General features: G+C 43.2%; 4 protein-coding genes across 9 annotated transcripts; 2 read left to right on the top strand and 2 right to left on the bottom strand.

Annotated features, from left to right (window-relative positions):
- Positions 1–56,127: 56,127 nt before the first annotated feature.
- Positions 56,128–69,039, bottom strand: SIK1 (salt inducible kinase 1). The gene is made up of 13 exons (XM_042867598.1): positions 68,838–69,039; positions 68,072–68,188; positions 65,512–65,575; positions 65,156–65,317; positions 64,756–64,880; positions 64,518–64,641; positions 63,293–63,516; positions 62,932–63,081; positions 62,207–62,329; positions 61,733–61,955; positions 60,775–61,050; positions 60,028–60,259; positions 56,128–59,232 (listed from the first exon to the last, which is right to left on the bottom strand). The coding sequence occupies exons 1-13, from the start codon at positions 68,988–68,990 to the stop codon at positions 58,812–58,814; spliced, it is 2,394 nt and encodes a 797-aa protein (XP_042723532.1). The 5' UTR covers positions 68,991–69,039; the 3' UTR covers positions 56,128–58,811.
- Positions 69,040–146,979: 77,940 nt separating this feature from the next.
- Positions 146,980–183,114, bottom strand: LOC122178272 (heat shock transcription factor 2 binding protein). Of its 3 annotated transcripts, none has more exons than XM_042868345.1 (8): positions 183,064–183,114; positions 180,564–180,714; positions 174,160–174,263; positions 170,133–170,282; positions 166,028–166,166; positions 163,778–163,895; positions 156,238–156,341; positions 146,980–147,687 (listed from the first exon to the last, which is right to left on the bottom strand). In XM_042868345.1, the coding sequence occupies exons 1-8, from the start codon at positions 183,097–183,099 to the stop codon at positions 147,479–147,481; spliced, it is 1,011 nt and encodes a 336-aa protein (XP_042724279.1). In that variant the 5' UTR covers positions 183,100–183,114; the 3' UTR covers positions 146,980–147,478. The 3 variants fall into 3 exon arrangements, with proteins under 3 accessions (XP_042724279.1, XP_042724280.1, XP_042724281.1); XM_042868346.1 differs by lacking the exon at positions 183,064–183,114 and adding an exon at positions 181,756–181,774; XM_042868347.1 differs by lacking the exon at positions 146,980–147,687 and adding an exon at positions 147,700–148,634.
- Positions 183,115–183,439: 325 nt separating this feature from the next.
- Positions 183,440–204,500, top strand: RRP1B (ribosomal RNA processing 1B). The gene is made up of 16 exons (XM_042867945.1): positions 183,440–183,591; positions 185,531–185,613; positions 186,617–186,674; positions 187,393–187,478; positions 188,571–188,632; positions 189,940–190,069; positions 191,465–191,529; positions 192,043–192,206; positions 192,767–192,861; positions 193,566–193,663; positions 194,095–194,114; positions 194,507–194,632; positions 195,401–196,140; positions 199,292–199,435; positions 200,100–200,166; positions 201,205–204,500. Exons 1-16 carry the CDS (start codon positions 183,459–183,461, stop codon positions 201,393–201,395), a joined length of 2,262 nt encoding a protein of 753 aa, XP_042723879.1. The 5' UTR covers positions 183,440–183,458; the 3' UTR covers positions 201,396–204,500.
- A 12,358-nt stretch (positions 204,501–216,858) lies between these two features.
- PDXK (pyridoxal kinase) lies at positions 216,859–266,062 on the top strand. Of its 4 annotated transcripts, none has more exons than XM_042867475.1 (12): positions 216,859–217,009; positions 234,230–234,284; positions 241,378–241,482; positions 245,105–245,188; positions 246,628–246,674; positions 248,768–248,853; positions 249,636–249,681; positions 253,200–253,311; positions 254,632–254,768; positions 255,292–255,358; positions 260,778–260,895; positions 265,732–266,062. In XM_042867475.1, exons 1-12 carry the CDS (start codon positions 216,917–216,919, stop codon positions 265,877–265,879), a joined length of 1,098 nt encoding a protein of 365 aa, XP_042723409.1. In that variant the 5' UTR covers positions 216,859–216,916; the 3' UTR covers positions 265,880–266,062. The 4 variants fall into 4 exon arrangements, with proteins under 4 accessions (XP_042723409.1, XP_042723410.1, XP_042723411.1 ...); XM_042867476.1 differs by lacking the exon at positions 265,732–266,062 and adding an exon at positions 264,724–265,479; XM_042867477.1 differs by lacking the exon at positions 265,732–266,062 and adding an exon at positions 261,005–265,479.
- The last annotated feature ends 22,296 nt before the right edge of the window (positions 266,063–288,358 follow it).

Genomic DNA, 288,358 nt, shown 5'->3' with positions numbered 1-288,358 from the left:
CTATTAAGAACCCCTGCTGTATAAAGTGTTGAAACTGTGCTGAGGGCTTCCTGAGCTGCTTCTATTAATACAACTGTGCTCGAGAGAAAAATAAACGGGTTTCGGGTTGGAAGGTCTCAGAGGGCTGGATGGTCTCAGAGCAAGGAAAGGTTTCCAGCTTGCATTTACAGTAAAGACTATTTATGCTATCAATCTCATTGATTATTCAGTCAGCCATGTAGCAAGTGGCTGCACACCCTCCTCTCCCCAATGTGAGGGTTCACAGAATCATAGAATTGTAGGAGTTGGAAGGGACCTCTGGGGATCATCAAGGTTAAGGAGCAGTCTCATTGCTTCCTGGTGTGGACTGAGGTTCTTGGCTTGCACTTTCCTCCCTCCCACTTCTGTTGCTGCCTTTAGCATTTCTTCTTGGTAACCTACTTCTTTTTCCCCCACTCATAATTCCTTCCATTCTTCCTTCTCCTTTATAATCTCACTATGCCTCTTTCCTCTCCAGTAGTTTTCACCTTAATGTTGACATTGTTGCACAATGAATATCCAAACAAAGCCACTATTCATTCAAAAAGTAAAATAAAATAAAATTTGGGTCATTTGTTGGCTCGCAGCAAGCAGCTCAAAGTACCAGACAGTCTCTGGGAAACAAGAAACCAGAAGGAATACAGGGCATCTGCTTTTCGATGTTTGGGATTTTGCAACAGTTGCCATGAATTGAATGCCAATTTTCCTGGACTAGCTTGCAACCCAAGCATTGTAATGAAAACAATGGCTGTCACTGGTGCCAGTGTGTTCCTGGTGCATAACCCGAATGTCAAAGCAGCAGAGTTATGGGATAAAAGGCAAAATGATACAGCTGACTGAAATTTCCTAAAGAGCAATACACTAAAAGTATCAAGAAAAGGAGACTTTCTTCCCTAATTCAGAGAAACTCATCAAAACTATCATAGTTTACAGGGTCTTACGGAGAGACAACTGTGAATATTTCCTCCCTCCCTCCCTCCCTCCCTTCCTCCCTTCCTCCCTTCTTTGAAAAACCTCCCTTCCTTGAAAAACCTCCCTGCAGGTTCCCTACAGTAGGCCGCAGTGGATGACACTGAGATTTTTCTAGCCTCATATCTTTTCTTTAAGTACACAGTAATCGTTGTCAGATCCAGGAGAAGAGACTAAAAGGGGCCACTGGTCTGGTCTGAGTTGGTTCTTGCAGTTCTGGGTCAGGAGGCAAAATCTGTCCTGAGGAAAGCTTTCTTAGCAATGAAACGAAGACTGGTGAAGCATGAGGAGAATGCAACTACAGGACACAACATATCTGAGGGTGCTATCATTTTTAATTGTGAGGACATTCGTCTTTATTTTACTGACAAGCTCCATTCTACAACCAAGAGCAACTTCACTTCTTCAACTCAGAGCTGCCTGGCCACCTCAGCATCCCAAGAATATGAGGTGAACATGCTGAGCAGACCCTGTATTTAACAAGGTCTCTTCTGGTCCTTTAACCACAAAAAGTAGTGTATACAAAATGCAGATGCCAGACAAAAGGACAACAGTCTCTTTTGAGCTTGTGGCCTGTTAGCCCACAAAGACTGGGCGCATGCCCTTGTCCCCTCCCACAGAAAAGGCATCATTACCACACTGGGACATGACCAAGTGTTGGGTCAAGAGTAATCACACACCAACTTGCCAGTTTCCTCTTTTTCCCCCCAACATGATAACTTGTTTTAAGCAAATTGCCTTTCTTGTCCTTTTTTCTCCTTGTCCCTCCCAGATGCCCCTCATCTTGTTGAACAAGCAAGCAATATAACTCTTTCACCTCTGTGTACAACATAGGCAGGTTGAGCAGCAATAAGGGGTCAAAAAGAGATGCACTGGTGATTCTGCAACGATTCCTGAAAACTAACACAGCCATGTGTGTCACTTGATGGCGGAGCCTGTGGGAATGCATAAAAGCAATGATCTACAGGAGATGGGCTTGAGGCAGGAGAAGGATGAAGCACAAAACTTGATCACTCTCTACAACTACCTGAAAGGAGACTGTAGCTAGGTGGGGTCTGGTCTATTCTTCCAGGTAATGGGGATAGGATGAGAGGGAATGGCCCCAAGTTGCACCAGGCGAAGTTCAGGTTGGATATGAGGAAATAATTCTTCTCAGAAAGAGAGGTGATGCAGTGGCACAGGCTGCCCAGGGAGGTGGTGGAATTACCATCCCTGGAAGTGCTCAAGAACTGTGTGAATGTGGCACTGAGGGCCATGATTGGTGGGCATGGTGGGGATGGGCTGGTGGTTTGACTGGGTGATCTTAGAGGTCTTTTCCAACCTTAATGATTCTATGATTCTATTCTGTGTCTGGAATGAGGGCTGGGAGATGTGAAATTCATGGGGAGAGAGTGTTCCTTGGGAAGGGTTATCATGAAGATGTTACAAGTAATTCCTTCTGCTGCAAATTCTTTCCACAGTTGTTGTAAAGCAGAGCCCAGTTGCTTCAGCAAGGAAGTCAAGGCTGTGTCATTGCCAATAGGGCCACTCATTGAGTCATGCTTCTTTTACCTGACAGTTTAGCTTTTTCTACAACCAATATTCATAGCAAGCGTTTTTCCAGGCTGTGGTATACTGCAAGCCAACAGAAGTTGCACCAAAGGAATCCTTTAGGATCTGTTGTTCATTTGAGTTCTTCCACAGATTTCTATAATCTAAAATTGCAGCTTTCAAGTAACCTTTAGTATTTGAGACAGACTCCTCCAATTAACTCTGCTCCTTTAGCTGAACATACCAGGGAGGCCCAAGGCTTCAAAATGAGCTGCATAAAGAAACATACCCAGACTAATTGCAACCTAAGCCTATTGTTCACAGTGGCCTGCCCTATAGCTGGTAACTCACATAGTTAAAACTCTTCTATTTTTTTCAAGAAAGCAGATGAATATGGGAAGGGAAGGGAAGGGAAGGGAAGGGAAGGGAAGGGAAGGGAAGGGAAGGGAAGGAATCATGTAATGACTCCCTCCATTTTCTCCTAGCTCCAGCAGCCCAGCACTGCCATTTACATCACCTCCCTTCTTAGGCAGCCTGAACCCCCCAGCCTCACACAGGAGACACAAGGTTGCATCACCCCACCATCTGACCCAGAGGGGTGGATGCCACCTTTCTGTCACCAGTTCAAAACTCCATCATCCTCTAGGTGAGGAGGATGCTCAGTTAGCTGCTGTGTGAGCTGCTGCCTGAGATGGCAGTCCCCTGCTCTGGCTGCAGTCTACCTGGCATGCCCCAGGTCAAGGAGAAACCGTTGTCACCCAGCAGGGGGATAAACACTGCGCAGCCGAACAGCTTATCGCTTTCTGCAGCCGTGCTGCTCCCTGCCTGTGCAGCCAGCTGTGCTGGAAATGGGGACACCTGCCTTATGATCCCCTGTGATGATACTGTGCCAAGGGGTCTGCAAAGAGAAAGGGTTTACGTGGCACACAATGGGGGGTGATATTGGAGGATGACACGGCAAGGGAACTTGGGGATAGCAGATTCTGATGCAAAACTAAACTAGGTTTGTCTATTTGCCATTTATGTGTGTGCACAATTGCCCAGGTAAAATATAAAATGGAGAGTTGAAAGAGAACAGGTGAGAGGGATTGCAGGAATGAAATGCTTAACTAAAACCTGCACATTTTATTGCTTTGTCTTTGCTATTGTGTCCTCACTTTCAGTTCAGCTGGGAACTGCTTATCATAGCAATCCCCTGTACTGGCATTTCAGCCTAGAATAGATGTACAGCTTTTTCATTAGGTTTTTGTCAGCTGCTTGAAATGGCAAGAGCAAAAAAATTGTATACACACAATTTCTCTTTTTTTTTTTTTTTTTTTTTTTCTTTTCAGATTTTGGTTATTTGGGGTCAGTTGGATTACAATTACAGTACTAGCCTCTTTTCCTTTGTGCTCTACAGGGAAAAAAAGCTGTAGGCACTTATTTCAGCCTCCTTCCTGGATAAGACATCGTCGCTGTGTGCAAGCCATACTTATATTTTACTATTTCCTTTCCCTCCTTGCCCCTCTTTCACATCCTGCCTACTTAGATTATTGTGTGATGAGTTTATAGTGCTGTGCCCCATAAATTTTGTCTTTTGTCATAGCACTTGTGCCTCCTTCCTTGCTTCTTGCAACCTTCTTTCCCTCCATGCCTTCACATTCCTTCTCAGTGTCTGGGCACACTTCTTGCCCAAGATTTGGTTAGGAAAATCCTAGTCAAACTTGAACTGGGGCAAGCCCAGATGGGTGGGAAAGCCCACGTGAGTTGTTTTGGGGACCCTTAGGGAGCGGTGTATTGGAGCATGTTTAGCAAATGCAGAAACAGAGAGACATCAGAGACCCAGCTGGCATGTAGATGGGGTGCATGTGGACCGCAGGACTCTTAAGATGCTGGCCAGGGATGTGCTTTTAAGCAGAAAGTAAGAGGTACATTCCTGGCACTGAGGACACTTCCAAATTCCAGGCTCTAGCTCCATGAAGAAGCTCAGCTCTGCCAAACACAGAGAGAGCACTGTAAGCCAGGAGAGGCTGGAGAAAATGGATGCTTTTCCTCTTCATCTCAAACTTGAAAACTCTGGAGATATTTTTTTACTCAAACCCTGAAGGTTTACTTTTTGTGTCCAGCATGGACAATTTCAGTAAAAACCATTTACTTCAGGTAAAGTCATGATGCAACTGAGATGAAATCTGTGATAGAAACCCAGGGAACACCAGAGGCTGCAACCTGATTGTTATGGGGAGGGAGATGATGTGCTCGCAGAGGAGGTGGCAAGCTCACAGGCACAGCAGCGCTGAAGGTCATAGTGCTGTGAAGCCTGATGGATAGGTGCTCTGCTCCTCAGCTTTCCCATGTATCCACCTGCATGAGTTTTGTGCACAGATCTGACTTAGGCTGCAGCAACAACAAACTGTTAAGCTCTATATTCAGTAGTACAAGGCATGCTTTTATTGATGCAAATAGACACAAATAGCTGGTGAAGTGTCTGGAGCACAAGTTGTATGGGGAGCGGCTAAGGGAACTGGGATTGTCCAGTCTGGAGAAGAGGAGGCTCAGGTGAGACCTCATCATTCTCTACAACCATCTGAAAGGAGGTTGAGGCAAGGTGGGATTTGGCAAGGTGGGATTTGGCAAGGTGGGGATGTGACTCTGAGGTCAGTGGGGATGGTGGGGATGAGCTGATGGTTGAACTAGGGGATCTTAGAGGTCTCTTCCAGCCTTAATGATTTGAAGATTCTATGATTTCTCCTCTGACATGGGTCCAAAGCTCAAGCTCAAGTACTTGCCATCTTATGTATACCAGTAGTGAACAGTGTCATTCATACCAGCAGACAAAAGATACCAATAACACAATGCCCTTTGTGCATGAAACTACCCAAATCTGCATTTGCAAGTGAAAAGTATATATCTGCATGGAACAGATTTAAGGAAGATTTATTTCTGGTCAGCTTGTATCCTTGAGAAAGAAATCTGGATTGTGAAGGCAGCCATTTTAAAACCACAGCACAAATTTTAACCAGTCTGAACATTTTTGAAATGTCAGAAGAGAGAGACAGTTGAAACCTAAAGCCACGTAGGTAAAACGCTTGGTAGGAAGCCACAGCTGTTGGCTCAGCAGTCCTGTAGGAACTGAAGGAAGGGTTGCCTTCCCCTTGATAATTCCTGTTTCATGCAAGGTGCCTGAATGCAGACACTGAAGCCAGCAGGATGAGTTTCTTGCTGGTGCCAAGCAGTATCTTTCTGTCTTTCAAGCCCAAATCTTGCTAGCAACAAAAAAAGAATAATAACCCATCTCACCAAGGGGCTCAGCCATTCACAGGAGTTTCTAACATTTTCTCTATGCTCTGAAAAGGTAGTCTCAGAAGACTAGCAGATGAAGGACTCATTTCTGATGAAGAGATGTGCTGAGCCATGCTGATTGGTTCAGAGAGAACTGATTCATAAAATAAGGAGAAGACAAAGAAGGGGATGGCTTTGCAGCTAAAGCAAGGAGTGCTGAGACAGAGCTGGCTGGCAGATTGACCAGTGTGACTGTAGATGGGGAAGCTCCTCTTGATGGATGCCCATGGACTTAAATCTGCCCCTTACATTGGATGTGCACGTAGTCTGGTATGACAAAGCCTTGATCTCACCTGGAGCCTGATAGCAGTATCATACTGCAAGCACACAGCCACCCTCAGACCCTCTGAACATCCTTTGCCCTCCTCAGTCCTTCATGTGCTGGCATTCTGACAATGGACAGTGGGTTTGCACCTATGATAAACATGTATACATGTGTGTTTCTATAAATATGCGCATATGAATGTCATTTTATCAAATCACCTGAAAATGCATGGCTGGGCACAGGGTGGCATTCCCCAGGTGCAACGGCATCACTGGGTGAGCAGGACAGCCCCTACCTATCGCCCTGCTCCCCTAGATGGGCCAGGTCACTGAGGGGTTTTTCGGTGTAAAACCGAAGTGGAGTGCCATCTGCTGGGCACGTGCAGGGCTCTTCTGGCAACGAGGAGGAATAAAGCAAAGGAAAAACCCACAGAAACTGGCTATGTCTATGCTGGGACTTGACATTTTGCTGAGACCCGTTCTCAACAAACTGGCAGGGAGCAGCCCACAGCCAGGCTGGTTCATCTTGTAACTTGGCATGTTGCTGCAAAGTGGTCAGTGAAGGTGGCAACTGGCTCCTGCCAACAATCAAGCTGCTCGGGAGAATTGTGGAGGAGAATCCCAGTGCATCTGGACTAAAAACACACCAGGACTCATCCTGATAGCATGGATGTACCAGCGGGAACCAGTGCCTAGGGATAACTGTTTGGTATTAGTTGATTTGCTAGCATAGACATTGTCTTCATGCGATGTGCTTGTGAAGGACCACACCAGTGACAGGGAGGAGGAACAGGTTTCATATCTTGCAACCCTGACTATCACACAATGCAGCTTTGAATGAGATCTGGAGGTAACCGCTTCTGTCTGTCAGCTACACAGGGAGATTGCCCCCTAAATGTATAGCATTTGGCTGCCTCAAGGAAGCTGTGTGAATCCCTTGTGCTTAACACCTCTAAAGGGAAAGTCTCCTCCTTTTGAGCCATTTCTCCCTGCTGCATCTTCTCTGATTCAGCACAGATGGTGGCAGTTGTTGAAACCTGAATCACAGTGGCATTTTGTTAACCTTCCTCTGATTACAGTGTGAATGAGGAATACAAAGGGAGGAGGGCAAGAAAAAGGGAAGAGTGGGACACAAGCTGCAAATTAAAGGCAAATCACAAGCTTGGTCTCTGCTATTGTGTGAGCGGGGCGGTTCAATTTTCTGCCATGCCAGGAAACTGCAAGACATACCACAGTGCCAAAGATCAAGGCCTGTTAGTACACCAGCCATTAAGATCCCTATTTTTTCTCCTATTAAAGATCCAACTGCCTCATGCATTTCTGTACAGCTCCAGCATGTTTCCTTCCCAACACAGAGAATCCAGGGAAACAATGGAAAAATATACAGTGACTGAGTTGGACAAGGTCTCTCAGAAAATTGTTATAAGAGGACTGAATCTAAATACATAAATAAATTAATGTTAGATTTCTTTGCCTGCATGCAGTAATCACTAATTCTACTTTCCTCAATGAAATACAATCAAAAGGAAGCTTTCTCCCCATCCATCATTTGCTTCCCAAAAGTAGCAAAGGGGCCTTGACGTCAAGTAATAGTTAAACCCAACAAGCGAGAGGTAACACGTCCTTCAAAACAAGCACATTCTTTCCTGACTTCATGGTTTTATTCACGTCCTTCCAGCCTACTCCAAACACTAACTTATCACTGTCCTTTTTTTTTTTTTTTTTTTTTTTTTTTTTTTTTTTTTTTTTTTTTTTGCCAAATCAATAATAGCTTGCACAGAGATTGTGGAATGCTGCACTTGAAAGCCTCTCACACACTCTGTTGAAGTAAGGGACTGATAATAATTAATAGCTGCCAAGGACATTCAGCCTCGCTGAGTGACTGTTAGCATGGTTTTTACCTGGACACAGTTTAGACTGAGCCTTTCCAATTTTCCCAGACAGCATCTGAAGACCAGATGATTTCTCTGCACTTTTGTGCACAACCCCCTGCAGAAGGTGATGAGAACATCCCATGAAGCCCTTGGACCAAAAATCCTTGCCAATGGATGCGCTCTGCACCTTTTCTGGAAGCTCTTCCAGAAGGAACAGCTTTCCCACTCATATGGACCTCTGTGGTTTGGGTAGGTGAAGTAGCTTTGGACAGGCTTCCAGGTCACAGGGGACAATCAAAACACTGAAACACTGCATGCCGGAGGCTGAAGGATATGTTCCAGATGGTTCTTTCCTCTTTCTCTCATGATTCAACCACTCTGATAGAGTTAGAAACCTTAGGAATTGTGCCTAGATCATAAGCTGCCTTTATTTCGTAGATATTCTGGACTTAGTCCTAAAAGCATTGCTTTTGGGAGCAAGTAGTCTAATAACATCACTCAACACAGTAGCTAAAGGAAGTAAGACAGCTCGAGTGAAGCGCAGAGCTCCTGGCTCTGCAGCTGACTTTTGTCAGCTCCTCTCAGACCAGAGGAAGAAAGTTTTGGAAATCTCTCATTTTCTTCCTTTATGCTTGGGCCAGCTGGAGACAGAAGAGCTGTGGGGCGGGCAGGCACCAAGCACACTGAAGGCAGCAGTGATATAGAAGAAAAGCAATCTGACAGGCAGCCAGGAAAAGAAAATACCCTAGCTCTGAATGCTTTGTAGGGCAAATCTGGCAAACTCTGCCATTCTCTTTCTGGTTTTCTCTCTCCAGTAAAATTCAGATGCTCTAATGAAGGTGCCAGTGCTTATGCTTAGACAGGAGGAGTGAAGACCTTCAGACTGGCTGAGCATCCCATTTTTCCCACAACTGTGTGAACATCTCCAGGCTGTAGGATTATATGGCAAGACACAGGATCAGACCAACATCTAGCTAAATGTGGTTAGTGGGAAAGCTGTAATGGGAAATACGTGCACAGCATGTGGCAGGTTGGAACATATATATCCCGTGAATGAGTAACTGGGAGATAATATTTGCTTATGTCAGGGCCCAGTCTGATTCTTACTCCAAGCAGTCAGGGTGGCCAAAAGAGCAGTCTAAACAGAGACAATTTAGTCCATTCGCAGACATCAGAGAATCTACCTGCTTTGACAAAACCCAGCTATGTTTCTAATTAAGCAGAGATAGCTCAGAGTCTGTTGCAGCCACTGTGGTTACAATCCCAAATTCCCACAACAAATTGCATACATTTCTGACTGTTGGCAGAATTACCTATTTATCTACCATCTCTGGTCAAATGCTGGTGTGCATCCTCACACAGAAGTGCTATCATAGCCATTACCTGAAATTTGTCTGAGTAGAACTTGTGGGATTTGGTGTTTGACACCAGGTGTTCTGCCTGAAGGGTGGAAGCTTCCTTTTGAGCATGAACAAAGGAAAGTCGCTTGGGGCTTGGACTTCCCTCTTGTTCTCCATCAGCACAGGGAGAAACTAAGACCTGAGTGGAAATTTCTTGAGTTAAATTCTTCCCCCTCCTGCTTTCTATTGGAAGTGTACTCTTTGCTGTTGTTGTTTTTTTCTTTTTTGTCCTTTCTTTTCTCCTTTACATCCTTCCTCCAGCTTTCTGCACAGCTCATAGAGAGGCCTCCCCACACTGCCCAGTTCCCTCTAGAGACTTTTCCCTTGTTGTTCACTGTGCCAGCAGCCAAAGAATCACAAAAACACAGAATGGCTGAGATGAGAAGAGTTTTTTGGTGATCACTTGCTCAAGCAGGGACACCCAGAGCAGGTTGCCCAGGACCATGTCCAGGCAGCTCTTGAAAATGTTCAAGGAGGAGATTCCACAATTTCTCTGGACTACCCTTTTCATTATTTGGTCACATTCACAGTGAAGAAGTGTTTCCTGATGTTCAGACAAACTACTGTGTGTCAGTTTGTGCCCATTGCCTCATCTTGTCACTGGGCACCACCAAAATGATCCTGTCTCCATCCTCTTTGCACTCTCCCTTCGGGTATTTTTATGTATTAACAAGATCTCCCTGAGCCTTCACTTCTCAAGCTGAAACTATTTGGCTTCTACTCAACTGGTAGAAATGAAGGAAAACACTCTCTCATGCAGGCCTTCATGCACATTGACTGCAGTCCATATTTTATCCAGGGCTGAAAATGAAAGTTGCTTAGTCTTAGGTAGATCAGTCTAGTTGTCTGTGCCATAAGTGAATTCCTAATGCATAATAAGCTGGCTTTATAGCAGCTAGCATGGGTATGAGCAGAGGGCTCATTGCAAAACCCATTACAGAGCCAGGCAATCCTCTGAAAGTTGCTCTTGCTGTGCAGACCCCACTGTGTTGAGGACAGCCACGGTGTGGGCCTGCACTTGGCTCTCCTCTGAACTAATGAGGAAGGGAAGAGCAGCCCATTTATTCCCATACTGTTTTTTGAAAACCCTCTTTTTGACGTTCCTTGGGTACCAAAGCTGACATTCCCAGGGTCCCAAAATGCAGCTTGGACTTGGTCATCCTGAACTGACACCAGGACAGTACTTTCCATTTCAGCTTAAAAATATTTTAAAGCATCAGCTCATATGCTGCAGCAGTAGCCAGTGGTCAGGTTTCATCCTTGCTGGCAAGCAGAGGGATAATCCTGCTGTCGTCTGTGCAGCTGGCACCTCATGCTGTGCTGTTGTGGAGATCCCCTCCTGCCCCTGCATGTCCTATGCCACCAGAGGAGAGGACCTGCTGGCAGCTGTGCCCCTGCCACTAGCACCCAGTGTCCCAGAGGTAGAAGGGGGCTATTCCTTTGCCAGACCCTTGCATGAGGTTATCATGGGTTCGAGCTTAGCTTGGCATGCTGCTGTGGGGTGGGAAGGGCCAGTGGCAGCATGGATGATGGCCATCTTCCTCCTCCTGGTGGGTGAACCAAGAGGGAAAGGAAGGAACAGTGAACAGGGAAGGAGGGAACAGTGGATGGGGAAACAGGATGGGAGTGGCAGGAGTGCACAGTGAAAGACTTTGGGAAGGGGCAGGAGCCTGGAGAGGGGTGCAGGGAGGGACAAAGCCTGGGCAGGAGGTGAAAGGAGAAGCATAACTGGGACAAAGGAGAGCGCTGGGGAAATAAGCCTTACCCTTATGAAGAATGTAACTTTTTTTTTTTTTCTTTTACAGCCTTTTTATTTTAATTGAAGCCATTCTTCTTTTCTCCCAGCTTTCTTTGCCCATTCTTTTCCTCCTGGTATTTGACTGTCCATCTGTAATTCTGCTTCAGTGTTTGCTAATTTTCTGTCTCTTGCTCTGCCAGTACAACTGTCATCGCATGCATTGTGCTATGTCCTTTATGAAACGATGTGCAGATAGCAAACAGTCCGTACATACAATACAAAGGCTGCTCTTACCTCTCTGTTGGCATCATTTCCCCATCTGCAATTATCCTTTCATTTCGTCTTTTTGTCCTTTTCTGTTCTGTGAGCCTTGATTTTCCCATGTTTTCTGCAGCCTGGCCCCTTTCCAGCTTTGCTTTCCCCTTTCTCCAGCTGAGTCTGTCCCTATCCCTGCTGTTGGTATCACTTGCAGTGCATCCCTCCCGGAGCAGCCTTGCTGAGGCAGCTGGAAGGAAGCAGAGCAGTGTAACAGGGAGAATGTGAACAGCATCTACTGCAGATCTCTGTGGTCATGGCTAAGGTCAAACAGCCAAACATTTATGGTTTGTGCGTGGGTGTTATATAAACAACAGCAATTATTCATTTTCAAAACCTCATAACTCAGCCAAAATTTGACCATTTTGCTGGACTAATCACAGAGGCTGCTACTTCTTAAGATTAACTTTCAGCCAAACTTTACAGCCTTCCTCTCCCAGATTGAAAGTTTTGTTACTGCTACTAAATTAAAGAAACAATTCATGGTTATAGTGAGCTTTCCACCTCACTCTCTCCTGCCACTGGAGATGTGACCCTTGCTAGGTATGGCCCCAAAAATCATACTCTCTTGCACAGTATTTGCTTAAGTCAGCTAGAGAAGTAGCAAGTACTTCAAAGCTCTTTAATATACATGAGATGGCTCCTCATGACCTTTCACTTGCCCTTTCAGAGGTCCGAAGTGTAAGGTAGGGGATAGAGTTTCTTCACTATACCTAGATCCCCAAGAAAATCCCATAGTAATCCCAATCCTTACACTGCTTGCAAGAACGCTCCATCCTCCTTCTGCCATCACATGCGGTGTAATCCTCCTTTTCCTGCGTCACCTGTTCAGTGATCCTTCTTATTCTGCAAGATCACATGCATTGCTTATAGCAACCTTCCTCACACACACAGGGTGAGCACCAAGTCCAGAAGAAAACACTCTTCCTCCATTTCTCCCACATGTTGCATAGGAAGCCTCCCTTTTTGCCCGTTCCCCCCAAAAGCTCAGGGCAGTCTAGATTCTATTTCTCTCCCTTTGATGCCATGAGACCTCTCGTCCTCGAGTGGTACCAAAGGAAGTGCTTATTAACTTAACCAGCTAGCTTTTCCTGCCCGTCATTGAGATCCATTTCTCTTTGCTGTGATAACCTTTCTCACTCACCCTCCTCCTCTGAGACCATGAGCAAGGCAACAGCAAGCTGACATTTTCTGTCCCAAAACAAAAACGAGACACACTGAAAGATCAGATCAGGGCTAGGTTATTCTGCCAGCTCCCCCATGCACTCCTGTCCTTGCAATACAAAAAGCATTGTATTGCAAAGCAGTATGCTGCTTAGTCACAAGAGAAGCCTGTATGAGCCTGTAGCCTCAGGTAAAGAGCTGCATTTTTTCAATGTGAGAAACAGACAGCAAAATGAAGAAAAAATACCCTGTGAAATGGCTTCCTTGGTATGTGCAATCCCAAGGGGTCAGGATTCATATACCCTTTTGCTGTAGTGTCACAGACAGCCACTGCAGCCACTGCAATTCTGGGGAAAGAGCTCTATGCATTATCCTTCAGATAGCAGGGGGGCTAATAAGCGGGCTCAAAAGCCTCTGCTTCCTTGATTATTGTTGTCTTGCAACTCCAATGGAGCAGCAAAATTGAGATGGAAATAATAAAATATAAAAACGATGGTGACTTGCTACTAGGTACTAGCATGGCTGCGCTGCTCCAGAGACAGCCTCTCTTGCCTTTGGTGGAGATGACTCAACCCTGAAGGGGTGATGAGGAGAAAGATTTAAATCAAACCCAATTACTGGGGCTTGATAGGCTTCCCTGGCAAGCTGTTTGGGATTGACCTAGCAGTTGTCAGATGGCTGCCTCCTCCCTTGACACTGCTCGGAGGGTTCAGGAGCAGTATGAATCATGGCCAGGCTCTTAACAATCTTCTGGGCTCTAAAAGCGAGCCCCTCCTTCTTTGCAGGCACTCACTGAGCGTCTTCATAACGGAGGCTGAGTAACACACGGCCTTTACCTAATCTTCATCAGTGGGCAAACAAAACGAGAAACGGCTCCGTGAGCACTTTGTCTGAGACCCTGGAAATGGCACGCTCTCGTTGTGGCTTTGGAAATAATCCACCTGAGAGATTATTCTGGCGTGGCTGTGAGATAATACCGTGAAGCCATCGCGTGTGCTCAGCTCCCGTCCCTCAGGCACCTGGGCTTTGCCCAGGCCTCTCCCCAGACACATGAAGTGCTCGTGAAGGCAGCAGGCAGGACCTGACCCACCGATAGTGCCTGGCTATCACAGGCAACAGATGCCTGTAGACATGAAATGAGAGGCAGGAGAAAAGCACAGCACACTGCAGAGGGAGAACCTGTTATCATGGACCGTGCTGCAGCAAGGCCAGCACACACTGGCCAGTACCTGAGCCTCCCCAGGAGGATGCAAGCCATTAAGTCTGCTGGAAAAATGTTTCAGAAATGATTCTGAAACAAATCAAATACATCCATTTTCTCCCTCAATGCAGTCTTACGTGTGGCTATTAAATCAGAATGGGTCATAAATAAAGAATTGGACCAAAGCAGCATGAGCATTTTTATTAAAAAATGGAGAGTAATAAAGTAAAGCTGTAATAATAACATGAAAATGTTGACTAATATCTGTGAAAAGCTTGGAGAGGCATGGAGGGAACGAGCTATTGTGTTCTGCGGCGGGTGGGGTGCTGGTGAAGTGTTTGTGGTTAGGACAAAGACTCAGAATTTTGCAAGCAGAGCTGATGAGTTTCAGGGTTTGCTTTCTGGAGACTCCCTGCACCCATGAGGAAATGGCTGGTGCTCAGGGAAGGCCAGAACAGACAGGCTGTTATTGAATTCATCAGATCCTTTTCCAAGGGCTTTGTCTGTCCTTTTTCCATCCCCCCTGTGCCACTGGTAAAATATGGTCCAACATCACAGTGGTGGATGATGAGCTCCTTGTTCCAGAGCTGTGCCAGGCCCGTCCCAACACACTTAGCAGCACCCGCCATTTTGCCTAGCTGAGTTGGCGCTGTGGCTGGGCCCTGCTGGGGCCTGGCAGAGGGAAAGGCTGCGTCTGTGGAGACGTCAGCAAAGCACGAGTTCAAAGGAGGGGAAAGGATGGGGGAGATAAGAGCGCTTCAAATCTTCATTTAAAAAAGAAAATCTGATTAAGATGTGCTGGCTAACTCAACACACATGAACCCCAGCATCAAAAGCCTCGCAGCTTGTACACGTGCTGTTGATCACTATCAGCTTCACTCTGTACTGCCTACAGTGACAGAGCTGATACTGGGCCACTCCAGCACGCACCTGGCCTGCCCAGTGAGACCCGCTCAGGCCTGGGTGGTTGGACTGGGGCTGAGTGTGCTGACTGGGCTAGAAGGGTGGATGGTGAAATTCCCTGCATATTTCTAAAGCCATAAGATTATGGCAGAAGGCAGGTAATGAATGCCAGACCTTCTGAGAGAGCCGCACATAGCCTTGATGTGAGAATAACATGACTTCAGGGGATGGCACAGCAAAACACCTCCCTTCCCTGTCTAAGAGGCTTCTGCTCAGGACAAAACCCTCCCCTGGAGCTGAAATGACCTTCTGTCTGCCTGTCCATGGGAGGCAGAGACAGAAAGACAGGATGCAGACAGAGAGGTCAAGTTTTTGTTAGAAAGAAGAAATAAGCAGAAGAGTGGTAGTGAAACAATTCCAATCCCATAGCAATTTGTGAGGGGGAGGTGGGAATCCTCTCCCTCTCTCTACCCATGCATGACCCTGTAACAGTTTTCTTTCATGAGCTCTTTGCACTTCATAGAATCACAGAATCATAGAATCATTAAAATTGGAAAGACCTCTAAGATCATCTAGTCAAACTATCAAGCCAAACCTGTAACTGCTCTAGACCATGCCACTCAGTGTGACATTCGCCCTTTTCTTGAGCATTTCAAGAGGCAGTGACTCTATCACACCATGGGCAGCCTATGCCAGCGCCTCACCACTCTTTCTGAGAAGAAATGTTTCCTAATATCCACCCTTCATCCACAATCTCACGATCACTTTCACTACATTCTGCAAATCTTCAAGGACAACTCTACTACAATTACTACTAAGTCTCACACTGTGCACCCTTTCACTACCCCATCCTTGTGGAAGATTGTTTTCTTCATGCACTTAGTCCTTCATTTCATAGATACCCAACTGCATGGGGAACTTCAAGGTTATAAATTATGAAGCCTGATCTAACCTGCAAGACCCGACCTGGTAAGTTGTGTGTTTAGAGTAGGCTTCTGAGGAATAGCTGGAGACCAATAAAATAGTCTGTATTTTGGGGGGCAGTGTAGAAATATACCTATAAATAATACTTTCCATCTATGCCAAAAACAAAAACACAAGCATCTAACTCCACAGAGAATAAGGCAGCTCACTTTATAGCAAAGTAGATTCATGCCCTGTTGAATATTAGATACATGCTAACTGAAAGATCTTCTCTGGAAGTTCAGTTGTGTCCCACTTGGTGATCAACTGCACCTCTTCAAACAGAACATAAAACATTATTTATTTTTGCAAAAGATACAGAACATAAACCTATTCTCACAATGGTGCTTTAATTACCCCAAAAGACTGACAATAAATTTGCATTATAATTGAGAGTAATGAATTATGCATGATTGCTTAGCACTTTCTACTTAGTTAGCAGACAAGCACAGAGAAATGTACAGTATGGATCGCACGAATTAATCCTGACAAAAGAAGGAGGAGGCCATTTTATTTGCAGTAACTGACCACTGAGGAAAAAAGACTTTCCAGATATCAGACTGTTAAAAACATCCTACTGAAGCTCTGCTACAAGCTCAGTATTGTACTATGGTCTATGAGAACTGAGTCCGTCTTCTCTCTATCATGACAACACTACTTGAAGATCATTTCACTAGAAATTTAGCCCTTCTGAACACTTTAGGACTATGTATGTAGGAAGAGCGATGGCAAAACATTTCCCATCCTCAGCAGGGACATGGAAACAACAGCCTAACTGTTCATGTTGCAGACACCCAAGATTTGGCTGCGTTTTTTCAGCTTATCTGTCGTAAGTGTTGCTCATCCCCACATAAAACCATAGCATCCATTCGAGGTGAAAGAAAAGGGAGAAAGTAACTCTTCTGAATGCATAAAACAGCATGTAAATTTGAGTACATACAGACATGAATCCTGAAAAACAAAAGCACTATAGGACAAGCTAGACATGCAAAGAACACTTGAACTGTGACTTCTGAGACTTTTTACATCACAGGTTCTTAGGAATGGGCATTAGAGCATCACTCCAACATTATTTGTAATTTCTCTACCTGTTCTGCCTCCTAAAGTTTTGACCTTCAAAACAGCCCTTGTTTAAAAAAAAAAAAAGTAATAAAAACATGGAAGGCAGAAAAAAAAATGATGCACCAAAGAAAAAGACAGAACATGAAATTGGCATTATCACATTCTTTATGCCAAACTCCAATTTGACCAAGTTGCCTGACTTCCATATTTTAGCTGCTTGTTTTGACCTCATCACAGTATCGCTTTCTTCAACTGCAGTGTGATCTGTGCTCCAGTCCTTCTCTGCTCCTTGCTGGAGGCACCAACCTTCCATACTTTTGTCTGAGGGAAAGTTCTACCTTGGAAAGTGGAACTCACAGTGAGCAGCCACTTTGAACTTTGTGTGGGTGAAAATCTGAGTTTTGTGACAGCCAGAAAGGCCAGTGGGGAGATAGCAAGGAATGAACCCACAGAGCTGAGTTAAAGCCCATAGTTCTGCAAGTGGTGGCACTATGTGAAGTGCACTGAGGCTCAACATTTCCATCTGACCACTACAGATCCAGGGCTTCACAGATCTCACCAGCTTTCCATCAGTGCAAGGGACAAATTGTTAATGTTAGTAGAAACCTTGCAGAGAGCTACTTCTGAGCTGAATGACAATTGGGTCCAAGAGTTGCTATACAAGATTCCTTGTTCATGCTGGAGCTTTCCCCTTAGCCTTAGCTGAAAATGCTCCCCTAGCTTGTTTTACATAGAGATGCCAAAGAGGTAGCTGTAGTTGTTATTCATTTCCTCCCAAGACAGGGAGAAGGCACTGAGCACAGAAACGTCATTCACCGAGACACTGACTGAGGTATTCCATGTCTGGGCAGACTCTGAACTGGATCAAAGTCTTTTCTCAGACAATGGCTCACACCACAGAGAAAGGGGCAAATCCCTCATTCAGTAGTCATATCATAAGTAGTCTACAGAACATCCTCCCAAACTGCTCACTTAAAAAAAAGAGTTTTTCACTCTTTTTATGGAATAAATCCATTTCTGACATATGCTTCTCTCTCCCAAGCACATTTCTGTCTTCCTAATTGCCTACCCACATAATGCTTACCACTCCTTCTCTTGTTTCCAGATGCTAAAGCACCCTGAAGGACAACTGCAAACACTTGCTTAATGTTATTGTTCCATTTAAGTGATCACTCATGTTGCCAAGGGGATATCATCCCTTCTCCAAGGAGAAGAAAGCATATTATAACATTCTCTCTGTACAGACGCAAATCTCTTGGGGAAAATATCCAAGAATGTCCAAGCTTAAATTCTGATCTTCTTGTACAATCCTAGGCAATAAACAGAAATAATCCACGGCATTTTGCAAACTGCAGTCAGCAAACTCTGTTTTTGTCACCTACTAGTGTGTCTTCTGCTCCCTAGCAGGTTTTTTTTTGGACTGCAGATTCTCCAGTATTCAAAATCTCTGTTTTATACACAGAATGAAGCATCAGGACTGCACCTACAGCAACAAGCTAGAGCGGCTTTTTTGTTTGCCAAGAGTAAATCATAGGAATATTTGCCAGAACCAAAATTAACTTATCAGAGATTTAATAATAATAAAGACATCCTACAAGTCTCTCATCAGTACCCAGGAGATACCCTTGTTAAAAAAAATTGTAGCTGTAGTTAAGAATGGATCTGGGGCACCTTGTTGATGAATGCATAAGATCACCGGAAAGTAGAGGGTACCATTTTCAGACTCTTTTTTCCCCCCTGCTTTTACAGAAATTAGAGATCTGACAGGTTTGTTTTTGGTCTGTCTTTCCATTGTTGCTGATAGGTGTAATTTCTGTTACCCAAAGGCGCCTAAAAGCACATAAATGAATAGGCTGCTGCAGTACAACAGTACAGAAAGTACTTTACAGTAGGTAAAATATATATATGAAAGCCAAAATTGAATGTTACCAATACCTTCATCTTTAATACAGAGAACTCTAAAGGAGGTGACCACAGCACAACGGGACTGCACCAGGAACTCTGAATTCTCCCTGCACAAAGGTACAGAGCAGAAAGCAGCCTGCATCTTTTCAGACAAGGTGTTCTCAGTAAGGTGTAAGATAGAACAAGACAAGTTTCTGGATAGTGCTGCTACCTTATGGGATGTCTAAAGTTAGAGTCACATGAAATAGAGTCACATGCCCTACAGGAAAAAAAAATCTTTTTTTTTGTTATGTTGCAAATATACAGAACATGCTTTGTTAACATCTCTGCCCTAAAGCTCCAACAAAGAACAACAAAGTGGTGTGAATACATCATCATTCAATGCATCAGTACAAAAGACTTCAGTGAACTTTGTTATTCAGTATCACATGTCAGCTCATTTTAGTAGTTGTGTTTGGTGATATTTTTTACAAAACTTATAGCAATCACCTTGTTAAATTAAAAGGCTACAAGAGACTATCCATTAATTTCACACAGGCTGCTGAACAGCCACCATTACAGATTGAGGCTGTTGCTACACCTTATCTGAAGTCAAATTTGTGACCTTGAATCATGGCAGTATGATCTCATTACCAGCTCCTGTAAAGCAGCCAATCCCCTAGGTACGACTCTTTTGTTTTCCTCCTTGAATTTCCCCTTTTAGTGTGCGATTCTGGTGACACTGAAGGGTAACTTTAACCGGTTCAGCCACCAGAAGCTACACCTAATGTTCCCGAGTTACTGCTTTTTGAATGGGAGCTTTCACTGAGGCTGGCTGTGAAAAAGCACCTGGAAAGATACCTGCTGCAGCCTTTGATGTTGGAGGTGGTGGGACGTTTCAACATCTCTTGGCTTCTCCGCAGACCTTCAGGTGATAAGGCAATTTTTGATCTCCATCAGTCTGCTGGGCTATTGCCAGGAAGAAAGAAAAAAAAAACACCCACTTTCAGCTGCTGGTGTTTACCATTGTTTGCTCCAGCACCAGAGGGGGATGTTTAACTCACATGAGCATGACGTTGAGTTTCGCACAGCACGGTCCATTTGGTTGCTGTAGCTTTGCTTGAAGCAGAACATAAAGAAGAATTACGCTCTTTCCTTCACAGTCATGCAAAAGCCCTCCAGTTCAGGCAGGCTTAGCAAAAGGGAGAAGAGAATGTCTGTCTTCTGAGCAATGGTAAGTGTGGAGGTAGCCTGTAAGTGTCCCAGTAGCGCAGTACTGCTCTCATGACTCTAGCCCACAACCGTCACAACAGTCTTAATTCCAAAATCCCTATTATGATGCACAGATGAGCTAGTTTTTCAGGTTTAAAAAAATATATATGTTTTTCCCTGACCTCCACAAACACACTCACACATTCTTCAGTTCTGGCAAGCCCCACACTTTCTGGTTCACTGAGAGCCAAGTTGTACCAAATGAAGTGAACTGATGAAGGCAGGCCAAGATGCAGACTTGGTACAGGACTCACAGGTTTGTTTGTATCCACCTCCAGGTGGGTATTGAGCCAAATTGCAGGTTTTGCCCCATGTTGGTACAGTGCTGCCTGCAGAATCACACAGCTTCTGGGCTAGAAGTGCCTTGCACCTAAGCGACATGGTGTGGGTGCAGTTAATTTGTGTCTGCCCTCACCTGCCCACTGAGACACATCCTAAGGAACCTAAAGAAACCAGCAGATGAATTTATCACAGTTCTGTGACTATGACCAGGGAACGAGTATAAATATTAGACAAACAGATAGTAAGAATCTGGAAGAAGACACTTTATGATGGAACCAGGCAAAATAATAATAATAATAATAATAATAATAATAATAATAATAATAATAAGGATGAAAGGCATTTAAAACCTTTGGGCTCAGTAGGAGCAGGTACTCAATGGAAAGAGTGTGGCCAGAGCAGCTGAATAACTGGAAGACAGAATTCCAGCTACAAGAAAACTCTCAACTAAGCAAAACTGGAAGGCTCCAGAAGGTCAAGATAGTTATACCTTAGCTGAGACCTGAAAAAAAGACATGGGGATTTACTCAGACTTAGTGGTCAATGAATTTTTTGGCTGTGGAAAAAAACACAGATCACCACGTAAGTCCTGCATATAAGTGTAAGCACAGCCTAGCAGACTCTGTAACTTTTTAAATGAAGGCAAAGGGAGACATAAGAGAGACAAAGCTCATACCTATTCTTTGTGTAAGGTAATAAGAAGCAATTCTGTGACATTTGACTCATCGCACATGCCACAGCTATCAGGCCAAGTCAAAGAAGGATTATAGTTTAAATAACCATGGAAAATGGAATGCAGATTTGCTCACATTCTATAAGAATACTGCATTTATTTCAGGATATTTTTTGCATGTTACTATGATGGCCCTGCAGAGCAGCATCAGCTAAGCAAAGAGCTGATAGAACCAATTCTGGTAGGTATGGTGCATCAGGTAGTCATTGATGACTGAGTGTGGATTTAGCCCACAGCGCAGTTTGACTATAGACATTTCACTGTTGTCTGTACTGTATTCATTTTCAACATTTTTATTGAAAACAATGTTTGGGTAAAGAAGCTCTGCTGGAAAGAGGAATGGAACAGATACCAACCCTGTCAGCCAAGTACAGTGCTCAGAAGGCAGGTTTCCTCCTCACAGTGGGCAAGGTACAAACACTCTAAGTCTGTGGCCAAAACAGCACTAGCTGGCTTCTCTGTGCTCCAAGCCCAGTGAGCAGTACATGAAATTGATCTTGGGCAACCTCCCTGATCAATCTGAGGCTCTTCATCCAGCTACAGGCTCCTCACCTGCCCCAGAACCTACACTCCCCTATGTCCCTCCATGTCTCTCCATATGTACATCCTACTATGTCTCTGCATATCCCCACGCATTCTTCCATGTTCCTCCATAACACCCCATATCCTTCCACGTGCCCCCACAGCTCTCCAGGTCTCACCATCTCCCTCAAGCCCTCCGTCTTCCACATTCCTCCTTGTTTCTACACCTCCCTCTATGTGCCTCCATGTCCCTGGCAGGTTGCTACGCTCTGGGAAGAAGAGGGAACACTGCATTGAATGTTCTTCTGGGACAGGTGCAGAATGTTCTTCGTCTTTTCTTTCTGCAAGGATCAGGGAGAAATGCCAGGAATGCCCAGTGCCACACAAAAGCAAGCTGCTTCTTTGCCTCTGAATATTGGGTACGCTCTCTGCTTGCTCAGTTTGTTGAACTCGGCTGTGTTTGCTTCCTAGCAGGATCATTCCTTACAGATCCTGGCACAGAGACCCGGCCCTGTTCTGGGTCTGTAAGTACTAATAATGTGCACGTACCTCAGTAATGAGAAGGAGCTGAAAGTTGGAATGAACGCTGATGTGAAATGATAGCAGGCTGGGAACAATAGCACAGGAGAGCATAGGCGTAAACTACAGCGTGTTTGCTCACAGGAGGCACAGATCAGTCTCTCAAAATTGTACTAAAAGAACATCTGTGCTGAGGAATAAGAAAAGGGACATGGTTGGAAGATGGCTCCTACAGAGGCAAGTGCTCTGTCAGTATCCCATGCAACTGGTCACAGTGAGGATGGAAAGGTGATGCACTATTTAATCAGGATTACCTACAGACAGGGAAGGAGCTCCCCAGATAAATCCTGCTAGGAGGCACATCTTTGGGCTTCTACTCCAACCTCCCGATTTGTGCCTTGTGTAATTTCACTAGCACTGTCTTCACAGTCTGGGAAAAAAGCACAACCAGCCTGGGAACCACAGCAGACAGTGGGGTGATGCAAAGAGTGAGTGGAGAGACTAGCATTTCCCAGACTGGGAAAAAATTACATGATATAACCCAGATTTGCACTCTGAATGAGAAATAGAGGATTTCAAGGAAACATGGGAAGAGAGAAGGTCCCCAGCACACTCAGGAATTGAACTGAGCCACAAGCAGGACTACCTGGAGAGCTCAGCAGCCACATGCTGTCTCCAGGAGCTGTAGGCATCTGCAAAGGATGCACAAGCCTTTTCTGCACTGTGGCTCTTATGCTTCCCAGATAGTGCACTGAGGGAAGGGATATGTGGGGAGAGACAGAGGTGCTTCAAGACCTTCAGGAAATAACTGGTATGTTCTGTTGGGCTGGGGCTGTGCTGCATTCTGGAGTCATACAACAGGGTAAGGGCAAAAAGGATTAGGTGAAAAAGGGTCTAGAATTTGCTTCTTCTAGCAAGGTGGCAATGCTAAGCAAGGTCTTTTGACAGAGTCACGTTGGCCTCAAGCTGTCCTTCCTATACACCAATATTGGAAGAATTGTTACACAACCTCCTCCCCAAACTGCTCCTCTCCAACTCATGAGCCCAGCAACACAGCATGGCTCTGTCCCATCAGACAGGCCCTCACCCAGTGCAAGCTGCTTTCACTTTGCAAATTACTCATGGCATTTCCTGTAAACACGATCAACATCACCTGCAGGCTGTGGGAAGGCGAGCAGAGTGACATTACAAAATGTCTTCTGAAAGGGCAGGCTACCTCATTTTTTCCATTGTTTCCCAGCTTCCATGCTTGGGAGATCTAGAAATTGTGGGGTGGGGAAAACCCCACCTTGACTGAAAGTGGGACAACTTCAGTAAGACTTCTGTGCTGTACTTTCCAAAGCTGCCCATAACCTCACTGTAGAACTGTCCTTTCCCTAGAAAACCTTGGGTGAGAAAAAATGGTGAGTGCTCCATGTACTTCCCAGTCTCCTATCCAGCGTCTATACTCACTGTGCTTGAGGAAAAAATACTTGCAGCGTAACGTCAGGATAAAGAACAAGCCAAAGGAGGACGTATAAGCAAGGAGAGCAAAACAGAGCTGTAACATAAATAGTCTGTAACTAATCTCACATGCTTGGAAAGTCCCAATTCAAGCTTCCCCAAGTCATGACATTGGATTAGAGTGACTTAAGCAGTTTGCTTTGAAAAGTACAAGAAAACAGGTAAACAAAGAAACCTTGGCCTACCTGAAGGTCTATTTGTCTTCTGATATCCTTGTCTTCAGGCTCACAGGAGGGCCCTAAAATATCCTTCTGACCATGAGGCCTAGAAACAGCATAGAAACGAACAGCTCAGATTCTCATGTGACCACCAACATTTATAAAGCAATAAATATCACAAGATATATGATGGATCACAAGAGCAAGGAAGCATCACCAAACTTGCTGCTAACACAAAGCAAAGCAGAATGACAGTGTCACCTTACACTGGCATATACTAATGAAGTGCTGTAAGAACCGGCTTCAAGGACTATTTGAAGTCAAAGTTATTTTCCCTTTGTTTGCCTTTTGCTGGCATTTGCCTGCACCTTGGACAGGACAGGGGGGTCACCTTGCTAAGGAGCTTTATAAAGCCCTTTTTATTGTTTCCTCAAAAGCTCAGAATCTAGTGATTAGTGGGATCCAGTGAAACAGACCTACAGGAGTAAATCAGTGAACCAAGAAGAGCCACAAGGACTGGTCTTAAATTACTGTTCCAGAGATGTAGACAAAGAAAAATAAAATAAAATCCATATGATGTATCATCACAAAAATGTAAAAGAAACTTAAATATGTGGCTGCAGCCAATGCAAACTGGCAAGCTCCCAGATGTTACTGGCACTGGCCCAGTGAGGTTGGTGCCATGTGGCCCGCAGCCGTGCCAGAGGCTTTGATTAGATGAGGAGCAGTGATTGATGAATGAGAAGGCAGAGATGCAGGGCAAATGGCAGGGGCACAAGGAAGGGAGACAGAGAGAGGCAGAGGCAGTCAAGCAACAGCAAGTTTGGATATGCTTAACTATTAGAAAAAAATCTCCAAGGTTTAATTTTTATGGCACATTTCTGAGGCCATTTCTATCTAGCTCTGTCTTTTTCCAAGAATGGTCAAAATTCCCTGCTGCCCACAAGGGCTTCATGTCACAAGGGAGCGCAGTCTCTTTGAGAGTCCCAGTATCCCTTTTTTAGATCAGAACAATTTGGGACTATCCTAGTGAACATTTCTCATACTCTCTCTCTGCTCCTGCAGATTAGCCCAGAAAGGGGGAGAGACATGCAGAGAGAAAAACTAGTAAGTTTGTGCTTCTAAACCACCAAGAATCTGAATCTATTTGGGATCAAGTTAGCTGTAACTGAGCAGGTTGGATTCTCAACTCAAGCCTTCCCCTTATCCTCCAAAACCATGCTGCATACACAGTTTCATGTGGAATGTTTCTTCATGGCTCTTGGTGTCATCTGAAACCATTACCCCAAGTTATACATTGACCCGTGGTGTTATGCCCAGTGAGCAGGAAAACTGGCAAACAGGCAGGCATTGTGCACAGCCAACCCAAATACCTGCTTTATCAGTGTGGTCAGCAGCTGTCAGGAAGAATTTCGGAGAGCATTTTGTCTTCTAGCAGCAAAGCTTCAAGGTGAGATGGCACAGCAGAGGGTTGAACCATAGCAAAAGTGTAGCATTTGCCAGCTAGTGGATCAGAGAAAGGTTTCCGTGCCTTCTCTTCCTGACTAGGTAAGGATGGCCCAGCTGCCCCAATCTGCACAAAACCTTCATGCTCAGAAGGTGTCATAATGACCAGAGCTTACCGCAGAGGGTTTCAAAGAGCCCATATTAAAATTCCAAGGAATTAAGGAGGAATGTCACCTACTATTCCACTGGAGGGTGTTGGGATAAAAGAAGAGCCAACTACTCACTTGGAGATGGGGAACTGGGCACCAAGGGTGACCCCAGCCTTGGCCATGCTCTCACCGACAGACATCATCCTCCAGGAGCCAAGCACAGTGAGTGGGCTCAGAAGAGGTTGACTGACTGCCCCAAAAGGGTAAGGGGATGAGCCAGGGCCAGGGTCCACCTAGAGGGTTCCATCATGAGCTAAGGAAGAAAGGGTAAGTAATAGAGCTGACAGAACTATAGTGTGGGTCCAAGGGCTCCATCTAGGAGGTAAGGCTGGAGACATGTTAGCTATACCACAGATCCTAGGACCATCTGGGAGACAGGACAGGAAGCAATCACACCTACAGCATGGCTCAGGCAGGCACTGGCAGCCCCAGGCCAAGCTGAAATGGGTTGTCTGAGCTCAGGGGCAGGGTGGGAAGAGGACCCAGGTGAGACTGGTCAAAGCCATTGGGTGTTGTTAGTTTCCTTGATATAAATGCAACGGGAATAGGGGTATATATCTCTGAAGAATAAGTCTTTCTCCTTCCTTTTGTGAATGCTACTTGATGTGAAGCCTTGCTACAGAAATACCAAATCCTTAACCAGTGCCTGTGCGAGGAGTGTCTGGAGAGTGGGTTTTCATGCAGAGCCTGCCCTCATTCCAGATAAATCCTGCTCAAAGAGCTGCCGTTTGATCATCAGTATCAACTCCTTACAGTGTATAATGCACTCCTTAAAAACAACATTAATGGAGGTGCAGAGTCCAAAGTTAGGAAATGCTATGATTAAAGCCACCTGTGGCCTTACATCATCATCCTTATGTGTCTGCCTTGGGAAATAATCTCTAATTGCCTACTTTATAAATTCTTACCTCACTCAGAGTACAAGGTTGCCAACGCGCTGCTGTTTTGGTCTTTGGTCTATTCTGCATCTGTGATCACATGGCTGCAGGCTTTGTGTGCTTGTTGCTCCAGCCTTCCTCTAAAAAGCGATTATTTCACAGCATTTTCTGAACTCCCCATCACTAATGCATCAGAGTATTTGCCAAGTGGGTTCACCAAGCTCCACAAAATCCATTTCAGAATGAAAAACTGAAGCAAGAGAAAAGATAAACAGTTTAGGTACTGCAACTGGGAGTGTGAAACACTCTGAGCATGAGCTTTCCCAGCACTCAGAGTTATACAGCACTCAGTAATTTTAAGGACAGATGCCACCACATTAAGCTACGTCAAAAAGCCTGCAGCATGTCTGCAAGTGAAATCCTGCTGCTTCCGCTCATAGCCAAACTGGAGGAATAGCTGATTACAGCTTGGTTTCAACCACTTGCTTCACTTTGTAACATGAGCTTTGCAGACTAAGTTGAAACAGAGTTCCAGTCTCAAAGGCATCATCTTAGACAAGAGATGTTTGAGATTAAGACTGGTTCTTTTAGGGAAAATATAGAAAGCTGTCTTTACACTTCAGTGTACTTTAAGATACACTGTGAGATATACTTCTATTTAACATGTATACATATTTTGGCATCACTTATACCAATATATACTTAAGCAGATGTGCAATTAGCACTTCTCAGGAGGCTTTGTTGGCGGCAGCAGAACTGTAGGACTCTCTAGCTTGGTTTCCATTCTGTGCATGAGAGTAGTGTGTACTCAAGGCAGTAAAGTGCTCTTCTGTGTGCTCTCTGCAGGCTTGACACCCTGGAGTTGGATGTAAGAGGTCAGTAAACACCTTTCTTCCAGCCCTGCCTTCTTCTGCCCTAGCCTCTGTGTCGCTGCAGCTGAGGTTCTTGCCATTTTCAGCTGACCTTCCCCCAGCCAGAGCTATAAACCCTGCTTTTGGCAGCACTCAACCACTCTAGCATCTAAGGTCTAACAAGATCAGACTGCTGAGGATTAGCCGTACAACTCTCCAGCCACAACACAATCTTCACCAGGTGCCCTCGGCTTCTCTGCCAGGCACCAGCCTGTTGCCTTTTGCCCAGCTCCTGCCTTTTTACAGCTCAGACCTGTGCTTTATTCCAGCTCCTGCCTCCTAGCACAGATTCCCCAGCATCCTGACACTGAAGTCTAGTCTCTGATAATGCTCTCCTCTCCCACTTCAGCTTCTGTTCAGCCTTCGCTCCATCAGGACACAAACCAACCTTCCTCTAACCACAAGGTCCTGCCGCCCATGTCCTACAGAAGATCCTACAACACCTAAAGGCTAAAACATTGCTTCTTTGGACAAGTTCTTCCACTTACACAAACTTGGCCCTCTCCTCAGTCTTTTAGCTCAGATTCCTGGGGGAAAAATCAGCCCTCTCAAAGAGAGATAACCCCAGATAAGGGGGAGGGTTATGGGATGGAGGACATAAGGCAGCCTAAAGCATATACTATGTACACTACTTCTACAGGAAAGAAGGGGACAGACTCTTCAGCAGGATCTGTGGTGATAGAACAAGTGGGAAATGGCTTCAAGTTCTAAGAGGGTAGATTTAGACTGGATTTAAGTAAAAAGTCTTTTACAGTGAGGGTGGTGAGGCACTGGAACAGGTTGCCCAGAGATGTAGTTGATGTGCCATCCCTGGAGACTTTCAAGACGAGGCTGGATAAGGTCCTGAGCAACCTGATGTAGCTGTGGTGTCCCTGTTCAGCACAGGTGTGTTGGGCTACACTACATTTAAAGGTCCCTTCCAACCCTAAGGATTCTACGATTCTATGATATACTTTGGGTTTTGTCCCACTTATAATAATTTTCTTTGTGGAGAAATGAAGGACATAGGGAGGCCTAACTCTTCCACTTAATGTTTGATGCATCATGTAGCTCTGAACTAATACATTGCGCTTAAGCCAGCTCTCCACTGAACAAGCAGAAGATGATGAGACTTGAAGACAGCAGAGCCAGTTGTATGTTCTTTGAAATCATTCTCACACACTTCTGCAAATCTGGACATATGTAATAAGCAAAACTCAAACTTTACCACAAACCAGGTGCTTTTCTCTTCAGTCAGTTATCCTTTTAGCTCAGAAAGGAAATACCCTGTGCAAAGAGCACAGGTGTTTTGTGGTATTTGTTGTTCAGGGAAGCAGCAAGATTTGCATTAGGGGCAGAGGGCAGAAAGAAACTGAAGAAGGACAGATTAGGGACAACCACATCAGGTGATGTGGAAATACCCCTCTTTCGCTGCAGTTCTTTAACAATGACTTGTTTATATGGATATTTGATTAAAAAATGCTAGTAGTTCTTCCTTGTGGTGGTATGATGACGTAGAGTACTACTAGCTCCCACTCTCCCTAAAATGAGGGTGACCAGAGGTGAATGACTGAATAGCTGAAGTAGTTTCTTCACTGATTGTTATCAATCAGGTCAGCATCATTCAGCATGGCTAATTCCACCCACCACAAGTTTGTTTTGAAAGCAAGATGATGCCATTACTTGTTGTGGATGCACTGTTTAGGCATGTTGCAGTATTGCCTAAGCTCAGCAGGAAAGAAAATAACATTGCTAAGGGCAGGTGATAATATCGTCTCTGACTGAAAGCAAGGACATGTCTTTCCCAGCACCTGTGGGGAGTAGAAGCACTTAGCAATGAGCAAGCAGCAGGAAAGAGAGGAATCACACGGAGGTCCTGATGCTGCAGAGTTCCCAAGCTCATGCCTAATTCCAACCTCATGAGTAGCTCCCTCAGCTAGAGCCAGGCATACAAATGTGTCAGTGAAGCAGGGTTGTGAGCATGGGGAAATACTGGACAGAAGCTCTGTCTTTTTTTTTTTAAAAAAAAGCAGGCTTCAAACAAGAATCCATCTGTCTGCTATGGAGATGTGGACAGGAAGGAGCAGACCACTGGAGAACAGTGATATCTATGCTGCATTTTTGTACAGTGCCTACAGCTCCCTGATTTGTAACAAAGTGTAAATATGTAATCAACATGTCAAAAAGACAAAATTATTCTAAGCAATCAACATTTTTTCCCATCTGAAGTGTGGATATTGCAACAATACCAGTTCTCCCACTCCTGCAAAGAATGCCATGCAACCAAGAGGCAACAATTCTCCCAGATTGAGCGTTGTAAATCACACCCAGGAGGGGGAAGGCATAGGGTTGGTTCCTGAAGTATCACAGGTGGAACCCACCTGGTGTCCCTGAGCTTTCACAAGAAATCTGTGGATGAGAAGCTATAAAACAAGACAGAAAAGAGGAGAAAAATTCTTCCAAATTTTCAAATGGGAACAAATATGAAACAAAGGCCCAAACGAGGCATTTACAACTGAGTTCATTGGAAAATGGAGGGAAGTGGGCATTTCTAGGACACGGTTTGCCTTGTCCTCCTGTAGGCGCCTAGAAGAGATCAGATGACTCATGCCATGAGAATGCCTGCTATTCCCATGGATGATATAGGGAGCCCAGAGCGACAGGCACAAACAGAGCTGTCTGTGGCTGCTTATGATTGGGGTGCACCCCGTTGGCCGTGCCCCAGGGGCCTGGTAAGAGTCTGAGTCATGGTTGTTTGATTAAGAAGAGATCATGGACACAGCGAAAATTGTTCTCAGGGTCACCTTCAGCTGCATCCAGGCTTTCTGCAGAAAAACCTGGTGGTGATGTAGTTGACGTACAAGGTCAGGCTGGATGGGGCTCTGGGCAGCCTGATCTAGCTGTAGGTGTTCCTGTTCACTGCAGGGAAATTGTACCAGGCAGCCTTTAAAGGCGCCTTCCAGCTCAAATGATTCCATGATTCTGTGTGCTTTGGGAGGGCAGACAGAGCCACCGGCTCAGCTGGTGAAGGACAGAGGATCAATGGTGTGGTAATGCAAATGCCCCCCTTCAGAAGGGAAAGTAAAATAAAAAAAAGATCTTCAATCCTCATAGTTTGCTAACTGAGACTTCTTGCTGTCATTTGAGGGGATCCCTCCACACTGCTAAATAACGCTTAAGGTGGAAAGGGATTGCAGGCAGGGTTTTCTGATGGGAACCAATATGTCACAGAGAGAAAGTGATGTGATTCGGGAGCATAGTGAAACCCCGGCAGTTTGGGGAACCCCTTTCACCACATCCTTTGGCAGAGCTATGGCAGAACAAAGTCAATATGAAGGAGGCCAGCTGCAGACAGCACCCTGCAGGGAAGAGGAAGGAGGACATTTTGTTTCTTAGAGTTCTTGAATGTGACCTTCTGGCCTCTCCTTCCCCTTGCCCTCATCCCTACATCAGAATGCAGAGCAGCATCAAGAAAGCAGTTCTACACGGGGCAGGAAGTGAAGCATAGCAGCTAAAACTTCTGTGCTGCTCGAAAGGAAACACCAGCACATTTTAGACAATGTCAGCAATGTCATCTCCCTCAGCTCATGGCATTAGCTCCTTGTTTACAACAGCTGGTTCAATACAGACCCTTACAGGTGTCCAGACTCAATGTTTCCCATAGCTTATATTACCCACTACTTTTCCCCCCTATAATCTACTGCATCCTAGCCTTTATTACTTTGTCAGCTCTGTACCTCCAATAAACCAAATTCTCACTGGCCAGGACAGCATTGTACCATTCGATCTTGGCATTTTCTAGCCTGCCCTGCAGCACCATTTCCCCTCTTTGTTTCTTTTAATAAAACATAAGAGGCAGCTGCTACATCAAGGCACGTGGCCACTTGGAAGAGCACAGCAAGATGTTCTTATAAAGACAAGCTACAGAAAATACCAATCTGAAAACCCCAGTGGCTGCATGATTGACTTAAACTCACTGCAGAGAGGATGACTGATGCGGAGAGACCAGATGTTCAAAGGGACACCGAGCCTCAGCTGTAGAACGATTTCCAGAAATTCTCACCCCTTTCAGTACTAAAAATAGGGTTTTCTGAAGTGTTTTGCATGCTCACAGAAGTTACTTCTTTGTCCACAGGCATATAATGCTGAAACACTGCTTCTTCTTTAAACACCTAAGTATGGTTTGAGTTCTCCCGAAAGCATAAGGCTCCTGAGGTGTCTGTGTGTGCTGAAGGGTTTCCTCAACACTTCTAGCTTAAAGCACATTTAACATGGAGGGATGCCTATCCGAAGTGGCTGTTATTTGGCCCTGCTGCTCAGAGGCGTGCTGACTGTAAGTGAGATGAGTGCAGATGCAAAGGCGCGTGCTATTCCTGGGCATACGAGAACAAGATTTCCTGCCTTTGGAAAATGTGCAAGTCATATGGGGCAAAATCCACAGCAAGGATGCCTTCTAAAAGAAAGATAACCCTTTTAGCTTATGTGGGGCTTGTGTTTACATGTCGCTGGTGTTCTTGTTGCCACAACTAAAAAGAGTTCTCAGTTCTCTGATGTGCCCTGTCCTTGATGAGCCCTTTGCCAGAAAAATGCTGTGAAGAGCAAGTCCCAGGAACCACAGCATACCTTTTATTTTAATAGCAAGGAATCTGTCACAAGCAGTTGTTCACGCTTCTGTCTCCTTTACAACAGCGCTGTGCATCCTTTGCAAATTAGATTCTTTGAGTAAAAGAACCAACACTGAGCTTATCATGTCACCTGCAGATAGTCTCAAAATCTCTCACCTGTCTGTTGGATTTGTTATCTTATAGGGTGTAATACTTGGTGCAACCCTGAGCTCTGATGACACCAGTCTGGATAACAGCCTAAATTATCAAGTCTACAGCACCAAATATTTACAGTGTATCCTTGGAAAATAAATTACATTTTGCAGAACTTAAACACAATCTGTACGCAGAAAGAGAGGTGAGAAGAGCATGTATAAGAAAAGTTAAAGATTCAGTTATCCTTTGATCATTTTCAATATTTCTGTAGGATTATTTATTCACTGCTGAGAGATAAAGGCTTCCTATTTACCATGGGAGATCAGATATTTTCCCTTTGTCTATGCAAAGGAGTCTGACCCGCCCCACCTTCTGTCCTTTGGATGACTGTCCTGAGCGTATGAGATGACACGCAAAGGCAGGAAGAAAGGCACAGCTCAGTTTCACCTGTTGACAATGTTTCACTTTGCATGACAACTTAAAACCTGTGCTTAATGAGAGATGAGGGCTCCAACCATCTACCATGCACGTACCTCTTCCATGAGGCTAGAATTTCATCTGTGTCCCTCCACTTGGGTAAGGATATGCACAGAGAATCTATGGCTCAGGTCTGCTCTGAACCCAAACTTCTAAGAGCTACTCCAGAGCTGAGTCACACACCTGGACCTGGCTCTGAGAGAATAGATGCATGGTTTGGTAGAGAGATTTTGCTCTAATTCCATAGTACTAAAAGGAAAGGTAATTCTTGTGCCAACTTTCCAGCATCGACTCCTCCGCAGGCAAACCAGAAGAAAAGAATGAACAGCAAGACCAACCAAGCCAGTTTTCAGAAGAAAACTTGTCAGCCAAATTGAAAAAGGGAAACTAATTGTGGAGCATATTCGTGTTTCCAGGTCCCAGTGCAGCAGGCAGTAGTTGTTCATGACGTTTCCACTTCATTATCCTTCCAGCCTAGCCGGAGAGAGTATATGCTAGATTTTTATTTCCACCTCCTGAGTTCTCCGGCCAGCATGCTGGACTGAGATGTTGTCAGGACGAGAGGAGGCCATGAAGATGATCAAAAGGCTGGAGCACTTCTCCTATGAAGACAGGCTGAGGGAGCTCATCCATCACAGAGAAGAGAGGGCTCCAAGGAGACCTCTCTGTAGCCTTCCAGTACTCCAGTGGAGCTTCCAAGCAGGAGGGGGACCAACTTTTTAGATAGAATAAGAGGAGTGCCTTTAAACTAAAGGAGGAGAGATTTAGGTTAGATGTCAGGGGGAACTATTTACTCAGAGGGCGGTGAGGCTCTGGCACAGCTGCCCAGAGAAGCTGTGGTGCCCCATCCCTGGAGGCGCTCAAGGCCAGGTTGGATGGGGCCCTGGGCAGCCTGAGCTGGTGGGGGGCAGCTTGGGGCAGTGTGGGCTGTGAGGTCCCTTCAGCTCAAGCCATTCTCTGATTTTATGATAAGTAAATCACAAGTGCACATTCAGTTTGGGATGCTTAGCATAACTATCAGATAACCTGAGCATTGGAGGCCTCCCATGCACAGCGGGTGGAACACAGCTCTCTAGCCTGAGCTGTTAGATGTTACATGGGTTGTTCTTGGCTTTCAAACCAGTTCCGCAGAATGTTTATTTTTTATGGAAGATCTGTAAATATCTATGTGGATGGTAATAGTGTATACTTTCAGAAGCAGAGAAATGTTATCTTGGTTTGTTGGGAAAGCTTTCTAAATGCTACTAGACTTTGTGGAGTCAGAAGAGACAGAAACTCCATGTTTTGAAGCCAAAGTAGGCGGCTGGTTGCTAAGAAGCTATCAGATTAACCAGAGTAGGCTTCATGCACATGTGTACTATAACTGTAGTCTTGCATGCACTCTGCTTTACCACAGGTTCTAAGAAACAAGACAAAAGCCTCTGGTGAGTAAAAGCAAAGTGTCTAGCTGCACTGCTTGCTTTGTGGACTAAAATTTTAACCCGACTTGAGAAAAATCCACCAAGAGAGAATGAAATGGAAAAGATCACCAGCAGCACAATCTGAGGAAATCTAATGAGAAAAAACCTAACCCCCATTTTCCTGATGGAAATGCAGTAGGAGCTACTATGGTCCCTTTTGTCCTTCCGTGGGACCACTCCAGAGGCAGAGTGCTCTATGGGAGTGGCTGGGAGATATGGTTGTTGGTGATGTTGGCTAGGGCTCAAGTTCATAAAGAAGGAATGACGTGATCCTTTCTGGACTAAAGCTACAGCAAATGAAGGGACAGAAGCCATTGGAGAAGTCAGCAGCACTGTGATGTGTCACTGGATATATAATTTAAAGTGGTCCACAGATACACGCCTCAAATACATTACGAAGCTGAAAATTTTTGCCCACTTGAGAATTTCAAGTGACCACACCCAGGCATGTTTTAATGCCCTTGTAATTAGGGGTGGGACAACCGGTTCAGATAAAATTAAGAACAACCTGAAACTACACCCAAAACTTAAAATGATTCTCTCTCATCCTGCTCAGAGTTGTTTTGCCTTTAATCTTTTTCTTTCTTTCTTCCTTTTTTTTTTCTTCCTTCGCATACCTTTCCTGCTTGGAACAACAAGCAGAAAGCAGAAATACTGACTCTAAGATAGCAGGTTTTTCTTATTTCAATAACTGAAACCAGCAAATATTGCAAACCTCTTAAATGTTGAGGCTCTCAATCTCCAGAATATTTTACAAAAATGATATCTGCTTCACATATACATATGTTTCCAGCCTGCCTCCAGGTTTCAAACAGGGAAATGCAGTTACCGTTCAGTGACAGCATTTCTTTGTGCTTTGTGCTTGCACCCCAGCTTTCTGATGACAGGCTGTAGGAGATACCCACCTCTTCCCTTGCGCCTTCCATGCCCCAGCTCCTCATGCTGGGAGATGCACACAGGACGTGGGGTTTCTTGTTCTGGCATCAAAAGTCTTTCAGAGCCTTGAAAGGAAACTGTCTCTAGGCTCTATGCTCAAGGTTAAATTGAGGGTAGAATAAGGGAAGGATCATAGAATCACAGAATTATTAAGGCTGGCAAAGATCACTAAAATCACCCAGTCCAATCACCCAGCCCATCACACCATGCCCTCTGCCCATGTCCCTCAGTGCCACATCCACATGGCTCTTGAACCGCTACAGGGACGGTGACTCCACCACCTCCCTGGCAGCTGGTTACAATGCATCACCACTCTTTCCGAGAATAAATATTTCATAATACATAACTTGAACCTCTCCTGGCAAAACTTGAGGCCATTCTGTCTCATCCTATTCCTGTTTCTGGGGAGAAAATAAAGACCCCCACCTTGCTCTCAGGTGGGACAGTGATGCCTCCAGTCACCCATCAGTCAGTCTGAGCAGAGAACAAGGCTCTTGACCTCCCTTCCTCTATAGCATGGAGCATCACTCACATCTAGCATCACCTGAGGACTGAAGTCTTATTCTCTGCATTTCTTGAAGCTGAGAGCTCCTGGACTGAGGTGCTTTCATTTGCTATAGCACAAATTTCTGCAGGAGGGAGGGATGCCAGGGGGAGAGCAGATCTGTGGCTATTTAGTGGTCCCCTGGGCCAATAACTTCTTATTTGTGTGCAAATCATGTCTAATCCTTACAGGCAGCTCCTTAAGGCATAGCAAGAAGAAGGAAAAGAAATCATAGCAGAAAAAAATTAAGAATGTGCTGACATATTGCCAAGGGGACGGAATTATAATGTGCTCCTGAAAATATTCTTGGCTTTGTTGTTAATTTCCACCACTTTTTTCACACTCTTTTCCCCTTGAATTTTTCTTTCCCTCCACCTTTCCTCCCCACCATGCCTCGATCCTGTTGCAAAACAAGCCCGTTTCATCAAAAAGGAAAGAAAAACAAGTGCAGCCCTGTGCCACCACCTGTAAGTTGTCCCAAATCCATTACCTGCGCAGTTCCAGACAGTGACGTCCACCGCCACCGCGAGCGAAGCACAAACACCACCTCACATGAATGGCATGTGCGTAGGAACAAAAACAACAACAGAATTCCTGTGTGCATTGCTTTGGGCTTGTAGGCTTTCTTTCTTTTTTTTTTTTTTTTCATGTTATTTTGCCTCAACATAGTCATAGAGGTATGGCATTGATTTATGTCTTCAGAAATTTTTGTAGCTTGTTAGCTGGTTATTCTGCTTTCTAAAGCTTTTTAACATGCTTACTTTACAAATCTGAACAGTATTGCATAATTACAGAGAGGGCTCCTTATTGGTTTTAAACCAAGAAAGTATTACAGGACAATAAACACTAGATTGCGTCTGCTTGTCTCCATGTCCTTCTCATAGGTCAGAGCACCCAAGATTGCCCATGTCATTGAGTTCCTCACATGTAAGGCACCTACTGGTTTTCCAGAGGCAGAGACACCCAGCAGGAAGATGCCATAGAGAAAGAAGGAGCCCTTTTAGAAAAATTCTCTTTAGCACTGCTCCAGCCTGAGCACACGAAGAGCCACCAGGGAGGTGGCCCAAGTCCTGTTGGCAACTAGTGGTGCCCCAGCTAGGAAGAGGCCTTGGTTTGTAGCCCAGAGCACATCAACTCCAGATGACGGCTTCTGCATCATCTTACAGTGCCCAGGGTGGGCAGCCCCAAGCTTGCTGCTCTGTCTTGCCTCTTGAGGATGCCTGGTAGTTTCAGGTTCATGGCAGTAATAAATTTAAGGGAAAAAAGAGACTCTTTATTTATAAGGGCACCTTTTTTTTTCTTTTCTTTTTTTTTTCATTTGCCATTCTAACTTTCTGTTTTTCAACGTATCAGTTTTTCACAGATCGTATTTTACCATGTTCCTGTGCTATTTCCCAAGCCGAAATTTGGTCAATGAAACACTAGATCATAATGAAACAGCAGTGGTTCTGTGCTCAGAAACGCAAGGAGCTTTTTCAACTGTGGTCTTGCTCTTATCCGATTTCAAAGATTCTCTGTGAGAGCTGTGAAACCAACCCATCAGCGTGAATCAAAACCTTGGGCTGAGCTCACACACAGAGTTGGAGGAGGAAGCCTGTCTTTCCTCTGTGCTGAGTAAGGCTCTTCACCCACTCAAGGCACATGTGCAGGGAATCCACCAAGTGCCTGCTTGCTCCTCACCAAGTCTTGCTTTGCTCTCATGAGCCCAATGCGGATGTTGGCTACCACCCCTTCTCACCTCCACCATCTTGTTGGGTTTCTCTGCCTCATTTTCACACTCTTGCTCTTGTGTGGAGGGGGAAATTCAGCCACATGAAAGGGGCAGCCCAACGCCCACAAATTTCCAAAATTTAAGCATTAGCTTTCTGCACCAGCCTCTATTTTCCCAGCTTTGGAGACTTCCTCATGTCTTCACACAATCCCTTCATTCAGGTCACAGCAATCCCAGCCCCTGACGAGGGCTCAACTACCACTCCATTGCTCCCCCAGCCTGGTGCCCTTATCTGAAGGCAGAGGTGGAAACAGAGACACAGTTCCATGCGCAGTGTAGCACTGGGAACAGACCAACACAGCACTGGTCCTCATCACTTGGGAAGGTCTGAGCAACTCGTGATCAGAGCTGAGAAAACAGTCATTCTGGGCACCATAAATAACAAAAAGGAGAGATGGGAGAAATATGTGTCATTTACATATTTGAATCATTGCTTTCACATTTGATTTTGTTTAGCAAAGTAAATGTAAGGAAAGGACTGGTGATAAACACATTCCAGGAAAAGCATTGCCATTTTTGAAAACTAGGCAATTTGTTTATTTTAAATAGAGCTTTGTTTCAGGTTGCATACATGTAAAATAGGGAAGTTGTAGGAAGAAAAGCCTTGCCCTGAAGATGAAATGCACTCCTTGAGCTTGAGCAAGTCTCGTGCTGACTTGGAATGAAGCGACATGTACGGAGGGGGCACCTGGAGGAAAACAGAACAAAAGCCCAAGCATTCCACACCAGCAATTTGCTCTGGGCTTTTTCTTTAATACAGTTCAACTGTCAGCTCTAGGAGGTATTGCTTGTCCAATATTTATATGTTCATAATGAATGGGTATGAACATTAGTAGTGACCTCTTGCATCACGGGTACCATATGCTGTTATATTTATATTTAAAGTGAATCCAAGGATCTGGGTAAGGATACAGAGCAAGCAACTGTTTGTTGTAGCAACAGCTTCTTTGGTTTTTCAGGGAAAACTTCTCCTGGCCTCCAGACACTATACAAACCAGAGAAACCACCTTTGAGAACTGGAAGATGCTGATTCAATTTTCCCCCCACCCTAGCGAATGGGAGGGTGAAAATATCCCCTGGTTATATGGGGAAAACTGTAAATTAGATGTATTAAAGGTACATTCAGTTAGGCTTGAAGGAAGGCAGCTTAGTGTTCGGGGATAATTTGTAAGGAATCGTCAGTTATAAAAGTGCTCCAAGCTGTTACGTCCTCCATTAATCACCCAGCACTCCAGCTAACTGTTGCAACTGCCCCATGCTCTAGCTGCAACTATAGGCACACACGTTCAGCTGCTGGCTGGCCAATCCTACCATACCCGTTACACTCAGCTTTTACTTGTTGCCTTTTCCTGCTGCTCCCATCGGCACACCCTCAGACAGCCCCGGTGACTACTGTCTGCTCCTGCTGCTGCACGGATATTTCGCCCGTGCTTGTCCTTATGTGGGGAATTCAGCCTGACTGAATACATGGAAGCCTGACAATCAGGCTGATTTGCTCATGCCCCTTGGTTGCTTCATGGGACGTGCAGAGCAGCTCCCAGCAGGCCCAGTTCCCCCTCCTCACCCCACGCCCTGCCTGTGGCATAGGGCTCCTCGGGCAATAGAGAGCTGATGCTCAAGATAATCAGGAGAGATGTGCTTTTGCCCAAAGAAGGAAAAGGAGAGGGCTTGAAGTGCTACCCTCCCCACCCAAGTATGATTTCTCATAAAAGGACCAGGCCAGGAAGACCAAGGAGATGGCACGCAGTCCTTGCACAATTACCAGAATGGTGGGAAGTCAGCAAAATTCCTTGTCCTGCAGTGACCTATCTGCCTTTGGGCACAAGAGAGATCTCATCATGCATCACAGTGTATCCAGAGACTTTTATGTTTCGGAGAAGCCCTCGTCAGCTTTATCTGGGTGTCTGGACTGGATGTTGCATTTTCCCCAGCTCCTTTTCTTATAGCTGTCTCCAGTTTGCATATTGTCATGCTGCATTCTACCAGAAAAAAAATGTTAGTTTTGAGGAAATAGAATCAAAGAATCATAGAACCCTCAGAGTTAGAAAGGACCCATAAAGGCCAACTAGTCCAACCCCCCTGCAATGAACAGGGACACCTACAGCTACATCAGGTTGCTCGGAGCCCCATCCAGCCTGACCTGGAGTGTCTCCAGGAATGAGGCATCCATCTGGGCAACCTGTGCCAGTGCCTCACCATGCTTAGCATTAAATTCTTCCTTATATCCAGTCTAAGTCTCCCCTCTCTTAGTTTGAAACCATTTCTCCTCATTGTATCACAGCAGACCTTGCTAAAGGGTCTGTCTCCTTCTTTCTTATATCCTCCTTTTAGATACTGAAAGACCACTCTCAGGTCTCCCAGAGCCTTCTCTTCTCAGCTCCAGCTCTCTCAGACCATCCTCACAGGGAAAGTGTTCCTTCCCTTGGATCATATTTGTTGCCATCCTCTGGACACACTCCAACACCTCGATGTCTCTCCTGTACTGAGGACTCTCCATCTGGATGCAGTGCTCCAGCTGAGGTCTCACCAGTGCAGAGCAGAGGGGCAGCATCACCTCCCTCACCCTGCTGGCCACACTTCTTTGGATGCAGCCCAGGACACGGCTGGCATTCTGGGCTGCAAGGGCACATTGCTGGCTCATGTCCAGCTTGCCCATCACACCTAAGCAGGCTGATAAAGCTTTAAGAAAATAAACTTTCTTCCAACATATCTAAAAAAGCTAATTAAAAAGCCTTGGGCAACAAGTTCATTAAGCTGATTAGCAAGCAGACTTTTCTGAGGCCCTTTGTATGGGTATCATTCATTTCTGTAAATCTCTGAGCTTTCCTTCTTGCATCACCTTGCTAAAGGATTCCTTATGCTAACAGAGTACTTATTTTTAGGTGGTAAGTTTGCTGCAGGAATTTAGGAGATAGGGGAGCTGAAACACCAGTAAATCTCTGCTCAGGGAAAAAAAGAGTTCAGGGGGAAAACAAGTAAACACACCCATACATACCCATACATAGCCATACATACAGGGGTGAGGCATCACAGAAACAAGAAGTTAACTCTTGAGAATCATATTTGCAAGGAACTAAAATTTTCTGCAGCGCAGGGACAGATGAGGAGGAAATTCTTTCCCAAGTGGGCGGTGAGGCGCTGGCACAGCTGCCCAGAGAAGCTGTGGTGCCCCATCCCTGGAGGCACTCAAGACCAGGTTGGATGGGGCCCTGGGCGGTTGAGCTGGGCCGTGGGGGGCAGAACTGCCCATGGCAGGGGTTGGAAATAGATGGTCTTTGAGGTCCCTTCAACCCAAACCATTCTGTGATTCTATGATTCATGCTGTTTTGAAGCAGGTCATGTGTAGAGTAAGGCCATCACCAGGGAGCAGCTCTGCTCTCCCACCTGCAAGCTGCTGTCTTCAGCCCTGACCCCAGAGGCTGCTTCCCCAGATGTTGTTTTTCAGGTGTGCGCTTGCTTGTAGTTAGGTTTTATTTCCTTTCTTTATAATCTTTCAAATAAACTCTTCACAGAAGAGTTGCAGCCAACTCATACCAAGTATGTCTAGCATCCACCCAACTCCAACAGAGTTCATGAGCTGAGAAATGTTGTTATTCAGCTCTGTAACAATTCATCTGATACCAATAAAGTGCTGTTCTGTGCCTTGGATTTAGCTAACAGGAATTCCACATGCTAGCACTTAGTAGATTGTCATTGTTTCTTTTCAAAAGAAGCCTGTGAGCAGCAGAAATTGATTTCTGGGACAGTTAGGGTTGAATAGCTCTGAAGCAGATGCAGAGAAGCTGTTGGCTACAAGGGAAGCTTGACATGTGGAAAGTTTCCAGGTTTTCAAAGGAAATGTAAGAGCTCAAGACCACAGTTTACTGCACCTGGATTCTTTATCCACCTGTCCCAACTAATCAAACAGTAAGAAAACTTCTGAGATAGGGGCTTGCCCTGGCCGAGCAGTTGCTAATCTGAATCCTGATAACATTCCTCTGTCCTGGTTCCTCAAACTTGGCTCCGTGCGGAGAGTGCTGCTCTGTAAAAGTGCTCAGTGATACCCCCACCCAGGGGAATTAATTCTATCTATAATCATAAAAATGAATTGGAGAACAAAGTCGAAGGTGTTTCTTTTTGTTTGTTGTGAGGAGGGAAATTCCCATAGAGATAGCGGGCTGAGTTTTCTCCTTCAGCTTGCACCACAAGAGAACTGCCTACTAAATCCCACATGGTAGTCCTGCCCTAGTTGCTCTCAGGGTCTGTGTGGATGATAATGGCTTCTTCAATTGTCAGCAGGAGCCTAGATCAATTAGTAGCATTTTGCTTCTTGACACCGGGTAGGAGGCTCATGCAGGATGGTTTTCCTTCTAGGCTAAGCCAGAAAGCTGTGTAAGTACGCCTTTATTTTCATTTGTGTCCCAAACAGCTTCTATAGAAGTATGCTTTTCATATCAGAAATCACTTCTTATACAAGAACCACCATGAAGAATCTCAGCATGCTTTCAACACGCTCACTTGGGATGTGGCTCTACACTGTCCACAGCAAAGAGCAGCACGAGACCCAAGGTCCCTCTGTCTGGCCTAGGACTGGTGGCACAGCGAAGACGGAGAGACTGAATCTGAGGAAGATCCCAGAAATCACCTTTCAAGAACTTTCTATCCTGGGACAGCTGCTCACTAGCATCAGTTTTCCAATGCAGTGTCATCTACCACACCAAAGACAGGTCAGACCAAGACACTTATGGTCTGATTTTCGGGTGGTGCTATGTGGAGCCAGGCGGTCAACTTGATGATCCTTGTGGATTCCTTCCAACTTGGGATATTCTACAATTCTATGACCTTTGATCCATTTAAAGTCAGTTTGGTTTCATGATTCTCTGGTTTCTCGTGACTTGTAGTGACAATTTTCTCCCTTTGACAAATTTCAGTTCCATATTTGTGATGCAGGACTGTAAAAAACAGCTGGGTTTTATTCTGGGCCTTTTCTTCGGAGCGAGTTTGTCAATGCAAAACTCCCCAAAATCACCCGAACTCTTGAGTGTTGCTTTATGTATTATGTACAGCTCCTGGTCATTCTCCTTCCACATCACAAGCTCTTTGAGGCAAAGGCTGCTGTGTTCTCTGCATTTGGGCAGCATGTGTTATATCTGCAGCTTGCCTTTATTAAAATACAAAAAAATCCCAGGCACCTGAGGCAAGCAGCTGGAATACATGCCCACATGAGTGCGAGCTACTGGCAACTCCAATTTAAAACCAGCCAGGTTGATTGGAAACTGGCCAGATGGCAGCTCCTGTAAGCTAAAAGGATTAATTATTTGGGGATCATGCCTGGAGAGCAGGCGTGATGAATGCAATATATTATTCCTTGTCACGACTGTGTCAGCACTGGGAAATGAGGAGTGGCCTGGGATTCAATAGCAGCCATCTTTGCTCTCTCTGGAGAGACAACAATTCTTTTAATAAGGCTCAGAAGACAACATAACCCTCATTTTCAGCCTGAAACTCTATGTGTGAACAGATATCTAACAGTCTTCATTTTCCCGCAATTACACTGATGTCATACAGCCTTATTTATTTTATGAAGTATTTCACAACTGTAGTGTTAATTAACTATTTTATTGAGTCTGTGTAATTAACCATGTAATGACTCAAACACCTACAAGACAACTTTGTTTTTTTCCCTCTTAACTTACCATGTATGGCACTGTAGCTACTCCTGAACGGACATTTCACTGCATAGCCCTGCCTCTCACGGACAAAGAAGCTGGCCAGCCAACCTCCAAGAGATTGTCCAGTATAATTAAGAGCCAATTTTCTAAAAGGAAAAATCCACTTAGGAGTTTGCTTGCAAATGCCCCTAACAGAGCTTATCTGTTGCTATGGCTTCTGCTGTGCTGAATGGCAGTGGGGCTGTGGTGTCCTCCTCCAACCTTGGCCATGCTGAGGTTAGACTTGGGGGAATGAGACCTACCTCACACATCCAGTAGGGAAATTCCTCCAAAAACATCTTTTTGACTTTCAATCTATGTACCCTACATCCAGGTAAAAAAGGAAAACCTCTGACAGGGCCTCTACTTCCCACCGTGCTGTGAGGGCCTGGCTGCCCTTCCATCCAAGCACCACCAGTGACCACCTGATTTTAACAGCCATGTCTCAGCACAGTTATTTCCAGCACAGTTTCCCTGGTCTGTGCCAGTGGAGAGACGCCTCGTTTTTCTGTTTCAGACCCCAGCTGGCCAAACCATGCTGCGTTCTCCTCCTACGCACCGGTGTAGCGTGACAGACAGTGACCACATGTGGGGCACAGGGAGGATGGCCTTGTGTGGCAGTGAAGGACATCTTGACTGACTCTGGCAATTGTGACAGTGCTGGGGGAACCTTGCAGAACAGCTGGATCCAGCTTCAGACCTCCGACCAATGGCACTGCTACCAGTCCCACTTTGATGAGGTGCTTCATCTTTGCTGGGCTCAACCCCACAGAGCCCTGCCCTCAGCCCTTCTCCTTTTATTTTTTTATAAGTGACTTCTTTGGTCTTCATCTGTAATTTTTCTGCTGTGGAGCTGGAGCCAATACGTAAAAAACAGAACAGGATTGTCCTCTAATGCCTCTCTGCAGTGAGGTTTCTCAGAGCCCAGCTGGATTTTAGGAGCTTGCCTGCACTCAATGCTGTTTTCTCACCTGAAACCATAATAACCATAATCCTCTCTTTGTGCTCTCGCTCACTTCCATAGCAACCAATTCTGATGGCCCCAAGGATTAGAGCTTCAGGAAGGAAATAAACAGGGATGGAAGAAGAAATAAAAAAGCCCAGAAGAAATGCTTTGATCCTGGTTTTATTATGGTGGAATAAACGAGTTCAGATAAAATAAAGAGCACTGCTAGCCCTCAGCTGTTCTCCAGACAGTCACCAAGCTGTATGGCTGGCTGGTGGCAAAGTTGGGTTTGATTTTTCCTTTTCTGTGAATCACTGTGTTCTGGCCTCTTGCTGAGCCAAAGCAAGATGAGTAACACAAAGAGCCTTCTCACCTTGCTAGGCTGACCATCCACCTAAAACATCTCATGTGTGCAAATGCACGTTCCTCCAGAAGGACTGCTTGTCAGGCGCTAGTGCACTACAAAATATTTTTGCAAATTCCCAGGATAATACAAATGGAGTAAGGAGAAGGAGATGGATAGCGTGCTCAGCAAGATCACAGTGGATACTGGGAAAATGAACAGAAAAGCCTTCTGAACTTTTGGCCAGAACCAGTATAAGTAGCTGCATTAAAGAGAGACATTCAGAGCTCCCAGTAACATCTCATTTCCTCCACTGCATCAGCCAAATCAAACAACTCAAATATCTGCAGGCATAAAATACAGAATGGAGGACACTATGAGGGGAAAGACGTAGCATGAGCACTTAAGGCACAGCCAAAACATCTGCAGGAGATCACTGCCTTGAGAAGCAGGATGAGTACAAGAACCATAGGCGCATTCATAGAATCATGGAATCCTAGAAGGACAGAATCATAAAAGCACAGAAAGGCTTAGTTTGGAAGGGACCTTAAAGATCATCTAGCTCCAACCCCTAGCCATGGGTAGGATTGCCAACCACAGATCAGTCTGCCCCAGGCCTTATCCAACCCAGTCTTGAATGCTTGGGGCATCCACAGCTTCTCTGGACAGCCTGTTCCTGTGCCATTCCCCCATCACAGTCTCATGTTAACCTACAAGAGAAAAGTGGCAGCACTAGAGCATCTGGAGTGACCACCAACCCCAGTACTGGTGCAGAATTTGGTCAGAGTTGAGTCCCACATGTGTGGCTCCAGCCAGGAAGGATCATGCCTTCCCATCACCCCAAGTGCTGCCACCTGGAGCTGAATGCCACAAGTAACAAGAGATGGGGTGAAAGCAAGTGAAACCTTGAAAAGTTGGAAAGAGAACAATTTGCTTGTGTATGTTACTAAATATCTCCAAGGAGCTTAACAAAAACTCCAATCTCTAACCACCTTCAAGCATTCAAGGAATGACAAAGAGAAACTCAAAGCCGTGAACAGGGTTGGTGTGCTGAACTAATATATATTCACTAGCACTCACATGGAGGTTGCATCACTCAGATGTGCTTTGTTCTTCAGAGCCTGATCCAAGTCAGGTCATGCATAAGCTTTTTCTTTTAGCTCTGCTATGTGATAGAGGCTGGTGGTTACAAGCTCTGTTTACCAGGCTGTGTGGCTGAAATTGTTTCACTGATGGCTTTGGTGCTGTGCATTAGAAAGGATTAGTTTCTTTGTGCTCATGTGCACATGTACACAAAAAAAAAGAAAAAAAAAAAAAGGTTTTTCTTGCTGAGAACCTCTATGGGAAATATATAGAAGGATGTATTTACAGGAAAATCTCAAGGGAACATTCTTCAGTCTTGGTTTTTCATATTTTGCTAGTCAATTATTTTTCCAATGATGACAGGAAAAGGAAAGAAAGACAAGGTGAGAGAAAAAGACAAAAAGGAGGTAGCAGACTTTGCTAGGATTTGTAGAGAGGAAAGCATGCAAACCCAGGGCTGCAGAACCGCATAAAAAGGAAGCTGGAAGAGACATATCTAGAGTGCCGCAGTCCCACACAGCAGGACATAAACTGCTGTACTGAAGATTTGACATGGCTCAAATCTGTTGTGTCCCTCTACTTCCCCGTGCCTCCTTCCCACAAATAAATGCTTTTTCCATTCACCCTTCTCAGACCCTTTAATTACACGATGGCACAGGTTGAGAACCATTGGCCACGGAAATACAGCAAGCTTGCAATGCATTCAAAGAAAAGAAACAAAAGAAAACAAACAAAAAAGTAACTAAAGGTCTTCACACAAGTTTCTTCCTTAATTAGTGCCTTGAGCACTGCTATCATAATCATTAATGTGTTGCTGTGACTGCTCAGTCAGCCATGACTGACTCGGCACATTCCCACTCCTCTCCATGTTCCCTGAAGCCTTTGTGATAGCATCCCTCAGCTTCTGACCCTGCGGCCAAGGGAATCAATCAAGGATGGATATATCTGCATGTTATGTATGCCAAAATGGATAATGTTGATATGCCCACACTATAGCAAATACCTGCAAGCCACACAAATCCCTGAAGCTGAAACCAAGCTGGCAATCTTAACCTTGGCTGTTTTTCCATATTACAGTTCCCGGTGAAGTAGATCCCTTCCTGCCCCTTCTACTCTAGCATGCATAGCTATGCTACCACAGCTGTGACCATCTAGGTGTTTAGTTTTGCTCTAAGTGGTCTCAGACAGTTGGACTAGATCTAAACATTTTTACAGATCTGCAATTGGGAGTGTTTTGTGCAAGTTGAGCCAATTCAGAGCTCTTGTTTCAAGCACACCCCACAAAAGCATTGGGTTGGCGCATGGGGGGCTGCAAGGTTTGAGGCCGAGACCAGTGGGGAGCATCTAGGGGTAAGAGGGTAGGGATCACAGGGGACAGCAGTACCTGCAAAGGAATCGGTGTCACCTGTCACTTAGTAAAGTAACACCTCTGCACGGCAGAGATGTGACTCTGCTTTACTGGGATGTCTTTTCCGCCTCTGTGGCAATGTAAAACATCTTCAAAGGGACACGAGACATTCCTGTTTGTTTTAAAACTAATGCCTGGGCTGCTAAGGTTTACAGTTCTGCACAAACATGAAGGCAATAACAATTCTTGTTGTGACGTGAAGTACTCGGGCCGTGGAATAAGGCCAAGTTTGTGTTGTTTGGGAAACCCCGTTATTATTACACTCCTTTTAAATTTCCTGACTTCCTGGTGGCTTGTCTTCCAACCTAAACTTTGCATTCTTTTTTCTTTTTCCCATCGCTTAATTATAGCTACTCAAAGGTGGAGAAGGAAAACATTAAAGGAACTTTAAATAGAGCATCAAAATTCCTTGCAAATAGTTGTTATTTTCCAGGTTTCCACGCGGCTTTAACAGTCTCACTCTCAAATATCATTGCAGATGCAATGAGATTTGCTCAGAATGAAAATGAGGTGGAAAAAATGCATCTGTGCAGCCAAATGCCTCCTTTCTGGCCCCCTCCAAAATTCATAGGCACCTATCAGCCCATTTCAGTGGAAGTTGGACTATACTTCCAAGAGTGTGAGGTAATAAACACCAAGGAAAACAGGGTTGGACAGGGTCATCAAAACTGTTACGATAGGCATTAGATGAATAAGTAAGGAACTGATGTCATGTTCCTGCAGTCCTGTTCCTCACCAGTGTTCTGCAGAAAGAGTAAGTAACTAAATTAAGCAGAAGAACCTTTCGAAGGAATATGAAGGGGAACAAAATCCTGATGGCAAGGTCTGTCAGGCTCCAAAACAGTCCCTCAAGGGAAGCAACGGATGCTTGAGTCATTCGAACAATAGACTGGAAAATACATAGGAGCGAATAAATCTGCGTTAGCAGAGGAACATCTCAGATGACCTAATAGGTTGTTTCCATCCATAAATCTGTGAATCTATGACAAGACCTTAGCCAGAAGAAGGCTGGGTAACATCAGAAACGGATACACCCATGTTATGTACATTGGAGCTTGGAGTGACCACAGTGACCTATGTGTTACGTGAATGACAACTCATCTTTGGAACATTTTAGTACCTCAATAGTTTTCCATTGCCCATAGATTCTGCATCTGTCTTATATGTGCATCTCACCATTCAGTTTATGTCATATTTACAGTGCAAAGGAAGGAGGCTTGGATATTTGTGCCTTTTAGTTGTTCTTCAGAGTTAAAATACTCACTCTGGGCTGAGAACACCAGCTGTTGGGAACTTCCAGCATCTCTGTTTTTTTTCTTCCAATGATTGACTTTTTGGGGGACTCCACCTAGGAATTTTTGTGGGAATAAAGTGCACAAAGGTCTATTGATCTTAATTTAGGAATGACGAAATGAAAGCCTTTCTCTCTTTACCAGAAAAAAAAAAAAATAGTAGAGAAATAAATAAAGAAATAAAACAGATTAAATTATTTAAAACAGAGATCATCTTGGTTCATAGTAACACACACTAACTACATCTTTTAATACTCTTAGTACCAGCATCATCTCTTCAAGGAGTTTAATTCTTAAAGAAACCATTCTCTTCTTCCTGTAAAGCTCTGCTCTGTTTGACCTTCACACTCATTTAGTGGCATCGGGGAACAAAATAGTTTTCATATAATCAGAATATCCTGAGTTGGAAGGGACCAGCAAAGACCATTGAGTCCAACCATGGGCCCCACACAGCACCAACCAAAATCAGAGAGTTTCTGAGAGCACTGTCCAGACGCTTTTTGAGCTTCAGCACTTGGGGCCATGCCCACTGCCCTGGGCAGCCTGTTCCATGTCCAGGGCCCTCTGGTGCAGAACCTTTCATATCTTCTTAAAAATAAATCTCTCTTAAAAATAAACCCATCTATGTACATGTCGATACAACATTTCTGACAGCTCAACCAAAAGTCAATCCTCTAAACAGAAACGGGGGTTCAAACTGGGTGCTGGCTGCAATCCATCACGCTTCAGTAAAGGGCAGCAAGCTCGAGTTCTGCTTCCTCTGTCCTGGTGTAGCCTGCCAACAGGAAGAGCTCAGTCCTGCTGCCCACCAGGAGAAGTTTACTGTGCTGTTAGTGAGTTCTGAAAAGCCTTATTAGCCCCTCATTACTGGGCATGGCTGACAAAAGGTAATCATCAACAAAGCCATTTAAGCAAAGGAAGAGCTTCAGAGAGGGTCATTATGAGTTCTAGGAATATGATTTTGTGCAATACTGAGAAATCACACTGATTCAGGCTCTGAATGGACCACGCACTGCTCAAAGCACACTGTGTACGTGTGCATTCACACACAAAGGCACACGTGTGCACGTGTGTGCCTTCTCCCAGTGCCTATCAGGTGGAAGAAGGGATGTTGGAGATAGTCTTTGGGTGCTGGTTTAAGCAGCATCCTGCAATGACTATCCCCATTTCCCTGCACCACAATTGGCTCCTGATTGCCAGGATACAAACACTAACTTCCATCTTTGCCCCAGGGACAATGTGCAGAAGGATGAGGGCAGGGAATCATAGAATCATAGAAGGTTGGAAGGGTTGGATAGGGTTGGAAGGGACCTCAAGGATCATCAAGTTCCAAACCCCCTGTCACATGCGGGGCCAACAACCTTCATACCTAATGCTAGACAGGCTGCCCAGGGCCCCATCCAACCTGGCCTTGTACACTTCCAGGGACAGGACATCCACAACCTCTCTGGGCAGCCTGTGCCAGCACCTCACCACTCTCTTGGTAATGAACTTTCCCCTGATACTCAACCTAAATCTTCCCTCCTTCAACTTAAAACCATTTCCCCTTGTCCTGCTCTTATCTATCCTTTCATAGAGTTGACTGTTTTTAGGCTCCCTTTAGGTACTGAAAGGCTGCAATGAGGTCACCCCACAGCCTTCTTCTCTCCAGGATGAACAAGCCCAGCTCCCTCAGCCTGTCTTCATAGGGGAGGTGCTCCAACCCTCTGATCATCTCAGTGGCCCTCCTCTGGACCCTCTCCAACAACTCTGTCTTTATTGTGTTGGGGGCCCCAGACCTGGACACAGTATTCCAAATGGGGCCTCACAAGGACAGAGTAGAGAGGGACAATCACCTCCCTGTCCCAGCTGGCCACCCTTCTTCTGATGGAGTCTTTGTGGGACCTCTCCCATGTTACCACTCCATCATAGCCCTGGCATGGACACTTGAGACCAGGAGGAGGAAGGCATCTCCTCTCTGAAAAGAAGAAAAGTTTTGCTTTAACACTGCAGCCCAGTCCTGTTTTGGTGATGCAACTGGGTTTGAGCACACAGGGAATGACTAGGGCAGTCTTGACACACAAGGTCTGCTGCTGAGTGCAATAAGGTACTGCTGTGATTTCCTCATGAACTTTGTGAACGGCTCACGTGGCAAAGAAGAAACTGGTAACGCTGGCAGCTTTTATACTTTTATTGGTGTTTTATTCCTCCAGCAAATAGCACATACGTGAAAGTATGATCTCAGACCTCAAACCCAGGTGAAGTCAGTTCAGCTTGCAGGGAGGCAAGCGTGGCTCTGGGGTTGGAGGCCACGTGCTGGCACATCGAGTTGTGGTGAGCTCTGGGGCAGCTGATGATCTGGCCACGTATCTGGCCACGTGAGCTGGACACTGGGAAAAGGCCAAATAGTTCACACTAGGGGAGAAAAAAAATACTTGTGCTTGCTCTACTGTTGCAAGAGTCGATGCTGAAGGCCACATCCTGCCCCAGGAACTGGTTAATCCTGCTCACTGAAGGGATGGATGTGCCCAGGGGCTTGGTTGCACTTAAGAGTTCAGCCAGCTGTTGGATCGTATCAGTGACTGTGGGCTGCTGAAGTGTCCTGTGCAGAGTGATGGGTTCACCCTAAGACCAAAAGGACACCTGGTCCTGGTCTGGGGCCCTCAGTACAAGAAGGATGCAGAGCTGTTGGAGCAGTCCAGAGGAGGGTCGCAGAAATGATCGGAGGGCTTCAGCACCTCTCCGTCCCCCGCTGGTACTCTGGGGCAGACCTGGAGCTCCTCCTGCCTTCCCTCTGAAGAGGGCACTCACCTCCACATGTCAAACTCCTACCAACAGGCCCTCCTTCCAAGCAAAATTCAATGTGAAGAGTGAGCAGAGTGGCCTAATGTCACCTGGCCCCTTCAGACCTCCTGCTCCTCTCTGCTTCTCACCACTCCCATGGGAACACCACCCACTGGGACACATAGCTGGGATGCCTGAGGCTCATCAGGTCTGCTGTTCGGTGATTTATAATCAAGAGCAGGGTAATTAAGAATTAAAGCCGCCTTTCTGTGTCAGAGCCATTACAAAGACACCACAGCAGCCTTTTGAAACTATTTTACCCCTGCTAATGCAAAAAGAAACCTTTTCCACTCCAGGACAAAGATTCGTCATTTCACTCTCATATCTAATTGAATTCTAAGTGTTCAGACTCTTTCTTGCTGAGAGCTATTAACCCTCCTACCCCAAAACTGAGACCAATACCTCAGTTTTTCTCAGACCAAACACTACAAGGAAGGCAGCTTGGGCAATGCAACTGCCTGACCTGTCCAGCTTTGCAGTTAATTTGGTGGTTCTGTGTCCTTGTTCCTGCTGTGCTCACTTTCCATGAACAGAAAGCTAAAATGTTCATGGAAAATGCATTTTAAAGGCGTGTGCATAAGTGTTCCTGGAAATCTAATTTTATGTTTTCAGTAAAAGCATTTGCTACCATACAAGGGGTGAGCAGGAAAAACAAATAAGATGCTTAGTTCACCCCTGCACAACTATCTTCACTCAGTGCAAAGAACAGAAAGTGTGGCTATATATCCCAGCAAATAGAAGAGCTGCTTGCAGATGTTAGGCAAGCAGGACAAAGCAGCTAAAATCAGATGGTTTGCTTATTATCTTTGTTTTCTATCTGGCATGGACATAGGCGTTTAAAGCTCAATTTTTGCAAGATGCAGCTTGCCAGAGCAGATCTGTTTGCAAGTGCAGCAGGTGGCTGGGACATGGGCTGCGTGACAGTCAAGAGCACTACATGCCTCCTGATGGTGTAGAAGAGCTCACCAAATCACAAGGCTCCTTTACCAGCAAAAGTGACGTAAATGATCAGCAAGGATAGCAGTGAGCTCTTGGTTAGGACTTCTATGATCCTTCCTGGCTCTTGACTAAGATCGTAGAATCATAGAATCATTTGAGTTGGAAGGGACATTTAAAGGTCATTTGGTCCAACTCCTCTGCAATGAACAGGGACACCTACAGCTAGAAGATATTTCAGTTGTCACAAAATAAGCCAAGGACTGTCAAAAAGCAGCTGACCAGTGTGAGTGAATAGGGAAGTACGGCACAGGAGAAGTAAAGATGAGACCTAGCCTGGTTTGGGAAAAGCTCTGTCAAAAACAATGCATCTAATTTTGCTGCCTCAGTGGCTGAAGAAACAAAGGATGAGATTGTCTGGCTGTGGAGGTCAGAGCTTTAATGTGCTGCTAATTGCATCCGTATCATAAAGCAGTGCTGCTGTATTCATTTTGATTTAGCAAAGCCAGCTCACATCACTGAGGAAGCAATCCATAAATTTAGTCTGCTTCTCTTTAAACACAGCAAAGGGAGAAAGGCCTTGCCATTTGGTCCCTCTGGTGACAGCGACAGGGCCCAAGGGAACGGCATGGAGCTGCGTCAGGGGAGGGCAGCTGGGGGTCAGGGAAAGGGGCTGCACCACAGGGCGGTGGGCGGGGAACGGGATGCACGGGGCTGTGGGCACGGCCACCAGGGCTGGAGTTCAAGGAGCATCTGGACAGTGCTCTCAGATATAGGATTGGGTTAGGGTAGTGCTGTGTGGAGCCCGGAGCTGGTCTTAATGATCCCTGTGTGTCCTTTCCTACTACATGATTCTGTGATCTTGTAAGTGCATAACGCAGGGACCATGGCACTGACCCAGGTACTCACTGATGTCCACCCTTGTCACTGCTTTGTTACCCGCTTGCAAGGAGCAAAAAGGACAACATCCTCTGCATGGCTTGGTCCAGACTCATTCATCCATTTGAGGGTGGGCCACTCTGCCCCACACCGGTAGCTGGCTCCACAGGCAATGGGCTTCAGAAACTGTCCAAAATTGAAGTGTCAGTATAGCAAATCTGGGGATAAAGCAATAAAAATAACAGTAGCAGATCACTAAGAGCAGACACTTTCACTTGAGAACTCTGAGGGAACAAAGACTTGAAACCGCTGACCTATTCAGTACAATACCACAATAGCTGTTGAAATGGCGTGGCACCACGGGAGCTGAAGGTGAAACGTCACATTCATTTTTAAAAAGGGCTTTTAGAGGTCATCCAGAGACCTGTGGGCTGGAAAGCTGGGCATCCGTAAAAGGCAAATGATACAAACTGTCACGAAGAGCAGAATAGCTGGATTTGCAGATAAATGTGATACAACAAGAGGGAGCACATTCTGCAGAGCGAGAGGTCGAGTATCAGCAGCCCATTAGTATCAAGACTTGGGCAACTTGGTGCAGCCATAAGTGATCCAATTGCAAGGAGATGCAATGAGCTCAGAAAATTGAATATAAAGTTAAGAAAATGACTTCTGCGGTACACCAGCAGTAAATACAAAGCGAGTGCCACAGAGAACACCAACCTTAGCCATAAAAAGTCCATCAGGGACTCTAAATCAACATGCCTGGCTGGAAAGCTCAGTGTCACTAAGTTTGCTGAAAACTCCAGCTCTCTGCTCAACAGTTGTCAGCAAGGCAAATAAGAGCTTTGGGGATTAGTGTAGAATGAGCAAGGAATACAAACAAGACCACTTCTTCTGTGTTCATGCCCCAGAAACAGGGGCAGCTCTGCACATCTAGAGGATGAAGAATTGGTGAGGATACAGAAAACATTGCACAGAAATGTGCAGCGTTTCCATGGACAGACAAACTAAGTATAGCAGTATTCTGCTTGGTCACCTCACCTCTACAGTGATGGGATGGATACAAGACATCCCATCAGCTTATGAGCAGCATGCAGATGTGAACAGGAGAACTTTACTCTTTGTATCTTCTACAGCAAGAGAAAGGGAGCACAAGCCAATCTGTTGGACTGCAGGCCTAATACAAAAAGTCTTTCACACCATGGAAAATTGAATGATGATACTCATTGTCACAGGGCACTCTGGAGGCCAGAAATACAAAAGAATTCCAAAAAGAGTTAGCCAAATCCTTGGAGGCTTCACCCATCTGCAGCTGTTGAACACAGTGACTCAGATGCCAGTCAATTCCTTAAACTGCAGTTCACTTGCTACTGGGCTGGTAATACCACAGAGAGATTGCACTGTACTTGCCCTTATCCTAGGAGCCTGCCTCTAAAATGAGCTGAGTAGCTGTGCTTTTGGTCTGGGGCACTGACACTGCTTAATACGTTATATATGACATAAAATGTATATTAAGAAGCCAGAATATATTGCAGGTGATGGTCAAGTCTGTTTACCCTGTGTGAACATTTTGCCTTTGGCACGCACTAATATCTGATGCCTTGGGAGAAAGGCATTTCTGTCCCAAAAATCTATCCATCGTGCCCCTGGCAGGCTGTACCAAAGACCAGCCCTTTCTTGATCTCGCACAGATGCACTGCTAAATCCATAAACCATGACAGTGGATTATCTTTATCATTGATTTAACTGTCACCGCTGAAAGTAGTTAGCAGCCATGAAATAAGCCAGCAGCCATACTTGAAGCAGTGTCCTCCTGAGGCACACATTTCCTTCTGTTAGTTCTTAAATTAATTCTCCTTCATTGCATGAGGTGTGCCTTATTCTCACTTTTCAGGATGAGTGAAACGGAAGCACCGATCGCTTTCCATCTCATGTACCAACATTTTGTGAGCTCAGCTGCTCTCCTTTCTGATACATCTCCTTTTCCAGCTGACACAGGCCAGGATCATAGAATAATAGAGTCACAGATTGGCCTGGGTTGAAAAGGACCACAATGATCATGTAGTTTCCACCCTCCTGCTATGTGCAGGGCTGCTAACCACCAGACCAGGCTGCCCAGAGCCACATCCAGCCTGGCCTTGAATGCTTCCATTCAAGGGAGCTGCATGGGGCATCCATAACCACCTTGGGCAACCTGTTCCAGTGTCACCACCCTCTGCGTGAAAAACTTCCTCCTACAGCACAGCCAACAGGAAGGTGGTGGCTCTGGGATGGATCGTGCTTCACCTGGCAGTGGGCAGGAGGAGAGGGGCAGGGGAGCTTCTGTCTCCTGTGGCCGGATCACAATGGCACCAAAGGACTGGGCTTGCAACTTGTGCTCGACTTGCTCTATGAAAAAGCAGCCTGTGTTTTTCATTGCTACCAGCCTGGCATCTCCTGCCAGCTCCAAGCACTTCCTTTAAACAAACAAAAACCACAGAAAACAAAACAACAAGGTTTGGTCATTCACTTTAGGGGCTGTGTTAAAGCTCCACCTGAAAGAGGGGGAACAAAACATCAATTCCAGACAAGAAAAGAGAGGAAAACACTAGGTATGGAGTTGTATTGTGAGAAATGAAGCAAAGCAGTGCAGCATCTGGAGAGATATTGAGGACAAAACCAAACATGGTAAGCAGGATCAGAGACAAATGTCAGAGGAAAGGCTGGAAGACGGTGACTAAAGCACCGAGAGTGAAACTGTATACACATGGAAACTGAGTCCAGAGTTCCACGTTTTCTTTGTTCTGATTTTCCCTGCCATTTCCAAGAAATCACGATGCTGTCAGATCCTTCTATACCCAAGGGTCAGTTATGTTGGCACAAGCTGGTGGAATTGCATTGATTTTTGTCCATTAAGCAACATTCTAAGAACTCACAGAATTGCCGGGGTTTAAAATAGCCCTGAGAACCTTGTGAAAATAGCAGCTGGTGTAGTTCTTAAGCCGGGTCATAATAAAAGCAAGGCAGAAGTAATTAAAAGCATCTCTGTTGTTTTTCCATAGTTGTGAAAATCCTCACTTTGGATGCAGCCACGCAGAAAACACAACCCTAGGAAAACACATGCAGAACAGCCACCTCTCTGACAGTACCTGTGAGCTTCCTAACTCTGCTTTCTCACCTCCTGTGGGAGCAGACTGATCTTCTATTTAAGTCAGGAGGTTTTTCAGTTTTAGTCTGTTGAGTGCATCCGTGCTGCAGCCTGCAAGTAGGCAGCCTGCTGCAAAGGCAATGCGGGGCACAGCCTGGCTGCAGCAGGTACCCCTGCACTTGTCTTTGCAGCTGGAAGGAGAAATGCCATCATCCCCAGAACCTCTGCTTCCCTTGCTGTAGTTTTTTCCCCCCTCAGTGCCTTAATCTGGCTGAGGCCTCTTTTAGATGAAGGTGACACGGATGGATTGCTCATCTGGTAATGACTAAACTATGCTTGACCATTTTCACTCCATAGACCTCTCTAGCTGTCAGATTTTATAACCCGATTACTACAGACTTGGGTTAGATTCAGACAGATTGCCTACCAGTGAAAGGCTCAATATCCCATTATCAGATTTTTGAGCCAGCCATTCCTCTTCATTTAGTACATAATAGGAAGTGCCAGTAATGTCCAGTGCCAGTAATGTCCTGTGGACTCAAGCTTTAAAATGAATCTTAACTACACAGAGCTGGAGCTCCTGCTGCAGTGTAGAGAGCAGCAGGAGAAAGAACTCCATCCAACCATATGCAAGACAGCGATTTTAAAACATTTTTTATTTAAATATTAAATAAAACACAGACTAATCATTTTGGTGTACATCTCTCATTTTAACATAAGAAATAAAATGATTGTTCAGTCATGATAAAAAATAAACTATACATCTTAATTAAACCAATCATGTAGTGTCTTTAAATACCCTATTGCATTGCAGTCTGCAGAACAGCACTGTCAAGATATCTACAAAACAAACAAAAAAACCACCAAAACCCAAACTTTTTAAAATGACCTCTTTCTGCTCCAGCAAGAAATCCAAAGAGGTTCTACAGCAATTGGAAAAAAAAAAAAAAATACTATGAAAGTAAAGTGCTTGTCATTGCTTAGGACAGGAAACAAAAGAATCTGTGGCCTTTTGATCCATGGCATTTAAACAGAACAAATATCAAAGAGGAAAAAAATCTGTGTTTTCAGTCTGTGCGCTACCCCTTACAAAACTGAAGGCAAAGTTGCTGCTTTGTGACGTTCTGGCTTCTTCTCACCCACCTCTCCAGCCATCTCCATGTTCATTTGGTTGGGTTTTTTTTTTGTTATTGTTTGCTTTTTTTGTTTTTAAATCACTATAATTTAAAGTGAGACTTTGGTGTTTTCTCTGCTGCAAGGCACCGCTCATTCAGATATTCTACTCAAGCAATTTTCTCTCGTGTTGAAGCTTCCAGACCACGTAGCTGCAGCAGCAAACTGGAGATGCACCAGTATAGACACACTGATACTACACACAGATAAAGAGGTTGTTTATGGAGAGCCACAGACAGAGCCACGTGACATCTTCAGCCATTCCTACTCCCATTAATTAATCTGGTCAATCTTTGGCTTTTTTTTAATTAAAAAACAAACAAACAAGCAAAAAAAAAAAACAAAAAACAGGTATCTATATTATTTGTAAATGCGTAATACTGCAGGTTGCACGAAGCCAAGGTAACTTGAAGGCACCCTGTGTCACACGAGGGAGATGGGTCCTTGAAGCATTTAGACAAAATGCAGCTATTTCCTGAATGCAACTTCCAGCTGAACTGGCTCACTGTTTGCTCACCTGCTTCTAAAGCTGGAACACCCTGCCCTACTCACTGCTGTAAGGGCATGGCTTGGGCTCCCCTCTACACCTAAGCACATCTTCTATTGACAGCAACAGAAGTCATGCTCTGCCTTGGGAGGGAGCTGGGGTTATACCAGAAACACAATAGAAGCTTATTACAAAATATAAAAAATAACTAGTGTTACATAGTTTTCTGCTTCCTATTTATATACATATACAGCATTAAAAACCATACAAAAAAAAAAAAAACCTACCTAATCCAAAACCTCATTTTGCTAATATGCTAAAAACAAACCAGCCAAAAACAAACACCCAAAGATTGTGCTGTTTTACTTGCTTTTAATACAGTTTTGTTCAGAAATAGCTGTACTCCGTTAAAGCAGAATTCTGTTCTAGCCTATTCCTTTTGTCTTTGTCAGTATATAATTATAACCTCAATATTGCACATTTCCCCAAGAGTCAGTTCTATTTGGACCCTGATAATGAAATGCATAAAAACATAATTAGCAGCGGAAATAACAATGTGCAGCGCTAAGAAATACCCTTCAGACAACTCTGTAGGCAATCTCCAGGAGGGCTTTTTAAAAGGAAAATGCTTCCCATCACCCCACCGGTAATAAGAGCTCCCTCCTCGGTGCCTCTGCAGGAATACAAAAAAACTCAGCATTTATCAAAAGAGACCAAAAGATTATTTAGACCAACAGAATACATGCATGTGTGCATGTGCTTACACACACACACACACACACACACACACACACCCCAGCCCTGCAGAACACCAGACAGTCTGCAATTTACATCCTGATATCAAAGGATGCATTTTCAAGAGATTACTTGCTTCTGTGCTAATTAGAATGCTGTTTGGTTGTTGGCTTTTCTTTTTCTTAAAAAAAAAAAAAAAAAAAAAAGGTTTTCTAGCTGACATATCAAGCAGAAAGTTCACAGTTTTCATTTAAAGTATACATATCTGGGAGATGCGGAATGGGGATGTTGGTTCCTTTAAAACAAAATGAGTGTTAACAGGAGGAAAAAAAAAAACAACCCCACAAATGGCAATGCTTCCATTTTTGTCTTCTATGAATGCATAATGTTGCATGCCACTGGTTTTCTGTTTATTTTCTTTAAAAGAGGTAATCATCTTCACAAACCCATAAATGAATATTGTGAAAGAGGGAGGCTCTGGTCCCTTCTTTGAAAAGCCTCTCCCTGCTGTGTCACCACTACCGACAGCTGCTAATCTTGCATAACAGCAGAGCTGTATTGGTCTGACTTGAGTACAGTACCGAAGACTTCTTCCCCAACCACATCCCTCCCTGTCCCCACAAATGCCCCACCCATCTTCCCCCATCATTATTTTTCCTTTTAAAAAAAAAAAAAAAAAAAGTTTCTATTCATATTTGTTCAGTGCAAGAATAGTAGAAGCAAAAAGACATACATATTGCTTGTTTCAGTTCTATAAAGTTGCTAGCTTTCGGAGCCAGACAGCTTCTTCACATACTTCAAAATTTATTGCTTCTGAGAGTCACTCATCCACACAACACCAGCCAGCCACGGACCTATGCATGCCATGGAACAGTGGTGCAAGTTCTTTGTCAAAAGAGCAGCGTGAGCTGTAGCAGCCAGAGCTCTCATTTGACCAGGACAAACTTCCCTAGCTGGTTGGAAGTCAAGTCCTCCATCTCACAATCCCCGTGCTGCAAAGCGACAGCATCGTAGCTCGGAGACTGAGCAGAGAAACTCTGTTGCTGAGAGAAGGTGGTGCCGACCGGAGAGACGTTGCTGCTGATATACAGGTGAGTGTCTAGGAGGTGAGCTGCTGAGGACACCGGTGACACGCTGACACCAAAGAAATGAGGTTGGAGCAGTTGGCTGTTGCCAGCAAAGGCCAGCTCAAATGAGTTCTCTCTTTGTAGCTCTGACAACAGAAGAGAATTGGAGGCTTTGCAGGTACCTGCGTTATCAGAGGGGGGGAGGCCATTTGTCGCAGATGCTTGAGAAGTCTGGGGACAAGCTGGCTGGAGTAGCTGGTGATGCTGAAGCTGGAGTATTCTGAACAAAGTCCAAGGATGGAAGATGTTAACTCGCAATGCTAGAAAGGCTTCAAGTTTTCCTTCCTCCTATCTCCCGCCCCTACCTTTACTCCCGATTCTAACTTTCCCCTTCATTTCCTCCTTTCTGAGGAATCTCACCCTACCCAGACAGTACGATTAAAGTGACTGCCATGCCAGATCAGCATGTTTTCTCTTGGTTTTTCCCCACACTGAAGCTGGAAACTACCACTAGAATTTTATCTGGCCATAATTTGGCCAGCTAATAGTAGATGTTTTATAGACAACGTATGCAGATAGACCGGATGCTCTATTTTCCATCTTGCTTCTATGGGAATGAAGAGGTGCCATCGCACACGACATTTGAGGCCACTGGACTGTGCCTCTTTTGTGGGCTGTAACTTTTCCAAATTACAAGGTCTCATTTCCTTGCCATGGGACAATTACAGGAGGCAGAGGAGGAAAGAAACAATTCCCAAACCTAACAAAGAAAAACACAGCTTGCAATGGAGAAAAGTAATGTTTTCCCCCACGGCACCAAACTGCTTCTCTGTCCAGTGACCTCCAAATACTTGGACATGGAGCTTTTTAAGCGGAAACGCACGTCCTACGTTACACGTGCCAGTGCAGGAACCCACAAAGAAAGCTAAACAGTTTATCTGCTGCCACACAGCAAAGCTGAGAGGAAAGTGACCAAACTCCCCAACCCATTTTGCTGCATTTACTCCTCCTCCTTTGCCCTTAACCAAAACAACCCCAAGGAAAATAGCAAAACTCCTCCAGGTCAGCTTCTCACCTCTGCTGTTGTAGCACTTCCTCCAGAAGGTTTCTTCCCTCTCTGTTGCTCCCACTGCTGCTGTAGATGCAGGTGTTCTGCTGTGCGTGTTGGAAAGGGCTCATGGCACTCCTTGCTGCCCGAGATGAGGAGGACTGACACACCTGCCGAGCAAAGCCTTTGATTTTATTCAAGCCGAGAAACCCTTTGGCTCGAGCGTTCTTCCGCAGCTGCTGCCTAAAAGCCTTCAAGCCTGTGGGACATGAGGAGAAGAAATGCACTTTAATCCTTCTTAGCATTTGACTGAGAGCCTACTTTACAGATCAGCCTTTCTGGGCAGCTGCCTTCATTTACGTGAGCACTGCACTAGAAGAAACTGTGACCCTTCAGTTCACGTTTGCATCTCTGCCTGATGGACAGAGTAAAATTGATGTGATGGAACAGGGTTTGGGACAGCTGCACTCTTGTTTAGATGGACATATACGGAGCAAAGGACAAAGCTGCTATAAAACACGATAAGCATTCCGTATTTTAGGAGAAGGGTGGAGCTTGCCATCCCACTCACAGCAGCAGAAACATCTTCATGGGCATGCCGAAGCTGTATGCGACAGCCTCCCAACCTCAGCACCCTCCTCAGGAACCACAAATACATGAGGCAGAATATCCAGGCGGCCTCAGTGTAATCCCAACACAGGCAAGAAAGCTACCCTTTTCTAGTAGCAACTACAAGGGTGCTTTATTGCTGGGATATTGCAAGGAAGGAGTTACCTTGAGTTAATGAGGTATCAGATGCTCGTCTTCCTTCTTGGAAGCTGACAGGCAGGAGAGAAGCACCTCCCATGCAGCCCTGGGCTTGTAACACCGGAGCGTCAGACTGAGAAGCTAGGAAGGGTGATGTCATCCTAGCTGTGGCTGGGCTCCCCGTCATTACTTGACCTGCCAAACAGTTGCTCAGGGCCACTGAGCTGTCATTTGAAGATGAAGTAAGGCAGCTGTCTGAACTAGTTCCCTCTGTGGGGCTTGCTGAGGAGGAAATGACTATACCTGCAGAGGGGAAGGAAGGACAGAAAGAGCATTCCCAAGATGAGTACAGGAAGGAACAAACGTGACATCAGAGCATTCTGCCCACCTACACTGGCACTAATAAGCAGCTGCAAGTCAGAGAGATGTCCAGCAACTTACGCTGTCACAGGGCCTGACTCCAGTACATGGTCACTGACAAATAACCTATGCTGGGCTCCTGCCCAGCTGGCAGAGCTCTGCCAACAACTCTCAGACATGCAACATTTTCTAGCACGAAAGTTCCAACATAAGATATTTCTTTTGTGAGCATTTTTGTTTGCTTACTTAGTTCAAGGGGTCTGGATGTGTACCCAATACAGTTAGATACAGTTAGCCATGACTTTTTTTTCCCCAAGTCAAGCATACACACCATACACACAGTAAAACAGTGGAAACAAACAGAGAAGAGTTATGTCCTGCTTGTGAGAATGCCCCCTCTGAAAGATCTAGATGAAATATAACAGTACTGTGTCTCCTCCTGAAGGGCCATGCTTATTTATGAGAAGTCAGAACTAGAGGGGGCAGAGTAGAGACCTCTTCTCTGGGTTTTCCTACTTCAGTCAAGTTAAAATCAGCACACACCCTCAGGAATTTTTCTGCTATGGCACACCTTCTCCATCATTTTCCTCTAACTAAGGACAACCGTCATTGCTCCCAGACTTACATGGAGGGGCATGCTGATAGAAGTGAGTGACTTCAGCTAGCGTGTGCCTCCGGCTGGTGTTGCTAGGGATGCGGATGGGGTGGTCGTACGCCTTAATTTCATCTTCCAGCTCCTTCTCTTGCCTCACTTCTTCACTAATGGTGGTCTCCAAAAGGCTGCTGGGGGAGATGGAGCGATTTCGAAACAGCCCGTTGAAGTTGGGATCCACAGGAAAAAACACAGGCTGCAAAACATGTCAATTCAGAGATTTATTTTCTCTATGTTTTGATGCTCTTCAGAGCCCTGTGGTGTGTCCTCAGAAGGTGTACTGTTTGAGAAGCTACTACAACACCATGCCCAAGTGCCAAAAGATTCAAGGGAGAGAACAACTATCACAACCTCTATCTTTTTTAGATCAACAGAACAATTTAAAAACAAACAAGAAAACCCACAACAGAAAAGGCGGTTACACACAGTTCAGCTTAGAACACCCACCTGTAATGGATTGTTCACATCACAGTCCATTTCTGCCTGCAAAGATGGTTGAATCAGACTCTGAGGTTGCTGGTAAAGCAGAGATGATCGCAGGGTTTCACTAGTGAGACCGTCCTGAGGCATCTGAAGGCAGAGAGAGATGCACAGAAGCCATCACATACACTGCTGTTCCACGTGATTCTTCAAATATTGCAGGTTCAAGGAATTCTAGAGACACCTTCTGTGCAAGCCTTCTCCATGCACTTTCTATCAAAATTAACAAAGCTACTCTTTCAGTGCCAACACAAACACAAAGTACTTCTCCTAAGTCAGACTATTAAACCGCCAGGACAATTTGAAAAGGCACCCAAGCACAATTAAAAGGGGGTAGGGGCTAGGAAAAGTCAGAAGAAACACACAAACTGAATCATGGAGTATTTCTGAGGATCCTACAGGGCATATAACAAAAGAGTAACTGATCCGTGCCTGAGAAGGCAAATTTCCACGAGAAGCCTGAGAATCTGGCTCATTACTGACTTGCACCAGAGGCAAACTATTCTCTGGATCATGCTCTACAGACAGTTAGTACTCAATCAATCAGCATCCTGCTGAAGAATAGTAGCCTGTCCTATCAAAGGACACCATCGGTTCTCAGAAGCCTCAAAGCTGCCATCTTTTCTGCCATAGAAAGTGGCAGAAAAGAGCCCACAGATACACCCTCCCAGGTAAACAACGTCCTTCCTTACCTCAGCATTGCTGATCTCGGAGCTCCTTGGCCTTTGCTGACGGCCATTTGCTGGACGACTCGATAGCTGGCTGCTTCGATACTCCTTGAGGCGCTCCAAGAGCAGGTAATAAATGGCAGCAAAGTGGTTGTAGCTGCTGTTCTGTAAAGACTAGAATACAAAGAACCCCAGTTACACATAACTCAAGATACACAGCCACAACTCATTATTAAGACTTCGTAATTGAGTACTCAAAAAGGCAGTGAAGATTCTACTACACTGTGAAACTGCATTAAGGCTAGTCACTGAACAATATACATGACTGCACCACTGGCATTCTGGTAGTCACTGAAAACACTGTGAAAGGACAAGCACTGCTCACCTCAACAGTTCTCTGCCTGTCAATGCCAAGCGTTTGCATGATCCCAAGGACCTGCTCATTGTAGTCACCCAGGTTGGAGTTATAGTTTTGCATGGAGAAGGACAAGGACTGTTGCTGTCGAAGGGCTGGGTCAGCTTGCATCCACTTGTGCTGCTTTATTTGGGAAATGGTTATTCGCTTTGTCGGGTCTACGACTAACATCCGTCGGATTAGTGTTTCACAGTCTAGATGACAAAGATAAACTCATGAGCAAGGAGTAAAAAGGCCAGTTCAGACCCAGGCATTTGCTAAGAAACTTTCCCACCACCAGGATTTGATGCCTGTGAAAACAGGAATTAAAAGTTTTCTGAACAGCTGATGCAGAGTCTGACTGCTAAATATCCAAACCAGCACAAGGGCAGTACATATTTCATAGAAGCAACGTGTCACTGAACAAAATGGCACTGTATTGGCTAAAAGTAGGTTTCAGTTTGCCCTCTACCTTGCAAGGGGGCTAATTTTGAGTGGATGTAGGTTTAACTATGGTACATCCACTTGAAATAGGTTAGGATTTACAAAGAACTACTGTACATGTTAAAATATGAACTCCTGGTCCAAGCATACTGCTTATTTGTTTACTGCCAGGGAATTAAAGTCATACATAGCTAAAACTGATCAAGATCAGACTTTAGAAGATATTATTCCATTGAAGAGAGGCATATTCATTTGTTTTCAAATCCTAATCGGAGAGAGCTGATAATACCTCTCAGCTCCTCTTTCTCACCGGACTGTCCAAGTGCAAGCATTCAAGAAACAGTGCTAAGCTTCACTATTTCTGCTCTCCTTGGCAGCAAAGCCACACTGAAACGTACCCTTTCTGCATAGTTTGAATATCTCAGAACTACACCCACCTCAGCATTGCAGGCTAGTCTCATTAAAAGCTTGTTTTCTCTCTTTTGTGAGTGATTGTTTCTACAGCCAGGGCTTCAATTTTTGTAATCTAAAGCAATACTCTTAAGAAATGAAATGAGAGCTTTTTAGATACACCATAAAGTAGACCTCAGAAAAAGAAACCACCTACAATCAGCCCCTGATCTTAAGTGCTGCTCTACAGAAATTACTGGACACAAAGACAAGGTGATTGCCAGCTGCAGAACCATCTGGACACTGCCTCAAGAAAGAACAGGACAGCTATTCCTTTACTCTCAGTTCCTTTTCTAACATTAACAATCTGAAAACAAAGTACCTTCAGACATGAAGTATGGGATGCGGAACCGCCCCTCTAGCACTCTTTGCCTCAGAGTTGGTAAATTGGGTCCATCAAAAGGCAGAGAACCACAGACAAGGACATAGAGCACCACTCCAAGGCTCTGTCAACAGAGAACAGCACACAGTATGAGTGATTCCAGTAGAAACAACGGTTTTCAAAGCTCACAGTCCAGAACAAAGTGTGAAACGGAATTCCAAAGGAATATCACACTCACCCATATGTCAAGGTGAGGTCCTTCATACTCCTTGCCTTCAAAAACTTCTGGAGCTGCATAGGGTGGGCTTCCACACCATGTGGAGAGTGGCTCTCCTGACTTGTAGAAGTTTCCAAAGCCAAAGTCTGGAAGGAAAGTAGAAGTCTGGTGTAAGACATCACTCAGCCACATGCAAACTGTTTAGAAGTAGCAGAAAACAGAGGGAAGGAAGCAGGTGTTTTGCTTTGCTTTCTGCATACCTATCTGAGCTATTCTCTTTTGTCTAGAGGATATATTCGGAGAAATATCAGTAATGTTCACTTTCAGTTACTCCAAATACATTTATGAGATTATGCTAAGGAGGCTGAATTTGACCACATGCCTAACGCCATTTATAGAGTAACCAGGCATTTCTCATTACCTGCTAATTTGATATTCATGTTAGCATCTAGCAGAAGGTTCTCTGTTTTGAGATCCCTGTGCACTATGTGGTGGCTGTGACAGTATTCCACTGCTGAAAGAATCTGCCAGAACTTCTTCCGCGCTTCGCTTTCGCTCAAGTGCCCATTGGAGGTCAGATGATCTGCAAGACAAAAGAGTCACAAGAGTTAGAAATACCTGAAAAATGATTCTGTAGTCTTCCAGATGCTGCACTTGCTGTTTGACAGCTGTCAACAGCGACTCCGGGTTTTTAATCCAAACAGATATTGCTCAGGAATGACAACAACATGGCCACCAGCTCTAAATCTGAAGTGAGGTACCGCCATGAGAACTTACCAAACATTTCTCCATTCTTAGCGAACTCAGTAACAATGTAAAGCATGTCCTTTGTCTCCATAACCTGCCAAGACACGAGAGGACATGCTTAAAGAAACACAGACCTCTGCAGTTACTTTCATTTCCCTAAAACTATTCTCAGATATATTGGTTCAGTTATTTATCTGCCACAGTAGCTGGCAGTAAAGACATCTAATTTTGCATTGCAATGTTTCTTCCCAGCAAACTGGTAATGAAAAAGATAACCAATCAGTGCTTCTGTGCCTACAACATACAATGGCTTCCCATGGTATTGTTCCTCTTACCATTATGATGCCACGTAATCTCCATAAGATAACTGACGAGCATTTCATGATTTTATATACTTCCCTGAATTCCCTTTTTGGTTAAAATATGCATATACAGGTTTCCAACTCATTGGACTTATTTTGAACACACAAGGACACAAAGCTCACTTAAAGCCATCTTTGTTTCACACCTAGCATGCACTCAGATCAGGAGATACCTGCAACTCGGACAATCAACAAGTGTTACCAAACACCCCACTCCCATTTGGTGCTGGCTGGGGGCACAGCAAGCCTCCCATGCGAGTGAAAAAAGGTAGTTGTTGGTGTTACTGCAGTGCTTGAGGCACATCAACAGCTATCACTGGGCTGTTCAACATTCAACTACCAACCCTGTGCAAAACCATGCAAAACAGTAATTGTCAGAGGAAGTTGACACATCTTTGGAGGAGAAAAAAAAAAAAAAAAAAAAAAAAAAAAGCAAAACTAAACCCAAACAAAACGGAGCATTTTGGAATTCATCTTCATTTACTAAGCCACATCTCTTAAATGTCACATTTCAGCTTTCAGAAATGCAACCTTTCCCTGGAATAGGACTCACAGGGAATCAGTATTTTGTTTGGGAAGCAGGAGGCTCGCAACATATTAACGATCAAACAAGAGTCGATACTACTTCAAAGGCTGCAATTTCCAGCTTCCTAACACATAACCTTTTTTGGATACTCTTGTCCTTCCCTCTACAAGTACACACAGACACAAAATGAAAACAAACAAGAAGGGAGCAAAGGAAGAGAGGTTCCCAGTTTGAAAAACCGAAGGAAAGTGTTCTGGGATAAATGCCAGCTGGATGAAATTAAGACGCCGTGCTGAAACTAAAACAATGATGAAATAATACAAGAACACACACCCTACGTTGGTATGTCATCTAATTCCATCCCTGCTTCTCAGCCTCCACCAAACAGGTAAAGCATCAGTTACAGCAACAAAGAGAAGAAAACTTTGCTGAAAAGAAATTATGGTCCACTACCAATGTCATTTGCTCAATCAAGTGAAGTGGTTCAACTAGATGGAATTTAACCTGCTTTTCTAACAGCTTCCAAACAGTATTTTCACCCACATCATTCCACCGAAATGAAATCAACAGAACTGTTAGAATGTTTTGGTATATCCTATGGGCAGCAATGACGTCAGAAGGTAACGCAAAAATCATTTTTGTTCGGATGGTTTAATACTGTAAACAGCAAAGCAATTCACGCGTGTCAAGGTGTTGAAAAACAATGCCTTGCCTAAACACCTGTTCTACAGGCTCCTCAGCCTTACACGTTTCAAGCAAGGAGAATGTTAATTAAGCCAACCAACCCAACGGTAAGATAACAGCTTGACAGTTGTGCGTACAACAGCGCACACAATTTCAGACCTGCTGCTTCATTTCTTAATCCATTCCTCTCCCCCTCTGTCCTTCTGGCCAGGTGCAGAAAGACCGTGATGCCTCATCTTCTTAAATCCGCATGGCGTTATTTAAGATGATTAAGAGGAACATACACCAAACGCTAATTGGATCAAAGACTCCAAATTTGCAAGGCAGCCCTCACTCACTAGGCAGCTGCTACTCTGCCTGCTGCACCACACGTTTGTGCAGAAGCTTACTTTTACTGTTCTAATACCCTCCAAAAGGCAAAAGCAAAAACGCAGAAACTGAATGAATCCAAATCAGAATTCAACACCTTGAAACTCCACAAAGGAAAAGATCTTTTAAACTTATTTTCAAAACTATGCAAACTGGAACAGAAAAACCAAAACAGGTCATTTCCTCATATATTCTACAATATCGATATTTCCAAGTCTTTTCTTTTTGAGTTTATTCATTGCTGAATTTGCTTTCACTTATGGCAAGCCCAGCTTTTGTGCCTGCTACTCTGCTGCCCTTAGAGAGTTTAAGTCCTCCTCATATCAAAAGCACGCGAGAAGTCCCAGTCTTCCAAACATACAGAAGAGGAGCTTGGAAGGCAAGTTAACTCTACAAGTTCTGACAACCTGTTCCTTGATCTGAAACAAACTTTTTTCACTTTCACAAGTCTTTTTTCACTGTTCTGTCAAGAAACTGACAAGCGTACCAGAATGATAACTTTAAACGAACAAAACCCCCACTTTAAATGAACTTTAGTCTCCAAAAACTCTTTCAGTTCGCATTCTCGCTGCAAACACTTCATGCAAAGCCAAATGCAAGAGGACAGCATATCTCATCTGCATGCCGTGCTTCAAAGCTGACCTCTTACCTGATAGAGTTTGATAATGTGGGGGTGATTCAAAAGCTTCATTATCTGCACTTCTCTATAAATCTTCTCCAGATTGCTGGGGTCTAACCTTGTTTTGTCTATTATTTTTATCGCGACCTGCAGGTTAAAAAAAATAATAGTAATCACATCAAACAGCTGCTGGCATTACAAAGAAGGTACGCTTCTTACGATGGGGAGAGAAAGAGCACGACCCCAAAACACCACACGCAAAACCACGCACAGGCTCACAGAACACACGTAAGGTGGACTTCAGATACGGTCTGGCCAAAGCTGATGGCGTTTTCCCGAGCTGCTCCAATCGCATGCAACACAACGAAGGGAACTACGGAAGGGCAGCGCTGGATGGAATTCGGTAAATCTTTTAATCCAGCGAAAAATATGTTCTTGTAAGGGAGTATTTATTTTTTTTTTTTTCCTAGGAGAGGGCGATAGGGACATGCAGTGCCACACCGCTGCTGCACGGCCGCGGGGAAACGCTCTGCAAACGAACACGGCGAGTTCTTTGTTCTTGGAGCGAAGCAACGGGACGGGGTGGTCCCGCGGGGAGCCAACGGGGGCTCCAACACCCTCGTGGGACCCTCCTGACACGTGCAAAGCCTTCAGAGGGTGCGAGGGTTCCCGCGGCTGGGACTCGCAGAGAGGGAGGCACTCGGCAGCGCTCTGCGAACGGCGGGCTCCGCTTTATTTCTACGCTACATCTACAGGTAAAGCGGAGAGAAACCCTCCAGCTCGGCCCCGTACCCACCTGGGTCTTGGTCACCCTGTGGCGGGCCAGCTTCACCACGGCGAAATTGCCTTTCCCCAAGGTCCTCTCGATATCGTAGAAGCCGACCCGCAGGGGCCGCGGCTGGGCTGCGCTGGAAGCCGGCACTGAGGCGTACTCTGACATGATCACCATGGTTCAAGCGGGCGGCGGGCGACAGGGCACCGCGCCGCGACTCACCACGGCGGCGGCAGCATCGGCGCCGCCCCCGGGCGCTCGCAGCTCGCACGGGGACGGCGCGGCGGATCCCCCGGAGCCCAGCTCTTCCCCTTCGGCCTCGGGCGGCCGCTCCGCAACCGCCTCTACCTGGCGGGCTCTCTGTCGCCGCCGCGACGCCGGTGGCGGGGTGTGAGCGAGCGAGTGAGTGAGCGAGTGAGTGAAGGAGGGAGGGAAGGAGAGAGGGAGGAGGGAGTGTGCGCCGGGGGGCGGGCGGGCGGGAGCACGCGGGACGTCCCCCCGCCCCTCCGCCCCTCTCTCCGCCGCGCGGGGCCCCGCCCACCGCCGAAAGCCGAGAGCGGGGCCCATTGACGTCACTTTGACGCCAGAGAGACGCGCGCCCAGGCGCGAGGCTGAAGGAGAGCGAGACACCGCGCCGTTGCCAAGGAACGGGCGGCGCTGACGCGCGCGCTGATGGAGCCGTCGCCCGGGCGACGGGGGGGCGGTGACGTCAGGGCGGAGGGAGGCAGGGAGGGGGCACCTGGGTCTCCCGCACCCCCACCCCGTCCCCGCCCGAGGGGGGGGAGGAGGGGGGAAACGACTCTCTGCGCTCACGTGACGCCCTCCCGTCTCCCGCCGGGGTCGCCCCCTGCCGGCGCGCGCCTCGGCAGCCGTTAACCGCCTCCCCTCAGCGCCTCCCCTCCGCGCCCGCGATGCCGTGCCCGGAGCTCGACGGAGGCGGCGCCCCGTCTGGGGACCGGGACTCACGGGGTTGCCGTCCGCGGCTCTCTGGGAAAAATCTGGGAATTTTTCTGGGAAAAATGTGGGTCCCCCGGCTGGGCACCAGCACGGAGGATGAAATGAAACAAAGAGCCCCTCCGCCTGCAGTCCTCTGGCCGATTATCGGCGCGGGCTGCCCAGGGAGGTGGCGGAGTCACCGTCCCTGGTGGCTTTCAGGATAGATGTGGCACTGAGTGACGCGGCTCGGAGCGCTCACAAGCACGGGCTGACAGTTGGACTGGATGGTCTTCAAGAACTTGCCAGCTGTAATGGTTCTGTGATCTGATACACCAGCAGGGCTGTCATCTAGGAACAAAACTTGGGAAGTGATTTCTTCTGCACGCTGAGGCTGTTCAAGGTTAAAACTGGACATCCAAAGACATTCCCCTCAAGGTCCATTGCCAGGCGCTGAGTGGCAGATACACTCTGTTAGAGCAAGTAGACGTTCTCTCTGCACACGCATAGTGACCAAACTTTGTACATTACCACTCATATTCCAGCTTCACCCTGAAAATAAGTCTTGAGTGGTGCCTGCCTGATCAACAGACGTTGATAACATCTGTTATTCAACTTAATCTTGGTGAGAGTCAGCCTAGGTTGTTCTTAGAGAAGTAGTGCTCCAGCTGGTGACTGGACCATACTGTCTTCTCTGCACTCCATCCTGGTGCATTCACTAGGGGCTCCCAATGCCACCTGGACTTGATGAGCTTGGAGGTCTTTTCTGACCTTAATGATTCCATGACTATGAGCGGACATAATGGTGATAGGTTGGATAGATGATCTTAGAGGTCTTTTCCAACCTTTTTCAACCTTAGTGACTCTATAATTCTGTGGTCTCCTGGCCAGGATATAGTTTGTCTTGGTCTGAAGTCTTTGTCTGATCACCACCCTCAGTGGCATTCAGGACAAGTATGCCAGTCTTCCATCCAGAGGCAACTGGATCTGTCAGGCTTCTTGAAATAAAGAGATGCACAGCATGGCTGCAATCAACATGATGGTTTTCACCTCTAGCTGATGATTTTCTGGAACTCGTGATGAGAGATGGAGAGATGATGGTTCTCCACTCCATGAGTGATGTATAGAGAGCTCAGGAGGGACTCACCTGGAGGACAAAAATAAATTTATCGTCAGGTTTTATTTATGGGTTTATTTTGTTTTGTTTTGTTTTTAATTTACACTATGAAAATCCAGGGAGAAAAATGTGATGGTGAGCTGCATGTCATAAACATCCATGGGAGAGATCCAGCAGGACGTTTTAGTGAAGCAAACAGGATTTTGTCTGCTTCTCTTTTCTAATGAATTATGTATATGTATGCAGCACCAGTGAGGAAGAACTTCAAGTACTGTTTTCAGTTTTGGGCCCCTCACTACAAGAATGACGTAGAGGCCCTGCAGTATGTCCAGAGAAGGGCAATGAAGCACTGAGGGATCTGGAGCACAAATCTGATAGGGAGCAGCTGAAGGAACTGGGATTGTTCAGTATGGAAAAGAAGAGGCTCAGGGGAGACATTATTGCTCTCTACAACAACCCGAAAGGAGGCTGTGGTGAGGTGGGAGATGGTGTCTCCTCCCAGGTAACACTGATAGGATGAGAGGGAATGGCCTCGGGTTGCACCAAGAGAAGTTTAAGATTAGATATTAGGAATAGCTTCTTCTCAAAAGGAGTGTTGAGGAAGTGGCACAGGCTGCCCAGGGAGGTGTGGAGTCATCGTCCCTGGAGGTGTTCAAGAGCTGTGTGGATGTGGCACTGAGGTTTGCAGGCATGGTGGTTTCCAACATTTTTGATTCTATGATTCTATATTGCTTTCATTACCTACAGCTACCTGGGTGCTAGCCCTTTGAGAGGCCAGTTGTGCTGCAGGCTCCTTCATCTAGAAGCATGGAGACGTAACGTCTGAGCACCTGCAGGGCTTGAAATGGAGGTGGGAGAGACCTGTGGCTTGCTGAGCTGTTGTCCAGCAGTGTGAGGAAGGAGCTGCTAACGTGAAGGCAATAGTATGACCCAGGCAGGTCACGGGGCTGCTGTGCCGTTCTATGGGAGGAGGGAATAGCATAGAACAGGCTATTGCAACATTCAATTAGCACTTACATGGTGCTTGGTATAACTCACACAAAAAGCTGACTTATTATTATTAAGCTAACAGTGTATTCTCCATGGAGCTTATGAAGAGGAGGTGACGCACAAACAGCATATATAGTAGCAACTGCATGTGAACAGTGCCCCAGGAGTTATAAAGAAAAAATTACCTTAATAATGGTTCCTCTGCTGTGGTGGGATTTTGCTCCCTTTAATTATAGTTGCTGTTTTCATTTCAAATTGATTAAGTGTTTTAGTCTGGCAAACAGAACCAGTCTTTTTAGAAAGAACACACAAGAAGGACAGCCCCAGGTAGGAAAGTAACTTTTTTTTTCTTTTTAAAAGACTCATGATTTTTCTTCCTCCCAAATGGGAAGAAGCGACCGGGGATTTGGTGCTCTAAGGCGCAGCAGTCACCTGTGCCATGGGACGGCCTGGAGACTGTAACACTGCATCAGAGGGTTACACTGAAGAGAATCCAGGGTTTAAATTATCTGCATTAGATGAAAGAGGCAAGAAAAACGGGAATCGTTCCTGTCTGCAGAAGGTATTTAAGTGGATCTGCAGTCCCTAGCCCAGAGGACGGGGTACACGGAGCTTCTGCAGTGGAACGGGGGTACATATGGTTTTCAAGAGTAATCATGCTGATGTATGATTCATTGAGAAATAAAGACGTCCTGCATCTATCACACTCAGCAGCCTTTCAGTATTTAACTTCTATTTTCATGCATAACGGTCACGACAGTTTCCGTTGGTGCTGCTCAGAAGTTGCACAGTTTTGCTAGCATCATAATTAAGTTGTTTTTCTTCCACTTTTGCTATGAATCGATACTGTCTAGGCACTATGAACCTGTTACGTGAGCCCATTTTACCATCCTAGAGACGCTAGTGCAAGGAAAGGCGATGCTTTTGCAATGCCTGCTTTAACACTTCTGCTGCCCTCTGGTGTTTTGGATAGCCTGAGTGAGGAATCATTTCTCAGAAACATCCGTGGTCGGCAGAGGTATAATTATGGGGCTGGCTTGTACGTAAGGAGGGTAGGAAAACAAGCAAAGTGGAGAGACACTTCCCAAAGTGTCTCCACAAGGATGTTCCTCTGAGTTCCCAAGAAAAGGGAGAGTCTGGGAGGACACAACTGCTAAGTTTTTCCATTGCAGTAGTCCTGTGCTCCCTCACTAAGGGTGGCATGGTCTACGGAGGGGAATATGTAAGACTTCCAGAACTCATCTCATAGATATTTCCAGCAATTCAACTTTTAGTCATTTCACTCAGCATTTTCTATCAGTTTCAAAACAGACAACAATAGGAACTTTCTTCACTTGAGGAAATAAAAACAAACAGAGAAACGAAAGCAATCCTTTCTGCCTGTATCACTCTCCACAGTTACAGTTAGCCTGTTTTACCATTATAGGATAGGGGTGCTGCTTGCAGGATAGCTGTATTTTTCTTTTTTCTTTTCTCTTTTTTTTTTTCTTTTCAGAAAACATCAGTTGATTATTTTGAAAATCTGGTTTCTTGGGCTATTTTCAGTGTCCTGTCGTTTACACGGTGTAATTGAGTAAAACCTTGCGGAAGTCAATAGAGTTGCTCCTGGTAACATCAGTGTGAATCTGGCCTAGAAAAACACAAAATGGAAGGTGCCAAATTCCAGACAGTATAGTCACATTTGAAGTAAAGGAGATGACATAATCAGCTAAAATGTTTGTAGGCTTGCTTTAAAGACAAAGCGTTATCTTAGGAGGGGAAAAATAAGCATAAATATTTCTAATATAACTTCAAAGAGTCTTTGAATTTGAAAAAAATGGTGGCTGCAGCCGCAATTATAGCAAAAACACTCTTGACTTTCAAAGCTAGAATATTCTTACTGAGGCAACACAATAGTACCCAGGAATATATTTCAAACTGCTTGAATGTCTTTGGTCACAGTGTTGCATCACAGTTACATAATTACCACCACAACAATGAGCTTTTGCCATTAATGTTTATGACATTGCATTATTAATCAGGCATTTTACTGACCTAGTACATTGAGCTTGTCTTGCAGAACAAAGGTACGTGGGGCTCCTCTTCACCCTTCATCCTCGCCTAGGGCCATAAAACAGCTTTTTAAAGGCGCCAGGTATGTAGGGTTCTTTCCCAAAAAATAAAAAGCTACAAAATCCACCAGTAATACCAAGGCTTTGACTGTTCTTGTTTGCACTAAGGGAAGTACAAACACAGAACAAACAAGACAGTTGATGCCCTTGAGATTGTCTTTTATTGTCACTGGTTCCCTTCCGTATTTGTTGTGCTGATAGCGCTCCACTGTGCTGGGGCACGTGAACCTCGCTGACGACTGGCTGCAAACAAATGAGACAACTATGGAAAAAGAGAAGTGAGCCAGGTTATTTCCATCACCCAAGATAAATAAAATGCAAAAATGAAACAGTCAAAATTGTGTTAAGCAACGTATATGAGTTAGGGTTTTTTTCGGTTGTTTGAGCTTAATGATCAGAGGCAGTAACTCCTGCAAGTGAACACGCACCTTGTAATCTAATCATGCCCAATTAAATTGAGCTGGAAGTCATTTTATAATACATGGGCTGTTTTTCAGGGATAGCGAGCATCCACCATTTCTGCTGATTTTAATGGAAACTGTCATTGCTCAGCATCTCTGAAAATGCATCTGCATCTCCTGCAAGGTAAAGCATGCATTCTGTCAAAGGCTGTGATGTACATGTGTCCTGAGCCTGGGAAAACTGCTTTAACTGCAAAGCCACCTTTCACTCTCTAATTGAGTGACTGATGTTAATTTACAGCTGGTGCAACAATGCTGCATACATGCCAGGTGTTGTACAGTGTGCACAGCAGACAGCTGTTGCATGTTGGTGTTCACACAGGGTGGCCTTTCTGCAAGATCAGCACCTGCAGTTTAATGTCAGTCCCCTACTTCCTAGTGGCATGTGGGCAGGCAGGCTAGCCAGATGTAGTCGTCTCGCCTTGTGCTGCTCTCAGGCTATGCCATTTTACCAGCAGCTTCTGTTGGGAACATGTCTTACTTCCGACTGCTCCCTGAAACACCATAGACACAGTGGTACCTCATGTATTGTTTTGTTTTTGGAGGGTTTTTAGGCCACACCTGACAGAGAAGCTTAGCAGTATGAGATCTGCCAGAAGCTGCTGACTCAACATCCAAAACCAAATAGTAAGATTGCTTTTCACATAGCAAAAAAAAGCCCTGCTGGGACAAGCCACAGGGGCTGCCCCGCATAGGTCCTGAACTGTCATACAGGAGTCAGAAGGAGGTCACCCCATCATCCATGACCGGTGGTTTCACCACCTCGGGGCACTCCAACATGAGGCAGGGCTCTCAGTGGGAGCTCCACATCCAAATTCCAAATAAGAGCCCAAACTGTTGAGGCCAAGTTCTCTTGTGCCCATTCTGCCATGTTTTCCTGGGATCTTTCCTTTTTGGCATCTCTATAGACAGGTAGGGGCAACTCTGCAGGCCTGATGGACATGGTGGGAAACCAGCCCCTCCATTCAGCTAGTTTGAGAACCCTCTTACAGGCAGGCCAGAGGACTGAAGATCATTTCCTGTGGCTTTATGGTTGCTGGGGCTGCCACAAAGTTTTTCTGCTCGGGCAAGGGCTGCCAGTTATTCTCCAGGCGGTGTGGATTCCCTCCTTAGGGACTGGGTGGCCACTGCACAGGCAGGAAGGTAACTCAGCCTCGTTCCTTGGGGCTGACCTTCACCAGCATCCTATTGCTTTTTACAGCTGTGGCATTGGATGCAACAGTGCCCCGGCAGTGCAGCTGTGGGTGATGTTGACACGCGCCCAAAAGGAAGCAGCTTGAGACAATGGGGTTTGTTGCACACGTGTTTTGTTTATAGCCACCAATGTTTGTTGTGCTGGAAATAGTGACCCATATGTAATGGTTTCTATGTCCTCTCGCTCCATCCTCTGCTCTCCTCACTTGTGTGTGACTCATGCAGAAACCTACATACCCTTCCCAAGGGATAACATGAATGACAGCCCCCTCACATTTCCTCTATATTCATGCAGCAGCTCCTGAGATCCATCGCGCTCTTGCTGCAGTCTGAAGTGGAAAGGCAGTTGCTTTCCTGATGTCCCACGTAACTGCTTTATCTGCTTGTGGTGGGCTGTACCTCTGCCCAGCAAGGGGCTATGCACTGCCTTTTTTGAAGAGAGCATTAGCAGCATTTGGTCCACCACGTGCTGAAAAATCAAGAGCTTCTCCCTTCTCCCTTCCCCCCTCTACTTTGCTTGCTCTGAAAGAAAGCAGAAACAAAATCAAAGTCGCCGTTGCAGCACTGTGCCTGTGGTACAGCTATCCCATGGGGAAAACCTGATATATCCACCTATTGTCTGAGCCACTACTGAGAAACCTTAGTGAATGAGCAAGTTACGATAACAGGTATCCTTCCGTACAGATTAACGCGGTATTTGCGTCCGATATTTCCTGCCATACAGCACAGATTGTTTGTGCTGATGGACAAGTGAGAAACACAACTTTCCAAAGGGGGGAGAACTGCTGCAACATACCTTTACTGTCCTCCTCTGGAACAGCATATTAAATTCATTTTCCATCCAATGCTGTAAACACATTTTCTGTAATTCTTACTATGTCAGATGCACTGTAATCTGTCCTTTCCTACGTCAGCCGCATTGTTGTAATCCCCCCCCCCCACTCCGATGTCAGGAAAGCTGTAATCCTCCTCTTATGTTACATAGGAGCTGCTTCTCTGACATTTTCAATTGCATTCATCCAAAGGCAGGCAGAGCGGGGACAGAGAACAAAACACCAGTTTCTAGACCATGAATGTAATGAGTTCTCTGGGGTTTTGAGTGTGCACGTGGGTGTTTGAAAGTGAGGTCAAACACGCTTTGCACACTTTGGAGCTTGCTTTTTCTAGTCACAGACCAGACAAAGATTACTAGTGCTGCAGAACATGAGAAGTTCAGCAGAATTTTTGCATGACGTTGAATCATGCATCACACATCCTCACATGCTGGTTCTGCCTGTAGGCTGGGATGAAGGGGAAGACAATATATAGCACTTCACAGAACAAGAGGGTTAGCAAAGACCTTGCTTCATAAGCCCCAAATGGCAAAATGACTCCCATCAAGGAGTGGGGGAGGCGGATTGGCTCACAGTCTGTGAGTGGGACACTAAGACAATCTATTTCCAAGTATGTACGCATATACATTATGCCTCAGTCCCAGGGGCTGAGTGAGAGTCTATGAACAATAACACACAAAAGGCAAATTTCTTACATGCAGTTCTTGGCACAAATCAACACAGAGCTTCCGGAGAAGGAGAATACAGGGCATATGGCATCTAAATATATGCGATCATGGGTGACAAAACATAGAAGAACTTTTTGGCTGGAGTTGTTAGCATCCTGAAAATATCTTTCACAGGATGGATAGTGACAAGACAACTCAAAACCAGATGGTTCTACAGTGATTGTCTCAAAAGAGCTCTAACTTTGGGATAGAGTAAGCAGTTTGTGTTACTGGAGGAGACTGTGATGCTTGAATAGGAAGCCAGGTGTCTGTATGTCAGGTAGAAACACGCTTCTTGTTACATGACCGATTGCAGCAGAGAGAAGACAGCATTATCCTTATATTCAGCAGTGTGAGGCATCTTCAGAAGCTCTTCACATTGCACTTTCCAGATCAGTTTTGAGTTTCTTTCTGCTAATAACCATCACTTCTCAGAGAATCAGTGGCAAAGTTTTTATTTCCCTGATCAATGTATGCTTTTCTGATTGGCAAATGATGCCCAAGTTTTGTAGTACACACATGGAGAAAGACCCTTACAATTAGGTCTGTGATTACCGGTCTTGTGGATAACATAGACTGACATCTCAATTTAAAGAGATGCCTTTAATGAAGATGATTTTGGATCAGGCATCCTTTCGTTGGATGCTGTTTTCTTTATTAGTATTTTATTTTTTCATACCATCAAGGTTATCTGATTATAAGAAATGCCATACTCTGTAAGTAGAGTATTTTAAGGAATAACGTTGCTAGATGCATAAAACATAGAGGATCAGATGAGTGAGAGACCAAGTTATATAGCAATTCCCACTTCAAACCAGGGTGAGAAAATCAGGAGCTGAATTCATTTGGAACTTCTGGACAGTGAGATGCCTGCATGGTCCTGAGCTCTGCGGCATGGATTCTTCCAGCGAGCGTGATCCTGCTTTCAGAAGTCACTCATCCCACCAGGGGGTTTTGAGCTGAAAGCCTCTAAGTTCTGTCATTCACAAAGGAAGCAGGAAGGGCATGAAGAAAGAAGACAAAATGGGTATTGATTTGCACTGGGTCCCACTGGGTCCCAGTCTTTCACAGCGTGGCAATGAAAACTAATCTGGTGGCTGAACCTCTTCTGAAGTCTCATTAGTTAATGAGAGTAAGAGATAATGTATAAGAACATCAGTATAATTTCTAATTTGCTCTTTGACAGCACAAAAAAATTCCTATTGTATAAATATCAAATATGGTGTAACCTGTGACTAAAGGCTTTAACCTACCAGTGACGTTGGCTAATATTTTCCTCAGGCAAAAAGTAAATTTCTCAGCTTCAAAATCTAAGGGATAAGCCATTAAAGAGACATGCACCTTCTCTGTTAGTGCTGGAGGGTCCTTCTCTGGATGCTTTAAAGGAAGTGGAATCAGCTACCTCACAGAGCACACATTGAAGTGGATGAGCACAAGCTTGCAGTGTAGTACAAGCAAGTACAGGATACAGGAACTTGTCACCACGAGTGCAGTGAGGCTGTGGTGAAAACATCCATTACCACATCTTCCCAGGACAGGAAGGTATTATAGAGCAGCCTACAGTAGGATCCCCTGTTTTCAGCATCTCCATTTTTATGCTCTTTTTCCTAAGCAGGAGGCTTGTTAAATAATACAGCAGCCACATGAGAGATTGTACTCCTGCAACAACCTTTATGAAAAGGAAATATTGATTTGGGAATTGGGGGCTAGGAAAAAATGCCAAGACCAAACCCACAGAATGAGCAATGAATATTACAGGCATGAACAGCAGAGCAGTTCACCAGTTGACCCTGTGCTGGTCAGTACAGCCATTCACTAAGGAATTACTGGTGACAACAAACTATCAAGAACCAAGTGTCCAGTTTCAGAAACAGACAATCTCACTTGAAAACACTGCTAGTGGCAAATTGCCTGGGGCTGGAAGAGAGCACCAGCCTCCACAGTCACTCATAGCCAGTCCGGTGGCCCCAAGCTGTGCTGTAACCCCTGTACCAGTATCAGTTTAAGGGAGTACCACTGCTGAAAACCTCCCTGCATACAGTGTATGGCTGCAGGCTTCCTTGCCTTGGGGAGAGGACAGTGTTTCCCAACACTCCTCTTTTGCTTCAGCGATGCACCACCACTGCCCACATAACAGAGATGCTTACTTGGGATGGGGCAACTCACTCCCTCACCTCCACCCCCCCCCCCCCCTCCCCAAAAAAAAAAAGAAGAATATTTTGGAAAGCTTTAGAAGAAAGGAAATCACCAGTGACCCTACTGGAAGCAGACACAGGTGTTGCTCTTGGGCTCCCTGCTCACTCAGGTGCCAGTGCCTCATGAGGCTGGATGGAGATCTGGGAGAGGAGGTCGCAATAGTTAGGCTGGAATGACAAAAAAAAAAAAAAAAGAAAGCAAAAAGTAAAAGAAAGCACACATTGTAATGTTTCCCCCCTTTCTGCGTATGGTTTTCAGTGCTTTATGGAAACTCTTAGATTTTCCTCCACCGTGAATACAAATTGTCCCTCAATTGCAAGCTTTTCCCTTTCATCACCTTTTTCTCTCCACCTTCATTTCCCCATCTGTAAAGCTTGTAATGGCTCTGCCCATCCACAAGCAAACCAGATCCCTCAAACACTGTAATTATGTGCTAAATGCCATAATTCTTACTGCTTGGAGGTCCACGGGCTTTCAGCCAAGGCATCACCTGGAGTGCAGAGGTAGAGGCAAAGAGCAGAGTTTGGTGGTGTGGTCTTTGGTTTTCGGAAGCTGCAGTGCCTTTCTGCGTAAGCAGCCCCATGCAGTCAGCAATCAGCACATCTTCATTATTCACCCTGTGAAGTATATGAGGCGTTTGTGAATTTTGGCCGAGAGCGTACAAAGGATTTGGACAAGCTGCAGTAACACGCCGGTGATGCCCGCAGAGAGGATGCGGTGAGGCTGGCAGGGCTGGCTGCCCACCCACCGGCTTTGATTTTCTGCTCAGTGACCAGCGTTACATTTTGGCTGTAATTAATTTATGTACGAGGAGAAGAAAAAAAAAAAAAAAAAAAGAAAGAAAGAAAAAAGGAAAAGGAAAAAAAAAGAGAAGCTTTTGCATCTGCTCGGGGACCTAATCTTGCACAGTGGGAAAGTGCTGCAGAGGGTCAACTCGGAGCTCTTTTTTCTCTAGCAGGATCTGAATCCCGCAAGCATTCAGGTGCTTTTGGAAGCTGAAATTAATGAGCAGTTTCCCCATTTACAGGAGCTGGTCCCCAAGGTCTGATCCACAGCCCAGAGAGCACACATGCTGATTCAACGGGCCTTGCGCAGACAGGGCTGACACCTCCTCCTTGCACACACAGCACTTTTAATGTCGACATTGTGTCAAACAGTGAGAATGAATGCTTCCCTAATAATTGCTCTCAGGGAGAAGTCACATTATAGTCAAGGCATCCCGCAGAAACATCGTGAGTCAGAGGAGAGGCAATTCTGCGACAATCATGCAGTTAGCTGGGGGCTGGGATGTGAAGAGCAGGCAGATCCCTATAGGATAGTAATTTGGGTTCTGTCATCCTTCATTTTCCTATTCTGCTGCTAAGGTGCTGTGGCTCTGAACCCCTGGCCAGGATTATTTCACTGTCCATGTCTGCACCCTTTGCATTCTTGGCTTGCATCAGACTTTGGTCCTTCTGACACCATCCTACAGGGCCAAGTCCTTCTGCAACAGGCAAAAGGAGCATTATAATGTTTTCAATAGATCTTTAGGAGTCGGTTGACCCAGCTGTTGATGGAGATGCTGAAAATATACACACACATACATGTTGATGACATCCAAACACTGCTGAGCAATAACAGGCAGCAGGGCTGGAGTGGTACTCCTGCAGGACAGCAGAGCACTGTCTGATGGGCGGACACCTGGAATGGCTGGTTTTCTGTACCATGTGAGGTTTGCTACTGGGTTGGAAGTGTCAGACAGGTGGGCTCCTGCATTTAATCTCTCCCAGATGGAACGTCCTACGCCAGTGGTTGTGTCTCACAGGCAAAATTGTTAAGGGACTGTTGAGGTTTCATAAATATCGTATTACCAACTGGTACATTCAGCGTCCAGAGTTGCAAAAAGACAAGCTGGGGAATGGCAGCTCTCTGAGCATAGCGAGTGGTGCTGGGAGTCATTAAGGAGGATTCTTCGTACTTTTTATTTCTTTTCAGGCTGATAGCTTGTCTGCAAGAAAAATGCTCTCCATTAGCCATGGCCTGTGCAGATCCTGTTCAGCAGCCAACATGTCAAGGGGATCAGAAAGCCTTCAGAACTCAGCAGTAGCATTTTGTGCTTGGGGCACAGAGCTGGGATATGGGAAACCCATCTGCTGCTCTGACTGCACAGTCTCCGGGTCTCCCACAGGCACCCTCGACTGAGGGCAGGAGGGAGTAGCACAACGACATGTTTTGTGAGAAGTGCCCAAAGCCAAAGGAAAGCAGACACATTGAGGTGTTACTGAGGACCACGTGAGGTGCTTCATCCCATGCAAAGCTCATTTCTCTTTATTTTCACAGCCACAACCACAAGAGCAGCTGTCCCCCTCCATTCCAGCTGACTCCAGCTGGGGCATGGCAGTTCCAGGCACATCTCAGACAGAGAGGAAACACGAAGGAGAGCAGAGTTTATGGCTGTGACCCTTGAAGCTTGCAGCTTGTCTTACTGTCTGTGGCAGGTAGCTTTCTCTGAATGAACTGCTACACCGCAACAACCCCTGGTGCTCGATAACAGAGGGAGCATGTGTTTGTGACGAAACAAAAATTGTGAATAAAACTGATGGGAATATATTTTTTTAAGAAGTAAGTGATATGAGAAGTGAGTACAAGCATTTTCACAGGAACTAGCTGCTTCTTGCCATTGGGTCAGTGCCTTTGCCCTGCACATAAACAACGCTACATCTCACAAGGAAATCTGACTGTAGTGGGCTGCCTGAGTGAGGAGATATTGCTATCCTAAGGCCCCAAAGAGGAACAAACAATATTCAGCAGGGAGCATAGGTGAAAGACAAGCTGTGTGAGGTGAGCTGGGGAACATGGATGAGTTGCTGGGTAGGTGAAATCCAGTCGCTTCATGGCCACAGAAGCTGCCTGCAGAGATGGGAAGTTGGAAGCATGTGCAGGATCTGGAACTGGAGAGAGTGGAAGGAGAGATGAGGCCCTGGAGCTCCCACATGAAAGGAAAGAGTGGGAGGAAAGCTGAGCTGAGCTGAGCTGTGGGCAGAAGGTTCTCAGCCCAGAGCTTCAAATGTCAGGGCAAAGGCTTAGCCAAATGTGGAAGGAAAGGGGAGGGCATGAGAGGGATGGGGAAAGTAAGTTTGACAGGAGAGAAGAAACAGATGAGTTCAGCTGCCCTGCTCTGAATAAGCAGGTGAGAATGGACTAGGATGAAGTTATAAATCAGTCCAGTTCTTGGCAGTCCATTAAGATGGCAGGGATTTGGGTAGAAGGGAGGCAGCACTGTAGAAACAGAGGAAGGATTTAAAGATGCTACGTGCTTGTGTGGCCCCTCAGCCTGTGAGAGAGAATCTGCAGATGCTAGAGATTTGATGGATGAGGTGAGCTGTGGCCAAGCCCAGCAGAGAGCTGAGAACTGGCTCCATTGTGCCCAACACAGAGCATAGGCTGGAGTGAGGAGAGGTAGCACTGTGTGGTGGGAGGTATCCTGAAATCCATGATAAGCACTGAGCACTGTGTGGTAGGAATGAGCAGCCCTTCAGGGCCCTCAGTGATAAACTGAAGAGAGATCAAACTGTGGTTGGAGAGGCTGGATGGTCCTGATACAGGTTTCCTCCATCTTGAAAAGACTGAGGACCATACAGTCTGAACAGCCAGGCCTGAGGACTGGGGCTTCTTACTGAAGGACTGGTCATAACCACCAGGTAACTGGGCAGGCATGAAATTGCACTGCAGTACCTTCTGTTGCCTTTTCCCACTGGTTTCCTCTGCCCCAGCTGCCCTGCAGAGCCTAGCAGCTCAGCAGGAGAGGAGGTGTCATGGGCAGCCCTCTGTTTTCATCTGATGCCAGAGGAAGCTTCCCCTCATCTGTCACACTGGTGAGACCTGACGCCATGCTCAGGTCTCACCTCCATCAGCTTCTGTGATCTCCATTCCCCCAGGCTCCCAAGAGGGTTTCAGCTCTCTTGGCATTTTGATATGGTCCTCACGTGTCCCATCCACCAAAGGAGGTTTCCCTGTGATGGGCTCCTTTGGGGAGCTGCACCTGCATGCAGTGCCTCGTCCTAGCAGAAGAGCAGAGGCTGCTGGCAATGCTACTTTTATCTTGAGCTACCTTCCTCTGCCTGCTCATCCCATCCCATCCCATCCCACCCCATCCCATCTTATCTTACATTTGGGATAGGAGCAGCCTTGGGAAGAACAGACTGTACAAAAGCAGCAGTTATATAAACATGATGCAGGAAAATAAAAAACAAAAACCACCATGAAAGCATCAACTGATGGGGCTGCAAAGGCCTGGCCCAAGAAAGCACATCTCCATTGGGTCATACCAGTGTCCCAGCCTCCTGGTTCCTGTGCATGGGTGAGGTGTGATAAGCAGTAATGCAAGACTCAGGAAGGACAGTTTTGAAGAACTTACACACCTGGGCTTTCTTTGAGCTCTGGACCACATTTGTTCTCCAACACCTCCTACAGATTTCTGCTGCCAACTTGTCTGTCCCAGACTTTAATGGCAGGGGAAACAGGACAGCAATATAACCTGATCTGGTGGGGACAAGAAGTCCTCCTGCAGCGCTTTCAGCCATGCTGCTGTCAGCAAGCAATGATAATAGAAGGGAAGTTCTGGTTTTCTAGCAAGCAGTATTTTCCTAAGGTTTCCTGTCCCTTGTAAGTCACTGGGGGATATTTCGGTGAATAGAATGAAATCCTAGTACAGAGATATAAAAAAAAAAGTGCATGCAGTGTCCAGGAAAGCTGCTTTATCAGCTTATAAGTTGTGATTTGGCTACAAGACTGTGATGGACTGTGAGAGCAGAGTTTTAAAGGCCAAATCTTCAAGTGGAACATACCACAGTGTTGCTCCTCAGTCTGAAAGATCTATAGTATTCAAAACAAAGCACTAATCTGGTATTATTTAGCCCACCACAGACTTAATTAAATCCTTGTGTCCATGAGAAGCACCTCAAGCTGAGTTTCAATGCTGAAGGACCCCAATCTCATCATGAGTTTGCACGTGGAGGTGCCTTTCACTGTCTTACAGTGCATCATGGCTGTTCTCTGCTGCTGTCCCCTCCTTCCACGTCCTCAGGCATCAGCCAGAAAATTGTTCTCAAACAGGCACCAAGAAAAAGCAAAGTTCTTGGCTTTAAAAACCCACAGCTTGTGTACAGCTCAAGAAATTCTCTCAGAGGCTACTATATCATCCCGGCCATCACACAGGAGGCATTTTCAAACCGCTCTAATGGGCAGTGAGGTGCAGGCTCTAAGTGCTGTTTTGGACCTTCTGGAAAAGGTCAAGATCCTGTTTCACCTCCATTAATGTCACTCCAGTCACTTTCGATAATATTGAATATCAAAGGGGAAAAAAAATAAGATAAAAAAAGTCTTAAAAGCTTTTCAAAAATACCACATTTTTAAAGGCAGTGGTATTTGATTTAAAGTGGTTTTAAAGAGAAAGAAAGCATGAAAGAACAAACCTTTCTTCTCCAGATTCCCAAATTCTGGGCTCGGCACCAGCTGGGACATAATTCGGTGTCTATTAGACACTGTGGAAACTAGAGCTGCCCATGGCAGCGCTGATGTACAATCACAGAATGATTTGGGTTGGAAGGGAGCTCAAAGCCACCCACCTCAACCCCTGCCATGGTCAGGTTTGTCCCCCACCAGTTCAGCTGCCCAGGGCCCCATCCAACCTGGCCTTGAGCACCTCCAGGGATGGGGCACCACAGCTTCTCAGGGCAGCTGTGCCAGCGCCTCACTAACCTCTCAAAAATTTCTCCCTGCTGTGGCCAGAGGAGATGAAGGTGTCCCCTGTCTGTCCTCGCTTCTGAAGCAGCACAGAGTGAACAGAACAAGAGTTGGGCTCTGCCATTGCCATGGTGTCTCGCTGGATCAAATAAAGCTTGTGAGCAGTGGTTAATGGCCAGAAGGAAACGAAATGGCAGTCACAAGCTCTGAGAGACAGAAAGTGCTTTCCGTCATGCACAAATGCCGCACCACATTTACAGCCCTTGGCCAGCCTTGTTCAGACGACTCCGAACTGATGACAAAAATGAATGCCACGCTGTTTTTTAATGCTTCCCTCAAAGGATTATCTAGCAACAAACACTGCACTCAAAAAAAGTGCTGCAGTTGCAGTTTGAGATTTATTTTAACTCTTCAGGAAAACAAAATCTCTGAATCAAAACAAGAAGAGCCACGAAGGAGTGTGGGAAATTTCTCCCTAAATAAACGTGAGGTGACATCGCTTTGCTCCCTTTGCCCTGACCAGGCTGCTCGGATGCCGCTCAGAGAGGAGGGAGGATGTGTGGTCTAATGAGTAACACAGGATTTGGCTACAGGACCGTGAGTTGAGGAGCATCCCTGGCAGATCATTAATCGGCTGTGACTTACTCATGGTTAAATGGGGGGCAGCAGCTCAGGAACACACTGAGCATTTAATCCATCAGGGTTTGGTCACTGCTCTCAAAGCACAGCACAGGAACAAGCCACTTCCCAAGTGCTTCTGGGCACAGAGGAACCAGTCTGTACTCTCCATGTCCCCCCATGCATTGAGCACGTGGCAGCAGGGTTGGGAGTCAGTCTCCACTGCATGGAGAGCCAAGTGGAATGTTTTCAGGCATCTCAGACTGGAGAAAGATTAACTATTATTACTAGATAAGGCATTTTCCATCCAAATATGACATTTGAAAATACCCCATTACTAAATAAGCATTTCTGAGAAGCCCGAGAGGAAACAAAGCTTCCCCCTTTGCCTTCTTTCAAGAATGAAACAAAAAATTGTTGAAATTGAATGGCTGCCAGCAGGGCTGAAGTTTCATTTTCCAGCAGTCTCTGTGGCCGTGCCCCAAGGGTGTGGAGAGGTATGCAGCTGGGCTGTGCCACTGCCCTGGGGGCTCTTGGATGCAGCACTAAGCAAGGAGGCAGCTTTACCAATGGCTTCCTTTCTTCTGGAGGGCTGTCCTCCCATCTAGCCTATATCTGGCTGAGGTGGCCCCATTTTTGTGTGCATGCACCCCTTGGGCTTGGGGCTGGGATCTCACTGTCAAGCATCCTCTGCAACATGCAGCTGGGCAGTCCTGCAGGCTGTTAAAGCAGAGAGAAACTGCTCCTTGAGAGAGTGTCCTGCATGCTGAGGATGAGGCAAGGCAAAGTGGATGCTCAGCTGCTACGGGCAATGCTACAGCCACAATTCTTCTTTGCACCATCAGGCACTGTAACCATGTGTGGGCTGATGCACAGTAAATGCCACGGCAGCATTCTCCACCTTTGCCAGGACAAGTGCAACACTTTCCAGTATTGCAGTGCTGTGTCCATGTCAATTCCTGCTCCAGCTGACGTCTGACAAAAGGCTTCTCTGATAACCCCAAAGGTCAGCACAAGGCCTAGGTAGAAAACACTGGCAGGGAGAATGCTTGGTCATTCAATTGCTACAGCCCTCAGCACTCACAAATGTGGGGCTGGAAGGAAATTAGTTGAGAAATATGAGGTCTTGCAGAGAGCTGCAATAGCAGCAGGGGAAGCACTCTCAGTGCGAAGGTCCTGCACAAAGAGAGGTCCTCATGGCACCATGCATGCACCCAGCAGGGACTTGTGATATCCCTGGGAGGTGGCTGCACAGCCTGGTTTCCCTCGTGATTTCTGGGAGCTTTGGGCTGGCTCCAGCTGTCTGCAGAATCGTAGGCAGCCCCACATGCAGAAAACATCTCCAGAGTTGTCTGTCAAGGGAGGTGACGCAGCTTCTGCATATTTAACATGTCCAAGTGAGCAAAGGGGAAAGCAGTTCAGTGACAGGCAGCTGTTCTTGGTATTAGTACCTCTGACAAAAATGTCCCAGCATTATTGCAGTTCTTCATTTCTCAGTTCCTTCCTTCTCTTGCAGCTCTATGCTAGCAAACTTGCCCACCTTTTCTGTTTCCACCTCTTCTAGCTGAAGGACTGTTGAGCACCTCAGGGGAGAGGAGATGCTGGGAGTTCTTCTGGAAGGAGTATTCTCGTAGTAGGGATGTACCAGAAGCACAAACTCATATCTGCAGTATGTATTCATATACACACACATACATACATATATATATATACACACATATAAAAGGTAATCAAGCATGCAGCTGCCCTTTCCTTCTGCTATAAGTTCACCCCTTCCACAGTGCCTCCTACAAATCACCCTGCATCCTTTATCTCAGCTCACCCCCTCCCTCTCTTAGCCTCAGGCTCAGATGCTTAAGAACTGTTGAGTACAGCTCCTGTTCCCCAGCAGTCTGCAGAGGCCACCCATGGCTTGCCTCCTCAGTCGTGAATGCTGAGAGATGCTCACCAGGCTACTCTGAGAGCCAAAATGCTTTTAAAGGTGTTGGAGAAGTATCAACCTGCAGTTTGCTGAGGACACACAGCCTTCAGGGCTTTGAGACACAGAAGTGGTTGCATAAAGCCCCTTCCCAAACCCCAAGACAACGAGCTGTGCTGTTCCTAAAGGTGCTGCCAGTTTGCCCATCAGTGCCAGGGACATTTCACACACACAGCAGAAGACATCCCTGCCTCCATGCTGGAGGTGTTCCCAAAGCGTGCAGGAGGCAGCACCCAAAGTCACATCCTACCCCTCAGGTAACCTGCCCAGGATGGGTAATCCCACTGGAGACACTGCAAGAAGCAGCCTGCCACGCTCCTGGGAACAGCCCACGTTCCCACAGTGCCCATGGCAGCTCTACAAAGCCATTCCTGGGGAAGTTAGGGACAGACTGAAGCCTCTATTGTGTATTGAGTAAGCTCTCGTATTTGCTTATCACGACAACGTCTGAGCCCCTTCCTGTAATGCATTTCAGCTATCTGATGAACATTTATCATGTTTGTTCCTTCATCCTCTACCCCAAAAGATAAGGGAGAGCCTGCCTGATTGCTCGGACACCATTCACTAGATATGAAAATGGAACATAGCACTCTAGGGAAGTCATGAAGAGGAACTACTCATGGTCCATTGAAAGCTGAGAAGAGAAACATGAACCCTTAAAAAAGGTTTGTCGGTTGGGTGGGTATCTCTGCAAACTGGGACATTGTTACACCCATGCAGAGCACCAGAGCAGATTTACGCTTTCCATTTTTTTGGCAGTGATTCTTGGAACTATTCTGGAAGAGCTTTTCCTGAGTGTCCCCACACGTCAGCACCCCTGTTCCGAACCATAACCCTAAGCCTGTCCCAGGGTGCATTCGTGACTTAGCTCACCCATTTCAATCAAGGTATCCAGGAATAAATTCTGTGCTTTAAAATCACAGCTGTCATTAACACCAGAGAGATTTTCTGTTTAAAAAAAAAGTGTTCTGAAACTCTTAATCACCTATAAGTGAAAATGTGGATTATTTTCAGCATCTTATTGCAGGCTCAGGGGTATTAAGTCGTACCACAGGTTGGGAGCAAGAGCCAAGCTTTAAGCTTAGGCACACGCAGAGGAGTGAGAGGCACTTACCTTCCATCAGTTAACAAAGGGACTGCCACTCCTATGCAAAGTGCTTTGTAAGAAAGGAAAGAATGGTTGAAATATAACTTCATCTCCGTTCTGCGTACTTCATGAAACCAACACACTGACAGATGCCTTCTGAGAAGCCGTGAAATGGGATGACCCAAAGCTTACAGGAATACGCTGTGCAGCAGGGCCTCTCCATTAGCCGGCAGCTGGGGGCTGGATGAGGGAACGGCTTAGTCACCATTAGGGGAACCCGGAGCTGAAACCTTCTCCTCCTGTTGCAACAGAGAAGCTGTTGTTTTTTTCTTGCCCACCACTTATGTCACCGTGTGCTTGTGGCGGACAACTCTCCCCCGCTTCCCAGCAAGTTTTCCATGCCACTGAGTCAGACCATTGATATCCCCGTGGGGAGGAGGCAAAAAATGAGCATTTCTCTGGGGACTAAGTGGCTGAACAGCCACTGTGGCACAAGGGGGGATATGCTCTGGGAGGCTGAGATCTGGGGCATGCTGCAGCCTCTGGCTGAAATCGCAGTTCTTTACAAGGAGCAAAGAGGGATCCTCTAGGAGCCTGACTCAATGGCCTTGAGGCAAATACCTTTCATCAGAGACCAGCCTGAAAGGTCCTTGAGATCAAAGGAGGCTTGTACTGATCCCAGTGTGCTTTTACTCAGAGATTAAGGTTTCATATGCTAAGGATAGGTCAGACCTGTCAAAGCATTCCTGGCAGCAGCATCCTCATATCCAAGGGTTTGAGAAGTTAGACCTCGAGTTAAAAGGATTTAAACCCATGTCTCCCATCCCACATGACACTGCAGAGCACGCTGGGGTTCAAAGGGATGATCTCATTCCCTCCTGCTGAAGCTGTTCCACTTCACATAGATTAATTAAGTATTGATGCAAGTATTGATTACTCCTGTGCTACGTATTGGAAAACTTATCCTCAGCCTTTGGTGGGCATTTTTCCATCCCTCTATAATTAGATACCCTGGCAGATACTCTTACCCCAGTGGAGGTGATGCTGGACCGTCACGGCATCCTGTAGGTCAGGCCTTGGGCTCATAAGCAAGGTGGTGAGAGGAGGTAAAGGAGGAAGGCACTGCCTGGGAGGGTCAGCAGCCAGTGCAGTGCCATCAGCAGAGTCCAAATCGAGGACTGCAGCTGCAGGCTTGCATTGGAGAGCAGTAAGAGCCCAAGAGAGGCAGATCCTCTGTGTGCATTCCTGTGCATTGGAAATCACTGACTGGGAGCAGAAGGATCCTGGATAGGGTGTTCCTAAGGAGAAGGCTCCTCTGGCACTGTGATTCTGAGAGTGATTTCTTTCAAGCTGCATGTTGGCCTCCAGTGTGCAGATATAGGCAGCAGTGCAAAGGACTGTCAAGCGCTTGCAGAGAGCATTGAATACCAGCCAGAGAGCTGGTGGAGTCACCATTCCTGGAGACGTTCAAGAGCCATGGAGATGTGGTACTGAGGGATGTGGTCTGTGGGCATGATGGTTGTAGCATGATGATTGGATTAGGTGATCTTAGAGGTCTTTCCGACCTTAATGATTCTACAATTCTATGATTCTATGTTTATGAAGCCATCATGTTAGCCACATCTGCAGTGGGAATGTGGATACACACACCTGGTGTGTGGTTTCTTCAGTTTCTTCTGTGTCCTTCCCAGGTTTTGCTCTGAATCACAGGTGTAAAATCACAGAGCCATTTTCAGCAGAAACTTTTGCCTCTCATATCAAAGCAGTCTACAAATGCAATGACTTCATACTTACGAGGCAAAACTAAAAGGGAAATGCTGTTTTGTTTAAAATAGCTACTGGGACTTTTGGTCAGAAGTAGATTTTCCAAGGACACTGCAAGTAAGGTACATCGATACTGGAGGTGAATCTGCCTAGCCTGCTCCTGGAGGGTGGCGGTAACCTGAACCGAGGTTCTGCCCCACTGTCACTGATAAGCTCTTGGGTTTTTGAGAACGTTTGCAGGGCAGTGTACCAACACCACTCACTGGCATAGGATGCTTTCTGTTCAGAAATAGGAAGTAAACAACAGATCAGATAAGAGCTGTCACATGTTATCCACAAACAGTGAAAACAAAACTTAAAAACCAAATAGGGCAGCTTTTCGTAACATAATGTAAGCTGAAGCTCTACTGTTTGTCAATACGGGCGTTCTTGACTATTGATGCTGGAGGAAACAGCTGAAATAGCTTGCTATTTATCAGCCACTTTGCAGGGTGAATATTTGCACATTCCAGAGCTTTTTTTTGTTTTCTTTCTTTCCCCGAAATCAACTGAAAAGTGCATGATTTCTCACTAACAGCATTGCTGGTGTCTGTGATTCTGCCAGAATCAATAGATTCCAGCAATGCCTTTGATGTGGAGATGTGTTAGTGAAGCAAACTCACTGTGGTCTGTTTTTAATGCTTTCAGTGTGCATGTTCTCACTGGTGAAGAGTGGAGAGAGGGAGATAAAACAAGAACACAAAACGCACTTCACATGACACCTTATCCTACCCAGAAGCAGAGGAGCACTTACACCTCACAGTTTGTCTTTGAATGGTGCTTCTGTCAACAGTTTAAAGTAACATTGCCTAAAGTGGCATTTATCTTTGGGGCTATCTATCAGATTCCTTTCTAATTTTGTTACGTGCGTGTTCCTTGCTGTTTATGCCGTACATGGTTAAAGGGGATCTTTGTTGCTCCTCCTGTGGGTTACGGCAAGGTCAGGACTTAGCACTGTACATCCTTTCACCTCCTGAATGTCGGATATTCAGTCTCAAAGACTCTGTCACAGAAGAGGAAAGGCACCTACAAGGATGCCTTCTCTGCCGGCTGCCCATAAGGTTACCTTCTGCACACAAAGCTGGCCATGCTGGAAGCCTTTTCTGGAAGCCTGCCCCGAGCTCTGCCGTGCAAGAATGAGGTTATGTATGATTGCAGGCAGAAACAAGCCAGTTTCTTCCTGCTTTAGGCTGATGTTTAAAGCTTGGTTAGAGGGATTTATCCTCACACTGACCTGTCCATGGGCTTTCTGAAGAGCCGAGGCAAGTGAGGCTCTGGGACAGCATGGTGATGCTTCCAGGCATGGCCAAGGGTTGCATGAGGCATCTGTCAACCACTGCCCAATGTTCTTGCTCCCATAAGCATACAGGACTGTCTCTTTTGCTGAACTACACAGTAGCTGCACAGAAATAATCTACACTGCTTCACTTTACTGCATTTCAATCTTCCACTAAATCCAGAAGGTGAATCTCCGCTTAGGTGGTCAGTGCATGAGAGTTGATTTACCTAAGGTTATGGAGGGGAGTCTTGTGATTTAGGTAATCATTATTTTCTTTGTCCTGTCCTGTCAGCCAAACTTAGGTGATGAACAACATCTACCAGTTCTAGTGCAGTATAGTGTCAAGGAGGCTGTCCTTCCTCCCAGGGAAGGAGAAAGGCTCACACAACCTCCCTGTGGCTACCAGTAGGAGCAGTAAGGTGCCTTAGGAGGCAATGTCCTGTCTCCTGCTGCTGTTTGAGGGAGAAGGCCTTGGCCTTAGTAACAACAGCCCCAGCCAGGCTGGGGAACAGCTAGGTAGAGGTAGAGAAAGCCCACCCTTTGTCCAACATACACAGAGCTGTGTCTCTGTAGTCATTTCACCTCCAGTAAAAATGCTGTCATCTGGCTCTGAGATTCAAAAAGCTAAAAATTAAGTTGCACCAATGGCAGTTTCCCTGTTTAGTGATCCAATGGGAATTACGAGTCAGAGAAATACCAATCCTCTATCAGGAGACACAGGAATAACCAGGCCCAACATAAGGTCTGAATAAACAAACTAAGAGAAAAGAGAAACATCATGCATGGCCAAAAACCTGAATGTTCCTCAGCAATCAGAGCTTCTCTACCTCCTTGAAGGACTGTGAGAGACTGATTGATTCCTCTGGCTGCAAGAGAGCGGGTGAGGGGAGAGCACTCTTAATTCCTCTGACCCCAAGTGCTGAGCAGTCATGATTTGAATCTCATGAATTTCAGGAGGAGCCTGACAGAAACAAAGGGCTCCTTTGCTGTCTACAATGCATGAACAGCTGTTCAAGAAGAGAAGGAGTGGGTGAGTCTGCCATAAAAGTCATCCCTAGATTTTTGGGAATTTCTGGCAGTTGATTCACTTTCTATACTGCAGCTGTCCGAGCAAGGCTGAATGCAAATGCACACTCCCCTATCTCACATAGAAACCTGGAAATCTGATAGAAAAGGCAAAATTAACACTAGCTTACCCGAATTGAATTTAACGAAGTTAATCCTTCTGATTTACTCCCTTGAAGCCAGGAGAATAACCAAAACCTTTATACAGAATCAATTTGGCCATGTTATAGTTTTGTAACAACAGAACAGATAAATGAATACCCATAAAACCAGGGATGAATGTCTGTGAGTGGAGGAACAACTTCATGCAGAAACAGTCAAGTGCTGGGTTGGTTTACAACCGTGAACCAAAAGAGACAACACCACCATTGGCAGCACCTCTACAACAGAGATCTTCTGGTCTGACACATTTCACATTGGCACTAAGGTCAGCTGGAACAAATAAATGACTGGCATTATTGGCCAAATAGCAAGTGAGCTTGGACATCCCCAACCCATATCCACCTGCACAGTATAAAATGCCCAGCAATTTCATTCCTAAGTGCAGTAGGCTCCAAAAGCTTGTAAGAGCCCCTGAAATCTGGCAGTGGCCAGTTTCAAAAAAGAAAAAAAGCTCTGGAATGTGCCCCGACAAAATGGAATGGCCATTATTTTGCATTTATCATTAGGAGATCTATTTATTCACATGTTCTGGAGAGGAGTAGCAGCCTTTATCCTACATGAACAGTATCAGAAGGTTTTTCTCAGACTTTTGAAATGTCTATGTGCCTGCTGGTGTGCATACGCGGGTGTGTAATCGTGCCTTTGTTCAGAGTGGGATATAGAGCAAGGCACATCTCTATTAAGGACAAGGTCACTCATGAAGGACTTTTTTATCTTTCCTTGACCACAGTAAACATTCAAGGGCTGTGAGAACTTTCTTCACAACTTCTGTGCCTGGAGAGGACACAATTCAGGAAGAACAATTGCAAGGGAGAATTGCCCCTGTGGACAGCCTTGCCCCACCGGTGCTCCTTCCTACTGCTGTGCCAGTGGGCAAATCTCTGCTGCAGCAACTCTGTGGGAAGTGGCTTTTGTTACCTCATCCATCCTCCAGGAGAGCCAAGGCAGCATTTTATTGCAGCCATGTGCAGCTGAGGGGGATGGCTTTCTGTGGGAACTCTGAGGAGGATGGGCTCAAACACTGTGCCGCTGCATGCTTGGGGCTTGTAGGAAGGAGAGCGATGGGAATCAATAAACAGAGCAAGAGGATGAACGCATGTGTTCGTGCTCCCTGGAAATCCCCAGGCTGCCAGTGCAGCCTGCCTAGGGAAGAGTTAAAAGCAGCGCCTGGAAAGTTTGGCCAGATGACTTCCTGATGGAGTTTATACAAGTATAGCGTGCGCAAGGACGTATGTGCCTACGTGCCACTTCTCCCGGAGCAGCCTGAGCTGAGCAGAGGGAGGAAAGAAAATAATGAAAACATTGCAGATGGGACCAGCCTGAGAATAAGCGCCTGATGAGTGTGCAGGGTCTCTTATCACAGCCCTCTCATCACAAACACACCTGACAAATGTGAATGGTGCCTCCCCGGGCAAACAGCACAAGCATGGCAACAGAGGGAGGGGAGAGGCCGGAAGGAATGCTGGCACAGGGTATTCACAGCACCCCACACCAACTGCCAGTTGTTCAGCTCTCAGGACAGCCCCAGCAGTCAGGAAGACCATGCGCTCATTTGCAGTTGGTCAGATGCCAAGATGATGCAGGGGTGGTGGTGGGGTGGTGCCAGGATGATGCCAAGGACATGTGGGGGTGATGCCTGTGGGTGCAGTCGGGACATGTGATATTATTCAGGTACATACACGGGAGTTGGTGTCATACAACACAGCCTGAATCAGTACAACACTGATACTGGATTGTTAGCCTGGGTTGTACAAACCCATGCAGGACACTGGTACTCCGCCTGTCCACTTTTCTTCCACAGCTATACATGTGCCACCTAGATGACAAACCCACAGGGTTACCTTGGTACTTTCAACTCCTGAGGCAGAGCTGCCATGAGGGAAAAGGTCTTGCATCTGCACAGAACCTTTATTCTTCCCACTACAGTTCCTTTTAGGGAAGAGCTTTCTGAGATATCTGGAGATGGCTTCAGTCTCCTAGTAGCTGGCTACCCTACACCTCTTTCAGCCTAGGCTCCTGGTACTGCCTGTGGCAGCAGGAATTAGCTGTCTCAGCCAAGGGAATAGTAGTTCACGCAGTGATTTATGACACACAATTTGTAGCTCCGTACTCCAATTTTGGTTTAGGGTTAAGACTTCAATACTGCAGCTCTGTGGAAGAGGAGGTCTCATCTAAGATATCTCAGCACAAGTATTAGGGCAGCACAAAGCTGACCCAGGACCCAAGGTGACTTTTGGCCAGGGGAGCCTCAACTGCCTCAAGACTGCGTCTGTATTGCAGTGAGCTGCATGGCAGCCTTCACCGCCTCCCAGAAAAAAGGAGCAAGGAGTTAGGGACAAACCAAGGACTGTGTGCAATGGCCTGGTTGATGAACTGGCCTGTTCTAGGCAGGTCAGCAAGAAGGCAAGCTCTGAATTTTGCAGCAGATCAACCTTACTCTTAATTATGTCATTCCTCTTGAGCATGTCATTTCTCCTGCTTCAGAGCAGGGTGAGAGGGCACAGTCTATGAAAAGATTAAGTGTCAGTCCCTTTAGGGATGCTTAGTCAGTGAACTCGTGCTTCTCTGCTTCTCATTACATACTTTCAACCTGCTGTCATTCAACAATCTTGTGGAAGATGTACAAGTTTGTGCTGTCTCAGAAATGTTTGCTTGTTCATTGCAGCTTTACCTGGAGGTGATGCTTTGTGCAGAGTGAATCTCTCACTGATACCACAGCTAATTGCATCAGGAGGTCCAAGGGAAGGTTTTCCAAAGTGCTACCACTGAAATCTAGCCTGCTATCCCAGAGTCAAGACAAGCTACTGACAGACTCAATGTTATCTATCACCAGTAACTAAAAAGCTGCACATATAGTTTAGACAATGACAAGAGGCACAAATTTAAAAAAGAAAACAACAGAACACAATTCCTTTCCCAAGTGCTGTGCTTACAAAGGAAAGTAAGACATGTAAATAGTAGAAATTCACTGTCTAAGACATCAATTTCTTTCAGATCACAGTGCTGTTACTGAATCCTATTATTTGATCATCTAGACTCTGGAAGTCATGCTATTTTATTTGCATACCTCCCTCTTGTGTTTTTTGTTTGTTTGTTTGTTTGTTTGTTTTTATTGGGCCCATGAATTTATTATCTTTGACTAAAGTAATTACAAATCCTAAATGCTTGGCTTCAATTTTCTGGAAGGCATTTTGACTTACTCTCTCTGTTTTCTGGATATTCCCACCTATCAACCTTCTATTAAAGGTACTGGCATATCAATCTTGTTTCTCTATCGCCTCTCAAACAAACTGTTTTTTGTTACAGTACAGAGTGCAGATAAGAGAATTAAGAGGAAGAAACGTTGCTGTTCTGCATTGGTAGCAAGAAGCTTGCTGAGGATGTGAAGCCAGGGAGATAATTCTTGCTGCAGCAGCAGATTCAGAACTGTTTTTAGACCTCTTTGTATTTCCCTCTCTCTAAAGGCTAGCACAGACTCAAATCAGGATAATCAGGGAAGTGTGATACTGGAAAATAAGTGATTTCACCTTAACACAGGAATTTCACACCAAATTGCCTCCGATTTGATCTGAGGTATTAAAGAACAGAGCTGCTTACCTGTGTGTGGTAAGTGTGTGGCATCGGGCACTCAGCCTGCACTGTGCCGTAACCAGCAGAGTCCCTGCCCTGGGCTGCTGCCGAGACACAGTACTGGGAGCACAGAGTGTGGCACAGACCTGTAGCCCAGCAACCACAGCAGTGGCCCTGTTTGAGTGGGAAGGATGGGCAGCCCCAAACACTGCAGGAATTCAGACCAGATTTATTGCTATGAATCCAATCAATCTTTCCTAAGAAACAAGCTCCCTTTTCAAAGAGAAAAGTGACTTCAGGTCAAATACTTTCATCCAAAGAAACATAAAATAAAGAATAGTTCAAGTTAGATGGCATCCTGCGTGGTTTACCGGCAGTCTCTTGGTCTGGGGGAGGGATGCAACTTCCTGCACAGTTCAAAGGCCAGCAAGCACTGCCACCACACCACATGGTCATGAATCGACACCAGGTCCCATTACATGGGAGCATGCCAGACAAAAAAGGTCATACCCTCCATACCCGCTTGCCACAGTGACAGAGTAGGTTTCTCTACATGGCACTGTGTCTGCTTTGTTCTGAAGAATGCCTGCCCAGGCTCAGCTGTCCCCCACACAGGGCAGATGTCACCTGAGTCCCCTGCAGCAGCTGTGTCCCAGCTGGTAATCTCTGTGCAGGCAGCAGGGCTTATTTCTTAGAAAGAGCAAGAACACAATGCTCTGAGTATGGCTGGCCAGCACTGGGTGTTTCACAAATGCCAGACCCAGGTGAATTGCCTGCAGATGGAGAATGGCCACTGACATCCCCTACAGGACTTCTCCTGTGTACTTCTCCCAGCGACTGGCACAGTGGCAGTATCTGGCAGTGCCTCCGCAGAGACAACCAGTCACATCTGTGTCCTTCCTACCTGGTTCAAATGGCTGTACCCTTGCAGGCACCAGCTCTCTGTAAGACAAATCCATTAACCTATGGTTTTAGTGGGGGCTAATTTTGCCCTACTGGATGATGCTTTGCTGTTGGGCAGCAAGGACATTTGGCAGAGCCCAGGACTGTTCTTGTTCCCATCATGCTCTGATGAGCAACTTGCTGTGTGACTTGCAGACTCAAATGCCTCAGTTTCCCTCTCTGTATCTAAAAGGGAGCAGAATTTGAAAAGGCACCTTCCCTTTTCTTTATGAAGTTCTTTGATACAGAGATCTAAAGAACAACACAAGAGCTAACGTTGACCTATACTTTCCTTTACTGCATCCAGACCTATTTAGCGCCTATTTATGGCTACCTGGTCATTAGCACTATAAGAACCAACTCAGAACAAAGAAAGCTTTAAACCACTGAATTGGGGTGTGCCGAGCTGTCAGAACAGCTATTGTACATTACTTTCCTCCTTGCCCTATCAAAAGACAAAAGCTTCATTTGATGATTGAAGACAAAGAGAAACCAGAATAGTGATTGGATCTCCTGCAAAACATGGAACTCCACATTTCCTAAAACCCACATTTCTCCTTTCCAGCTCACTGCTCACTCTCCTTAGACCTCTCCACATGGGGAACAGAGCAGGGCTCTTCCAGTCAGTCCTGGGCTGTTATTCCTGTAATATCAGAAAAGCTTGTGATTTGGGCTTCTTGTTGTTGCTGTTGTTGCTCTGTTTTCAGATAAATGGCTGAGCAGGCAGTTGATGTGAGATATGGACAGCCTCTTTGTCATGCAGGGAGCTGCTGCCACTTGCTGGCATCCTGTCATGTACAAGCAAAAATGATTTTTCAGTCTGCATTTCTTCCTTTGGAAGGTTTTAAGGGTGAAAACACCTTGAAAAGATATGATGACCTTTAAGGTCCCTTCCAACCTAAGCCATTCTATGATTCTGTAATTCTATGATCTGCTGCTGAGTCTGGTGGTTTCAGCATCCCTCACAGCTCTTTTAACACCCTTCTATTGCACATTTCCTTTTGTTTTCTCCCTGTCCCTGTTCCTGGACCAAGGCTGCTAAGGTCTAGCTCTAGACCAGAAGACAAGATGCTTTTGCTTCACTGAAACCCAGAAATGATGAGAAGCTCCATAGTTAGCCAGATCTTTCATAACTCTCCCTCTGACCTAAAATCAGGCTGGGCTGGGATATTCACATTCTGGTACAACCAACACATGAGATTGCCTCAGAAAGAAAATAATTATAATCATTTTGTGAAAACATAGTGTTCTGGTGATTTTCCACTTTAAGGAAAACTTTTTTGATAGCACCTTGATAGCCCCTGAAAACACAGGCATGACACCCACTGTACATAGTCTACGCATGTGTTTTGCCAGTACATCACTTTCTGTCTTTCACTCAACTCCACTTCAAAATGTGCATCTGGTCTATGTTGCGTGCAGTGTAGCAAACTAGAATCATAGAATCACAAAGTTGGAAAGGACTTACAACATCATCTAGTCCAACCGTCCTCTTATCATCATTACTACCCACTAAGCTACTAAACCACAAACCAAGCACTTCATCCAGACACCTCCTGAACACCACCAGGGATGGTGACTCCACCACTTCCCTGGGTAGGCCATTGCAGTGCCTGACCACTCTTTGAGAGAAAAAGTTTTGCTTATATCTAATCTAAATCTCCCCTGGTGCAACTTGTGGCCGTTTACTCAGGTCCTAGCTCCAGTCTTGAGCAGTCTTAGACACGTAGCCATTAATTCTATTTTAAAAATGCTATGGGAGACATGGGCTTGGTGATGCTTTCCAGTTTGGCTATAATAGAAATGGAAATCCTTTTCAAGCAGGCTCAAGATTGAGCTAGTGGTTACAGCAAGGAGGGAAATTTAAATATGCAAGACTGGATCTCTCACAGAACAAGCACTTTACTTCAGGTGCCAGACCCTGGAGATGCTGTGCTGTCTGAAAAGATCTCTTCTGGAATGCATGTTTCTCGAGAGAAGAGGCTCAGAGAGACCTTATGGTTGACACAAATAAGCTAGGAGTGGATGAATTTCTTCCAAAAAGTGCATCACAAAGTAGCTGGGGAAAACCCTTCCACACAGGAAGAGCAGCTGTGCTGCAAAGCATGTAAACTCAAGGAACACTTACACTGAGAAAGTCCTGTTTGTTGACCATTCTGTTAGATGGAGATGAGATAAGGCTTAATTAGTATTGTCCAGTTACGCTTTCTAGGTTCAATGCTTGACAGAGAGATAAGAATGACTGCAGAAAGTCACAGGCTTGCTCCAGCAGATGTCAAAGGAAGAGAAAGCAATTCCGCTGCTAACTCAAAGGGGCTTTTTTACGAAACAGCTCTTACTAGAGAGTTGTTATCAGGTCTGTGCTCACAGCCTTTTTTTCTTGACAGATCAAGCTAACCAACAGATTATAAAATGTATCACCCTTGCAAAAGCGTTGGAAACAAATGTGCTCCTTTAGGAACTCAAATATCTATTTTCTGTATTAACTTGCAAGTACTTCACAACATGCTGGATTTGGTTTTATATTCTCAGTAAAATATCAATTCCTTCACCTCTGTGTCCACAGAATACAACAACTTTGCAAATATCTTAGCAGAGCCTTTGAGGGATAGGTATTAATGGCTGCCCAGTTCATAAAATCTTATCAAAACCTTGCGAACTTCCAAGCAGATACTAATGGAGCAAATTAACAGATGACAAGGCCTTCTTGCCTTCCACCCAGTCTCCAAACACGATACCATCTTCTGGGTCAGAGCAGCAACTCCTGTTTTTGTACACTGATCAATCACATTCCTGATTAACTTGGGGTCAAATTCTTTCCCCCAGCCCCATTAGGAGTCAGATCTCAGCTGATCCTATCAGTATAGACAGCCAAATCTTTTGTGAGGTTAATTGGCAGCAAAATGGAGAAGAGGTGGGCTGAAACCAGGATGGTGGCAGATGGATGGAATCACAGGAGTAGTAGAAATGACTGCCTTGGGCTCCTCAAACCTGCGGAAGTAGGACTGAATCAAACAACCAGCAGTAACAGAAAAGTATCTTGAAGGCAGTGTGAAACATCTCAAAATTGTGAGCCAGAGCAGGCAATGTGGAAGTGAGAAAGAGAGCTGGACGTATCCAAAGGGAAAAGCAGTTTGTTTTGCTCCAGAGAGCATATAGCAAACCACCCACCTAAGGTCAGTGAGGCAAAATTCAGCAAAGAGAAGACAAGCACAAGGAGAAGAGAAGCCAGCTGACATCCAGGGCCTGGTGCTGCTGTCACAACGTCAGCAGAAGCAGAGCCAAAATGATATTAAATCCACAGAAGCGTCTTAAAAATAGCACCTTCCTGGCCAAAATGTGACATGGCAGGGGGTCAGCTGCAGGCCTGCTCCCAAAACCCAGCCAGGCTGACCCTGTGTGCACACCTTCTAGCAGACAGAGCAGAGCAGGAGCTGGCTATACCTCACATGCTTTCTTGTCTGTTTTCCTACGGAAACAGAGCACTCTCTGTGTTCCTGTTCCCTCTTGTCCTACCACTATCTGCCCACATATAAAAAGTCAATCTCCACCTTGTTTGTAAACTCCCTCCAAGCACTGGAAGGTCACAATGAGGTCTCCCCGCAGCCTTCACTTCTCCAGGCTGAACAAGCCCAGCTGCCTCAACCTGTCTCCATAGGAAAGGTGCTCCAGCTCTCTGATCACCTTTGGCATGATCAGTCTTCCAGATCCACTCCAACAGCTTCACTCCTTCTTGTGCTGATTGCCCCCAGCCTGGATGCAGTACTCCAGGTGGGGCCTCATGAAGGCAGAGCAGAGGAGGACAATCCTCTCCCTCTCCCTGCTGGCCACCATCTTTTTGCCACCTTAAACTCAAGTGACAGACACTCAGGTTCTCATGGCAGTGCAAGATGAGGAAGAAAGAGGCAGAGAGGGGTGTTCCATTACGAGGAAAATCTCTGCCCAATCTTACGTCTAACACATTGAGTCCAATTGAGCACTGGACACACTTTCTTGCTGATAAGGTGTTTGGGAGACATACTCTTTTTAATGATACAAAGCAAGCTCTCCTTTTGTATGCACGTATATCAAATTATGCCTTCCAGTCAGGTCAGTGCTTGTACTGGGGCACTGCCCTGACCCCTAACCATGGTACCTTGTGGATCTGCACACACCTGCCTGCCCTTTCCCTGTGGGGCAGGGCCCTTCCATGCCTCCCGAAGTGCAACACTCAGATGAGTGGGAGCAGTCTCACAGGAGTGCTCTCCTCCTGCTTTCTGGCTGTTCAGTGCTAACAGTCAGCTTGCAGAAGAATAGCAGAACAGAAACGGAAAGCTTAACACAACAATCACACGCCTGGTAGCAGGCCAAATGCTGACAGAGAAGAAGCCTAAAGAGGCTTATTAACATACTAAAATAATGTAAATTTTCCCCACTGGCATATCCATAGATGCCTTGTGCCACAACAGGTCAGAAAAGATTTATTACCAAGTCTGAAACACAAAGGGTAGGAAATTCTAGCTGGATCCTGCTGGGGTGCTGGAGGAAAACACAATAAGCAGCAGTAAACTGATGTGCTGGTGGTAAGAATAAGTGTTTGGAGGCTTTTCTCATTGCTGAAACCACTTCTGGTGACAACAGACCTTCCAATGCAACTTGCAGTATGCAGTTGTTTGTTACAGCACCAGCACATCTTGTACCAGTCTGCAGATACTCGAGAGAGCCTTGAAAAGCAGTAGAAATAGTCTTGCAAGGAAGGCAGGATCAGGGAACGAATATCTTAGCACTGATCTCTTCACTGCTCTGGCAGCAGCACTAGGAAACTAAGGATCACAATACAGAGAACAAGGATGTTAATTCTGCCTAAATAACAGACTGCATTTCCTCTCCCCGGCTGTTCTGGGGAGCTAATTACACAGATTCTCAAATCAAAGAAATATAAAACAGTCTGCAAATGATTGTAATGTTGATGTGCTGGCAGTCTAAACCATGACATATGGTCCTCCAGTATGCCATTCCAGAGAACAGGCTCACGAGCAACGCTCATTACGCAAAATAATGTCGTAAATAAGAGAAAGAGGCTGATTTTAGAAACGTGCTTGAGGTAGCCTCCCCGTTTAGCCCCAGAAGAAGACAGTCGGCATTTTGCAGAGCTGCTGCCAGTCTGGTGGCAGGGTCACAAAAATATGTCTCTTGAAGGAGAGGGAAGGTGAATCACGCCCAGCCAAGATCCCTGCCCAGCAGATACCCATCCACACAAACTCTGCTAAGTTTTCAGCGCCCCTTTTGTCTGAGCACTGTGTGTATGCCAGACCCATTTCGAGGGCTGGCACACGACTCTGGAAAGCACAGAAGTGAACTTCCCTGTGCAAAGGTTAAGGACAGATCTGATTTATTTTCTTCTTCCCTCTGGGAATACGCAGTTCAGCTGCTGGACAGCATAGAGCACATCCCTTCACCAAGCAGTACTGAGACCACGGTTTTTTGCCTAGAAAAGAGGTAGCTTCTCTGCCTCCATCCTCAGCCCAGTGCAGCCAGCCCTCTTCCTCTCCCATCAGGACAGCATGCCACCATTAGAGCAGGACAGTAGGGAAAAGGCAAGAGAGAGCATGATCAGCTCCTCCTTTGAAGTAATAATTTTGCTACTGGAAGCCTTGGGCAATGGGTTATTTTTACAGGTCTAACATCTGCCCTGGACACAAGTCATTTCATGTAGGGTTTATTATTCCGGGAAAGAAGAAAGGGGAAAGGGCCATCACATTTGCCTTTATTGCTCACTGAAATCCCACATTCTGGAGTACCAAAGGACCCAGATTGCCTTCACCTCACCCTGTCTCTGTTTGGCCTTCAAACAGGCAAATATCATTCCAGTAACTGCATAAAGGAAAGCTCGAAGAGTCCACCGGAGCCTCTTGGGAAGGAGGCAGCAGATAAACAGGATTAGGGAATTTAGCATAGCTCAACCTGCCAATTTCTGCAAAAAGGAAATGTAGGCAGTGCCTGCAGTCCTGATTCAGAGGAGAAGCCTTTGAAATGCCTGCCAGGCCAAACATGTTAAGATACAAGCTGCTTTTCCTCCATCTTGCAGTGTGCTGCAGGGAACAGCTTACCTCCAGTGACCAGTATGGGTCACGGTGCTCAGCCTCCCACCCCAGGAAAGCCTCCTCAGGGACCCCAGCAAATGGGCCTAGTTCTGCACTGCTAGCTCCAGCTTCAGCCCTAATTGAAATGAGGAAGTCAGCTGCAAGAGGTTCTCTTGTGGATCACAATGAAAAATTTCACCAAGGAAAGGTTTCCCAGGAAAATCTTCATTTCTTCACCTCTCTCTTCTTTTTTTTTTTTTTTTAATAAAAGGAAAATAATTGGAAAGTTTGGCTTTTGACATTTCTTTGGAGAACGTATTTGGCTTTTCTGGTGGAAAAACCTAGTTTTGAACCATCCATCTCAGAGGTAGTTATTGCACAGAGGAAAAGGGATGTGTTCCAATTAACTCTGACACCTGATTCCTAAGCAGCTCTGGTATATTCTACAGTGCTTAAGACTCCCCCATGCAGGAATACGATATTCAGGGGCCACTCAAGCACTATGCAACTCTGTATTCCAAAATCCCACTCACCAAGGAGGAGTGGACCACAATCATAGAATCATTAAGGTTGGAAAGACCACTAAGATCACCAAGTGCAACAGTCAACCCACCACTACCATGCCACTAATCATGTTCCTCAGTACTGCATCCCCACATTTCTTGAACACCTGCAGGGACGCTGACTCTACCACCTGCCTGAGCAGCTAGTTCCAATAAATGCCTTTATGCACTGAGAGTAGAGAAGCCACCAATATCTCTCACAGAAGAGCCACCATTGCCCCCTTTCACTGCTTTCTTTCAGTGTGATCTCTGCGAGCAGAGACCCTGTCGCCTCCTCAGGCCCAAGGGGAGAACACTAGGAGAAAGGGCAGGAGCACTGGAAAAACAAGTTGTTGCTGCATCATCAGCTCCGTGGTGGTCAAGCATGGCGTCACCGCATGACTGTGTTTGTAATGCTTTGGATTATCAGTAGCAGACGTGTCTTTCTGGCTCAGTTGGGTATGGTGCCTTAAAGCACAGAGCAGGATTTGCGCAATTCAGTGGAACTGGGGAAAGAAGGGGGAGGAGAAAATCAGTGCAGAAATGCCCCCAGCCTCAGTGCTCCTCTGTGGCAGGCCCATAGGGGTGTTGCAGCAGAGACAAGAATGCTGTTGACAGGAGGGCAACTCTTCCTAGTAAATCCTGCTGGGGATCCCCTCTGGGGCTCAGTGGCACTCTGTGCTGGAAGGGCAGTGTGTCAGGGCTTGTGTGACGCTGGCTTTCCCCAGCTCCAGGCTGGGGCAACCATTCCCATTGTTGCAGGATAGCCCAGCCTGCAGGCCTTGTTCCTGCAGGGCTAAGCCAAACCCCAGAAGCCATGAAGACAAAAAAGTCTGCACTCACACAACATTTATCTCTCACTGAGTTCAGCTTACGTAAAGAAAACTAAGATTTTAATCCATCTACACCATTTTAGAATGATTTGTTTGCAGGTAAAGATTCAGAAAAGGTTTTGTCAAGGCTGGTTTGGACAGCCTTTTTTTTAATGCTTTCTCTGCTCCTGCACAAATGGCATTCACCACTGGCCAGTTATACCGGCAAAGAATTAAGTAAGGAATCACTTTTGGTTTCCCTGCATCTGATCTGAATTTTCTCTCTTTTACAGTGTGTGATATTTGTTCTCTCCCTCAGGGTACTCTTGTCCTTGGATGAGATTTCAGTGATGTTCTTAAATGCTGTTTGGACAGACTTCCAGTGAGACACAGACAGCTGAAAGCTTGGTTTTTCAGCATGTGAGGTTGGATCATTTGGCACATGGCACACCACTGAGCAGACGTGGGGAGAAGCTGCTTCTTGAGTGGTAGTCAGGTTTCCAATGCGGTGCACACCCTCCCAGCTCTCCTGGACCTGGATAGCTTCAGGTAGTCTGCTTTGTTGGCCCACTTCACAGTGCCCAAGGTACAGCCACATTACTCACCTTCATGCCCTTCCTAGTGGTCATCACAGACACATTTGCCCCACAGTGTGTTCAGCCAGACCCTGTCGGCAGTTAGGAGCTGTCAGGAATGTTCTGCTGGATCAGCAGAACTTGGCAGCACCCAACATGGCCTGGGCTGGGAGGGAGGTGGGAGACATAGGGATGAAGAAGGATGCTGACCACAATGATATGGTTGAATGAGATGACCATGGAGATCTTGGCAGCCACCGTGACTGCTAGCAAGTCAAGATGTGACCACAGTGGTGATTAAGCTGAACTGTATCCTGTGTTGTCCTGTGCACTGATTCAATTATATGCTAAATGATCACAAACCTGAAGCTCTACCCAAGTTCAAGCCCTTGAAAAGAAACTCAGTTCCCTTTCGTAGACTATCTCTCTCAGGTATAATGTGTATCAAGTTAGATCTATGCAGATATTGCTCAGAACAGGCAAGAGAAGCTGCAAGTGAAGAAAAATTGTGAAATGAATGTTAAAAAAAATATCCCACAGCAATCCAAACTGATAGCTGAACTGCTATAAAAGGTGAAATTAAACACGTCAGTCTGAAGAGATGTGCCATTTTATGCCAGATAAAGGAGCTAGCTTCTCGTCTGCTAGACTGTTTCATCCTTTGCTCTTCCAAGAATCTATCTCTCTGCTAGTAATGATGTCAAATAAATCTTCTCTAAAATGTAAAAATGTTTATGATTATACTTACTGACCCGTTTCTTTATTAAATGAGGACAATAGGATGATGCCCTGATATTTACTAATGGGTTACTCCCATCTAACCTTTTCTTATTCATCTAGATCATCTGTTTTCATTTCATCATACAATAGCTGCCAATAAAATTAAGTCAATTAAATTAAAGGTCTATTATGTTCCTTGATATCAGGCTGAGACCTTTTTTTTCCCCCTCAGTCAATGCTCTGAGAAGATTTCTGATAGGGCAGCTGGGAAATCTGGAGCAGATTCTCATCTGTTGTAAATTGGTTTAGCTTTTCTGAAATCAATAGAGTGGCATCAGCTTACTCCAGATGAGGGCCCCAATCCTCATATGTATGGGGAAGCCTCAAGCCTGCAGATGGAGCAAAGATTTAGGTCTGGAATCACTCCTTCATGCAAACTTAAAGACCTCATACACATATAACAAGCTCTGTGGTTACGTATAGCATTATGAATATGTACAGAAGCCAGGTATATTGTACAGTTACACCATGCTCTCTTCCCTATCTAAATACCCCTATTTCAGTATAAAATATGACCTTTTAGATTTCATTTTAAATGTGAGCTAATCCCAAGAGACATAATTGAAATTAATGTGTGACTCTAATGTCACGTAGTAGTGTCTGCTTGAAGCTGCCTGCTTTGCTACTCTGATATAAAACACTCTACTACACATTTTTGTTCCAAACGAGACAAGATCTTAATATCTCAGTGATTATTTAAATAAAAGGCAAACAGAAGAGGAATGATCTACATCCTAACAAAATCCTCAGCTCTAGCCTTGAAATGCTATTCAAATATCTTAAGAACTATTACTAGACTATAAATGGTCTTCATTTACAGACAACCCATTCATTTTCCCACACCTTTGAAAGTGGCTTCTCACTCCTGGGCCAGGCTTCCAGAAATATTTTTGTGGAAATAGATCTGTTTCTTGGAAAACTTCTTTTAGCTAGAACATCCTGAATGAGAAGGCTAAGCTTACCATGGGATAAGTGTTTTGTAAAGGACTAAAGATGCTCCTAGACAGGATGTGTTAGTGAAGGGGCTGAACTCTTATGAATATCCCTTTTGTGACTTACTGGTTGATGTGGCCCCTGGTTCTGTCTCTTCTTTTTGCCTGAAGTGCCTCTGAGGTATATGATCAAAACTTGATGGGGAATGTCCTCTCATGTGGTGGGGCAGCAGCAGATGCCTCCAGTCAGCCAGCAGGAGATGCTAAGTCACAGCCTGGATCTCTGACCCATCCAAGTGAGCGCCTTGGGGCAAATATGTCTCAAAGGAGACATGTAAATCCACTTATACCTCCTCAGCAGCTGCTGAGGAGTGATTAGTAAACCACAAATGGGACCAGGGTCACAGCTTTATGAGGTCTGGGGTCTGCTGCATGAGGCTGAGCTCTCAGCCACCGCAAAGCCTTAGACCACAGCCTCCAGCAGCAGATGTGTGGCCTGCCTTGTGGAAACCCTGTGCTGTGGCAATCACAGTGGGTTGCAGGGATGGGGCAGCTCCTTCTCCACGCATGGGTGAGTGGCAGCCACATGAACTAAAGGCCACGTGTTGGCATGTGGTCAGGGCAAAGAGGAGGAGCTGGCAGAGCTGCTGGGGACTATTTCGAGAAGGCTTCCTGCAAGGTGCTGGATTTCAGTCCCATAGCCTCTTGGTGGAGTGAATGACACAACTGGGAATGGCCAAGTTGTTTCCTGCAGTCTCTTTCCACAAAGTGGGAAGGAGACCTATGTGCCTTTCAACGGCCCTGTGGGGCAAGCTGTGGGTCTCAAAGGCCTACGATATCCCAATTAACCCTTTAGATGGTGTAGAGGAGTGAGCTTGCTCAGATCTCCCCAAGAAACATCTTTGTTTTGGAGTTTTAGTGTCTTCTCCACAGTGATAAATAAGGACCGTAGATCTTCTCTGTAAAATTCTTATGAGGCTAGTGAAAATTTCAGTAAACATAGCCAAGACACTGCTGTCTAACTCAGATCACAGTCTTGGATTCTTTTTTCAGCTTGAAAGTGGTGTGCCTCTCTTAATATTCTCTCTGAATGTTCTATCAGAATTCATCCCCAAACCCATAACTCATATCAGTACTGCTACTATATTTTAATCTCTACCCCTCTGTTAGCCATCATCCTGAGAAGCCAGCACACACCTGGGAAGTATTTTGTCTTCCTACAGACCTGATGGCAAAGTCAGCGCGGTCCCCACCAAGTCTAGACAAACTCTGCTGTGAAAGAAAGGTACATAAAGACCTGGAGACCTTTCGCAGAGATTGAGAGGAGATAAAATGCTTACCCAAAAACCTTAAAGCAAACTGGGGAGTTAAGATTGAACAGCTTTGTGTGTGTTTCCAAGTGAGAGACTTGTAAGCAAAGCTTTAACTCTCTGCCGTCACAAATTCAAACAGTGAAATGGTTCCTAAACCTAATTAACTCAAAATGTTAAAAAAGCTTTGAAGCACAGAAAGGCTCTCAATTAGGCAAACCTACAGAGCAGACCAGAAGCTTCCCTATTCAAACTTCAATATGTTTTACTTGATTCAGGCATTGTATAAAGTACATGAAACGTCACACAAGATCCAGCAATCTGTTTTGCTCCTGGAACACATTCTAGGATGAAAGTTTTAAAATCATCCACTGTAATTCAAACTGATAAGAAAATCCCAGCTTCTCTTCAGACCCAAGGGATGTGAAGATTGATCCAGGAGATACGGTCCCACAGTCTAAATAAGAGGGACTGACTGAGGGGGATGAGGATGAAAGTTAAAATGTCTCTTGAAGGCAGTTGCCAAGGGGAGGAGATAAGAAGTCAGGATCAGGCCTTCCTCTGAGCTGATCTCTGCCATCAAGCAGGGGGTTGCTGGGAGATACCCCGTAGAAGCTTCTTGTTACCACCATCCTCACTCAGGTTCGAGACTGGCTAAGAAATTTGAACACTCTCTTTCCTCAAAGGATCTAATCACTCATTTATGGGTTTCCAACTCTTTGCAGTCTCTGAAACTATGCGAACAAGAATTGGCTGCTCATTGCTTCTTAATGACCCTGATATGTGTGGTTTCATCTGCTCTGTATAGAACTTAATTTGTTGAACAATCATAGCTACACTAAAAGAAAGGTATACATGTCATCAATTTCAAGAACTGTAAAGGTGAAATTCCTCCCAGGAGATCCACACTTCTCCTGTAATTGTCAATGGATTTATATTGTTATATAACTCCAATTGTTAATGGAGTTGTACTGGGATAAAAGAGGTGTAAACGAAGAGAGCAATTGCTTGGCGCTTCGTACGCTTCATCAGGAAAACTTTATCATTACTAACATATTGGGCAGGTTCTCTGTTCACTCACACCTTTGTAACACAAAGATTTTGATGAAACTCTTAGATAGTGATTCTCTCAGTAGAGTTATACCACTAAAAAAAAAACGCCAGCATTTTCCATCTGCAGTGCCCACTATATATTGGTTATAATGACTTCCACGGAGGTGCCCCATGCAGGAGTAAAGAAGTCAAGCTCAGATGCCTGGATTTTACCAAAGCAACACACAGCTTTACCCTCACTTCCTGTTGCTCAGCACCTTGAGATGCCTTTACTACCTTACAGCTTACAAAAGCGAATAGTGTCAGCCACAGTGATGCCACAGGTAGCTACTACTTCTCATCACATGCAGACCCAGCAAAGAGAACCTGGTACCAGTGAGACAGACTGTAGAGGACATGCTAGTAACTGGTGTGCTCACAAGAGGAAGAGTTTTTGACTGGTAGAATTGGCAGTGGAAACAGCATGGAGCTACGTCAGGGAAGGAGCAGCTGGGGGTTAGAGAAAGGTTCTGCACCAGAGGGTGGTGGGCATGGAACAGGCTGCACAGGGCTGTGGGCACAGCCATCAGTGCCAGAGTTCAGGAGGAGTTTGGCCATTGCTCTCAGACATAGGGTTTGGTGTTGGGTTGTGCTATGCAGAGCCTGGAGTTGGACTCCATGATCATTGTGGGTCCTTTCCAGCTTAGGATATGATTCTGTGATCTCCAGATCTGCCTTAAGTTTCTGATTAACTCACAATTGTGTGTTTTGGGAGGAAATAAGAAGATAAAAGTAGAAATGTTCTTAACAAGATAATCTTCAGTTATAGTTCAATTATATCAACCTTTGCCATCCTGTGATCTTTTCCTTAAAGAATCACTGGCTCTAGATCAAGGTGTCTTAGCAAGAGCTAGCGCTCCCTTTAACAAAAATGAAATGTTGCTGTGATGAGGATTACTCTGAGGCTGTGGAAGGAAGAGTACTGTGCTCAGGGTATCCGGGGTGGTGTGCTTGTCCATGAGGCTGCCCAAAAGGTTTCCTAATGGAGGACATCTGCAGTGCTAACTCATGTATGTGTAGGAGCAAGCCTCTGCTGCTGCCAATGGCCAGACAGCAAAAAACATATGAAAAAGATGTGTCCCAAGTAAATCCCATACAGGAGGTGGGATTTGATGATGTAATAAAGGAAACCTGTACTGAAAGTGCACACTGGGAGAGTCCTAGCCCAGGCTGGTGGGCACAAGCTATTCCTTGCTGGAAACTATGGAGCTGCATAGCACCCACATAGCATATGACATGCATCCACAGCTCTCACACACAGCACTTCTGCTCTAGGAGCCTGTCCACCTCCAGGCAGCACCCCTTGTGTTCCAAGGAATGATCCTGCAGGACATCCCTCGTGTCTCCACCAGGCTTTCCTCAGGGAAGATCGCTGAGCAACTTCCATGAAGACTTTCCCCTGGAAGAGTGGAAAACCACCAGCCGCTGTCAGCAAGGCAGCTCAGTTACTGTAAGAGGAAAGGATGATAAGATAATGCATGGATAGGGGTGGTCTACAGTGAGAGAAAATGGTGGCCACTTTATAGTCTGCTTTCTCAAAGAGGAGTTATTTACAACTGTATCCATTGTGCAGTGATGCAGTGGCGCCTTTCAGAGTTCAATGTGTCTCAGCCCACCGCTAACAGCTGGGACACAGTTGTGCGTCAACAGTTGCTGGATCTCCTCTCTAAGAAGTATATCAGACACCTGGAGTGCTTTTTTTTTCTTTTATTTTTTTAAACCATCTTACTTGCTAGTGTAAACGGGAATTCCACTGAATTAATCCAGGAGCAAAAGACAACAGCACAAAAATCAAATAATGAAGGGCTCACAGAATCATGAGACCTGGCAGCACTGCGCAGATTTGTCTGTACATTACTAACACAGAGTAACTGGGAGAGATTCAGCCAGCCCCTACCTGGCAGACTCAAGGACACACACAGTGCCTTGTAAAGCTCAGAGCAGAGAACAAGTGAAGAGGTAGCATTGGCCAATTCCCCACAGATACAGAAGTATAGCACAGGAGTCTTTTGGATCTAGTTGCTCACAGTGAGGGATCTTGCTTCCTGCTGTGTCCCCAGATGCATTTTGTGGCATCAACTTGTCCTGAGTTCACCCAGACACTGCCTCTGTATTTCTTTTGGGATATATTTGATATAATGTGATCTTCTCTATTTCATCATAGTAAGGACCTGTGAGCCACATCCTGTATTCCTTATGCATTTGATACTTTCAGGCTATAGAAACAACCATTGCAAGGCTAATGTCTCAATAGTATCTCTAATAGCTCAAGGAAAATGTTAGATGCCTTTTCAGAAAAATGTCATGGTGGGAAACGTTGAGTCTTCTCTCAGGTCTGGAGCTTCAACACCAGTTCCCCTTACAAAAGCAGAGTCAGAGACAAGTAGCTTTCCAGAGAGCCACGCTAGACAAGTTTCTGCTTGCAGGAGAGAAGTCTTAACCTTTCTCCATGGAAGAACACCAAGCCTAATGCTGCGCAGCGTGTGGGTCTCACATCAATCACTCCAGCTTGAGCTAGGAAGCATTGAAAGGGACTCTACAGATAGAAAACAGTAGGAAACAAGACATTCTTAGTCACAGTTATGGTAACATGGTACCTGTGCAGGATAGAAAGAAGACAATTTCTTATGAGAAGAACCAACAAAAACAGCCAGAGACATTGGCAAAACTGGCCGTGCTGAAAGAGCCACCTGACAAAGCACTGTCAACATGCTAAGTAAATACACTAGGATAACCAAGGTAATTCCAAGGATCTCACAGGCAACCAGAACAGGTTTTCCTCTGTCTACGAATACACACACGCTAATCTGAGGGCTGCTCTGAAAGTAGTGCCTCCCATTTTATTTTGTTGGCCCATGACATCAGAAGCATATGCTGGCAGTATGGCAGTAGAGGTTGAACCTTCCCACCGATACACCTCTTACATTTTGTTGCCGTGTGACAGATGACAGAAGAGGGACACTGACACAGTGGCATCTGACATAAAAGCACTTATGAAACAAAGACATGTCACAGAATTCCTCCTTGCAGAAAAGATGGCACCCGCTGACATACATCAATCCTTTCGGAATGTTTATGGATACCAACCAGTGCATGTGAGCACAGTGAGGCGGTGGTAGATGCATTTCAGCAGTGATGACAGCAGTGTGAAAGGCAAGTCAGTTTCTGAATGACCATGTAAATTTTATGGCATGCAGGCTCTTGTTCATTGCTGACAAAATGCATAGCTCGTGGTGGTGACTACGTTGAAGAAAGTGTTTCGTAGTTGAGAACTTTCTCTGTCAAATAGCTTTACTGTAATCTCTATATCTCTTGTAGTTTCCGTGGAAATAAGTTAGAAGCATTACTTTCAGACACAATCTACACATAAACACATGCAAGCATACAAGTAGAAGTATTCATTTATAGTATTCATGTAGAAGTATTATTTAGAACAGAGGTCAAATTTTAAGCTGATGATGCCCATGCGTTCCAGCACTTTGGAAACATTTTGAAGCATTACTTTCTGTGGGTTAGAGCCACTAAATTGCACCGTAGACACAGCAGTGCCTCTCTCTTCAGGGCTGGTGCTGCAAGGCCCCAGAAGACTGGATGGTGCCTCCACTTCCCTGCATACTTTTCATTCTAAGCCAGTGCAGAGCTATAGATAGGATTTGCAGCCTTACCACCTCCTCCTGCTCCTTTCACTGGAGTTTGCATCAGCCTGACTCTGGCCTGGCTCATTTAAACAAAGTCATCAAAGAAAATGTCACTGTGTTTTCCTAAGCACGAAGGGATTAAGAGGGTCTAGCATACCAAATAACAACCTAAAACTCCCTTACTTTACAAGTACAATCTTGCTGATGTAAACCATAAAACATAAGCCAAGGAAAAGTTTAATAGTCACCTGGAAAAGGCATTAACTTGACTTACATCTATTTTCTAATGGCATATTGTGCATGTAACAAAACACCCACAAAGAATTTTGGGACCAGGGATGTTCCCCTTTCTAATTGTTTTCATCATGGGGGCCACCAGGGCTCTTACGTGAGCTTTCAACTGCCACTGTGAAATATGTGTTCCCTGTTTGTTCTTGTTCTGCCTCTGCAGGAAATCAGAGACTCTGGCTTCCTGTAGGCTGTAGAGGCCTTATTCTTTGTATTCCCCAAATAGGAAGTCCTGGGGTCATTCTGCCAAATATATGGAAACTTAATTTCATTTCAACACAGGATTAATCACTAGGAAGTGTCAGGACATTGATGGTCTGATAACGAGACAGTTACAGCAGAAACCTTTTATGGGCACCAGAGCTAAAGCATTTGGCGACGTCTCTGCATCCCACTGGGAAGGAAGGCTACCTAATGAGGATTAATGCCAGCAATTGTGATAGCAGTGTTTTTGTAATGCCCTGTAAACCTTACCAAACTTTTATTCCCTTTTATGTTTTCAGAGGAAGATATATTGCTCGTGATGACTAACACCGGTTTTTGATGACTAAGCTCTGTGTTTTTTCTCTGAAATCACAATGGTCTGCAGAGGGTATCCTCTTGCTTACAACGGGCCAGCAATTGCATGTGAATAAATGAGAGGCTTCTGGTGTGCACCCTCACAAGTCAAGGACTAGTCCTGTGTTGCCAGAGCATGTCAGAGCAGGGCAGGCTACTCAGGCCAGCGGATGCAATGGGAACTAGAAAAATAACTCTTGCTAAATTTAAGTCCATAAGCAATTGAATAGAGCTTCCCTAAGCATGCTCAGACTTTCTTCATAGAACACTATCTAAACATAGCCGGTTTTCTGGGAGGCTACTGACTGTTATGATTCCCACTTTAAAGACTAAGGAGAGGTGCTGTTGCATTGCCTAACAACGTGCAAAGAATGTGTCTTGGTTGGTGACCATAGAGTTGGGCTCTTTTCCAGCATCTGGAGAGTGTCAGCATCTGTCACTGTACAGCACCCAGCCTTTGCTCACGGCTTCATACTGCTTACAGAAGAGTTGAGTAATATAGCATCCCGTTATAACTGGTTGAGTCCCAATAGCAGGACCTTCACAACACCTGCATTCCCGTTCTCTGAGCAGATAAGCTCCTGTGGGTTTCATCTCTTCTCCTGTGGCCTGCTCACCTCCTGCAGGCCCCATCCCCCCTACTGCAGTTTGCTCAGCTCGTCAGATGTTCTCATGCTTTTTCTGAGGTCTGGTTTAGAGACAGGTACAAAATCATTTTCCCATGACAGCAGGTTGAATTCATCTTAGCTGTAGCGACAGAAATGCAGTTCTGCAAGAGATCGTCTGTCTTTTGGCAAGCTCCTGAAGACAAGATAGGGTTGTGTGAAGCATTTCATGAATATAACGTCACCTCCTGTCTTAGAGGAAATGATCTGTTAGAATCATGGCGCTTTGTGAAGACAGTGCACTTCTAAAATCACGCTTGGCTTATCAGTTTCTAGGAGGAATAGTTAACAGGGAAGGAAGGATCACTTTTGCCCCTTTTTCTCTCTTCACAGAGACCAATGGGCATGCAGTGCCCTGCCTGAGCTGCTCCTGAAGACCACACAAGCAAAGGTGTCACCTCCTCAGCAGAGACTTCCTACTTCAGTTCTTACCTTTTTGAGCCTGTGTGAAACCCATTATGGAAAAGCATCCACAACAGCCCACCATGCTTCACACAGCAGCTGATGGAGAGGAGAGGCCTGGGATAGGCTGGATGCTCTTCAGCCTGAACTCAGCTCAGCAAATCTCCCCCTCCTTGTAATTGGCTCCCTTTGCATTTAGCTACACACTGTGGACTTCAATCTGACAATAAGCCAGCAGATTTGAGCATGAGTTTAATACCAAACTCACAGCCAAATGTTTTGCTGAATAGAAATGGAGCCAAAAACTGGCTTGGGTGTCTTGCTGAGGAGGGGATGGGATGATTTGCTGTATTCAAGCAAAGGCCCTCCAGGGCTCTTCAAGTCCACTCCCACCTTACATGTGAAGAAGACCAGAGAGCACAGAGAGTCTGGAATGAAGCAGTAACACACACAATGGCTGCAGCAAGGCACTCAGGCCACAAACATTACAAATGCAAAAAGGCTGGCTTCAGAGCATCGCTCCTTTGGGCATCTGCACAAACCTGCCAAAATGCTGCACAAATAATGCGACCCTACCTGACTGACGTGCTGCAGTGGCGTCAAACCACCAGTACTTCAGGTGGCTTCACTAAAGAGCACTCGTCTGCTCTGCAGGGCCCTCGCAGCAGCTAAACTGCCTGATTGATGCCAGCGACAGCTTCTAAAGGAGCTAAGCTTGTATGTGGAAGAGGCTGATTTGGAAGATTTATCTTATTGTCCTCTCCGAATGAAATAAGCTGTATCCTTCTGCTGGTCTAAATTCTGCTTACTGTGCAGCTTTTCCTTGCCTACCTAACCTGGTTTAGGAAATAATCTCTTTTTCACAGCAAAACTTCTGAACATCAGTCTGAATGAAGAGGCCAATGCAGCAGCAGAAACATATTATTGGGCAGCCTAGAAGAAATTAAATATAAAGATTGCAAGAGGCAAGAAATGTGGGGTAAAAAACAAACAACAAACAGGCAAAAACACGTTTCCGATGGCAAATCATTTTTGTTATGGACAAAACTCAAAGTAAGAAAAGAAAGGCTAAATAGCTTATCAAAGAAAGAATGATGCTAAAAGCCTGTCACAGAGTACAAAAGAAAGTCCTGAAGGATACGTCCTCCTCAGAAATAACCAGGAGGTTGGTGCAACTGGGGATGTGAAAGAAGCTGAGAGACCCAGAATAGCAGGGGAACAGCATTTCTTCAGTTAAAGGGTTTCATCAAATCCCTGGGCACCCATGTGGATCATCTCCAAACCATGGTGGTAGATGCAAGCAGGCTGAGCAGGCTCCATACCAGCCAGCTGGAACCGTTCCAACTCGGGCACCAGCAAGGAGCATTTGGGGCCCTCCCAGACCCAAAGGAGGCTGATTTGGCAAAGACACCTACTTCCATGCCTTTAGGGATATCTCTGTGCAGCTGTGCAGAGCTAAGAATGGAGAAAGGGGCAACAGGTCCTGCAAGGATGTACTGAGAATAAGGCAACCAGTGAACAGGAATTACATTTCGCAGAAAAGAAACAAGGAGCAGGATTTCAACACTTGTTTCCTGCTCCATGCCAGAGCTGGATCTTAGTTTTGGATGACTTCTTTATAGGGAGAGAAGGGAGGAGAAGAAATAGAGGAAAGGCTGAGGGGAACGTGCTGGGAAGGAAGAGGAGCCCTCAGAAGCAGCCGGCTTCGGCAGAGGCAAAATCAGCTTGCCTGGTGTCAGGCATTAGGAGCACTTCATCCTCAGCATGGCCATTCATTTCCTTGCTATTTAAAACATATCTATGCTTACAGACTGCTCAGGGAAGGGGAGCTCTTAGAATCAGCACCTGGCTGTTAGCAGCTGACCCTGATGTAGGCATTAGTAACTCTGAATGCACCTTCCACATTGGCTCCCCAGGCATCCTCCCAGTGTAATGTCATTAGGGCTGACCTCACTTGACCTTGCATTGCTGTCACACTGACATAGTGCTAGCAATGGCTCTTATAGACCCAGGCTCACTTCCCAGAGCAATTTAGGAGAAGCTTTCTCTTCTTGCCCTGACATGTTCCTTTAATGATCTTTGGTTAATGCAAGTGTGAAACTTTCCAGCTTTGTCATTCTTCAAAATTCTTCAAAGAGACATGCTTTCTCTGTATTTCTATTCTCTATATTTCAAACTATCCTTGGATTTTCTCATGGCATCCAAACTTCTACCTTCATCTGTGTTTGCTTGCACTGCCGCTTGCACAGCACCCCAAAAAATACAGCTCTGCTTTCTAAGAACCATGGATTGCTGAAGGAAACCTTGAAGCAGACTGCTTGGTACTGAAGATGTACTCCATTCCGTGTGTGAGTGACCAGAGGGTCACCTCTGCTTTCAGGGCATGGCTACAACCTCTGCAAACAAGGGCTTTCCTGCCTGCTCAACACTGGCTGCTGGCCAAGGAACAGAGACTTTCAGGCACTGCTGCCGCTGTGGCTTTGCTGTGTCCCCCATCTGCATGGGAAGTGCTTAGTGGACAGTTTAGAGCTCTTCTGAATTGGAAAAACCAGATGTATTTTTGGCAATGCCTTCCAGGCTGCGAGCCAGAGGCATCCGAAGAAGGGGACAACCCAGGCATGCATGGCTACAGGGTAAAGAGATGCTAAAGCCTGTGGAGGTGACTAAGACAAAACATGGTTCTTGTGGACTTGGATGAGAATTGGGCACTTAGAGGAGCATTTTTAAAGATACCAAGTGGGGTTTTCAGAAGACCTCTATCTCCCAACCCATTTATTTTAATGAAAGTTGGGGACCAAGGGGATTCTGAAAAGTCCATCACCCCCTGTCACCCGAAGCTGGTTGCATGTCTTCAGAGAGCTTTCAGTGCTTCAGTGTCAGGCTTCTGGTCCCGAAGGCTGTGGCTGTACATCCCTACCACCAGCTCTCTGTGCCAGCCAGTTCCCTGAATGGATAGCACTGCAGCAGAAAGGTCATACTCACGCAGCCACGTTTCCACTGAATTGGCCTCAGCACGTGGTCCAGCATCCGTGCAGCTTGTCTCTGTCACACTGGCTCCATGTCAGTTCCAGGATGCCATGCAGTGCCTGATCTAGCACACAGTCTTCTGTCATAGTGTTAACACATCCAAAAACGCGCTGTCTGCTGAACATGAGACAGTGGGGGGATTGAAAATAGCAGCTCACTGTTTTGTGTGAAATGGTTGCAATCATTTTGGGCCAGTGCTAATTGCCCTGAAAGCTGATTTACTGCCTCATTGAACCACAGCCTCTGCTACTTGGGAAATTTGGAAAAACATTTCCAGAAATACCTAAGTGCTCATGATCAATTTTACTGCCAAAAATTAATTTCCTTCATTTCCTCTTTTTCCTCCCACTTTTTCCCCCTATTCCCATTACTGTTTCAGGAGCAAAGAATTGATGTCATTGCCACGAATAGCTCTGAATTAATTTGCTTACAGTTTAGGGTAGGGAGGTTTGGTGTGTTGTTTTTTTGGTGTGGTTTTTTTTGTTTTGTTTTGTTTTTTTTTCCCTCCCATCAGAAGGTTTTATTGCATTAATTCTCTCCTCCTCCCTCCTTGCACCTATGCCTGGTCTCTTCCTCTCTGCACTAGCATTTCAAGACTCCCCCTCAGCCTTTCTCATAATGAAGGCATCACTACTGAGTCATCCCTCTGCATCCAGCCCTCTGCTAATCCACCCAGTGCTTTCCTTTAAAAGGGTTGCTCACTCCTCCTCCCCAAATCCACCCAGCAGTCTGTGCTTGGGGCATCTATACCCTCAGTCCCCTCTGTTATCTCCTCTCTGAATTCTCTCTCTCTCTCCTTTATCTGGAGCCTGCATTATTTAAGATGATGCCTGCCCCTTTCCCCTACCAGCTCTTCACTTGAATGCCTTCCTCAAATGTCCTCCCAAGCTTCTTGCCTCTTTTTCCCTCATATGAAATCTCTACCTTACCCTCACCTTTACAGTCACTGCAGTGCAATAGGAATGGGCTCGGTGACTCTTTGTTCTGATAAATGTCCACAGGAAATAGATTTCCCTGTTCTGTTTCTGCTTTTGTTTTCCTGCTTTACTCCAGAAACCGAGGTCCCAAGACGTCCCCCTAGAAAGAGGCAGCCCTGAAGGATGGACTGTTCTTGGAGACTGGTGACACAAAAGCTTCTCCAAAAGCCTCTTTGTGCCTCATGCTTTGTAGGATGACTCACAAGACAGCTGTAAGCGTGCATGCAAGGTGTGAAAGCCAGGAATTATTTGTAACATTATACATGTTATTTACCGCACTGCAACAATGCTGTTGGCATGTTGCTTGTACATAACTACAACCCACCTTCCCAAGGAAGGAGAAGGAGAGGACAGGACAGCCCTTCAGCCCTGCAGGCATTTCTGCTCCCCTCTTCTGCCTTTGTGCCCAGCCACACCACTCACACCAGGCACATCTCTTCCTCAGACTGCCTCTGCTCAGGTGGCTAGGAGCTCAGAAACACCTGGGATGAACATCAGAGGAGCAAGGAATGGTACCGAGTGTCTTTCAAAGAGGAGCTGGGGCTCCTTTCAAGCACTGGACTCCTCAAATCAGAAGCTGTTTTTTTCCACAATGGATGAAACACACTTCAGAGGAGCAAGCTGCACTCAGAGACCACTACAGCCAACAGCTACAATACAGGAGGTTGCATATTTTTTTACATCAGGGTTAGGAGTTTCTATACCATGTCCTCAGGGAAGGTCTGAGACCACCACTGAAATCAGACCTTCTCCGGTTCAAGCAACCATCTTGTCCTCCAGCACAGCTAATGCCTCTGGAGCTGGAGATATTCCCTGTGTGTGGACACATCAAAGCAGCCTCTTCATGGTTGTCATCAGAGAGGTCCAGTGTGCAAAATGGAGGTAGGAGATGGATGGGAAACAGGATACAGGTCATCCAAAGGCCGTTCTTTCAGGTGTCTGTAAGTGCAGTTTGTGTAGCCAGTACATCAGATGGCAAAAGTCAGTTACCCAAAATGAGTTGAAGTGGCAACACCAATAACAACCAATATCAGCAGTGACTTTCAGTAACTGTTTGGCAACTGGCTATTTTGGTAGCTTTTGCTGCCATTTTTATTAGCCACATAGGATGGAGATTATATGATCCTATCCAGGTAACATTATTAAACCAGGAAAAGATGTGGCAGCAAAACAGCTTTTTCTGTGGCCTAATTAAATGGCCTTGATCCAAACTTCACTGAAGTCAATAAGAAACCTTGCCACAGACTTCAATGACTTTATACTTCCAGCAGGGCTTTAATAGGAAAAAAGAGTGAAGTTCAAGCTGCACAACACAGGATAGACCCTATACAGCAGGAAAGCTGCTGACACGCTTCCATGAGGTAGGTAACTCTCACTGATGAGAGAAAGGAAGCTCTGACCTGATGAGAGAGCTCTGGGGATCTCCATCTTCATTTTCTCCCTACGGACTCAGAAAGCCATTTGGGATTTACATGAATAAAACGGTATTTACTTGTAAAATGATCACTGTCAAGGGGCCAAAATGCCTCTGTGTTTCTGGGAGAGGTAGAGTATGTTGACACCCAGAGCTTGTTTTCTTACTGTGCCAGATCTTGATTATGCTGAAGAGAGTGGAAACACTTCCACAGACTTCAGCAGGACGGTGACTTCTCTGGGAAGGGCTGGCACTGTGTAAGAATGCTGTTGCACACTCTGGTCTTGCTGTTGCTTTGCAGAGTCCTTTTTATAGATGCTTCTTGTTTATAAGCAAAAGCATTTAGATTAACTTTCCAAAAACAAATAGTCTAATGGTGTTACATTTTAAGGGCACATTAACTTGAAAGAGCAGCCAAGTTTGTTGACTAAAATGATTTACACAACTCTAAGGCCACTAAACAACTATTTCTCAATCTCTCATCAGCAGCTCCAGGGAGCAGAAGCTAAAAATGCCACAGCTCAACAAACAGTCCTGTGTTTTCACTGCTGCTGAGTACATTATGTTTCCTTGCAAATAGAAGGCTGTCAGGGGGTGCTTTAAAAAAAAAAAAAAAAAAAAAAAAAAGGCAGCACCACAAACAAGTGAATAATTTCTAGATATGTGTTGTCCTCTTTCCCTCCTTTAATTTCCTTCATATGACTCTTTAAATATCCCCAACAAACCCTCTGCAATATGCCCAGGATTCAGGAAATCACCTTCCAATATGCAGTTGACTGATCAAAAGGCAACCCCATGGCTAATTTACTGCTACAGCCCTTTAATTGTCAGGGACAGGGAAGCCTAGGTGTCAGTAAGCGTCATTTATACCAACTGATCATCCAAGGTGACCAGGTTGCTGAGAGATGCTGAACAACCTCCACCACCAAAGATTTGGATGGGAAGTAAGTGTGTTCAGCATCACGTAAATAAGGCAGGTACCTTGCAGGGGCCAGCTGTAAGAGCATGAATTCAGTCATAGCCACAGGGACCTTATGCACAGTTCCAATTTGTCAGTCTGTTCCTCTGGAAAGGAAGCAACTTCCCATCTAGTGCCCATTGATGGTAGTCATCAGTTGAGAGCGGAGCTAGGATTTCTACTCTGCTCATCACAAAGAAGTGCCCAGATGCCTAGACAAGGAAACCGTATAAAGTGGAAACATCCTTTGACAAAGCAGGAAACAGAGTGGTAAGATGAGCAGTTGGAAACTGAATGCAGAAGAGCACTGTGCTAGCAAGCATCTAGTCATAAGAACACCCAATCAAGGGACTCACTACAAAGGGGCACTGCATAGAGAGACAGTGTGCAACCTCCATTACCTGATGCCCTTACATCTAGTCTAGCAAAACTGTCCTAGCAGGCATTACTCCACCAAAAACTGTTTTGCTTGATTTTAGGAGCTAGAGGATAAAATCCTAAGTCCTCCAACATATAGAGGTCAAACAAGGTGATCACAAATGATTTTAAAACATTGAAGACTAAGAATTCATTCATTAAAAAGCTCCGAAGAGTTTCTATATCTGTCAGAAACACAGCAAGATGGGAGAGCAGCTGAGCCACAGCTGGGAAAATAGTAAGAAGCACTACATTGCTCTGTTTTGGTAATTTCTATGGCCATGACTGCCAAACAACAAAGAAATCCTCACTAATGTGTTGACTCCAGTAGGTCTAGCAAAGCATGAGCCCTGCCAGCTTTCTCAGCTACAGAAAGAGATGAGAACCTCTGTTTAATGTCATCCACTCATACAAAACATAAATATGTCCTAGCGGAGGTACGCACAGTGCATGCCTTACTTCCTCTCTTTCTTCTGCCAGTTAAGAATATGTTTTACTGTTGTGGTGAAAGTGGTCAAACTACTGAATGTCAGATTTAGGACTTGCATCTCCTATCATGTATGTTCTGCCTTTTCCCTTGGATTTCCATCTGTTCTCTGTAAGATAGTGAGAAAGCTTCACTGTAAGTAGACAGATGTCTCACAAACTTGATTCTCACTCAGCTCTTACATTCTGCCAGAAGAAGATGGCTGGTCGCCTGCCTGTGATATGATTAGTTGCCCCGAATGATTTCAAACAGAGCAGACAAGGAGCCTGAGAAATGTTTTCTGATAATTATGTTCCAAAATAATATAACATCTGTGCTCACATGGCATCTACACAGATGCTGAGACCCATTCTCCCTCTGAACTTTTGGTGGCCAGCACAGGATAGAATAGGAAAACACCACTTTGAGTTACATTTGGCAGCATCTCCAGGGTGCAGGGATAAGCCCATGTGCTGAACTCTCTTTACATAAACACCAATAGGGGAAAAGTCAGTACTCTTGAAATTGGTATGTCACCTTATTTCAACATCAAACTAAAATTTGATGTGAAAGTTCAGGCAGAACTCTATCTGGCTCCACAATTTATTGTGTTTACTGAACTTGGGAGCCAGCATGATAGTAAAGTATCCCAGATATCTCTTTAATCTGGATAGTTTATATCCAAAATTATATTTAACTGCTGGAGGATGGAGAGGAAGGAGAGTCATGGTTTGGATCGGGTTTTATGCCTTGCTTCTGGCCTTGAGCCTGAGCAGCAGCAGAGAGAAGAGGAGAGGAGAGGAGAGGAGAGGAGAGGAGAGGAGAGGAGAGGAGAGGCACATCAGTAGGAGAGTGCAGATGCACTTGGGATTTCCCCCCAGATGTGTGCCACAGGGCAGGAGGCTCAAGTGAGAAAGACTCAGACCAAGTCTGGCAGCTCAACTGATCCACTTCTCCTTAGGAGTGAACAAACACTAGTGAAATTCAGGGGTGGCATGTCCCCAAACTGCCATAGGTCCCAACACAGTGCTGCTGTAGTTGGCAGTCCATGTCCATGTCCACCCACAAGTTCAATCCTGGTTTGTTGGGATGGTGATGAGACCTAACTAGGCCCAAGGCTTCTCCAGGACACCATGACAAATATAAGGTCTAATGGTCCTCCCTGAAAAGTCAGGGTTTTGTGGCTGAATCCTGAAATCGTTCATTACCAAATGGTCAAAGAGGCAAACCAAAGTGATTAAATCAGCAAGAAAATGCCAGGAAAAGGATGATTTCACTGCACTATCGAAAGCATATTCAACAGATAAGCCTAGCAACAGGGACCCTGTCTCCAGGCTGACTCCCAACAATAAGATTCTGCTGTAGCTCCTTGTCATCCCACTGCACTGCTGCAAATGAATGAATAAATAAATAATCTATTGCAGCATTTGTGCAATAAGCTGAATATTAGCATGTGGCTCTCAAGGCGACCTTTATCGAAGGAAGCAGCATTTATATTGGAGAAAGATGTCTAAAAATAAACGATTATCACTCATGTATACATATAAATACCAAGGGCAAGATATGACTTTCTATAACGTGAAATGACTCACTTTCCCCTGAAGTTTTAGTGAGTGTCAAAGATATGCACTTCTAAGAGTGAATCACTTCAAATGGCCACTGGGTGACTGGCTGGTATTGAACTAATCTTGGGGAGGAGAGCTGACGTAAGAGCCATGGGACTGGGAATTCATGGGCTATTTGCAGGGCAAGGATGGCAGACATTAGCACTCAGTTGTCACTAGTAAATCTTAGATTGCTTTGACAGGTGGCAGATTGTGGGACGTGAATGGCTACAGCTTCCAGGGGAACACTTCTTTTCATGGAAAGTGGGATGAAGCCAAGGGAACAGCCCATATTTTTTTATGTATGTTCATAAACACACATACGCACGTGTATATATAGCTGCAAAAAATAAAGCATCTCTTTTATGGATCATTAAACTAACTTGAACCCTCGTTCGTATTTGCTAGCAAAACCCAAGAGTAAAAAACTTCAGGCTTTCCGCAAGCGATGCTTGATTGCCAGCCTCCAGGACAAGCCAAAAATGTTGTGGTGAGTTATCTACAAGCCTCGTAAAAATTAGATAATCCAACAGCCCCCCACACATTTTCAGGAGAGCATGGAGCTGGATTCCAATCACTCATGGGATCAGCACTGACCAAAACATGGTGTCTGAAGTGCTTTCCAGTCATCCCTTTGAGTATATATATGTAAGTATAAGCTCTGGTGCCATGTCCAGAGGATCATAAAAGCATAGTATCACTAGTGTTGGAAAAGACCACTAAGATCAGCTAGTCCAACCATCAGCCCACCCCCACTGTGCCCACTGACCATGTCCCTCAGTGCTATATGGTCACATTTCTTGAATACCTCCAGGGACACCTCCCTGGGCAGCCTATGCCACTGCCTCACAAATCCTCTCTGTGAAGAATTTTTTCCTGATATCCAACTTGAACCTCCCCTGACGAGCCATGCCTTTACAGAGGAGCTAAGATTTTTTAGCAGACTCCTTTCAAACAGTGCTTAGAGCAGCCTGGCTTAAGGGGAGAAAGATCCCAAGGATGCTCTGCCATCCAGAGTCACTTGGCTGGCTCTGTAGGTGAGTAAGTACAGTTGTACTTTGAAATAGCAAATGCCAGCCATGCAGCAGACCACACATTCAATATGGGCTGTGACAAAAATGCACCGATACCATAAAAATGAGAATCAACAAAGCAAAGTGTAAGGTTTTGCACTTGGATCAAGGTAATCCCTGACTTGTATACAAACTGGGAGAAGATCTCCTTGAGAGTAACCCTGCTGAGAAGGACTTAAAGGTCCCGGCTGATGAAAACCTGAACGTGGGCCAGCAGTGTGTGCTTGCAGCCTGGAAGGCCAATGGTGTTCTGGGTTCCATCAGAAGAGGGATGGCCAGTGGGGAGAGGGAGGTGATTGTCCCCCTCTATTCTGCCCTTGTGAGGCCTCAGCTGGAGTACTGTATTCAAGTCTGGGGTTCTCAGCACAAGGAGTAGAGCTGTTGGAGTGCATCCGTAGGATGGCCACAAAGATGACCTAAGGGCTGGAGCATCTCTGCTATGAAGATGGGCTAAAAGAACTGGGCTTGTTCAGCCTGGAGAAGAGAAGGCTACGGGTAGACCTCATTGTGGCCTTCCAATATTTAAAAGAGAGTTTATGAACATGAGGGAAATCAACTTTTTACATGGGTAGATCGTAACAGGACAAGAGGGAATGGTTTTAAACTAAAGGAAGGGAGATTTAGATTAGATGTTGGGGAAATTTTTTAACCAAGAGAGCAGTGAGGTGCTGGCACAGGCTGCCCAGAAGGGTTGTGGAACACCTCCATCCCTGGAGGTGTTCAAGGCCAGGTAGGATGGGGCCCTGGGCAATCTGATCTAGTATTTGATCTAGTGGATGACAATCCTGCCTGTAGCAGAGAGGGTGGAACTTGATGATCCTTGAGATCTCTTCCAACCCAAGCCATTCTATGATTCTATTAAAAAAAAAACAAGTTTGCATATGCAAGCTCACGTACTACCAGCTATGTATTGCTCCCTGCATGTGATCCCATGATCCATGTGCAAGTAGTTTATACTCAGAGAATTTAGTGGCTTAGCCAGGGTCTTGCATGTGTTTTGCCCCTTGCTCAGGAACTGCCCAGTGCAGCTGGTTCTTCCATTTTCAACTCCAATGGATAGTGGCCAATACAGTTTGCCTCGCATGCTATAGGGATGTTTGTGGAAATTAATTATACAGGGATACAAGTTTTGCTGTCAGCTATAAGAAAACATGAAAATCAAGCCAAATTGATTCAAGTCAAACTGATTTCTTCTTGTGAAGAAATGTTTCCTCAGAAGACAAAGCTGTCAAGCAGAAGGTCTCTCAGCAAACAGGAGAAGCCTCTTTTGACTAACACAGTCTGCCAGAAAGGATGAAGTACTGGAAGGAGTTTGAAAATGAGAATGAAATGTGGGTACTTCCAGAGCATCTACAGAGATTTTGTGTGACCTTGGAGCAGTGACCCCTCTTTGAACTGTAACTCCTTTCTTCCCTCCAAAGGCACAGACAACAGGAACACCTGCAGTTTCTCCCTTTCCTAATGCAGCAGACAGATAGGGATTATAAGCAAACGAATCACTTGCTGTAAAGATTCCTTTCCACTTGGTTTATCATTCCCATACCTACTTGGGCAGCTCTAAATATGCTTGTGATTATTGAACAAGAGTGGGATGCAGCTGTGCTTCATCCTTATTCAAACCTTTTACACCAGCAGGCAGGAATCAGCCTTTGTCCTGCTGCAAGAACTGTGCAGCTGCACAACCACAGCTGGCTGTTGCTGGTAGGGTAAAGGGCCACTTAACCAGCCTCACACAGGAGCACAACAGGAGTGCAAACCTCACATTTTTTTGCTGATGTGGAGTTATTCAGTTGCGCTTCCTGGTCCCATGGTACCTCGTGGATAAAGCCACAAGGAAGCCCCAGACTAACCTGATGAACTTTTCCAAATACTGGTCTATATTTACATTTCCCCTTCCTGAGAACAGTCATATAAAAATGAAATGAAGCCCTCTAACCTCAAGAGAGCAAAGCCCTGAACAGCAAGTAACTCATGTGGCTTCCAGTGTAATGAAAACGTCTGAGTCCTTTGGGGAAGAATTTCAACAGCTTAGCTCTTACAGCGACGCAGATTACTAGGGTGAAAGATACTGTATAAAACCACAGAAAAACTGGCTTCCAATCCCACAGCACCCTGGCCTCTCCTCTGTGATTTCACACAGTGGGTAGGTGTTCACTTCTATTTCCCTTCTCCAGTAGAGGACATTCAGAGGACCGTCATACCAATGAGCAAGAAAACATCAGAAACTACATGGAGGACATCTACAGCCTTCTGCACAGGTGAGACAGGGAACTTCATTGTGATGTGCTTATTCAACTCACAGCCAGGTTTTCTTTCTTATAACAGGCAATAGTTGATACCTGAAGAACAAACTTAAGCATGAGCAATTTTGGTAAGTATATTTCATTTTCAGTGGCTGAGATTCTCCTTCGGAGAATAATTAAGTATGCAACACATGGTCTAAAACAGCCAGGAAATAGATTGAAAATACAGAAAATTGAAAGGAAATTATTTCAAACTGGAGTGCTCTGACTCTGGGAACTAAGTTATAAATGCTTTTGAGAACCTGCATTTATTACTTGCAATAAATAACTTTTCTTCCAAACACGCCTTTGTGTGAGAGACAGATTAGCAGTGCAAGTGGAGCATATTTCTGCTGTGCAGAAGTTGCTTATTTTAGAATAATGGACGTCACAAATTGGCCCTGCATAGCAACACTCATTGGAAAAAGATCACAGCTCCACTTAACACGAAAGTGCAATCTTGAAGCCCATTGAAACTGAAGTCTCTTCACAGGGCAAGCACTGAAGTAGCTCCTCATTTGCGTAAAGCCGGACAATTGCCCCACTTCCATACACAAAAAATTGCTTTGGTATCTGCTGTGCATGGGGAAAAGCTCCTTAATCACATTACAGAAAGCGAACGTCCCAAGGTTAAAGTCTGGTGCCATGGAGTACATTGGTACTTTATGAACTCATCAAAACACAATTTATATCCACAAGTCTTTATGCTGCAGTGAACACGCAGATCTTACCTTTAAGCTTAGGGCACTGCTTCTTCCCTGTAACAAAAGAAGAGTTCTGAAAAACAAATTTAGATACGAGGTCTGATTCTGCACTACATTAAGCCTGTTTCACAGCTTTGTCACTGCGGTGAAAATCAATGGAGTGGCACTGGTGAAAAAAAGGCAAAGTAACAATAAGGAGAATTATCCCTGGCTTTTTAGAAGGCTGTTCAAGTAGCCATTCCCTCAGGTTTTCTCCAAATCTCCAATGCTAGCAGCGATGTGGCAGGAAGGTGTAGGAACAAGGGCCATCAGATTGAAACCCATCCACCCTTGTTCAGTTGTTCTATGGTATTCCTGTCTTTCTGTCTTTGCATCATAACTCTGCTTTCCTTCAAGGAAAAGAAAATAATCAGACTTAGATTTATCCTCACTAACCGAGCTGCCTTCCCTTGCTGTTTTTTTTTCTGTGAGAAGTAATTACACCTGAATTTGTTCTGCTGCTTCTTGCCATCTTGGGGGGACAGATGGGAGCATGGACCATAAGCAAGAGCAGCAACAAATGGGACCAAGGGACAGCTGCTGATTTACACCTGTAGAGGATCTCGTGCCTCTCGTGAGGCTTGCTGTCAGACATGTTACTTCATTTCTAGAGTCTCCATGGACAGACAGGTTTACCCTAGGAAAAAAATGCTCTTATTCTTGCAGACCCCTTCAAAGTCACCTTTAAATCGCTGCTTTGTGAGCACATAAGGGGCAGCTCCTCCTCTTGTCACCAGCCATATGCACCAATCCTGCTGCCTGCTGCTTCCTCCCAGTTTCTGCAGGATGCCCTTCCTGGGGCCAGATCCAGCCCCAACATCCCATCCCAAATTTGCTATGGGCTCTCTGCATCAGCCTGGGAAGGACAGTCAAGCTTTCTGTGCCTCAGTGCTCATCTCTAGTGACGGCACAACAGCATACCCTCTCACCCATCTCCTGGACAGTGCAACAGCTTTGGAGGAACCAGTAGGACCAGCTCCATGCCAGTTCACTGTGTGGTTGCACCTTTTGCCTGCATTTGCTTTCTCCAAGCAAACACCTGCCCAGGACTTGCGTACAATAAGTCCAAACAGAGGGAGGGCAGGCTGGGTGCTGAGTCTCTGCTCAGTGCTACTGAGCCCAGCTGCTGGCTGTGGAGGATGCTGGCACAAGGCAGCTGGCAGCAAAGAATTGTAACAAGCTGGGAGCGTTGGAACAAAATGAAGCGTAGATGAGCACAAAATTGCTTAAAAGATCGGGTCACGCCTGGGGCCACAACCTTGGAGAACTGAGGGGGAAAAGCAGACAGGACAAAGCCAGGACAAAACACTCTACAGCTGGACTGGCCATCTCCTGGGCCTGTGGCCTCACTGGGGACGTGCCCATGCTGGGAACAGCTGTGGGGCAGAGGCACAGGGCTTCTTCCTTAGATTAGCAAGTGATTCAAAGGCCACGCAGCTGTCATATTATCCATCCCATTCCAATTTTAATTTTAGCAGCCTCACATGCCTTCTGGGATACTTACAAGGTTAGGAATGGGGGGATTTCCAAGTGAAAGCCACGGGCAGCCTGCCTGGTACAGAGTTCATTCTGGAGATGGCACAGCTACCTGGATATCAGCAAGTGGAAGATACATATCACCGCAAGGTTGCTGCAAGTCATCTCTCTGAGGTTGGCGTTGCTGTCTCTGAAGGTAAAGGTGAAGTAATATGACTTTCAGTAAAATGACAAAGCACAAAGATTTACTGCAGGAATTTAGTCAGTGACAAAGTAATGAGATAGGCTTGCAAACTGCCTGGAGGACTGTTAGTCTGCAACTGGATTAACTACTCCTGATAACAAGCCCAACTTGTCCACAGGCAACAAGGTGGGCTTGAGGTTTTCTGCAGAGCCTAACAAAGTAGGAGATTCAACATCAGTTTGTGGGGATGTTTGATAAAGATGTGAATGAAAGGCATGTCAGGAATAGAACAAGGTAAAAGTTAGCTTTGGCCAGAAGGAAACTCAGGTAAACACAGCTTACCCATTTCTAATTCAGACGCTTCCTTCCCTCACATATAAGGAAGCAACCAGATGAGTGATTTTACCCACCTCCTTCCTTACCAGCTCCCATCAAGCCACGCTGTATTATATTTAGTTGAACAGTCAACAGAAGCAATGACCTTTAAAGCACTATGCAACTCTTTGTAACCCCTCTGTTAAATAAAAGGGCTCTCTATGCTAAAGACAGGCAGCTGGAAACTCCAAGGCTATGTCTGTAACAGTGCATCAGACATGCCCAGGTTTGTCCTCTGGCACTGAGTCCGGCCAGCATGGGATATTCCACATCCAGACTATTCAACTCTCTTTTCTGCCAAACCAAGGCAGCTTCATCTCGAATGCCCACCAAAAATGGTCTCCAGACCCTTCTGGCTTCCAAGCCATGCCTGGGAAACATCAGAAGGACCACAGATGTCCTTCAGACATCCTAACAATTTAAGAGTATGGATGACTCAGTCTTAATGTCTGGGAATGTCCCCTGGCACCAAGTAATTGGGTAGCAGAAAAGTAGCTTGAGGTGCTGAAGCCCTGGAGCTCCGTTTAAACCAGAGGACGGTCTGGCAGCCATGGCAACCAGCCCTTCATGGTTTGAGATGAGTACCAGCACCCACAGTAGCCAAACAAAGCAGCTTTCTAAAGCCTCTTTGTTGTGACTGAGTCACTCAAGTCACAGAAGATGTGTCAATATCACCACCCCAGAGCAGGTCTAGGGTGCCTTGCCTTTCTTGCTAGAGAGTGACATGAGTTCAGCATCCTTTCTCTCTTACCCACTGCACTGTCATTCCCAACACAAAGGACTAACTCAGGCTACCACCTGGGGAAAGCATAGATGCAGCTGCAGAGGAGCTAGGAAGCAATCTCTTAAGAGCCCTCTCTCTTTATCCAACTTTATGGACAGTCTTCTTCCATGGGTATGTTATGGAACGGACGATGAGCTTCATTACACAAATGACAGCACGCATCTTGTTAATTAACGACAGGCATGGAGCTGAACACATGCCATGCATTTTTAACATTGCTTAGTGAACAGTGGTGATGAAATGTGATACAGAAAGGCAAATGTTTAGCACTGATATGATGCTCAGATAGGTTTGAGTGCCTCTGGCAGACAAGGGAGAGGGTAAGCTTCTTTTCTTTGCCATCACAATAACCCAGGGGTCCAACTAGAATCATATCTGCAAGATCTCGGAACTGAGCAGGATGTCCTGTACATAAATCAAATCCCAGCAGACCTCTCCCTCGACAGACTTTTCTCTTCCTGGACTGGACTTTCTGGAAACTTAACATTTAAAATTCTAATCCTGCAAACGTTTATACACATATTTTCCTACCTACAGGGCCTATTATTAAAGTCGAATCTATGCATGAATGTTGGCAATAAATGGGTCCAAGCTTAGGAAGAGATTCTGTAACGTTTCTTTTCATCAACTTACCAATTTCTAAACAAGTATCTGTATTTTTCCGCATGACCTCATCACTCTGGGGCAAAAAGAGAAGTGCATACACCCACCAAGAGACATTATAATCAGTTGTCTGAGCAGCCTTGCCCTACACAAGATTTGGGATGTGCCCCACAGAGTACTTCAGATACTGCTCAAGTCTATTGCACTTCCCTCCCTATTATTTAAGCAATAATAGTTGATGGGGAGGGTATTTCCTGAGAGCCATCTGGAGAAAATGAGATTTCTGCCATAGGCCCATAATTCAGCTAGGGATACACCACAAGGAAGCAAGTCCCCACCCTGTCCCCCTACTCTTGGGCCACGGCTATGGAAAGCAAGCCAGCACAAGGTTGCTTGGTTTGAGATTTTCAGCTGTAAAATACACTTCAAAGACACCAGCTTTTTCTCCAGTGAGCTTTCTAAGGTTTCCAGTGTGACTGATGATTTGGAATATACAGAAGGCTGCTCCACTTCCAAAAGAAATTATGGGATGCCAGGCTGGAAAGGGGTGGATATACAATAGTGCAATAGACAATGGCAGTAATCACGTATTGATTGCTTCTGTGTATCATGCATTGATTGCTCGGGCCCTTCAAGGCCGCAGAGGAAGGTTTCACAAGCAGCAGGGGGGTGCACTTTGCATTTGAGAGTGCTCCGCTTTATAGAGGAACAAATCTACAGATGCAGCTACATGCTCAGAGCAACTGTAGTGGCACAGAGCAGCTAGTTAAGCTGGGTCTTGGGGCTATATTGAATTCCCGGAAAGCTGTGCAGCAATCAGAGCACACAGGGGACTCTGGCCACTATTATTTTATGCCAGCGTTTCCGTGACTGATGTGCACATTGCTTTTCATAGAACTTTTTCTTGCTTAAAATCAGTGAGACTGCAAGATGTACTCTTCTGAGAAGTTACATAAATGTATAGATGCATACATACGTAGTTATATAAATTATATACACAGGGATATAGTTTATTTCTTTCCTAACACAGACATACAAGAAGAGCGCAGGGATTTTAGAAAACATTGATTCAAACATGGAAAAACTCAATTTCTGGATATGACATGGAGAGATTTGTACCTTTACTAATGAGAACTATGACAAGAAAACATGTTATCAGTTCTGTACCTGCTTGACTACAAAGACAGGATGGTACCAGCAGCCTAGGGATCTCAATGTCACAGCACAGCAATGTGTCCACAGGCTGGGTCAGATTGATGTGGAGTATTTGGAGCCACAGGGTATTCTCTAGAATTAATTGTTGCTGCTTCAAATTAGCACACTTCTCACTTTAACGGAGAGCTGTTGCCATCAGCTGAGGTTTGAGCTGCAAAGGTTTCTGTGGGCATAGTAATGGCAGGACTAACAGGCTCTGGTTTCACAACACAAAGCTGCTAATAGCAATACTGGCTCAGGCAGTTAACACGGTCCTCCCTTCTTTTCCTCTGTGCCATTGCCCCGCACTACACTGCACCACAGACTGAAGGGATAAATTTTGAACTGGCTTAGGCAATGAATTTGGCAGATAAGTAATTAAAAAAGACACAACACCTTTGGGTTTAACCCAGCTGACGTGTCCCACCTGCTGACAGCATTGCCAAAAGTAGATGAGAGGCACAATGGAGGAAAAGTGAGTCCCAGCGCAAAGCAGAGAGCTGAGAGCTGAGGGCATCAAGAACTGAAGACACAGCATTGTGAAAGCCTGGCCTTGATGAGCAACCCTAGATCTCCAGGTACTGGGAACCCTATATGCTCTTCTGCTGCTTGCCCTTCCAGCCCACAACCACTTGCATTTCAGGGATTTCCTGAGCCAGTTATGAGCATTACAACTCTTCTGGTGATGCTTAGTGGATTTTTCACCACAGATTTGTTCAACTTCCTCTTAGATCTGTATGAGCTCCCTTGGCATCAACAATACCAAAAGGGAGAGAGCTGCTCCATTGTGAGGACATGGGATGGAACCAGCCAGCCATGGGGTGAAGGAGGACCACAGCCAGGGAGCGTATGCCTCCAAGCAATATGGCATAGATCATGGGTCAGGCTGGCCCCTTGCACCAGGCATAACGGTAGGGGGGAATTATCAGGCAGGAGGGAAACCACAATGCCTTCTCCCTGAGTAGCAGCCAAGGAGAGCATGGTGAAGGCCAGGGGAACAACTCATGCTTCAGAACACAGATGAGAGTAAACAAGAAGCTGAGAAAGAAGTGTTCATGATCTTCCTAAAGAAATGTACCTATTTTCAGGATCTTCAGCATTTGTCTTGAGCTCACTGGGTGGTATTCATGGCTGGAGATGAGATTCTGGATTAAGGGTTGTCATTTTGTCTGATACAGCTACTGTTCTCTTTGCACGAAAGTGGAAATGATGCCATTCTTGCTGTTTCTTCAGTGCTGATTGAATGTCTGGATTACCAGTGACATGAGTTACAGCAGTTTGTTGTGTTGTAGGCTCCCAGAAGGCTCCCAACATCTTGCACCTGCCACTTGGACACAAATCCTGGCACTTCACATTTCCACTGGACCAAAGACATCAAATCCTCCCACACGATGAAACCGTCAGCATTTCTATATTCACTTTGTTTCATCTCTCTTTATTTTAAATTACATCCACACTCTAGCGTGGCTGAAACTCTGGGTGTACAAATCAATTGAAATTGAGTCACTGAGCTTGATAGAAGCAAACAGACGTCATCATAAAGAGAGCAAAGCCCTGCTTCAAGCCCCTGCCACTCTGCTGAGTTACAAGATCAATAAGAGAAACATATAAAATTGTAGTTAATTAAATAACCATTAAACATTTTGCTAATACCAAGAGAAACCTGGCCAAAAAGAAAAACTAGCTAACGGACTAACATTTACATTGTAAAACGTAAATCCACAGTGTTAACTTTCTCCAGAATGAACAAGCAAATATTTTAAGCAAGCAAAAAAAAAAAAAAAAAAAAAAAAAAGCAAAAAGCCTGCATACTTTCAGCAAATGTCATCTTCTTACACTGGGGAAATTCTTGTCATGCTTAACCCAAGTTTGACACAATGTCTTGCAGTAGTTATCCATTATTGAAGTTTATCTGGGCTTGCTGATAGCCTGGCATTCCTAGAGCACATAAAGGATTGTGCATTTAACCCCATCTAACCTGGATACCACTCTTATTTAATCCGCTCACTGCTTGAGAAGGTCCAGCTTCCTGTATGCCAAGCATAAAGAAACACATGGGTGCTTCGAATGACTCACCTGGGGCTCTGCTTAATCTTTGGAGAGCTGACAAAGTTATCAACTCAGCCTGAAATGGGGCAGGGAGACTACTTACTAAAGATCCATCTCAAAGGCTGAGGGATGCTGATGTTGTTCCAGCAGTGGCTAGGGTGAGTGGCCTCTCCTCATCAAAAGATGTGCCAAATGCACCCCACTGGGACACAGAAAGGCAGAGGCCTTACAGTCCTCTTGCCTCCACTCATCCTGTTCCCCATCCTAATCCCTAGAAAAATGAATATCTATGTGTCTTGCTACTGATTCTGACAGTCCAGTGGTATTTTTGGCTATGGGTTCAAGGTTGCCTCCATAAGCAAAATGCTGGCAGACTTGAAACTGAGTTTCAAGTGTAACTATCAATAGAACAGACAAATCATAAAGCTTTCACCTGTTTCTGCCTCGGGTTACGCTCAGTGGGCCTGTGCGTCTTCTACTGCTGTGGAAAAGGAATAACTGCCCACTCAACACAATTCCTTTTGTTGGAAATAGTAGCTAGAAAGCAGTATTTATCCTAAGAGCAAAACACAGCTATCAGCACTCAGCTGCAGGACAATCTGAAGTCTTATGCTTTGAGCCCTGGCTTGCAGTCCAGGAATTTAAAGGTATGGGTGAATGAGTCAAACAAATGCATGCATGGCAAGCAACGAGGAGAAGGGGAATAGAGTAGAGAAGACAAGCAACCATGTTAACACTCTTCACTACCATCAGATCCACATTTTCTAGGCACAGAATGCAATTTTCATGCTGGCTTCAGACATAAGGATAACTGCTCTTCAGGAGCTACTTTGTGTGTTAAACAAATATGACATTTACACATTGTTTTCTCACAGTATTTATTTGATATGTCCTGAACTAATGACCTTAAAAATTGTTCTCTCTGATGGCATTAGTGTGAGACCATTTCCAAAAAGCATGAAATTGGAATAAACTGTCAAGTTTGCACAGGTGCATTAGAGATTAAGAGATCAGCCACAAAGTCATTAAGATCTGTGGCAAAATGCCCAGTGGAACCAAGATCAAACTTGGAGCATGTTTTTTAAAAATGTCATCATCAGTGGAGATATTCCTTGCCTGGCAATCCCAGGAGCTCAACACAATGCTGGATTTAACCATACCCTTCTGCAGTTCTCCTCAGAGATGGCAGCTGCTGGAATTTCTTGTTCATCTCAAAACAGATGAAGTAAATATTAGTTCTGCTGGAGCAAAGATGAGTGCTGGTGTACACCAGATGTTCTGTATGCTACACCAGCTTTTTCAGTTTTTTAATTCTTCCTGCCTTGCAAGAAGAGGCCTTATCTTTTTACAACTGCAAGAAGCCCATTTCCACTCACTGGACAAGGATGTGTTTTTACGTATTATGAAAAGTTCTAAGGAGTCAGCTGTTTTGAACATGGGCCATCATAAGCTGGCTTTATGAATGTTAACTGTGTTCTTGGCAGCTACATAAGTTTTGTTCTTACTCCTCCAGCTTTCCACATGTAAGGACTGGGAAGCTTTGCTAGCTGGCAAGGCCAAGGGCACAGATCTACCTGCCTTCACAGAGAAAGTGGGGAAGTTCAATCAAGTGTTGAAAGTCTCCCACTGATATTTTCTTAAAAGGATGGACAGGTTCCCTTTTGATTGCTTGGGAAAGAGCATCTCAACAAGAGCCATCAGATATGCTCCAAGCATACATGAACAAATGCAGAGACACAGGTACTTCAGAAACACAAGCGGAGATCTCCTCACACACAGGGCTGACTCCAGATACCTAGTAGACAAAGAGTAGAGCATCTGCACTGCTCCTCATATGAAAAATAGCATCATTAACACTGAGGTTATGTTTTGCATCGAACTCCCATTTCTGTCCTTTTGTACTGTTGCTTTTGCTCCATATCATGAGTCTTACCCCATGAAGGCAAAGAAAGAAAAAAAATCGAATCCAACTTTTTTTCAAACTTGCCACTTTGCTTTTCCCAAGAAAAGTACTCAGATGCTCATAGAAATCCAAACCCTGTATCACACTGCTAGGCACACACTTTCAGTTAGTTCTTTGAATATTTCTGTAAGATAGAAAAGCCAGGAGGGATGAGGGAAATGACTGGATCTGAGGGAACACATGCGTAGCGAGCTGAGTCACCCATGAATCCAGCCAGCTGCCCGCAGACAGCTCCTCTGCTGCTCAGCTACAAATTAGTTCTGGCCTTATGAAGAAAATCTGTTAAACAATACATAAACGCTGCTAATTCCATAACATGGTAACATTTCATTGGTACTGATCTCTTCCTCATCTCCTCCCATAGTGGCATAGGCACCCAAAGCCCTGATATCAGTAGCATCATCTGCATAATAGTGAAGGTGCTTTTTGCATGCCTTTTGCAGTAGTTCCCATCAGACAAGCATCAGGTCTGGTGCTGCTGACAACAGATAGGTTCTAGAGGCTACAGCAGTTTCCAGTCTTTTCTCAGCACAAAGGCCTGTATGCTTTTTTAGTGTTAATCCCTGGAAGTGCAGAGAGGGCAGAACAGAGGAATGTGCCTGTTTTTATGGAAAGAAGTGAAAAGGGTAAAGCACAAAAAAAGATTGCCATCTTCAGTCACAGACATCCAGGAGACCTTTTGCCCTGTCCTTGTTGCATCTTAGGCCATTCTGATTTCAAGGATAATGACATTTTCAGAGTAAAACAAACAAACAAACAAACCAACAAACAAACCATCCCCTGCACGGTCGAGGAAGGAAGGAAATCACAGAGAGTCCTTAGGGAGGGTCAGGGCAAACAGAAAGTCATGGCACCTACCTGCCTGCCTCCCTTCCTCTCTGCAGGATATGGACATGCAGCAGACAGGACATCAGCCCAGCCTAGGCAGCTCCTGGTGACATCCTGCAGCACTCCAGCCATTGCTGCTGCTGTTTTCCTTTCAGTTCCGCTGTATCCTCTGCAGCAATCCAGGGCTCATTGCAGATGCAGAGAAGCAGAAGTACCAGTCAGCTTGGTTAAGGCAGGATTCGCAGCCCCACAGGGACAGCCTTGCTGCAGCTAACCTGCTGTCAGCTCATTAGGTACAATGCCCAGAGCCACCAGCAGGCTCTGTGGTGTGGGGAGGCTGCTCTGAGACCTTGCAAAATGAAGGAAGGACTTTCTTTGAGAGCTCACAGGGAGAAGAGAGCTGTGGGGGCCATGCTGGGCATGACAGATATCCCGATTCCCAGCCAGAATGATGCCACAGACCCGGTCAGCTTCTCTGGGCTTCTACTAGCAACAGAAACAAGGCACATGGGATACACTCCAAGGCTTGGGTGACGCACTTCTTGATCATATACTTTACTTTCCAAGGAAGCAGAGACCTTCAAATAATGGATGGTTCAGATATTCAAAAGGCATCCAGCCCCAGCACCCCCAGGGGAGGGAAGGGAGCCAGACTAGGCCCATGCAGGCCTCCTCACAGCCTGGCCACCAGCAGCAGCAGGTTGTGCTATGAGCTGTGCACCACAGATGGTGGCTTCTGCTTCTGCGAGGCAACAGGCCTCTTTGCCCTACCCCAAAGTACAGGCTTTCATTAGTGAGCTGCTTCTTTTTGCTCCCCAGTCTTTCACTTCCCTCTTCACTTCTTCCATAAACAGAATATCCCTCTTTATATGTCACTGTGCTTAAAGGTTGAATCTTCTCAGTGCCAGGATACCCTTTGCCCTTTATGATTTCCCTCAAAGTACACAGAGCTCACACTGCCCAAATTCAGACTGCAGGGTGCAAGCTGGACTGCAGGAAGGTGGGAGCAGCACAATGAGGGCCACTAAGATGATCAGAGGGCTGGAGCATCTCTCCTATGAAGAAAGGTTGAGGGAACTGGGCTTGTTTAGCTTGGAGAAGAGAAGGCTCCAAGGAGACCTCACTGAGGCTTTCCAATACTTGAAGGGAGCATATAAACAAGAGGCAGAACGGCTGTTTACATGGGTTGATAGTGATAGGACAAGGGGGAATGTTTTTAAACTAAGTCAGGGAAGATTGTAAGGAGGAAGTTTTTCACTGAGAGATGGTGACGCACTGGAACAGGTTGCCCAGAGAGACTGTGGATGCCTCAACCCTGGAGGCATTCCAAGGCCAGGCTGGATGTGGCTCTGGAGAGCCTGGTTTAGTGGTTGGAGACCCTCCCCTTAGCAGGGGGGTTGAAACTAGATGAACTTTGAGGTCCCTTTCAACCCAGGCCATTCTATGATTCTATGATACTTATTTTTCCAATGACTCCTCTGTAACCTGGCTGGAGCAACATCTCCTGGATGGAAGGGACTCTGAGGAATTTGCAACAGCACATCCTCTTAGCAGCAGTGACAATCCATGCAAAAAGGCCACATCACACCTACTCAACCAAGCAAGGCTGTGAGCAATACCTGGGAGTCTGCAGCTCCTCAGGTTTTTTCTTCTGCCCTCAACCACCCACTGTTCAAGCTGCAGCCTTTTGGTGCTTCCTTATCATTTGTGGCCATCAAGTGAGGTGACAGCCCCTTGGTGTTTGCCAGCTACTTCAGATACTTACCCCAAAGCCTTCTGCAACCTAAGTAACAGTGGTCAGATCAAAACAAAAAGGAAGGAGATCCCACAAAAAGAAAACAAAGTCAAAAAGCAAATTTGGAAGACCAAATCTTTCAGCATATCCCCCTTGAAATCAGGAATGCTGATAGACGCTCAGCCCTTCAGCTTTTCAGTCCACAGAAGGCCTGCAGCTGCCCAAGGAACCAAACTATTGTCTTCTGAGTCCCAAATGAGCATCCCAACAGCTAAGCCCTACCTCGTCCTGGAAGGCTGCCTCACAAGCCCCAACAGGAACCACAGAGGCAGCATCTTCTGGCACTTTGCAGCACAAGATGCAGCACCTTCTTGTGTCTAAAGTAACTATAATGGAGGTCTAATAACTTATGATTTAGTAGCAGCAGAGCGCTTGAACAGAAATGCTTTGTTTGTGTAACAGTATTTTATTTTCCATTCTCTTCTGTACTCCTCTTGCGACAGTCTTATGAGTGTGCAGGTTTCCAGTGAGCCACTGCATGCTGTAGACAGCCAGTACAGTAGAAACTATCTATCACTACAGAACACTCCATCACAATTAAAAATTAATGGCCAATGAACTTTCTCCCTTTCTCCATCCTGAAAAATGTGAATCATCCTGGGATAAAAGGCTTCTGGGATAGTGAGCCTTTTTCATTACAGTCTCAGTACAGTACTCCAAAGATGCTCTTCTGTGGCAACTCACATATCAGTTCCATTGTGCCTTCATGCTCACAATCTGCCCCTAAAGCCTCTTTTCTCTCAGGCCACCAACTCAGCTGACTTCACGATCTCCAAAAGCAGTCTCTAATTTTTCTGACTGCGTGCCAGGTTGCCACTGGTGCTCAAGAAATGACTCCTGTGCCTTTCAGTTTCTTTGATAGCCAAGAGGGTGCCTCCTTTCCCTTGGCTTCCTCACCCAAACTCTGTCTGCTTCTAGATTAGCTGCCTGGGTACTGGAGACACTGGCTGTGCCTGACAAGCAATCTCCGAATGTTTCCGAGGCAGTTATTACATGCTGTCAACATTGTTAGGGCTGAATAGCTCAGAGGCTGGTCAGGGCTGTGCAGGACTTCATTGCTAGAGAGGCTTCCTGAAGGGGCTTCCTTACTGGAAGCAGAGGGTGACTCACTGCTGCTCAGCTGCTCTTGTTCAGAGAGATTAAGTTTCTGCTGCAACAGGGTAGTAATGATGTTCATGAAAATCACTCTGCAGGAATAAATTGTTACCGGAATAAAAAGAAAAGAAACTGTATGTTTGGGAAGAGAAGCAATCGCTATCGGTAGCTTCTTGTTGCTGAGCAATTTCCAAGTGCATGGAGAGCTCTGTGCTGCTTCGCATCAGGCACAGCATGAAGCATCCACTGCAGCTTCCAAAGCACAGCTGTGCTCAGCCAAGCTGCAAAATGCAAAAAGCACTCACAGAAGTGCATGTATTTCTGCACATGTGTACCGGGGATCCAACAAGCGTTAATGGCATGCCCACACACACACATTGGAGGCAATGTCCATAAAATGCAGGCTTGCTCATCCACACAGCTCCAGTTCACACTGTATCTGGATTTAAAATTGTCTCAGTTAAAAAGGAGCAATCTCTTGTGGGGAGACTCTTAAGCGAGTTTTAAACTTGCCTCGTTCCTCACAAGCTGAAGGAAACATGCTGTGAGGGTGACCACAAGTGGACATACCTCAAGGGATGCAGGCACCAAAGGGGCAAAGGCTGAACCAGCCCCGAGGGAAGCTAGTGTGGGCTCACCAGCATCACCTCATGGAACAAAGCCAGCTGTGAGCAGCTTTGCCCGCACATCTCCAATGGCAGCAAGGTAGCAGGCCTGCTGGGAGCAAGCACGACAGACATGGGAGCCTTTCCTAACCACACCATCCTTCACACCAGGTTTGTTAGTCATAAAGACATCTTGCACAACACTAGTGCTACTTTGGCACAAATGAAGTTCTGGTGCCTTTGGTCATTCCTTCCCTGTAGTTAAAACTCATGCAGCTTGGGCAGAAGAGCAAGGAGTGTCCGCTCAGATGTCTGTCCCTCACCTCATGCTGCTGCCCTGCTCTGCCTGCAGCTGCTGCCGTCAGAGCTTTCGCTGTCTTTATCGCTCGTGCTGGGCTGCTTCCAAGCAGCGTGTTGCCTCCTTTCCCTTGGCTTTGCATCACAGCGGGAGTCTCTTGCCTTGTGCTGCAGACCTCACTAAGCTCTGCTGGGCTGATTAAGCCTCCTCTTACGATCTTCTGCAGACACGTCTGTGCCGCAGAGGCAGGGGATGCTTGGCCTGAAATGCTGCAGGCAGCTTGCCCGCCTGTCAAGCTGTCCTTTTGACAGAAAGCTGCCCCAGTGTTTCCTCCAAGTGCTGTCAACAGCTGCCTGAAACTTCCACAAAAAAACATCTCTTTTGCAGCATCTTCTGCATCCCCTCTGCCAGAACAATCAAGTCCCGCTAGGAGCACTGCCAGCAGGACCAGCATTGCCTGTCCCCTCAGCACCCCTGTGCTTTGCTTCCCTCTTTGACCAGACTGAAGACCCTTCCTCTGTTTTTCTTCTATTGACACAACTGTAGTTTCATCTCATAGATATTCCACTTCTAATTAAACGTTCTGGCACATGTCTGATCAAAACCTACAGCATCCAGACTCACAGAATGGCCCGGGTTGGAAGGGACCTCCAGGACCATGAATCTCCAACCCCCTGCCACATGCAGGGCCACCAACCTCCCCATTTAATACTAGACCAGGCTGCCCAGGGCCTCATACAACCTGGCCTTGAACAGTTCTGGGGAAGGGGCATCCACAACCTCTCTGGGCAGCCTGTTCCAGCACCTCACCACTCTCATAGTAAAGAATTTCCCCCTGACATCCAACCTAAATCTTCCCTCCCTCAACTTAAAACCATTCCTCCAGGTCCTGAACTCCCATCACAGTGATCTCTTAGTATCTAAATAGGGGCTGTAAGAAGGAAAGAGACAGACTCTTTAGCAGGGTCTACTGTGACAGGACAAGGGGAAACGGTTTCAAACTAAAAGAGAGGAGATTTAGTTTGGATATGAAGAAAGTTTTTTACAGTAAGGGTGGTGAGGCACTGGTACAGGTTGCCCAGAGAGGTGCCCTGTCTCTGGAGATATCCAAGGTCAGGCTGGATGGGGCTCTGAGCAACCTGATGTAGCTGTAGGTGTCCCTATTCATTGCAGGGGTGTTGGACCAGATGGCCTTTATATGTCCCTTCTAACTCAAAACGGTTCTATGATTCTATAGAATGTGTCTCAAAGATGACTATCCTTGGTCTTTGAACAGTCACCACCCCCCTCCTCATTCCAGCAGTTCCTGGGAACCCACAGGCTGAGCAAACAGAAGTAGTTCTCTTGAAGACCTACCCTTGTGCTGCACTAAAGGCCCCAAAGAGCTCCAGGGGAGCTGGAAAAATGCTAGGAACAACAGCAACAAATCCCCTGGAGTTGACTGAGATAAACAGATTTCAAACATGCTGTAGCTAAGATAAAGTGAATATTTCCCTCCTTGGAGATTTTCAAAAACTGCCTGAACACAATCCTGGTGACCCTGCTCTGGGTGTCCCTCCCGGAGAGGGGCTTGGGCCAGGTCGCCTCCAGAGAGACCCCTGCCAACCTTAACTATTCTGTGATCCTGTGAAACTGATTCCATTGACATATCGTGCGCAGGATAAAAGGGTGCAGAGTCAGGTGCTGGGCTTTTTTCCTGCACTCTCAGTTTTGCTTTATGGTAATAAAAGGTGACTCGTAAGAGTAATCTTTGGCACCATTGGCGACACAACTACAGAATAAAAGTGAGCTTTCCTCTCTCTGCACAAAGCTTCAAAACGCTCACCTGCTTTTTCAACATCCAACCCTTTTCTCTGCCTTAGCTCAAATCAAGACCTAAGTGGCACGATAGCCACTCAAGGAGCGCAGTAGGCCCTGACCTCCATTGTTCATCTGGAACTGGCTGGTTGTGTTACATCCTGCCTTCTCCAGCCCATTTAGAGGCCCTCACCTCCCCTTTTCTCAGCAATTGCTGCCTCTTATGACTGCAGCCAAACAGCACAGAAAATGAAAAACACACATATTCAAAGAGATTGAGCACCTGGCGTCAGAAATGCTTTAACCGCAGTCGCGCCCACAGTAAAAATTATAGTCCTATAAATTACATGTGGAACTATAATATGGTCAAGGTCTTTTTGAAGTTTCTGACCTAGCAAGTTATACATTGTAAAGGTCATCATAAAAGCACTGGAGAAGTTAAAACCTGTATGACCTCAAGAGTTTTCTGATGACTTTTATCAGTGGTATCTCGTAACTCATATGCATAAGAAATCAGCAGTTGCAAAAGGTCTTGCATACGTATCAGGAGAATTGCTTATGGGACAAGGTACACATAGCATGATGCAGCTGCACATTTGATGCCGTGTATGGAAGGAGCACAGTCTGTAGCTGGTAGCATGCAAATACAGAGGAAATGGAGGTTTCTTACTCCCTGGTAAAACTCCTTTCTCCTCACCTCCCCTCCAGAATCATTCCAGACTGAAAGCAGTAGAAGAGATGATTCATACAGCATTTGCAAGATTTGTAAAATCTTATCAATTCTGAAGTCCAATTTGTGCTAATCAGGGCATATCACAAGTGCAAATGTTAACCCAAAGGAGCAGCGAAATGATTGGCACAATAAAATGAAATTTAATCATCTGAAAGTTCACTCGTGGCCACACGAACAGATCACCACCCTCTACAATTCGTCCTACTGCTTACCTCCACTCTTAAACAATCGTAACAAGATGATGTGTTGTGAACCCTAATCCACCACCTTTGGCATAAACTCCTGTGAGAGGTCAGTGTCAGCATGCAACCACACATCTGTTTCCCTTAGGAACTGGGCAGCTGACTGCCATTCTCATAGAAGATCGCAGTCCCCCCTTGAGAGATGTAAGGACAATCATGCTGCCACATCTGCCATTCAGCACAGGGCACAGAGATTCCAGGAAAGTCAGAGATCTGCCTTCGGACTGGTTCTTACTTTCTTCTCTACTGAGGTTTTCCAGCTCCTTTTAAAAACTACCTAAAAACCTGCACAAACAGTGGGGCAGGATGTTGTATAGCTGAATTTCTTAACTTGCAGGCAATATGTTTAGGGGATCCTCATTTCTTTCTCCTTTAACGTCAATCATCAGCATCAAATAAGAAAAGTGAGCATTTCCCAGGAGTGTCAGTGAACTGACGCAATTTCAGCAGCTTTGTACGCAGTATATACAACTCAAAGGAGTAAAGTTCAATTTTAATTGTGCAGCTGATATCGTGAAGTAAACAGGCGTTTTCTTTTAAAGACTTTTAAAACAGATTTTTAATCTTTTGGGACAGCTTAGCGTAAGAGTCAAATTCTACTTTCAGCTATAAATCTATAAATCACTCGTAAATCTAGAGTAACTCAGATAATCTCAATCCAACACCAAACTTGTATTTTCTTCTTCACTGAAACTCTGAGATTGTGCAATGGAGGAAAAGCTCAATGGAATAACTCCAGGCTTTGAACAGGGCTACAGAAACTGCTGCTTTGGCTGTCTGAACTGCCTTTTCTCCTGCAAGCTGGTGATCAGCTGATTAGTTACTATTCAGAATAATCACATCTTTTTTTTCTTTCAGTTGGATGCAGAAAAAGCAACATTCTAAACCCAGCATTTCCAAACCATACACTGAACTCTGGTTCTAAACCAGTAAAACTTCCTAGTTTCTCAGTTTCAGGTTGAAACTTTTCAGCAAAATAGAACCTGAGATTTACAATGTTTATGTTAACAGGTCTTGGACCACACCAGTCATACTGCGTTCCATGTTCAACTTGGAAACGTTTCACAGATGGAGTGAGTCTCTTTTTCATCCATTTTGCATAATAAAACCCTCAGGACAGAAAAAAAAAATGATCTTCTTAAGCTGGCTGGATCACTGATTGCTTGATTCTGAAGAAGCGGTCCTGGTGAGCTGTGCCTGAAAAATAAACCATCTGAGAGACAATTAAAAACTTATCATCAGATCTGAGCAGCCTGCTGGGAATCATCTATTTTAACTTGGCTATTAAGTGCTGAGCACAATTGAGGTTTTCAGTGGACATACAACTAATGAAAAGTCCTGACTGTTTTGTTTTCCTGATTTCATAGGGAAATGAGGTGCAATTGCATTGCCAGTCGCTCTTGTATCAGTTGAATCTGTTGGTCAGTTCCCAGCAAATCTGGCAGAAGAGATGACTTCTCAAAGAAGCTCCCTTGAGCTCCATGAAGAGTTAGGGTAAACAGCAATAGAGATCTCTATAAAAACCTTCTAAAGGCAAAGCTGGCAGACTGGGGTGCACCCACCTTGGCAGCAGCCTGACAGCCCATTGCCACAGGTTACTAACCTGACCGTGAGCATCCACGTCACCCTCACCTAGCACACTCCATGCAGTCAGTTGGGTGGATGTGGTTTCATAATGGAAGGGCTGGAAGGGACAGAAAGGTGTTCAAGGAAAGTCTCAAGTCTACAGGACGTGAGGCTTCACCAGTTCTGCTCGCTGACCTAGTTTTCTTCTTTTTAATGCTATTTATTGGCTTCCAAAAGTTTGATGAAAGACCATCATGAGCAGATATCCATTAAATTAAAAGTGGACGCCCCATAGTGTTTCTTAAAACCAAACACTTTCATGAGTTGATATTCTGGGAAATTACAGGTTATCACTCTGATCCTTTCAGGATTAAACTCCAGGATAGCAAGATAAGAAAACAAATCCAAAGAAAGCACACTTTAAAAAAGATTTAAGGTCTTCCAAAAATTGGCACCTGGCAAGTTCAATGTACTCTTGAATCAGACACTGCAGAACCCTGTGCAACCCTTCTGTGTGAGACTTGTATCTTCATGTGAAACAGTCCCAAATCAGACAGCTACTGTTTGTAATGCTTGAGCCAATTACTTCCAATTTTCCAGCTGGTATATGACATTTCCAACTGTGAATATTCATCATTCTGCAAAAAAAGTCTATTGGAAATGCTTTCACACCTATACTTAGACAATATTTAAATCCTATATGTTTTCTTTACAGTTGGATTAAAAGATGTCCACTCTGTATTTTGCTAGTTACACAGTTGATGTGCCATAACTTTAGTATTTTGATACCACAGCATTGCATTTCTCATTTGCTACTCCTTCAAACAGCTAATTGGCTGTGTTTCTATCATCAAAGAAATGGACAACATTTTTTTTCTAAAATACACGTGTAACTTCTACCAGTACAAAGCACACAAATGTCTGTATGTAGCACTGAGGTAAGCAAGTTATACAAAGCAGCTCTAGCAGCACAGTTTTGAGGGAATGCAACGCTGCTCATGACAGAGAAGCTGTTAATTCTAGCATCTTCTGCACACTGGGTACCACAAACAACAGTAATTAATATCCTTTTTTCAGGGCTTTTGAAAAAAACAATGGCTCGATTTCTAGCATGCTTGGCAGCCATAAAATGGATTGACTTGCAGTTCCAGTGAGTCTGAATGCAAATTTCGAAAACAGAATCCATCACATGTTAAAGAATTTGAAATTTATTTTATTAAAATGCAAAAAGAGAGGAGCAATAAGATCAATAAAACTAGAACTTGGGATGCATTCTGACACAGAATTATGAGAAGCAACAAGGTTCTCTTCCAGTATAATAGATCTTAAGGATGGACCGAAATGATTACTTACTACTCCAATAAACGACACGTCATCCACAGATGAGATGACCATTCTACTCCCTGCATGTGATAAACAGACAACATAACCTGTAGCACTTTGGAAATCCATCATCAACGAAACTCCGCTCCTAGAAATGAAGCCTTTCCCATCTCTACCAGATTGCCCACTTGGACATTTACAACCCAACATATTTTCCTCGGCATTATTGTACCTGGATTGCCTAATTTCATAAAGAAATTTTGTCAGAGAAACTTATGCAGGGAATTTTTCTGTCAAGACAATTACCAATAACTCCCGCAGCACAGAAATACAGGAAAGACATAAGCAGTCGGTGTCACAGAGCTCTTCTATGCTTCATACTCAAGTATTTTAAGATCTTCAAGTAGCTCTTTTGCAAGTGCTTGCAGTTCCGCATTGCGGCTCTTTGACAGTGTAATGATACGTTGAAATGGCAAAGTATCACGCATCTCACAGGCTGACTTGGCTAATACTTCTGGCTCCAGAATCACAGACTGGAGGAGCCTCAGAACGTGAAGGCAAACTTCAGTATCCGGGTCTAGAAGTGGAAGAGGAAAGAATCCAGTGCTTATTAGAAGTGAGCCTCCCCAAAAAAATAGTATGCTGCCATTTCTCACGGCTCAACACACAGGCTGGGAATAACCACAGTGTCATAATCTGCAGATGCCATTTGGTGCTGGCTTGTTGGCTCCAGAAGGAACCTGAAACAACAACTCTGCCCTCTTCAGCAGCATTTATTCAGTTGTGTTTGGGAGGAACAGACAGCCAGAAACCTCTCTTTTATCTTTCAGATGTTGAAAAGGCTACAAATAAGGGAATTTATCAGCTTAAATTTACTCAGTCAGTAACCAAGATATACTGTTGGATGCAATACAGTTTAAGAGCACAACAAGCTCTACCCCATGACTAATTAGACTTAAGAAACAAACAGACCAACTAATCAAATCAGCAGTAAAACACAATGCTTTCCTTTAATTTTTTACATAAGCCTTCAGATTCCTTCAAAGCTCAATACAACATTTATCTTTACAAAACTTTCTTGGCAACAACACATCAACCTTTCAGTTTAAATCAGTCTACATGAAAGCGAAATGGGTATTGAAGATCAGCATTGTTGCATCAGAGAAATTTACCAAGGAAGACCTTTGAGTGGCTTAAGCTAAGAAGACATAACAACTCTACTGTTAGGAAAACAAGATGCATTTTTAATTACTCAAACATTAGGAGCATTATCTTTTCATTGTTCACAACAGTCCGTTTGCTTTTAGTTGCTTATAATTTTAGCAAAAGCATCTCATAGAAAGCACAATTTTTGCAATTCTCTATTCTGCATATTCCAAATGAAAATGTATAATACAGTTTTACAGCTGAAGAAGTTATTTGTTCCATTTGCCATACATCATTTATGTGTTCGTTGTTAATATGCACAATCTTCAGCCAGCCTTCAATAAAGCCATGTGCTGGAATGTGGGGAGAAATAAGTACCTGAAATGACCACAGAGACCAAATTCTCACTGGAGGAGCATAAATGTGGTGCAGCAACAGATCATGTTGTGTTGAGTTGTAAGGAAAAATGTTTGGCGGGCTGAGGCAAATTCTTTTATTTGTTGGCTTATTTAATAGTGACACCTACAACCTGGAAAAGGGGTGAGGAGAATTACCCATTAAAGCATAAGGGGAAATGTAAAAGCATCCAAGGGAGAAAATGGAATAAGGTGGACAGTGAAAATGACTATGGCTTTAAGCATGAAACTGTCTGTTCAGATGGAATTTTTAAGCAATTCCCACTGTCACATCGCCGAAGAACAATATTAAAAATTGTGACATCTGATCTATCCCCACAAGACAGCCAGTCTCTCTTTTTTCCCCCCATTTTCTTTCAATAAATGAGATCTGTATCTATTTTCTACCACATTTTCTTCACTATTTAAAGTGCAAACCTCTTGAGAAAAGAATTCTACTTTCTCCTAGGAAATGCAACTGCCCCAAACCAAACAACAAAATGCATTTTCTGCTATTTTGTGCAAGACTATCCTTAGTCACTGGGCACACTGGATAACTTAAGTCATTTGAGTAAGTATTTAAAAAAAAAACAACAGGGATAATCAGTGCTGCACCACCACAGAAATGGCCATTCTCATAGAACAGCTCCTATTGCTGGTTTCTGGACTGAGGGCCCATGGAATCCCTTTCTATCTTCATGCCTGCCAGCCTTTTTTTTTTTTTTTTTTTTAATTTTTATGTGTTTATTTATGTATTTATTGCCCCCTTTATTTGTACTTAGAATTATTCTGCATTTCTTCACTGGAAATAGCAGCAATAAAACACACCTAAATAGGCTGAAAGAAGCTTTTGGGAGTGAAATCTATGTAGCTCATTACAGCCTTCCTCTGTGTGAGATTATCCCTCCTTGTAATAAAGACATTAATACTTGCAGTGATTTGCTATGCTGCTGGGAAGCTCCATGTATGTAAGATCTGGATAAATAGTGCTTCATTATTAGTGCTGTTACATGCATTTACTTTACTATTATCTGCAAGAGTTTAAAAGCTGTACAAAGTAAAGAATTGATTAAGAACCAAGTGATAACCGGGGGGGTAACAAAGTCAGGACCTGTAGGAGATCAGGAAATGAACCCCAGCTTGACTAGCAACAACATTTTCCAATAAGTGAGGAGGTTCTAGGAAGAATCTTCAACAGCAGCCAGAGAAGCCCAACAGCTTGACTCACTCTAACAAGGAAGGAAATGATTCTGCACCAGAAGATGACATAATATGCATCTAACCTCCAGTTTCCATTGTTGTGCATGTGTTGTGAGTTGCCTTGAATTAAATAAATACATATGCCTCAGAATATACTTCCTTAAAATTACATATGATTTTGAAAATAGTACTTACTACAGATACTCATGTTTTCTAAGAGGATTTTTAAAAATAACCCTAGAAATCTTACCCTTCCCTCTTCAACATCTTTGGAGGTTTTTTTCTAAAACCCCCATCTAGAGAATAGTTACAAGAAATGTGAGGAATCTTCATTATTCAGCACTGTGTACTTCAATAGCTTCCAGATTTAGTCATTTGTACACTAGCTGAGTAACATCTTGTTTGTACAACATCAAAAAAAGAAAAAAAAGAAAAAAAAAGCCTCCACTGCAATCAAATCACTGCATCATATCCTCCCAACAACCAGCACACACATCTCCTGCACTAAAACTTCAAAACTACAGTCATTATTTCTGGGCAATAGGGTAAGAAATCAAGCTGCTTGCCTCAGTCGGGGATCACACGCGGAGCGTGAGCCTACCGCCATCACAAAGCGCTGATGCAATTTTAACAAGGTATTGAAGCTGCTGGAGTTTGCTGACGTTCTGCGAGCTGCCAGCACCACTGTTTGATGTCACTGGCTTTCAGTCACTGACAAAAGCAACTGATAACGTGGACAGACTTTAGTCACATCTGTCATTAGCACCATGCTCTCAGATGAACTGTTCCCTACAGCGGGATTTAAGTAATTGCATTACATCAATGCTAAACAGCTTATCTACAATTGGCTCTGAGCTGCATGAGCTCCATTTACACGTGCCTGTACCATTCCCTGGCCACCTGAGTGTAAGATTTATTACCAGCAAGCAGTTTACAGCTATGCCTATGTACGAGAGCAATATTTCAAAAGCTTCCCATTACTGCTGCTAATGTAATTCAATTCAATCACTGTCTGATTCTAGCACAAAGGGACAACCTCTCCCATTCCTTTTTATGAACCTGTCAAACTGACTACGTTCACAGCGGGTCTAATAGAGAGAGATAGGGTCACAGCTAGTTCCATGTAAGATCTTTCCACAGCGCTAATGCTGGTGGAGCTGAGCCAATATCTGCAGCATGCAGAGTTTTCCGGACACTTTCATAATGCTGATTGGTCCAAGAGCCAAGAGGTATTGCAACATAGACACCATGCGAGGAAGGAGCAGGGAGAACATCATGGCAGTAAAAAGAACAGCTTTGCTGTTGCAATTCCTATGGATGCAAATGCATTTTTGCTCTGCAAAACATCCTCTCCAGCTCCTGCAGAGCAGCTGGATTTGCTTCAGTCTGTTCCCTGGCCAAGCAACTGCTTTCATGGTCATACACGGACTTCAGCTCAGCAGAAATCCCCACTCTCCTACAGATACATGCTTGTCATACTTTTACCAGGGAAATCCTTAGGGAGACTCAAGGAAGGAGACCATAGCAGCCAATGCAGATCCAATTTGCCTGACTGCTACATGTAGGGCTGAGCGTGAAAAGGAACTCACACAGATGCAGTCCTGCAGCAGACAGACTCCTAAGTGACCTGTTAGGTGCATTCCCCAGCTTCAATCAATCCTAATTTGGGCATCTGAGGACTCCCAAAATAGCTACTGATCAACAGGAGACCAAACTAGTGCTTTACAGTGACAGATGCATTCACCAGAGTTAAGGTTCCTTACATATATTCACAAAAGGAAAACCACTGTCAGGATGGAGAACATCAATTTGCACAGCTCTGATGTTAAGAAGGAGGATCTGGTCAAGAAACTCCTCCTCAGATGGTAATGACAGCCTCTCAGGGCTCACCAAGAGCTCTATTTAGAAAAACAGAATCTGCTTCTTAGAGAAGAGCAGGGGAAAAGGGCAAGTATTCAGTGAGACCTCCTCTAGCCGCTTTCGAGCTTTTCAGTCAGCAGTGGTTCAGGGACTTTTTGTGTCAGAGCTGACATCTTTCCATTTAAGAAAATAGATGCGTTCTTTAAGGACAAGTAGGGTAATCCTCTTCTTAAGACAGCAAAAAGAATATGAAACTGCTGAGAGTTGGAAAAACTGGTAACTGAGGTTTCTATTTACCAACCAAAATTTGTTTTAATACAGACACTGATTCATAAATAGCAGAGCTCTGTTTGTCCAGATGTCTTTTAAATAGCACGCTGCCATGCATTTAACCTGAATTTCCAAAATTCTGACAGCTATAACCAATCCAAAACGAAAAGAAAGAAGCTGTCAGGATTAGTCATGAAGAGCAAATACTGAAGGTTGCAGGCAGCAAAATGAGAATGTGCTTCATATAGACATTTATAACAGAGACCGTCATTTGCAAAGAATTTGGATAAACAAGGTTAGATTTCCGTATGGAATTGTGGTGGAGGAAGCTGAAGGGAGAGATCTAAGATTAGTCATATGTCTCTTGTCTTTTGTTTAATGAAGTACCTGGAGCAATTTCCCAGCAAGAATGGGAAATGTCATTGACATAGTCTCTCTGAATTCCACCTCTCTAATACGTCCAACAAGAACAAGAACTGCAATACGTGGAAAAAAAGAAAAAAGAAAAAAAAGGAAAAACAAAATGGATGCATGAGTTAAAAACAAATAAAAAAAAAAAGTGAAGAGCCCAATTTTCTCCAGCCCTCACTTGTTTATACATGCTCTGTATGATTAAAAATGAAAAACAAAACTTAGTCTTTACCAGTAACACTGGAGCTAACTCCAACTTCTTCAAAAGATCCTTTGCAGGGAAAAGTCTCAGTCTACCTCTTTGAAAATGGCAGATTGAAAGTCTTAATGCATCTGCAGAAGTAAAGCACCAGCAAAAAAATGCCGACAAATCTCAAGAGGATTTCCATCTAAAGTTATATAACTTCTCTTTCTACTGCTGAGGACAGAGCTTCCTGAAATCTGAAAGTTACATAAAACCTTTACCCAAGATATCAACACAGGGACAGCAGATGGAGATGGAGAAAACTAAAGCTGCCTATATCCTCCAAGACAGCAACAGCTGCTCTACACACAAATGGTGCTCCACAAGAAGAGAAACCTACTAATTCCACAAGCTGCTTCACAGACAGAAATCTGAGTCATCATCCACATATTTCATGCTCCCACCAGGCTGGGAAGATACAGGTAGGAATAGGTGATAGCTATGCAAGAATACAACAGCTGCATAGCTATGGGACTATTTTCTTCAGTGATCACTCTTGCTTATTAAAGGATGCCCCACCTTTCAGCCAGTACTTAATAAGGGGGGAAAAAAGAGGAAAAGAACAGTCTATGTCATACAGTGCTACATTACAATACAGTTCTGCATTACCTTCAGAAAGTGTGTCAAGCATTTGTTTTTTGCCTGTTTCAGTATAGCCTCCAGCAGAAGGAGCTATTAAGAATTCTTTTTAGTGCATGTGAAGACATTCTGGCTCATCCAAATTTTCTAAAGACAGTAGAACAGACAAAATCCCTTTGTTGTTAACATTCTTTCTCCACTAGGAATCATAACCAGGTTTGCCTCCTTTCTCTTATCATCCATGTGTTCAATGTCAAGGCATATTTCGAAAAAGTCAATCAGGCAGACAATCTGAATCAAACCACTCTTTGCTTTAGATGTAACAAGGAAGAATAAAGAAAATCAAGATATCGTGTGTTTCCTCTCTACTTTACTTAGAATCATAGAATCATAGAATCACCAAGGTTGGAAAAGGCCTTCAACATCATCCAGTCCAACCGTTCACCTATTCCCAATAGCTCCTACTAAACCATGTCCCTCAACACAACATCCAGCCTTTCCTTGAACACCCCCAGGCTCAGTGACTCCACCACCTCCCTGGGCAGTCCATTCCAGTGCCTGACCACCCTTTCTGAAAAGTAATACTTCCTCATGTCCAGCCTGAATCTCCCCTGCTGTAGCTTGAAGCCATTCCCTCTGGTCCTATCACTAATGACACGAGAGAAGAGGCCGACCCCCAGCTCACTACAACCTCCCTTCAGGAAGTTATAGAGAGCAATGAGGTCTCCCCTGAGCCTCCTCTTCTCCAGGCTGAACATTCCCAGCTCCTTCAGCCTCTCCTCATATGGCCTGTGTTCCAGACCCCTCACCAGCTTTGTTGCCCTCCTTTGAACAAATTCCAGGGCCTCAATATCTTTCTTGCAGTGAGGGGCCCAAAACTGGACGCAGTACTCGAGGTGCAGCCCCACTAGTGCTGAGTACAGGGGAAAAATGAGAAGGACATTCTTCCCTGGGGGACAAGAAGATTGGGAAATGACTGAAAATTCTGAGAAAGAACTTGAGGGATTTATCTGTTGTATACAAGCAATTGGCCTGGATGTATAGTCTGAGATCATGGACACTTGTAGATTGGTGACATAAACAAGATGATTCGCTGAAAATTAAAAAAAAGTCAGAGGATGCTTTCAGAAGACTCTCTTAGTGAAAGCACAGATAAAGGCCTAGAGAACTGCGGAAAGCTGAATCATCTCTCAAGCCTTAGCCAAAACAGTCTTTGAAGAAGCTTCCTGTAGGACGACAGCGTATATGAGACACAGACAGCAAACCGTATTGCTCAGTTCTCTTGCATGGAAAAAAAATGTAAGTCTTTATACTGTGGCAACTGCAGATGTTTATAATCTAATCGGGGCCAGCAGAAGGTGAAGATCCTGGCTGCAGAAACAGTAGAGAAGCAAGTGCGTGAGAAAGCTACTGAATTCTGGAGAAGTTCAGAGGTTGATTAAATGTAGAGAAAATGACAGCTATCTCATAGAAAATGACCAGAACAAGACTGCATCTTGGGTCCAACCTCTCATCCAATATACAAACTAGTCAGCCATCTCCCTTGACAGTAAGCAGACTTCCTCTCAAGTGAAAAATCTGAACTAGCAGATGCGGGTTATCTGAGCATCTTCCTCCTTTGCTGTATGGAGAGAAACTTATTATCAACACATAAAGGAATTAGCCATGCCCATCTTTTCCTTCCACAACCCATCCACACACAATTAACAGTATCAAAATGTAAAGTAGCCTTTCAAATTTCCTATTGCCACTAACAGTAGTAAATTATTTCTAATTGTGCCCTATTTTATTCTCTTGCATGACCTGGGAGCCTCCTTCAAACAAAAGACTGCATCAAACAAGATCAGCTTCTTTATCTTATCACAAAATTTAGAAGGGCACACTTGGGAACTCACATTTAGACCAGGTTTTTGAAATTTTGGTTTGTTGTTTTTTGCTTGCTTGTTTGCTTTACTAGAGCAAAGCTCATGTGTATTAGCCAAACACGGAGTAAAGGAAAATCTGAACTAGCATATGTTCAACTTCTACATACAGCAGAACAAAGGACGATATACACAGGGTACTCTCTGAGAACATAATTTTTCTCAACTGACATTAAAAAGCTGTAAAAACAGACAGGTGTTTTTCAACAGCGTTACAAGGATTACTTCATTTTCTGAGATTGCAGAAGAGTCTATGGCAGTGCAAAGCTGTAAGTTCCTTAGTGAAAAGGACGGCTACCTTAAAATACTTGAGAGAACTGTGGAAAAAACAACTTCCAGTTTACAAGCCCAAGTCAAAGCTTTTCAAAAACTTCAACATGAATTTAGTTCTTTGAAAAAGCAGATGCAACCTCTGTCACTTCAGCTACCTTTTCTATTTAATTCTCATGTTACAGCAGGGTTTTACACAGCAATGCAGAGTGCCAAGATGACTAACCTCCCTGATACTAACAAATGAGCACCAAAAATATTCTCATGGACAAGCCACAATAACCTCAGAAACCCAAGACAGAGCAAACTCTAGTTGCAGTTCACATGCAGGACAGTGTCATGGCTCTGTAGTTATTGCAGCCCTTACTGTCTCTTACATGCTGTGCACACAGCTGCCAGCCAAGTTCCAACGCATGCCAGCAACGTCAATCTCAGCTGGCTCTTATACAGGGATTTGAGGCCTCTGAAAGAACGTTTCTCCCAAATGTCTCAGGACACAGTTACATTTTCCCTTGTTGTATTTCAGTGATCTTAGTTTCACTCGGGTTTTAAAGTTGGTATACGAAAATACAGGTGACTTTTCTGATGCACTTCACAACATCTCACCATTCTTTATTTTTAATATTGGCCATAAATTTTATATTAATGGAGTATTACATACAGTATCAGAAGTGTTGTGGGAAATGCACACCTCCTCCCCGTGTGTCTTTGTCGTTAACTTTTAATCTGACAAAAGCTTTCCACAGTCAGGTTTCTATTTTGTACCTGCCATATTCCCACAATCTACAATCCCTGAAGCCACAATTTACAAGGCTCTTAGAGCAACTTACCATTCAAGAGCCACCAAAGCAAAGGAATAAAACCTGGACTTTCACTGATGTACTTCAAGCCTTTCAAGTTGATACTCACGTTGTAAAGTGACATTAGCATTAGCCTAAAATTGAAAGGAAAAAGAAGTGATTTATTTTCATTTCTTTGCATCTTTTGTTATCTCTTTCTATTTATGCCCATCATATATTGATGCTGAAGTGTCACCTCATCATTTATACCTTGAGGACAGAAACAAGTTTCAAATGCTACAAAACAATGTAGCTACAGTAGGATTACATATTTCACTCCGGTAGAAAAACATGCCACCTAAAAGGCTCATCAAACATACATGAAACATACAAAAGCAGGATTTGGCTTTACATGCCCATACAATCTACACAACAGGTTCACAGTGATAATCTGTGCTGGGCGCAAGAAGATTTCAGAGCTGCTTGCTCTGACAAGTAAAAGGGCCAACAGGAAACACAAAAAAGAAAGGCTGTAGGCTAAATACTAGAAAACGTCAAAGGATGTGCTCCACTGGTTGTGCAATGCAGGCCTTATGTACACCAATCCTATGGTCAGCTGAAACAGACACACAGCTTAGGCCATTCTCTTTGAAGTATTATCTTATTTCTACAGCAGATGAGAACACATGTAATACATAGCTAATGCACAGCGAGAACCAATGCATTCTCTCTCCTCTTACAGGGAAGTGACTACACCTACCGAAGCACTTAGAAGAAGGGAGCAGGCTCTAAGTATAAAAAAACGAAGCATGGGTAGTCACAATTCAGCTTAGCACGCTTCTTCCTATGCTGGACTGCTGCTTTCTGCCACAGGTGGTAGGCAGCGTGACCACAGAATCACAAATATAGAATCACAGAATGGCTTGGGTTGGAAAAGACCTCAAAGATCATCCAGCCCCCCTGCTGTACACAGGGTTACCAACCACTAGATCAGGTAGCCCAAGGCCTCATCCAACCGGATGCTGCTGGCCTGTAAATGGAGACCCTGCTGTGAAAAAACAAGACTGCTCATCTCTTAAAATGTCATCGCAGGCTTTTCTATTCATTCTGCCTTCAGGAATCCTGATTGATTAGTCTCAATTCACAAGTGGAAAGACATCTGGCCTTTTTTTGGTTTGTTTTAAGACAACAGCACCAGACTTCAATTTGGCCATAAGTATGCTTTTAGCACAAATCAACACAGGATTTGGCACAGGCCAAATGCTACTCTCACCCACACCTCTTCAAAACTTGTTTCCAAATGACATTTGGGCAACCTCAAAGCCTTAGAAAAAAGACAATTTTCTTAGAAGGTGATTTCTTTTTGTTTTTTATTACGGTCATTCAGGTTGACAAAGGACAGAACCCATATGCTGTCTTCTAGGTTAACAAAGACCGCCTACAGTCTTGCAGCTACAAAGAATTTACTTAATTGAGAATTGAAAAAAAATCTAACGTGACACCTCTGACAAACTGAAGCCAAGACTGCTGCTCTTTACAGTCACACTGCACTTCAGCGTGTGAACCACACAATAAAAACACAACTCGTTCATTTCAGCTACATTTTCAAAAGCTCCCCAAAACTGTTTTTCCTAATTTATCAGCCCCCTAAATAAGGAGGTGCATTAGTCCTCTTTTGGGACTGCGTAGAAAACAAGTTACATATTAAACCACTCTCAGTGTTTCTACAAGGAGAAAATGAGATTTGTTGGAGAAGTCTTGGTATTTGAACAGGATGACTCCAGCCTGCTGATCCCACCAGTTTCTCTCAAGATGGCTTCCAATTAAGTTACTGCAAACATGAGAACCTTCAGTATGAACAGGAACTTGAAAAAATCTGAAAACCATCAGGAAAGGGGGGGGCTGACTACCAAGTACCAAGCGCATCAGCCTCAGCTACGTCAGTGCTGGTGTGATGCTGTAAGACATAGGATGCTACACAGAGAAATGGCATCTTTGCCAGTTTGTGCAGACAAAGTGCCTAGGCCAAAATGCAGTTTTAGCTGCTTCAGATTGTTGGACAAATGTGGCACCCTGAGGCTCCAAACACATCTCCACTTTTCAGCACTAGCAACTACTAACACTAAATGCAAAGGATTTTCTTGACACTAAACCTTCTCCTGCAGCTTCTGCTGAGCTAGTTCTGCTTTCAAACGTTTGATGCAGATAATATCACACTGCCTTCCATATTTCTGATGAGAGTTTTTGTGCAAATTTTGTGTAAAATTTTCTTTTTCAGCTAGGTAGTGTCAGTGAGCTTACCTCAGAATTATTTCCATTTTCTTCTAACTGTCAGCAGGAACCTTTCTACTTAATGGTAGAAAGCATACAGGAAAAAAAAAAAAAAAAAAAGCCATGGATGTTAACAAGGCAAACCAATCCTAAAACTGTAGTATGGTTTGGGTTGGAACTTCCTACCCACCTGCCACAGACAGGGACACTGTGCACTGGATTGGGCTGCCCAGGGCCCCATCCAACCATGCAGCCTCCAGGGATGGGGCACCACAGCTTCTCTGGGCAGCTGTGCCAGCACCTCACTGCCCTCTCAGTGAAGAATAACACTCAACCACTACAAACTTCCAGCCAAGATGACCCCGATGCACCTGAAAAGTTCTGGAGTCAGAAGTTGTCATATATCCTTTCCCCCTTCCAGCGATGTTCTCCTACCCTGCCTTTTATGCAGAATATCTTAAAAGCTGTGCAGTGGTTAGAATGACAGGATTAGTGTACTTTAAAAAAGCTACGGTTGATGCTATGAATTCCTATTTATTTTTCAAAGATGACAACATGTAAGTCAGTGCTCTGGACAACGAAAAGGGAAGATGAAAGAATGCAGCTCCTGTAACATTGACAGAGCACATCATGATACTCAGAACATAGCACTAGGTCTCATACAAACAACTATACAGAAACAGGAGCAGGTTGGAATTCTCTGCCCTGTTCTGGGATTGGCTTGGCTGCTGCTATCTCTCACGACTGTGATAAAGCTGCCTGTTATCCTACTGGCACCATTTCCAAACAAGAGGGAAATAACATTACTCCTAACAGTCTTCACACCTCACATCTCACTCTTAAGTGAACACGGCTTAAGTTAATCTGCCATCAGCAAGATTTCCAGCAGTCTCCATGCATATCTTCATATAGCAGGAAAGGAAAGCAACACAACTCAGTTCAGTCTGCAACAAAAGATAAGCTACATTAACTGCTGCACTGCTACGAGTTTGATCATTCAGGCTCTTAAGTAGTTAGAAACAAGAGCAATAGATTATTAAATCTACTGCATCAGTGGCCATCAGTAAGCAGTGAGAGGTGCTGTGGAATTGAATTTGCAGCCATAAAGCCCACACGCTCCTTTTTATATGGCTCCTGCAGCTCTTAATGCAATCCAGAATCCAAGCCCTGACAAAGCAGCACAGCTGTAATTACATCTAATCAGCCAGAATTAAAATGATCAAAAAACAATACCTCACAATGGAAAGTGCTAATATTTCTTGACAATTTCTTTCATCATTAATCTGTTTGACATTTACAGTTAGAAATAAAGTGACGTAAAGAGATACCGCTATGTTTGTATTCTTCTTTTACTTGTTTGCTATGTGCAGACAAAAGAGACTTGAGTTGTGCTGGTGACCCAGTAAAGTGCTGTGGTTTGCAGGGTCATAACAGGACTCAGCCCATCCCACTAACCAGCACTAAGGGCCTCATCCTACAGTAGCATATTATTACTAATTAAACACACATGTGTACAATACAAACTTTTCCAGGCCCTTCATACCAGTTTATATCACCAGTACTTGCACATGCTAGTAAGTACTTTTTGTAATTCCTATTTTTATGAAGGAAATCTGACACACAGCATGACTTCATAGACAGTATTTTCTGCTTTCTGCCAGTGTGGAGAGTTCTTTAGTTATGCGCCTCACAGTCTTCATATTTAGGCAATTCCAAAATAATTAACATTGTTTACTACTGTATCTGTCACTGCTTTAAAATCTACAGCTAAAACCACTGTGAAGGCCCTTTTCCTTAATAGATGGGATTAGTACATAAAGTGAAATATTCCTAGTGGCTGCTTCCAAGTGCTACACGAGCAAAGCTGAAGATTCCTATCAATTTAATTACAGACATAAACAATTGTGTAAATGCTTACTGACCACCTAATAATTATTAGTGTTGATCAAAGCCTACAGCAACGCCATGTAAAATCTTTTACACCATGATTTCAGAAAGGCAAAATAACGTCATGAGATTTCAGTCCTAGCACCCACATAGAAGCTTTAGCTATATGGATAGTGTAGCATTGTGAGAATAATTGGAAACTTTTCCCCTAAATGTTTTATTTATACATTGTTACAACAAAAAAACCCTCACAGGATTGCTCAAACTAAGAGAAGGAAAGAAGAGAACTTCTCTTCCCAGTTTACTTGGTGTTGGATTCTGCTGTGTGCAGAATTAGTCACAGTCTCCCCCTATTTGTCACACAGTAAAGAAAAATACTTTTGAAAATACAAGCTAAAAAATAATTTTAAAGCAACAAAACTGAGCAAAGGACAAACACATCCTTGAAAATTTGAAGCCAAATTTTGTCTTTTATTGCCTAAATGTTAAGTCAGTAATTTCTTTCCATTTTGGTCACAACAACCCTAGGCAACCCTACAGGCTTTGGCAGGAGTGGCTGGAAAGCTGCCTGATGGAAAGAGACCTTGGTGTACTGATGGACAGTTGGCTGAATGTGAACCAGCAGTGTGCCCAGGTGGCCAAGAAGGCCAATGGCATCCTGGCTTGTATCAGGAATGGTGTGGTGAGCAGGACTAGGGAAGTCATCCTGCCTCTGTACTCAGCACTGGTGAGGCCTCACCATGAGTACTGTGTTCAGTTTTGGGCACCTCACTCAGAAAGGACATTGAGGTGCTGGAGCAGATCCAAAGAAGGGCAACAAGGCTTGTGAAGGGCTTGGAGAATATGTCCTATGAGAAGAGACTGAAGGAACTGGGGCTGTTTAGTCTGGGGAAGAGGAGGCTGAGGGGAGACCTTAGTGCTCTGTTCCAATACCTGAAAGGTGCTTAGAGCAAGAGCAGGGTTGGTCTCTTCTCACTGGAGACAGGAGGGGAAATGGCCTCAAGTTGCTCCAGGGTAAGCTTAGGTTGGATATCAGGAAACACTTCTTTACAGAAAGGGTTGTTAAGCGCTGGAATAGGCTCCCCAGGGAGGTGGTTGAGTCACCATCCCTGGATGTGTTTAAAAACCATTTGGATGTGGTGCTCAGGGACATGATTTAGTGGAGGGTTGTTAGAGTTAGGGTAGTATGGTCAGGTTGTGGTTGGACTCGATGATCCTCAAGGTCTTTTCCAACCTGAGCAATTCTGTGATTCTATGCAATGCAGCGAGTGGTGACATTTTGAGAGAAATACACCACCCTTCTAAAATGATGGACATTCTCATCCACAAGACAGAGCTGTAAAAATATCTGTCTGTATGTGTATATAGAATCACAGAATCACCAAGGTTGGAAAAGACTTCCAAGATCATCCCATCCAATTACCCACCCACCACCAATATTTCTCCACTAAACCATGTCCCTCAGTACAACATCTAAATGTTTCTTGTGCAAATTCTTCTTTAGACTTCACTCAATTTATTATACCACAAGGCTCTATTGAACCCCTAACGGCTTCATGGGATTGATTCTGTGTACTTTATTTCTATTTCATGTATTTCAGTATTTGTAGTGCAGTACGGCCACAATGTTCACAGCATCACATGCGAGTCTTCTGGCAGATTTTGAAATATAATTAAAACAAAATATCGTTTCAAAAGGAGGGCCTTCAAATCCAATTGCATTATCAAACTACATTAATACAACCTGAAATGTTCAAAAATCACATCTTACCCCACAGCTGCTCATTTGCTTAAAATCTTGACTATGTTTAGGAACACTTTCCCTCCTCCCCATTAAAGAAAATCCTTTTTGTTTTTGTTTTTTTGGTTGACATGCATGCTTTCAACCACTGTAGGACCTCTCTTAGTATTTTTCCATAAATACACAAAGGCACAAACTATCTTTTCTTTCTTAAGTTGAATCTTTTAGTTGGGACTTAACAGAAAGACACCGCTGCAAGTGTTAACTAGCTTGCTTTGAGGCTGACCTTCAAGACCAAAGCTTGGGAAACACAGGAAACGACTGACCCCAAAGTATCTATCTATTGCATACAGCACAGGCTGTTCAGCTTCCTCTTCGCTACCCTTCATGTAAAGGCAAGTATCTTCAGAGGGCAGCTTATTCACTTCCAACATGGGCTGAATGAGTCATTTTACAGCCCCATCTCTTTGCACTGATGGTAGGAGGAAGCACAGAAAGCCACCAGATACTTGACCACTAGCTTTCAGACAGCTGAGGTTAAGCAATATAAAACCTATCCGAATTTAGGACTGAGCCTGATTTCATACTCATCACATACAAGCTGCTTAAGTGCGCGCATAGAGATGCAATCGGGTTATTGTGGCTGACAAGGTTGCTGTTTGTCAGCTGAACTGTGATAGCTAGCTTGTGCATGAATTCATAGCATGCACTCCCTGCCCAGCTATAAAAACAAAACCACATATGTTGGCTTAAACCATCTTTAAGAACAAATTAAGCACGAAGTTCTACACTATGAGAGTGGTGAGGTGCTGGCACAGGCTGCCCAGAGAGGTTGTGGATGCCCCGTCCATGGAGGTGCTCAAGGCCAGGTTGGATGGGGCCCTGGGCAGTCTGGTTTGGTACTAAATGGGGATGTTGGTGGCCCTGCTTGTGGCAGGGGGGTTGGAGATTCATGATCCTTGAGGTCCTTTCCAATCCAGGCCATTCTGTGATTCTGTGATTCTATGACATGACATGGCTAGTGTCCACTGTGTAGCAAAATAGTAAGTACTTGATAAGCTGTGGTAATTTGCTTGCTAAAGTCATTCTTCTCAGCTTTAAAAGGTGTGAGAAAAAGACACTGCTAGCAACTTTCTTAGTTTCTCCACCACTTACTAAGTACAACTTCTTCAGTGGCTGAAGGGTGTAACACGGGCTTTTCTTTCATCTCTCTGTCATGAAGTCCCTTTACAGGCAGCACCTATTACAAGTACAAGTGTACTGTGCCTCTGGCTACTAATGTTTTAGTATTCAGTAATCTAATTTTTGCTCTTAGCAGAGCACTTTTTTCACTTAAGCAAGTAGGTATTCTTCGTAGTGGAAGAGAACAAATACAAACCCACAAATCTACATTTCCCACAGTTATCTCTATTTTAAAGCTTGACCTCATGCTTTCCTTATCTGACCCTCAAACAATGAGCCCCTCCTAAGGTAGGTGGGCAGTATTACAGTGCTTAGGAGTCTTTTAAAGGGACACAAAACCTGGATAAAGCTAGCCTTGCAGGTAAGCCTAGTGTATCTGCAAGGAATGCTTCTGTGGAAAGTTTCCAACCGTTATGCCTCACCTCCAGGAAAGGAAATAATAATGGGAAAGTGGTAACACTGCTTTTATCACTGATCTACATTCAAAGAAGAAAAAAAAAGTCATCATACACTTTAAACTTTGTACAAAGTCCTGGCTTCATCTCTCCCAGGAGGTGCATCATTGTGTCCAACAGGTCACGACTTGAACTAACCAAGAACTCACGGCCACAAGCCAGTGCAGCCACATCTGTGAGAGAACACAAAATATCACCATAAAATTCATGTTTCAAACATAACTTTATGATAATTACCAGAACAAGTAAAAAAATGTCAGCTGTGATGAATGAACTATTGTATCTGCATCAACTTGAAGCTACATCCATCATCAGAGCAAATACCGGAGCAGCAAATGATTCTGATCAAACTCCCTCATAATTCTACTTCAATAATTCAAATATTTGTTCAGAGTGGCCAGCATTTTAGCAATAACACAGTTATCATGAAACAAAAGGACGGATTCAAGCAGTTCTAGCCTAAAATCTACAAGTAGCATGCGAATGAAGCAAAGCTGATCATCATAGGTTCTGATTTTCAGGAACAGAATTGGAGATTGCTTTACAGTCACTCAATCCAATATGCCTGGCACATTACACAACTGCAATACTTGTGAAAGTCTACTCAGAGTTCTTTTCCTAATTCTCTGCAGGCACTACATTATTCACGCACGAACCAAGTGGCAAAAACATTTCCAATGACTACTGCTCTAAAACAGATTTTCCTCAAGTATTTTCCCTTATGCTAGTCCTGTAACTCAGGAAATCCTTATGTGTAAAACATCTTCAAGCAACTTGGACTTTCAAGCCTCCTCCAAATGAGTGAAGTACCATGAATGTAATGACTGACAGAATTCAGCTCCCTGGTCTCCCATTCAGGGCAGATTTTGGGATGTGCTGCATGACAAAGTTCCTTCACGTACCCTCAGTTTCTCTCTGCCATGAATGTCCTTTTTTTTTTTTTTTTTTTTTTTCCAGTTTTAAAGGCCTTTTAAACTCAGAATTAAGCAGATGTTCAAAGGATACGGCACGTAATTAAGGATTGGTGCCATAATGTGTGTTCATGCTGGGCTGTGTTAAGACTGCACTCAGAACTTCTGTTCTGTTGTTCTCCAACTTCTGACTACTTGGCACTTAGTGACCAGCTATCCTCCTCTAACGTAATACTAGGAGGATTACACTCATACTTTCTACATCATTTGTATGTCTGCATCCTTTATCATACTTAAGTTTCAGCAACCCCTTTCCTAAATTACAAAGAGAAAAACCTTGGCATCACTTAATTCAGTGGAAAAAAATCAGCCTCAGTGAGGCAAGATTTCGTTCCACCACACTGATTCCTCTTCAGGCAGAACACCGTCATCCTCCCCCACACAGGCCATTAAACATTTTATTTGTTCTGACTTTACTTTTGCTATGCTTCTATTTCTATTTTTTTTCTTTTTTTCTTTTTTTTTTTTTCTGGTGAAGCTATTGGAGAGAACTGCATCCCACCCTTAGTTGGTACAGTGGCACAATGTGCCACATATCACTTCTTATTTCTTTAATGGCACACCAGCACCTAAAATCATACATTCAGAAAAGCCACTAATGCAAGATTCACTTGTACAGCCATTGTTTCACCTACCTTGCATCACATCATTAACTAATACCATTTTGACAGCTGCACTGCAGTTGATGTATCATCCCTATCTATAATAGCCTTCCAAGCCAAGGGCAGCCATACAGAGACAATCTCTGTCTTCCTTCTGTTCTGTGATTCCTATCTATTTTCTACCTCTAAAAAAATATTTAGGGTGGAAGTAACATTTATTAACTTCTACTTCTCTTAGGATCATTGAATTGGGGATCTAGAAGACAGCGAAGATGGAGTCCACCTGACAACAAGACTCTTACACAAATTCAAAATGCTGAACACATACCTTGAGATGATTGCATCATCTGCAGCTAGAACATCTCAAAGATGTGAGCACTATCTGTGATTCAGACAGTACACTGCTTGACATTTACAAAGCAAGGTGAGTGCAGATGACTAGTGAAAGAGTACTTGCTTTACTTCAGATTGACCAGAAGTGCTAAGAAATTTCAGAACTGAACAAATTTTATGCATCACATCCTTAACTGAAGTTCAGAAAGTTCAATTCCTCACAGAGTTACCAAATTAAAAAAAATCTGCTAGAGCTTTAGAAGACTAGAAGTCACCCAAGATACCAACACTGACTAAATATTTGACTTCAGAAGGCTGTAATTGTTGTGGTACATACAGAGCAATAAAGAAATTCCCAGTGTACATGAAATGCTATTTTGAGAGATAACATTAACTTACTTGTTACAATCCCTGCCAACGCTAACACAAACTGATTTTCATCAGAATCCAAATCCTGCTGTTTCATGTCTTCACTTAATGACTTCACAAAGCTCTCCATAGTCTGTGCAGTGATAGTAAAAAACTTTGCTGCCTTGCTCTGCAAGCGTGGAGGAGAAAAAAAAAAATTATTCACACTACAGTGACTATGATTATTAGATCCTACAATAAAACTGGACAAACTGCAAAGTTATTAAAGCATCCAGTCACCTCATAAAACAGTATAAAGTAAAAGGTAAACACCAAGTGACATGCTTAATTCTCTAATATTTGGAACCATTATCTCAGGAGAATAAGGGAAACTACTCAGTGCTACGTTTATAAAACTCTATTATTGCATAATTACATCCTAAACTCTAAATAATGCATATTAAACAAAATGCTTACTCTCAAAACCAAGACCATTATCTCTTTGCTTTGCAGTAGCTGCAAGGCATTTCATACTCACCTCAACTACAGCCACTTTTGCCAAAACTCTATCTAGCTGACAACTGGACAGATGCCTAGCCTGCATGACTTGTTATGAATTTCCTAAGAAAACCAATGAAATGCTCAGAGATCCTAATAAAAGGATTCATGTAATGCTCAATATAAGACGAAGAATAACGTGCTAGGCAGTTCTTTAGAATAGGAAATAGAGGTCTCCTCTGGGTCACAGGTCAAATTTAAGTCAATGTCACCTAGGAAAGACAAGCATCATGCCAGAATGAGTAAACAGAAGCATGGCCTGTAATTATGTTATGCAATCTCCTCTACGCAGTGCAAGATCTCAGCTGGAATACTGCTCCATTTTGGGGTATCTCCGTTGAAGAATTAATCATCCAGCACGAAGCTCAGAGCAGATCAAAGAACATGGTCAGAGATGCAGGCAGAACTCACAGAGAGTAACTGAAAGAACGGCTTCTCCTTAAATGCTGACCTGTAAAACACTGCTGAAGCACTATTTCCCACAGAGGATTCTGTTTTTTCGATCAAAATAGCATAACAGAAAGCGCGGGTTTCCTGGTGTGCTTAATAATTTTGCAAGCCATCTCATGAGAACTGAAACCTCGTCACTTCCTGCAGCAAGCCAGTGGAAAAGCCAAATAGCTCAAGAAAGTGCCTACAATTCCCATCACTTTGTGAAATTGCTGAACTCCTACTTAGTTTGCAAAGTGACTGAAATATTCAGTATTTTATCAAAACTACCATCTTCACAATACTTAAAACCCACCGATACCATTCATTTATTTCTCCACTGCTGCACACGGACCACACTGAAGACATGATCTGGGAGAAACGCAGCACAGTTCGTGTGGGGTGACTCCAACAGTGGGACATAGAAGGCAGGGTGAGCCAACACTTTCTTCACAAATGAAGCTGCAGTCCCAGAAGAGGAATGAAGGGGTTATGGGGAAAGACAAGGGAAAAAAAAGTATGCTTCTGCTTGCACCAAATGTATTTTGTATACATGCATGGGTAATGCTCCTCAGAGATGGTCATTTTAACATAAGCAGTGACTATTGTTTAAGCAACAAAGGATACAAGAGAAAATGAAGGAAGAAAATTTAGTATTGCAGACTAATGTAAGCTACTACAAAAAAAGTGTATTCATACAAGAACACTATGCAAGAGTAGTACTAAGAGAGTGCTAAGGAAACCAGAAACCAGGCAAAATTATTAGTCGGTCCATTGAGGTGCCACTGGTGTCCTTGCTGCTGAGCCTTCTTTCCAAACAACCATCATTTCACTAGTGGTGAGGTCTCAGATGAGGAAGCAGAGATCAGTCAAGTTTATAAATAAGAAACATGACATACTTTGTGCAGTCTCTGATTAGCTTGACAGTGTTTTCATGGAACTTGAAGAATCTCTCACCCATAGACGCTGAGATAAGGACAGCTCTGAGAGCAGCCATTAATGTGCTTGAGCTGAAATGGTGCAGTGAGCCCCTCCTTTGCATTCCATGTAACTTCTCAGTGAAAACATCAGTTAACGTACAAAAGTGCTGCCATAAAATACAGAGCAGATTTTCCCCATCACAGATAACTGCAGTAGCAGCTCACCTGGTAACGTCCAAAATGTCTTATGTTGAAGTAAACCTTGATGTTACTCTGAAATTAAACCTTCAGTTTCTGTTTCCACACCCTGCGGTGTGAATACCCATCTGAAGTATGTGTCATATGTGTCTTTTTGAAAGACACATAAAACAACCTCATGGAAGTTAATTTACTTGGTCCTTAGCACATGCAGGTAGGTGTACTTGAATACTGTCACTCATGCTGCTTCTCCGGATGTTTCTTTAGGTTCTTCGGGAAATGTGAAGCATCAGTACAAATGCCAGGCACTTCTCTCCCACTGCCTTGCAAGCTATTCATGTTACACTTGAAATTTGCTGCTCGAGTTTTGACTTGCCCAACCCGCATCGACATGAATGCTTTATTAGTCACAAATATCATATCAGTCAATCTACATTACAGAGCTATATAAAAGAACTACTTCTATATCCGTGCAGTGATTGAAAAAGCTGAGCATTGTTCCCCAAGGCATGAAGTTATTTTGAATTGATGCCACCCTTCCCCACACAGTTAAATATGAGCAATAGTTTGAAAGCACTCTTCATGTTCTCATACGTTTTTGTAGTTCACAGCATCTTCCCCTGAGAAGGTACTACAAGCTGCACAGCTTGTCCAAAAATAACCCAAACCAAAAACTTCGTATGACAATCCTCCATCGTCTTTTAATAACCTGACTCACTGCCAGTTGTAATCTGTGGTTGATACAATGCCATGCAATCCATTTCTCTAATTCACAGTAGCCTTGTTGCAAACCTTTTGTTATCATTTTACTTGCACCTCCGCAAGTTATGCCCAAAAATGTTTCTATGACCCTCACCAGAAATGCAGCAGTTCAGTGGGCTCTAATGATTGCTAGGGATTTCAAATAAACTTAGAAATAAAAGAATTGCATCTTCATAGTTAGGCTTTCCACACAACTGTATGTCAGTGTATAATTCAGCTTTTTACTTAATGCTATTTGATTTTTCTATTTAAGACTGTTTTCAACAAGGCTTCTACTAACTTTACTCTCAGCTTGTAGAAGAAGGTCACATACAGCACTGCTAGTGTTTTGTTTGTGGGAAGCGTGCCCTTTCAATACCATCTCACAAGTCAAACAATGCCTGGTCACTAAATGATTATCTGCTCTTACAGTTATAAACTGTCCTGAAAATACAGAATGTGATTTTATTCTGGTTTTACAGCTATGGGTGGGCTTTGTAGTATCTGTCCACCTATCAGTTTTTTTGTATTTTATATCTTGAATGATCAAAAGGTATCACTGAAAGCTATCATGTTGCTGAAAAACCAAAAGAAAGCGTGACATCAGTTTACTCAGCTTCAACACAACTCCCTCTCATGTCAGCTTCGAGAAGACCAAAAATATATTTTTGTCAGGCTTATTCTTCTGATTCCTCCTAATTCCACCAGCTGCAGTGAAATTACATTAGTTATAACATTAACACTGTCTATAATTGATGGGGTTTTGTTGTTTGTTGGTTGTTTTTTTTTCTGCTGCTTTGTTTTCAGTAAACTGCCTGCTCATGTTTAACACGGAAGATTTATTAAGATCCACTAAATTTGAAACAGCTACACTTTCTAAACTTTCAGGATTCACACAAATATTAAGGCAGCACAAAGACTGTACTGGGGTAAGGATTCAAGGAAGCAGAACTGATGAATGTGTCCTCCTTTCACGGAAACAGCTCCTCCAAACTTTCTGCCAGCATGGAATTGCTGCTTGATAATGTTATGCTAGCTGTAGCCTTGCTTCCAAATTAACTGTGTGTGGCAGACAACAGGTAACCCTTACTTGCTAAAACAAAATTTAATTACTGCATAGCATTTAATATCTCCTGCTTTTCTTAAAAGAACATGGATGTTTCCTAGAGAATATTTAAATCAGGAAACATCTTTGTTGTCCAATTTATTTCTGAAATATATTCCTATGTTAAAAAGTGTAACAAAACAAGGTACTTATTTTAAATACCTACCAGCATTACCACCAGTAAGTATTCACCTGCCATACTTACTCCTCCTAGAATGGTTTTAACAGCCTCCTCATTGTTAGATACACCCCACAGCAAGGTGCAGACAGCTGCACCCATTTCTGTGCAATACTCTGCTTGCTGCAGGAGCTGCTGCTTGGCCTCACGCAGGTGCTGCCGGAGGTCTAGTTTCTCCTGAAATGACACAAAGAAATTAGGGTTGCACTTCATGTCAGCCCAGATGTTTCTAGGCTACAGGACAGAATAAGAAACGCCACAGTCATATATATGGAAGGGTGTGTGTGGGATGGGGGGCAAATTCACTGCCTTGAATGTGAATCTTCTCTCCTGAGCTACAGCCAAGTAGTAAACATATCACTTAGGCTGACAGTAACCAGAAGCCTGTCCACAAGGGCAGGCCAAGTGACCCACTGAGACTGAGGGGCACCTAGAGAAGTCTGATAAGAAAGTCTACTCATCCTAAGCAAATAGCTGTGTATCTCAGAGAGGGAAGAGATTTCAGCATCAGAAGTCAGCCTTTCCAGTCACTTTACAAAAGATACTGGGAACATCACAAAGGAAGGGAGGGTTCTTCTGGTTTTCAAAATGGGCTGCCTTCATTAATGTGGGAGAAACGTTGGCTATCCCTGTTGGTTCTTCTAACTTCTTTCAACTGGCATATTCCTGAAAAGTAGTGGCAAAGTAAGAGTCCCTAGAAAAACAAGCCTGAAGTTTGAAGTGCCTTTCACATGTAAGACCAGAAAAGCCCACACTCCATTGTGTATCCTGCAGCTGAGTGAGGTGCTCAGTAGTTCTTGCTATGGAGCTAAAGAAAGAACAGAGCAATTCAACACAACCAGGACTCAGTCTCAATCTGTCAGTACTTTTCAGTAAGACTTAGGAAGGTGGCCAAAAGATGTAACAAGATTACGTATGATTCTATGTCTCATTGGCTTCCCACAGACTGCTACAGGTACAGCAAAACTGCTGCATTTCTCAGCTTCAAGCTAGTGCTGACAGTGAGATGGAGACCGGGATACCACAGTCTGCCAGATGGGTGGGAACTCCCAGGTAGTGCTGAGGGGTGGTATTAGTGCTGCAGGGAAAGATAAGGGCCTGTCAAGAAAACTGACATTAACTCAGGGATTAAGTGAGAGAACCACAGATCACAGAAGGATCTTGATCTGCCCATTCTGGGGGGGGGGAATGTGATTTTCAGATTCAGCACAGAAAACATTCTCCTCAGCCCACTCTTCCCTGTTTATCCGCTTATCAGGATGAAGCCTGGGGAATGAGAAGGCATCTTTTCGATGTCAATTTGCAAAGTAAGCAAATGCAACACAACCTTCAAGCACATATTCCCATCGAGACTTTAAAGTTCCTATCTTGGCATTTTAGAGATTCGCCTCAATATTTTGCTTTCAGTTTGGAGAGAATAGAAAGGTAGTCACCTAAAAATTTATGTAACATAGAATCAACCAGTACGAGGTTGTTTGTCTGCTTGTCATCAATCACCTGCCTAGCCCCCTATATCACATCTGACAGCCAGAACTGAGCTGCTTTATCATGCTGCTAATGGAACACACAGGGAAGGATTTGGAATGTTCAAATGAAATCTATCAAGCAGACTGACATGGATATTTTCTTTCCATAGTTTCTCTCACCTTATGGCTTAATATATGCGAAAGACTGAACCTTGCTGCCAATTCCCTAGGCATAAATTGTCACAAAAATTGTCTCGTTTCTTAATTCTCTGATCATTTTCAGGTGAGCCAAAAACATTTTCAGGTTTAGCCAAATTTTATTTTTTACATAACTCACTGCTGGAATTATCAACTATTCTGTTACCATGTGCATCGACAAAATGTCCACAAGCATCTTTCTGTCTATCTCCTATACTGTCCCTGTCTTTTTTTTTTCTTGTACTGTCCATAGATAAATGTACAGTTTAATGTGTTTTATTGGCATTTTGCATGGGGATGCTAATGCTAAATAAACAAAGCTCTGCCAGACCACATAGCTACATCCCCCAACAATGGTGCAAAGCCACGAGAAACAGCACAGTGGTGCACAGATAAAAACAATACGAGAACAAAGGTACGAAGCAAAGAAAACAAAATAGAACATTCAGGAGCCAGGAAGATAAATGGAGCTTGAAAGCAAACAACCTGGAAGTGAGACACTCCTGAGAGTTCAAATCGTGAAGCAATCGCTGCGTTATGCAACACCACCCCCCTCAGGAAATGGTCAAGGCACAGGAATACAGCGATGCTTAAGCACCTAACTACAAAAAGGCAGACAAAGGAGGCATTAGCCAAGAATAACACGCACACTCCAGGTTTTGTTCAGGTTCAGGAAGCAATGCAATTCACTCACCAGTGATGCAGCATTGCAAAGCAGTTCTGGAAAACAGAATGTTGATTTGTGGTCCCCTAAGAAAAAGGCACTGCTCAGCCAGAAAAGGCATTTTTATCATTCGTTTCAGTGAATCATTTCCTTTTCCTTCAGAAAATAAATATGTAAAAAATAATTCTGGAACTATACACAAGGATACATAAAACAGCAAGCAAATGAAAAATACCATGCAAAATCATAAAGGAAAAAAAAAAATCACTTCTGCATACACCATCTTCTTTCATCCTAAAGAGCTACAGGACTTCACAATGTACATAAACACTATCCACTCAAATGCAGAATCACAGAATCATAGAATGGCCTGGGTTGAAAAGGACCACAAAGATCATCTAGTTTCAACCCCCCTGCTAGGTGCAAGGTCACCAACCACCAGACCAGGCTGTCCAGAGCCACATCTATCCTGGTCTTGAATCATCTAGCCTGCCTCCAGGGATAGGGCATATACTTTTTTGACAAGCAACAGGAGCCATTTAGGCAACTGGTGTACACTGCACAACAGCAAAGATATGAAGAGCTTTGATCAAGATCACCAAATACCAATAATTCTTAGTTAACTACCCATGCTTTAACTAAAAGTTTCATCCTAAAGAAATCACTAACCTAAGTCGCCTTCCATTCATTTTTTTGAGTATTCATGTGTACAAAACGTGGGCCTCACTTAATCAATATCCAAAGCAGCAACACTATTAAATCCTACTGAGATTTCAATCTGGATGCCTAAACAACAAGCACATCAAAACTGCAATATTTATCCCAGCAGACAGAAAAGTATCCAAACAGACAGTTATTCCATCACATGAACTGCCACCCAGACAGCTGCTACATTCATACTAAAGTTCACACCAGAATGACTTGTCCACACAGACATGCCCTAAAACTTCAAGTCACGAGTTTTCACTTATTTATAATTTCTGTAGACTTATCTGTCTTTGTACAACATTCCACCTGGCAGATTCTAACTGCAGAACTCCAGCAAAATGAGCTTCTGCTAAGTTCACTCTTCCTTGGAAGGGAGTTTTTGCAGCAAATAATCACCACTGCTTCACAACTGCCTCTCAACAATTAACCACTAGTCTATGCAATCTTCTGTGAAGTCTATTGGACTCTAATAAGATCTGAGAGATCGTGGTCTTCATTATTCCTGCATTGTTAAGAATTTCCTTTTTATAATCACTAATCACTGTACTGACATAGCAAAAGCAGCTCTGTAATTCTGTCTCAACTCACAGCCGTACGTGGCAACTGGATCAATAGGTGCATTGTGAAAGAACCTCAAACTAAACACAGGTACGCAGCTTAAAGCAAACCAAAGGAGAAGCCAGCATCATTTTGCACGTTGTGTTGCTTACATTTTCTTCTGTTCTCCTCTCTGAAAACATGCTACAGTTGCAGTGAATTGAAAAGAATGGATTTTGTACCGTACCTTTTCAATGCCATCTACACCACAATCTCCCCGAGCACACAATGCCATACTTCAGCATGTTACTATATATTTATAGAAAACTAGTGGCTGATTTTAACATTACAAAGGCCAGAAAGAGCCTGTTTTCCAGGCTGAGGAAGTTTTTTTGACACACAAACAAGAAAAATCACTTGCTCCCAATTTCCTACTCAGAACTTAAGCATACAGATCTCACTATCCTGATGGCAAATATACCTTCTTCTCCCTCATGCAATCTGTCTGGGCTGCTTCCAGGCGGGCTCTGAAGTGCTCACAATCCATTTTCAGCTGCTCTATTTCCTCCTCCTTTTTCTCCATGCCTGTGACAGAATAAATTAGATAAATGAAATAATAAGTTACAGCCAACTGGCTTGCACTAAAGAAAAATGAATCCACTAAGCACAGTATTTATGAGACACATGGAACATCTGCTTGTGTTAGACCACCTCCTAGTGGCCAAACCGGTATTTAGCAATTTGTCACATTTTAACAGGACTTAAAAAAACAAACCTAAATGTATGGTGCTTCTGATTCAAAACAGCAAAAGACTGGAAATACTCCTATTTGCCCAAGGAGGCTGTGGATGCCCCATCCCTGGAGGCATTCAAGGCCAGGCTGGATGTGGCTCTGGGCAGCCTGGTCTGGTGGTTGGCAGCCCTGCACATAGCTGGGGGTTGAAGCTAAATGATCTTTGTGGTCCTTTTCAACCCAGGCCATTCTATGATTAAATAGCATGTGCTGATAAGATACTATTCTGGAATTGAGCACCCCAGGGATTTTTTTTTAAATGTACCCAGCGTTCTATTTTGTTTTCTATCTGCTGCCTTCAGAATTCAGGAAATACAGTGAAAAATCAAAGAAAAGGAACACCAACATCATTCAAAATTGAATGTTTCAAATGAACAAACCACAAATTGTGTGGATAATAGGAATTTTATGCAACTACTTCCAATATTTTACATGAATGTGCATAAAGCATTATGAGTCACTTAAACAGTGCCAGTGATAACCCAATTTACCAGTGACTCCCTTAAAACTGAGTCTGATTTGTCACACACCTCATGCTGCACTTCAGGTGCTTTACATAGTGGCTGGAAATCAAGTTTCAAATATTACATTATTTTTTATATTATTTTAATACTGTATTTTAAAATAATTCAGTATTATAAAAAATATCAATAATTACGTAATAATGCAATAATAATTACATTATTATTTTACAAGATCCTGATGTCTGTTTAAGAAAAAAAAAAAAAAACTTGGAAGGATTTTTTGAGAACAATTATTGTGTTTATATATACTTACTATATACCGAGTAAGTATATATATGTATTGTGTATTTATATATGTGTATATATATGTATTGTGTGTGTATATATATATACTCACTGTTTATATATACTTTTTTACTTCAAAAAACATGGCTCCAGCTAGTTTTATTGTGTGTGTTTATACCTTTACGTAATTTCATAAAGTAACAAGCAGACATTATCTACTCTAAATATTAAAAGCTTAAAAATAAGTTATGCACCACCCGAAGCATCACATCCTTGATCATATCTGTTGCTTATGGCTTAGCATGCCTTATATATACTTCCCCTCACACACAGTCAATATTTCTGAATGTACTTACCGAGTAACACACACGATCACGCCATAAAAAGATATCACAGAATCACAGAATGGCCTGGGTTGGAAGGGACCTCCAGGATCATGAATCTCCAACCCCCCTGCCACATGCAGGGCCACCAATCTGCCCATTTAATACCAGACCAGGCTGCCCAGGGCCCCAACCTGGCCTTGAACACCTCCAGGGATGAACGGAGCATCCACAACCTCTCTGGGCAGCCTGTGCCAGCATCTCACCACTCTCTTGGTAACGAACTTTCCCCTGATACTCAACCTAAATCTTCCCTCCTTCAACTTAAAACCATTTCCCCTTGTCCTGCTGTTATCTACTCTTTCATAGAATTGACTCCCCTCCTGTTTGTAGGCTCCCTTTAGGTACTGAAAGGCTGCAATGAGGTCACCCCCCAGCCTTCTTTTCTCCAGGCTGAACAAGCCCAGCTCCCTCAGCCTGTCTTTGTAGGGGAGGTGCTCCAGTCCCCTGATCATCTTCATGGCTCTCCTCTGGACCCTCTCCAACAGCTCTCTGTCTTTCTTGTACTGGAGGCTCCAGACCTGGACACAGTACTACAGGTGGGGCCTCACAAGAGCAGAGTATATCATAAAGCTTAAAAGTAACATCAAAAAAATACATTTAGTTTAATAGCTCTACATTATTTGGAAACAAAGTTCCTTTCTTCCTTTGTCCTAATTGACAAAACGTTATGATGTCTAATGCATCCACGCAACTTTGAGCAGCAGATATAAAATAAGACACCTAGAGCAGCTCTTCTAAAAAGATGAGATGTATTTCCATTTGACCACTGTGGGATGCTAAACCACCAACAGCGGGACATTTCAACAGACAGCATCCAGGCAATGCAAATCCCACTCCCAGGATGTGCCCAGGGGCCGGGGTGCTCTCTCCAAACATGCAATTCCTTTGAACCTACAGCTCAAAGGAAACTAATAGAAATGAACAGGAGGATGGATTCATTGAGCTTCTGAGGAACCGTTCAAGTGATAGGAAATTTTTCTTTCCTTCACAAAGTCCAGTCCCATGTCTCTTATTACTTTGTGAATGCGGGTCTTCAGCATCGTCCAGACTCTTCTTGAACTCTGGCAAATGCTTTCAGACATACGGTCTGATTTTTGGGTGCTCCTGTGTGGAGCCAGGAGCTCAACTTGATGATCCTTATGGGTCCCTTCTAACTTAGGATATTCTATGATTCTATAACATAAAGACATATAGAGTCCAAGGATGGCATGCTCTGCTTATCAATGGCAGACCAAGAACCACTTCATCCTTGCCAGGTAAGGACACCCAGTGAAACCAACTCCTAGTGAAGCCCTCACTCACTGCAAGGAGACAAACTCTTCAGAGTGAAAATAATCACCTCCACTCCTTGATGAGATGGATTCATCCTGAATATAGTACTGGCAGTGCCGGGAGGCATATGAAGATACTGCACATCTCACTACTAGATTTCTGAGACCAAGACTGAGCTAGGAGAAAAGGAATGGTATTAACTAAGGTCTGCATATAAAGCACTACGTGCTGTCTTTTGAAGACTTGCAGATAAAAGGAGAAGAATTTACCTCTAAGGTATTGTGATGGCTTATGTCAAAGGAAACTAACATTAAGTCTATCCTATAAGGGAAAAAATGGTAGGACTGATGAAAAGACCTGATAAAGAGACCTACTGTCAGCTATGCCTCAATCCTGGGAACTCCTCTTGTTGCGTCCAGTCAAATCTTCCAGGTGTGCTCTGAAGTGAATTCAAGGTTGGATTTACCAGTCCCAACACTTGACAATCCCTTGACATATGGCAGTTGAACGAGCACCAGACATTTTTCTGATGTTAAACACCACAGCTGTGCTGCTCACTCCCTGCAAAGTGCAGTCCTGTCAGCACAGAGGAAGCCCGACAGATTTTCCCATTGTCTGTAAGTCCCAACTCCCTGGTAAGAAAGCTCCCTCCTTTTTGAGACTAAAATCCTGAGGTTCAGACTGTCTGCCTTAAACAAGCGAAGAAGCAGTGTTCACTGTCAACAAGGATGAGCAAAAAACACAAAATGACATCTCTATACAAACAGGAAATATGTGACATTACCACTGCAATGGTAAATCTGACTCCAGGAAGAAGTGACATTTTTCCCTGAGAGCAACAGCATAGCCAAAAAAAAGGAGACACTTGGTGTGACAGAAGAAATGGCATACAATTCTAGTGGGCTCGTTCTTCTCCATGCTATAGGTCACACCAGAGTATTTTCTGGAAAAGAGATCTAAACTCAACGCTCTTGGAAGTGGAGAAGTGAGTACAGTTACAATGAATAACAAGTGATGGGATTCCAATTCTACTGATCTAAACAGTGCTATATACAGTGGGCTAGGTCTTGCTGAATAGGTGTATAATAATTTTTCTAAGGTTCCTGGAGCCAACCACTCTTCCTGAATAGGGCAGTAAGAAGAAAACAGACCCCTCTTTTTGAGACAAAGAATCATGCTGGAAAAAGCCTTAGCAAAGACTTCAACAGCAGCACAAATGTAGTGCCAGTTGTATTGTTGCCAGTTCAGATCTTGGATACCACCAGCGAGATACTCCCATAGCAAACAGGTATCTAACTGATCAAGCTATGCAAGTGATAAATACAATGATCTCAGAGCTTCCTGAAGCTATTCAAGATGTCATCAGTCTCACAATTGAACAAACAAGAGGTGTTTAAAGTCTCTGGCTATAATCCAGATTATAAACCAATTGATGTTTAGATGTTCTAGGTTTACTACCTAGAAAACTGATAGTTGCTGAAAGCCTGAATCAGCCACAGGGTTCAATGAGACCTGTATGGAAAACCACCTCAAGCAGCTGCCAGAAGAGTCCTGTAAGCTTCACACACTAACATCCACAGACCTTACTTAAGGACCAACATCCACAGACCCTACTTGACCAGAACCAGACAAGTCGCTATTTTAAGCCAGAGGATTGCCAACAGCTGCAATGGTGCCCCTGTGACATCTCACTTTTTGTGAGCAGCATGTTCCACAGCGTATCTTATTCTATGCTGTTGTTGCTACAGAAGTGGGAGCAGAATGGAATAGCAAAAATCACCACTTGACATGCCCAGCTGTAGAGGAAAACAGCAGCAAAAGCCTGAATAAGTAATCAAGACACAACATTAATTGGAAGAAAAGTCTCCTTTATGGGGATACACACAAGATAATTTAAAGATTGACTTCAGCAATTCCTCCAAAGTACCTACAGAGTAATGGCAAGCCAGCAAAACATTTGGAAGAAAGTCTTGAGATCAGTGTGTCAACAACACAAACCTGCAGCTAGAATACACTGATAATGACACCTTGGTGCCTGACACAAGGAGCATAAGAGGAATTTTGTGGCTGAGCATGTATGGGAACTGCTGAGTCACGGTCTAAACCTCTGATTGATCACCTGAGGCAAGCAATGAGTCAGCCAGAGGAGCACAGGTGAAGGCAATTTACCTGTGCTGATGGAAGGGGTGGAGCCTGGCTTCTAGACCTATTGAAGAGCTGGCTACCAGTAGGGAAGGATCTTGAGATCCACTCTGCTGGAGTTTTGTAAGTGAGCCCAGGATACAGGTAAGCTTTCCATCTATTCTCTTTTTGTTATCGTAATCTGCTTTGCCTAGCTCTCTTGTTTATTTCATAATTATAACATCTTAATCTTCATTGAGTATACAGAGCACTGATAAAATTATGTAAAAGAAAGATGTAACGAGTTGAAGATGTTGAAAGCTTAACCCAACAGGCAACAGTCCTTGATACCATGCAATGGTATAGGCCATTTCAAGATCTTACATCACATCTTGTGACATGGATGATACTTTAAGTGGTAGCAGGAGATGGTATAGTCTCCTTATCTCTATTGGTACTTGATGGCATGCAAGAAGCCTTCCAAAGAGCAGATGATGGAGACTGCTGGAAACTCCACCCCAATACAATCTTTGCTATCATAGGCAGGTCTTGTGCTTATGTCCTAGACTTTTGTTGGAGGAAAAAGAAAATGGAAGCATTAGCCCAGAGTTCTGCCAGCAATTGCAGCAAGCTCTAAAGACTGGAATGTAATTCTGAAAAGCGGTAACTTCTGGAAGTTACAGAAATGTTTGAGTCGTGATGTTTCCTAGGTACTCTATTGTACTTCTAGCTACAGAATTTTGACTAAAAATTAGTTAATAGCAGGAAAGCAACTTTGAACCAAAGGATCCTATGAAAAGTGGTTCCATGTCTATCTTAACCAACATAGCCAGCATTCTGGTGTAGGACTCCAGAACTCTGCTTCTCTTCCAGTACTTTGTGGCCAATACATTTATTTGAGGCTAGACCACAATCTAGCTCTCTACCATCTGAGCCAAAGTCCCAAAGAAAGTTAAAAAATTATACATTAAGGTCTCATTCCAGAAGGCTACGTGGGCCAGAGATTATGCAGACACTCACACCAAGAGGCAGGGACTTGCTAGGTAGATCTTTCACTCGACTGCTTGGGTATTCATCAAGAGAAAGTCTCACAGAGAAGAAGTCAAGATCTGACTCAAACTCAAGGTAGAATAGCTGTTTTCAAAGCTCAACCTATTAAACACAAAGCTATTACTTACTCCTTCAAATTTAGCTTCTTAACTGCAGGTTTGCTTTTTTCTTTTTTTCACCTGTTCTTTTGCTGATCACTTTAAGAGACATTTTGAAAAACAGAATACTTTCCCATTCCCTCCAAGAAGAGTCACTTTTTTCCTGATGCACCTTCTTTGACCATGTGAACTGTATTATCCACAGCAAAATATTAAAAATTAATTTGACCTAAGCCTAATCATTTCTAATGTGCTTTCTAATTTTCTTCATTGCAAAAACAATTTCCTGAAGCAATCTAAACAGCACAGTTAAACTTGGAACGCCTCAAACTCTACGACTATTCATCTGGGCAAAACAGTTTGCACTGAATAGACTTGGCAGAAACTATCTCAGCTTACAACATGGCACCACTCACTTGATTCAATAGCATCCAGTTTCTGGAACGTCCACACAATATCACCATCGAGTATCTTGGGTAAGAAATCTCGCAATTGCATGACCTCAGTTGTCAGCCTTTCCAAATCCCTCCTTCTGACTTGAACGAAGTCCTCGTTGCTTTCATCCTTCTGAAATGGGAAACAAAACAACCACCAACATAAAAACAAACAAACCCCCTTCCCCCAGAAAATGACACTGTTACTGCTTTGAAGTACACTTTTGCTTGCGTCCTTTCTCTCAACAGTATTGCTCTGCACTACATCAATTTAGAAATTCATAACCTTATTTTAAGAGAACTATTGAGCAATAATTTAAAGCGAGTCACTGGGACAGAAAGTCTTTGAGTGTAATCTGATTTTTGCCACTCTGGCCTAAAGCAAATTGTATTATCTTTTTACATCTGTTTTTTCACCTAAAACGTGTGCAATGTACCTCAGAAAGCTGTAAGGATTAACATTCACATGTCTGAAAATGCTATACTTATGCAAAGCTATTGTTTAGAAACTGCTGTAAAACATACACTGTAACTCCATTTTTTAATTAACTCAAATAACTGCAAGATCCTCAGTTATCTAGAACATGTGTATTTTTTTTTGTCAGAGTACTTGACCTTTTGTGAGAAGCAAAAGCTGTTTGTAATCCAATCCCACATAAAAGTAACTCAATCCCAAATCAAAACAAGAAGAGAGGAGGTGGATGCCCCATCCCTAGAGATGCTCAAGGTTAGGCTGAACCAGACTCTGAGCAACCCAATGTAGCTGTAGGTGTCCCTGTTCATTGCAGGGAAGTTTTACTACATGACCTTTAAGGGTCTCTTCTAACTAAAATGGTTCTATGAAATGTATTTACTTATTTCCTCTTGTGCCAAGATACTGCAATGAAATAACTTCAATTGCACAGTTCAAGAGAACATGTATTGATTTTTAAAACGATACCAACTTTTTCTCTATAATAAACTACCCAACTCCAGTTTCTGGTGTATTTTGGTATGCACACTGCTGCATCTTAAAGATGCTACACACTGACATAGAAAAAAGTTCAGCTTCCTTTGTCTAAAACATTAGTGACCTAGTAAACTTTCACAATGCAAAAATGACATTTCTAAGCAGTTTAAATTTTAGGGAATGGTGCGGGTCTCAGAAACTGAGATTCTTGACATACTGTTTCACCTTCTTTCAGACAGATGAGTGTGCTAGAGAATACAAGAAACCATCGCCTCAAGGTACAGCCATCTCCAGTCCAGTCTTCCAAACTCAGGTCATTATGGAATCACAGATTCATTAAGGTTAGGAAAAACTACTTAAGATCACCTAGTCCAACATCAACCCATCACCACCATGGCCACTGACCATGATCCTCAGTGCTACAATTACCCTTTCCTTGAACACCTCCAGGGACGGTGACTCCACCACCTACCTGGGCAGCCTGTGCCACTGCATCACTATTGCTTCTGAGAAGAAATTCTTCCTAATGTAGAGCTTGAACCCACCTTGGCACAACTTGAAGCCATTTCCTCTCATCTTATCACTGTCCTGATGACCTCCCTGCTCCTGCTGGCTGCACTATTTCTGATACAATTTAGGATGCTATTGGCCTTCTTGGCCACCTGGGCACATTGCTAGCTTATGTTCAGCAGGCTGCTGACTAACATCCCCAGATCCTTTTCCTGAGAACAGCCTTCCAGCCATTCTGCACCAAACTGCTGTATTGCCCAGGGTTGTTATTACAGAAGTGCAGAGCCCAGCACCTGGTCATCCCACTGCCTCAGCCCAGCTATCCAACCTTTCCACATCCCTCTGTAGGGACTTCCTACCCCTAGGCAGATTGACACTCCCTCCCAGCTTGATGTCATCTGCAAACTTACAGAGGGTGCACCCAATTCCCTCATCCAAATCATCAATGTAGACATAAAACAGGGCTGGCCCCAGTACCGACCTCTCAGGAATTCTGCTAGCAACCAGTCAATGACTGGATTTAACTCCACTCACCATCAATACAGACATGGAAAATGGTTTTTAACTTGCAGTTGCAATTAGGGAGCCTTTATGGGAAAGTTAGCACAATCAAGACACACAACACTACGCAACTCACAGAAAAACAACTCATTTTAGTCTCAAGAACACATATGCATATGTAATAGGACTCCATAGAGGACACCAGGTGAACACTTACAGTCAGACAAACAGGAAAGCCAGAAATAGAGTTCAGTAAGTTCAAAACTACAAAGCATAGCATAAAAACCACATTATCTGCTCTCAGCGACCAAACCCAGGCAAAACCCACTACCGAGGCTCAAAACGCGGGGTGTTCCTCCCTGTAAACCACAGACCCTCACACAGAAAAACCAGGATTTATTTTTTTCACCCAACACTCCCCCGCACTACAACGTCCAGCTGCAACAAGTCGCTCCGCGCAGAGGGAAGCACGGCCCTTCCCCGCAGCCCTCAGGCAGAGCCCGCCCTCCAACCGGGCGCTACCTGCGCTTCGCCCGCCTGCCCCGCGCAGCGCCGCATGGCACCAAGCACCGCCCGGCGGCAGGGCGGGAAAAACAGGGGAAGGCAGAGGGCGGGAAGACGGTGCTGCGCCGGCGCGTCACGCTGCGCCGCTGCCCTGAGGGAGGGGCTGGGCTGGGCGTTTTGTGATTTACAGCGAATAAAAACACCTTTAGGCACAACAGTTGTCTATTTATTACTATTATTATTATTGAGAGAGTTTGTGTAAAAGCGGGGCGCAACTGCTCTCCCGTACCGCGAACAGCCCCCACCCCAAGCCTGATGACGTCAGAGAAAAGGCGACGGCGCTTTCGGTGACGTCACCAGTGTGCGCCCGAGTGTCGGTGGCACGGCTCGGCGCGGCGCGGTGCTGCCGGGCCATGGCTCCCGCCGCCGCTCAGGCTCCTGAGATCCAGTTCGCGCAGCGGCTGGCCGCCAACGAGAAGCGAATCCGGGACCGCGCCGTGAAGAAGCTGCGGGGCTACATCAGCGTCCGCACGCAGCGCCCGGACGGTACGGAGCGGCGGGGCACGTGTGGGGAGGGCCTGCGCTGAGACTTCTCTGTGGGGATCGGGGCTCGCTTCTTTGCTTCCTTCTTTCTTTTTTCTTGTTTTAACCTTTACGCATCTATTTCGCAATATGTGAGAGTTGAAGGCTGTGGTTTTATGCTCTGCTGCCTGCTGAGGAGGTGGTCCCAGCTGTTTCAGTCTTTCCTCATAAGGGGGGTGCTCCGGGCCCTTAACCGTCATCAAAGCAGAGCGGGGGGGTGGGAGGATGGAAAATCACCTCCCTCGACCTGCTGGGCCCTACTTTCTAATGCTCCCCAGGGTACCTATTGGCTTTCTTCCTGACAGTTGCTATAAATAAATCAAAGGAGATGCCTAGGGATTAGTAAGAGCAAGCAAATGTACGTACTGCCCCTCCGAAGTGCGGATTGTGATATATTTCTTATATCACTATGTTAAGTCTCACTGCAAAGTGTAGATTCCTCCCAGTTTGTGGAAACTCTCAGGTGGATAGGAGCTCCCTCACTAGCAGATAAGGTTGCATGTTAATTAATGCCTTAAAATACTAGGAAACCACCAGAGTGAAGCAGTCAGTAAACCTTTTGCATGTGAAGATCAACCCACCGTGAAATTCAAACAAGGAGAAAAGCAAAGTGACTGATTTCCAGTGTTCTTAGATTTATTTGCTCTCAAGTAAAGTTCAAGCTAGTAATATTAAAATGAAAGTTAGCTGATTTGGTCTTGAAAAAAAGAGTGTTATGTTCAGGAAGAGTTGTTTTTTTCTTAATTTTCAAGTTATTTATGAGTAAGCAGGCATATGTCTGTACAGTGTTTTGTCGGAGATGAGAGTCATACATCAGGTAAGCCAGTTAGAGTCCTTCACTTGAACAATAAAGAACTTGCCAACTTTTGAATGAGGTACCAGAGTTTCTGCTGACTTCGTCTCATGGTCCATAGGTAGGCAGAACACAGGCCATGGACTGTTCAGTATGATCTATGCTAGGGTTATTAGCCATGCCAAGGAGCCTTTCTGAAGAGCTAGAACTTCAGTGAAGTTAAATTCCAGAGGAGGCATAGAACCACTGAATCTCTGAAGTCATTACATGTGTGTGGATGAACTTGGATAAGCACATTATTTTTCAGAAGTGGTCCTTTTTGTTTTTCTGATCAATCCATTCCTTGTGTATGGCAAAAACAAAAAAAAAACAAAAAAAAAAAAGGCAATGTATAGGATACAGGCACTACAAAGCAATAGCAGGTAATAAAGAAGGAAAATTGACTCAACTCTTCTGACAACCAGCAACAGCTTGAAAGATAGGTAATCTCTATCCAGAGGGATGCTGCTCACAGTTTAATGAGAGTGGATGGATCCAGGCTCTAGCCCTTCTCTCTCTCAGGTGCATTGCTTGTACCTGCACTCCCTAGGTTAGCCACTCCTCACCTGGTGCTCAACCACTGGTTCAGGCTTTGACCTGGCAGTTCCACTGCACCGTGTAAGAGAAGAGCGTGCTATTCTGGGCTGATAATTGGAGGGTCGACTTTTCTTCTATCTTTAGTATCTTTCATAAAGATACTGGTTAAAAAAAATAAGCACTAAGCACTAAAAAGCTGTATTCTAGGTTTTGCACTTGTCATCTCTTAGCAATGTGCCAGAGGGAACAAAGCTTAACTGCAGACGGATTTATCAGATTTACCTTAGTGTTCATCTCTCATCTCTGTGATTTCTTTGAAGTCTTTGTTACTTTGGCACACAATAAAATCTTAAAGGCATGAAATCAAGTGGTGTTAGTCTGCTTATTGTAGGAATCAGTATTCACTCATAAGAATATGACAAAAAGAAAGAAAAAGTGGGAAATAGAGGGAAGCAGAAAGAAAGAACTGCTTGAAAGCATTTTGGTGGAAGTGTGGGATGTTTCATTTTCATTCACGCTTATTCTGTATTCTAGGTGGCTTTAGCCAGGAAGAACTGCTGAAAATATGGAAGGGACTGTTCTATTGTATGTGGATGCAGGATAAACCGCTGCTACAGGTATAGTACTGTTTTTATGTTTGTCTGAGTGAGTGTCTTCTAAAATGTACTATGAGGACATACTACTTCAGAATAGTGAAAATGACTTGAGTGAGTCTTGCTCACTGTTCTGTCTTGCCCTGACTGTGGTATATTCAGTAGAGTTGACTAAGTCAGTGGACCATGTGGTGTTTGCAGTCACCCTTTCAAAAGCAGATGTAACTATTTACCTTCCAGATGAAATATATATTGCTATGAAGTGCATTGATTTGATGGAACTGCAGCAGTAACAGCAGGTTGCCCTTACCTGCAACTTCAGCATACCTACAACCTTTGGTTTGCTGAGTTTGAAAGTTTCATGCTTCCTGTTTTTTGTTAGAATCACAGAATTACCAAGGTTGGAAAAGACCTACAAGATCACCCAGTCCAACCATCCACCTATCACCAATATTTCTCACTAAACCGTGTCCCTCAACACAAAATCCAAACATTCCTTAGTATGAGGAGTTTGATGATATTTTTTCTATTACCAACTTTTTGCCCCCTCCTTTGATTTGTCTACCTATTTTCAAAAGATGCCATTTTTGGAGTAGAAATCTTAGTAACTTCACTTAATCAGGCTTCAAATTGCTTCTCTGATCACCTCATAAATAATGTTTATTCTCTGTTTATCTCACTAATAATACAGTGGTGTACCTACATTTAAGCTACATGAAAAGAGTACCCCAAAAGTTTTACATCGCGTGTTAATTCAGATATGTTGGATTATTCTTTTCCTACTTCAGTCTTGCTGTCAATAGGATGATCTGTGCAGGGAGCTGGTCAAACAGGGCTTCATAGCCTTGAATTTTATCTTGTAACTAACCTAATCCCAGTACAAACTATGGTACAAAAGCAGTTGTTAAGAGAATGAATGATTTATGAGGGATGTTTCTTCATATTTCTGGCTGTTCTCTTGTTGAATGTGTAGTAAGGAGACCAAGCTCTGAAATACACTATACTAACTGTATTTGTTTACCTTTAGGAGGAACTTGCAAATAACATTTCACAGCTTATCCATGTGATTCAGAATACAGAGGCTCGTAAGTACTATTTAATTATCTGACTCTTCTCAAGGTGCTTTAATGTTTGATGACTTTGAGCCTACTTTCACAGTCCTAGGGTAGAGACAGATCTGGATCATAACTTAGTTTTTTCCTTTGCTGGCTGTCCAGCTGGTACATGTGATTGCATTTAGGAAAGTATCAAGACCCTGGGTCAGATGCAGTTTATTTCTGGTTGTTGCAGGGGAAGGGTTGTCTCTCCAGTGTGAGAAAGGTGAGATTTTTGCCAGGTGGATGGCAGAGAAAACTTAACCCCTTACCTTGCTGTTCTGTGTATTTCCTGCTCAAACCCAACCTTGTTTCATGAGCTGTTAAGCACAAAATATGCAAAATCCACTTGAAATGCAGTGCTTGATCAGTGCCTTGACTAGCATGAGTAGAAATGAATGCTCAAACTTGTGCATATATGCCTGAAAATGTATAGGTACAAAGCTCAGCCTCAGTAACGTTATTTCAATTGTCACTGTAATTGTGCTTGTCTTTAAAAGTAGCTGTGTGCCATTTCTTGCTTTGTTTAGTGGATGTGTACCTGACTCAAGCATATCTACTCACGGATCTACGTCAGTCACTGGGCAAATCCCTAGGGAAATGCAGTTCTCCCTCATCTTGAAGTGATTTCTTGAGATTTTTGGGGTTAACAGAAGAAACCTGCGTGCCAGACAAGCAGTTCCAAGTCTTCTCTTTTATTCTTTTGCAGAGCACTTGTTCATTCGAACGTTTTGGCAAACTATGAGCCGTGAGTGGAATGGAATAGACAATCTACGTCTCGATAAGTACTATATGGTAATGTTGACTATTGTAGCTCTTTCTCTTTTTTTTCTTTTTTTTTTCTTTCTTTGAATATGTGTAGAATGTGGTGGTGTGCTGGAAGGCAGCATCCAGCACATGCATCTGTGTATGTTTTAAGAGAAGACAAGTGACTATTTTCATTATTCATTGCAAAACATATTTACTTTTAAGGCTTTTGCACACTATCACGAATTTAAAAGTCATGACAGTTTATGTCGTGCTGAGAGTTATTTTTTTTTGTTTACCTTCTTTTATATCACAGTGATGTTTCTCATAGATTACACTGAGAGAACTTCTTAGAAAGAAAGCTGATTTCATGCATAAGTGCTCTCGCTGCATATTAATACTATCTCAGCAGACACTGCATCAAGATCAGTGGTTTACAGCGGGCTGTCAAAAGACATTTATGACTCCATTTAACAAACCAGTTGTCACTAGAATGCCAACTTTCCAGTGCTAAAGTATCCACCGTAGCACATTCAGCTATCAGAATTCTTTCTGTAGGAAATGCTATATTAAAACAGATAGTAAAATCACTGAAAGAACACTCTTAAAAGATCTGCCTTTGCAAGAACAAAATTAATCTTTTTGTTTCAAATGAAGTAATTGCTGGCACGTTTGTTGCTGCTGTTTGTTTCTCAATGTTAGGAGAAAGGAGATGCTTCAGTGTTTGAATCAGGTTAATGCATTTATTTTACACACGGCTATCTCTTAGGAAAAGGTTCTTGTCAATTAAATGATTACTGTTATAATCTGTCTTCACTGTTGTCTCCAGCTTCTTCAAGTTGTCTGGGTTTTTAGGTCTTCCAGCACTTAATGAGGAAATCAGGGTGATGGAGCTGGACAAAGCTGTACGGCAGAGGCGGTCATTGATTTTGCTGGGCTTGAGACATGAAAATACTTTATTGTCATTTGAACCTCAGTGCACATTGCTTGACATGATAGACAAGTCTATCAAAATGTTCAGGGGAGGAAGCTTTTCATCTTGTGCTCTGAAGAGCTTTACTAAGAATTGTATTCCTGTTACAGTCACACTAACTCTTATCCATTATCAAGAACACCTGTAACAGATTTTGTACTTTGCAGCTAATCCGTATGATTTTGAGGCAATCTTTTGAAGTGCTGAAAAGAAATGACTGGGATGAAAGGTAAGCAGATTCCTGAATGTAATTGCATTGTAGGGAAGTTTACCAATTTATGTTTGCAAAATATGTTTTCCTTTAATAGATCCTTTTTCTTCACAGGTAGCACTGCCATGAAGCCTCAGCTCTAAGACTTATTTGCTTTCTGTATCAATTACAATACGTAGCTTAGAAAGGAGTCTTGATACATGAGACTTTCAAATATATAATCTGGTTTCCCAGATCTTCCTTATCTAACCAGGAGTACTAGCAGTGAATTTTCTTCTATGGAGGGGTTAGACTGTGAGTCAACATCAAGAAAACACAGAAAATGAACTTTTTTACTCTTATGTGTTTCTTATTGGTTGTGGCTTTTTCTTTAATTGGTTGTGGCTTTTTTTTAATTTGTTCTATTTAATCGTGGTGACTTGCCTTTTTATAAGACAGATCTGGAAGCTGTTCTTGTTGTATGCAACAGGAAGCCAGTTTACATTCATGATTTTGTTTATGTTTCTTCCATATGCCATAAAATGCAAGTGATTGCAGTTATCCTGCTCTACTTTCTGCCACTTGTAAGCTTGTTCTGCATTTAAGCTGATGGCAGTCTTTGAAGTGTTGATTGAAAGTGATAGCCTAGTATTATGTTTATCTTCTTTGTCTTTTACCTTCTGGAGTGTGGATGCATATGGGCATAATTTCATGGAAACAGGAAATGAGGATGAAAAGAAAACAGGAATGTACCTGTCAGCCTCTCTATTTTATCCTAGTTTTGCATTTGATAAATGCCCACGGGTCGCTGTTTTGCTGTGAGGGACAAAGTATGCTTTAATGAAGACAAAGTCTGAGCAATGGAAATGAGTTTGAGAAGGATCAGTGTTAAATTGAATTGTTGGATGTACACCAAAATGAAAGTTATCTCATAAAATGAAGAGTGGGAGATGTCACTCATCAAGGATGACATTTGGGTCTTCAGGAATGCCCTGCTCAAAACGTCCTATCCATAAGTTATATAGCATAATAAAAGTTCAGTCCATATTCAAGTGAATTTTAAAACTGTGAATTCCACTGTAGCAAACTGTGCTGAGTGGATTGTATGATGTGACAAAATAATCTAGACTGCAAGAAGTTCTAATTGTATGTGGATTTCTTACTAAATTCTTCTTGAAGATGAAAATCCACAATAGGATTTGTTTCTTGTGTTGAACTCCCACCTTAAGAACAGGTAAAACTGTGAATGACTGGGGTCTCTTTTCAAAGCAAACGGAACCTGAGCAGTTGAATATTAATATCTTGCTCTTTTTTTTCCTTTTTTTTTTTTTCCTCTTTCCTTGTAGCCTAAGTGAAATGCTATTGCAGCTACTAATGAAAGAAGTCATGGACCCAGACAGCAATACTCCCAAAGGGATAAAGTTCCACTTCATTGATATCTATCTGCAAGAGTTGGCTAAAGTTGGTGCAAAGGAGGTTAGAAAATGCATTGTATTCCTGATAAATGTCAGTATAGCTTGGAGAACCTTAAAAGAAATACGATTTCTTTACAATATATATGTTTAACAGTTTTAAATATAGCATAGCAACATTGAATAAGCATGAAGAAGATAACTTACTACAATTTACGCCTTCACTTTCTTTGTGTCTTAGTGCAGAAAGTGAGAATATAGTAATTTGGGTCCTTAAGTACTGGTACATACACAGCTCCCAGTTTAGGTTGGAAATAGCAGTGGAAGAGTTATGCCATTCTGAACTGCTTGTTTCTCTGAAAGGACTTAAACTGTTTTTCCCTGCAAGAACACAGATGGCAATCCTTTTGCAAAAATGGGCCCGCAGCCTGCTCTTGGCTGATTCTATAATGCACCTACATAGAGGAAGAAAGCAAGCTGTCAAAGTTACATGTTATTTTTTATTGCGAGCTTTGGACCTGTGCAGTGAGCAAGTTACCCTTTACATTTGGTTGCTCATTTTGATGATGACATGGGTCTGTCTTTGCTGTGGATTGCTGTCTCTTTCTGTTTCAGTGCCACAGTTTTGCAGCAACTAAAAGCCTGTTGCTGCCGAACTTCTTCCAAACTTTATTTTTCTTGTTACTCCACTAGGGTGAGCTGCCTGCTGCCCCATGCTTAGTTCTAGGTTTGTGCACGTTTTCCTCCTTATTTCTTCCATCTGATACTTACCGTAGCGATGGAGGAAACAGCAGCTTTCCATTTGTATTTTTTACAGTCATCGTTGCATATGATCTTGCCTGCCACTTTTATTGTTCCAGATGGTGGAGGGTGAGAGACCAGTCTGCTCTTGGAGCCTATATAATACCTGTAAGCTCCATAGTGACAGCCCCACAAATAGCAGTCATAGGGATTTAGTCTTGAAGACCGCTTGAAGTTACAGGTGATAAATTGAGCTTAGGAAAATGGTATTTCAGTAGTGCTGTACTTCAGTAGTACTGTAATAGTGCTGTAGCTGACTGTCGTGGTGCGGGCTGGCAGGTTAAAGGAAAGCCAGATCTTACTCGTGTCACAGTCTGTCTGTGAATGTGCACCAGACTACCTAAGGTTTTTCCATCTCATTTTTCTACTTCTGAAATACGAAGTCTCACTCATTGTATTTTTCTGCTCAGTAAGTTAAAGTTTGCAAAGCTGTTAGCATTTTTAGAATGCTTCCAAAGAATATTTGAAGTTAGTGGTAGCAGTGGTAACAAAAAGCCACTGGATATTCCTGTCAGTTGGAATTAGAGAGTATGCTGAAAGACACTGGCACAACTTCTTAAAGATGATTCCAGCACACACAAACACACGCCAAATGTTTAAGGAATTTGAATGCACATATGTTACTGTACTAACTGCTTCTATCTTTCTAATCATACAGCTCACAGCAGACCAGAGTCTCAAGTTCATTGAACCTTTCTGCAATTTCGTTGCCAAATCAAAAGAGTAAGTTTAATGAAAGGAAAAATACTTGTTAAGAATTCAGACATTCTACCTCACAATATCCAAATAAACAAGAAAAGCCGTGGTGTAACTTCAGAACATAGAGAAAGAAGGATATTTTACTGTGTGCGTAATCACTTGAGGATAATTTGTGTTTCTAAAATTGATAAGTAATCTTTATAGATTTATAAAAAGCATGTCAACCTGTGTTGGTTTTGTTTCTAGCATGTGTAGAACAGGTGAGTAGGGTGGACTGTTTCAGCAATGTAATGGAAAGCAGCATGTAAACACTGTGAAATTTAAGAGGGGAATGTTAGCAAAACACCCACTAGCCATGATTATTTGGATGTTAAGGACTGCTTTTTAGAAATAAATAGGGTGACTTTTCCCATCTGTGGAGCTAGGTGCTCTTTCTCTTTGTTCCCTATTACTCGTTTTCCTTGTGTCCCCCAAATTTCCACAGAAAAGAGCATGCTTCTGCTTCTCAGCTCTCATTCCTGCTCTCTTTTAACACAGTCCTTCTGTGATGCATGCTGTAGCCAGTGGTATCTTTGAGATCATTGTGGATCAGTCCCCGTATGCCATTGAAGACCTAATGAAAGAACTGGAAAGCAGCAGCGATGAGGAAGATGTGTCGGAAGATGATGAACAGGGAAAGAAAGAGATGCTGAAAACCAAAGGTGAGGACAAAGTTATGAGTATCCTTAGTAATAATAAAAATTTAAATAGTCTATTACTTAAAAATACATTTCTGCACTGAACCACTCAAACACATGTCCAGGGTGATGTGAAAGTGATTGTCTTTTTCCTCGTTTTCCTTTGGATGTGCTCAAATAAAGTGATTCTACAAGAACATGTCACAGTAATGGATGGTTTCAATAAAAACAGACTATACCAGCTTTCTACAACAGTGCTAAATAATCCAGTCTGGCCTTTGGCTCTTGGGTGTTCAGAACTTTTTAAAAGACAGTGTGGTTTTGGCATTCTGTGGGAACTAAAAATGAATGGAAAAAAACCGAGAGCAGGCAGGTTTTTGATTCAGGTATGTTTGTGTTCTCAGGTAATGGCATTATTGTGTATTGCCTAGTGGTGACCTAAAGCAGTTAAAGCAGGACAGGCTCACAAGGTGGTGTGAAGAAAATTGCAGCTAATCTTCTGCTGTATGAGAGTAGTGCTTGGTGTCTGTTTTTACAAACTAAACATTAATATTCAATGTTTTGGTTTTACTTTTTATTAACAGCAAATAGACGTTTGTCAGGAAAATCAGCACAGAGCGCTGAAAAAACAGAGGATGCATATGAAAATGCTGATGACAGTATTGGGCCTGTTCTTCAGGTTTGTGACTTGCTTTCTTGGTTAGCAGTGCCCCCTCTGTGTTTTCTTTTTTGTTGCTGATTTGTTTATTTCAACATGTGCAGAAAGAAAGAGTATGAATCAGATAAACATGTTATAAAATTTTAATCCTCTTCCCTGATTCTTTCTTTCTCCTCTACTATACCTTCTTCCTTTTGCTCTTCCTTTCCTATTTCAGAAGTTCAGAAATGTGTGGCCTTCTGGATGGTCAAGAAGTCACCATAAGTTTTATTGACACTAAGAGCAAAAGTAAGAGAGTAACATGTTGCAATTCATGTTTTCTAGGCTTACTTCCAGTGCAGTGTAGTGTTTTTGAAAGATGCACCAATTGTGCACATTCAGGCAGATACTCTTCACCCATCTGTAGCTTTTAAACAAGAAATGGTATACTTTAAATCTGGTCCTTAACTAAATATTTTGGGGAGTTCTGAAGTTGGTTAGCTTTTTTCATCAATAGGAATTAAGGTTAGACATGTTTCAGGAAATAATACCGAGTACAAACAGCTTTAAAAGCGAGTAGAAATGTGTGAAGGTGTACATTTCAAAAGAAAATTACTTTGGGTTTAAAGGAAGTCAGTGTTTAAAGGGTGTGTCTGGTTCTTGAGTTGACGTTAATGTTAGTCTCATTGGGTTGTCTTGCACAATAAGTTTACTAAGAAAAGTCATATTGTGCTTTCCTCCAACAGTTTGATTATAAGGCTGTTGCTGACAAACTCTTTGAACTGGCAAGCAAGAAAAATACACCTGCCCTTAACAGAAAGCGTCTGTACAAGCTGGTCAAAAAGTGAGTTCTGTTGAAATACGCCTTGCTTGTGCTATCTTGTCTTAAATTTCTTCACCTTTCCTTTGCCCTCTTGTTCTGGTGACAGTCTCACAAAGGAAGGCTTACCTGGCAAGTGCCTGATGAAGCCTGTGCTGCTGTTCCTCATTGGCAACTGTGGTCTGTCTGCACTGGGTGGCTGTGCCTTGCAGAATGTCACGTTTCATTATATGTGACACAAATTATTGTTACAGGAGCATGAAATTCCTCTTTTCTCAAGACTTTCAATTTTGGATCTCTTCTGGAGTAAGCATTTTATAACTCCTTTGTAAAATCATTTCTATTTCAACAGAATTATAATGAGTACAGTGACGCTGTGCTACTTGTGTTGCAATTGGTACTAAATCAGTAATGCTGATTTGTTCTTCCTTCTCTCCTTTCCTTCTTACTTCCAGGTTCCAGGATTTAGCAGAAGGTAAGGATTGAGCAGAAAGAATTTCTTTCATTTAAAGAATACATAATGATCCCCATGCAATGTGTATTGCAAATCTTTGTTGTTGTTTTTTAAGCTGCTTTTCAAGGATACTGTAGTGTTGTGGGCTTTTTCCTTTAACTTCACTAGAACTAATTGCATGTTTTTTGTGAGATTGCCAAATCCCCTTCACAATTTCACCAACCCTGTCCTTTGTCCTTAAATGAAAGATTGTTATTTTTACTTAATCAAATAGGAATCACTGGTAGGATTTTGTTTTGAGTTGAATGGGTAACAATGAGTTGATCTTCTTTCTGTGGGAATTACACTCTGTATGAACAGCAACATAGAAAATACCAGTGCTTTTCAGATACCTTACCCTTTCCCCTCAATAGGAATCTTCCCCCAGGATTTCCCTGAAGATGTTTCTACAGATGAAGACGATGATACATTCAGCAGAGGGAGACGAAAGAAAAAAGTTGTTAAACCTTCAGAGAAAAACAGTTTGGAAAAAGTAAAAGGTAAGACAAAGTCAGCCTTTCTAAGAGAGATGATCTATGATCATTTGTCCAATAACAGAAAGTATCAGGTACTGCAGTTCTGAAGAAAGCATAAACTGTTGTTTAGAGCGCACTGATTTGTACTGTAGTGAAGATTAAAAGTGAAATTAAGGTCTGTTCAATCTGTGATGGGAATTTTGTTTCTCATTTTTGAGGTGAACATCACCTCAGTTTTGATCAAAAGCAGAACTGAAAGCAGTTGTTTGCATTACTCCATTGAGCAGTTCACTTACTGTAGAAAAACAGAATCGTGTCAGTATTCCTGGAAAAGGATATCAGAGCATTAGAATTTGGTGGAGCTTCTGGATAGGTGAAGATTCTAAGTTTCTAAGAAGCAGGAACAAGTTTATAGCAGTATGTCTAATACTGACATGGCCAAAGCTGAATCGTACCAAAAATATCTCACTGAATTACTGAACCCCTGAGTTGCTCTTCTTCTGGGATTAATACGTAGATAATAACTCTTTCTAACATTATTTCTGTACAGAGTATTGTTCCCCCATGGAATGGCTTAGAAGTCAGCTGTGACAAGGCAAGATCAGCAAAATATTAATTAGGCTAGAAGTTCAGGGAATGCAATGTCCTGAGCAGCTGTAACAGTAAAACAAGAAAATATTATGTCTATTAGGAGAAAAAATAAAAATAAAAATGAAGGACTAACCAGAATTCATTTGCTGCATGTACCTTTTTGTTTCACATTTGTGTTGTATGGCATTCCTTTTGGGGTAGGCTCGGGGAAGGATGAACAGGAGACATCAAGTGCAAAGGAGGCATCAGTTCCACAGAAGAGGAGGAAAAAAAGGAAGATAAGGGAGAGCCCACATGCTAATTCTGGAACAATCGATGGAAATTCTGAGGAGGGAGTAGCTGAAACATCTGGATCTGTTAAATTTAACCCAGGAAAGATGCCAGAAAATAATAAGTTGAAGAAGAAGAAATTGCTAGTTAATGAGACAAATGAGATCAGAAATGCAGTAAGTGAGACCAGAGATAAGCACAGCATCACTGCACAGAGCAGTCAGACTGACACAGAGCAGAGTAAAAAGATTCAGTCAGAGAAAATGAATCCAAAAGTGCAGAATGTTCTTGGAAAGCTGGAGTGTCAAAATGGTGCAGCTAATGCCAACAAGGCAGAGCATGTCAACCCATCTGTCACACCATTAATTCCTAAGGCTGGGAAAAAGAAACAAAAAGCAGGGTCTGCTTTGGTCAATGGGGAGAACTTTTTGCAGCAGGCAGACTTGAAATCCAACAAGAAGGGCCCACTGTCAAGAGATGTGGACTCTGAATCTGAACCCTCCACAAAGGTCAAATTGAAGAAAAAGACAAAGCTGGTTGCTCTGGAAGGGATGAAAGTCTCCAACCAGAAAACAGCAACCTTGAAAAAGAAGCGAAAAGTTATAGAGGTGATAAATTCTGTTGAAGGCAATGGAATTCTGGAGACTGCATGCAAGAAAAGTAGAAAGGAGGTATGTAGATCTATTTTTCTTTTTTTTTCCCCTCCCTTTTGCCCTCTTCACAAACTTCCACGCTATTTTTTACATCTGACCTGTACAGTTACCAAAAGGATGGGTTTCCCAAGAATCCTCTCACCCCTGCTACATTTTTACACCTCCTTAGCTGTAACATTAGAGCCTGTGCCAGCTATCGCTGTGAAAGAATTCATGTAACTGAAACTTGGTTGGTTAGGTTGTAGAGTTGCCTTTGTAGTTGGCTGGGGTTGTTTGATTTTTTTTTTTTTTATTTCCCCTTTGAGTTAATTATTGATTTGCACTGGGTGTCTGAACAAGCATGTGTGCAGTCTTGCCATGTCTTGGCAAAAGGATGGGAATGCCGAGATGGAACCTTTTTAGTTCAGCAGCAACACCGTATACTTGGATTAGTATAAGCTCCTTGTGATATTGCTTTCAGTAATTCCAATCATGGCTTCTTTGGCTAACTCACTTCTGCGTCTTGTTAGTGCTATGCAGAAAAGAGTGAACAGATAGTCTGGCACTGGGAATTTCAGTGTCATCAGTGGTTCCACGATCACTTTTGAGGATGATCTAGTTCCTCACAAAAGTCAGGCTGTACTTTCACTAGGAAGGTCTGACTGCACTGTTCTTACTACGTGTAGTTTTGCAGTTTGGGAACAAGTTCATTTTTTTCCCCCTGCACCTTCCATTCCCATTTTCTTTTGGCAATGAAGGTAGATTCCAGCAATTTGAGAGTCCAAAAGTATTTTGCGCTGTATGTTTTTGGTGGCGTTGTTGAGAGAATATTATTCTGTCTCTTGCCTCTGAAATCCCTTTAACCGTTCATTTTGTGTGTACGTCCACCCTTAAGCATTTATGGTTTCAATTGTATTATTGGAAGTGTTGCTGACATTCCCACTTCACAGGATAGAAAATTCATAAAACATAAATGTGACATACAAAACAACTGAGTCTTCCTCTGATTAACAAGTGCACGTTACTAACCTGTTAGCTCATTTCTGTTTGACTTCAAGGTCTAATTAAAAAAAAAGTGTATGATCACTTAAGTAGTGCCGATTCATACGTGATATGATCACTCAGCCTCCAAGTGAGGAAAAATGCATTTTGAAACATTACTGAAAATGATGTTAACATTGTTTCAACATTTCCTATTTTTTGATGATAAAGCACTGAGAAGGAAAGAACCAAAACAATTCTTAATCCAGTATGTAAACTGCTTTTCTCCCTGCAGAGCATTAGCTAAGATACATAATTTTGGAGGAAATCAGGCTTTGCCTTTTTTTTCTTTTGAATTTCATCATCAGAGAAATGTTATTTTATTTCCTAATTTTAATTAGGTAACATTGGTCTCTTGCCCAGGAATTACAAGGGGCATGTTTTGGATCTTAATTTCACAAGATAATACACCCACCTAAGAAATGATCTTCAAATATCAAAAAGGAAGAGAAGGAAGAAAAACGAGCACATTCAGTGTTATTTCATGGTTGTCTTCAGAATTCAGGAAGCTAGAAGAGTTCTGCTTTGTTTTAAAGCAAATTGACAGAAGCTGTATCCCCATGAATGTTTTCCACAGCATGGCTGCAAATTGTTCTAGGAATTTCACATTTGTAGATCACTGTAAAGTGCAGATGAGCCTCACAGTAGTTCACAGACATTTGATGCTCACAGACAACATGTTGAGAAGCTCTGAAGCAGTGCATTTCATTAGCATTAAAATTACAGATCCTGAGAATTGCCTTGGATTGAAAGGGGTAGCTTTCAAAGAATCATAGAGTGGCTTGGGTTGGAAAAGACCTTAAAGATCATGTAATCATTAAGGCTGGAAAGGAGCACTGAGATCAGCTAGTCCAACCATTTACCAACCACGAATATTACCTTCTAAACCGTGTCCCTAGGTGCTACATCTGCCCTTAAAGACGTCTAGGGATGGTGACTCCACCACTGCCCTGGGCTGCCTTTGCCAGTGCTTCACAACTCTTTCAGAGAAGGAATTTTTTCCTCATAACCAACATCAGTCTCCCCGGGTGCAATTTGAGGCCATTCCCTCTTGTGATATCACTGTTACCTGGAACAAAAGGCTCATCCCCACCTCGCCACAACCTCCATTCTGGTGGCTGTAGATAGCTAAAAGTTTTCCCTGAGCCTCCTTTTCTCCAGACCGAGCAATCCCAGTTCCCTCAGCCGCTCCCCATCAGACTTGTGCTTCAGACTGCTCACAGCTTTGTTGCCCATCTCTGGACACACTGCAGGGCCTCCAAGTCTTTCTTGTAGTGCAGAACCCAAAACCAAACACAGTATTCAACATGTGGCCTCACCAGAGCTGAGTACTGAGGGATGATCACTTCCCTGCTCCTGCTGGCTGTACTATTTCTGATACAATTTAGGATGCCGTTGACTTTCTTTGCCACCTGGGTGCACAACTGGCTCATGTTATGCCAAGAATCAGCATCCCCATATCCTTTTCCTGAGAACAGCCTTCTGGCTATTCAACCCCAAACCTGTAGCACTGCGTTGGGTTGTTGTAACCAAAATGCAGGATCTGAGACTTGGTCGTGTTGAACTTCATCCCATTCACGTCAACCCATCTTATTCCAACCCCTCTGGCAAGGACAGGTTTAGCAAATGGCAACACTCACAGTGAAACTGAGGGGAAGGCAAGAGACTAGTAGCAACTTACACTTGCTAGATTTCTTGAGTGCACACAGACACCATATTTGACTTTTTGTTTCGTTTCCATGTCAGCCTAAAGCTGAGTTTGTTCATTAGTTATGTATCTGATCCTACCAGAGGTGCTATGGGAGAGCTGAATTGGTTGTAAGGCAGCATCATGCACAGGAAGGTGAAAGCTTTGTTTACATTCTGAAGAGCTAGGCAAAAGTTTGGCAGGGTCCTTTTTCTTTGCTGTGCAGTGAGCTTTGTGTTCCAGCACACAACCTGTCTTAGGGTTGCGTTTTCAGTCAGGATAAGTCTAAGATTAATTCCTGGGGGTTAATTAGGATGGCTGGTTTATGTGTGTACCAGACAGCTCTCTCTGAGCTTTGGCAACATTGACAGAACCATGTGTGGTAAGCTCTGATCGTTGCACTAGGTATTGATTAGTTACAATACTTCTGTACTGAGGATTTTTTCCCTTCTGTCTTTGTAGGAAAGCAGCACCGCTTTATTGCCATTAAAGAAAAAGAAAGCAAAACAAGGGAGTGACTTTGTAAAATTTGAAAAATCAACTGTCCCAAAGGCATTACTCTTCAGGAAGGCCAGAAGTACCATCTCCACCAGAGCCTCCATTCCGGTAATGTGATTTCACCAGTGGCAGCTAAATCTTGCCACGAGTCTTTTCCTGAAACATGCCCAAACCAAGCACATACCCTCACTCATGCTGTTTTTTCCAGTCTGTGTTAATCTTCTAATGCAGGCAGGTAAATCTGGAGATGCTGTCACATTTCCTTGCAAACAGATCTACAGTTAGCTTCAGAATTTCAGAAAACAAATTGTAGGCATTTTCAAAGTCTCTTCTTTATTCTCCACTGATTTCAAAAATGCCTTTCTGTTGAAAGGGTGCCATTTTGAACCTGCTCGTTTCACAATAAAACAAAAACCTTACCTGATTTTCAGTCCTGTTAACTGACTCTGAGCCTCCATTTCTTTCCACTTGCATTACAGGCTTCAAAAGACCGCCGTCTATCTAATTCACACAAACTTTCTTGTTTGGTGTCAAATTATGTAATGATCCTAGAGCGTGTCATTTACTCTACAAATTAAATATGTTTGCTTTTGGCTAGAAAACCAATGTCTTAGCAGAGATCATTATGTTAATTCTAGATCATTGGAGGACTTCTAAACGAAGTGAGGGGAGTAGGCTGCTTTGCATCAGTTTTGATGGGATATAGGTAAAAGAACTCATATTATTGCCTCGGGAGTCTTATTTTATTTTCTGCCTTCATTTTGCTTCACAGTTGAATAAGCTGCAATCATCCGGCTCCAAAAAAGTCACCTTTGGTTTGAATAAAAACATGACTGCTGGTGAGTCTGATATATCGGTGTGACACTCGCATGTCACCAACGAAGGGGGAAGCTGTACACATTTGCACTTCAAAATTCTTGTTATCTCTCTCAAGCAGGATTGGTCTGATCTTTTTCTGCCTCAGTATTTATTAACAGTTTATTGACTAGTTCATAAGCCATCTTCAAGTTCCTAACCAGAGGAGAAGGAGAAGTTGAGGATATTCAGCCTGGTGGCTTAGACTTGCATCATTCCATGGTGCTGCATTGTTGACTTGCAGATGAAGCCTCATAGATTGAGAAGAGTGTGATAGTAACAATCTCTCCTTCCCTGGCCTCCTGTTATGCAGGGGGAGCCTTTCAAGCACACCCCCCTTCATAGTCTTCATTGCTTGTTCTGTTTCTCAGGATAAAGGTGTCGATGTTCTAATGAGCTCAGGCTGTATTACAGGAAAATTTCACTTTCATTTTGGCTGCCTCTGATGCAATTTGGTAATAAGCATATAAATACCAGTCCCTCTCTGTGTCTCACATGTAAGCAGACAGTGTTTTTTCCTGTTCTGTGCTATGGAGCAAGGCACTTACTTAACTGCATGTATTCACTTAGCTACTTTTGTTACTTTGAGGTATACTGTAAGCCAAGTTCAAATGTAGAAGAGTGTGATTTGATGTATGCATTTATGTTAATGTAACAGCTGCACAAAGAAAACAAAAATGCGTATCTACTAGCAGAAGTGATAACCAGGAGTCTCTGGAGATATATGCTGATTAACTGTAAGAACAGAGACACTGGATTATGGGATAAATAAACACTTGTTTCTGAGGGATAGGCTAATTCTCTGTTGGCCTGTGGAACTGCAGGGAATGAATTGTTCATAACCTTTCTGTGGGTTGCAACAAACCTCACTGTCAAAGGGACGCAGCTAAGAAATGCATTTCACCACCATCTCTGATGGACTTAAGGATCTAAGGCAAAATTCCAGGGCTGGACAATTCCACAGATAATTGATGAGTCCAGTAATTGCATTTTTTTTAATTCACTTGCTTGTTTTTCAACAGAATTTAAAAAGACTGACAAAAGTATCTTGGTGAGCCCAGAAGGACCCTCTCGTGTAGCTTTCAATCCTGCACAGAAACCCCGTCATGGAGTGCTGAAGTCTCCTGCAGGTACCCCAGACAGAGAGCCTGAACTGAAGAAACCACTTACTGCACAAACTAAGAAGAAAATAACTGCTAGGGGTTTCTTTTAAACCAACAGCAGTGGCCTACTTTTGTACAGGACGTTTTGCTAAAATATAACATTGTCTGGAGGTATTTTGAACTTCTTTATTTTTTTAAGTTAATATGAATTGTATATACAAGATTCTGATTGTGACCTGAGACATCACTATTTTAACAGCACTTCAGCTGTATCTTGAAATATTTGTTTTGCCTATTAACGGAAAAGAAATAAAATCCACTCTCTACTCAGGTATAGTCTACAAAAATATGGTCACCATCCACGTAATTCACAATAGACTTTTACATTTAATTCAGGAATGGTGAGGGTTGCATTGTTCTGGGATTTTTTTTTGAGCCAGTTTAAGAAACCTTGCAATTCATGCTGTTAAACTATTTTTAATGGGTCAGGGCTTGAAAGGAAAAAGATGACAGAAAATTTAACTCCATTAGTTATTTGTGTATTTTAAAATCTTACCCCATCATTGGCATCTTGTTTCTTCTGCAAACAACAATTACCTCGTGTTTCTGCTTAATAGGAGCTGGTCTCGGGTAGCTTTACCCAACTAAGAAAGATTTTCCAGGAGTTATAGGTATGTGGCTGCTCAACCCATCACTGATACGTTAAATCTTCACAGTGGGTTTTCTGCTGAGTGGAGAACTCTCACTCTGTTACTTTTGGTAATACAAGTGCCAAAGCTGACTTACATTTGCCATATGGTAAGCTGACCTCTTCTCTACTGTAATTCACATGCTCTCACAGGGGAGAAATCTTTGATAATTCCAGCTGGTCTCCCCACCACTCCAGCTCCAGTGCTGACTTTCCTGGAGGTATCACAGGGAGCCTAGATTTCTTTTTTAGCAGCTGGTATCACCACATTTTACCAGAACAGATCTCATTCAGTGAATGAACCACTGGTTGTAGTAAAGCTAGATCAGTGTCATGCATCCTTGGTTAGGATATGCCTCTCAAATCTTTGGTGCCTCTCAACACAGGGTAAAACTTGACAGTCCAAACAGTTTGGTTTTGGCTTTGATGTAGAACCAGAAGATTTCTTTCTGCAATGTTTCCTTGCATTGCTTACACTCAGATTTTTTTTTTTTTTTTTTAACTAATGTGCAGATGTTTATTTTTTTTCTTTGGTACAGAACACTGTGTACTTCTGTGGGAGACTGTTACGATATTCCAAGGGGGAACTATGAGGAAAGAGAAAGCAAATGAAAATAAAAACTTTTTAATATGGTTGAAAGACATCAAATCTTTATTTGAAAGTTTTGCTTGTGCAAAGAAAGCAGAGGCTCTGCAGCAGATCTCTACGTTAGAGTTCAGCTTCAAAGTACAACCTGGTGCCAGAACAGAGCTTCATTAAACTTCCCACTCATTCCTTCTGGGATCCCCTAGGTTAGAGAAAGTGGGACTACTTCAATACCTTCTGCTATGAGAACTAGTAAATGTTTTGCTAATTCACTGAGCAGAATTAAACTTTGTGGTGTAACACATTTGCATTGCTAAATACTACTTTTTACCAGTCTTTGGTGCTGACTGTCCTCTGTCAGAGCAGTCCCTATATGCAACTGGACTGAAACCAGACTTTCATAGTTCACCTAGATTTCTTCAAAAGATTTCTGTCCTTACAGAGTGCTGGTTGGTCTTGGTTGTTAATTCTAACCATGACAGTTTTTTCACTCACTATGTGGTATTGCCATCAAGATGTTAGAAAGTCATTTTGCTCTTGTCTTCTCTCATTTAAAACAAAGGACCGAATTTCTTTTCTTTCTTTTTTCTTCCCTCTTCTTTCCTTTTCTCAGTATAGATCTCTGGAGAATACATCTGGTAAAACTGATAGCTTTTGCTGTTTAAACAGTTATCATTAATCAATTTTTTTTAAATCTCATTCTATATATTAGCATAATGCATTTTCTTGCAAGACAATAAGTATGTTGTGTGTTTATCTTGTACTGTGTGAGAAGTTTTTTGTGGAATATGCATAAATGCATTTGTATTTGCATGGTTGTCAATGCCATATGTTGAAGATGCTATATTCCTCCAAGGATATAGATACTAACAGTCAGGAGGTGGATCTGGTGTGCTTAAAAAAAATCAAGGATCAGGATACACTGGAGTTTCACGTTGGTTTTATTTTGTTTATTACATATATCCTATTATGGAAATGTATTTAAGTGGTTGTCTGGATCTTTTTCAATTGATGCTGGATCCTTTGAACCCATTGCAAGTATTGCGTTGCTGACACCACTAATCATAGCAGACAACAATGGCGGCCAGGTTTTTTATCGACAAGTTTGATGATGTAGTTATGTGTTGCAATTCATGCATGTAATGTCTGTGCTATGTCAGGGGTGGAACGTTTTATAAATATGCATACAGAGTGTGTAATGTCTTCAGTGGTGTCTGGAATTTCATTCAGGACAACTTTACAAACAAAAAAATTGCCTCAATGCAGCTCAGTTAGCATTGTCAGGTTAATTAATGTAAATTACCTCAAATATTGGGATAATGAAAATTCCAGTAAACACTGAATACAGACGTAAATAAAGGAGAAATAAATATAACATCTGAGATATTCACTGCACAGACGTAATGGTTCTCTAAGGGGAGGTTTAACTGAAGGGGAAAAAAGGAAAAGAAAAACTGAGCTAACCTGTGTGATGTGTGTTCATAGCTTTTTTCATAGTGTTTTTCCATCTCTGAAGCTGCCAATCATAGTCTGAGTTAAAATTTAATCTTGTGGCATATCTTTAAAGGACTGGTTTTTTTTAATGGTTATCTTTACATTTCTGGTACAAATCTGATCAACTTTGTGTTTCTCAAGCTCTAGCAGTTTGTAATCCCTTATGGCTTCAAGAGGACTCAAAAGCACAATATCCAGTAACATAAAAAGTTGAAACTATATTTAAATTACTGGGCATGTAAGGTCTTTTATATTCTATCAAAGCTCTGTGACTCAGAAAGCTTCTAGCACACTTTTTTGTATTTCCTGTGCTTAGATGGATCACAGGCAGGAAAAAATTCCATTGTCATTTATGTACCCTTGCAACAACATTATTAATGGAAATATGGTGTCTAAGCATTAGATCATTTAGTCTACTTCAATAAACCATCTTATTTTTTGTGGCCATTATATTTTGGGTAAATTTATACGTGGAAATGGGAGGGTAGTGCTTGAAAGTATGAAGAAATCATTCTTGCATGTGCAGTGCTTTGTCTCTTGTATGAGTAACCAATTCTGGTGAAGACTTTGACACGTTAGAAGTGAGTGAGGCTGTGATAAGGTGTTCATACACCTCGAACTACTGACCTTTGGAATTGTGTCATAAAGTAGATAGCAGCTGTGAAATTGCTTAGTAGAAGCAAAGTAGATCAAACACAGTATATTCCTCAACAATTAGAACTGGTAATTGAAACAATAATATTAATACAATATTACAATAATATGGGGCAGTGTGTACTTCAGTGGTACAGTTGTCCAGGTATACTGCAAAGCATACAGCACATGGGCATTCTAAAAGCTCTTCACATATCTGTTACCAGTAGAATGAAGAAAGGTGTTACATACACAGAGAATTCCAGTCGTTTACATTTTCATCTTGGGAACTGAGTTGTCCTGTGCTTGGGAAGCAGCAATAAAAAAAAATACAAAATACTTTTTTAAGTGGCATGGAATTTTCAGAAATGGCACCAGTAGAACTAAAATATAAATGAATTAAAGTCCTGTGGGAGTAATGATATTGTTACATGTTTAAAGAGGTTTACACATTTTTTTTTTTATGAATACATAAGTTTTTAGATAGCAGAATGTTTTTACAGTAGCAAAGGTCACTGTGACAGCAATGAACCTTAACTTTAAATTAATCACTGCACATGCTTTTATTTTACATGTTGTCAGGTGGAAATCCTTGTCTGTAACTTAGCCATGGGGCCAAGATACAACTTATTGTAGTACATTATTGTAATGCTATAATGAGACAATAATGGCAGGGTGGCAAAGTCTTTGGCTACAGCAAATGAGAACAAGCCCAAATGCAGCAGGCAGAAATACAGGAAAAGAGCTGCTTACATTTGGAAGGCGTTAGGTAGGCAGGGATCTCTAGCAAGAGGTGCTCTCACCTCCAATGCTAACCTTTAAATGAGGTCATAGAATCACAGAATCGCCAGGGTTGGAAGGGACCTCAAAGATCGTGATTCTCCAGCTCCCCTGCCATATGCAGGGCCACCAACCTCCCCATTTAATACTAGACCAGGCTGCCCAGGGCCCCATCCAACCTGGCCTTGAACACCTCCAGAGACAGGGCATCCACAGCCTCTCTGGGCAGCCTGTGCTGGCACCTCACCACTCTCATAGTAAAGAATTTAGGTCTGGGAAGGAGTGGAACCTAGCTACACCCCTTCCGGTCATTCAGGTGCATTGCAAGCACCTGAGCTCCCTTGGGTTGGTCCTGCCTTCCCACCAGGTGCTCAATCACTGGTTCAGGCCATGACTTAGCATTTCCACTAAAGTTATGCAGCCTTCCTGTGGTATAGGATCTAAGTTGCTTTGTTTGGGACGCTGTACAGGGAAATTTGTGCTGCCTATCTTGAACATGCTTCATGGGATTGTTTCAGGATTCAGTGCCCCTGATGGCTCTTCATGTGATCCATGCAAGCAGGTTGGACCTGGGTTGGCATTTCAGTGATTCATACTGTCTGGTGTTTCTAAGAAGGCAGAAAACATCTCTCTGGGCAACATTCTGCGAAATAACATGAGCATATTTTACATTTTATTCTCACCATGCAAATCCAGGAGAAATACAGTGAGACTTTCAAAGTTAATATAATCTGTTTGAGAACTACAGCCGTAGTAGGAACAACCCTTCCTGAGGGAAAAATTAAAAAAAAAAAAAAAGGTTTAAGAAAGCCCAAAATTTGTTGTAGGCTCCTGTTAATTTCATCTTGGAATGTGAATGATTTTACTGAAATTGACTTTGAAATAACTGACTCTGGTCTGTAGTGCTCCTTCCATGATGTATTTCTAAGAGACGACATCAGGTTTTACCACCTCTATATTGTTTTCCTGATTATTTCTGACTGTTCTGATTATCCTTTAGTATTTCATACTAAAGAAGTCCTTGAGCTTTAAGGCATGGGCTTAAAATCAAGTCAGTTATGGCTGGACTCCTTTTGAAGAGTTAAATGGAGAAGAGTAGCTAGTAGGACCATCATTCTTTTACGAATTTATGCTATTCTTTTGAAATAGCACAGTGTTCTGGATTCAACACCAACAGATAGCCAACTTCACAGTTGCTTTTAAAAGAAAATCTCCAGTGGCTGTAACAGACCCTAAGGTAAATTGTGCTTGTTTACATTTCTCCTTCAAATGTTTGTCTTGCAGAATAAAAGTAAAGCCCTGCAAGGTTTGAATTCTGCTCACAGTACATTTTTGACAGCATGTAAAAGTTCTTCAATCTAGGACACTGCCTCTTGTTAGCATTCCTGCAGTGTTTGTTACTGAGAAGCTGATAGCATTTCTCCCTCTGTCTGACCTTCCATGAAGACTCACAAGGCTAACCAGACACTGAATGTCATACCCAACACAAAAATTTGCATACAGGGTCAGAAGAAAATAATTTTAAAGAGGAGGACTGCTCCCCAAAGTCCAGTAAGATTTTTGAGCACACAATTTCTTACTATTTCTGCTTTTGGAAATGTTAGTTTGATCGAGGCTTGGTGGGTTGGACTCCCATCTTAACCATGCTCCATGATCCCACTTAGAAAAAGATACGATCCTAAAATTGCTCTTGCTAAGGGAATTTTGTTCTTTACAAGCTAATGTGAGCTTGAACAGAACCCTGGATTAAATGCTACCTCTTTGATTTGTGAAAAAAAGTGGAAGCGCGAAGAGCTGGGCTCTCCAGGGAGCTGAATCCCACAGTCCCTTAATTTAGGGAGCAATCTCATTGCACTCTGGAGCCACATTTTTTAGGCCTTGGCACTGTGGTAAACATCTGGGAAGTATTTGCCATAAAATGAAGGCTCTAAATGTTTGTACAATCTGATATGTGTACTTGTCTCTGCAGAGTACTGCCATGGAGTAATTTCTGAAAAGAAAACCCTCAAGTCTTTCTGTCATTAATCCCTTTCTAAGGAAGAACAAGAATCATTCATGAGGTTTGCACTGGCTCCAGATAGACTGACAGAAAGGAGAGAGTGCCCAGTGTTTGTTCCTTAGAAATCCATTCTTTCTGGAAAGACAGGAAGAAAATGTTTGATGTTCACAGGCTGCAAAACTGGCTTTTGAGGGCCTGAACTCCAATACTGTCACTTTGCCAGGAGCAGGAAGCTCCTGATTGCTCCCTGCATGCATTCACTTCAGGGAACAGTGAATGAACTCCTTGGGGGAGGAGATGAATTTCTAATGTAAGTGAGTACAGTACAGTTCTAAAGGAAAAAATACAAATGCCAGGTTCCGAAATTTGCAGTTGGCCATTGGCATGTTTAGAGCTTGCATATGATAAAGCAGTTTTTGCTGATTATTTCTATCCTGCCATGGATAATGATGTTGGTTTGCTGCTGCTGCGGACGCATCATGATCAGCTCAGGTATCTGATTAATGGTAACTTCTTACAGTCTTTGCCCATTTACCTCATGCAATCTTCAATTTTTATTATATCAGTTTAGCATATTTAATTGTAGAGACTGGCATGGGGAAAAAAACACCTTTGCTCTCAAAACTGCTAGCATCTTGCTGGATGTTTTACGGTACGTGGTGGTTGCAGTTTTAACACCAAAAGTTCTCTCTTCTTTCACTCCAGAACACCAATGTCAGGAAGATGAAAATCCTCAAAAGAAATGATCTTTGTATGAAATATCCTGCTTTCACTTAAGTAAGACTGAAATGAGTTGAAAACGGCACTGTGTGTTCTGGCTCTCCCTTTCCAGAAACCTGCATCCAGATTCTGTAGATTGCGCACAACTGCATTGCTGGTGATATGCTAAACCTAGATTCTGATTTTATTCATTTATCTCTTCCTAGATCTGGGGGGCAGGCAGCTGCCTTTGAATTGCATATTTGTATTTTTGTATTTGGGTTTATCTTCAGTTTTAGGAAATAACAGTTTGTTATTCATGGACCAAAAAATAGAAGCCAGTCATGAAAGTCCTTTGACTTTTTACAGCTTTGGCTATTTGTGTGAATCACAATTCTAGAAGAATATATGTAAGTTTGGAGTTTTTCTTGTGTTTGTTGGTTGGTTTCATTTTGTTTTTAATATATCAACTAGTGCTAAACCAAGAATGTACTTTATCAGTAAATGCAGCATCCAGCAAACCCTGGATCACACTGAAACTCCTGGTGAAATTTGGAGACTTTGTTATAAAATATTGGCCCTGCTACTGTGTTAATTTCATCCTACCATTTTAATTTTGTACCAAGAAAGAAAAAACTGGGCAACTTAAAAACTACATAGAGTAGTGGTTGCTATAAGTTACAATGTTGAAAGCTAAAATAGTGTTAAGAATTGTCCCTTCATCACGCAGGCAAATTAGAAAGGGGTTTCCAGCTTACAACAGAACTAACATCTCTTATACCCCTGAAATCAGTCCTCTATTACCACCATCTTGCTAGTGAACCAGTGCTAGCTGGAAGAACTAGATAGTTTGATTCAGTAAATGTTAAATTAAAGTAGAAAATCTTTTGAAATAGCTGGAAGAAAAGAACAAAGTGAAATTACCATTACCCAGGTAACGGGACTAAAAACAGATGCAGTATTAGTCAACATCCCATGTACTCCCTTCCCCGCAGCTTGAACTGAAATGCAAATCTGTTCTGCTTAGAGCACAGTGGTGGCCTGGCTTCTCACTGCTGCATGTGCACATTTACCCCAGGGAAGAAATATTGCTCCCCAGGATGCTCCCCTGAGCAGTGAGATTTGAAGCAAGTGACTCATGACTGCACAAGGACAGCACGTGATGCAAGATGCAGACAGGACAAGCTGCTGAGAGAGGCAATTCATGATAGCCAGCCTTATTCCTGCTGCCAGGAAAGGCCCTGTTCTTTCCAGCTGTAGCTGTGTTTTATAAAACAAATTTACATTGTGTCGCAGCTTCAAGGTTAAATATTAAAAATCAGGTACTGAAATGCCTGTGGAATCAAACCATTCAGAGCAAGGAAATAGCACATTTTTTTTTCCTTCTTTTGCTTTTGGTTTGAAAGCAAAATGAAAACATTTGTGTGCATTGCTGTAATGCTATTATCGTGACCACGTTGTACTGTATTGCACCACAGCTGATTGCTTGTCCTACCTCATTGCTTGCCAAAGCAGAGTTTTGTCTGCTGCTGCAAATATGCTAGTGGTTGGCAAAGAGCTATCTATGCAAAGAGCATTTATTCTGCTACATCTTTAACCCTGGTGAATGAGAAGGTGGTAGTGAGGTGGGGTTTGGCTTCTTCTCCGAGATAACAGTGGTGGGATGAGAGGGAATGGCTTCAAGTTGTACCAGGGCAGGTTCAGGTTGGATATTAGGAAACATTTCTTCTCAGAAAGAGCTGTGAGGCAGTGGCACAGGCTGCCCAGGGAGGTCAGGGAGTCACCATCCCTGGAGGTGTTCAAGGATGTGACACTGAAGGACATGGGCAATGGCCATGGTGGGAATGGGTGCGGTGGTTGGATTAGGTGATCTTAGAGGTCTTTTCCAACCTTAATGATTCTGATTCTATGAATGATTAAACAAGCACTAAAAAGAGGTAACTGGGAGTAAGCACCTAATAATGAGAGTTACTTTTCACCAACATCAGGTTACAGGTGGTAAGAACATTCAGCCTGGATCCTGAAGGCACAAGCATGAGCATCCAGGATAAAACTGCAAGCTGACCCTCAGCACTGCAGCTCTCTTAGCAAACTGAAGGAGGCCTTCTGCTTCCCTTTGATTAACTCCACAATGGTGTTACATGGACACTAGAAACAAAATATGCGGGCAACAGTACCAATGGAAATATTCATGTCCAGTTACTGGGAACTGTACCAATACAAGGGATATTTCAGCTGATGATTTCACAGCAAAGTGATCTTGCATTGTTTTTTAAAAAAGAAGTAATTTTAGCCTGATCTTTCTGAAGGAGGTGTGGTTGAGGATCAAGAATCCCACACTATGCAGTCCTGAACTTTATCTTGTGACAGTGATTATTTTAAAGAAAATTGTTCTTGCTGGCCTGTCTCCCATTGTGACATTCGGTCACTGGTGTATTATTCAACTCACTTTGATTGATACACCAGTTCACGTGAGGATTGCAAGGCTGGACCTAGCATCTGGAGCTGAGATGTTTCGTATTCTCCTCCCTCATGCCCCACTGGGATGATATTTTTGTGAAAAGAATCAGAATATATTGAGTTGTTGCAAGTCAGTGATAAAGAGCAGATTCAAATCAGAGGTAGAAGTGAATGGATACTCCACTGTGCTCTTCTGATCACCTCCTCTCTTAATAATGACCATTTTTTAATCACTACAAGTCCAGGCTGTTCAAAATTTCAAATGTGATAGGAGAAGACTGCAGTTTCCAGTACAGAATTATATGTATCATATTTACTATTTACTGCTTGCTATACTGTTTCCCTCAATTCTGCTTAAAGAAGAAGCAGTCCCACAGTTTTTCTGCAGGCTGCTTTTTCACCAAAGATGAATGCATATCAGCCTTGCTAGTTTGCAGGCTTAACGTCACGTGAGGTTTCTGCAAAGCAGTTGCTCTTTTAGTACTGGAGATGGGAGCTCTGTGAAATGCTTTGGCATAGCCATTCTAATTTCACCGTGCAGAACAGGTGTGATGGCAAAATCAATTTTCAATCATCTGCTTTCTTTCGCTGAGAAAATGGCTTTCCTGCCATTATTGACATTTTCTGACTACATTAATCATTTCCATAAACAAGATACAAAATCTGATTGAAGACCCTCTCTTTGTTCATCTCTGATCAAGCTGAGTGCTTCGTATTTTTGGCAGCCCCATAGTTTTTCTACTGTGCTTATGCAGAAAATCCAAGCTATATGGTCACATGTCTGTTCCTCTGCTCCAAGGCAAAATTAATATACAGCTACTAACATTCAGAAAATATATTTCTTCCGCTAGTTATGCAAAAACAAATGAACTGAAGATAAAAGCAATCTTCCAAAGCAATCTCTTCTTGTGCTTTTCACAATCTTTTGCGTAATGGAAGTAACTCCTCCACTATGGACATCATTTTATTCCCTTCATCTTTGTAGCTGTGTGCTACATGTACTGGTAGGTTGTTACTGGAGTTGCCCTTTTATTATGATACAGAAACCATTTCCTCCTAAGGTTGTGCATCAATATTGACAATACTCGACTAGAGACCCTATGAAGGCTGAATATGAAGCAAGGATTCCTTTATATGTCTTGTAGGCTGTATTTCTGTTTATGCTGTCTAAAAGCCGATTACCTTCAGTGCAATGCTGCGACACTGTTGTCTCATGCTAAGCTGGTTATTCACTGTGATCTCACAACATCTTTATGCCCTGTCCGCTGGAATTCCAAAGGGTAGCAAGACAGACCTTGGAAGGTACAGCTCATGCAACAAATGGCCAATAAAGCTGTTCTGTCTGCTCAGGAGCAAAGATAAGGTAGGAAAAGATGTGGACTGCTAGCTGGCCAATTTTTTGTATTACTCCAGGTCTGTTTTGCTTTATGGTGCAATGACGGGATTAAGGAGAAGTGTAGAAGGAGAGTATAGGAAGAACAAAAAACATCTGTGGAACATAGCCATTTGTTGGTAAACTGTTGTTTTCTGGCCTATCTGCTCTTCATCAAATCATGATTGTCTACTCACAATTTTTATTTATTTATTTATTTATTTTGACAATATTCTGCTCTAATCGAGGAGAACTGGTTTGAAGGGACAGGCTAACTTAAAAGCAAAACAAACAACAACAACAAAAAAACAAAACAAAAAAACCTCCATGCATCAAACTCCATGCAGAGTCCAGTGACAGGTCAGGAGATTGAGGTGTCATCTCAGCAAGTACCGTGGCAGCAGCTGTAGTGGGGAGCTTTGGATAGCTTCCCTGTTTGCTTACATTTGATCTAACCTGGACTTTTTTCCTCTTCTAATGAAGGTCCCTGTCACATATTTAATTGGTATTGCTCTCTGCATAGTCCTAGTAGCCCCTAGATTTGGCAGAGTACTTGTGAGTTGATTTTCTTTGTTTGTTTTCAGAGAGAGCAGGCTTGAGGACAGCACAGCAGAATGCATAGTGACTGTGGAGTTGAAGTCTAGTTTTACTTCCTCTGATACACTCATTTTCCTGACAAAGGGGACTACTTCTTAAGCAATAAATAGAGCAAAATCTGAAAAAAAAAACCAAAACCAAAACCAAAACCAAAAACCACTGCTCAGAAACACTGGGTGATCACACTTAGATGAACTGCTTTCTGGAAAGGAAAGAACTGATCTGTGGGCTTTGCTGTACTTGTGGCAACTTCTTTAGTGTACAGATGTATAAATTCACCATATTTTAAAAAATTGTGGTGCTTGATATTCAGCTGCTGTTGAGTCATCCCCTTGCTTACGTTTGGTTGCATATGCGGGTTCCACTGCTTAATCCTCTACATATACATACATTGCTTAGAGCACAAAGGAAGGTTTCGGCTATTCCTCCTGGGTATAAAGACTGTTAGGAGGTTGGAGGACTGCTTTCAGAATATTAAGAAGATTGCAGTAATCCTGCATAGAAAGGGTTTCTCCATTTCCCTGGAGAAACAGTATGTGTTTGTTGCCCTGTAAGAAACACTGTCAGCAGCTGCAGGGGAAGGCAGAGCTCTGCATCTGCAGGCTCACTGCCTTCATATGGAGGGCTTCAGCACAGCTACCCACACTGTAGTTCCTCTGCTCACGTGTACAAGCAGTCTATTATCAGCTGTGCTGGCTAAATCAGGCTTCCCTGGGCATATTCCTTGCTTTGCCTACGTGGTCAAATAGCTGCCGTACAAAACCCACAGTCAGGCTTTAGTAAATGCGTGAGGTGTACTTTCCTTCTTGGGGGAGGAACTTGCTTCGGTGAGAATGTCAGACGTGCTCAGGCTGTTTTTAGAACCAACAGCTGTAAGTGCCAGAACTTCCTGACATCTTCTGTATATCACTATGTATGAAGGGAACTATACAGCCAGGGCAGACTCTACAAGGACAGAAACAAACTAGAAATGTCAGTGCACAGCTGCCTTCTGAGAGGCCGAGTCTGTCCCAGCAATACTGTGCAACCAATGAGATATGTTATTTGAGTTGTGTCCCAAAGGAATACAGTTTAGTGCTGGGGGAGAAAAAGCAGAAAAAAAGGACAACATCTGTATTCCAACAAGTGCCCATAACGCTGGAAAAAGGCAGAAGATACCTTACTCTTCTTTTTTTTTTTTTTTAAATAAGTTGTCAGCTTATGCTTTGAAGTCTAGGATTGCTTATTTGGGGAAAAGATGATGCTTTCATGTCAAGAATGCGTATTTTGCTCCACTTAGGAAAAGCAGCTCAAATTCTAACACAGTTCTGTAAGCCTTAGAGAGGAAAAAAATCTGATGGTCTATGGTCTGTTACAAGTACTGCCTTAAGCTCTTCAGAGTTCATGAAAGCAGACTTTATTTGCCAATCTTGCTCCTCAAGTCTCCTGCCTCATATTGGTACAGCAAATGGAAGCTGGAATCTCACTTTATTCTCCTTTTTGCCTTAGGGTAACATAGATACCAGTCAGCTGCCTGGTTTGAGCATGGAGGGACAAGAGTCTGATATGTTGTTGTTGTTGAGAGTACAGATAGGAATGGGACAAGGAGAAGCGGAAGAGAAAATTGAGAATAAAAATGATGGTAGTTTAAGAGTGATTACTGGAAACAGAGACTACATAGTTAAGAACACACACTTAGGAAATATGGAAAGAAAGAAAACAGTGGAATTGCCAAAGAGAAATGACATTTACTGGGGAGGATAGAATAGTTCAAATCAGATGAAAAAACAGAAGACTGTAACAAAAAAAAACAAAAACAAAAACAAAAGTGAAGAAAATGTGAAAGAGGTTAAAACCTAGCAATCAACTTTGGCTCTAGGTATACTAAATTGATGAGAGGAGGAAATCCAGGCGTTGAGTCTTGCAAAGGAGGGGTAGGAAGTGGGTTTGAATGTATGAAAACAGGAAGTCTGGAGGAAGAGTGAAGATATGTGACTAGAAACTGAATCATGGAATCACAGAGTGGTTTGGGTTAGAAGGGACCTCAAAGATCATCTCGTCCCAACCCCTGCCATGGGCAGGGCTGCCCTCCCACCAGCTCAGGCTGCCCAAAGCCCCATCCAACCTGCCTCCAGTGGGCAGCTGTGCCAGTGCCTCACTACCCTTTGTGAAAAGAATTTCCATGACATCTAATGTAAACCTCCTCTCTTTTAGTTTAAAACCAGTATATACTCTTAACTTGCCACTCAGACCTGTGTTCCATTGAGAGAACCTCCTCATGTGAAATGCTGTTTTGTTATGTTTTGCCAGATTGCTGTATCTTGAGCATACAAGACGCAGATCATTATCAACTTGAATCACTGTTCTGACCTTACACTCCAAGGATATGCACCAGTTTATAAAATTAGAAAATACCTCCATTTATAGATGATGGAGATATAAGCCTCAGCCTTAACTGCACTGGAATGTAAGTTGTTCTGTAACACTAATTAAACCTTTAGAAGCACTGCACTTTTTCTTTGCAGCAAATTCAACTCCTTTAAGACAAACACCTCAAATACTCATCTGAGAAATAATTCATACAAGTGTCAGTAGTTAGTACAAAGGGAAAAACATGAGATTTTTGTGGAGGTTATTTTGTATCCTGTTGTCAAACATTAAGTACTGCAAACAAAAGCAGAATCTGTTAAGTTGTAAAGCCAGCCTAGAGCAAGCTCTGTGTTTTGCAACTGGAGTGATGACAGAGAAAGGAATAGAATGTTCCTTCATTCACCACTAGATAACATGAGGAAATATAATTTAATATTTCTGAGAAATAATCTTTCTATTTCAGACTCGATTTAAAGCTGTCCACTAAGAAGAACAAGAGGCATCAGGCATGATTTCTCCTTGTGACATGATCTTTGACTGAATCCACGATGGTCAGTAATGACAAATGGCCAGAGGAAGATGAAGCTCCCAGGCATTTCATCAACTCCTATCTCAGCAGCGTCCTGATGTATTGCAGCACTTGCTAGCCAACACATCTTTTATTCTTTGGCAGTTCTCTGAAGGGTTGTGTCAATAACATACAATTGCACTCACTTCAAAATCTGTTGGCAAGCCGTGTGGCCTGTCAGTGCAGCAAGCAGTGGGCCATTGCAGAGTGGTTTGGGTGGCTGTGAATGGTGTTGCTGGCTTCACAGCACCTTCTGGGTACCTGAGGAGCTGTGGGACAGTGGACATACTATGTTCAAACTTGGGCCCCTCACTACGAGAAAAGCATTGAGGCCCTGCAGTGTGTCCAGAGAAGGGCAGTGAAGCTGTGAGGGATCTGGAGGACAAGTCTGATGGGGAGTGGCTGAGGTAACTGGGATTGTTCAGTCTGGAGAAGAGGAAGCTCAAGGGAGACATTATCACTCTCTACCACCAGCTGAAAGGAGACTGTGGCAAGGTAGGAGTTGGCCTCTTCTCCCAGATAACAGTGTTTGGACAAGAGGGAATGGCTTCAAGTTTTGCTAGGGGAGGTTCAGATTGGACATTAGGAAGCATTTCTTCTCAGGAGTATTGAGGCAGTGGCACAGGCTGCCCAGGGAGGTGGTGCAGTCACCATCCCCGGAGGTGTTCAAGAGTCATGTGGATGTGGCACTGAGAGACGTGGGCAGTGGGCATGGTGGGGGTAAGTTGGTGGCCGGACTAGGTGATCTTAAGAGGTCTTTTCTAACCTAATGATTCTATGATTCTATGACGTGTGCACTGTCCTCGCCATGGCAGTGCGCTGGTGAAGTGTCAAGCCTTGTGCTTTGTGGAGTGCTGATCGCAAATGGTAGCTGGCAGGTGGAAATGCGAAGGGCAGAGTGGCTGACACCTGCGTGCTGGCCAGTGTTTGGCAGAGCTGGAAGCGTTCATGAGGCACCGAGCGCCTTGTGCTACACAGTGAAGCAGTGAAGGTGGCTAGAACAAGGGGTACAGAGCCATGGGCAGCTTGTGCTGCTGGAGAAGGGGCTGTGCGGCCGAAGCGTGTGACAACACTGCAGGAGAAGTTGGTGACCGGGTGACACTGGGCTGGCGAGAACCTGCGGGCGTCACCCGGCGCTGACAGCCGCGCACAGCAGACCACCGCCGGCGCCGCCATTTCGGCCGCGCCGCGAGAGGCGGCCCTTAGGCGTCCGCACCGATCGCCTGACAGCCGCGGCTCAGTGCGGCCACAGACCCCCGGCTCTCCCCGCCTCCCTCCCCCGATCAGGGTGACAGGAGGGGCGGGCGAGCGCGTGACGCCGGCGCCCCGCCTCCCGCTGCCGCTTCTGCTGCTCCCGGCGCCGCCGCCGTGTCGGCCCAGCGTGGGCTGGCGGTGGAGCTGCAGTCATGGAGCCGGAGCGTGAGTGCCGGGTGCTGTCCATCCAGAGCCACGTCGTACGCGGCTACGTGGGTAACAAGGCGGCCACCTTTCCCCTGCAGGTGGGTGAGCGGTGCTCGGTGCGGGAGGCTGCGGGTCGGCCTCGTCCTGTCGCGGGCGGTGGGTAAGGTCGGGGGACGATCGAGCTCCTCGCCGCGGAGCGAAGGAGAGGGGCCGGCGGGTGCCGCTGGCGGGCGGCTGCGGGAGCACCGGCGCGGCGCGCAGGGCGCCAGTGTGGGGTCCCGCACTGAGACCTGTGCTGGCCGGGGGGTGCGCCCCGCGGTGGTGGAGTTTGGCAAAGCTTCGCCCTGCGGGTAGTAGAAGGGCCCCTGAGGGAGTGCGTGAGGCTTGTGTGGGTGTAAGTGAATCTTGTCCTTCCATGACCGTCAGGTGCCGACTTCCTGCTAAGGTCTGGTGGCTGTTGGTGTGCGCTGGGGTGAGCTTTGGTGTGTGGCTTGTAAAATGCCTTTATGATACAATCTGTCTGCTTACCATAAAGAGATCCTTGCAGTGATGGGGTTGCACGAAACTTCCAGTTTAAGAATCTCATTGCCATAACACACTGTTGTGACATGGGTTGTCTGTGCTTTATAAATGCACTTGACTACACACCAGAGATGGTCTGTGCTGTGTGCTTGAGACCAGGCCTGCAACAAACCACACATCATGGAATCACAGAATGGTTTGGGTTGGAAGAGAGCTCAGAGCTTTCAACCCCTGCCGTGGGCAGGGCTGCCCCCCACCGGCTCAGGCTGCCCAGGGCCCCATCCAACCTGGCCTTGAGCGCCTCCAGGGATGGGGCATCACAGCTTCTCTGGGCAGCTGTGCCAGCGCCTCGCTCCCTCCAGGAAAGAATTTCCCTCTGACATCTAACACTTTTAGTTTAAAGTAATTCCCCCAATCCTATTACAGTGTACCCATGTAAAAAGTTGATTTCCCTCAGGTTTGTAATCTCTCTTCAAGTACTAGAAGGCCCAGTGAAGTCTCCAGTGAGCCCTTTCTTCTCCAGGGCTGAACAAGCCCATCTCCATCAGCCTGTCTTTGTAGAAGAGGTGCTCTAGCCCTCTGATTATCTTCATGGCCTCCTCTGAACCTATTCCAGCAGCTCCACTCCTTCTTATGCTGGGGGCCCCAGGCATGGATGCAGTACTCCAGGTGAGGCCTCACAAAAGGAGGGCAGAGGGGGACAATAGCTCCGCTTGTCTGCTGGCCACCCCTCTACAGCCCCCTAGCAGCAGCATCAGCCAGCTAAGATGTAAACATGTCTTCTGAAAATTAATACATGGTTGAGGTGATGTACACAGGAGATCAACATCTAGTAGAAAAAAGTGTGTATGTGGAGACCCATACCTGAAAGGCTGTCATGATCTGCAGACCAGCTGTCCGTCCATCTTTTCCCAATGAATAATCTCTAAATTGTGCTCCCATTCCTCTCCCCAGGCCTTTTTTGTGATAGCAAAAAGCTTTGCAGTAATCTTTGTTTCAGAAATGATGAGGCTTTTCAATTTTGGTTTGGAGGATCTCTTTACTGCTCTGTTACTCAGACTTCCTCTGACGTATGAGCCTCTGTATGACTTGACAAGTTGGTCCTTGAAAGTGTCTTTTTTGCTTCTGGACTATGATACAGTTAAATACTATGGTAGTTAAAAAGTGACTTAGAGCTGGTTCTGCATGGGAGATTGTCAGAATTATGCTCTGTTGCTCCTCAGTGTGTAGCACAGATAGAATTTGCTAGGGTGGAGGAAAAAACAGCTCTCCTGTCTCTACAGGCTGCACTTGGAAATTTGTATGTTGGCAGCCTCTAATTAAGTTGTGCTTACTAGGAAGTTATTTTCACCTTGGTATTGGTGGAAGAGCAGAAGTAGCAAGTTTCCAACAAGTGGAACTTCATTTCCTTTTCCAGGCTGCATGGGGCTGTGGGCATGGCCACCAGTGCTGGAGTTCAAGGAGCATCTGGACACCGCTCTCAGTCATAGGGTTTGGATTTTGGGTGGTCCTGTGTGGAGTCTGGAGTTGGACTCTATGATCCTTGTAGTGTCCTTTCAACTCAGAGTATTCTATAGCTCTGTAACTTTCCAGAGAAGCAAAATCTACTCAGCTATGCTTTGAATTATTGTATGAAAAGATTCAATAGCTTTTGCTTGCATGATTTTATTTACCTTTAAAATTTCTGAAGGTGATTCTGAGTTACTCTTAAAATAGTCCTAAGTTACTTCCCAGTTGTGTAACCTGAATAGCTTTGATATCAGGAAAAGCTTTAGGTTTGTCCGGTATTTATGAATAGTGGTAAAATGAACGTTAGGGAGTTGCTATTGTTAGTTAGGTAACTTGTTTTAATCCAAGGATGTGTCTCCTACTTGACTTGTCATAGTTTTCATGATATGAAATAAAAATAGACATATTCATTACAACACACAACATTCAGCATTATGTTACTGTCAGTGTTTTCTTCCCCAGACGGATTTCTTGTTCATTAATTTTAAATATCATTTTGACTCCCCTTTCCTACTTGACCTTCCAGGTAGGAAAGAATGTGTGTAAGTATGGCAATAAGCAGAGGCTGCGATGCTGGCAAGCAGAGAGTGAGAGACCTCCACAAACCACAGAGTGAATTCACAGAGATGAACATGTTTCTGTTCTGTGGAGGTACCTCATCCTGGTCACCAGGAACATCTCTGTCAGTAGGTGGATTTGAGATGTATATAGGGCACCCATCAGAAAATCAGCACTTGTGAGTGAGTATTTCAGGCTGTATGTTCAGTCCTTTGTGCTGCTGTGAGTTTCCAAATAAGTTTGAAAGGGCAAGGAAAAGACAAGGGAAGATCTCAGCTGGTTTGACGTGGGCAGTGGACATGCACATTTGGTCCACTGGGCTAAGTAATACTGTCTGCAAGCCAGAGGCTGCAGATTTTTGTTTATGTGTAAGTAACTATCACAGCCAAATCTTGTACTTTGTTTTCTTTGTGTTTGATAATGCTAATGGAACATAATGGCGAGTTTGTTTGTTTGCTTGCTTTTGATCTGCCCTAATGCTCACAGAATTTGGGATAATGTTGTCTCTGTTATGATTTAGTTCTTGACTTCCTTTTCCATATCTGTTTACCTTGGAGATGGAACTAAAAGCATGGAGAAATACCATGTGTTGTTTGGCTCTGGCATCTGAAATTGTTTTTCCTGCATTGTATGATGCCACCAAAACAGCTCCTCTAGTACAGAATAAAAAAGCTTTTGGTTTGGTGGTTTCTGTTTCTCTTTTTAAAATTCATTTATGAAGAATGAAAATAGCTGTCTGTTTGGGTGTTAATAAAGACAGGTGATTCTCATGCTTCTTAGATTGGTCCTCAGTGATTTTCCTCCACAGACAGTAGGCCTGTGGTTTTAGTTCCTTCTTTATTGTAAGAAGAAATGGTAAAGCAACTTTGGCCAACATAGCTGGTGATTTCTATAGTATTTAAGGATAGTCTCCAACTGCATTGTTCAGACACAGATAGAATTTGCTTGCGTGTGATGAGATCAAAATCACTGTAAACCCATTCCTAATGATTATCTGGTGCCATAGCAAAGAGAAGTTTCAGGCTTTTATTTTTTTTTTTCTATCTTTTTGTTTTGAACAATGTAGTCAAATGTGCCAAGTATTGTACAGGGAAAGAGTAGGAATAGGAGTATTTCTTATTTAAGATGACTGCTTGTTCTGCTTTTCAAAAATTACTTCTATGGCATCAATTATATGAGTCAGAAGAAGGATGAATCAATCAAAGGCCTTTACAGAATAACAATAGGAAATGTATTTATTGGCCAACCCCTGTTTTTGTTGTAGATCAAAGGCTGAAAAAATGAACTCGTCAAAAATAAATGCAAAGAGAAAAGAATACATTTTCTGTTTGTAATGTCCAAAGATTGTCCTAAATGGTTCATCTGAAGCAAGAATTAGGGCTTTACATTCATGTTATGGCCCTTCACTACAAGAAAGACATTGAGGCCCTGAAGTGTGCCCAGAGAAGGGCAGTGAAGCTGTGAAGGATCTGGAGCACAAGTCTGATGGGGTGCAGCTGAGGAAACTGGGATTGTTCAGTCTGGAGAAGTGGGACTCAAGGGAGAACTTACTGCTCTCTGCAATCACCCAAAAAGAGCTGGGCATGTTGTGATGGACTGATGGTTAAACTAGGTGATCTTAGAAGGCTTTTCAACCTTAGTAATTCTGTGATACTAATACAATAGAACGATACGCACTAGAAAAACAAATGACATACAAAGTTACTTCTCTAAAATTTCCCTTGTAATGAATTGTCTCTTTTTTTATGTTTTATATTTACATCCCAAAATACTGATGATCTTTTCTTGAGGAGCTTCCAACTATATAAGGTAATTGATGTACATAACACTTGAAGTGCACCAGGAGGATTCACTTGATGGATGATGCGTGCCCCTGCAGAAGCCAGACTAGCACATCATCTTGTAGCTTGGCAGCAGTGGCATAACTTGTGATAGCAGGTGTTGCTGAGCTGAAATTTGGCTATGCTGAACTACTTGATGTTTTTCAGATGTCTGTTCAGGACTTTGTTGGTGCTAATTCGTCCATGTCTCTGAGCTCCAGTTCTTTAACATCTGCAACAATTAAAAATAGAGCAGGAGACACAATTTAGTTACAACCTCTAACGTGAATCATTTTAAAAAACAACTTTCTTCTGGCACTTCTTGCCAGAGGAATGTGTTGGCTACAGTTAGTGATAGAGCACTTGCTGAAAAATGGTAGAGCCTGCCCTGTGGCACAATGAAAGCCAGAGGTGCAGTTTCTGAGCTGTAGATACAGTGATTTCTGAAAGCAGAAGTGAATGATTTTTCTGGTTGGTGGAACCCTTCCAGTCTGATTGCAATTGTTCCCCTTTTCTCCTGTGGGACCAGTAGTACTTCTCAGAAGGGGATATGGGATGGAAATCTCAACCAAGAATGACATAGCCATTATCTTTGCTCTGATGCTTGCCTTAAATATTCTATTGTTTGTTAACTTATTTGTTTGGAATTAACACTGAATCACTGGTTTTCTTCCTGAATCTTATAGTGCTTTTTTTTGTAGCTCGTTGATGATTCTGTTCCTCGATTTCTGGAAAGTGGAAAGACAATGAAAACAAGCTATAATGGAAACAAATGTTGGATAAATTCTCAATTTCTATATGGTGTCTCCATGTATTTTTACAACAACCTTCCTTCCCAACACTAGCTGGTTCTTCCACCTGTGCTATTTCTCCATCCATGTCAATTCTTCAAGGAAAGTTGTTTTGTGAGACCATGTGGTTAACTGCTCTGAAAAGCCATCCAGGTTATAAATAACCTTTTTTTTCCTTCTTTGTCGAGTTATTTATCTCATGAGTCAGTTTTCTGACCCAGTTCACTGCACAGCCCCACAGACAGTTCTTTTTGACGTAACTGTGGCTCAGGGAGAGAACAAGCCCCAGGCTCCTGCACCTGGTATTGACTCCAAAGGAAACATTCCTCAAAGCACACTCTGATCTAAGACACATCTGCTTGTTCTGGAGGAATTGGTGAGGATGTTTAACTGTTCTTACAGAAGCTTCATACTTCCCTCATAGTGGCCTGGCTGTGATCTTTACAAATGTGATGCATCTTTCAGGAAGTTGTCCTGTTCTGTTCTTACAGGTATTTGTTATCTTGCAGATTAACATCTAAAGTGGTGGTAGGAGAGTGGGATCCATTCAGAGTCCACCTAAGAAGGCCAAATGTAGCGTATGTGCTGGATAAAACAAATCTTCTTTGCAGAATTGCTCCACTTTGAAAGCACATAATGTGCTTGCCAGGTATTGTTAATGGAGTGGCAGCAAGAGAACTAGCTATCCAAAATATGTAAGCAGTAGGATTAAAAATAAAATAAAAATCAGGAGGAAGTAATATGTTGTTGGTTTTTTCTTCTGTGAATCTGAGTCAGTAAAGAAAAGATGAGATTAAGTGCATGCCTCAGCACTGTTGCTGCCCGGTGTGTCTGCCTCTCCTAATTAGTTTTTGTAAACCTATTTGTGTAGCACACTGTGCACAATTCCAGTTGGCAAGAGTTTGCATTAACTAGCATGATGTTTTAGTCAAATTGCATCCAAGTGTAGAAGGAAGTAACATGAAAAGGATGAATCTGAAATGTGCTGTGAACCTACAGGTTCTATTCTTCAGAAGCATAGATCCGTAGAATCACAAAATGATTTGGTCTGGAAAAGATCTTGAAGACCTTCTGCTAAACCAGGTCTCCCAAATCCCCATTCATCCTTGAAGACCTCCAGGTGTGGGGCATCCACAGCTTCTCTGGGCAACGTCACCACTGTCATTGTGAAGAATTTCTTCCTAATACCGGATCTAAATCTACTCTATTTAAGTTTAAAACTGTTTCCTCCTGTGTTCTGACTTACAGATGAACAGTAACTTCTGCATCTGAAGTCAGTATCAAATTTTACTGTTACCTAGTAAGTAAATCAGGATGTGGGAGGCAAAACATATTTCTTGGAGGGAAGGCAGTCGAGTATTCAAAATACCGCCTCATTCTTCTTCATGTGTTTGTTCTTGACTGGAAAGAATAAAGGGAGGAGACAAATATTTCATTGTCTTCCATTACATTAGCCCTTATAAATCACTGTCTTGCTCATCCATCGCTTGTTCCCATCGATGGATAGCGTGACCTCCTGCACATAGGAAAGTTAATTGAGCATCTGTGCTATGAATCCTCTGACTCTGAGTTGGGTTGATCCCAAAGTGAACTGGTCTAATGCATAGAGTAATACTGATGGGCTCATACATCTTGAAGGCACAGGAGGTTATTTGTTTGAGTAAGCTTGAATGAATTTTTTTTGGAATATTTGAAAAGGCAGCTCACAGTATTTTTTGCCAAGGACATGACCATTGTTGCTCCTGAAGAGCCTTCAGGACTAATTTGTGACCTCAAGGAGAATGGCTTTATACCTGGCACTCTCCTGGAAGTTGTAATGAAGTCTCTGGGCAGTGTTTCAGATCCTGAATTTTTAAAACTCATGAAGACCAAATTAGACCTAAAAGGACTGGACATAGTATTGCTAGGCCTCTTTCTGTCAGGATTTTCACTTGAACCAGACTCTGGAGTTTCAGTCATTCACTATTTACCCCTACAGTAGACTGAAGCAATTCAATTACAGCAACAAAAGTCATGGGTAGAAGGTTCAGCAGTTGTTACAGGTTATGAAGAACCAATGCTGCAGACAGATGATACTCCTGTAAAATGCTGCTTGCAAACCAAACGGCCGTATATAGAATTGCTGTGGACTCCAGATGGATCTCCTTTTTCGAACTTACATGTTTCGTATGAACCCATGAGAAAAATGCCAAAATAATATCCTTCTCTTGCTGTGAGGGTGAGCAGTTCTAACTGGGTAGCTTGTTTTGATGTTTGTGATTTTTGTACTGGTAGGCTTTGTGTATTGTATTGTGTATTTTGTGTGGGCTTTTTTAAGGTGTCTCTTTTTTTTTCAGTAAGTATCAGGAACTGTCCAAACACCATGTATTGTATCTGTTACAGCCTTTCCTGTGTTTCTGATGCCTGCCTCCATGACTTCTTAACTTTTTCTCAAGGTCGTATGCTGTACATTTTTTTTGAATTGGTTGTTATTTAATGATCTGTTTTTAACTCTAGAATTTGAAGTGGCCTGTTTGGTACCTGGCTCTGCATTAATGAATCATCAGCAATTACCTCCAGCACCTCTGTTTCTAAGCCAGCTTATGTGCTTTTGTATTTTTCTCTTGGCAAAATATCTCTAGTGCCTTCATGATTTGCAGCACCTTGTCAAATGCTGTACTAAAATGCAGCTCTGTTATACCTACAGAGTTCCTGTTATTTACTTGGTAAGTTCAGAGAGAGAAAAGAAGGTTGGGTTAGTCAATAGTGATTTTAGTTCGGTTTATCAGCCCACGCCAGCCATTGTTCCTGCTTCACTAATTGACTTTTCCCCACGTTCCTTTTCCCAAACTGAACTTGTTTTCTAATTTTCTCTATCCAGTGCAATGTATGTTTTGTGATTCTGTAGCAAATGTAAGGAGAGCAATTAAGTGAAAGAGCTGGCACACAGCCAGATGCAAGCCACAACTGGAAAAGCCTTTCTCTCTCTCCTGCTCTGAATTAATTTGATTGCAGAAATTCAGCCTTTTAAGCTATGTTTATGTTCCAAGAAGTGGTGTTCACTGAAATGACAGCGATGGCCACAGAAGACAAATTTCCAAAAGCTTGTACACGAGTGTCCAACGTTTTGACTTCCCTGGGCTGCATTGAGTGAAGAGAGATTGTCTTGGGCTGTAGGTTGCATCTGTAGGAATCTGTAGGTTGCGCCAAAAGTAATGCCTCCTATTTATCTCCATGGAAAATAAACTGATACAAAGAGCATGATCACCCTGATAGAGCAAATTCTCAGCTACAAAACAACATTTTTATCATAGTCACCACCCTGGATGTGTTTAAAAACTGTTTGGATGTGGTGCTCAGGGACATGATTTAGTGGAGGGTCGTTAGAGTTAGGGTGGTATGATTAGGCTGTGGTTGGATTCGATGATCTTCAAGGTCTTTTCCAACCTGAGCGATTCTGTGATTAGCCCTGTGCCTTTTTTGCCAGCAGTGAACAAGAGCCTGCATGCCATGCTCATAAAAATCTGCCCCAGCCATAGTGACCCACTGTCACTGTTGCACAGCCGCCATGGTGGCGTGGGGCAGTGGGCAACCACAGTGCAGGCTGCGCTGGGCTGGGCTGCATGCAGCCTGCAGGCAGTGCGTTGGGCATGCCTCATGTAGGGCATAAGCTTCTGCCTATGTATGAGAACCTTTGGGAGACAGTAAGTACTTCAGAGTGTATTGTGTCCTGGTGCAGAGGCTTTCTTACTGGAAAGTAGTACCCCCACTGCTTAGCAGAAGGAAAAGGAAGAACAACGCAACCAACTCAGCTTGTTTGATGGGGTAATTTTAACCGTGGCATTAATGTTAATGCTGTTAATGACTTTAATTTAAACTCAGTTTTAATATAGCTGAAAAAAAAATAATAGGTGAATGGTTTTGATTTATATAGTACTGGAGTTTTGTAAACAAACGCAGTTATTACTGACTAATTCAGGTTGTGATCTGTACACATACTGTGCTAACTCAGCAGTCTGTGTACCTCCTGCAAGATTTCTTGAAAATTCTTCATTAATTCTGTCTACCCCAGTGTTGGTAACCAGTTTTAAGTGTGTCTTTACACTATAAAACCTGTACAGAAAATCCTAACTTTATAAACCCATATATGTATTTTGTTACCAGCAGCAAAGCCAGCTGTGAGCTAAATGTGATTGAGTGAGAGGTCCTCTGAAAGAAAATGTGACCATAGAGAGGGGCTCTTTGAGACTTCGGTTAATTTTCTGGTCTGTCTGCAATAAAGGCCACCTGCAGTTAATCAGATGTGCTTTGTGCAATCCTGAGTGAGGCAGCTTTTGCATTTAGTACCTACATGTTGGTTCTCATGGGTTGGTGGGTTGTGTTTTTCAGGTGCTTTCCACTTGCGTGGAGCGCAGACCAGTCTGTTAATGCACCCATCCACTTTTGCTTGTGTGGCCCAAAACGATTTGTTCAAATGCCTTATGCCACTTTTCCTTGCTGTTGAATTTCCTTATGTTAACTGTACTTGTGGAGGCAAAGAAGACTCTAATTAGGCGCTTATTAAATATTTGTTAATTAAAATCTGTAGCCATAGTTAAGATGTTTGTGTTGGCATGAACTCCACATTCTTATGCTTCATAAAAATGTGTATATATGTTTGTATTTGTATATATACATTTGATATGTAGGATTCCCTCTTAAATATTCATGTTTGTTCTTTAAAATGACACTCTGCATATAAAGTAATACAAAGCAAGTATTACTCCATTACTTTGAAGGCTTAACTGGCTCTTGAATTTGAGAACATTGTTTTCCCTTCTTGTGGAGCCCATGGGCTTGTCGCGTACTTCCAGTAACTACTGAAAATTAAGCACTATGTTTTGTTCTGAATATAGTGGAAGGATTTCATTGAAAGCCAATGTTTTCTGTGGAAGAATAGAAGGTTGATGAATTTGATGTAGTTTACTGCAGCAGCAGATGACTGCAGGCGGCTGAATAATGAAGTACAATACCATAGGTATGATACAGCCCTGTACAGACATTGCAGCACACAGATGGAGGATGTATAGTGCAGTGTGCTTGAGTCTGAACATCATAAATTTTTCAGGCACGGAAGAGACCAAGGTCTTGTTCCAAGCTGTATTCTTAGTGTGGGAGGAACGAGGTGTTGGCTTATCACATCTGAGGTCAATTGATGCTGACTAAAGCAGGCAGGTTTGTAAAGTGATGGTGCCATTTCTTATTCACTGTTGGCAGATAATATTGTTTCAAATGAATGGGATGAGTGTTCTGCTCATCTCCTAGTGCTTTAGGGAGGGAAATGTTCAGTGTTTGGAACAGCATTTATTTTTCACAACTTCTGTCACTGAAATCTGTAGTAGTGCTGTGTTTAAGATAGCATGATGAGTCCTCCATATGTCTTCCACATCCCTAGAAGGCAGCACAGTGGTTAGAAAGGGTTTGGAAATATAAAATGATTTAGAGGTTAGATTGTGATGATCTTGTTTTGCTTTACAACTTGCCTGTATGGATGAGGGGCCCAGCAACTGAGAAACCCTCCAATAGTGTGAGCAGTTTGTTTGGACCGGGAGGAGGAGTGCATACACACAAATGTCTGAACACACTGTACTCTTTCAGAACTGGTTTAAAACCACATCTCAGCTTCTGTCACGGTTCCTCGCTTTTCAGCCTCTCCACAAGAATATTTTATCTGCAGAGCCAATCGTTTAAGTTGAGGCAACAGATTTTTGTGAAGTATGGTGGGTCAGACTGCTTGCTAATGTGCAATAAAGTTGCCTCCCTATCACTTCTAAGTGAAAGCAGTTTCATGACTTGGTGAGTGTATGGGAACTGCTGAATCACGGCCTGAACCTCTGATTGATCACCTGAGGCGAGCACTGAGTCAGCCACAGGAGCACAGGTGAAGGCAATTCACCTGTGCTGCAGGAAGGGGTGGAACCTGGCTGTACCTCTCCTAGACCTATTGAAGAGCTGACTACCGGTAGGAAAGGATCTCTTCTGGAGATTGCCTCTGCTGGTGTTTTGTGAGTGAGCCCAGGATAGGGGTAAGCCTTCTATTTATTCTCTTTTGTTATCATAGTCTGCTTTGCCTAACTCTCTTGTTTATTTTGTGATTATGATGTCCTGATATTCTTTGATTATACAGTAAGTCATTCCTAGGCATCCCAAACTTTTAGTCGTCACGTTGGAAAGCAGCTGAAATTAATGACTGTTTCTGATAATGGACCTGATTGTAGAACTAGATGAACTTAAATGTCCCTTCCAACCCAAAATATTCTATGATTCTGTGATCTTGCCCAATACAGGAAAATAAATTAGTAGTATGATTCATTAAAAGGAATTCTGCATTTATTTCACCAAGTACCTTTTTAGGCCCTGTCTGGATGGATTTGATTCAGTTATCTAGTCTGTGTTAACCTTCTTACTGTTCTTAATACTTCTACTTGAGTCTAACTCATCAGTCTGTTACCATCCACTGGCACAAATGATAGGGTATTTGCTTTGGTGATTCATCATTTAAATGTTCACTGAAACAATCACCCTTTTTATTTTCCATAAGGTTCACTTATAAACTGAATATCTTGTTAAGTGGAAGTGCGGAAGTACAAGGGAATTAAGTGTTATGTAATAATGCTGCATTTAATATGAGGAGAACTAGATGCATTCAAGTCGAATCCTCCTCTCAAAAATGGAGTCCAAAAGGCTTGCTTTGAGAATCTGGTTAACATAATCTAATTAGCAGAATTCATCATCATGGAACTATAGAATTCTCCTAGTTAGCAGTCTTCTCCTTTCTTCCTAGCCAGTGCCATTTTCTTGCATTCCTCTGGGAAATAAACTCATCTTTTAGAGATGTGAGCAAACAGTTTGCGTAGTGAGATTTTCACCTGTGGTGCATTTCAAGCTCTGATCTGAATGTGAAACTCTTCATTGTGCATAAAAGAAATGAGATACTTTACGTTCCCATTCGTGTGAATGTGAGCTTCATTTACAGCCCTGGCTTAAATATCTTTCCCTGGATTTGTGGTTTATAGGATCACGTGGATTAATTGATTTGACTATGTTCTTCTATATGTAAAACTTACATATTCCAAAGTCAGGAGCTTTGAGGCAACTGGAGACAGTGGATGAAGGCTTCTGTTTTGCTTCATGAAATACAGGCGACAACCTGTGAACATTTGTCAAGAAGAATCATGTTTACATAACCTTGTATAATCATTTTTTTTTCTTCACACTGCTTTTCCTTCTTATTATGCCTTTCACTTATTGTTCTGGATTTTTCCTTTCACACGAGCTGCAGCACTGCTTTGTTGTTTCAGTTTCAAACCTTAGAATGAGATCACACTGGAGGCGTAAACCCATTGGCCAAGGAGGGTAATAAGTACAGATGATATTGCAGAGTAGAGAGATATTTTTAATTGAATTTTAGCCTAGCAGAACTAGGTCATTATTCTCTAAAATTGCTGAAATTAAGTACTAATTAAAGTATTCAAGTTTAATTGGTCAGTTGCTCATTTAACAACAAAGGACACTGTGTCTTCACTGACAAAGCCAGCGTGGTTAATAGTACAAACATTATGTGCCACTGGTTTTTGTCCTTACAGCCAAAGCTGTACAACAGGTAAAGCTTTTTGTGTGCAGACCATGTTGGTGAGAGCTTGTCCTCTTGGGTCTTGTAGGTCTCCAAAGATAGTGGTTCCACGGCCTCTCTCTCAGCCACCTGTACAGCTCACGTTCTCTCAGTATGTGTATGCAACACATTGGGAATAGTTTGTTTTGCTATTTTTCCAATATTTAGTTCCCAGGGAACCAATCAAACTTAGTTCAGTGTAGAAGTAAATCACATGACAGGTTTCCTTTTGCATGCTTCAGAGATTGAAGATTTTTTTTTCCCTACTTTTTCTTTAAACTGGATGCAAAAAAAAAAAAAAAAAAAAAAAAAAGGAGAAAGAGGACTTCAATAATACTTTAAAATGTGATGCTTTTGAGTATGCTTTTTTTTCCTCTAGATTTTCAGCTCTAGATAAGAATGGTAACCAAATTGTATGTAGAATCAGCTACAGTAACAGCTATTAGCATTTCTTAAAAGCATTTCTCAGAGTAAATAAAATTATTAAATGAGTATTTAAATTAGTCTTTACTCTGTGGCAAAGCTAATCTTGGAAGCTAACAGTTCTCTGTCTCAAATGGTATTAACAATCATATAGCAAATAGGATTAGGAGCTTAAAATGGTTTCTTTTATTTGTCTTTAGACTGTCAGTACAGAGTGTGGATAATACAAATAGAAAATAAAGTTTAGCAATCGTTAAAACAGAATTTAAGATGCTGCATTTGCTTCAGAATCTTTTTCTGTTGTTAAAGTCATGATTTTCTGTAACATAGCTTTCCTTATCTTCTGTTTTGACAGTTCCCCCTTACACAAGAGACACAACTTTGACCTCTTGAAAGAAACATGGATTTGTGGTCTTTCATTTCTCATGGTCTTGGTTACTTGTTCTTGGCAGTGAAGGACTGGCATGTTTCGTGTGTATGACTGAAATGTTTTCTGACAGGGAAAGGAAGGCAGAAGGTACAACTTAAACAAAGCTCTAACTCCTAACTCACCAAGAAATGCATAAACGTCAGCATACCCAAAAGATAATGAGAAAGAGTTCAGCCTCATTTGATCTCCTGGGTAATGTTGGAGTACGTGTTTCATGGCAACTGTTTCTTCTAGTGCATTCTACTCCAGTGTGTGTATTTTGAGTTAATCTTCCAGATATTTTCCTGAAATCTGTCATACAGATCTGCCAGCCGTGCCTTCCAAATGCAAAACTTCTCTATTTTTGGTGTTTTGTGATTTGTTTTTAGAAATGCAATAGTTCTGCGTCCTTTGGTGAAGATGCTAAGAAGCTGTTGGAATTGCCCATTTTCTTCTGAGACTTCTGTGTGTCGTGATACAGGCCACATTAGTTAGATGTCTTAAGAAGAACGCTGTTTGACATGTGCTTAGTCTGAGATGAAGTCAGTTATCATCTTCCCTTGAAGTGCGCTTATCATCCTTACCCAAACAGGCTTTGGGTTTAGATTCGCTCAGGATTTGCAGCTCTGTGGGCAAACGATATTTATGTAGGCTGACAGCAGGAGGAGGGGATGGAAAGAGAAAGTGATCGCTGCTGGAGGGCCTGCAAGAGACCAGGTTGTCTGAAAATAAAGATGTGCATCTTTGGCAACTGCGGCCTGGACGCTTGCAAAGTGTCTGCTGTCATCTGTGTTAGGACCATGAGGATAGTCAGAGGGCTGGAGCACCTCTCCTATGAAGACAGGTGGAGGGAGCTGGGCTTGTTCAGCCTGGGGAGTTGAGGGCTTTGGGGAGGCCTCATTGTGGCCTTCCTGTACTCGAAGGGAGCTTATAAACAGGAGAGAGACCAACTTTTTACATGAACAGAGAGTGATAAAACAAGGGGATAGCTTTAGTCTAAAACAGGGAAGACTGACAACATGTCAGGGAAAATTTCCACTGAGAAGGTGATGAGATGCTTACACAGCTGCCCAGAGAAGCTGTGGTGCCCCATCCCTGGAGGCGCTCAAGGCCAGGTTGGATGGGGCCCTGGGCAGCCTGAGCTGGTGGGGGGCAGCCCTGCCAACGGCAGGGGTTGGAAATAAATGATCTTTGAACTCCCTCCACTCCAAGCCATTCTGTGGTTCTGTGATCTCTAAAACCTGAGGCAGGACCATCATTTCGGGACCCTTATTACAGGGGAAAGCAGGAAGCAACAGCAGGTGTGGACTACTTACAAGCTAGTGTATAGAAAAGTAATAAATTAAGAATTATTGTGCATTTTTTAATATGTTCATTCATTGCTCTAATTGAATACTACCTGAAGATGTTGGCTCAGATGTAGCCTAAACGAACATGGGGGGCATCCTTCAGTTTATGTACACTGAGGTGAGAGGAGCATATGCATGAATACACACACAGAGAAAAGTGACAGTTTTAAGGCCCAAAAGTTGGGTTGGTTTGAGAATGCAAGATTGGTATGCAAAAAATTCAGGAAACAGCGGGAACATGATGTATCAGCAGGTGTGAATTGAAACCATCTCAGTAAAGGCATTTGTCACTCTGATGGAAGTGGCCAAGTGGCACATGTGGCTTCTGCTGTATTTATCAGGCTGAGCATAGAGACAACTGCACTCTTCAGTGAACCATGATAAACCATTACCGACCTGAATTTGTTCCCTGCTGACTGAACACTGCAAAACTACTGTGTGGATCTGCCTTTGAAGTTATCTGCCATCCAACCTATGGGTTAGTAAATCATAGAATGGCTTAGGCTGGAGGGGACCTTAAGATTGTCTAGTTTCAGTTCCCCCGTAAATCTTAGTAAGTCTGTTCTAGAGTGCCAGATGTTAAGTAGTTGGAGGTGTGTGATGTAAGTAGTGCATGGGAATGGATTCATTTGCAGTTATTGCCAAGATGATGGAAGGCAATTAGAACTTAGGCCTGTTCTTTACAGGGAGAATTGAACACTGGATAAGGGATGTTTGTAGAGGCAGTTCTCTCATTCATGTCTTTGGAGAGCATGTGCAGATATCAGGGTTAAAGTCCTAACAGTATTGCCATGTTCTCATACTGTTAATTTTTCTGTGCTTAGAAATAAATCCACCAAGAGGAACTGGAGAAGAGTAAAAGAAGAGAAGAGTTTTAACTCAATCGGGCCACAAGCCACCACTGTGCTTATCATTAATGCAAGATTACTTAGTTGTTTAGTTAAGAATGAACAGAAACCTTGATTAAATATTGGAAATGGGGACTTACTGTGTGAAGACCTGTGTATTCTCTGAGCTGTAGTGTGGCAGAAATGTGGTGCCTGCAGGCAAAAGGAACTCTTCACGGCAGCACGTACCTCTATCTCTGTATAATGGTGCAGGGTTTGAAAGAAAAGGTTGGTACTTAATGGCTTTACGTGAGGAAGAAAGTACATGCACTGAGGAAATCTCTCTCCTACAGTCCACCCAGAGATTTTTAATGCATGTGAAGGAGTTGCCTTTGTGATGAAAAGGGAGAAATGTGCTGTGGAGTGGAAAAAAAAAAACGTGACTGGCAAAAGCCTCTTCCATTCACTCCCCCTCCTCAGCAAATTGCCTGAAAATGGATCATAAACAGCACTGCATCATTACTATTATCTCCTGCTATGACTCACTGAGCTGTATATAGCAGCTCTTCTTTTGAGGAGAATTCTTACTCAGAGCAAGTAGGCTGTGCAAGCAAATACAAAATGTCAGACTGTTATGTCACTGCTGCATTAGAATGTCTCTCATTGCAGATAAAAATGTCTAAAAATGGCTTCATAGGGAGTAGTCCCTATCTCTATTAAACAGGTATTGTCAGGTTAATAATCCTCATTAGTTTTTTCCTGATTTGGTACTCTTATTTTCATGAGCAACAGGGATGCATTTCTTAATTGCACTAGCAAATTAGTTCAAGAATTTGACTTGCTGGTAATGCAAGGTAGCAGATGGGTTTGGTGCGTGCCTTCTTTTTAGTTTGTCTTTTTGAAAGCTTGTTCCCTTTGATTGCCTAATTATTCCCCAAATTAATTATCTGGGATTTCTTTCTGTTCTTTTAGAACTAACCTGTAAAGAGCCTGTTTGTAAAATCCAGGTGTGTCTCATCATGTTGATCTGTTGATTCTTCCATCCTCCTTTTAGAAAGGTTGGCTTTCTGAAATACAAACAGCATCCTCCCTCCATATTTTGCATTCCCTTAGTACCTTGAAATTCAGACTGCTTTTCTTAGCAAGGAAGGCCAGCCAAGGCTTTCCTCAGAGCTACCACGATTGGTGCTGATTGGGAAAACTTCTCTGTCCTTATCCCCAGATGAACTCTTGAGGATTCAGAGCTCTGTTTTGCTGATGTTGGTGCCAATGTCAGTCTTTTTCCATATCCTGTTGTGCACCAAATTACTGCATTGTTTGTTTATGTTGCGTGTATGTTGACTCAGCTTTGACTTTGAGACAGCACTAAAAGATTTTAAAATATGTACTAGGAAATAAGGATGCTGCCTTATATTTTGTGGTATTGGTAACATTGACAAAGCTCTATCAGTAAAAGAAATACTCCTATGTTTTCTTACAGGTTTTGGGATTCGAAGTTGACACAGTGAACTCTGTCCAGTTTTCAAACCACACAGGTAAAAAATTTATGTCCATCTTAAGACACTGCTCCTCAGGGATTTCAGCTGTACTCAATATGTGTGTCAGCTCGGCAAGTAACTGTGGAAAGGAGTTCTGTTTTATGGTTTCACTCCTGTTTTCAGGATATTGGACATAATTATAATTTTTGAGTCTATCAAAAATCCATGGATTTGGGATATGACATGGGGATGTTATGTCCTGCTACTTCAGAATGTGAGTTACTTTTATAAGGCAGTAATCTATTGAGACTGAAATAACTAGAGTACGGCCATCCACACAAGCAGTCCTGTGAAGGAGGGAGTCTCCACTGCTGTTTTCTGTATGGTATGGCCCTGTGACACTCATCATCACATTACCAACCCCAAATGTGTGAGCTAGACATGTTTCTTCTGTGTGTATGCCCACCTAGAAGGCAAGCAGTTATCCTAAAATTGCATTTTGGAGGAGAACAAGAGGGAGTGAGAGTGTAATACGTTTAGGTATATTTTTGAGTTCAAAGCCTCAACAAAGTATCAGATACTCAGATCATACTTTCAGACTTCCTAGCATGCTCAGTGCTAGAGGATGCTGTTTTTGTAAACAGAGATGAAATTTGTTTAGTAGTACCTTTCACTGTTAAAAACACTCCAAGTTGTTGTTTTTGACTCAGTGGAGTTAAATCTGCTGTGGCAAGTTGTTTGAAAGATGTACTTTAGGAAATATCAAGGCACAAATGTTGACAGCATCTTAGAAAAGAGCAAACATGGTTTCTGTCAGGAAAAAAAAAAAAGACAAATACTTATATAATTTACTAGTATGTCAGAGGTACATCTTTATTAATCACCTGCTTAATTTTTTGAACAGAGAGCAAACCAGCAGGCCTCTGTCCTCTAAGCATGTTCAGCTCCAGGCAGCTTTTAGAAGTTTAGAGGATGCTCCTATCATTTTAAAGCTTCAGTGGCAGTAGAGAAAAAGCTCAAAAGCAGTAATAATTAAACTAGGACTGTGGGATCTCTCTTGGCTCAGGCAAAAACCTATTTATTCTGCTTGTAACCTTTGGTACAGTACAAAGGTGTGCTTATGTTTTAACAGAGGTTTTGATGTGACTTTAATGTATTTAGTTTGGAAATTAGTGATGTTTGTTTGTTTGGGTAAAAGTGTTATAATCTTCCAGAAATAAAGCAATTTTTTTGCATCTGAAATAATAATGAGATGCTCAGAATGGATCGGTGTTTGTTTTGTCATTTCTGGGTTTTCGGTGTTAAGAATAAATCAATTTTATATGGTGTTAAAAGAGTTTTAAAGAGCTTTTATTAGACCATAAACTGAATGTGTCTAAAAGTAGGCAAGTTAAGTTACCAATAGAATGATCAGATTCTTGAAGCAGAATGTTCCTGAGATTACGGTTCTTTAAAATATTTAGAACTCATCACAGAATCACAGGGGTTGGAAGGGACCTCAGGAGATGATTGAGTCCAACCCCCTGCTGAAGCAGGTGCCCTACAATATAGAGTTAGGCATGCAGACAGATCTTGTGTATCTCTGTAGAAGGAGACCCCACAGCCTCCCTGGGCAGCCTGTTCCAGTATTCTGTATTCAGGAATCACATTCTCCATTTATTTTCCCTTAATCTTGATTGTCTTGGTAAATGCCTTTAAAGACCCTCAAAGACTGGTGTGCAGTCTCCTGACTTTGGCAAACTGCTGTCGGAAAGAAAATCAGAGTATGGTAGCACTAGTGAAGAGTAAATTAAAGAAGTTTGTATCTTGAAGTGTTGGTCATTTGGCTGAAAAAGGAAGGAGTGGAGAAGATAGGAAGGGGACACATTCCCTTATATGATGTTTGGGTCTGGTTTTCTGACAACAGTTCTTCTACTGGAACCTTTCTGAAATTGAAGGATAGATTCTAAGCCTAGTTTTGCAAAGCCAGGAGGCATAGAACTTCCCCTTCAAGAGAGAACATAGAGCTGTGTTCTCATGTAGAGACTTCGGCAGTTCATTTGTGCATGACAGCACACAAGGTAATGTACGTGAGCTCTGTGCTACTGCTGGGATTAGTGAACGTGAAGTACAGTACTGGGCTATGCCTTGTGTCTGGAGCAGTGCCACAGTACACAGGGATCATGTGCTGGGTGAACTGGAAAGAAAGCATTGATTTTCTTATGAGAACAGCATCTTATTAGAAACCTTGCTGCAGTCAAGATGCAACTTCTGCTTCAAAGACTAGCTGTGAACATAGTTTCTAAAAGAATGTGACATGCTGGAGTGGGTACAGGTAGCAAAGTATGTGATGTGGCTGTTTAAAACAGTGAATTTTCTTTCACATCTCCATCTTTAAACTTAATCTTGTCAGTAAAAGATAAAACCCAGGGAGAATTCATGACTAACAGACCTTTAGTGAACCAGTATTCCTTTAATAAATGATTAGGATAACACAGACCTTCTGTTTCTGCTGACTCCTGCTCAGAGAATTCAGCTTTCTTTAGTCTCTGATAGTCCTGAGATTTGGAAAACATGTTTTAAATCAGCCCCCTTGGAGAACAGTGTCGTGTTGCTCTGTGAGGCAATGTTATGCTATGATTAGAGTGACTCACCCTTGAATGCCATCGTGCTTTGTGTGGAAATAAAAGAATCTGTCACGCAACCTACAGTGATTTTGGGTTTTTAGTTCCTTCTTGCTTTACTGTGTGCAAAAGCATCTACACGTCTAAGGTGCAAAATTAAAAACCTAGCCTTGTCTTACCTTGACTATCAGTATGCTTTGGGGTACACTTTTAATTTTTCCATGATTTGTGGTTTTGTTTTTAATTGGCAAGTTAATGGTAAGCACGCACTGTGCTTGCTCTCCCACCCAAATTCTACCTTTGAAGCTGTTCCAGAAAAAATAGTCTGGCTTTGGTGTTGTGTGCTTTTTTTTTTTTTCCTTTCTAAAACAAGGCACTTTTGACTTTGACTTAGGGGGTTGTGTGGGCAGCTGGGTTGAATGGTAGTTCTGATATATGAGAAATTATAATTATTTCTTGTCGATGTGTTTCTTCACAGTCTGCCACCTATATACAGTCACTCACGACTACAGAGTGTGGGACAAAAAGGAATAATCCTCCCTTGTGCCTAACAGTGACAATATTTTACTCCCATACTGAGCAGCTGTAAATAATGCTCCAGTTCTATCCAGTGGAGAACTTGGAACTGCATTTCTGATTGAAGCCTTCCTTGTAGCTGAAGATTAAGTAATGCTTTTAGGTCAGATTGTCTGCAGTGTTTGCGTGTGAATTTTTTTTGCACAGCTGAGACCAGACTGCTTGTCCATCACATGCCTTAAATACCTGATCTTTCTTCCTTTTCCTCATGTGAAATACTTGCTTATTGACAAGTGTCACAGAATCATGGAATCACGGGAGTTGGAAGGGACCTCAAGGTATCATTGAGTCCAACCTGCTGCTAGAGCAAGTTCCCTGCAATAGGTCACATAGGTAAATGTCCAGATGAGTCCTGAATATCTCCAAAGAAGGAGACTCCACAACCTCCCTGGGCAGACTGTTCCAGTGCTCCATCATTCTTACTGTAAAGAAGTTCTTCTGCATGTTAGTGTAGAACTCCTGATGTTCAAGTTTTAGGCCATTGCTCCTTGTCCGATCGCTACATTCCACTGAGAAGAGCCTGGCCTTATCCATTTGCCTCCCACCTCCCTTTGGATATTTATAAACATTTATCAGATCTCCTCTCAGTTGTCTTTTCCCCAGGCTGAACAGACCCAGGTCTCTCAGCTTTTCCTCATACAGGAGATGCTCCAAGCCATTTATAGTCTTTGCAGTCCTCCACTGGCCTCATTCTAGGAGATCTGTCTTTTTTGAAACAGGGAGCCCACAACTGGACACTCAGAACATTATTCTAGGCAGTCAACAGAGGAAGCTCTAACCTCAGAACAGAATGTTTCTCATTGGAAACAAAGAAATCTTACATGCCTTGCTGTGCTTAAATGGTGACTTTGTTTTTGTTTTGTTTTTCTTCTGATATGCCTGGGATTTTTAGTCTTTTTCTCTTCGTTCTTGAAAGTAATTGAGAAGCTTATAAATGCATTCCAAGGGAAAGAAAAATGTACCAGTGGAGGAAGGTTAAAAAAGAAAAATACATAAATTCCTCTTGGGCGTTTCGTTGTACTACTAGCAGGTGAACAAAGAATTTCCCAGGAAAGTAGTGGACAGGTTCATCTTTTTAGAGGGATGAGAGGCAAGAAGCACCATATCTCCCATGGTTTTTATTCCCTTGCCTACTTAGAATGTATATGTAACATTTAACTGCAATAAAAGGCTATAATATAGTTAAGTAGAAGGGTTTGCAGATGTTTTATAGTTTATGTTCAACTATGTGTTTAAGTCTTTTTATTAATCCGGGAGACTAATGCAGTCAGCTTGAGTAAATGGAACTTTGGGAAGCAGTATCGTGACTGGCAGCGTTCCTCTGCTCGCTTAGTCTGGCACTGAGTGGAATTATTCAGTGGTTTTGTAACTGAAAGAAGATCCATCTTTCTTCCTTTTTGGAAGGCACAAGCCATAATCTGACACTAACATCCAAGATGTAGGATACATTTATTAATCTTTCTACTGTGCCTAGCCACCATTGGAATTTGCAAATGGGACCAAGTTTTTTTTTTTTTTGTTTGTTTTTTTACCAAGTACAAACCTGGAACTCATTATTAAGTTTTCTTGGCTGTGATTTTTGTACACTGTGTGCAGATAGCCAGATGCTGTGAGACTGTGCTTTTGTATTGCTAAGTGCCACTCTGATATGATTGCAGAGGGAGAGTCTTTAGTAAGTGGCAGTAAAAAGAAGACTTAAATTTTTTTCTTCCTGTTTCCCAGTATCCATATGTAGTGGTATAGGTATGGGAATAATGTTTCTAGGGTGCTGATTTTCCTTTAGGTCTTGCTGCAGTGCAACTCTGCAACTTCAGCTGCACTCATTGCTTGACAAGTATTCACATCCAGCCAAGAAATACAGAGGTTCTTCTTTATTGTCCTTAATTCTGGTGGTTTTCCACAAAGCCTTTACATGTTTAGGCTTGCTCTTGTCATTCCTTGCTATTTGCAGCTGCACATCGTATTCTTGACCTCCCAATATCTGTCTGGATTCTTACTAGAGTTTACCCATGCTTTTCCAGTTTCACATTAGTTCCCTTCATCTTCCTGGGACCCCAAGGTCCTTTTTAAGCAACAGTCAACTGCCTTTTTCTTCTGTCTCTCTACAGATGCAGCTATCTGGCTGGAAAGTAAGATAAAGGCAGGGTCATGGGTTTATGCACTTAATTTGTCATGTTATGTGAGGATACCCTGGGGAAAGGGTTCAGGGTGGTTTCCATGTCACCATCAGCATTGATTTTATTTCTTCTCACTCAAACGTAGTTCAGCTCCCAGTGGAATCCCAGTTCCATGCAGATCCAGTGAAGGCATTGCCTGTTTTCTTTTAAGGAGCTGTGGCTTCCCTCAGCTCTTCCCTAGAGGAGGGCATTCTCCTCGCATGCCTGGTGAATTACTGTGTTAGGAGGAATGAGCTGAGCTTCTCCAGTGAATTCTGGACGTGGTGGAATACAAATGCATCGTGTCCCTATCTGAACTGGCTTTGGAGTGCCAATAGAAATATAGATTGGGGAAAAAAGGAGAGGTTAGGTTATGTCTCTCTAAAACCGTGGTGTGGCAGAACAAGCAGTTGTATAAATGGTGAGTAAGCCAAGTGCTTGAGACAGCTGCAGCCAAGGGTTCCTCTCATACTTGGAGCGAGAGGCATGCCTAGGTGTGAGATGTTGCCACAGTATCTCTGCTGGAGTGAAACTACTGTCCTGACGTGTGGGAATCTCCTGCTTAGCCCATTTCTTTGCAAGGACTTTTAAAACCCATTTACTAAGGAGAAAATCCTAGTGCTGCTGCGATCAGTCCCTTCGCCAGCTGGCGTAGAGTCATGGTTTAGGGACCAGGCCTTCATGAGATGAGGAGAGCAAAATGATCCATCTGCTCACCCTGCTGTGGGTGTTTTTGCATTTATAAGAAGGGAAACTGAAAAATGTGCTTATCCTAGTCTCTGGGCACCTTTTAGCAATTACTTTAATAACACAGTTTAGAGCGATAGTCAAAGCCAAGAGTTTTTATCACAGAACTTTCCAAATCCAAGAGCAGGAATTAAGATAAAATACCATTTTCTCTTCACAGGGCTGGTGTGGAAGAAGATATTAGTGTAACATTTCACTTTTCCTAATCTCACTTAATAAAAAGAAAAGCTTTTTAACAAACCCCGAACTTAACAAAGATTGGAAGTGCTTTCTTTTTCACTTCTCAGCCAAAAATACCTGTTTATAATTCCTAGGGATCATTCAAGGGTATGGATATTGTTCATCTGGTTTTTGATGCCTTTCTAATACTCTTTTGCTTCCTCCAGCACCCTCAATATTAGAGTTGTCCTCTTTTCAGAATGCACTCTGTGAGATAAAATTACATGTTTAAAGAACATCCTGTGACATTATTCTGCTGTGGTCACTCTGTGCAGTGTGTGCAGGTGCCAATGAAAGCTACTTCTGACTACAAATGTGAAAGTTCTGCATGCCTGCAGAGAGATCTTCAGTTAGACCTACAAGCCTATTTTCTTCTGGGCAGAATCTACACTCTGCATAGTGCAGAGTTCATGGCTAGTAATTAATGGTCATTCTGCTGTCTGTGGGTTTTTTTTTTTTGTACTAATATGAAATATCAAAAATAGATTCCACTGATAGCCTCCCCATAATGAGGCTCCCCGTAAAATATATCTATCCCCCTCACAACAGGAAAGAAACAGTTGTGTAGGCTCCATGGGAAAACGTAGGTGAGCTTGTGTGTGCTCTACTCATTTCACTGATGAATGGGCAATCTAAATTTCCATAGTAGTGTCACTAGTTCCTCTGGGAAACAGTGGTTGTTTGAGAATGGAGCAATTCTGCTGACAGCAGTCTTCATTCAACAGTGGTGCATAAGAGAAAGAAATGCCTTTTGCTGATGATGTCTGATACTGTTCCTCCAAGTGTTTGAACTCTGTAATCCTGATTAGGATATCTTGCTTGTAAAATTACCTGGCTTTTCTTTTGCAGGTTATGCCCACTGGAAGGGTCAGGTGTTAAATTCTGATGAACTTCATGAACTGTATGAAGGACTTAAGCTGAACAAGGTCAACCAATATGATTATGTACTCACAGGTAAAAATGACTTGGGTTTTGGTGGTTTTTTTTTTTTTTTTTTTTTTGGAGTTCACACGAAATGTAAATGAGCATAGAGATATCAATGTGGTGGGAAAAGGTGTTTCACCAGAGGTGTAATGACAGAAGGATCGGCATGATAGAAAGGTGCTATAAGGGAAGAAGATTGCTTACCCATATTGGAAGATTCCAGGTTCGTAAGGGAAAGCTCTACCAAAGAGAGGCCTCCAGAAATAGATTCTTCCCCAGTGGCAGTCAGCCCTTAAATGGGATCTAAGAGAGGTGCAGCTGGGCTCCACCCCTTCTTGTCACAAAGCTGAATTGCCTTCACTTGTGCTCATAGGGCTGATGAATCAGTGGTTCAGGACGTGACTCAACAGTTTCCATACATAACACGCATCCTTCCTTATTCCAAACTATGAAATTACATGTTTCTTCTCAATCTCCTGTAATTTCAGTTGTATATTGTAGTCATAACTGCTTATGCTATTTAGTTTGAAACTGTCTTTTCCTGCCTGAAGGCTGTCATTGAATGGGTTAATTGATCCTCATCTATAGCTAACAGACTTGCACAGGCCAGTCATGTACAGACATAGTCACTCACAAAATATTAACTCCAAAAAAAAAAAAAGAGGAATGTCAGAATATTATTTTTAAATTCGTCCTGAAGACTCTTTCTACTAAATTCTCATTAGTAGCTCTCTGCTGTACAATCAGTAATTTCTATTTGTAGTTATCTGTCCATGTTTTACTTACCTGATCTTCAAAAGGTTGTGTTTTCAATACAGATTTTGTATTCTAGTCTGTTGTATTTCTTGATATTTTGTTCTTGCAGGTCCTTTCATTTTCCCCAAGTAGATGCAGTTCTGTGGGACATAATTTTATGCATCACTGTGTGGAAAGTGCTCATAAATACTGCAAAGGGAACTTCATGTATAATGCTTTATAAAACTAGAGATTATAAGAGCATTTTTAATTACGAACTGCTTCTCATCCAATTCCTGTTTCTTCAGAGTAGAGTACTGATGGGGTTTCCCCTCAGTGGGAGGTATGCATCTGGTTTAGATTACAGTATCATTTTTTATTGCAGTGAGCAGCCACTTTTTAAAGGTAAATAGAATTAAATTGCCTGATTTAATTAACTTCGCAGCTTCCTCATGTAGGAAGGTGCTTTCTTTGTACACAAGGAAAACTGGAGACTTTAACTGAATGGATTTAACCCCAGAGCAGACATACTGGATTGAAGGATATGGTATATCTAAAAAGCTACATTTCCTTCCATCTCAGGACATCTTTCCAAATTAAAGGAGGCTAAATAGAAAATAGACTGAGTTAAAATTAAGAAATCTATTTCAGCATAAATGGGTTCATTAAGATTGAAAAATAGAAGAACATCCTTTCTATCATAGAATTGTAGAGTAGCTCAGGTTGAAAGACCTTAAAGATCATCAAGTCTAACCACAACCTGACCATCCTACCCTAACTCTAACAACCCTCCGCCAAATCATGTCCCTGAGCACCACATCCAAACGGTTTTTAAACAGATCCAGGGATGGTGACTCAACCACCCCCTTGGGAGCCTATTCCAGTGCTTAACAACTCTTTCTGTATAGAAGTGTATCCGGATATCCAACCTAAACATCCCCTGGTACAACTTGGAGCCATTTCCCCTCGTCCTGTCCCAGTGAGAAGAGACCAACCCCACTCTCACTGCAATCCCCTTTCAGGTATTTGAAAAGGGCAAGAGGTCTCCCTTCAGCCTCCTTTTCCTCAGGCCAAACAACCCCATTTCCTTCAGTTTCTCCTCATAGGGCATATTCTCCAAGCCCTTCACAGCCCTGTAGCCGTTCTTTGGACCTGCTCCAGCACCTCCTTCCTTGAAAGTAGACACCTAGAGGCCGTTTCCTAGAAGAGCCAATTGTATTGCAGGAGTTTTCAGGAAGTGTTAGTAAGCAACAAACAGTGTTTGAGGTGTTTGGTTTTTTTTTTTTCTTTTCTTTTTTTTTTTTTTTAAGGTGTTCCTTTTTTATTTTACTTTTCACTCTTGACAGTTGCCCCAACTCCTTTTCTTTTAGTGTCTTCTACTGGCAAAAATGCATCAGATCAGAAATCTTCACCTGTAGAAGACATTTTGAAGAAAAAACTGTTAAAATGCCTTTTAAAATGTGATATGTGTATAGATAGGTTTGTGGTTTGTACAAGTTTGTTTAAAACTCCTGTTCAGTGTATTCAAGTGTAGACAATGAGAAGTGGGTGAAAGTGGCACTCACTTCCTATGATCTCATCTGTTAAGTGTTGAGTTGATTTGTAGCTGAACTTAAATATCTGGCTTTCTTCATCCAAGGTCAAAAGATTTTTCTCTTCAGGCAGAGACAGTGACTCACTGTGTTGCACAGCCATAGCTTGCTACCTCAGATGACCTGATTTATCAAACACTTACGTTAATTTATCAGTTGGTTGTATTTGACTGCATGTCTGATTACTGTAGATATCATGGCTGAAATGGAAATGATTCTCTTTAGTCTGATTCTGTAAAATGGCACCTCATTAGCTTTTGTGATTGTCACTTACTTGTGGATCTTCATCTCTTTGTTTTATTTGCAGTAAAGCATTCAAGGTGCCAGATAAACACAGATTCACTGTGGTGCTTTTGAAATGCCTCTATCACCAATGTTTACTTTGTTTTTTATTAAGTCAGTCTAACATTACAGCCCATTTTAAAACAAAATCTTTCCTTGTTTATTTTTTTGCTGACTATCATTAATACGGACAGAGCATTTTGCCTCAAAATCTTGGAAGTTTCTTCCATTTCTTCTCAGTGTGTAAAAATTGGAACAATTTTACAACTTAAAAAAAAAAAAATCTCTAAAAATACATTTTACTGGAATGAGCATTTCCAAGCTGAAGACACTGCCTTGCTAGAATAATGCTACTACATGAACTAAAGGAAATGAAAATGAAATTACTAATTAATACGTTATAAATAAAATGAATATATAAAATAAACACAATAGTAAATATATAAATGAAGAAACAGGTATTATAAATTAATAACTATACAAATGTTGTAGTGCTACCATTGTGGTGAGGGCCTTGTGATGTAACAAAATCATTTTACAACTTATTTCACTGCTAAGCCAAATTAGGAATTTTACTGGTATATTGGCCATTGCTCTGAAATGGTCAAGATTAATTCTCCATTGCATTAATATGTTGGAAGAAAAAAATCCACACTGTTTCTAACTGGAATATGAGAAAAGTATATGGAACTTAGAATATTTTTATATATGAAATAGTGCTGGTTCAAACTGGTGTTTTAAAGAGAAGGACATTTTTTTTTTTCCTTTTGTCCAACCCTTTTTGTATGTACGTCCAAGCATTTTGAAGTCATATGAGCACTAAATGTATCATGCATATAGCAAATGAATTTCTGAATTGTATTTCTAGGCGAGTAGAGAGTGCCTTGATTTGCCTTCCACCTGTTACTTCTGAAAAAAATACTAAAAAATGCCATTCTCTGTTATGCATTGACCAGCTCCCCTCCCCCCGCCCAAAAAAAAAAAAACTTTCCTGCAAATCTACTTCAAAGATATTTTTCTTTGTTTTTTTTTTTCTTCTCAAGGATATACAAGAGACACATCATTTCTTGCAATGGTGGTGGATATCGTGCAAGAGTTGAAGCAACAGAATTCTAACCTAGTATATGGTAAGGATGTGAGTTATAATTCTTTCTGCTACTTTGTTGTATATGCCCATCATTTCACATTTTAGGACGAAAATGTCAGTCTGATGTAACCCAGTATTTTGGCCATCTTGTGCTCTGATCTGGCTGGGACCAGCTCAGGCTCCAATGAATTTTCATTTCAGCATTATTGAAAATTGATTTGATTTTTGTGATATTATGCCTTTCAGTATGTTTCATATGTTATGAAATGTCCAAAGAAAAGCGTGTATTAAGGAGTAATGTATGAAAGGAAGTTTTGTGAAATCCCAGCTGGCTGTTGCTGTTTGTATTCATAAGCACAGGCTGGGAGCACAAATGGCTGAAGCCTCTTCTTGATTTCCAGGTCAGTCAAAAGTAGGATAGACTCTCCCACACTGCCCTGATGTGGTTTCTTGTTACATCTCACAGGTATATTAACGTGCCTTATAAGCTTAATAATTTGGCTTAAGCTGTGAGGCATGTTTAACTCTGGTTCCCTCTGTTAAGATTACCTGGGAATGCTTGAAGAGCAACAGACCTGTGAGAAGAGATTCCCTGAGTGTTTCAGTATGAAACTCAACCAGCATGGGCTTGAACTGAGCAAAGAATTCACAGTAACACAGCAAAGTCAGTGGCATTTACTGGGGTAAAGAACTGGGAATGATGGCTGAACCATCTTCAGGTTCAACAAACTGTGTTGTCAGGCATCTGTGATGGTTAACAGGGTTTGCAGGGCACCATACTGCACAGTCTGATGGCAGATTTAGAGTTAACAAAGTACAGTTCTTGTTCTGAAGGTGTAGTGAAGAGATCTCCATGAACTTGATTTTCAGTTTTTCAGTTTGCAGTACGATTTGGTATTGTGAAAGCTAAAGGCTGTGTTGAGGTATGAACAGAAAGAAGCACAGAATGGTGAGGAAGTGGTCAGGTAGAGAGAACTTAGCAAGATTTCTAAGACCCTTTATATTTAGTAGTGGGATCATGTTGTAAGGAAAATCCTTTCAAACAAATGAAACTTGTTATTTGTAGAAACTTCCTTAAATACTAATTAGACATTGATTTGATACTTTGCAATTTGTTTAAATACTAATTAGACATTGATTTGATACTTTGCAATTTGTATTTTTTTTTATCTTGCTGGAAGCTCTACTAAGGCAATTACTACTTTTTTCAAGTACAAGGCTAGGCTGTTTCCATTCTTTCTTGGAACTGAGGGCACTTAAAATACATTGTTAACAAGATTCAGGACACGTGCCAAGTGTGTGTTATTACATTAAATTTGAGTTTGTCCTTTGTTCTGGATTTTCTTTTTGTTTCTTTTTAATACACATAATTTTAATGTGTACAATACAACATTTTGTGTGTATGTTGGGCGAGTATAATTTTGCACTTAAGTAAAAATAGGGCCCCACTTCTAAAACTAGATTTATTCTCTGTTACAGTGTGTGATCCAGTGATGGGAGACAAATGGAATGGAGAAGGCTCCATGGTTAGTACTTATCTTTTTCTTGGTATATTGAGTATTTGCTGTATAAGTATATATGCATAGAATTTTACTGGTTTTAAACCAAAGACTAAACCATTTTCCTCAAGTGTGGCTTTGAATCCCAGCATCAACTACGTTTGTACTACAGCTACTATATTTGCTTGAGTTTAGTATAAGGGAAGATAGTGACTGCATAGCCCTGAGACTTTTTCTTAATTCCCTGCTGAGAACAGGTAGTCTATGTACCCTGTCCAGAGGAAAATATCCCCCTGCTTCCCCTCCACTTCTCTCTGGAGTTCTCTCATCTTCTGTCAAGATAGCAGTTCCAGCTGGTAGGCTTGCTCACGTTCTGTGATTATATGAATTGGCATACCACCTGAACCTAAATGAAGATGACTCATTTCATGTGAGTTGTGATGCCTGTTAGGCGTTGGGCTGTTACAGTGACAGAGACGGAAAGGTTTGGTGTGCCAGTGCATTGCAAACAAGGAAATGTTTCATTCTTAACAATAGCAGATTGTTTCTGTAAAAGTGGAATGTGGGAAAAGATCAGCAATGATGATAGAAAATATTTTCTTCTGCCTTAGCTGGTCACACACTATGATTTTCTCTTTGTCCTTGTACCTTCTTACAGTTTACCTGCTCCTGAAAAGTCATGTGAAGTAGCACTTAGTAATAAATTTGCCATTGATTTTGTGGTCTCATGCTTTTATTTTATGTCTATTGCAATATTTATTGTCCTTGGCTTTTTCTAACAAGTCAGAAATACAGTAGCTGTAGAGATGCATTAGCTGTAGAGTGACTTTGAAAAGCTCTTGGGAGAAGTCATAACCATAGACTTACCCATATCTTTTGGGTAGAACACAAGGTAGATGGAATAAGATGAGAAAGTTTAGCACACAACCCACCAACTCACTTCTGATGTAAAAAGTAATAAAACAGTTATTTAAGAGGTCTTGATTTAGATGTGACCTAGTCCTGCATTCCTGTCTAAAATCAGAGTCCAGTGGCATCATTACTTCATCAAGACAACATGAGTGAGCTCAGTCCCAAGATGCTGGGTGTTCTGATATCACCTAATGGTCAATAACATAATGAGGTTTTATCTGTCACTAATACAGCTGAAGCAGGAGGTGAACACAGGATGCGTCTGTATGTACACCCTGTCCTATGTAGCTGATGTGCCTAATAGAGAAAATAAAACGTAGACAAAAGGAAAGATTAATCCTGATTTGGAAAATGGGCTGCTAATGAAGAATAGCTACTAGTAAACAAAGAACTTTAATATAGGCTTTGTTAAATAGAGCTACAACAGGATGCAGGAAGGTGAGCTGAGGCCTGCAGTTTAGCTCCTTGATGAACTCCATTCCGTGCCAAAAAAGCTGATGCTTTTCAACTTTCTTCCAAGTCTGAAGGGCTTACAGTCATTTAGGCTCCTGCTGCATCTTGGTGTATGTCACCTAATAAGAGAACCAGTCTGCCTTTGCTAATGGGCTGTATGTAGCTAAAGAAGATGGGATAGAGGTGGAACAGGAATGCAGAAGAGAGAGCATTGGCCCTCATTACTTAAAGTCACCAAAGTATGTGAGTGGCTTAGCATTCATGTGTATGAATGTGTAGCACACCCTAGAAATATTGCACTGAAAAGAGGGGACAAAATAACACAACAAGAGTGTTGCTTGTTCCTCAGTCCCTACAGTGTAATACAACCAATGTATTGCAGTGATGCAGCAGAGAACCTCCATTCCATTGGTACTACAGCAAAGTAGTTTATTTTAGAGATATGGGCAAGAAAAAGTGTTTCCCATTTTTGTTCCTTATACTGCTTTGTCATCTTGGTAAGAGGGAACCCCAAAACTCTTTGTCTAGACATCGCTTCCTTTTAATGCAGTTTAGGTGTACTTAGTGATGGTTTCAGTCACCTCCCACTGTCACCAGCTGCAAAGTGCACAGCCACTTTAATTCCTTCTACCTAACAGTACACTGGGAGCTTTAAGATTACGAAGTGTCAGCATGAATGGTAGTTCAGGGAAGGAGCGTGTCACTCCCATATCTGAAATAGCTGATGACACTTCATACTATTTTTTCTCCCTCAGTATGTGCCTAAGGATCTCCTCCCAGTCTATAGGGACAAAGTTGTACCCGTTGCTGATATAATTACTCCTAACCAGTTTGAGGCTGAGTGAGTACTCCATTTCTTTTATACTCAAGTAAACCCAGGGATAAAAACGGGAGGCTGGTACTCATTCTTTCATTTGTCTCAGTATAGTACTGTATGTATGCATGTGTTGGGTTTTAGTTTTTAGCTGTTGCTTTAAAGTACTGCTCTTCTTCAAACTGTTCTATACTGAAACCAGGAGAAAAAAAAAAAAGGGGATTTATTTGAGGAACACCATTATTTTATTTTCTCCAGTCTCTCATTTTACATGACTGCTTCCAGAGACTATATATCTAGGACAGGTTGAAAAAATACCTCTCTCCCCTCTCTTGTTCTACCCATTCCTGCAAAAATTTGTATTATATGTCATAATATTAAAAACTGAAATAGTTTGACTAAAACTCCCTGATTTTGATTTAGAAATACCACCATGGCAACATCTGATGTGAAATAAGAATTTGCCTCATCCCCACCCTGTCTCCATAGCCATGACTCTTTGGTCAGGAGATGATCTGTTATGATACATTACTACTGTTCCCCTAAAGGGAGGGAGCAGCTATGCAGGAGATGGAGAGAAAATGCTCATGAAGTAATGTTAGGGTACAGAATTTGGTTAGAACTGATACAATCATGCTGCAGAAGCACTGTGTATCTGTGCATGTGACTTCTAAAGACTGCAGTCTGGTACAGCAGACTGCATAGTGAACAAATTGTTTAAGTCTAAGCTTTCATCCTTTCAAAGAATAAACAAAGCTGTTATTGCCTGGGAGATGTGTGCTCCTTCAAGATTTCTGTTTCATTCTCAGGTTACTTACTGGGAGGAAGATTTACACAGAAAAAGATGCTTTAGAGGTAAGTAAATAAAGAATAGGTTGTGCAAGATCTTATTCTTTAACTCTACCTGCAGTGTTTGCCATTTGTTGTTAACCTTGAAATCACTTTGGCCTCTCTCTCTCCATCAGTCGTTAAAGCCTTGTACTGTCAGTGTGCAAAATGTTCTCTGTTCTCATGTCAGACTTCTGAAGAAACTTCCCGAAAGAGCTACAAATAAAGACAGTGCAGTGTTAATGAGCAGGTCACTGAGTTTCTGCAGTGTAGGAGGGAAGCAGCAGCATGCATGCAGACCAGTACTGCTGACAGTGTGGTTCCTTGTCATTGGCTGAGGTGAAAACCCCGAGGGATTCTGATCATTAGAAACCTGCGTAAGTCGCTCCCTCTGCTGTCCACATGCTAGTCGTGCAGCAGCAATGCTGAGTGATAGCACGGCTATTTCTCATTCTCCCATTGACACAGTTTGCTAGGAAGAGAGCTTACTAGGAAACTCTTGAAGAGGATTGACCAAATACAGCGTTGGCTGTTGTTTTGTTTCTTTGTTTTGGAAATTGACTTGCAGGCCATGAGACCTGCATTGCAAAAGTAGTGCATAGATGGGAAAATGGATTGGGAGTGATGACCCTCAGGTAACTCCTGGTGAAAGGTGGGCAGATCTGGAGTGCTGGCAGCTGCTCTCATCATCCTACATTAATGATAGGTAATCTGCAAATGCACTGCATGGAGGTGTAAGGATTTACCCTTTTACACAAGTTGAATAACTTTTAAAAAGCTATAGGGTATGGTGATGAAGGACAAAATAGGAATGTAGTTTTATGTTTGTTTTTAAAAAAGATCTGAGCTTTTTGTTTTGTTGACAAGTCAAGTGCTTTCATAATGGACTGATGTCATTTATGCCAGTTTGATTTTGAACTTCAAAGGAACACAATCTTTAAACAAACAGCAGCTGCAGAGGAACCCTGGAGAGTAGCTGGGCTCAGTCAGCCCTAATGTTTATTGTTTTTTTCCTCCAGCAACGTCATGCAGTGTCAGCTGACTACCATCTCTTCGCAGCAAAAAGCAGCTCCAAAGATCTGAGTTAGTTTTCCTTTTCACATCAGTTCTATATTACTGCGCTGTGATGGATGAGGGTGCTGAATGCTACCTAGCTGCTAACTGTTACTCGTTTCTTCTATTCTCATCCTCCCAAGTGGTACCATAGTCTTCAGAACAACTCTATTGGCTGAGCACCTGTTGGTTTTTGGTTTGCATGTTACAACAGCAAATATTAGTTTCATGTGCTAAACAATTACAACTTTCCAACTCATGAATGCTAGTTCTTTAAGCTTTTAAAAATCTCCTGTGAAGATCATAGAATCATAGAATCACCAAGGTTGGAAAAGGCCTAAAAGATCACCCAGTCCAACCGTTCACCTATTCCCAATAGCTCCTACTAAACCATGTCCCTCAACGCAACATCCAGTCTTTCCTTGAACACCCCCAGGCTCGGTGATTCCACCACCTCCCTGGGCAGTCCATTCCAGTGCCTGACCACCCTTTCTGAAAAGTAATACTTCCTCACGTCCAGCCTGAATCTCCCCTGCCGTAGCTTGAAGCCATTCCCTCTGGTCCTATCACTAATGACACGAGAGAAGAGGCCGACCCCCAGCTCACTACAACCTCCCTTCAGGAAGTTATAGAGAGCAATGAGGTCTCCCCTGAGCCTCCTCTTCTCCAGGCTGAACATTCCCAGCTCCTTCAGCCTCTCCTCATATGGCCTGTGTTCCAGACCCCTCACCAGCTTTGTTGCCCTCCTTTGAACACGTTCCAGGGCCTCAATGTCTTTCTTGCAGTGAGGGGCCCAAAACTGGACACAGTACTCGAGGTGCAGCTTCACTAGTGCTGAATATAGGGGAACAATCACCTCTCTGCTCCTGCTTGCAACACTGTTTCTGATGCAAGTCAGGATGCCATTGGCCTTCTTGGCCACCTGGGCACACTGCTGGCTCACGTTCAGCCAAGCATCAATCAATACCCCCAGGTCCATTTCCTCTACGCAGTCCTCCAGCCACACCGCCCCAAGCCTGTAGCGTCGCCTGGGGTTGTTGTGGCCGAAGTGCTGGACCCGGCATTTGGCCTTGTTGAAACTCATCCCATTGGCTTCAGCCCAGCTCTCCAGCCTGTTCAGGTCCCTCTGTAGGGCCTCGCTACCACCAGGCAGATCCACACTTCCAGCCAACTTGGTATCATCTTCCAGCCAACTTGATGGAATTAGACTTAGGATAGAAACATTTTTTAAAAGCTGCTTGCAGGTTATTACATTTAAATATGTCTTTCTCATTGAGCTGCCTATTATATACACGTCTCTCCTTCAAAGTAATAATTCGTGCTGGAATTTGTTCCCTTTGGAGATGGTAGGAATTCTGCTATCTATTCCCAAGGTGACATGCTTTCACTGATTTCTTCAGCAAGACCAGTGGTGACAGCGGAGTTGTTTTGTTTTGTTTTGGTTTTTTTTTGTTTTGTTTTGTTTTTTAACAAAAAATTAAGTGTAGCCTAAGTTTAATGTAGAGGAGGCTGGGTCCCACAACCGGAAATAGAGTAGATGCTTGTTAAATTGTGGATGAGAAGAGAAATCAAGTTTAATGTTATTCGCGGGCTGATCATGTCAGCATGTGTTTGTGAGCTCACTGCTTCTTTAAAACCCAACTGATGTCTGTGCAGAGAGTTGTGACAGCTGAAGAAACTTGGAGGCTTACTAGACAAAAGACAGAGAATTTTTAAAAAGCACATATTAGTCCTTACCATTCAATTGTTCATGCGTCATAGCCAGCCTAAGGGAATTTTTAGTTCAACACTTTCTGGGAGAACTAATATTTTATGTATTTTATGCTAAACTCATTACCTAAAGTCATTCATTCTTCTGTGGAATCAAAACCAGTCTTGTAACAACCAGCTGTGGTGTCAGAAGTAGAGCATTAATGGTTTTAAGTGAGGAATACATTGAGAGGTAATTCATCTATTAGGTACATAATTTACTGGTGAATATTTTGTATTTGTAACAGAATGGGAAAGGAAGATGGAGATAGGCACAGTCGTGCCTCCAACTCAGTTATTTAAGTTGTTGTTTTTGCTAACTCCTAAATATGTAACTAAACAATACTTCCCGGCCTGAACTTCTTACCTTTGTAGTATGTGTTTAAAGATACCAGCTCAGATGCATGTCTCTCTGTACTTGTTCTCTTGTTCTTTTGATAGTATGTTTTGGAAACATGATGCAGAGAAAAGTTTTGATAAAGAACATTCTGTTTCAGCTATTTCAGAGAAGCATCCAAATTTAACAGAGATACTTGGATATTTGAACAAGTGTGTGCATTAAATATGAATGATTCCCCTATTTCAAATTAATACCACTAATTCAAGTGAATTATTTGAGTGAAAACCATTCATTCTCTACAAAAGATGGCAAAATAATGTGCTTGTGAAAAATTGCTCTGGATGATGCAAGGTTTAATCAACACACGTTGATCACTGATTCCTGCCTTTTTGCACATGGGAAGGTAATGGATATGCTCCATGCCATGGGACCAGAGACTGTGGTGATAACCAGCTCAGATCTACAGGCATCGCTAGGAAACGACTACCTGATTGCTCTGGGAAGCTACAGGAAAAGTAAGTTACAAACTGCTTCATTAGTATGTTTGGTCTTTTTTTTTTTTAAACAAACAAACAAACAAACAAACTAGTTCAGTGCTTTCAGTCACTTTGTGAGGAAATGATTTCATCAGATCCACTTGTAGTTCAAGGAGATAATTCCTTAAGTGAACTCCTCCTCCTGTACAGTAACACCAGGGAGCACTAAGAACAGGGCTGCTCAATGAGGAAAGACAGGCTGAGAGGTGGGGGTGACTATAGCATGTCTGAACAAGGTGAGCAGAACAGAATGGTGGTAGCATACAGATCCCACTGACAGACCAGTGATCATCAAAGAAAGGTGAGACAACGTAGGTCAGAGATTGATCAGCAAATTCCAGTCAGGAAGTGAGGAGAGCAGGACAGGATGCAGGTACTCCTACCGCATGGCTCAGGCACAGATGCATCAGGCCTGAGCATCTGCACAGCTTCTGGGCCAGTGGGCAGAAGATACAGGAGTAGGTGTTCTGTGTGAGGGTGATCAATGCTATTGAAATCCATAATAGTGGTCCTGACAAGCAGTAATGGTATGAAAGAGAACTTTTGGATGGCTCAGAGGCATTAATGAAAAGTTTAACTGTTTTGTTAACAGATTGTTCTTCCCTGATATTTGGTTGTAAAACGCCCTTCTGCTTGTTTCTATTCCCTCTGTACCATCACAAAGAGTCACTGTGTGTTTGGATTGTTGCAGGATATTTCTACGTGAGAAGAACAGAGTTACTGATGTGGTAGATAATCTTGTTGGTTTTTTTTTTTGTCTGTGTGGTCTCAGTCTAGGTGCCACTTTCTGGACTGAGAAACAAACAAAAAAAATGTACTGCTATTTCATCTAGACTACACTGAGAATCTCTTGATGTTTGTTAGTGCTTAGTACATGCCAATCTTGAGTAAGTTATATAATTCCAGGGGCAACAACAACATGGCACGTGGATCAGATATTCTCTGCTGTTCCTACTCTAGAGGTTCTCTAGATTCTGGTTGGGTATGGTCCACCTAGGTTTCAGCAGATTCCCTTGCTCAGCATCTGAGCAAAGTGCTGCTGCAGTCTAAATGAAACATTTTAGGCTCCCATTTCTGTATGTAGCTCCCTTTTCTTACAAAAGTGAAGTACGTAAGTTGTAAAGGCTATCCTACTCAGCAGAGTTTTGGGACTGAATTGAAAAAGAACTGGTACAAAGTTTGCAGTACTCCTTGGCATCTTTACATTCCAAACAACAGAGGAATTCAAATCTGATTATCATTTTTAAATTATAGTAGGTGCTGTTGTATTAATTGCTTAACTGTGTCTCTGTGTTGCAGCTAATGCAGATGGTACCAAGATAACACAGAGAATTCGAGTGGAATCTCCTAAAGTGGATGCTGTCTTTGTTGGAACAGGAGACTTGTTTGCTGCTATGCTTTTGGCATGGACACATAAACATCCAAACAATTTGAAGGTATGGAAGAGGTTTTTCACCTATTTGCAAGTTCAGACTTCGTTTCTTTTTTAATAAGTTTTAATCTATTATATTATTTATGGACTCTCATCTGATTAGAAATTTTTCTTGCTTCAGAGTAAAGAAAGCAGAACGTCCCTTTTCCTACAAGATTTTAGCTTGTACAACTTGGCATGGTCAATTTCAGTATTTTGTAGCTTTGTCAAATAAGGTGCTCTGCCTCTGGAGACTTCGTTTTCACATTTATAAATACATTTTATCCTCACTTCATAATAAGCATTGAAAACTGTTTATCTATTCTGTTTCTTTCTCTTTTGTCTGTAGAGTCATTGATACAAGTGTATGGTTTCTACTACTTGTCTGGGTAGAGCTGAGAGACTCTAAAAACCTTTTTTTTTCTAAACTACCTCATTGTCACCATGTTTGTGTCTTGCCAGTTGTTTGCCTGAGTAGTAGCATTAATAATACTAAACTGAGCAACTGAAGTTTTACTACAACCTAAACATGTCATGGTAATGTGCAGGTGGCATGTGAAAAGACTGTGTCAGCCATGCAACACGTTCTGCAGAGGACCATTAAGAGTGCAAAAGGTAATTCATTCAAACCTTGTTCTTCCCTCTCTTTGCCTGGGTTTACATTGAAAGAAACATTTAGGTAGCTTTCTGGGTTTCCTGACACAGAAAAGTAGCTTTCAGTGCAGAAGCTCCCAGAGAATTTAGAGAATGAGAGCTAGGGAGTCTTGTCAGTGTATGCTCTTTACTGTGTCCTCCAGCCCTATTTTTGATAACACCAGACTGAAGGTGTCACTGTTCAGCTTATATTGGGACTGCAGTATGCTGGCAGTGCTTGACTGCTTTGCAAAGCAGTGGTGAAAGAACTTGAGGAAATACTGAGTTTGATGTGCGGAGGAGATTCTGCTTTAAATATAGCTCACTCACTTTACCTTTTAGTGCATGTGCTTGGTATTGAGAAGGGCTTGTCAACCAGTAATAATCAGTCTGTTTGCCGTGTTGGCCATGTGAAGAATCATTTTTCAGCTGCTTTTACCATTGAGTTCCCATGTCTATCAACTTCTAAGGAGATCGAGATGGGAACAGTGGGTTCCCAAAGCATGTCTTTGTGTCTTTCTAATTGACTGTAGAGCTGTGCTCTTTTCTGGAGAGAGGTGCTGCAGAGCAGAGGTGCTGAGAAAATACAGTGCTGATCTGCATCTTCTACTTCAGAAACCTTTAGCAAGGGTAGTAAGGGAAGTGGGAGGAGAGAGGAAAAATATAATGGGGTATCAGACATTGCAACTTGTTTACTTTTAAACTGCCGTTTTTATTGACCTTCTCATGTCATCTTTTTAGCACAAGCTGGAGAAGGAAACAAACCAAACTCAGCCAATCTGGAACTGAGAATGGTCCAAAGCAAAAAGGACATAGAGAACCCAGAAATCATAGTGAAAGCTACTGTGTTATAAAAGCTGTATGTCTCCAGCAACGCACAATGTATTGATGTCCTCATTTTTTTTCCTGTAAATTGTAATATTTGCCTTAGATCTGTGACAGAAACCTGACTTTCATGAAATAGTGCCCAGCATAGGCAGATATCCACTCTCAAACATATGTGCTGGCCTTGCTCGGTTTTAAAAACAAAACAGAGTCAGTATGCATTAAAGCATATTACCAGGTATCAAAATGGCTGTCAAGTTCACCTTATGTGTGTAATTTCCCAGGGCAAGAGAGTACAATGTTCCTGCCTTGCCAAAGACTTCAGATGTGAATTTGCTAATGGAATGCTTGACTGACTGGAGAATATATTTCAAGATGGCATCTAGTGCCAATGGAGCTTGCTACAAGCTCCCTTTTCCTGGAGAGATATGGTTACCTACTCTGGTATTCAGTATCTCAGCTGCTATGAAACTAAGCAGGGTTAAAACTACACACAAAGCTCTGGATGTGTGTAGAAGTACTTTGAAGATGTTTGGCATTTAAGTACTCTGAAGTGACCTTGAGGTGTCTGTCATTAATGTTACTGATAACTGCTCCCGTTTCTTGTCTTACGAACAGCTGCACATTTTCAGTTTCTGCAGGTACTGGCTGCTAATTTCTAATGTTCACAGGTGCCCTCATGTTTTTCTTCCAAAACTCTGCTCCTGAAATACTTTCATTAGTAAGAGAATATATTCATTCAGTAGCATTGACTACAAGTTTGTAGCTTTATCTCTGAGGCCAGGTTTGACACTTTGTTTTTTTTTTTTTAACTAAGGACAAATGTTATTTAAGGACAAAAGAGAAAGCAGCTCCTACTCTGAAGGCTGACAGCAGTCGTTTTTTCTTCATGGATGTATTTACACTGTGTAGAGCGCTTCCACTTAGCAATAGCGAGCACTACTGGCAGTTTATCAATGAAGCAATGTGGTAACAGCAATACACGTGGCTTAGGAAATTGCAAATGTTTACCAAATTCAGGACAACATACAAAATTTGTTCATAATGTAATTCTCTGTAACTTACTCTGAGATCGCAGAAATACGTTCTTATTTATCTCTTGAACATTTTTCATTTCAAAATTCAGCTTCATTAGCCTTCAAAATGGAATTTTTACTAATTTCAGTGTCTAGTATATCACAGTCACATATTACACCACTAAGGAGGTAGGCTGACAAGTTCTGAACACTGATAATTCCTTTTGATTTCTGTATGGGACTGAAGTTCTCACTTCTCCCAAGAGAAGATCTGATGTGTTCTTAGATCCAAATTCAGTTGATATTTTTTCCCTACATGTCATAAGCGGATAAAAATTTCACTCCTGCTTGAAGCAGATTTCTTCATGAAGCAAATTTGCATTAGGGGAAAGGGCAGCTCTGGGCCTGTTTTTGATGATGTGAAATACACTGTTGGATGTCTGCCAGATACTTTTCCTGCCCATTCGTCATCACACCTGCTTAATTGTCACTTACATAATGTGGGAGTCCCCAGCAGAGCTGGTCTGGAGATTTTGCTTTTGCCACTGCAGACTTCATTTACCCCACCATTTTGTGGATATTCTGTCATTGTAAAAGTTGATTTTTTTTTTTTGATTTTTTTTTTTCACTTAGTAGAGGAGTAATTTATTCTTAAAGTTATTTTTAATTCAAGAGATTTTTATTTTTAGAGTAAGATTTTATAATTAATGTACTTCTGAAATCCCTCATTTTCAGTACCTCTAAAACAAATGAAATTTAAGAGATGAACACACTTTGCAGTATATGTAAGAGGCATAATCCAGGTTTTTACTCTCCATAATTAATACTGTTATAATACTGCTATTAATACTGCTATTGTCTCTCTATGTTTGACATTAAGCATTTAAAAAGAAAAGAGGTTAGAATTTTAAGAATTTTAAGAAGAAAAAAAAAAAAAAACAGAAATGGACTATAAAATGTGACTCTGCTGCCATGGTTTATAGCAACCACTGCCATGAAATAACTTTCCATGAATAATAATATCAGTGATGTGAACGGTCACTAAAATTAGCAGTCAGTAACAGAGATGAATCCATGGCAGATGTCCAGCGTGCAGAAAGACATGAACTGTCTTACCAGCATGTGTAAATCTGATGGGAAGGAGTGAAAAAGAGGGAGCCATGCACTACTCGGTGTCTGGTGGGAAGATGAGAGGAAGATGGGCGTAAATCAGAACACAGGAAATTCTGCTGAAACATTAAAAAAAAAATAAAAAAGAAAAGGAAAAGAAAAAAAAGACTATGAATGTGAGTGAACACTGAAGCAAGTTTCCCAGAGAGGCTGTAGAGTCACCATCCTCGAGAGATATTCAAGTGTTGAGATTCTGAAGCTCTTCACATTAGGGGATCAGCAGTAGAGAAAAGCTCCAAATTGACCTTTTTTTTTTCTTTTTTTCTTTTGCTTTCTTTTTAAGCAGTGTTATCTATGCACTGTCAAAATTTGCTGTCAAAGAAACCCTACCTGTTCTAAGACCGTACTACAGAAAGCCCTTTTAGAAAGGGTGAGACAGCACAATTGTCTTTGGCACTAAAGAAGTGGACTTCCAGAGGGGAATTGAGAGGAAGGCAGATCTTTATTTCATTGAAATAAGCTTGGAATTTAGGAAATATAAAGGTACCTTACAAAGAAGGTTTTATGTGTTAACCACAATCAACCTTGATCTTACCATAAAAGAGTAAGTAAGGTGTTTCCCAGAGCAGCTTATACCCATCAGATGTGATCTCTAGCTACTGCTTCAAAGAAAGGAGAGTCACTCCAGTAATCCACACCTTTCTTGAGATCTGTGGCACAGCCATGCTGTTCAAGGGATGGACACAATAAGGGTAGCTTCAGGGGGGAAAAAAAAAGAATAAGAAGGTGATGTTACTAATGAGCTCAATTTGCAGCAGTTCATATTTTGTGCTAGGTGGGCTCTGTAACAGTTGGCTGCTTGCTGCTTCTGCTTGCGTCCTTGGGAGCTGCTCACATAGTACCTCTTTTGAACTCCCACTGCCCTGATCTAAATTAGTTTGTGTTTATGTGTTCTGGGAATAATTGTGCTTAACATCTCTTGCCTGGAACAAACGTCAGCAATCATCTGTAAGTATATCCTGTAGCTGACATTTAGAAGTCACAGCGGGCAAACAGGTATTTTTGAATGTCAAGGTATACATATGTAATACTTAGATGCGTTTTTATTGATTCAGGGGTGTAGAGCACTTTTTCATGATGTCTGCAGAACAAAATTCAAAGTCTCCGTGCATTCCTGCCTCTCCTCCCATGGATAATATCTGTTTTAAAAAAAAAAAAAAGACAGAAAAACCCCCCACATTCTTACTGTCTGGTGCTTCTTGAAAGTACCTCAGCATTAGACAGCTGCCCACTACTTATGGACTTGGAAAAAACTCATCAGAGTTGTCTGATGCACTTGCAGTTGCCTAAGTAAAAGAAAATGGTTAACTTAAAGCAGGTTAGGTCCCCAGTGATTACAATAGAAAAAGCACCTTAGCACAGAAGGTGGGTCTATAACTAATGAGAAGTCTTTCATGACTGCCCTAACAGCACGAAAGGTGGCTGTAGCCCACTAGTCCATGGCCCCTGCTCAGCACTGAGGCTGGTTGAGGAATGCCAGCTTCACTGCCATGCATACTCCCCAGTGTATGTGTGGAGGGCACGTGTACATGTGAAGTTAGTGCGAGGTACACATCTAATACTGAAGGGCACGTCCTCATGGGAACAGTGAGCGGTTTGTGTTTGAGTTCAGGTGACTTCTCTGCCATTCTTCACTCACTTGGAAATTATTTGTGTCGGATCCTTTTTTCTGGGGTGATTTGTTCAGTGTATGTGCTCAGCCATTTTGATTACTGCACTCATTTATGAAGCCATTGTACGGGAAAGACCAAAATTTGTTTACAAATATTCTACTCATCTCTGGGCCTGGATATAGGTTACTGCATACCTAAAATTCCCTTTTACCTCTTAGAGAGACACATGCATAAAGACATTGTGCTAGAATCGATACTGTTCACACTCGATATAAACATTTGAAGAATCTATGGTATGAAATTGTTAACTTTTAATGTTTGTTTGCTAATTTATACGGGAAAATCTCTGATCAATGTGCTGTACAAAATAATCGGAGGACCAAGGTTTCCAGCTACTCGTACTGCCTTTTTGAGTATCTTACTGTATCTTGATTGGATGGTATTCTTTTGTTGTCTGAGATTGTTCTGGTGATTGTATTGATATATTTAATTTTAAACTATGTGGCAAGGAAGATTGTAATAAAAGCATCTACATTTAATATACTGTACACACAGATTGTTAGATCCTATTTTTAATATGTTAATCATTTCGGAATTAAACAAATCAAGAGGAGTTTGATAGTCTTGCTGAGTAAGTGGATGTAATTAAAGGTTTAATTAGATATATCCTGGTATAAAGAATGGATAGTTAATGAAAGAAGGCACCTTTGTGCTCCACAGTCATCTCGTTGCAAGGAAATAGGTCTCTAGAGGAGAATAACATCCTTGTCTTCTTAGATTTTCTCCTGAGAAGTTTCATGGGAAGACAACTGCTGATACCTGCACCACTGCTCTTGCATGCCTTGTACTTGTATATGCAGGACCTCCCCATGATGCGCTCCTTATTGCTGCAAAGGTGAGAAAAGAGGCTTGAAGTAAGCATCACAGTTCATTTTCAGGTCTGTTTCTTGCGCAGCACTTAGCAGAACACCTCTTCACACAGAGTAATTTTTATCTTACTGCAGAGCATGCGAGACTATTTAGTTGGAAACAACTGTTTCTGCACGTCAGAACAAGTGCTTCTGTCAGCACTCTACATTGTGTATGCTGTGCCAGTTTGCAGGAGGAGGAGAGCAGGTATCCACGTTATGGAGAGCACTGCTTATTGGAGAAGATTCTTATGCTGACTGGAAAAGTTAGGCTTATATCACAGGCAGCCACTTCTCCTGACTGACTCTGCCCACTAGAAGTTGAGACATGAATGTTACAGATTTTAGTGACTGAATCCAAAGTATTTCTCCATAAACTGAAGAAAAACAACCCGTTATTTTTTATATCACAATTCATCCTTGATTAGACATTCAACTATTAGAGTCCCAAGAGAAATTACTTGGAGAATAGCTGTCCTTTTTGAAAGATGTGCTTTTGATGATTGAAAGCCTGCTGCTGAGCAGTTTTGTAGCCTGCTGGCATTCTAAACATATCAATTAAACACATGTAAACCGTGGAAAGTAAGCTTTGACATGTTCAATCGCAAGCCTGAAAACAGCTCTACTCTTCCAAGGAAGTGAGTAGAATAGAATTTATGTCTGTATGCAGGAGCAGACTGAAGTTAAATCTACAAGATTCGATCAGGAACTTGGAGTGATCCCTAAACTGCCAGGAAGGGTGCTGAGTGCAGGATGCTAGGTAGCTGTACATGTCTTTTTAGGAGAGCCCAAGCTAGTTTTCTCATTTTCCAGGAAGGAAAAGGATGTGGATTAGTTTTCAGTAGCCTAGGAATGCTCCTGTCAGCTTCACCAGTACCAGGTGACAATCCCAACACCACCAGCCGACCGTGTGGTGCTTGCTGCTCCAGCAACAGCAGATCTCGAGGCAAATGGGATGCTCCCAAGTATGTTCCTAAATTAGCATTCCCGAATTAGTGCCTCGACAATGCAAATAAAAGTAATAAATACACCTTTTGCAGACTAGTGAATAAGGCAGCACATAATTAAGACAGAGAATACCAGCAATATGAGAAGGCTGAGCCATATGTTACCACTGAAATCATGTATATTCATTACCTATTGCCCTTGTGGTTGCATTGCTATTTAGAAAAGTCAGTGTGTAGAAGAGTGTAATACATGTATTCTGTGTGTATGTGTGCGTGTGTGTACGTTGAGTCTTTATTTGCAATGTGGTGGGGGTGGGAAACAAAATTTGGGGGCTGGCAGTGCAGGCCTTCAGGGTGTACGTAGAAAGTCTTAAAGAATTATATTTTTATAGATAGTGACAAAGCTTTGGGTCCCAGCCACACCTAGACTTTTCTTCTTGGAGAGTAAGATGGTATGGAAGTAGAGTCAGGTGGCTGTAATAAGGTAGGGACAGTACAACCCCACCAGCCCTGGACAAACTAAAATAACTTAAATAAAAGATGCCTTTTTAAGTAATATTTTTTTAGTGCTGAATTGTTAAACAAATATTTATGAGCAAACTTTCTATGTACTTCAAGTTTGTGTGGTGCTTCGTACTGACTAGGTGGACCTGTTCTATGTTTACACATCTCAATGATTGTCTTTGAGACCTATGTAGTAACTCCATGAATTTTATGCCAGAAAAGCAACAACGTTCTGTGTAATAGCAAATGATTTAATTTCTTATGAAATTGTAGGCTTTTTGTAGTGTTTGTGTGTTTTCTGGTTGTTGGTTATGAGTTATATTCTTTCTGCAGTAAGGCTTGTATGCTTGATTGTAGAGAGAGGCAATAGGATGGTAGACACCATTGTATAAAAAGAAAACCCTAAATATTGCTACCTTATCCATGACAAAATCAGGTAAGTGGTGACCTAGAATTTAGATTTTGCAATGAAATAAAATACCAAATGCATCTGGGGCAGAATAAAGATAGGTGAAGGATTGATTTATTTAATGTAATAGGACTGGGGGATCTCAATGGTCCTTAATAGCACTGTGTAAGCAAACAAGCCTAGAGACTGGATCGGCACTTGCTGGCCAAGCTAACTTCATTGTTTGCAGTGAATGAGTGCAACAGAGAGATGAGTGGGCTAAGTGGGAGAAAATGTTGGTTTTTTTTTTTCCTTCAGTCTGTCAGTTTGTGGCACTGTAAAGAATTTAAAGAGAATGATCTGAATTTAAATTCAATACATGCATTGGCTTTCAGAAGAGTTGAGTTACCAACAGCATCCCGTTCAGGCACAATGCAAGCTGTTGGCATGTTTGAAAGCAAGAAAGTGATTTTTTTTTTTTTTTTAATCTCACTATAGTCTTTTATTTTTCCTTCTGGCTGGGAAATGGGCTCAAGCCCTTCAATCCTGATTTCTCTTTATTTTCTCTTGTTGTTTGGTCATTTGGGGATTTTATAGGAAGTCTGAAAGGGTCTGTGGCATAAATCATTTTTCAGGGCAAGGCCCTCTGCTGCATGCTGTGCTCCTACCACAATAAGGGTGATCTGGAGAGACTGAGCATCATTCATTATGTCTCTTTCTGAGAAACAAGACAGTATCCTTGCCACATTCATCAATAAATCAATCCTGCAAAAAAGTAGGGGAGAATCTGTCGGTTTTTTCTGTCATGATTTTCCAAGTTCTGGATGTGTTAGAAGTATTGCTGCTTCTTTGCTGGATTAGCAAAAAATATATCACTTAGGTGAATAATGTATTGCTGGGGGAGAGACTCGGGAAGGGAGCAGCCACGTTTTACATGGCTGGCTGTGCTGTGATTTCCTCCCCTGGGGAGACACAGAGGAGTGGCCCTGAATTGAGTGAGTGATAAGGGCACTGATGTAGCACAACTCCATTCACTTTGAAGTTAAAGCACATGACAAGCAGCGTGCTGCTGTCCTGGCTCTGGTGTATGGCAGCAGGATGCTCATTCTCTCCCTTCTAAGAACCTTGTTTCGCCATGAGGTTTCCCTAGTCTTCCTCTGCAGTTCATGAAGAGAAAGAGACACTACGAGTGAGTTGTTTGGATGATTTAGGAAAGTTTCTTGTGCTCTGGAAAAGTACAGAATTATCAGCTGTTGTGCTAGATTTCTCTTACCCAGCTCAACTACACCATAAAAACACATCCTAATCTTCCTCGTCCATCACTTGTGCTGTCCCTGGTCCTTGCCTGACCCTGCAGTGAGTGCGGTGGGGGAAACTAAACCGGTGGGGAACTCATCCGTCCAAAAACCCTAAAGTTTTCAGCTCCTTTAGTTCCCTGAATGTTCTCATCCAGAGAACAGTGTGCTAACACAAGGAAGGGGTTGGGAAGATGTGGCTAGGCAAGAGATTGGGAGATTGGCATTGCTACTTTTCCTGGCAGTGAGAGGCTGGACAAGCAGAGTCTAATTGCAGAGCTGCACTGTTAGTGTTAATGCAAATAATCCTGCTCAGCTAAGTACTTGAAAGAGCAGCTATGTATGTAGGAATCCAAGTTTGGTGTTCTATCTAGCTGCAAATCCAGCAAAAACGTTACAGTACTAACAAGAGTTACTGTGACTATTCACATAGTCTGTATTATGCTTTTGCCTAGCAAAGTAGAAAACAGCATATAAAAAGGCAGTTATCCACCTAGGAAACATAGCAGTAACATCCAGGTGGAGAAAATTTAAAGTCTGCTTTCACAGCCACTTGCATGATGTTAGGTTTGGTCACGTCTGGCTCTTTTTCTTCTCTTCCCCTCTAAGTAAGTAGTCAAATCAATTAGTAAGACAAGTTACCTGGGAATATGTGGCATTGCTATTTATTTTTGCTTGCAGATTTTTATGTCTTAAGATGCCAAAGGTCTCTGGTTCAAAAGGAGTTTTCGGAAGATGCCTTGCCAAGTGATGCAGTACAGCCCATCGCAGGTGACTGGGAGCACAGCATGGTGCTTGCCATGTAGTAAATGGCCCTGGGATACCACTTGCAAGCAGGTGCTTCTGCGAAGCAGATGTATTCATGTGCTGACAGCCACTGTGAATACATGCCTTGGTAGGGAAGGAAGCCATAGGATTTGTTGCTGGTGATGTAGCGACATAGGGAAGTCCTGGAAAATTCAGTCTCATATGTTGATACTATAAATCATTGTCAGTGATTGGGATTATTAATGTCACATAGCCCTTTCAGTCTTGTTTTCTTACCAGAAGATTGGGTGTGACATTGTGTATGCCACTTTTATCTGGCTGAATGGGACATATGAATCAAGATTGTTAAAAGTGGGGGAAAAGGATAGCTGTGAATTTCTGTGAGATCTACATGAGTAGAGAACTGTTGTGTCTAATTCAGAAATAATGAAATGTTGGCCAAGTAAGTGTCATGTCTTCAAGAAGGACTAGCATCTGGAAGAGGGCAATATTTAGGGTTTTTGCCCAAAGCACATTTAATCCTGCGCTACTGTTTAGTGAAAAATGCCCAATGCAGACACCACCAGAGCCTCATCTCGTAAAGTAATGCTGTAATAAAGAATGTGGTTTTCTTGTGGAAGTCTTAACCTCTTCTTTTGAAAATAACTGAATATTTTCATGGTGTACAAGTGAAATGTAATTTTTTTTTTTTCAATAAAATAAATTTCCTTTCCTAAATGTTTTCTTTTTTTCCTTGGTGATGTTTCTCTTTCTCTGTTTAACTGGGAGTACCCAGCTTTACTGGAATTCAGGATGGGTGGGACCCACGTGCTGGCATTTCCCCCCACCTCTCACAGATACCCCCCTTGTGTTACCCAAAGCTGAGCTCAGTACCTGTTCAGCTGTGCATTACTGCTGACCAGTTCTCCTTTTGCCTTGCAGGAGCTGTTGTCACCTCTGCCTGACAGTAGAGTGGCAATTCTCTTTCTCCCAGCCTGCACTCCAGCGTGGGTGTGACTTATGGCAGTGGCTTCTCAACATGTCTTCAGAAGAGATGTGTTGGATCAGCATGGCTGCATCCTTTGGCTGACAACATCTGAGGTCTGGGAGCTTGGAGGGGAGGAAAGAACAGCCCGATTCCCATTGCCACCTCTTGACTCCAGAAACAGGCAGGGAACCAGGGAAAGGGATGGGAAAGATGCTCAGAATTACAGAATCATTAGGGTTGGAAAAGATCTCTAAGATCATTTAGTCCAACTGTCAGCTCAACCCCACCATGCCCATTGCCCTTGTCTCTCCCTCAGTGCCACATCCACATGGCTCTTGAACACCTCCAGGGATGGTGATTCCAACACCTTCCTGGGCAGCCTGTGCCACTGCTTCACTGCTCTTTCTGAGAAGAAATTCCTCCTAATATTCAGCCTAAATGCCTCCTGATACAATTTAAGACGATCTTAAGCTAGTATCCTTTTTAGATCCCTATTATCCTCACTGCACCGTCTGGGGCTCTTTCCTTTCATGGGCAGCAACCTTTTTGTATTCATCATGTCCTTTGTAATCTGCCTAATAGAAGCATAAGTTAGGGACTTCATAGGAGTGGTGCCTTCTCCTGTGGCAATCCAGCAGAGTTGCCACAGGTCTCACTTCTGCAGTAGATGAGGGGTGTCTTGGGCCGTGTCCATGGCTGTCCCTCTCCTGTGAAATCCCACCATCCTCTCGTGCCAGTAGTGGGATCTGTGGGGATGTTCCTGCCTCTGGGTGACTTGTGTACCTTATGTGAGGTACTCAGCTCTCACAGACATCCTTAAAAAGAGCATTTCCCTCTTGTGTGCATGCTCAAGAGGTCACTAGTGCAGTGAAATGCTTTCCCAGGCCATCCTGGAGAGGTGAAAAGTGAAAAAGTTTGTTGAAATTGATCTGAAATATGAGTAAGGTACTGTGAGTGGACTCAAAAGAGCCAGAAAGCTGAGCCTGCCAAGATGAAGGCAACCAAATCTGATAGAACCATAGAATTGTTTGAGTTGGAGAGGACATTTAAAGGACATCTGGTCCAACTCCTCTGCCGTGAACAAGGACATCTACAGCTACATCAGGTTGCTCAGAGCCCTGTCCAACCTGAGCTTGAATGTCTCCAGGAACCAGGCATCCACCACCTCTATGGGCAACCAGTGCTTCACCACCCTTATTATAAAAAACTTCTTCCTTATATCCAGTCTAAATCTCCCCTCCATTAGTTTGAAGCCATTTCCCCTTATGCAGTGCCTTTGGGAGCACCGTAACTGCAGGGAAGTCAGGCAGGATGACAAAAGCTCCTTCACCAGCACTGGGTGTCTGGCCTGTCATGATGGGTCATGAGGGCAGTGTGTACTGGGCCTGAGTGTGGTGAGGCAAAACTGACCCCACAGCTGGCTTGTGAACTTCATGCTGATTCAGCAGGCAGGCCGAATGTAGCAACAATTAAAGCTGGCAAAGTTAAGAGTTGTGATTAATGTTTAAACCACGTTTGGCTAAATTGCTGCTGCAGAAGAACTGTTGCCCTCGTCGTAAGAGCAAACTCAGCACAATAATCCACAGCCCCCTTTTGGAGGTCACCAACATTGTTCTCTGGGGTTGAGTAATTCTGGAGATTGTGGCTGACTGGGAGTAGAAAACAGCTTATGAGGAGCAGCTGGGGAAACTGGGGTGGTGTAATCTGGAGAAGATAAGGTTTCTCATCACTTCTACAACCACCTGAAAGGAGGCTGCAGTCAGGAGTCAGCCTCTTTACTCAGGTAGCTGTGATAAGTGGTAATGGCCTCAAGTTGTACTGAGGGAGATTTACACTGGATATCAGGAAGAAATCATGTACAGAATGGATGGTCAAGTCTTGGAGTGGTCTGTTGAAGGAAGTGAAAGAGACTCCATCCCTGGAGGTTTGGCTGTGGATTCAACTCTTAGCAGAAAGGCTCTCTGCAGGAGTCCTGGCGTTCCATGGCAGCATCGACAGTGAGACCCTCACCTACTCTGCTTTGCATAGGCAAGTCAATGAGGGTACTGGGAATAGAAAAGAAAGTGGAAAATAAAAATCCCTGCAGTGATAAGCAGAGAAAAACACAACTGAAAGAAAAACGAACTAGAAGTTTTAATTTAAAAAAAAACCAACAACCAAGTTTTGTTCTCACGTGTTCAAAAGGAAATAACCATTATTGTGGTGCATCCAGCGGAATGGTTTGGAGAACACTGTAGGTGAGCTGGTTTGCATTTCTCCTGGCCTGTCATGGTATTGCTGCTCTTGCACAAGGGCTGGAAACACCTTGGTCTGAGTAGACCAGATGGTGTGGTCAGACTCAGCACTTGGTGGCAGTGCTGCTGTTCTGAATGAACATACCTCCCAAAGTCTCATAAAAACAGTGTGCATGAACTGAAGCTAATGAGATGTTCCCTGGGAAGTTAATGGTTCTTCTCTGCTGGGAAGTTAAGCACTCGTGAGCTTCTAAGATAAGAGCTATCTGCAAGGCATCCGAGATGCGGTGGGAGGATTTTTGGCATCTTCGTGCTCCTTCCCAAACTGAGGCAGGTAACTTGGTGCAGGGAAGGCAGCGTTTTTGTGATTTTTCATGGTCACTGCCATCTCTGTATCCCATACTTCTGCCCCCTTAGACAGGGAACAGCATTTCTGTGTTGTAAAGAGCTATGTAAGCTCACTTCTGTGCTGAACACTCAAATGCCACAGAAGGATTTGCAATCGTGTGGCAGCCAACAGGACTGGACTGGACTGTCAGAGTATGGGTGCTGTCTTTCACATTATTTATTTTGGAGCCTGTGAGTGAGTGGTTGCCTGCCTGCTGCAGATCTTAGTTATCTATAAGATGGATAAATATCTAGAAATATCTACAAAATTTATGTGTAAAGCATGTGTTTAGTTGCCTGAAACTTCACCCTGTATGGGAAACCCTGATGTTCATGTGGGATCCACCATGACAGTTCAGGAGCACAAACCTGAAGGTGCTGCGTTGTTCAGGAATTTGGATTGTGTTCCATTTCATGAATCCTGAGGTGCTGGCTTTAGAGTAACCACATGACCCCACATGCTCTACCTAATGCAAAAGGTACAGCGTCACTGGTAAGGGAGACTGAGCTTGGCTTTTAAAGTGTCCTTTGACCCTTTTTGCCTCTCAAAATGCTGTTTTAATGAGGTGCCATGCTGCGTGGGCTTGCAAAGGGCCAAGGCAAGGCTGAGAGAGAAGAGCTGTAAGTTAGTTTCAGGTTGGATATTAGGAAAAAATTCCTCCCAGAATGACTGGTGAGGCAGTGGCACAGGCTGCCCAGGGAGGTGGTGGAGTCACTGTCCCTGGAAGTGTTCAAGTGCCATGTGGATGTGGCACTGAGAGACATGGTTTAGAGTGCTCACAGCAATGGGCTGACGGTTGAACTAGATGATGTTAGAGGTATTTTCCAGCATTAATGATTCTATAACTCTATGATTGTAAATTAAAGTGACACAAAATTCAAGGCATTAAGTCTTGACCTCAGTGATTATAAATTGTTTTTGGTCTTAATTTGCTGTTAAATGACTGAGGTTTTTGGGGTTTTTTTTTCCTTTTTCTTGAAGGCTTTTGCTCCACCTCTGGATGGTGGGATCAGCCTGGAGAAATCCTTGAATAGGTGATGGGGGGGCGAGGGAGGAAGATGAAGCCAACAGGAGCTATCACAGCATATATTGCCTTGCCAGTGCCTTTTCATGCGTTTGCAAGGCACCTCCAGTTCTGCCTCTGCAAAGTGCTGCAGCTGCAGCCAGCAAGATCTGCTCAGTTGCTTCCCACATGATGCCAATGGGCAGAAATCTCTTTTGTCCTGTAGGCTGGCAGGTCCGCAAAGCTCTCTACCATGCTGGACTGGCGTGCTGTCTCAGTGCCTTGTTTATGGAAACTTTTGAAGATGTGCAACTGCAGTTGAGGTGCAGGCCTGAGCTTAGGCCTGCAGCTCTCACCTCACTGACCTCTCATAGTGTGTGGTGAGGTGGCCCCTGACCCAAGTACGGGACAGGAGCAGGCTAAACAGTAACTTGGGAAATGGAAATAGGGGACTGCATTTGAATGGAACTGCAGGGTAGAACTGTTTGAGGCCTCACCTCAAGTGCTGTGTTAGTTTTGGGCCTCTCACTAGAAGGAAGACATCAAGGCCCTGATGCATGTCCAGAGAGAGAGCATTTGAACAGTGCTATCCTATCCACAGTCTTGTCTGAGTCAGACTTTCTGCTTACCTGCTGACACCCCCTCCAGGTAAATTGTCTTTTGGTTTGCACATACTGGTGGATGCCTGTGTGGCTCCATGCTGCTCAGTACCAGTCAAAAGCTTAGCATCACTAAAGTAGAATGGAGAAATTAGTCCTGTATTCTTTTCCTGTGGCTTAGAGTCAAATCCCGGGCCGGGGCGGGCCCCCCCCGGACACCCCGCTGGGGCTGGCCGTACAGCCCCAACATGCAGTTACAGCATGCTAGGTGATGGTTGCAATAGCCTTGTTATGCAGTAGGGAAGAGTGTATTTAGAGCAATGACTTTAGAAAGCAGTAGGAGGTAGGAGACACCATGCCAGGTTCTGTTGTTTGCTTCAGTGGCCGCTGTTATCTACTGTTTTTGTTTTTTTTTTCCCCAGATGGGACTTTGAGTTAAAAAAAAAACAACAGAGAAAAGCATTGGGAATTTCTAATTTATTAACAGCTTATTAAAGTAGTAAATCAGTAATTGATGCTCTTAAATGTTAATCTTGTGTTTTCTGTTTAATGGCTGTTAGCTGGGTTTCTTGAAGGCCTCATTAACCAAACATCTGGTACATAGATGCAGGTCTTAAAGGCTTCCTGCAATATCAAGTCGTGGCAGGGAATGCATTAACATGTCTAGATGATTAGTGCAAGGCAAGTAAATTCCTGCTGTTCTGCAGAACTGGAAGGACTGATTGGTTACCTGAGTAAAGGACTGCAGGATAGAGGTGTCTCCTTTGAGGCACACGTTACTGTTTTCTCATTCTTCAGTACAACGCTCTGCTGACCATTCATCCAGGCTAGTAGACTCCTCCGTTGTAACCCAGGGGTTATCTCAGCACATACAATTACCTGTTTCCTTCAGATGTGTCAAAGTCTGTGCTTCTAATTACACTTCCCTCAGATCTCAGACATGCATGGTGCTCAAGGAGCTTTTCTGGAGCCCATACCAACTCATCCCATGCCACCCACATGGCAAAGGTGGGACTGTGTTGGCCAAACAGAGGAATGTAAAGTCAGTCTTAGTCTCTGTTCTTTGGATGTCTCTTCCTTACGCTCCTATGGAGCTCATCAGCTGTCTCTGTTGCCTAGCTCTCTTTTATCAATGCAAGGGGCTGGTGGGCAATCCAAGTCTCTGGGAGGCACCTGGCACCCAAAATGGCACTCACATGCCCTCAACCATCATGTCTGTGAGACCCTGAGCAGAGGCAGGCCGTGGGCTGTTTGTATGCCTTCTGCATGCTCACGTTCACAGTGCTCTCTGCCACCTCTTCCTTGGAAGCTGAACAGCTAATTACCTCCTGACATTCCTTATCTAATCAGTCCTGACATCCCTCTCGCCCTTTTCTTCAATGTATAATTTTGGGGGGATAGTGACAGATCACTTTCACATCCCAAGGACTATGGACCCAAAATTAATTAAAAGTACTTTCAACTCTAGCCCCATTATAGCATTTCTCAGGCAGGTTTTAACGATCTACACATACTAATGATCATTTCACTGATGATCTCATTTACTACTTCTGAAGGAAGGATCTTCCTTCAGAACACCACAATGGACAGATGAGAACAGCTTTTAATCAGGATGGTTCATTAGCAACAGCAATCAGTTGGGCAAGTAGCATGGCCACTGCTCTCCTTGATGCTTGTGCTCATTAGCAGGGATGTACAGAGCAGAGCAGAGGCCTTTTTTTCTTCAAAGTATTGTTACAGATTGAATTCAGCCATAAAGGTGTTCAACACTACTCTTCAGAGTTCACCATACAAAATTGCTTTGGGGTCAGCATTGTGAGCACACTAATGATGAATACTTGGGAATCATAGAATCACAGGGATTGGAAGGAACCTTAAGAGATATAAAGTCCAACTCCTGCTAAAGCAGGTATCCTGCAATAGATCACACAGGTAGGCATCCAGATGGGTCCTGAATATCTCCATAGAGGGAGACTCCACAACCTCCCTGGGCAGATTGTTCCAGTGCTCCATCATTCCTACTGTAAAGAAGTTCTTCTGCATGTTAGTATAGAACTCCTGATGTTCAAATTTTAGGCCATTACTCCTTGTCCTATCACTACACACCACCAAGTGTAATCTGATGCTTTGGATAGATTTTTTTTTTAACTGAATATTATTTGGGGAATGGGATGTATAGGTATGCTCTCATGAGTATGTTAAAGAGTTTGATGGAGACTGATGGAACTTTTGTGAACCTAATAACAGATCTGCTGGGAGGTGGCAGGATACAAGCTGGAAGTATTTAACCTGGCTGGTAGGGAAATTCGATTTCTCCAGGAGGGCAGGGCTTTGTTTGGTCTTGTTGACATATAATAACCTGATGACAAGTTCATCTGATGTTGTTCCTTTTTTCTTCTCACAATGAGGATAGCCTGAGCACATCAGTCAAAAAGCATAACAAATAAGACTGGGAAACCAGATCAATCCAAAAGCCTAACAGAGTTCTGCTTTATTCAGTAATGAAAAACCAAATCTTGCTTCTAATGTTCGTTAAAGAAACAATATAGAGACCGAAGTTCTTGAGATGAGAATATGGGCTGCCATTAATTGATTGTAAGTTTGTAGAATCATTAAGGCTGGAAAAGGCCTACTACTAAGATCATTAAGTCCAACTGTCAGCCCACTCCCACCATGCCCACTGCCCACGTCCCTCCATGCCACATCCACATAGTTCTTGAACACCTCCAGGAGCAGTGACTCCACGTCCTCCCTGGGCATTCTGTTCTGGTAATGACTGGCATTAAAAAAAAAAAAAAAAAAAAAAAAAAAAAAAAAAAAACCTTTTACTTTTTCAACCAAAAATTGTCCCTGCAGGTGATATTTCAACCTGCTCTGAACTTTCATGGTGAGAGCACAGACTGAGTGTGCCTGGAGGAGGAAAATGGGAATCCAGATGTCACTAGAAATTTTCTCACATTATAAGGAATTCACTGGACCTAAATACCCAATGGAGCTGCCATACAGTCTTTTTAAACTGAAACTTGGCTGAGACTTTTTTTTTTTTTACCCTAGGCATTATGAAATGAGAATATTAAAGTAAAAGCTTCTGTTGCTGAGCTGTATATAAGATGAAAAGCATTTTCCTAACAAGTCTCCAGTCACATCAGCTACTTTGGAAGATTCATGTAGGCCTTTGGTTTTCCTGGTGGCAACCTTTAATTGCCTTCTTCTGGCTCCACAGGAGCAGTGGATGTGGTGAATGAGGGAGCTCAGCCTGCTCCTTCCTGCACTGTGTGGTGACCGGCCAGTGCAGCCCGTCTCTCTGGTTAATCCAGAAACAGTGCTCATTTTATATCCTTTCCACCCATGGTCTAGCAAGAGGCCTGCCAACCCCAAGCATTTTGTCCAGCTGCCAGAAACCGCACGGCACTGCCAAGCTGCTCACAATGAGCTCCACAGACCCTGCTCTCCAGTGATATTTTGTTCAGTGCTATGAAAATCTGAAAGCCTTTGCAGCAGGGCAGTCTGGTGGTTAGCTTAGAAACTGCTTTTTCTGTGACCTCCAGTGCTATTTTAGTAACATGTTTTCTACTCAACGTGCTCAAAAGTTTGTTCTCTCTGAATGCCCAGGCTGCGCATTGATGCTGAGAGCAAAATGTAAGAAGGCAGAGTGCTGCAGAAGACTGCTGACTTACAGGCAACCAGTTGCCCATGGGCTGTATTTGAGAGCAGGTTTCAAGATGGCCAAAAAAGATAATCTTTTTTTTTTTTTTGTATGTTTGTGATTCTGTTTTCAGCTGTGGATTTTCAAATGGAATGTATCAAGTTGCAATGAGACATTCAACTGTGTTGAAATATGTGATCATATCTCTTTACCAGACTTCCATAATCCCTCTCCTACCAAAGAGGAATACCCCTCACTTCACAGTCACACCTAATTCACATCACCTCTTTTTGGCAGTACGTACATTTGCGAACAACCATTTTCAAGGATGAAGCACATTAACTATATTATATACTTTATGGAGACTGCTCCAAAAGCAATGCCTCCAGTGTTCTGATGTTTACAATGCCAGAGGCAGATGTTGGTAGTATGGCAGAACAGGTTGAACCTTCTCACCATTATCCCATTGTGTTTTGTTGCTGTGTGGCAGATGGCAGCAGAGGGGCAGTCTGACGCAATGGCAACCAACATGGGTTGCCATCTACAGTGAGGAGATGTTTACAAGCACAGCATGCAGCTCTTGTTCATTGCTGGCAAAAATGCAGAGCTAACAGTAGTGACTATGATGAAAAATTGTTTTGTAGCTGAGAATTTGCTCTATCAAATAATGTTATTTTTCTCCTTGTATCTTGTATGTATGTATGTATGTAGTTTCCATGGAGATAAATAGGTGGCATCACTTTTGGAGCAGTCCACATATATATGGCCCAAGACAATTCTTCTTCACTCAGTGCAGTCCAGACAAACCAAAAGGTTGAACACCCATGGCTCTCGCTGTGAAATGAGATGCTTCATCCAGGCTGCTTCTCCCCTCCCAGATACACTCCTGCCCTTCTCTTCCCCAGCAGCCACTCCAGTTACCAAAGCTGTGATGCTGAATGCCATGTGTAGACCTGCAATGCATAACTTCTGAGGAATGGTATTTCCAAACACCTCCCTAGGAAGCCTACACCACAGATCACTAGGTTTCACTCTGATTATGATTACTGATTTTGCTGATGCTCCATCCATTGGTGTAAATTGGGCAATTCCCTTCCTTTGCTTTAAAGAGCATATGTTGAATAGCTGTAGAGCAATCTGCAGTTGCTGTTACCCCTGGTCTCCTGCAGGACCCCACTGAGAGTCCCTTATGTTGGGATCCAGGCAGTGAGGAGAGTAGGCCCCACCTGCACTGCCCTGAGCCTCACATGCAATCCAGAGCTCACAGGCTTTGCTTGTTGCTCTGCCACACAAGATAGATCTGATTCACTGTTATCCTTCTTAGGTTTTTATCTTCTAGCTCCATAAAAATGTCAGACACAAAACAGAGCAACTTTTCAAATTGCTTAGGGCTGAATGGATTTTATTTTCCGTCTGTAAATGATGTATTTGTCCTATTATAATCTAGTTTGGGAATCTGCCATTGGATTCAGCGAGGACGGAATTCTGGTCTATATTTAAATATTACTGAAGTATTTTAATGTACAGAGTGATTTCTCTTTAGCAGGAGAGCTAACTAAATGAAATAAATCAATGCAATAAAACAATATTTACCATACAAAACAGAGTTCCCTACTACCAGAAATGCTTTATGACATATACTGATTGTTAACTACACCCTTACTCCTTTAGGCTGGTTTAGATCTGCAAAAATTGGATTATTCTCTATAAAGTTGTGTCAGTTTTAAAGTCACTTCTGTAACTTCTTGTATTTCCTAGAAGACTACAGTGATGCCTGTGTGCAGCTCTCAGGGTGTTTCCCGATTCTTGCTGTATTACTCTTAATAGCTGTATTCATTCAATGCTTTTATCTTCCATATGTGCACATTTCTATGAAATGAAACTTGTAAATCTAAACATTTTACAGAAATCATTATTTCCATAAGGATTTTTTTTTTTCCCTGTGGAAAAAGCAAATGTTCTCAATACAAAACAGAGTGGGTCAGGATGCTTACTGGAAAATGCTGTCTAGATAACGTCAATATTGAACGAGTCACCTTTTATCAAGTCAGGCATAACCATTATTCAAGTACTGCTGAAATAATGCAAAGCATGTGACAGTTCTATGGAATCTGCAAAGTAATAATGAAAAATAAATACTACCTTTTTCTGAACTGAAAGATGTGAACTGATCAAATTGAATGTGCAAATGTAGATCATTTTGGCAGCTGATCTTCCAGCTGTACCATAAGCTGATATCAAACACTGTATCCTGTTCTTATCAGTTCAAGTTCAGCCCTAGTAAGTGATAAACAATAAAAAAGGTAACAGTGCTTCTCTGATTAAAAGACATGTATCAGCAGAGAAAACTTATTTTTAAAGATGGGAAAAATGTGAAATCAAATTACCTTCCCAGAAACGTCTCCAAATGTCTGATTTTTGTTTTCTAGAGAGAAATTCTCCAGGCCTTAATCACAAACCTCTGCACAAGCTTGCACACAAAGGCACAGTTGTGGTGGTGCTCCCGTGTAACTGAGGGGTTTCTGTGGAAGATGGTTGAAACAACAGCCAGGACTGAATGATCAGGCACAGGGTTGCTCATATCATTAACTGTGACAATTCCATTAAGTATTAGAATGAGTTCTTTTCTGATACCTTTTGCCGTTATTACAATGCTTGACAAGGTAAAGTGGAAGGCGTATGCATGTCAGATGGCTCCCAGAAGTCTCCCATACTGCCATATGATAAATAATAAATTGGAGTGGCCTGGTAGCAAAAATAAGTAAGTAAGTAAGTAAATAAATAAAGAGCCAGAACCTGCCTTCTCACAATTATAGCAAGCTCCAACAGCTGAGCTTCTTGCATGTTGCAATCAGCAAATAAGGCAGCACGAGGAACACAGTTATCAGAGTTACCATGTGATTCTTCATTTTAATCTCAGGAAAGAAGTCAAGGAGCGTGTGAGCAGAGGGAATGAGCCACCCTCAGTAGCTCTGATGTTTCTCCTTCATCTCTGGGGAAGGCCGCTGATTTTGCTCTGGAAGGAAGGCTGCTCAGGAACTGCTCTCCAGACATATTAAGGATGTCATTCCCTAGTGTTCTTCCAACCAATTTCTCCAGAACTAACATCAATGGAGTAGCTGCAGGTAGAGATGCTTGGGTAAATTCAAAAGGCAGGAATAAACAGGAGGGTTACAGAATGGTTTTAGAGTTGCTGCTTTTGAACATGAAACACTGAACTGAAGGAAACTATCACTTGGTCTCAGAGGTTCCCCTGCTGTGCTTCTCTGTGGGCAGAAGTCAGCTGGTATAAGGTCATTCTCATCAGTGTGCTACTCAGCCAGTGGAGAAACAATTGTAAAGCTTAAAATAGCCACAGGTTATTTTCTATGCATCTTTTCCACAGCTTGGACCCACGTTGGCTTTCTACAAATGAATGAATTATTCCTTCCGTTCTAAGCCAGCATGCCATGGCTGAGTGCAGGGAGCTGGATAATGCACCCCTTTCATTCACAACATCTCTGACTGCCAGGCCTTGGCTGCCTCTCGGAATATGTTTCCTTGCTCAGTATCTTCTTATAATAAGCATATGCCACCTGTATGTTTCCTGTGACTCAGCTCTGTGCTATGCATCCTCACCTCGAGCCCTGGGTGCAGTAATATAAGAGCATAAAGCTATTAGAGAGCATCCGAAGGAGAGCTACAAAAATGGCAAAGGGTCTGAGAGGGCAAGACTCCTCTTTAAATTATAGGCTATTGAATACAACATTTGTCAATAGAGAGGAAAACTTGTGGGTATTTTTTTCTCTCCTCATAATGGATAGTAATTGCTTATAGTGTCCTCCTTCCATGTTTCTCTCTTTAATCAGCTTTTGTAGGCATTTAAGCAGTGCATGTACTCCAGTATGCTTAAGAAGTATGCTTTTGAAGAGCAGCAATCTTCTCTATATTTCCCCCTGCTCCCTCAGGTGATGGTTGTTGATAACCTCTGAATCACTGCTTTTTCTTCTTTATTTCTGTCCTTTCTTCTATACCTAGTGTGATTCCAGAAAGCTATGGCTGGTACTGTGATATGCAGTAGCTTTTCTTTGCTGCTTATTCTGGCTTTTGTTTTTGTTATGGTCTATTCATAACCGATGAGATATGTGGGAAAAGGAAAGAAATCTAACAAGTTAGGGAGAACCAAGGAACAAGGGAAAGAGCAAAAAACACTGGCTGGAGTCTTGGTTGCCCTTAGTTTGTAAGGCAACTGTGAACACCCTTTCACAGAAAGTACTTTTCTGAAGAAGGAAACTGTGTGAGTATATGGGAATACCTACTTGAAAAGAATGTTACAGCACTCATTTCACTCTATACACCTTTTATTTTTAGGATTTTGGGGGCTATAGGATGCAAGAGAGGGTTGTTGGTGGTAATCAGAAAGCCCCTGCAGAGTGTATTGTGTATGCTGGTAGGATTGCTTTCAGTATTTACACAGCATGATTTTAATAGCTAAAAACAATGTTATGATCATATCATGCAAGCCAGATGGTCAAAATTCAGCCTGTAGTCAGATTTGATCAACCACTATGGGGGGCAAATAATCGACGACCACTGAAATAATGTTTAGGAGGCTTCTGGGGTTCATTTTGATGCATATAGCCAGTCTGTGGGCCTTCTTTGCAAGGGGCTGGAGAAATAAATGACATTCAAGATGTTGAGACGAGACAGCAGAGGGGCACTGCTTGGACACTGACTGGATAGTCAGGCTGCCTCGATGAAAGATTGGCCATGAAAGATTCTGAGTACAGACAATGGACTTGCACTCATTGGAAAGTCAAACACAGCATGGTATAATCCCTCAGAGATGGAACTTCATTTAAAGCTCCCAAGCAGCTGTAACACATTACTAAATATATCGTGCTCAAGTAAAAAGTATTTTCTTGGCTCCTTGTCCCAACATCCTCCCCCTTCCCCTCACTTACTTGGTTTTGTTTTTCTGTAGATGGATTGATATTCATGGCTTTCCTCTGTAATGAAAGGTGAACACAAAAGCTGTTTGTTTCAGAGTCATTTAACTGGAGAAGAAAATTATTTGTCACCTGTAACTCTTAAGGAAGTTTGAAGAGAATATTTACCTCAGTGAACTGAATGAATAAGGCATTAAATGAAGTATGTTGAGTTGATGGGAAAATGGCTTCTTGCTTTTTATTTTTTTTTTAATTTTAAAATGAACACAGAATTCATACATTCAGAAGTAATATCTGAGGAAATGAGTTTGGGAAACCTGAGGTGAGTACAGATATATTCAATAATGTATGAGATATTGAGTTGTTCTAAAATGTGAGAAAATGTTTGACAGAAGGAAATCCATAGAAATAAAAGGGGATGAGAGGAATACTTGAGGAAAATGCTATGTCTTTGATCTATAAAATGTAGGACTAGCTGCTTAGCTGGGACAGTTCGGGCTCTTTCCATTGAGTCCCTTACAGACATGTAGCTTTGCAAGAGTTATGAAGCTGGATCCTAATGCAAAAAGTGTTAAGGGAGAAAGATAATTGTCACCACAGCAAGAATAAAACTCTGGCTGTTGTTTTTAACTCACTATTCCATGTATCTTTAGTATATATTACGCTTACATCAATTAGCACTAATCTGGAAACCAAAGTCTGGAAAATCAAGTTTAACTCCAAGCCCAAAAGTAGTCTTGTTAACCATTAGAGGAGTGAAGGTAAGAGACAAGAAAACAACAGGGCATCTCAGGAAAAGCAGAAGAGGAAGTAATTGAAAATGTATTTACTTTTGTTCTTTCTTGAGAGTCATGATAAGAATGCATCTGTAGGGATAGCTGGAATTTAGATACAACTGGTAGCTTATTGAACCAAGTTAATGTAGATGCTCCATGAGAAGGCACTGGCTTTCAGATTTTCATAGCTGAAGACATTGCTTCATATTGTATGTTTTGTATCCCCCAGACATGCATACTTTTCAAACACATAGTGATATCAAAAATCCTCCAAATCCGTGCAAAGCTTTCTTCAGTCTGAGGGAGATGTAGGAGAGAAGGGAAATGAGAAAGGGAGGAAAAAGGCCTGGGATAACATCCAGAAGTATTTGACTACAGGACTCTCCATCTGCTGAGAACAGAAAAATGTCTTTCTAACATGAATAGCACACAAAATGCTGGATGAAGTAAGCGTGAGAAGCGCTATCAAAACAATTACTTGGTGAAAGAAATACAAGTTTGTATTTCTTTATACAGTCCTAATTTACAGCCTAATACAAGGCTGAAAGTGAGCTGAAACTGTAAAAAAGTTTGTTGCCAAACATTAATCTGAAGAACTATTTCTGCATACATCAGGTTTTCATTCTATTAGGCATTCTCTGGGAGAGCTGTCTTCTGACATGAAGGCTAGAGATGCGCTCAGTCAGGTTTAGGGGTGCTCTGTTCACTGTAAGTAGGAGAGAGACAGTGCTTGTCCTCAGTCAAGACACTGTGCTAACATTCATATTTGTTTTAACATTCATATCTGTTTATCTAATAATCTTATTTATATCAATGCAGCATAGGAAATAAACAGGAGGAGATGGTAATTCTGGTGGAATTAGAAAACTGTGGTCTAATTGCTGTCTCGGAGACATGGTGGGGTGAATCATACAGCTGGAAAACTACAGTTGAGGGCTACAAGCTTTTTAGAAGGAATAGGCAAGGCAGGAGGGGCAGGGGAGTTGCCCTCTATGTTGTGAAGTGGATAGATTGCAGAGAGCTGCCTCTGAGGAACAGCCACAGTCAGATTGAGAGCTTGCGGCTTAAAATCAGGGATCAGACCAAAAAGAGGTCATCTGGTGGTCGAGATCTACTACAGTCTGCCTGTAGGGGCAGGGGAACCTGTTGACAAGGCCTTCTTGCTTCAACTGCAAGAGGTTGTACATTCATACACCCTCGTTCTGATGGGGAATTTCAACCACCCAAAAATCTGCAGGGAAAACAACACAGTGAGCTGAAGCAATCTAGGAGACTCCTGGAGTCCGTTGAGGGTAACTTCCTGATCCAGATGCTGGACAGCCCAATCAGAGTGTTACTGGACCTGATGCTCACCAATGTGGAAGAGCTCGTGAGAAGTTAAGACTGGAGGCAGTCTGGAATGTAGAGACCTTTTCCTGGTTGAGTCTGCAATCTCAAGGAGCAGTGGCCTTGCAAGAAAATGCAAAAGGAAACTTGGGTCTCTATCTCTGAAAAGTAATGATATGAAATAGGCCCACCAATTATAAGGCTGAGAAGATATGGGTTTTGTTAGTCTCTCTTTTTGCCAGCTTCCCTTCTTCAGGGCTTCACTGGAATAGGAAGGCTGTGGCAGAACTGCTGTAATAGTGTTGAAAACATGGTGATATAAGTAGCCAAACCAAGCTTCAGAGGAGGGGAGGTCAGAGGGTTTTGTTTTTGTTTTGTATTGTTTTTGTTTTTGTTTACTGCTACTTAAGGTGAACAAAATGCTATTTAATCTGGGAAAAACAATGTTTCATCACATGGTGTAATAGTTGCACGCTTGCAACTATTTATTTATTTGCTGCCTTCTAAAAGTCTTTTCCTTCTTCTTCTCTTTGATTCTGGCATTTTTAAAGTATGTCTATTTTAATTGCTCCAGATTTGTCTCCTTCGTCCCAGATGGGATTTTCCTTTTCCTTTTCCTTTGTCTGTGTTCTGCATGAAACAGGAGCTGTGTGGAATTTGGGGCTATTTTAATGGGAAAAAAAAACCCACAAAACTGGGAATTAATTTACTGACTGACCCTTTATTCTGTGCAAGTGAAGTGATTGCACTAAGCAGCAGGAAAGGGGGATGCTGAGATGTCAGAGAAGAAACAGCCCAGCCGCCCATCTCTCCCCAGGCAGACTGCGCATGTAAAGTTAGTCACTTGGTGTCAGCAGTGTTGTCCCATCCAAGTGTTGAGGAACTTTGGATTTACTCTCCCTCCACAAACACAAGTATGATACAAAACTCTGTGATTTAAAATTTTCTATATTTTTCTGTTAGTTTTTAATCACTCTCTTATTTTTGTATCTGAGCTTTCGTCATTCATTTCAGTATATTGAAGCCAGTGTCCATCAGTCCTTGGGTTCACTGTTTTCCTGTTTTGAAGAGGAATTTGCCACATGGCATTTTGTCCTCTGTTAGGTTTCACAGTGTCTTCCACCTGTCACGGATGGAGCCTCAGGAATAACCATGAGAAGCTGTGTTAGTGCCTCAGCCATCTCCTCTGGTGGCTCCAGAATGCCTTTCCCTTCATCTAACCTGCCTGCTCTTACCTCTGCCTGTGTGCTAATTGTGTTAGCCACTTGATTGTAGTTCATCTTTTGTATAAGAGTAACATAATAAAATGACAGAAAAATCAGTAAGTCTTCACAACCCATCAGTGGATCAAATGAGTCTCAGCAAGGCAGTGAGTAAAGCATTCAACAGGCTGTAAGCTGATTCTCTCAAAATCTGAAAAGAAGTAATAACTGGAAGATTCCAAATTAGCCGTACATGTGACTGGCCAAGCTATCTTGTCGATAAAAAGGAAGGTACAAAGAAGATGGTTTGGGGAATCTAAAAGACCCCTCAGCTCTGGACCTTGGGAAATCCTGGAGAAAATGCTGCTTCTCCTGTGCTAAAGGAAATCTCTGAACATATTCCTTCTGTGCTGATGGAAAGTCCATTCTGTGTCTCCCTACCTCAAACCATGACTATCTAAACTGAAAGCAAAACATCTCTGGGAGTGCTGTGCTAGGGGAGGTGTTTTCATTTCACTCATCATGGAATGGGTGGGATGAAAAGAACTCAGGTTAATTATACAATTTCTTCCTCCTCAGCCTGATTCTGTTCTTTAAAAGACAGTGGTTTCACAGGCTGTGGAGCTAACTCACATGTCTGAGCTTGAAGGAGGAATTGCTTCATTACTGGAGGGGAAAAGAAGGTGCAAGATCAGCTCTTCTTTTCTCTCTATAGCAAACTGTACTGTTGGTACATTCTGAGTTTTGGAGTGGATTTTTTGAGTCATGATATTTTCCTTACTCGTTTGCTTTATCTAATCTCAGTGGTTTACAAAAACACGTCTTGTGTTTTTCCCCGTACTTCTCCTCACAATGAGGAATTGCTCACAGCACATATATTGCAGTTTTGTAAAGTTCTGTGAAGTCTCTTTTGCCAGAAAAGAACTTGACCACAAGCATACCAATGGTCTGCCAGGACAAGTGTCAGCTGTGCTTTCTGATACCCTCCATCTCATTCCTACATATATGTCCATCAAGTGTGCCTGGACTGTAGAGCATGTATGCACTTCAGCTGGCTACAGTTTACTATACCAAGGCTTTCAGATGGCTGCCTTAGTTTCTCTGGTGCTCAAAAACCACAGCAACACTCATGGTCTAACCACTCGCAGCACTCACTGAGTTTCTCAGGGCTTTTTGTGTCCTGTGCTGCATATGGTGCTGGTCAGCTAGTGAGCTGGATAATTCAGTGTGCATTATGTAGGTATTAATGCTGTCTATTTATTTCCTTGGAAAGTACAACAGATACAAAGAGCACAATAACATTATTTGATAGAGCAGATTATTAGCTACAAAACACTATTTGATGACACAAGTCACCACCACTAGCTTTGCATTTTTGCCAGCAATGAACAAGAATCTGCATGTTGTGCTCATAAACAACTACACCAGAGGAGGTGACCTGCTGTCACCTGCGTCACCCACTGCCTCACTGAGCTCACATCCAATCTTTGGTCTCCATCAGTGTTCAGCACGTGTCAACAAGTGTCAATGAGTGCCACTGTTTCTGCATGGAGGAATTCAGTGATACACCTTTGCTTTATATGCACTTCCATGTCAGATGCCACTGTGTCAGAGTGCCCCTCTGCTGCCATCTGTCACACAGCAGCAACATGGGATGTTGGTGGGAAGGTTCAACCTCTTCTGCCATCCCACCAGCATACGCCTCTGGCATTGTAGGTAAACATAAAATAAGAGGCATTGCTTTTGGAGCAGCCTTCATAAAGTGTATAATTTTACGAATATGTAAGTTACAAAACACTTTAATTTTTAATCTGTAGGTTCCATTATGTCACAGGAAATAATATGGTTTTGCCTTGGGGCAGTGAAGTCTGGCAGTGTAGCAAGCATGCTGTGGTAATGTCTCTGGTGTACAATGCAGTTTCTTGGAAGTTTGCTCCTTTGATTCCCTAGTGAGTGAGGGGCAGGGGCATTGTGAGCCCCACTGAAGGTGAGGCCCGACTTGTTGGACTTGCAATTGCTTTGTGTGTCCCCATCACAGTAATAGGTTTCTTGGGCCCTGCTGCTGGGAGCCTGGGTCCCTGGCAGACCTCTGTGCTTTGTTGGCTGCTCATCATCTGCGGGCCACTCCAAGGATTTGTTGTGAGCATTTTAAAGCTATCCTGCTTTATTTGCTTCCTAACAGGACTGATTTTGCACAACTCTGTCCTGTTAATTAATAGACAATAGCCCCAAATGGTAATGGCTCACGCTACAAGAGCCAAACGTTGGCAGAGTACCCTCTGGCTTTGCTTTGAGATGTCAGTGAGCAAACATCCTGTACCTCTTTCAATTTACTTGAAGGTCATTCCTGACCATATAGAGAGCTGAGTTACACCCCTGTTGGTGAGAAATAACAAAAGCAAAAAGAAAAAAATAGGGCTGAAGCTGATTAATTTTCTGAGGCGGATGGCAAGGAGCAGTTACAAACAAAAGCTCCCAAATCTTTATCATCAAGGCCAAGATCCGAAGATACATACTGGCTTTTCTGTAAAACTCTAATTCTTAAAGTTAAATGGATAGAGGTCAAAAATTGAAATGGGAGGGATTTCACACGATGATATTGATATAATGATCTTGGAACTTTCCAAGCAGCAATGTGGAGAATAAGCAGAGCCATGGGGCAGCTTAGCTCTCAGCTGCAGCTGCAGAGGGAATTGCAGGTGGTGTTATGTTGTTCCATGTTGGAAAGAGCTTGGAGTCAGACCAGGTTAATCAGTCATCGTGGCACATGGGGTAGAACCATAGAGTCATTTCAGTTGGAAGGGACCCAACGGCCACATTATCCAACTTGCCTGCAATGAACAGGGACACCTACAGCTACATCAGGTTGCTCAGAGCTCCCTCCAGCTTAGCCTTGAATGTCTCTAGGGATGGGTCTTCTGCCTCCTCTCTGGGTAACCTCTGCCAGTGCTTCACTAAAGCAGTTTCTGCCATCCGAGCTTGTGCCTAAAGGAGAAGGAAGAATAACAAACAGTGTGACTGGGCTGTTGGCCTTGGCTGAGGAGTGAGAAGAATTAGAAAGCACAAAAGGGCAGAAAACAAAGGGAACCTGAGGCCTCAGTGATGTCCTTCAGCCTGGTGAATGTTATGAGAAAATATGATCAGAGATTATATTTGTAGATGCTGCAAATAACTCCTTCTGCAGCACTAAAGCAGAGAGAACAGCTGAGAAAAAGCAGCTCCTGATGTCATCCTGGGCCATGAGCAGGGGATCGCTGCAGACATAAATATCACCAGGACATTTCAGCATGGAGAACTCAGTGTGCCCAGATGCAGCAGGTCCACAGGAAGAAAAAATCTTGCAAAGATCTCTGTGTAGAGCTTCAGAAATGGGCCAGAAAGTACAAATGAGAAAACGCTTTTAAAAATAAACTTTAAATACCTGATTTTTGTTTTAATTCAAAGGTAAACATCTAATTCTTCAGGTAAACATTTAATACTATGTTGGAATTCAGAGTAGGAAAATATTATGTGTTGAAAACAAATTTCAAAGTCGTCACCAATAAACAGCAAAGTAAACGAAAGTAGAGGACAAAGAAGATTTCTTTCAGAATAGATGGGAACATCCAAATGAGAAAATGATAAAACAATACACGTTCTGGCAAAGGAAATGTAAAAGTATAAGAAAGCAATAGGCAATAAGACATTTATTGGGAGCAGCACACCAAAGGCATGGAACTAATAATGAGAAAATCTTCAAACTTGTCAGAAACAGGTCTCTGGCAGGAGCTCACTGTAGCTGATAAATGATCAAAGTGTAAAAAGAAGCCAGGGCGATGGAAAGCCAAATGGATTGCTCCCTGATGTGTGTTCCAGTGCTGGAGCTCAGTAGAATTGCCATCCTGGAAACTTTAATTGGGCAAATCTGGGGAAAGGTCTCAAACTGAGGTGACATTAAAAGACTTTTTAAAACAAACCCGTGAAACAGTTAACAACAGATCAACAGGACCAGATGGCACTCGCACAGGAGCTCCTGAGCTCTGATATGAAACTGCCAAACTATTAACTGTGATGAAGAACTTAGTGCTTGGATTGGCTCTGCTTAAATTAGCCCCAAGGTCACAGGGACTGGGACATGTGATGCCGACTTCTAAACAGGTCCCTAAGAGGATCCAGGGAGCTGCTTACTCATACATTTAATTTTCATTTGAGGAGCATGTGTGAGAAGCATTATAAAAAAGGAGAATTAGTAGACGTATTCAAAAACACAGAATAAAGGAGAGGAGTTGACACAGCTTGGAAACCATGGCTCATAAGTCTACTTTTTTCTTCAGTGAGAATCGGTGTGCATATAGATAAAGCTAATCCAGTAGATACAGTGTACTTGGAACCCTCAAAGCTTCTGATGGAGTTTCTTCCCTAAATAAACTGAATTGTCTCAAAGGTGGAGGTTTGTTTTATGGATTAAAGACCAATTTAAAGACAGAAAGTGTCAGTTTTTACAACCAGGCAAAGTCACCGCTCCAGGTCATAAATGGATGCATTACTTTGGGTAATCAAAATCACAGCCAGTTGTGAAGAGCTAAAGGAAGATCTTGTGGTACTGACTGGCTTGAGAATTAAGTAGTGAATGACATTCCACCTGGCCACATGCAGAGTAAGACACTTCAGCACACAGAACTTCATGTGCATATTGGCAGATCCTGAAGAACTAGTGGTGAGGAAGACTGTACTGCTGATTGAGGCAATTTCTGCTAAATCCATAGCAGCATAGTCAAAAATGTGAATGGATTCTTCAAAACCAGCAGGAAATAAACAAGATCCTGCTTTGTTAGTAGGATATTTTGCTACTCTGTGAATCTATGGTGCATTGGCTGCATGGTAGGTTTGTGTTGCTCTGCTTGTGTCTGTGTAATCATATGCAAAGTACAGCGTCTGATGGTATTCGTGGTCATTAGACACTATTTTCTGTATTAATTAAATTGATGAGTTACTTTTTTTCATGCACTTTTATTGCCACTCTGTATGGGAACTGCTGAGTCACGGCCTGAACCTCTGATTAATCACCTGAGGTGAGCCTTGAGTCAGCCAGAGGAGCACAGGTGAAGGCAATTCACCTGTGCTGCTGGAAGGGGTGGAGCCTGGCTCCACCCCTCCTGGACCTATTTAAGAGCTGGCTACCAGAGGGGAAGGATCTCTTCTGGAGATCCTCCTCTTTTGGTATCTTCTAGTGAGCTCAACCCAAGGGTAAGCTCTTCTACTTATTCTCTTTTGTGATCCTTGTTTGCTTTTGCCTTCCTCTTTTGATTATATTGCAATTATAACATCTTGGTCATACACACTCAGTAACATTTTATCTGTGCTGCTTCAGTATCCTGAAGTCAGGTGAAGGTTTCCAGAGGTGAAAAGGATGGATGATTGTGAGGCCAACAAACCAGCCCAGCTAGCAGAGGCTGATTCACTGCCCTGTTTATCTCTTCTGACAAGGCTGATCTTAGACATGTAACATGCCTGTGTGTTGGGAGAAGAAAGAGCAGTCAGAAACAGCCGCATTCCCAAGCGTCACTGCATCACATCATTTAAATAATGTTTGTAATTCTTGAATGTTGATGCTGCATCTCATGAAGAGTCCTGTGACTCCAGGTGTACCCAGGGTAACCTGTTTTTTAAAAAAAATCACTATGTGTGATGCAAGAATTAGAGTTGCTTGGAAAATGAACTACTGAGATGATGCTCTCGTGTGTAGGGCATGTTACCACTTTCCAAGATGAGTATAATGGAAAAATATACACTGTGCAACAGGACATAAAGAACAGCAGCAAAAAAATAATGCTTTGCATGAAGCCAAATCACCCTAAGAACAAATGAAAGCATTAGAATAACTTTGCGTGGCTTCACCATGGAAGACCCAATGGAGAGGACACTGTAGCAAGATGGGTGTCAGCCTCTTCTCCCAGGTAACAATGACTGAATGTAAGGGAATGGCCTCAAGTTGCACCAGGGGAGATTTGGGTTGGATATTAGGAAACACTTCTTAGAAAAAGTGGTGAGGCATTGGAACAGGCTGCCCAGAGATGTGGTGGAGTCACCATCCCTGGAGTTGTTCCAGAACTGTATGGATGTGGCACTGAGGGACATGGGCAGTGGGCTGGTGGTTGGACCTGATGGTCTTAGTGGTCTTTTCCAACCTCTGTGATTCTATGATTACTGTCCTTTGTAATGCAGTTAATGCTCTCTAACGTTGCCTGGATTAATCCTACATGGAATAAACTAGTTATTATAGTAGAATCCAGGTATACAGGAAAATGCATACCCAACTCTTCTTTTCCACTTAGTCACTGAGCAAATTAAATGTGCTGACACCTTGAAGCTTTGATTTGGAAAAAATAATAAAATCATAGAGCAGTGGTTTAAGAAATTTACTTTGGGTCAAGTGATCAGGGGATTAAAAAAAAAGGCGGGTAAAAAATCTTGTATTTTAAAGGACCAATCTTTGTGAA

The sequence above is a fragment of the Lagopus leucura genome, unplaced genomic scaffold (genome assembly GCF_019238085.1).
Source record: "Lagopus leucura isolate 7727_CA_CO unplaced genomic scaffold, USGS_WTPT01 Super-Scaffold_100001, whole genome shotgun sequence".
Classification (NCBI taxonomy): domain Eukaryota; kingdom Metazoa; phylum Chordata; class Aves; order Galliformes; family Phasianidae; genus Lagopus; species Lagopus leucura.
This window is presented reverse-complemented; position numbering and strand designations above follow the sequence as displayed.

What these genes read in the sequence shown, in the direction of transcription:
- SIK1 (XM_042867598.1), bottom strand. Translation starts at nt 68,990, where the DNA reads ATGGTGATCATGTCAGAGTACGCCTCAGTGCCGGCTTCCAGCGCAGCC. An exon ending in ACATTATCAAACTCTATCAG is followed by an intron (nt 65,576 to 68,071) that starts GTAAGAGGTCAG and finishes GTGTCTTGGCAG; the next exon opens with GTTATGGAGACAAAGGACAT. An exon ending in TGATACCTCATTAACTCAAG is followed by an intron (nt 60,260 to 60,774) that starts GTAACTCCTTCC and finishes CATGTCCCACAG; the next exon opens with GCTTGAAGGCTTTTAGGCAG.
- LOC122178272 (XM_042868345.1), bottom strand. Translation starts at nt 183,099, where the DNA reads ATGCGGCGCTGCGCGGGGCAGGCGGGCGAAGCGCAG. An exon ending in GGCAGGCGGGCGAAGCGCAG is followed by an intron (nt 180,715 to 183,063) that starts GTAGCGCCCGGT and finishes TTCCCATTTCAG; the next exon opens with AAGGATGAAAGCAACGAGGA. An exon ending in ACTGGATGCTATTGAATCAA is followed by an intron (nt 174,264 to 180,563) that starts GTGAGTGGTGCC and finishes ATTCTGTCACAG; the next exon opens with GCATGGAGAAAAAGGAGGAG.
- RRP1B (XM_042867945.1), top strand. Translation starts at nt 183,459, where the DNA reads ATGGCTCCCGCCGCCGCTCAGGCTCCTGAGATCCAGTTCGCGCAGCGG. An exon ending in AGGATAAACCGCTGCTACAG is followed by an intron (nt 185,614 to 186,616) that starts GTATAGTACTGT and finishes GTTTACCTTTAG; the next exon opens with GAGGAACTTGCAAATAACAT. An exon ending in GTATTGGGCCTGTTCTTCAG is followed by an intron (nt 192,862 to 193,565) that starts GTTTGTGACTTG and finishes TTCCTCCAACAG; the next exon opens with TTTGATTATAAGGCTGTTGC.
- PDXK (XM_042867475.1), top strand. Translation starts at nt 216,917, where the DNA reads ATGGAGCCGGAGCGTGAGTGCCGGGTGCTGTCCATCCAGAGCCACGTC. An exon ending in CCTAACCAGTTTGAGGCTGA is followed by an intron (nt 248,854 to 249,635) that starts GTGAGTACTCCA and finishes TTTCATTCTCAG; the next exon opens with GTTACTTACTGGGAGGAAGA. An exon ending in GACCATTAAGAGTGCAAAAG is followed by an intron (nt 255,359 to 260,777) that starts GTAATTCATTCA and finishes TTGTCTTCTTAG; the next exon opens with ATTTTCTCCTGAGAAGTTTC.